The sequence below is a fragment of the Lemur catta genome, chromosome 7 (assembly GCF_020740605.2).
Source record: "Lemur catta isolate mLemCat1 chromosome 7, mLemCat1.pri, whole genome shotgun sequence".
NCBI classification, from domain to species: domain Eukaryota; kingdom Metazoa; phylum Chordata; class Mammalia; order Primates; family Lemuridae; genus Lemur; species Lemur catta.
Window position 1 is genome coordinate 85,612,154 of NC_059134.1, and position 288,358 is coordinate 85,900,511.

A 288,358-nucleotide genomic window follows, 5' to 3' on the forward strand; every position below is an offset into this window, starting at 1 on the left:
ACCACTGTTCTGATTCTGGTCCCCATAGTTTTGTTCCCTGCCCCTCTGTGTCTTATAAATGAAATCATACAGAATGCAAACTTTTAGAGTTGGATTCTTTCTCTTTAGCATGCTTTTTATTTATTTATTTATTTTTATATTTTTTATGGGTTGTCATAAGAGTTTATTTTTCTGAGTTAAAAAAAGATCCAAGATTTATATAATTTATTGGCTTTAAGGATAATAGACGTAATAAGAGCAAAGTTAAATGTTGAGCTGGTTTCATGTTTTGAAAATAAACTTAGATTCTGTGTTCATTTAAAGGAACCATGACCCAGGAGAATTGACAGGACTGGTGGGTAGGTGGGAGTTTCTAGGCAGGGGAGAGGAGCCAGGGGCTTGTCCTGGGGTGATGGGGAGGGGAGAGAGCAGGCAGATCTGGAGAGAGCCAATGATGGTTCAGCACCGACAGTCTTCATCTAGAGAGTGTAGCGTGCCGTTTTAGATTCATCCATGCTGTTGCATTTAATGATGAACTACAATACGTTTATCCATTCACCAGTTGATGGGCTCTTGAGCAGTTTTCAGTTTTTGGCAATTCTTTGCTTTAGTCTGTTGCTTTATTTGGGGTGGGGGCGGGAGAGTGTGGAGCACAAAAGTGTCATCCCATTTTTTTGACCATCTAAAGTTTTAAGGATTTTCATCAGTGCTCTCTGGAAGCCCCAACTGCATTGGTGCAGCTGTTCTTTCTGCCTTGATATTTACTTACCTTTTCTGAAACCTGGTCCAGGTGGACACGGTGCAGCCGAAACAACCCACGTGGCCAGCGCTGCGTGCGCGGAAGGCTTCAGCCTCTCCGCTCCACCTGTGGCTCCGGGATCGCCAGCCTTCCAATCGCCTGCGAGCTTGTTAGAAACGCAGACTCTCAGGCCCCCACCCCAGATCTACTGAATCGGGGTCAGCATCTTAACACGATCGCCAAGTGTGTCGGATGCATATTAAAGTTTGACAAGCGCTGGTCGTATTCTGCACTCGCTGCGAAAAGTAAACTACATATCTTTTTTCCATACGATTCGGCCCTGTATTCTAACTTTTTTCTTTCCTCCCTGGGTAAACTCATTTTGTAGTTGAGTAAAGAACTCCCGTTTGGGTCTGGGGAGGTGGCGAGCGCGCATCCTCGGAGGATGTAGGAGCAAGGGAGGAAGGGGGCGGAGAGCAGAGCGCGGGCAGTTGTGCGATCCTCGCAGCCGGACCGGGCAGGCGACCAGACGCCGAGAGGCCGGACGCTCCGCGCCCCCCTCGGCGGCCCCCCGGGGCCGGGACACGCGGGGCAGGACGCGGGCGGCGACGCGCAGCCGGGCCCCGGCGAAACTTCGCGCGGACGGGCCGGGCCGGCGGGGGGAGGGCCCGGCGGGGGGAGGGCCCGGCGGGAGGGCGGGGCGGCGCGGCGAGGGGCGGGGTCAGCGGCGAGGCCGCGGGGGCAGCGACGGCGCCTGGCAGCTGGAGCGGCGGCCGCGCCATGTGGCTGCTGGTGCCGCTGTGCCTGCTGCTGAGCGGCGCCGCGGGTGAGTCGGGGGCGCCCGGCGAACTTCCCGCGGGGCGCGGGCCGCGGGGCGCGGCGGCCGGGCTGCGATCGCGTCCCCTCCCGGCGCGCGGGCCGCGGCTGCGGGCGTGGGTGTGCACGGAGGGCGGACCCCGGCGCCGGGCGGGCCGGGACCCCGCCGAGGGGCCGCCGCGGGGTGCGCGCCGTCCTATTGTGTGGGCGTGCGCGCCCGGTGGTGCGGGGCTGTGTGCGCGGGCGGGGCCTCGTGTGCAGCCCGGCTCCGGGGAGCCCGGCAGCCGCCCCGATTGGGCGTAGCTCGAGTGTGTCTGTGTGCGTTGTGTGTGTTGGGGAACGGAGGAGGGAGGAGAGAACTCTTCCCCGATCTCTTCCAAGACGCCCTCGCTCTCGGTGCTGCGTTAGTCTTCCCAGGGCCTCTTGCCGAGTCTCTGGCGTGCACCCTCGTGCCTCAGTGTCCCCGCCTGAATCGCGGGACGAGTAGCATCGCCACTTCCTTCCATTCGTCTCTGGGACTGTGTTTGGTTTGGGCACAGTGAGACGAAGCAGGGCTGGACCTGGGGATTTTTCTTTTTTCCCACTGATCCTGGAAGCAGAAGCTTTATTTAAGTCGCCTGACCACCCCACGCGCCCGGCAGTGGGCACCTGACCGGCTAGGGGCTCTGGGAGAGGACCCGGGGCTTCGTCTGGAAGCCCTTTGACCCTGGCATCGCCACGGCGCGTGCATCCTGGGCCCGGACAGCCGCAAACCGCCTTCCGTCCCAGACAGCATGCCGTTCCCAGGAACTTTTCTGCTGATGTGGGCACGTTCCGAATTCCAGCCTGGGAGCCCTTCCCCTCTGCCCCTGCCCTCGGGCCACAGCTGTCGGCCGCCCCTGGCCACCCCTCCTCTGCTGGGCCCGCCCTTGGCCCCCTGATGTTTATTTCTGGGCCGCTGATGCCCAGAAAGTGGGTGACAGGGCCCAGTGAACTTTATTCAGCAGAATCTTCCCTGCCTGGCGTTTGTGCCATCCGCCTGTCTAATTTATGCCTGCGATCTTGCAAACAGCTTGCCGGTCGAGGTGTCTTTGGTCATGTGCGTGTTGGCTAAGTCGAGGCTCACTTTGTTCTGAGCTGTCCCTTGGAGATGTGAGTGCTTCAAGGGAAACTATCCCCGCTTCCTTGAAGTCCCCGGTCCTGGGCATCCTCAGAGCCCACTGGGTAGCCTTAACCGCCTCGCAGACCTATGACGTCATCCCACTCCTCTGAGACTCCATTTAGATGTCCATGGGTTTGCTTGGCTTCCAGTGGGGGGCTAGGCCTCCTGGTAGCTGCTGTGGGCTTTTTAGCCTGGTCTGGATGAGAGCGCCCTGTTTCTCCTGAACTCCTGGACCACCCCTGGGAGAGGGTTCAGACAGGGGATTGGGCAGCCGGGTGCAGGTGTGAATTATTTGGAGGCTGTTGGAGCAGGCCGTTTTCTAGGGTGTCTCAGACGCGAAGACCTGCCTGGATTCACACATTTAATTTGCGTAGCCAATGGTGCATCCCCTGATAACCGAGAAGGACAGGCTGGAAGCTGTGTGTGTGTCCTCAGAGAGCTGTTGTGGCCGACTGGACACTGTTATTTATTGCATCACCCAGTTGGTACTGGGTTGCTTCAGTTACGTCTCCATCTCTGTAAAAATAGTTGCAAAGTTAATTTTGTCCCTTTCTGGTCAGCACTGGTTATTTGTGTGCGTGTACATATAAAATAGGGCTAAAATAAATAAAATGTGTGTGTGTGTTGGGGGTGGGGGGCAAGGACAGCCCAGCTGTCCCTGGTGGTGGAGGTTTTCTGCTATCTGTGGGCTTTGCCTTAGAAACCTCTAGGCAGGTTTGGAGAGTGTGCATTTTTCATGTTACATTAAGCCTCGTCTTTTTAGCATAGATTCCACTTTGACCCCAGTGTTGCCAGAAACAGGGCTCGTCGTTTTTCCTAACGCTGACCGGGTGCCTCTGGGCTTCCAGCCTGTAGAGAAGCCTGCGTTGTTCAGTTTGGGGTTCACAGCCAGACCAGAGACCCCACCCTTCCTTCCCATGTCCTACACCTTTATCTTCTTTTGCAAAATTGATAAAACAAGAGAGATTATAAAAGCAGTACTCTGGATTTTGGCCTCCATCTGATAGTCTGTGAAAGAAACCTGGGTCAAAGATGAGGCCTTGTCTGAGTCCTGGGTCTCTGTAGGGCTGGGAGGCCACTGAGGTTCCAAGAGCAATTTGAAGGCCTTTGTTATTCAGGAAACTTCTTAGACACCTTCATATGTATTTTTTTTTCTTCCTGTGTTTTTATTGTTTGTGTTAGGGCAGTGAGGCGTTGATTCTGGCTGTTATTATTTTTAATGTATCCTGTGAAAAAGCCTCAGCCCATGTCACATCATCTGATGTCCAGTTTTCCTGCATTTGGGTGAACTTGGGTGGGTTTAAGTTCATGGGTCTTGAGACCTTTCTAATGGTGGCCTTGCTGGATGGGTGGTCAGTCTTCTCACCTCCTCCAGGGCTGTCCTGTGCTTCGACCCCCTGACATTCTCTTCCTATCAGTGAAAAGGCTTGATTTTCCCGTGTGTACTCCCAGGAGTTGACTATTAACCTTCTTTCCTGGAAAGATCTGTTTAATGGTGTGAGGGGTGGGTTTTATTTTTTTTAACTGGCTGAGTATCTGTGCATAGCCCAGCATGGCTCAACTGGGGAAGATGAGGCCACTGCCTACACCAAGTACAAATAAACATACCTTGTTGCTTTTCATCTTCAAAGAGATGCGACAAAGGCTCCCTACTGGGGTGTGAGGTGTTTTTTCCTGACAGCCCACTTAGGCCTGGAATAAGTGGGGAGGAACACAGATGTGAGTAGCAGAGGGTTGGGAGGGTGAATTCTGGGCCTTGTGGACTGATTTAGACACCTTTTGGCCAAAGTCCCCAGGGTAAGTTGGAAGTGGGCTTGTGCTGTGACCCTCTTAAAACAGTTTGGAGAATGTGGAGTTTAGAAATGCTTATAATCAAATAATCTTATATTAAAGACTTGGCCTTAACAACCTTGCCCGTTTGCATGAGCAGGGGAGGCAAAGGAATCCAATGTTTGTGGAGCATCTCCTGTGTGTGAGATGCTTTGCTCACCACTTTAAACACATGATCTCATGGAAATTTTCCAATAATATCATGTGGCAGGAAATTGTTTTATGGTTTAGGAGAGATCAATAATACCCCAGGTACCACAGCCACGCCCGAAGCTTAGATTCTAACTTAAGTTTCTCCTCCCCCCCAACCTGGGCTTTTCCGTCTGTTGCCAGGCTTCCTGGGAAGTAACTCCGTGCCTTTCCTCCAAAAGCTTTTGTGAATTAACGCAGTTGGTGAGATTGTTTACACGGAGGTGGGTCTGTTCACTGTGTCATCACTGCTTTGAATTTATTCAGCAGACATTCTCTGGAGGACACGATGGTGTTCATGGTAAATGTATAAAATAAATCTGAATCCTTAAGTAAAGATGGAACTTTTTCAAAATAACTGGTCTTTTTGCTGTGCGCACTGGTGAGTGGGAAGCCCAGCAGGTGGGAAGATGCTACCAGCCAAGGTTCCATTTCTTGACCTGAATTGTAGTTAACAGGGCCATTCGTTTTCATTCTTTGAGTTCTAAATTTATATTTTCCCCTTTTAAAAATGTTTATTGTGTTTTGTAATTAAAAAATAAAGGATACTATATACCGTGGATGCACCTTGGAGTGATGGAACTGTTTTTAGCTATGGGATTGCCCCAGGGACAGATCTATTTTTGGTTGCTGAGGTTTTTGTTTTTTTTTTTTTCTGTTTTCTTTCTTTCTTTCTCTCTCTATCTCTCTCTCTCTGGAATATTTCGGAAATGCTTGGGTCATTCTGACTATGCAGTTGGTTTTTTTTGCTAGTGCCTCTGCCTGACAATCAGGAAGATTTTTAAGACGCCCCTTCCTATGTGTGCTTGTGCGCATGTGTGCATAACTACCTTTTTTCTGTTGTAATTGTTGTAAAAGAATCTACTCACGTGGATGCTGAGGAGTATCCTTAAAAATGTTTGCTGGGAGAGCAGCCAGATACTTTGAAGATGCAACATTTGCTGGTCACGTTATTTGCTTGCTGTTAAATATTGCTTACCGTAATAAGTGGACTTTTGCAGCAGAGTCAGAAGGATAGCAAATGTTTATTTGAGGTAGGATTGTTAGGGCTTCTGGAAATGGTTGCAAGGATAGGGTTAGTCTAGCACAGGGTTTCTCAGCCTTGGTACTGTGGACATTTTTGACTGGATAGGTCTTCGTTGTGGGTGCTGTCCTGTGCCTTGTAGGATATTCAGCACCATGACTCGTTCTAGATGTCAGTACCAGCCTCCTCCCCACCCCCCAGCTGTGACAACCAGAAATGTCTCCAGCTATTGCCACAACACCCCTGACCGAGAACCCCTGGTCTAGTGTGAGCACGCATCCTTGCCATTCATCTTGAGCATCACCACTGCCCATCCTAAAAATGTCTTCCGGATGCAGGGAGTCGAGATGGCTTCCTACTCCCAAGGGGCCATTAGGCTCCTGCTTTATGTTTCCGTGGCCAAGAAAGTTCTATAAGAAAACACATTCTTACCGAGAAATGCCCTCAGCACTGACCCTTTCCCTTGTGCTTCCCCTTTGTGCCATAGTGAAAACTTCTGGCATTTTCGATTGTAGATTTGGTCCCCTTGGGAGAAACATCTGCTGAGAAAGCAGGTCACAGGCAGGTGGCAGCTGACTGCAGAAGCCACCTGGTTCCCTGAATGTTAAACTTGAGAGGTTCACCAGCCAGGAGGGCTAAAGGAGAACAAGTTGCCGGAAAGTTTGCCATGAACGTCTCGTGTTGAAATCCTAACCCTGGAAGTTCCCCTTTCTCCACTGTACAGAGTAGTTATTGTTCTTCGTGTCTCCTCTTTCCCTCCCTATAATTCCTTCTCCTTTGCCATCAAAAGGCTTTACAACTGGAGTTGGTTCTGCAGGTGTTCGGGAAGATCATCTCTGCTAGCGGCAAGCTGCTTTTTGTAAATTTTCATCTTATACTTTCTTCTCTGAAGTCTCTTTAAAGTTATGTTCTATGTCGCTTTATAACACTTCAGTTCCTTTAAGACGCTTTTCCTTCTAGCTGTCATTTTTCTTTGTTCCTTTCCTAGCCTTCGTTGAGATTTTTATTTATTCCTCTCTTCAGACTAGCCACGTAAGTTGTCTGCTTGATGTTTTCTTTTGGGCATGAATTTGCAGGAGGAAAGGTGGTACCCACAGGGAGAGGGTGGGCTTCCCGGGAAGAAGTACACATCGTCTCAGTTTAGGCACATTTGTCTCCAGTCATACCCTCTTAGAAACTCCTTCTCCAGTGAGGAGCTCTGGCTTCCCAAGCATGTGGATATCATTTTCCTTTTTGTCTTTGGGTAACTAGAAAGTTCTTAACGTTTTATTTGGGCCATTCATTAGCGTGGTATCAAGTCCACCACGCCCAGGCACCGTGTGTGCTGCAGGGGTGCAAAGCTGTGGAAAAATTGTTCTTTGCTGTTGACAAACCGAACGATCCACTGATGGAAATGAGATTGTTTACCTTCTTTAATTATCTGGGAAGGGTAGAGGCTCTTTCCCGCCAGTAGCATCTCAGGGGGGCATTTTCTAAATGTGAGCTGTACTGATGGATCTTGGACCTTGATGGGAACAGACCTGTGTAGATGTCACAATGCCCTGGCAAACGTGGGTATCCTGTCTTTGGTGATATTTAATCAATGTGTCATTCTTGAACATGTTTCAGATGTGGTGACACGTGTCCTAGCTTGCTTCTTTTGCTTTCCACATAAAATGTTGGCATATGTGTGTTGGCACTCTAAGACCTAGCTCTATGCTTCTGAGATTTGAGCAAGAAATTCCTTCCATGGCTTTTGGACAGTAGCTTTCTTTATATTATGGTTGTACACAGTGTGTGTATGTGTGTGTGTAATATATGTATATACTCACTAGTGATATATATATGCTGTATATAGAAAACCTCTCTTTAGCCCTTAATCCTACTAGATTGAAAACTCCTTGAGGGCTGGGATCATATGTTAAATGTATATGTCGTATTTTTTATTTCTTTTATGGTGTCTAGTAGAGTCATGGAAGGTTTACGCTATCTGGCAGGGTGTCGAGCACTGCACATGTGTTATTTTGTTGTAATCTTCTTGAATTAAAAACATTACAAACATAATACACCAAGTACATGCTCATGATACAAAATCCAAACAAAGTAGAAGTAATGGCCATAAAACATTAATATCTTCCTTCATCTTCCTTTTGCATTTCTCTCCCTTCTCCTAAGTAACCACTGACTATCTGGCATATATCAATTTAACCTTAACATGGATTTATATGTATATACACATACACACACACACACGTAATTTAATGAACTCATACTTGTCTCTGTAGTTTTCTGACTCGATTTTTTTACTTAACTACATTTCATCAGTTCTGCTTTGAGCCCCATGAATAGGTCACACTTGTCTCCTGTTGTTTAGGCATGTTGGTTATTCCAAAGCATTTGGCCATCTCTCTGACCCCCACTTGTGTTGCTCAGCTTGTGAACAGGCACTCCTTCTGCCTCTCTCTCAGAAGCCAGTGTGCAACTTCAGCTATTTGTGAGTACCTTCTTCTTTTACATCTCTTAAAGTTTTTGGCTCTTGCTTTGCAAGCAAATATGGAATTGTAGTCATTTCTTCCAGTGATAGATATGTGCTTCATTGTTATCAAGTTTATACTGTTTCCCTACCTTTTTTGTATACACACTAATTTTCCATTTCAGTGCCAAATTTTAACATCATCCTTTAAAAGACAGCTTAAATGGCAGGTCAATTCAACCTGTGCGGTACCAGCAATGCACAGAACCCAATGGAAGTGACGACACAGGAACAGCTGTGACTAGGTTTACCCAGGCGCTGCCAGTGACAAATAAATCACAGCTTCGGTCCGCCCTGTGCTGTCAGAAGATGTGGCTGGCCATCAGGCACATCCTGATGCTGGAGATGTTACAATGTCAAAGATACGTGTCTCCTTGGCCATCTTTCTTCCCGCTCTTACGTTAATATACCTGTCCATTCTTTTAAAAACAGCTTTCTGGTGTATGCATATACTGTAGTTTATTTAATACTTCCTCTGCCGCTGGATCTTACTTCATTTTCACAGCAGTTTATTCAGGGAGATAGTATGTTCTGCCATTTTATAAGATGAGGAAACTAACTGGTTAAGTCATTTTCCCAAGCCCTCATCCAGTAAGAGGTTGCACGTTGGTCTGGGCAGGTTAAACCTATGCTCTTAACCGCTGGCTCTACTGCTTTGGCATGGAGCAGACGTCCAAGTCCGTTTTGCTGGAAGAAGGAAGTGCACCGTCTCCTTGTGCTAGAGGGTTCTATCACTGACAGTGATGTCAGTATTGACTCCGTGCTACTGTGTTGGATGGTAAGATCTGTTAGAGAGCCACCGGAGTGGGTGGCATCTCAAGTTGATTTTATTCGAGTGGCCTATCTTTGGCAAATTGAAACTGATATTCTACCATTCCCCTGTGTGGAGAACTTGTCATCATAGGTGTTTCATTTGACCTTTGCAGAGGCTTGATTTATCAAAAGAAACAAAAACAACAATAAACAAATTATTTCAGCATCAGGAGATTTGTGTTTGAATATGTTAATAATGGAGAACATTCTTCCCACTTTGATGGGAACATTTTGTTGAGATACCAACTGAAAGCAATTTCTTTTCACTCAGTACTTTCCTCAAATAGTGCCGGGTGCCACATAGAAGGGCCCACTGTTTAAAAAGTCTGGAAATAGATATTCTAGACAAAAATATAGTGCTGATGATAATCCTTCATATAAAAAGAGGAATTCAAGTTTGTTTTTGTTTTTTTCTGACCCTGAGCTTACACTGGGATGGTTCATGTATGGGAGAACTAGTGATTGATGTTATTTATTGTGGAAGGTGAAATTTTAATGTGTTGCTCCAGAAAGAAGCTAGAAGTAATTGGCCCCATCTTGTTACCTCAAGCCCAGGAGCTCTTGTGGGCAGGGGTGGCTCGTGAGAAAGTCATGCTGTGGGTCTGTGAAGTGTTCATCACTCTAGGCAGACCAGGAAGAACCTCGGGATTTTAAACTCACTCCCAAGTTCTTTCCAGAGAATTGAGAGCCGGACTCTCCTTTTCATGAATCATTGTGATATCAAGAGACCGGTGATAAATTGGGTGAATTCACTGGTGCCCAAGTTCAACTGCGATTTTTGACAAATGGCGCAGTGTGCAGACGAGGCTGTCTCTGTCTTGGAGAGCGGCCACAGAGGGGGGGGGGCAGCCTTTTAGCTTACTCTGGGACAGGCCCTCGGCATCCGGGTGCTGGAGGGATGTGGAGTCTATGAATAGCTTGATTTAGAAGACTTGCAAACCCAAGGTGCCAGTGTTCCAGGTGGCAGCGGACACTTGTGTGTTTGTTGGCATAGAGAAATGAAAGCATAAAGGGTGTTTAATTTTATTACGTTAAAAATCCCTTCTCATTATTATAAGGCCTCGTGAGTTTAGCTTTGGGAATGTCAGGAGTGTGTTGTCTTTGATGGCATTACTGGAACATTTTCCTTCAGCTTTAGCCTTGAATCAGAGCAGTGTTCTCCAGGCGTCGTTAAACTAATTGGACATGGCTGAAAAATGAGCCCTAGTCACACTTGTAGTTCCACACTCAGCTGAAAAAAGCCTCTTCATTGATTTGGAAAGTTCTAAATTTAACTTGTTTTTTTATTATAAAAATAAAATGGGGGAGTTTTGGGAGGGGAAGAGTGATTAACAACATAGGGTATTTCATCAGAGCTAAAGCCGTAAAAAAGGGTGGATGCTAAGAGAAACAACGGAACTGAATAAGGTGTTTCAAAAACAGATTTATAAAAACGTTAGCATAAGTTTGATTAGAAAGGATGATACTAGCAAGTGAGCCCAGATGGCAGGGAGCGAGGGAAGCGGGACAGTAAAGAGTCGATGCTATAATAACTGCCATAAAAGAGATAAAGTTGGAAAGAATGACTTTTACATCAAGAGTATTTGGTATTAATGAAAGACGGAACTAATCTTGTAAGTGTTAGAGCAAAACTACTAACATTGGTGAAACCTATGAAGGGTAGTGGCGATATAGTAGGTTAAAGGTTTAGCATTCTCAAAGTTCATTTATGCTACCCAAGCAAATGATAATGACAATATAAGAAAAGCTAATGATGTTGAAAATATAATAAGGTTGTCCAGCTTTTGAGTAATCAACATAGCAGAACAATCAGAGATGACCAAAAATTGGAATATATAAAAAAATAAAAATTTGGAATATATAGTCAGAGAAAGAAACATTGTCCAGAATTGTGGGGGCAGTATGGCTTGAAAGTACCCATAAAGCGTGACTTGGCAACAATCCTGAGCAGAAAAAAGAACTCTTCACCTTTCTTGTGAGACAGGATGGATCTGTCGTGTTCTTTGGCGTCTACCTTATTTGCTGTTATACTCCAGCACCGGAATCAGTGCTTGGCCGATAGGGTTTCCTGTAAGTTACCTACAAGAAGAAATGGAGGGGTCATTAAAGATATGTGACTATGGCTTGGAGAAATCAAGGAATTGGGGGAGTCAGATGTGGCCATGGTGAATGAAATTTACCTGGCCATGCTAACTTTGCCCTTTGGTGAAGAATTGTTTTTCCCCCTCTAGATTTTGGGACAGTCTCATTGATCTTCAAAGACCTGCAAAGATTTTCTTTCCCAGAGACACCGTTGGTTTAAAAAGACAAAGAGAAAGGGGCCTTTGAGAGGGAAATGGATTAGAGCAATTTTAAATCAGGTGATTACATTAAGAGACTAGCATGTGGCATATATAATGGGTTCCTGACAGATTAGGGAAAACTGCTTTGTATCTTAATTCCATTTGAAGGGAATTTACATAGTTTACCTAACAAATGGAAGTTGCCAAGAGGAAAAATTGAAAACAGCTCTGTTTTATAAAATATCAGTGTTAAAAACATTAAATAGTAAGAAACTGATAGGATGGATATCTTCTGGTCTGGTTTGAAAGGAAGTAAACATTTGCTGGTAGAAACCACACAAATGATTCCAGGAAGGAAGTGCATCAGTAAATACAATCTTAGAGGTAAATGGAGGGTGATATAAATGCATCAGTTATAAGTCTAAGTGTAAAACAAAATGTTACTAATTCTGATTTTTTTTGAAAAATCACCCATCCGCTCATTATAGGAGACACAGTAAAAATCAAGCAATATAAATAGAATGAAAAAATAAAATAAAATCCATTTTGTAAGGGCTACTTTTATGGTATCAGATAAGTAATTTTGTAGTAGTGAGCATTAAAATAGATAAACAGGATTATTGCAAATGGCCAAAGGGTTCATTAAACAACAAATATCTGATCACCCCCCACAAAAAGACATGAAGAATGAGGAACATAATCAGAGGATATTGAAGCTTCTTCAAGTATAAAATTAGCTAGTTCTTGCCAAAGTTTGGAAGATTAAAATATTTAGAAATACATGGTTTTGATGTTTTAAATAAAAAGTCCATGAGAATAGGGAAATGCCTGGATCTAAGGGGTGCTGAGGACTGGGTGGTAGGTGTCTGCGGTTGAGGGTGGTGGGTGGAACTGACCGGTTCCTCCACACACCTGCTCCCTGGGTCTGCGGAAGCACTTACTCACAGAAGCTGTGGGGATAAAATCCTTCCTGCTAATGAGATGAGAAGGTTGATTAACTTCATTGGGCTTAGTGAGTCTGACACCAGCAGCTGCCCAAGGGGTGTCTGTTGGTGGGAATTCACAAGAGCAGCTTCGGGCCTGTCCTGTGGATAGGAGAGAAGGGCGTGAAGGCTACTGAGAAGGGAAGTGTATTTTTGCTATTACATACAATTAAGCATTCACATTATTTAAGTTATTAGAAAACATTTTCCTGGTTGAGTTTAGATAATATATTTTCTCTTTAAGATTATAGCACACGGATTATTGAGTAGAGCTTTGCCATTCTAAGTGTGGTCCGACAACATTAGCATCACCGGAATCAGAATCTGCATTCTAACAAGATTCCCAGGTGAGAAGTGTGCACATTAAAGTTTGAGAGGCACTAAGGTGGTGGCTAAGAATACAGGCTTTCGAGTGAGTCAGCCGGGTTCAGATTCCAGGTCCCTGCCTTGACCTGGGCTAAGTTTCTTAAACTTTTTCAATCTGCCTTCATCTGTAAATAGGGAGAGTAATGGTCCTGACCATGAGCAAATATTCTGAATGAGATAATGCATGTACAGCACTTAGCCTTTATGATTGCCCTTTAAGTGTTGTTTATTAGTAATAATCAGATTTACTGTAAAAATTTGGACCAAAGGTAGAAACACATAACTTAGAGTTTTATAACCTAAAGGTTTTTAACACATTGATTGATTTGTTTATTTTTGATTTTGCATAGTTTTAATCATACATGGAATGTGATTTCATGTCCTGCTTTTTTCACTTATGAGTGTTGCATAAGCATTTTTCCAAATTGAACCAATCTATGAGAACAAGTAGTCCAACATCACAGAACGGTTGGGTGTATTCTTTGATGTTGGCTATAAAAAATCTACCCACCTGAGCCAGTGATGGTCATGTCCTCGTCTGTATGTGGGAGTTGATATTACCTGGCCTGTCTCACTTTATCTCATTGTCATGAGGATTCGATGAGAATCCTGTAATATGTGAAACCAGCTAATAAAAAGTAAAATACTGTACACATCTATGTTATTGTAAGTGGGTATAGGAAGAGCCTAAAAACATAACTACCCATTGACTCCACAATTCCATGTCTAGGACTTTATCCTAGTTAAATAGTTTTCAATGCGTATTTCGATGCGTATAAAGGTTCAGCTGGGAGGACACCTGTATTGGTGGCAGTTTTGTTCATAGTAGTGAAATGCTGGAGGGTAACAAAATACTCAGCTAGTTGGGGTGAGTTATCATATCAGTATACTAAAATACTGTGCAGACAGTGAGAAGGATGCTATAGACCTGTGACCTCCAATAAACCAGCCACTAGCCACATGCGGCTACTTAGATTTAAATTAAGTAAGATTAAATAAAATAAAAAATTCACATTCGGCCTATTCCAAGTACCCAATAGCCTCGTGTGGCTAGTGGCTACTCTGCTGGATGACACAGGTAGAGAACATTTTCACCATTGTAGAAAGTTCTGGTGGACAGCAGCACTGCTCTAGAAGAATAATTCATACCTGGGAAGAGAATTCTTAGGAAACAGGATTCAAATCTGTACTGCATGTGTGTGTGTGGTGTAAATTGCCCCACGTTGCTAAGGACAGAGGCACAGCATATTCATTTCTTTATTTTTCTAAATTCAGTCTGATCTGCCCCTAGTTGACCCCACACCCCAAGAGCTAAAGATTCCGTGGAAGTCAGTCAGTTGTTCAGGGCCCTCCTCCTCCTGTGGGTTCTATCAGGACTTCCGGGTGCCTGGCCCGGTCATTGGTGTTACTAGTGCTTTTTGTTCCAAAGCCTGTGGCCCAGTGTTGGACATTCTTGTCTTCCAAACTCTTCAGTCGACTTCTTCCCATTAACTATTCCTCACCCCCACATTTGACAGCAGTGATTTCCAAGGACTGGGAGAGAGGAAGCCACTCTGCCCCCTCCCTCATTCAGACTGGTGGAAAAACGCAGAGAACCCACCTGAGTGAACAGTCACAACGACTCATCCTCCTCGATTCGTTTGCACACGTGTGTGCTGCTTTTGTCTAGTTTGCAAACCCTCATGGACGCTCCCTTGAGAGGGCTCTGCAGTCACTGGACCCTCCGTCCCTGCCCCTCCCAGCAACATCGGGCCCCTTTGCCAGTGGGGTGAGCTGACACAAATGAAGAGGGTGTGGGTGCCCTAGTGATGCCTTGTTTCTTGTTGGATTTTTAGCAAATGATTCTGGACAGCTTGACTGAGAAGGAACTCTGTCTCCCAGCTAGTTCACTTCCCCACAGCTAAATGTGGACTTAATGTAGTGTGTGCCCTTGTTTGCTGTCTGGTCTTACTATTAATTTAGTCTGTGACTGTGATTGTAGACAGTTTTGCAGAGAAAGCTTCCCATTCACCCCTCTGAAACCTGGCTGGTGAGTCTCCCTTTCTAGAAAATTGCCCTCTCATATTCAACTTTCAATCGCAGAATTAATCTCTGCCTTCTTAACGGCTGCCTCTACCTTGTATTTTGTTCTTGTTGAACTTAACACGCAGTTTGTTCCCTATACTTGAATGGTTATTAAACCTAGATGATTGTATAATAAGAGTAACCTGGGTGCTTTCAACTGTATACGTCTTAGTTGCTTAGTCTGGAATCTTTCCAAACGTTGTAAAAGAACTGAGAATAATATACCAACATGAGTGTACCTATCAAACAGACATATCAGATTTTAACACGTCATTTTAATTAAAGAAAAGACACATTTTACAAGAAAAATGTATAATATTACAGATACCATCAAAAGACTTTCCTTTATTTTATTATTTTCTTTCTTACCCCGGAGGTCACCACTATCCTCAAGTGGGCATATATCCTTTCTATCCATGTTTTTAATCTTTTACCACCAAAGTGCGCATCTGTACCCAATGCATAGGATTTTAAAGGATACATAGATGCTATCATATTGCCTTTACTTTTGCAAATGGGTTTTTAAATTTACTCTTATAATTTTGAGGTCCATCTATGGTGCCACATATAGATGTATTAATAATTTATTTTAACTGCTGTAGAGTATTTCATTGTATGAATATACTACAGTTGGCTCATTCATCTATTAAGAAGACATTAGGTTATTACTGTGACTACCAGTGAAAAATTTTGTGCCCAATAGCAAGACTTGCTCTGTAATGTTATTCTGGAAGTAGAATTGCTGATCAAAGGGTTTGCACATTTTCAGCTTCGCTATGAAATAGTCCTACTCATTTATGCCCTCATTAGTAGTTTATGAAAGGGTCTGTTTCCCTACCTTTCTTCCGACATTTGGAATTTAGAGTTTTAATTAGTTTCCCCAAGGTGCAAAGTGGAAACTTGCTGTGTTTCTTGGTTTTTTTTTGAGACCAGGGTCTTGCTCTGTTAGCTGGTCTAGAGTGCAGTGGCGTCATCATAGCTAACTGCAACCTCCAACTCCTGGCCTCAAGCAATCCTCCTGCTTCAGCCTCCAGAGGAGCTGGGACTATAGGTGCACTCCATCATGTATGGCTAATTTTGAAATTTTTTGTAGAGACGGTCTCACCATGTTGAGCTGGCGGTTGCTGCAGTTGTAATTTGCCTTCCCCTGATTACTAGTGAGGGGAGTGGTTGGCTGTGGCCAGGCCTGCCCAGAAGCAAAGATAGATGGAGGGACCCAGAGGCCACTTGGCACAGGCAGGTAAAAGGTGGCTGTTCGGTGTTGGCGTGGTAAGAATGTCCAGGTCAAACTCTGGACCTGAGGGCTGGGTGCTAAGGTCTCATTCTTCCAGACAGCAGAATGTTTGCCATTTGCATAGATTCTGGGTGCCCCCAGGGCTTGGAATATAGCAGGTGGTGAGCCACAGTTTTGTGCTTCTCCATCCCGGGTGAGTGTTTCACTCTGTGAGGCTGCAGCGGCCACTGAACCAAGGGTGCTCCACCGTGAGAAAATCAGCCAAACAATGGGAGCCACTTTCTAGGCTTCATTTCCTGTGAGACAGGAGGGAGTAGCAGTTCAGAGGGCCTCATGAACCAAATGCTCTGAGTTCAGAGCCTGGCTGTGTGACCTCGGGCCACTTACAGAGCCGCTCTGCCTCAGTGGGTGCGTTGCCTATAAAAGGGGTATAAGGTTGATACAAGCCTCTGAACATTCTTGGGGAGAGTAGACGAGATCGTGTGTGTGGGATGCTTAGCCCAGGGCTGGCACTGAACGAGAACTCGGCGTGTTTGCCGAATGAATGTATGAGTTGTGCTTCAGTTTACAGAGCAGCCTATGCTAAGGTTTTTGAATTTTATTCTAAGAGCAATGAGAATGTTTTAAAGCAGGGACTACTATGATTCCATTTGTGCTTTTAAAACAGAGATGGGCCAGGTGTGGTGGCTCACACCTGTAATCCTAGCGCCTTGGGATGCTGAAGTGGAGGGATTGCTTGAGGCCGGGAGTTCGAGCCCAGCTTGAGCAACATGGTGAGACCCTGTCTTTATAAAAAATAGAAAAATTACCCTGGTGTGGTAGGGCGAGGGAAGTCCCAGCTACTCAGGAGGCTGAGGAGGAGGATCGCTTGAGCTCACGAGTTTGAGGTTGCAGTGAGCTATGATGATGCCACTGTACTCCAGTCTGGGCAGCAAGGGAGACCCTGTCACAAAAAAAAAAAAAAAAAGAAAGAAAGGAAGGAAGGAAGGCAGGCAGGAAGGAAGGAAAGAAAGAAAGAGAGAGGATGAAATCCTGAATTTTCTGGTCACTAGTCATGAACTTGAAATCAGGTTTTTGTAACTCTTCATTTTCACATTGTCTTCTAAAAATTTATTCTTCCCATTTTTCCTCCTCCCTGAAAAGTTTTCCCCTCTGCCTTCTTGGTCTTTTTGAAATACATTCCAATAGCCCAATAGCTTTTTATCCCCATTTGGTGACTCTAAAATTCCCAAGTTTTGGGGGTTTGAACTTGAGCTTCTCTAGTTCTAGGAGGTATTCTCTTTCATGACCTAGGACATATTGCAGGGTCACTATTGAGTAAGATTCTGGAAGCAGAGTCTGGAGGATTCCAGATATATCTTAGTTTTGCTGCTAGTTCAAATGACTCATCTCCATCTCTTTTTGTCTCTGTAGAAAGTACCTTTTTCATCCTAAATTTTGGATTGAAGAGGTAAAACCCACCCCGTGGGTCCATCATCAGGACTAAGCCGCCGATGATAATTTTCCATACGTTGGTTCTGCACTGACTTCAAGGGGACGAACAGCTTGCTTCTGGGAGGCTCATTAAGTTTCCTGGGCTCCCCAGAGTACCTCCGTCTTAATTAGTGCCTACGTGGACTAAGAGAGCCTCAAAGATTTTGAAATAGAAATGTCCTTTCTCTAAGTGCATTTAGGGGAGGACACACTGCCTAGTCCCTTTCCTGTTTAAATAATTTTTATTTATTTGAGAGATGGAGGATGGAAGCAGAATGGAAAGAAATTAAAATCCCTATAGATTTTAGTTATTTACACACACAGGATACCATATAAAGGACATTTAGTGGATTAAGAGCCCGACATGGGTGGGTGTTTTCAACAGAGGGATAAAGGCTGGCTTTGTGAAGTAAATTGTGATGCCACTTGGAAACGGTGATCTGAGTGAAGATATGGAAATAATGTGGTGAAGACTAAACCAAAAGACGACATAATTAAAACAACGCAGAGATCAGCAGTACAGAGACGTGGATGTTAGTGGGAGAACAAAGCAGAGTCACATACTGACAGTCTGCAGCATGGGAGGACGAAGGGCAGGCCCAAAGGACCATGGTTTTAAGTCCCATTGGATTAAATTTTTCATCACTGTCCACTTGCATTGCCTGAGATTTGGGGATGAACGTGTTTGTGTGCTTGTGTGTGTGTGCACACATACACCCACTTATAAACGTTGCTAGCCTCGGTCGTCAGAAGAAATTCAGCATTGGACATAAGAGGTCTTTATTCTGTATCTGCTTACCATCTATTTTACAATGACCTATTTGGGATTATGTCACTGGCTTTTTAGAACAATTACTTATTGTTCACTTACTTGTAAAGCAAAGTAGTAGGTACGGTTGGAGTTCCAGAGTTTTCCCTTGACCTTAAGTAATTAAGAGTTTATGAAGAGAGGGAAAATGTGCCCATAGACCTCGGAGTATGTGTGTAGCGTTGTGCATGTGTAGTAACGTGGCGAGTGATGCAAGAGTGGCAAAGACCCTGTGCTGCCGGACTGCAGAGAAGGACATTTCTTCCCGCTGTGATGAGTAAGCAAGGATCATGAAGGTGGTCCCTGACATGATGGAATTCCAGGATGGCATGGGCCGAGTCCCAGAGATGGGAAAGTATGCAGTGTGTTTGGGGAGCCACAAATAGAGTTTTACCTGAGTCATAAAGAGCAGTGGGAGCTAAAGCCAGAAAGAGCGCATGCTCTACTACGAATACTCCTCCTACTGTGTCCCAGGCACTGGGCAAAGTGCTTTATACACTTGATTTTGTTGAATCTCCTCCAGACCCCTGTAGGGGGGAGACGATTGCGATCACGACTCAACCAAGTAGGAGGCCGAGGCTCAGAGAAACTGAGCAACTTGCTGGGACTTGGGCAAGAGCAAGACTGGGAGCCCTTAGCTTTTCCAGCTCCACAGCCTGTGCTTTGGTGGGTGGGGTGGTGACGAGGACCACAGAGGCCGGGCTTTGTGTCATGGACATTGCAACACCTTTGCCTTGATCAAAGCTCTATTTAGAAAGAGTGGGGGTGGCCTCCCCTTTGGGGGCTCTGGTCTGTCTGAGTGTAGCAAGGGCCTGGCTGTGGCTGTCACATGTGAGCCGCAGGGAGGAGAGCCTGGATTTGGAGACCATTGAGAGTACAGTGTCACTTGAATGGTGAGAGCAGAAGCTGAGTTTGTAAATTAGGGCTGAGAAGTTGAGCTGCAGTGGAAGTGGAGGCAGTAGAGGGAAATTGATTAGCGTAGTCCAGCAATTCCCAGACTTGGATATTATGGACCAGTAAAATAATGAAAAAAGAAAAAAAAAAAACCACACCAAACAAGTTGGGCTCCTGACATGGGGTCGCCTACTTTTATTTGATCAAATGAGAATAACAAACAAAAATCACCCTCTATTATATCATCACCATTTTGTGAAAGGAATCACATTTTAATACAAAAATGTAGCAGTGGTTCATCCTCAAAATAAAGCATGGTCCTTTAAGTGGGATAAGTAAAGTTTAGTTCTAAGAAGAGCTCGCTGCAGTTGCGCCTGCATTTTCTACTTTGTTGCTGGCCAGTGAACACGTTGTCATGGACCAGGGTGTTCTTGTAACATACACGTGGGAACTGCGGGTGGAGACTGTTCTGTCCGGAGGCTCTGGGGCTCTGGCTGGGGGCCGTGGGAGGATGTAGGTGATTGGTGTTCAGACATGTGGGTTTTTAGGATTTCAGGAAGCACTTTGTAGGGCAGAGAGCCCTCTCTCTGGGCAGAGGAATTGCAGAGGCCTTTGTGAAGATAGGAGTGGGTGAAAAATGCAGGAGAGAGGAAGGAGGGGACAGAAACAGGTGGCTCTAACATTTATTTAGCACCTGCCCAGCGTATGTTAGGAGAGAGATCTCATTTAATCCTCATATAGAATCTTTGGGGGCAGACACATTATTATTTCCATTTCACAGATGAGAGAACTGTAGCTCCAGATGTACCTAAGTCTCCTGACAACCAAGTCACAGAGTAGAGATTCCGGCAGAGTCCCAGGTCCTGAGGTCCTAACTCTAGGATGGCATTGGCAGGCTGTTTGGGAACCTTTTCAATTACTTATTTAATTTATTTAGGGTAACAGTGGTGACATGTGGAGACACTTTGCTTTTTCCTTTGGGACTTGTGTGGTTGGTTGTTTTGTGATCTCGTGACTGTTCAGTTGGTTATGTTCCTAACCTGTGGCCTCATCATTTGGTAACTAGCAGGTGGAACTCTATCGTATACTGATCTCTGCTTACAAACAGTCCTTTCTTAAGTGCATATGGTATGGGCACCAAGTCCCTGGCTCTGCTCCACGATTTTATACACGGGTCTCAGTCGTGGAATCTGTGTGCCTTACACGAGGGGTGGCACCTCTCCCCTAGGAAACCGAAGCTCAGACAGAGGGAAGGAGACCCCTAAGATTCCAGATGTGGCCAGGATTTGAAACCTGGCCTCTGCGTTCTCAGTCGAGGCCCTTCTTGCCTTATGGAGGCTTTCCCACTCACACTGGCGTGAACCCCAGGGGGCTTCCTGAAAACTCATAATGGAATCTTTGAACAGATGCCCAAGGACAGATTTCAGGTTTTCAGCCATTTTTCTCCTTTAATGGAGGCTCTGACTGGCTAGTTGGTTAATGGGTCCCAGGTTCTCCTAGGCCACTTAACTTCCTAATTTTCAAGCATTATCCATGGAGAAAATCCACTCTACAGAAGCTTATGACTTAATGAGCTCAGTCAAAGTCAATCTCAAGTTGTGGGCCGCGGCTTTGATCGTTGTGATGGGCGTTTTGGTTTCCACTGTGGGGGGAATGGGGAAAGGCTTTGCCCATGATTTATTAATCACTTCCCCTGGCCATGCTGTCGCCTGGCTCTCCTGGGAAGCCCAGTGCTCTTGCGGCTGCCCCAGATTCAGCCTCAGCTTGAGCTGTAGGTCTGGACATGGCCTGTGTGTGCCTGGTTTCTGGGAGGTTTTGCTCAGCTGGAAGGCAGCCAGGCGCTGGAACCAGAGGCGCACACCTTGGGTAAATCCCTATCAGCTTTCAGAGCAGCCGGTGTGGCTCGTTCTTGGCAGAACCAGCTCCTCCAGGGAGGAGGGATATGGGGCCCACGTGCATGCACGGTGTTTTTTTCGGAAAGACCCACGGATAAAATATTGACATCAGTGATTTGGTACCAAGTCCTGGTTTGTTTGTTTTAAAAGTCTTCACAACACATCATCAGCCATGAGGATGTTGGCCTGTTTGCTTTTGGTTTCTTCCTTGCAGTTTTTGTTTTTATGAGGAGCAAAGCAGCTAGGCCTGATCTTCCGGGGAAAGAAGCCTGCTGTGTAGGAGAAAACCGCTCCGCGGTGTGGCTAATAAATGGCTGACAATGAGGTGAGCTCCCGCTTGTGCAGCGCTTACTGTGTGCTCTGGGCACTGTCCTTTGTGCTTTGAGGTCATTATCTCTTGAATCCTCTCACAGGCAGCTGGGTAGGTTAAATTGTGTCCCCCTAAAAGATATATTCAAGCCCTAACCCCTGGTACCTGTGAATGCAGCTTTGTTTGGAAATGGGGGTCTTTGTTGATGTACTTAGTTAAGATGAAGTGCATTGGATTAGGGTGAGCCCTGATTCCGGTGGCTGGTGTCTTTATTATAAGAGGGGACACACAGACACTCGCAAAGGGAAGACGGCCATGTGAAGACAGAGGCAGAAATTAGGGGTGATGTAGGTACAAGCCAAGGGTTGCCAATAGCCACCAGAAGCCAGGCGAGGATGGATTCTGCCCTGGAGTTCTCGGAGGGAGTGCGGCCCTGCCAGCATCTTGACTTTGAACTTCTAGCCTCCAGAAATATGAGAGAATAGATTTCTGTTGTTTTAAGCCACCCAGTTTGTGGTGATTTGTTATAGCAGCTCTTGGAAATAATATAGCAGGAATTACCTAGAAGGATTTTAACTCCATTTTACAGATGAGCAAATCGAGGCTCAGAGAGGTGTTGAGCATCTTGCCCCAGGTCACTCAGCTTGTATATGGAGACAGACAGTTCAGGGATTGCACGATGGTGCTTGCTCTCGTGTCCATGCGTTCCTTTCCACTTCGGAGTGGGCAAGGCGGTAACTTTCTGATGCCGGTTATCTGGGACACCTTAATGAGCAGTTTAGTCTCAGAGGGAGGTCGTCTGTTGCAGTTTAGATCTGCCTCAGATCCTGCATATGGCCAGAAGTTTCCCTGAGTGACTCTGGGGGAGCGCTTGCCTCTGAAGGGAGGGAGGGATGGGGCCCTGGACGGTGGATGGAGGCTTCCTGGAAGCACAGACATAGACACAGTCAGGAAGGAGGATGTTGATATTTCCTCTCTGCACTCGTTTCCCTCTTTCCTGGACAAGTGCGTGAATTGGATTTCATTCATTATCAAACTATATCCCAGGGATTGTGTTAGGCACTTGGGGATACTCAGTTGAATGAACAGTCTCTTCTCTCTAGGAGCTCCGTGGTGGGGAAGGACACTTTGAAGTATCCAAGATGATACTGGGATAAATGAGACTGCCTTTTCCAAAAGAGTCTGTTTTAGTTGAATTGTGTTGTGTGGCAACGTGGAGGGTGACTTAGTGGGGTGTGTATGTGTGTGTGTTCATGCATGTGTACGCACTTGTGCATATGTACGTGTTTAGCTGTGTTGCTTTGTATCTTTCTTGGAGGCTTGGAAATGGGCATGCTTGGAACATATTTATAAATGTGAGTTTTTTTGGGGGTGTTATTGCTCTATTGAAACTCAAGCTCAAATTCAGTAACTTACTTTATTAACATGAAAACTGCATCACTCAGGCGTGCGTTATGTCTGTTGAGTGGCTTTCCAAGGCTGCTGGAGGTTAGTAATTGAGATCCACATGGTGGCTCCATGCCATCAGGGACCCAGGCTCCTTCTCTTACCTGTTCCTCTGCTAATTACCTCATGGCCCAAGATGACTGCTTGAGTTACCTGAATTCAGCTGGAGGAAGGCAGAGGGCACTAAGAACCATGAGCTCCCTCCTCTTAAGGATCCTCCCTGGAAGTCACACACTGAACTCGTGCTTCCATCCCATTGGCCAAACCTTAGTCACGTGGCCACATTCTGTGGCCAAGGTGACTAGGCAATGTGCTTAAATGAAATCAGGAGTCCTTAGTAATTAGAGAAGGAAAACATATAATGGGGTGTGTGTGTGTGTGTGTGTGTGTGTGTGTGTGTGTGTGTGTGTGTGTGTGTCTGCACGCAGGGGCCAATTATGAAGGGAAGAAGATCAAATTCCAGAATTTTACTTCTAGAAACTTGTTTTATGAAAACTTATTTAGAGGGTGCAGGGGTATGTTACAGAAAATATGTATCATTCTCTTGAGCAGCTTTAATAGAAGAATATGAGTTATGCTGGGAGAGCACAGGTAGGGAGAGACCGAATAAGCCTGTCTTAGTCTGTTCAGGCTGCTGTAACAAAATGCCCCAGACCAGGTGATTTAGAAGCAATATAAATTGATCACTCACAGTTCTGGAGGCTGGGAAGTCCAGGATCAAGGCACCAGCAGATTTGGTGTCTAGTGAGGGCTCCCTGCCTCTTAGATGGCATCTTCTTTGCCGTGTCCTCACATGGTGGGAGGGGACAAGGGCTCCTTCAAGCCTGTTTTGTAAGGCACTAATCCCATTAATGAGGGCTCCACCCTCATGACCTAACCAACTCCCCAAAGGCCCCACCTCTTAAACACAATCACATTGGGGCTTAGATTTCAACACGTGCGTTTTGGAGGGACACAAACACTCTGACCATAGCAGTGCCTTAAGGGGTGGGGTTAAGAAAAACAGAGGGCAGTTTCAAACCTGAGCCCCCACGTCCGTGGTCACCGTGGCAGACACTCTGGGGTGAGGGTGCGGATTTATAGGGCTGCGGCTTCTCATGTGGTGGCCCCATGGAACATGCTCCCGAGGGAGGCACAGTAGGGCTCTTTTTATTGATTTGGTGATGGCTTGTGATTCTCCAGAGCGATGCAGGGTAAGCGGCTAGTTTAAAATAACTAGGGGCTCTGGCTCACGTTTTTGGGAAGAAAGGAAATAGCACTGAAGCGTGTCTCCCATTGCATGAAAGGCAAAATCCAAGCTGTAGCCCTCTGTGAACTGAATTCCTGCAGGTTTCCATGCCGGCAGTACTTCCCTGCCCCATCCTGTGCAGGGTGGTCCAGGGTGGTCCGGGGCAGAGCAGCCTAATCCATTCCATTTGTGTGACAGGTACCCGGTGCTGCTGTGGTTAAATGTGTTCGTGCATGTGTCAGCTCCTGATGTACTAAGCTCCTTGGTTCAAGGTGGGGCTGTTTCTCACACATCTTTGGGTCCCCAGCTCTGCTCTGCTTGGTACCCGTGATTCTGACCCAGTTCCGCAGATGAGGGCCCCTCTATGTGAAAGCGTGTCCCTGTTTTCTTAGTCTCATGATCTCACCTAAGCAGGAGGCATCATTTTATCTAGAGCAAATTATTGAGCTGGAAAAGACTGTTAAAAGGTAAATTGATCACCAGCTGAGTCTAGGATCGTCAGCTCAATGAGACATTTAAATTTTAACACCCGAATTCAGAGTTGTTTTTCTGACAATCCACGTGCTTTTGGTTAGGGGAGGAAAAAGGAGTTCTTGTAGCTTAAATTATGCTTATCTGTGGAGGGGCACAGCTATTGGTGTGTTGCTTCCCTGAACTTGGGCTCATTTTGGATTTTGTTGAATGGTTTTACACATTTCTCCATTATTAGTGAATGCTAGAATCTCAAATTTGAAAAGGATTCTTTCACAAGGGCTGTCTGTTCTCAGCCATTTTCTTGCATTTTCTCTCGTATTCAAGTTGTTTTTCTTTCCACGCGTTGAAGAATGCTCCACTCCAGATCTGGGGTGTCTGCCTAAAGTGTTGGTCTCATAACCATGATGGAGAAAGACAAGAAGAAGCAGGCGCAGTCCGTAGAAACTGACCTGGTTGCTAATCTTGGTGTGGGCACCAGGAAGTGGTATGTGTGGTTTCTGCTTTCAGTGCCCTCCGGCTGACCTGGGCTCCCAGGTGGGACAGGGCTGTGTTAGAGTGCGGCCACAGGCTAGGACAGGCAAGGCAGAAGGGCTTTCCGAGAGGTGTTTGCAAGAAAACATCCACTGTACTTCCTTAATTTGCCGCTTGATTGTCTTGGCTAGCTTTGGACTCATCCAGCCTGTGACCTCTCTGACCTTGGGAACTGTAAGTGCTTTTTTTTTTTTTTTTTAGCCCCAAGATGCTGATGGTAGAAGGGCGCTGGGTTGCTGAGAAGGTGTTGGGGTATGATGGAGCTCCCTTCCCGAGGGCGGCCATGGGTGGGTCCCCCCATGCAGGGCGTTGCTAGAAGTGGACTTACTAGGTTAGCAGAGCTTTGGGTGTTAAAACCCTGAGTCTGAGAGCTTCTGGTCCATTTGTTTCAGGTGTTTGGACTTCCTTTGCTTCTTCTGAAGGCATTGGGGTAAACGTAAAGTTAAAATTGAGTCAACTTCGTTCCTAGGTACCGTGCTTGAAAGACAATTTATAAGATACACTGGACCTTGTTGTAGCCCTTGGCCAAGAAATGTGGTTGTTGTACCTGGGACAAGGTTGTTGAGCCAGTGGCATCTCTGGAGGACGCCTCTCCTGGTCTCTTGGTTTCAGCCTGGCTTGAAGCTGTTCTGCCAGATCTATCCTCTTCCCTTCTTATGGGCCAACTGTTCAGCAGTGCAGAGCCGCATCAGGACTGCTGGAGAAAGCCCTTTATGTCTTTTCTAGAAGCATCTAAGTGAGCTGTATGTGTTCTTGTCTTTAAAATAACAAAGTGATGGAAATTTTTAAAACATGGGGCCTCTTAATTGAGCCTTAATTTCCACTGGAGTATTTTTATAAGATTTATAACTGTGTTTAGTAGCTCTCTAATGATATTGTCAATTTGCATAATGCTGATGATCCAGGCAATTCAAAGTAATTTATAGCTGTATCTTCATTACCAAGTGGCAGATATTATCCCCATTTTATTGCTGGGGAAATTGAGGCTTCATATAGAGAAATCAATGATCCATAGAAAGTCAAACCACAGAAAGGCATCACTGCTGGGGCATTTCCTGCTTCCTTTATAACACTGGCTTTATTGGCTTCTATTAGGGAACTAATCCACTGGCCAATGACTTAGTTGGTTTGAGTTATTTCTTTCAAAAAATGGGATTTCTGATTCCTTTTATATATATAACATGGAAATTCTAGTTCATTTAGCTTCCCCACTGTGAGGGTTAATGATTGAACGTGAACTTTGTTAAACAGGTTGGGAGAATGACACTCTGAGAAATGTGATTTTATTAATGATAAACTTGGATTCTGCTAGGGGGTGTTTTTCAGTTTTCCAGCTGTGAATGACACAGGTGCTGGTGATGAACCCTTGTCTGCTCACTCCCTGTCTCCCCCAGCAAAGGGCCGCTTTTGTAACACTCCCTCCGTGAACCAGATGTTTTGAAATAGCTTGTTACCAAACCGCAATTATTACATAATAATTTATATCATTAAAACATTAATGAAAGGCATTTACAACTATGAGAGTTTCCGCTCAAAGGAAGTAGTTTTCGTTACCATACAAATATGTTTTGATTTTAGTCAAAGAACAAAGATACTTGATGTGTCAGTTGCCCAACATTTAGGCAAATGGGCAATTTTCTTTGCTTCTTTTTAATTAGTTTTGGGAATCTCTGGCACCCCCAGCGGCCTGGGGACCTCAGTGTGGAATGTATTTTCGGAGACCCTTGGGCCACTGCTGACCCCCAGGGGAGTCAAGGCATTATCCTGTGGATTTTTGTTTTCTGTTGGTTGGAGGAAATCTCATGTACATGAAAAGGAAAAAAAATGCAGGAACCTTTTTCTCTGGGACCATGGTCTACATAGAGCTGTGACTTGGAGCTTACAGTTTTCTTTTCTCCATGCTCAAGGTCATTCGGTCACATGTTGGGGAAATACAGAGGGCAATGGAGAGGCTCAGTCCAGGAGTCGGGGGGAGGGTTTTATGGTGAGAGCCAGGGCTCTGCAGGTAGAGCAACTTGGGACCAGAAGTTTGCTCTCTCTTTCTCAGCTGTGTGGCCTTAGCCATGTCACACAACCTCTCTGGTCTCAGTTTCTTTATTTGCAAAGTGGAGGCAGTAACTACCTCAGTGAGTAGTTGTGAGGATTAAATAAGGTAACGTTTGGGAAAAAAAAAAAGGGAGTGCCACACGCTCTTAATACTAAGAACTGAAAATAACTCATGGAGATCTCAGATCCTGATGGCAGGTGCACACCCTGATGAAAAGGTTCATTTTTAGATCTGCAGATTTTTTTTTAAAAGTATACTTCTCTCATGTTCATTGTGACGGTCCTAATGTTGTGACCTTCACCCCTCCCTTTGCAGAGGGAACTCAATTTCAGTGGGGCTCTCTCTTTGCCTGCAGTCTGCCCAAAGCCACTGTTGGCAGGATAAGCTTAGAAATCCAAGGGTACTTGGCATCTCCCACCAGGTTGGCGGTTCCCTGGCTTTAGCTGTCAGCAGGAGCAGCTGTAGGTCTGCTTAGCCCGGGCTGTGAACGCGGCGTGTGGGTGGGTGTTCGAGGCATAATTTTTGAAGCATGTCAGAAAAGCTGTGTTTTCCACTTTTGGTTCTGCCACTGAAAGCTGAAGGACATTTACTTGCTTGGCTGGGTGGCCTGGGAGCCAGAGCTCCTGGGACTCTGTGTCGGTGGCTTTGTTTCCTCAGCCGTTCTGGGTCACAGCCGTTAGTCCCACACTCAGGGCCGTTGTCCCTGCACTCAGGAGCAGCACTGGATTCTTTTCCTGGAGCTGCCATTACAAAGTCCCAGGACTGGGTGGCTTGAACATAGAAATTCATCCTCCCAGAGTTCTGGAGGCCAAAAGTCTGACATCAAGGTGTTGGCAGGGCTGGTTCCTTCCGTGGGTTAAGAGGGAGAAGCTGTTCCGTGCCTCTCCCTACCTTCTGGTGGCTTCCTGGTACTCCTTGGCACCCCTTGGGTTGTAGAAGCATCACCTTGGTTTGATCTCTGCCTTCATCTTCTCATGATGTTCTCCCTGTCTCTGCATCTTCGTCCCTCCGTACGACTCTGTCTCTGTGTCCAAATATCCCCCTTTTTATAGGAATGCAAGTCGTCTTGGATCAGGGCCCACCTTAGTGACCTCATTTTAGCTTTTGATCACCTTTGTAGAGACACTGTCTCCAAATATGGTCATCTTCTGAATTAAGACGTCAGCATGGTTTGGGGACACAGTTCAACCCATCACTAATAACCTGTTTGCTGATTTGCATAGGGTAACCTACTCATTAAGCTGTAGACTTGCTGTGTCTGCCCAGAAGGGGTGCCTTTTAAAAATTCACCTAAGGGCACGTCTGGGTAGCTGCCACCTGCCCCCACAGATCTGTCATCCTCCTTCCCTTCTTGCCACCCATGTCCTAACGCAGCCTGAAGACGGCTCGGCTTTCTCCACGGTGGTCTTGTCCTCTGAATTCACAGCACTCACGTCTGATCCACTCCTTTCCCAAGGCCGTTGCTCCAGTACAACTCTGCGACATTTCTTGTGTCCGTGTTGGGCCATGGTTGCTGCTTTTAAACTAGTCCCGGAAACCTGCTTGAACATAGAGTTGAGCCTTATTTCTTCACCTCTTTTATAAACGCTTTGAAGACAAGTACCATATCTTCTCTATATTGGGTACGTTGGGTTAAGTAAAATATATTATCAAAATTAATTTTACCTGTTCCTTTTTACTTTTTTGTAATGTGGCTGATTGCATAAGTGGCATGTGTTAAATTTCTGCTGGACATCGCTAGTTACTGCTCTCTCCCTCTGTCCGTATGACACGCTGCATGGATCTGGCTGGGCTGTGACTTGGATTCAGGGTTGAGGGCGGGGGATGGAGGTGGGCATGGGGTGCCCTGACTGGCTAGCTTACCTTCTGCATGGCAATGCTCAGACCCCTGTAGTGGGCAGTAGTGGTTGAATGGTGGCCCCCCCAAAAGATAGATCCACCCAGAACCTGTGAATATGACTTTATTTGCAAAGAGGGTAATTACGTTAAGGATCTTAACATGAGATCATTCTGGATTATGTGGGTGGGCCCTAAAGCCAATGACAAGTGTCTTTACAAGAAGAGGAACAGTTTACTAATTATGAGGGTTTTTTTCCTGCTTGATGAGACATCTGCCGTCTTCTTTGTGCTCATTAAGTACTTGTTGAAATGGATAGCTCCATTTTTGGGTAAACGCATGACATGCTGGTTTACCTAGAGGTTTTGGGCTCCCACCAAAAACTTTAGAAAAGGCCCTCACGCTACTATTAACAATCGCAAAATAAACATCTTCAGCCCCATGTGCAGCAGACTTATTTGGCCAGTGTTTATGTTTAGGGGGAAGAGAAGGAACATTTGTTGACCATCTACAGTGCATCAAGCACTTCGTGCACAATCACTTCAGTTAATCCTCACGCGAGGCCTGTGAAGTGGTTTACTGCCCTGGTTTATAGAGAAGGCATCTGTGTCTCTGAGAGGCCAACGGACTTGTCCAGGGGTGCGCAGGTCAGTGGGAGAGCTGAGTCCCACCATCCAAGCCGCTTTCAGTATGCAGAGACTTTTTCTCCAGGCAAATCTTTACATCAAAGCTAATGTGTAAAATAGGTAATCTGCGCTGCTTTGGTTAGGTGGGAGCGGGGTGGGGTGAGGGGTGGGTTGGGGGTAAGCTCTGTGCCCCTCCCCCATGCCCCCACCTCCAAGCAAGGGCAGAGGCATCCCTGCAGCGCGCGCGGTGCACATCATTGCTCTTTGGTGCCTCCCACATCCTCCCTCTCTCTGGTTCTGCAGATTCCTTGTTGCAATTGTTGCTTGAGTCAGTAACCGTCCGGCATTTGGAGGTTTTCCTGGTAGTTAGGAAACGGAGAGGGTATTTCTGCAGATCCTATAAGGTGGCTTTACTGAGGTGGGGGGACTTTCTGGAGATTGGGATGGTAGTGCTGGCACTCTGCCCTGGGACCTTTTAGTTCTTGGGCTCTAGGCTGTCTCTGGGTCCCTCGGGGAAGGCAAAGGTGGGAGATACTTTGGTGGAGTTTGATTTATGTCATGAGATGGAGCAGAACATAGGCAGGGGTGTGCCCAAGGAGAGAGGCAGGGGACAGTACCCTGATGCCAGTCTGGAACGATGGGTGTTTGACAGGAGGCTTATGTCAATGAGTTTGTGTAAGAATGTTGGCCTTTCTCATGCGAGATATCCATATACCAAACATTTGTTGGACTCAGGATTGAGGTCCATAAAGGGCTAGGGACCACACAGAGAAGGCAGAACCTCTGCTCCTTAAGGAGCCATTCTGGGTGCAGCTGGCCGGGGCCTAATTATCTCTAGGAAGAGGCCCAATTCTGAAAACACTCCCATGTGCAATGCCTTGGATAGGTGATAGGAGAGAGAATTTATTTCATTTTGTTTTTTGTATCCTTTTGGTATAGAAGGCAAGAAATCATTTGAACAGAACTCGTATAATATATTGTAAACTTCTGTCCACCAGAATATTCTTGATGTTCAGGTTCAAAGAATTATGTTGTTTTATCTTGGAATTTAACCTGTTATTTATGGTAATGTGCCATGTAAGGATGTGTGTTAGATAATGTATTTGTCAGGATAGGATAGGTCTTTGCTGGAGTAACAAATCTCCCCAAAAGTTTCACACATAGAAGCCTGTTTCTCACTGACACAAAGACCCCTGCAGATCGGATGACAGGAGTGGGGAGGGGTCTCTACTTCTCAGAGATTGAGGCTCCACCATCTGGAACATTGCCGCAGCAGAGGGAGAGATTGCAGGAGCTGTTGTTGCTGGTTCTTCTGTTCTGTACCCTGAACGTGATACATGTCACCTGTCCCCATGTTCCATTGGCCAAGACTAGTCACGTGGCTCTGCCTCACCTGGGAAGTGGGGGGCCTGTCAGATGAGTACTGCCACAGCTAACACAGAGCTCACCCTTGGTGATTAGTTCATTGACTCTGAGTGAAAGTCCTGGCATGAGTAGGTGATTGGGCCCATTTACTTGATAAGAAAATGAAGGCTTGAGCTCCTCAAAGTCAAGGGCTGCATAACTTCTCACACCAGCCTGTCTGCCTCACATTTTTCTCAGCACTCAGCAAATGCTGGTTGACTTTTTGGTCTGATTCACAGGGCTGCTCCTCTTCGAATAGTCTTGCTAATGGAGTTGTCTCCTTGAGAATGTTCGTGCCACCTGTGGTGGAGGTGGATCAAATACCAGCCAAGACACATTTCTGCATCTTATTAGCAAGAAACTACTGAAGTCTCTGCATTTTTTTTAGGGATCATCTCCTTAAAAGCTTCTCACAGGAAAACCACTCTGCAGACACAATGGAAAATTCTGTGCCTGTTAGCAAGTAGTTAGGGCTTGGGCTTTATTAGGAGTTAGATAGCCTAGGCCGGAATCCTGGATCCCACACTTGCTCTCTGTGTGATTTTGTACCAGTGACTTAGTTTTTCCAGCAAGGGGGTGAAAATGCCTAACTGGTACTAAGGATTTTATTCATAATTATATTGGTTCCCTAGGGCAGCTGTAACAAATTCCTACCAACTGGGTGTTTGAAAACAACGGAAAGTTTACTTGCTCATGGTTCTGGAGGACAGAAGTTGGAAATCGAGGTGTTGGCAGGGTCGATTCCTTCTGGAGGATCTGAGAAGCCTCTCTCCTGGCTTCTGGTGGTTGCCGGCAATCCTTGGCACTGCTTGGCTTACAGCTGTGTAATTCCGATTCCTGCCTCCCTCTGCCACATGGCGCTCTTGCCTGTGACTGTGTTCACATTTCCCTCTTCCTATAACCATACTAAATTATAACACTATAACAATACTGGATTAGGACCCACCCTGATCCAGTATGACCTCTTCTTACCTTAATTATATTTGCAAAGACCCTCTTTCCAATTGAGGTCACATTCACAGGTTTTGGAGGTCAGGCCTTGAACACATTTTTCTGGAGGACTCAATGCTAACCTCAGTAGCGTGGTCAAGTACTAACACAGGACCCACACGTAGTAGGCCTTCAGTAAATACTAGTTGCCATTACTTTTCTGTGTAGAGTGTTTGGGAATGCCAGCCTGAAACTTTCTAACTGAATTGTGCTGTCCTTTCAGACCACTGAGATTACGATATTGATGAAACCAGAACATTTTCTGTTGTTCTTTGGTAATGCACCACCTTTATTTGCACTACGATGCTCTTCGAGGGTGTGTGTAAGAGCCGCTGTTCATCTCAGTTACAGAATATTTGGCGTTTGGATTTTGAGTGACTTTAGCCCAGTGCTGTCATGGTTTCCTCCGGGCACTTTTGCTTAACAATGCAAAACAGAAACTGCACACAAATAGTTACCCAAAATGAGGCCTGTTGTTATTGCTTCTTTTACCTCCAGGGCCCCAAACTGCAGAAGCTTATTCACTGCAAGGCAATGAGGGCTCTAAATCTCTTGCCTCCATATATTACATCCCGTATTACACTTGAACATGGTGAAATTAATTGTGGCCGAGGCAGGGAAGACTGAAAAAAAACCTATAATGGTTTATCATATTTTGCAGGCTTTGTGAGGCCCATGAATTTAAGGCATGTAGTAACTGTATTTATTCCTTAGATTTCACAAATTTGTCAGGTTCCCTTTCTGTGATGGTGACAGGTGTTTCCAGACATCTGGGTCTCTGTTGTTTGAAGTAGAAATGAGAGCCATCGTGGGGATGGTCCCAGTGTCACAGACACTGCAGAGATGTCCCTTGCAAGCTTCTTTGGTTACACGGCTGTTAGTAGCTGAATTATTAATGCAGATTTGCTGGTGGAGGGAGCTGCTTTTGACCGTCGCCTCTCTTCTTATATCAGCTCTTTAATAGCTGCAATTGTAGGAGTCACATTCCATGTGAAGCAGTTCATAAATTGAATAGTTGTTTGTGTGTGTGTGTGTCAGGGGAGACTCAGAGTCCTGGCCCCTGACGACAGGGCTGTATGCTTGTGAGTGCCCTTTGTCTGAAACCTTGTGATGCAGGAATTTACATCTTGGGATGGGAGCTGGTAAACAAAGAGATTTACCCATTACGAATTCTCCTGAGAGTTCAGCAAGTCCTGTCAGCATGGAAGTGCCTCCGGTTTCAGTCTATCTGGGCAAGGAAGATGTATATTTCAACGGTTGAAATTCTCTGAAATGATCGGTTCTTCAAGATGACAGGGAAGCAGTTTTGGCGACAGAGATTCGTAGGTGGCTGCATGAACAGGAATGCAACCTTGATTTGATGGTTTTTGGTTCCTTTTCCAAAGCAAAAGTCCATGAATTGATTAAAGAAAAATCACAGAATGGTATAATTATCCCTCAGTAACCCTGCAGCCCAGGTTGAAGTGGCTTCAAACTTCGTTGATAATGACCCGTAGGAACACATTTGTATGTCCCCACAAATATTTGTACATGAATGGTTGACAATAGCCTTATTCATAATAGCCTGAAAGTGGAAACAGCCCGCATGTCCATCAGCAGGTGAATGGATTAAAAAAATGTGGTATAGCCATACAATGAAATATTATTCAGCCATTCGAAGGAGCAAAGTTCTGATACCTGCTATTAATACAATATGAAAGAACCTTTAAACATGACGCCAAGTGAAAGAGGCGGGTTACACGAGACCACATACTTTATGATTCCATTTATAGGCAATGTTCAAAATAGGCAAAGCCATGGAGACAGAAAGTAGATTGGTGGTTGCCTAGGGTGGGGAATGGGGGGAGGGTTTGGGAAGAAATGGGGAGCGCTAACGGGTATGGGATTTCCTTTTGGTGTGGCGAAGTGTTCTAAAATTGATTGTGGTGATGGTTGCACAACTCTGTGAATATACTAAAAGCCATCGACTTGTATACTTTAATGGGCGAATTGCATAGTATGTGACTTTTCTCTCAATAAAGCTGTTAAATATCACATTTACATTGCAAACCAGAACAATTAGATAAAGTTGAATCAAAACCTATTCTTTCCATGTCTGGTGCATTCTGATTTACTCTAATCTGTTCCATTCCATTTCTTTAAAGGTTGCTGGACCTGAGCCACAATATTGAATCCATAATCCACATTTTTATAGATTCCTTTGCATTGTACAAATGAAAAACTGACTCCTGAAGCTTAAGAAGTGAGTGCAGGGTTACCCAATTTATTAGTGACTGAGCTGAGACTTCATCCTGGGTCTTCTGACTCTCATTTCACTGTGCTTGCCAGGAGGCTAGGTGTTCCTTTTATTAATAAAAGATTGAGCAAAGGAGAGGGTTAAAAATAGCTACTGGCAATGAATAGCCTCCTTGTAAACACCTTCCGGTGGCACCTGGGGTGGTTAGGGAAGCTCAGGACAGAGAAGGGCTGGCTGCATGTTTTTGCATCGAGTGCAGTGTTCAGTGCATGACACCCCACGTCACCCCAGCTTACAGAGGAGGCCCTATTTGTTTATTTTTCAGGCAAAGGTGCTATTTTCTCAGCATTGCAGAGTAGAAAGATTAGAAATTCCTAGCTGCCTGCCACGTAGCCTGCTTGGCTTGTAACCCTTCCGATGAAAGTAAAATTTGAGGTAGGGGATGACAGAAAATTAGGAAAATACATACAGGAAATCAGGGAGAAGAGAAGAGCTGGTGTCCCCCTGCAGATCTTGAGCCAACCAGTTGGTATCAGGTAATTGTGCCCTGACTACGCAGCCCTGGCCAGAGATGCAAAGAAGAGAGAGTTTTTACTGGAGTAAACGATGGGCTACCTGAGGGGTCCTGGGTTGGTCCAGATGTGTTACGTATTCTCAGCAGGGAGAGGATTCACTCCGAGGAATCACGAGCTGATTCAGTCATGTGGTCCCTTCCCTTCCAGTGTCTGGGACAGGCCATTCCGTGGCCAGGGCTGTTTTTTTCACCAAGTTTTGCTCAACATTTGGAAAGAACACTCTACCTCCTTAGTTAATTATGTGCATAAATATTTGCTTCTGCCTAGCAAGACAGAGTTCTTGTGTTCAAAAAGGACTCACATAGATTTAAAGGTTTTCTTTTCTCCGTCCCTTAATGAATTCAGTGCTGGTAAAAGGTGCCCATCTCGGGAACAGAAAAGCCTCTATTTAGTTAGAGGTCCGAGAGCTGAGGGTCATCGGGGCAGAATTGGGAGGAGGAACAGCCTGTCCTTCCACGAGTCTGGACTTTGGCAGGGTTTCAGGGGCCCCCTTCATAGCCAGGAGGGAATCTGCCATTGGCTGGTTTTCATGACAGCCGTGAGCACAGGCACACCTTGTAGACATGCAGGTTCTGTTCCAGACCACCACAATGAAGCAAATATCGCAATAAAGCCAGCCGACACGAATTTTTTGGTTTCCCCCATGCATATAAAAGTTATGTTTGCTAAACTGTAATCTATTAAGTGTGCAATAGTATTATGTCTAAAAAGCAATGTACATACCTTAATTAAAAAAATACTTTATTGCTAAAAAGCGATAAAGATCATCTAGCCTTCTGTGAATTGGCATTTTTTTGTTGGTTGAGGGTCTTGCCTCGAGGTTCATGGCTGGTGACTGATCAGGGTGATGTTTGCTGAAGGTTGGGGCGGCTCTGGCAATTTCTTTAAATAAAACAACGGGAAAGTTTGCCACAGCAACTGACCCTTCCTTTCATGAAGGATTTCTCTGCAGCATGTGACGCTGTGTAATAGCATTTTACCCACAGTAGAACTTTGAAAACTGGAGTCAGTCTCCCTAAATCCTGCCGCTGCTTTATCAGCTAAGCTTACGGAATATTCTAAATGCTTTCTGGTCATTTCAGCAATGTTTGTGGCATTTTCACCAGGAGTACGTTCTATCTCAGGAAACCACTTTCTTTGCTTATCCATAAGGATAAACTCCATTCGGTTTTTATCATGAGACTGCAGCAATTCAGTCACATCTTCAGGCTCCACTTCTAATTCTAGTTGTCTCATTATTTCCTCCACATCCACAGTTACTTCCTCCGCTGAAGTCTTGAAGCCCTCAAAGTCATCCAGTGAGGGTTGGAATCAACTTCTTCCAAACTCCTGTTCGTGTGGATCTTTTGACCTCCTCCCATGAATCACGAATGTTCTTAATGACATCTAGAATGGTGGTGCTTTCTAGAAAGTTTCCAATTTGCTTGGCCCAGATTCATCAAAGGCACCACTATCTATGGCAACTACAGCCTTACAAAATGTATTTCTTAAATAATAAGACATGAAAGTAGAAATGACTCCTTGATCCATGGGCTGCAGAATGGATGTTGTGTTAGCAGACATGAAAACAACATTAATCTCCTTGTCCATCTCCGTCAGAGCTCTTAGGTGACCAGGTGCATTGTCCATGAGCAGTAATTTGAAAGGAATCATTTTCTGAGCAGTAGATCTTAACAGTGGCTTAAAATATCTAACAAACCATGCTGTAAATACACGTGCTGTCACCCAGGCTTTGCTGTTTGATTTGCAGAGCACAGGCAGAATAGAATCAGCGTAATTCTCTTAAAGGCCTAGGATTTTCAGAAAGGTAAATGAGCATTGATTTTAACTAAAGTCACCAGCTGCATTAGCCCCTAACAAGAGAGTCAGCCTGTCCGATGAAGCTTCGAAGCCAGGCATTGATTTCTCCTCTCTAGCTCTGAAAGTTCTAGATGGCATCTTCTTCCAATAGAAGGCTGTTTCATGTACACTGAGAATCTGTTGTTTAGCGCAGCAACCTTCATCAATGATCTTAGCTGGAGCTTCTGGATAACTTGCTGTAGCTTCTACATCAGCACTTGCTGCTTCACCTTGCACTTTTGTTATAGGGACAGGCTTCTTTTCTTAAACCTCATGAACCACATCTGCTATCTTCAAACTTTTTTTCTGCAGCTTCCTCACCTCTCTCAGCCTTCATAGAATTGATCTTCTATCCAAACCACTAAAACGTCTTCCATATCAGCATTAAAGCTGTTTTGCTTTCTTATCATTTGTGTGTTCATTGGAGTAACACTTTCCATTTCCTTCAAGAATGTTTCCTTTTCATTCACAACCTGGCTAACTGGTGCAAGAGGCTTCACTTTCCACATGCTTCCCTCACTAAGCTTGATCATTTCTAGCTTTTGATTTAAAGCGAGAGGCATGTGACCCTTGGACACTTAGAGGCCATTATAGGGTTATTAATTGGCCTAATTTCAATAATGTTGTGTCTTAGGGAATACAGGGGCCCAAAAAGAAGGAGAGAGACTGATCAGTGGGGTAGTTGGAGGTTGCACATTTATTAAATTTGTGGCACCCCAAAATAATTACAATAGTGACATCAAAGATCACTGACCACAGATCAGCATGATCTGATAATAATGAAAAATTTGACAGATTGTGAGGGTTACCTAAATGTGACACAGACACATGAAGTTGGCACATGCTGTTGGAAAAATGGTGCCGATACCCTTGCCTGATGCAGAGTTGCCACCAACCTTGAAGTTGTAAAAACGCAATACCTGTGAAGCACAATAAAGTGAAGTGCAATATTCTGATTCAAGCAGCAGAGACAGAATTAAAAAGAAAACAACAACAAAAAAAGTGAAGCACAATAAAATGAAGTCTGCCTGCACACTATTTCAGTGTCAGGTGGAGATCTGTTCCTTAGATCGAGAATTGATGTCTTTCCTTACCTGATTGAGAGGCCAGGGGCGAGGAGCATGCTGAAGGGGATCGAAGCGCAGCTATAAATGATAGTGAATAGAACAATAACGGTGAAGAGTTTTGGTGCAGTGTGCCAGCCCCTGTGCAAAGTGTGTATTGTCTCATTCAAACTCTCCCAACATCTCAGCACAGTAGCTGGGATACTGACAAGCTTTTGCAGACCTGGTTTGAGTCCTGGCTCCTCCCTGTGCTCACTGTGTACCTTTGGGAATGTCGTGTCTGCCTTCCGAAGCTTCGGTTTCTCACCTATTGAATGAAGACAGTAATGTCCTTGCCTCATGGGATGACGGACAACTGAAAACAAGGTAATGCCGGCACAACACTTGGCAAACAGAATGACCCACAGTATGTCCTCAAAAAATGATAGCTATTTTTATGATTAGGTATGATTATTCCCATTTTACAGACCAGGAAAGCGAGGCTTGAGCAGGCTGTATAACTTGCTCAAGGTTCATAGCCCTAAAGTGTGGGGAGCCAGGACTTGAATTCAGGTCTGTCTGACCCTGGACCTCCTGTTTTTACCCCGTCCTCTCCTCGCTGTCATCTGATGAGTGGCTGAAGGTGTCGGCTTTAGAGGGGAGCACAGACCCACTGGTGAGGGCTCTGGGTCTGTGCTGCCGTTTCAGCGTGAAGGTCTTCTCCAGGACGGAGTCGGCTCACCCAGGTGACCCCAAGGAGCAGGAGCAGGGTGTTCGCCGGAGGAGGACGGTCATGCAGCAGGTTAGCACGGACCTGCCCAGGCCATTGCCTCTCGCTTCGTCCTCCCTCTAGCCCCAGAATTACCAAGGCTGAGGAGGTGCTCTCCACCTCCTTTTTGAAGAACTCTGAGCCGACTTTTGGTTCTGCAGATGCTTTTGTCATCCATTTTCAGTATGTGTTTGCCTTTTGTTCCTGTTGTCTGTTGAAGGTTACAGTCTGTCATGGCAGATAAAGGCCCTTTTCCTCCGCTCTCTTCTCTGATGCTCGCAAACACGCCTAGTGGCTCAGAGGCATTGGGTGCACCGACCAGACAGAATCCACACATTTAACACTAGCCCGATTCTCCGAGGCCTCCCCCGCCAGCCTCCTCCAGCCATGGCATATCCACTCCTCACCGGGCTTGTGTGTCAACTGTGGGAAGTGACTCAGAGCCTGCCGGGCAAGCTGATTTCAAACAAACAAACAACGACAAAAGAGAAAACAGTCCTAGAATGAACCTCTGGAGAGGAGTATCTTGGATTCCCTTGGAAACTATCCTCTGTGGTTCCAGGGAGGTCAGAGATGCGAGTGTGGGGGTCTGTGGTTTGTAAAGGCTGCGCATCTCTAATTGGGGTCTTGGTCTGATGGCTCCAGGAATCCTTCAGATTTGCTGTAGTAATGGTAATAGCAATTTAAAGTAGGCTCATTACGAGAGCAGTTATTGCTTTTGTTCAGAATGGTCCATCTAAGTCAGCCCCTATTAAATAGAGCAATTTAACTGACACTTAACGTCTTTAGAGAGATAAATTATCCTTTGGCTTGGTCACCTCCACTCTGAAATTTGATCATTGGTACGAGCCCTGGGAGAGTAGTTCAGGCAGATGCATTTGTTCCTGTGAGCCTACATCTCAGTCATTCGTTCAGCACACACTTAATGAGGACCCACTCTATGCCTGACCCTGAGCAAAGACCCGGATATATGGTAAACATGGAGATGACATGGGCCCTGCTTTTGAGAAGCTCACAGCTTTTATTCAATTATGAAAAGTTGATCGCGCACCTACTGTGTGCAAAAAGCCCTGTGCTTGGTGTGGTGCAGGAGACAGGTTAGTGGCAGAATGCGTGTGGGCCTTTGTGATCTGTGTGGAGGACAGACTTGCAGTCAGTTACCAGGGTCCAGCCTAGAACTGAATGTATGTTCTAAGGGAGGTGCGGGAAATGCTGCAAGCCCGAGGGTGGAGAGATTGCTTCAGTTGGCTGGATTGGGGAATCTTCGTGGTGGCATTGCTGATCCTCGAAGGATATCCTCTCTGGTACGAGTCAGCCAGATTACCTGCAGGGAGAGGGTTTACAGCAGGGCTGCTCCGGGCCCTAGGTGCAGCCGGAAACCTCTCCAAAACACAGGCTGCCTCTCCCCATCTCTCTGGCCACCCGTGTGGTCATGCTCTTGGCGTTCTCTGCTGTGCAAAAGCACAGCAGCTGTGTTCTTATCCTACCCACCGCGTCCTCCAGGCTTGATGCCCATGGCCATTCCAGTCCTGAGCCTTCCTCATGCTCTTCCAGCTCAGCTCCCGTGGCTAACCGGCCAGCTGCACCCTAATCCTAAAGATCTGAAGGGAGGAACAGGTGTCACCTGCTCATCTTTTCTGGCCACTGTACACATGTCACTGGCCCCCTGCAGTCCCTTCTTTGACTGGAGGCCCTCCTCTGGTGCAGTCAGCAGTAGCCACAGTCTAACACAAGTGACGATGGTAACTTACTCATCAGGGGCCAGGCACAGCAATATCTAGGAAGGGTGAGCCCTGCAGCCTGTGGAACCAGCACTGTCCCGCAGAGGAGGTCTCCATATGTGCCTATGAAGACACGTGCAAGGATATTCACCGTTTGCAATAGTAAACATTGGAATGGCCGATTGCCCATCTCAGGGGCCTGAGAAGATAAATCATGGCACTACTATGAAGTGGAATGCTATCTAGCAGTGAAAATGAATAGTCTAGATATTCACACATTGACGTGGATAAACCTCTAAAGAAACTTAAAAGTGGGAAAAAGGAAGGATCGCTATGGTATAATGCCACTTGAGTTTATTTTAAAACCACACAAAACAGTTTGTTTATACACACATGCTACATTATGTATATATTTGTAGATATGTGTAATACATATACATTACATAGTGCAATATGTGTATATATAATATATACATACAACATATATAGTATTTTGTGTCTGTTCACACACACACACACACGCACACACACACACAATTAAGTTGTATGTGGTAACAGGAGAAAGGCCAGGTGTGGTGGCTCACACCTGTAATCCTAGCACTCTGAGAGGCCAAAGTGGGAGGATTGTTTGAGCTCAGGAGTTCAAGACCAGCCTGAGCAACAGTGATACCCCATCTCTACAAAAAATAGAAAAATTAGCCAGATGTGGTGGCAAGTGCCTGTCGTCCAGCTGCTCAGGAGGCTGAGGCAGGAGGATTGCTTGAGCCCAGGAGTTGGAGGTTGCAGTGAGCTATGATGATGTCACTGCACCTTAACTGGGGTGACAGAGCAAGACTGTCTCAAAACAAACAAAAAACAGTAAAAAACAAGTGGAAAAGAAGATACACACCAGGACTGTGGTTACCTCTGGAGAAGGAACAAAAGGAATGGGAAGATGGATGGGAGGGTGCTCTTAATATATAATGATTTCATTATATGAAATAATGATGGCAGAGTACTAATATCTATCAATTTCAGAGTCTGATTACATGAGCATTTATGATGTTAGCAATACTTCTTTATATGCCTGAAATACTTCCTGTTGTTAAAAAAGTATGTCTAGAGAATGGGAGGTTATCTGGGGTGTCTGGAACTTAGTTGATGGGGAGGAAATGTCCCGGATGATAAAAGTAGGAAGGTAGATGGGACCTTGGTCATGCAGGCTGTGAATCTGCTAGCTGGGGGGACACAACGTGGAGATAGTGACTTGACCTGCCCTCGCTGTGCAGAGAGACGGAGAGGGAAGGAGCTTGGGGGCCAGGAGGTCGGGAGGAGGCTGCTGTCGTGGTCCAGGAAGAGGTTGAGCCGGGAGGGGAGGGGATGCACCAGAGCCCCAGGGGAAGCTGAGGGACCTGGGAAGGATGGCCGTGAGCCAGCACATTCCACTGGGGGGGGGGGCTTAGCACTGTCCTTCACACTCAAGGGCGAGTTGGCTACGGAAGAGGTAGAACTGGTTTACCCATACCTTGAGGGCTGTGTGTTCTGGCTGTTCAGTGGTACCTTCTGCCTGGAAAAGCAGATTAGAGTCAGAAAGAGAGAGAGCTTGGAGGAAAAAGTGACTCTAAGGAGAAGATGGTTGTTTCCCAGAGTCTACCTGGTCAGGTACAAGTCTGTATTGTACATATGTAAAATATCTATTATATTTCCAAACCACAAATTAGGATGATACTTATTACAGATGAGTCCATGGGAGAATTCTTTAAATAATGAGCTCCATGTATGCACACATGGGTATTTTCGATATTACAAAAAAATCTTTTAATTTAAAAATTAGGGAGAAATGCTTTCTTTAGAGTCAAAGGTCAATCTTACTGTTGGGCAGTTTGGTTCTGTGATGGTCTTTGCCCCCATTAAAATTCTAAAAAATAACTTTTGTTGCTGTTCTTACTGTTATTCTTTGTAGAAAATACAGTTAATAAGAAAGAAGAAAATAAAAATCACCAGTAATCCCACCACTCAGAAAAATTGGGGCATATTATGCTTTCATTCATGTTATAGAAATGTGTGTGTATGTGATATCATTTTTAAACTTTCTTTTTTCATTTCATACATAGTGGACATTTTTCTATTCAAAAACATTTCTATTTTGGTTTTCCCTTAATCTTCTAATTCTTCTTCTTCTTTTTTTAGAAATGGGGTCTTGCTATATTGTCCAGGCTGGAGTGCAGTGGCTATTCACAGGCGTGACCATAGCACACTGTGGCTTCGAACTCCTGGCCTCAAGCAACCCTCCCAAGTAGCTGGGACTACAGGCCCTCACCACCATGTTCAGCTTAGCTTTATTTTCTGTATTGTGAAAACAAGAGGCTTTTATGTTGTCTGTCTCCCACCTTGGAGAGCTATTTTGATGCTAATTGACTTTTCCGGGTCACACAGTGCCCCTCTTGATGGGCTCCTCTTCTTCTAGGGGGGTTGCTTCCCCATTTCTTCTGAACCAGTGTTAATGGCTGTATTGAATTCTGTCCAGCAGATGTTCTGTAATTTATTTAACCACTCCCTCATTTGGGGCATTTGTATCGTTTCCAAGTTTTTGTTATTATAAGCATCACGGGAGGACATGTTGTAGCTATTGGGTGTACACTTACAGTCATTCCTGTAGATAAGAAAAATTCCCAGAAGTTCCACAGCCCTTGGTGCCCCCACAGTGGAATGGCTTGGGGCAGAGACAGCTGTCACCCCGGCTCCTCCCGGGCAGGAGCCTGGAGCGCAGGGCTTTGTGTGTATGTTGTCACTTCTTCCTGTGTCATCCTTATCATCCCTTCAGCAGCCAGAGCTAGAGCCAGTGCTGCATTATGCTGTTCCTGTGACCGCCCTGCCTGGCAGGAGCACGTGGGATGTCTCAAAGAGCCCCATTGATGCCCTCAGTTAGCATCATTTCCGGATGTGTTTCCTAGCTCTGGCTTGTCTTAGCCACCACCCAGCGTCACTCTGGGTCTTCCTCAGGCCCCTCCTAGACTGCGGAGGGTCCACTGGAATCTCACGTGGCTTACGGTGACATGAGTGTCACCTTAAAGACCAGGTCTTGGAAGGTCACAAATGTTGCTGCAGACGAACGTCTTGCAAACAAACGATTTTTATCTTGGCTTGATTCCGCAGGGAGGGACCTAACGGCGCACTTACTGCATTGCTTCCCACTTTCTAATAGAAGAGAATGAGAGAGGGAATGCCTAAATAATAAGGTGGTATTTATGCAACAGAAGCTCACAGGCATCCTACGGATTTTTTATCTAAGAACAGCCACTTCCTATACGACGGTGCCAAGTTTATTCATTAGCTTTCTGGTATAGAGTAACCTTGTGTTGTTAGGTTACCGTCACATTTTTGTTAGGTAAAACCATACACATTTCCAATTAAGACAAAGAATGTGCAATTTCCTGAAGTCAGGACTGAGGTCATAACTTTGAGTGCTTGAGAATTCCAAGTTTAATTAATCCACCCAGTGGTGATGGCTATGAGGAAATGCCCTGTCAATATCAGAGGTGATGAGAGGGTGATCTGGCTGTGACAGGTCACTCTTCTGATGGCCAAGCCCGATCTTACCCGGCCTGGCTGGTCCACGGAGTGTCTCCTGTCAGAGTGTGTCTCCTCTGGAAGCTGCTAGGTTCTCTCCTAAAATACCTTTTTGTGTTTCACTGTAGATGACACACAGATTTTGTCACTGTGAATGTGACATGTTGCTTTTCTTCCTGCATATGACCTGTGTCTTCTCAGCCTCGACTTTCTGCAGATGTTTAAGTCCCTTCAGTCAGGAGGCCTGTGAGTCTTCTGAGCTGAGTGGAGTCAGAGAGGAAGAAAGAGAACGTTGATGGGGTCTTACAGCAAAAAGAGTCCTGCGCCGTCCTGCTTCTTGGGAGGAATGGAATGCTTTCAGTGCCTTTGTCCCTCTTCTCAAGAGTCACACTCCAGGAAGGGAGCATCATATTAGTTCAGCTTAGATCACATGAACTGCCTTTGGCCAGAGAGGGTAGGACTCCTGACTATGGTCCTATTACATTACAGTCTTTGAGAGATGGGTAATTCCAATGAAGTAGGGGGGGAAATGGATGCTGAGTAACTTAAACAAAAACCTGCCACTGGAGCCCACTATAGATGTGACCTGAAAACTGCCCACTCACACCTCATCCCGGTGGAATTATGGGCCCAGGGACCTTGTGGCTGTCACCATTGGGTATTCCCCACTGATCTCAACAGTTTCATTCTATTTTTCCTCCCCAAATCATGGAGGCTCCATAGTTACCAGAGTTACAGTTAACTCACAGATTAGAGGAAAATGCTGTGAATTCAGGAGACATATGGATGGGTTAAAATTCTGGCTTTGCTACTTACTAGCTGGATGCTCCTGACTTCCCCCAGCTTTGGTTTCCTTAGGGGGCAGTCAAGGGGATGGGACACCTCTCAGAATGTTTCCGAGAATTAGATGGGACGGCCTCGGTGGAAGCACAGGGCTGTGTGCTGGGGCTGGAGGAGGTAGGAGATGCTGGAGGAATGTGTGGTGGTGTTTTCTCCCTTCCCAAAGCCCTGATGGGCACTCGGGCTGGCCGCCCTTCTGCAGATGCTGCAGCTTGTAGTGTTTAAGAGTGTGGGTTTTAGGGTCAGACCTGGGCTCCACGACTTTCTGATTTTGTGGCCTTGGGCAAGATATTTAACTTTCTGAGCCTTAGTTTCTCCTCTGTGTAAACCTGGGACTGGTTCCTTCCTCCTTCATACAGCGGAAGTGAGGAATCCCACGAAGATGTAGGTTGCAGGTACCTAGCTCATCAGTGCCATGCTCTGTTGTCACGACACAGGGTGAGATCTCCTTACGGGCTCAATCCCAGGGGTCCAGACGTTACTTCTGGCTGCATCTGCCCTGCCCTAAGGGCTAGCTACCTGCTCCCCTTCTTGCAGGGGAAGCAGCTCTTTTAGTGCAAGAGGGAGGAAGTCGCTGCTGTTGCTGCCACCCTGGTCCTGGTTTCCAGCCCTACTGGTCCCATAGTTTTGTCTCGATTTGGGTCATTCTGCCCTCGACCCCAATGCAGTGGGCCTCAGTGACTCTCCCAATCTGTGGGAAGAAAGTTACCAATTCTGATTCCAAGACCTTGGGAGAAAAGCCCACCTACCCCAGCAGGTGTTATTTATTGATGCTCTAATCTTCGTGGATTACTGTGAGTTGCTCGCACCTTTCCAGAAAGCCCCAAGTAAGTGGAAGTCATACATGCACCCGAAGTAATTAATGCGCTTTTTACTAGTGAGGGAACATGTAATTTGCAGGAATGTTTGTCAAGACCCACCCTGCTAAATTTACACCCTGTAATTTGCAACGTTTGCTGGCACTGAATTGGCAGATTGGTGAGTCTAGTTTACCTGCTTTGCAATTATATCTCCTGGCCGGTGTTGCAGGATTGAGTAACTGGGGAGACGGAGATCTCATCATTTAAGTAAGTTAGAACCGGCTCCTGGGACCCATCTGAGATCAACCTCTGGTAGAGGAGGCTGGTTAATCATGTTTCCCTTGTGCAAACCTGAGAGCATCTGATACAGAGGAGGAAGGGAAGAGGTGAAGACAGTCCCGAGACCTGGGGAGGCGTTTTGCAGCAGTCTCCCCTCAGACAGCCTTCTGGAAAAGGAAAACACAAACCTATTATAACAGAAATGGTTTTATGGTCTGTTTTATGAGCTGTATCAGCCCTAATAATTGGCTCTGGGGGAGACTCTTGTTAGTTTTGAAAACTGGAAGTCACTTTGCAGCCTCTGCAGACCCAGTGATTTTTGTAAAATCCTCGTAAATTTTCTTTTTTGGGAAACTGGCAGGATAATCCTATAGGCTGTGATACAGGCTTGTGGTTCAGGTGCTAGGACGAGTGTGTGAGATGTGAGATGGTCGGCTTTTCCCATGGCTGTGTTTTCATGGCAAGTTTAAAGAATCCAGTGGAAGATGAAATAAAGTTTAGGCAGTCCCAGCCCTGGTATAAATCCCAGACCCTCAATTTACTCCACTTGACTTTGGGTACACTGTTTAACCTCCCTGAGTGGCCTTCTCTCATTTGTGAAATGGAGCTAATGATTCCTTTGATTAAATCTGTTATAAATATTCGATGTTTTTAAAGGCATCTGGCACATGGAGAATCCCCAATCAATGGTAATTATCATCAACGCCTTTCATATGTGGGGCGGGCATATTATTTACCAGTTGTACAGAATGCTTGGTGACACTCGGCAGAATGGGTAAACAAATTGGGCAGAATCCTATATTCTTTCAAAAAGCCATTGAGGTGTGTCCCCGAGGCCTGACAACATGGATTATATACGGATCGTGCTGTTGATGGGAGTTGGTTGCAGCTCCATAAAAGCCTCAACCATCCCAAGTCCAGGAATTTACGGAAGAGCTGGCATTCCTCTTTGGTGTTGGCACCTCCTCAAGGCTTGGAAAATGTAAGGAAGTATTTAGAATCTCGGAAGAGAGATCTTTTGTCCCGGGAGTGTGCTGTGGTCAAGGAATATAGCTTTAAATGCTCCCCTTGCAAGGCTGGGTCTGTAGATACGCAGACAGTTCCCTGGGTATCCCAGTCCTGTGAGGTGAGAAAGAATGAATATTTTCTCTCCCTTTCTCCCTCCCTCTCTCTCTCTCTCTCTCTCTCTCTCTCTCTCTCTGTCTCTCTCTGTCTCTGTGTGTGTGTGTGTGTGTGTGTGTGTGTGTGTGTGTGTGTACGCGCGTGCCTGTGTCTATTCCTAGTAAATATTTATGGGCTGGCAGACTGCAACTGGGAAAGGCCTGTGTTTAACTGGCTAAATATTAATAAGCATATTCAAGAGAATTGAAGCCTTTGTGTTGTCTTTTTAAGAAATGAATCCGCTGTTATTCACTGTGTTTCTGCAGGAAACTATGCAATGTGAGGAAGAAGTACTGCCTTGTTTTCCTTGTAGGCCTTCCAGCTTGGACTTCAATTTCCACTGAGGCCTTATTTTTAAAAACATGTTTTTTATGGTAAAATTACAACTGTGGAGATTATAGCAGCCTCTTACGGTTATGAAAATAATATGTGTTGTGCTTTTATCCCTTTTAATTGACCATTCATTCTCTTACCTTCCCTTTTCTCTATATGGGGACAGTGCCAAATACCTCCCTCCTTTGTATTATTTTGTTTTTCGGCCTTCTCCAACACTCTGAGATCAAGGCCCAAGTACATACTTTTATCCTGGCTTCCTGGTATGCAGTGAAATGGATGTTATACTGTTCAAATGTCCATCCTTTCCCCAGCTCCCATCTGTGGCTACTTCTGCCTTTTTCCTCCTAGAACTTCCCTGAAGAGTTCATTTCCTTATTTTGGCAGTGCTTCCCTTGGCAAAAACTCCCTTTTCTGCTCAAAGATTGACCTTTTTGTTTCATTAAATCAAATGCTTCCAAACTACAGTTTAGATCTCCCTGATTTGGGAGCAGTCATCATAGACAAGGCTTTTGATAAATTCCCTTTGCAGGATTTGGTTGGCTGTCCTGCTCACCTGTATGAAAAAAAAAAAAAGCCAAAAAATAAAGTACAGAAGACAAGTCCTGTATTATATCTCACTTACATACCTGAAAAATTGGTTTCCATCAGTATAGAGATGAATTTTCCCCCAGTCAAAGGTTTATGCTGAAAGGTTGTAAAGTGGAATTGGGAAGATGAAATTAGACTCTTTAGGAAAGAATGAATCTCCCACTTCTGCTATAATCTCTTCTGTGCATCCTTGGGGTTTGGTGTTGCTGAAATGCAAATGCCATTCCTTCTGTTATTGATTTGCCTACAGAAAGTTGCTGAAATTTAATCCATGCAGAAAATGCTATGAGTCACTTCGTTTCCTGCAACAGCTTTTTTTATTAATATTTTGGAAAGGAGTACTTCAAAAAGGCAGGTCAAGAAAAACACAGTGTTCAAAAAAAGATTGTTTTATTTGTCTTATGAAGCATTTATTTTCCAGTAGCCTGGAACCAGTGTCAGGAATTTTCCAGCTTTGCATATATAGCCACTTACTACGATGTGATTCTACTCCTTGCTTTTTTCTCTCTTGTTGTCTTGAAGGTTTGAAGGAAGCTGGTCAGAAGTATTGAAAGAGTGCTCAGGCCTCCAAAAGTACTGTCAGCATAGGAGACTGAAGAATATAATCTATCTGTTGGCCCTTTGTATGTCTTCTTTGGAAAAATGTCTGTTCGGGTCCTTTGCTCATTTTTAAATCAGATTATTTGCTTTTTTGCTATTGACTTGTATGAGTTCCTCATATATTTTACATCTTAACCCATTGTCAGATATATGGTTTGCAATTTTTTTTTCCATTTCTTAGGTTGCGTTTTAATTTTGTTGACTGTTTCCTTTGCTATGCAGAAGCTTTTGAGTTTAATGTGATCCCACTTGTTTATTTTTGGTTTTGTTACCTCTACTTTTGGTGTCATATCCAAAAAAATCATTGCCAAGACCAATGTCAATTAGATTTTCTCCTATGTTTTCTCCTAAGATTTTTATGGTTTCAAGTCTTGCATTTAAGTCTTTAATCCATTTTGAGTTAATTTTTAGATATGGTGTAAGACAAGGGTCCAATCTCATTCTTTTACGTGTGGATATCCAGTTTTTTCAGCACCATTTGTTGAAGAGACTTTTCTTTCCCTGTTGTGTATTCTTGGGGCCCCTTTCAAAGATTAGTGACCATATATATGTAGGTTTATTTCTGGGCTTTCTATTCTATTCCATTGGTCTGTGTATCTTTTTATGCCAGTACCATACTGTTTTGATTACTATAGCTTTGTAATATAGCCAACAGGTCTATGAAAATGCACACAGTATTGCTAATTACTAGAGAAATGCAAATCAAAGCCACAGTGAGATATCACCTCACACCATTAGAATGGCTATTATCAAAAAGATAAGCAATAATAAGAATTGGCAAGGGTATAAAGAAAATGGAATCCTTGTATGCTGTTGGTAGGAAGGTGAATTTGTACAGCCATTAAAGAGGTTCCTTAAAAAACTAAAAATAGAATTACCGTATGATCCAGCAATCCTACTTCTGGGTATATATTCAAAAGAAATGAAAAATATAGTATCTCAAAGAGATATCTGCACCCCCGTGTTCATTGCAGTATTATTCACAATAGCCAAGATATGGAGATACGGAATCAACCTAAGTGTCCATCGAGAGATCAATGGATAAAGAAAATGATACACACACACACACACACACACTCACACTCACACTCATACACACACACACACAGTGGAATATTATTCAGCCATAAAAAAGAAAAAATCCTGCCATTTTGCAACAACATAGATGAACCCTGAGGACATTATGCTAAGTGAAATAAACCAGACACAGAGAAAAATACTGCACAATCTCACTTATATGTGGAATCTTAAAAAAAAAATCAAATTCATAGAGGCAGAGAGTGGAGCAATAGTTACCAGGGGCTGGGGATGGGGGAAATGGAGAGATGTTAGTCAAAGGGTACAAACTTTCAGTTATAAGATGAACAAGTTCTGGGGGTCTGGTGATGGATATGTTAATTTGATTGTGGTAATCGTTAGACAATGTGAATGTACTGTATCAAATCATCACATTGTACCCATTGAATATACACAATTTTTATTTGTCAAGTATTTTTAAAAAACTACACTGATTAAATGAAGAATATAATCTGCTTTCTTGTGTTTGCATCTGGATTATCTGAATGTCAAAATTTGAAGCCCAGGGTAGCTCCCTGTATGGCTTGCTACGTTTGGGGTTGCTGGCCCCTTGCTCCTGGTGCAGGCTGAAGAAATGCAAACAAAGTACAGCATTAGCTTGAGCAAAACATATAACTAGGACAGCAGATCTCCTGCCAAAAATACCATCTGCTGTTTTCCAAAGCCAAAGATTGATGACTTGAGTTGTCTCTGCCTTCAGCAAATAGTCAGAGAGACTAAATAGATTTATTTATTTTATGTTTGACCAGCCCTTCATAATATTTCTTGTTAGAAGAGGAATATACGTTGGAGTTAGTAAAGTGAAAGCCCAACTCTTTGATTCCCAAATAAAATTGCCTAAAAATTTCCAATAGCTTCCAAATTGGATTTTCTTACTATTTTCCTTTCTTGATCTCTTTCTATATAAGGCTGCCTGGTTAACCTACCTGAAGCATTACTCATCTTACGTCGCTCTTCTGCTCAAAACCCAATGTTGTTGGTTTCTCCTTGTGTATAAGGTCAAGTTCAAACTCCAGAGCATGGTTTTAAAGCTTTTCCCAGCCTTATAGCCCTTACTTCTCTTCATGCCCATTTGCTTTCATGCCTCCATTTAGCTCAAGGTTTCGTTTGGAATGGGGGTTTACATTTTTACCCAACCTTCAAAACCAGCCTGGTTGAAAATTATTCCAGGGGAAGCATTCCATGATGCTTCCCCGGGAATAAATTTCCCCCTCCGTAGTAATTCCCACACCCCCTTTCCCACTCCTTTCTGTGGCTTTTATGACTTCCAAGGTTTATGATTATAGCTTTGTATGTGCACACTCCTCTCTTCTGCTCAGCTGTAGGTTTTCAGGGTGCTCAAACTTGTATTCCCTGCAACCTTGAGTATACCAGGTGTTCAATAAGTTCTTTTTGAATGAATGAATGAATCAGTTCGTTGAATGAATGCTTCCTACAAAACAGAGCACGTCATAGGTGATGAATACATATTAAATATCAATATCTTCTTCCGTGGACCCCTTGCAGTGACAAAATGTCAGTGTTGCGGAGAGCACTGGCTCACGTTTTAGCAGGGAGAGCACAGTCCAGTTTCAGATTTGGAACTCCAACACGTCAGACATATAATTAAGTTGGGAATCTGTGTTATTGGAAGTTCTGCTGTCTCCATACAGGTTGAGCATCCTTAATCTGAAAATCTGGAATCGGAAATGCTCCAAAACCCGAAACTCTTGACTGCCAGTATGATTCTGAAAGGAAATGCTCACTGGAGTATTTCAGATTTCAGATTTTGAGATTTGTGTTACTCAACCGGTAAGTATAGTGCAAGCATTCCTAAACTCTAAAACATCCGAAATCCAACACACTTCTGGTCCCACGCATCCGATGATCCTCAGCCTGTAATACTCATATGGTGACTTTGAAAGTGGGAGAGAGAGCTGTCAACTGTTGTGGCTTCCATGTTCTTCATCACTGGATGATCCATTTTCACTGTTTTGGGGACATGGTGATGGTTAAGAGGGAAGAGTGCTTTGGGGAGTCAGATAGATTTTGGTTTGCATCCTCGTTCTCATGGACTGATTTGTCATGTTGAACCTCAGTTTATTCATCTGGAAAGTGGGCATGTGGCTGTTCAGGAGGGAGGCAGTGTGGATTACATGGCATACGCAAAGTACCAGTGCAGGCTCTCACACATAGTGGGCACTCCATAAATGTAAGCATCGCTTCTAAGGGACGTCACCAGCATCATTACCGTATGATGTCATAGTCTGGCTGCATAGCTGTGGTGTAAGAAGGCAGGTGGGGTCATAGTTGTTTTTAATTTGAAATGTTTAAAAATGCTTCTTTGCTGCTACTGTCCTTGAAAGTGTTTTCTTAGTATTGATTTTAATTAATCAATTTAGATTTCTTTCCTTCTAAAGTCACCAGAGGTTAGGAATTCTGAGTAATGTTAATATATCTCTACAGTATCTCTATGTTATCCTTGGGGGATACTATGCAAGACCCCCCAGTGGGTGCCTGAAACTTCAGGTAGTACTGAACCCGATTGCCGTCTTTGGGAACAAGTTTCTGTTCCCGCCTTTCATCCATAAATCTAATGCCTTTTCCATCTTAACTAAGCACACACTGTGGCTGTAACTTTGGCAGTTTGAGGTATGACAGCAAAACTAGCATGAATTTCCTTTTCCTACTTCACAGTTTCACAGGTAGTAGATTCATTCTCGCTGTAGATCTTAGCGAGCTCGGTGTGCAGTTTTTTTTCTTTCCTTATTAAATTGAGAACTTGTCCTTTTTCACTTAAAGGAGGCACACTTTATGGCTTCTTTTTGGCATATCTGAATTGCCAGTGTCACCACTCTTGTGCTTTGGAGCCATTATTAAGTAAAATAAGGGATACTTGAACATAAGCACCATGAGACTGAGACAGTTGATCTGAGAACTGAGAGGACGGCTAAGTGACTAAGGGGTGAGTAGCGTGGACAGCATGGATCCGCTGGACAAAGGGCTGATTCCCAGCCCGGGCAGGACAGAGCAGAACAGTGTGAGATTTCATCATGCTACTCAGAATGGAGTGCAATTTAAAACTTATGCATTGTTGGCTTCTGGAACTTTCCGTTTTATATTTTCAGACCAATTGACCGTGGATAACTGAAACTGTGGAAAGCAAAACTGAGAATAAGGAAAGAGTACTGTATTCTATGATGTGAACCTCTAGGAATTTTGAAACTGGAAAAGAACTGTATGGAAAAGGTGAAAAGAAAAAAAAAGCTGGTGCTTGGGGGCAGAGGATGGAAATTTATGCAATGTTTAAATTCTTATGCCTCCATTATAGTTCTAAAGTTACCTGTTAATTTTGCAACAGTAATACAAAAAATCCATTAGGTATAAATTGGCTTGCCTATGGATGATTCTATCTGGTATATTTAGAGATAGAAATGCTCTTCTTCATTTGTATGCACACCCTGAGAAATATTTTGTTTTCCAAATACTACTGAGCTTTCCTTGCTTACCACTTGTCCTTTTAACAGTCCTGAGGACAGTGCCCTTTTTATAGGGAGAGTTTGGTAAAAACACATTTCTCTGGAACTGTGTTCTTGTTAGCAGGGCCTCTCAGCCCCTGGCAGCTTGCTGACATGAAGGGACTAGAGGGACTGATGTCTGTTTCTTTGGATGGTGTTTTACAAAATCTATTCCCGTTTCTCCCCAGGAGTTTGTCCCCCCCAGGGTTGTATGCTAGAGTTTTTTCCTTCCCTCTGGGAGTTGAGGTGACCGACAGTGGTCATTGTCGTTACTGGTGCCTTGAAGAGTCTTTCTGCCTCCCATGGACCAGTTTTGCTACGACTCCCGTGGTTAGATGTCGTCTCCCACGACCAGGAAGGTGTTGGGGGAGAGCCCAGGCCTGGCGGGCTTTGCTGGTACATGCCTTTTTGTTTTCCTTAATGAAGATACGTCTTTAAAAAAAGTCTTCCGTTGGTTCTTTCCTTTTAAGCCTTTCCTGATGTGGCCTTTGGATCTGAACACATGCTGAACTGGGAGCCGGGCCTGCCGAGTGCGGGTGGAGGCGTTCCTTCCACACCCGCCACCTCCGCTTCTGGGAGCCTGAGCTTGGAGCAGACCTTTCCATGTTTACGCAAGCTTGGGGACTTTACTGGGGTGAGGGAGGTATCCGGAGATTGAGTTGCCCTGGGCGGAAGTTTGAACAGAAGCCGTTTGTTTTGTGAGAACACAAAAAGCTGACCTGAGAGGGAGAGGCAGACAGACAGGCGGACAGAGGGGTGCGTGACAGGCATGGTCCCGGGTGCGGAACATAAATGGATGGTGTTACCAGCCTGGCCCATAATGAAAATGCTGCAACATGTCATGGAACATGACGGTCTCCCATGCCAGAGGGGTGGAAGTGGCTGGCACGGTGCAAAATGTTTGAGTGGCGCCCACAGCGACGCCTGGAGTGCTCTTAAAGACGTCCCTTGGTTGGGTAACTGTCCTCACCTGCTCCCTCCTTTCCTGCCTGCAGTGGGAGGTGGTGAGATAAGATCAGCCGTCCTCTCCTGGAGCCTCCCCTCCCCTCCCTGAACATCTGGGCGGCAGTGGTGACCTGGCAGTGCCTTTTTAAAAGAGTTATGATGGCAAAGGAGAGACAGAAGGCCAGATTCAGACTTCTCCCTCAGCCTCAGGCAGAAATGAGCATTCAGTTGCCTTATCCGTGGGCTTATCGAATATTAATCATTCTGGATGGCTTTTCTCTGCGTATAGCTTGCTATAAGCATTAGATTTTTCTTTTTGCCAAAGACAAAAAATATTTTATTTAACAAAAGGGGTGGGGGACCTCCAAACCAACCAGTTGGAAAAGTTCAGCGAAGACCCCTCTCAGATAACCCCAGAAGACCGTGGGGAGTGTGCTCCATGGTAGCTGGAGATGGAATTGGCTTCTAGGAGGGGAGTCCCCACCCCCACTTCAGACTCATTTTCAACCAAAGATAGAGCAGCCGTGCAGACTTTTCCAAAGGCGTCCCAGAGCTGGGTTCTTCAGCAGGGCTGCTTCAGTCGTTGGGACCGCAGAGCTTGCGCCAGGCCTGACAAGTTTGCATGCTTGGGGTTTAGCAGGGTGTGGCTGGTGCCATTCTGGGCTTGGGAGAAAAGGAGTGGGGCTTTTTTGAGTATCCTGAGAAAATGACCAAATCAATTAAAAATAAGTCCTGGACATGCCATTCCCCCCTTCTCACACTGCCCATCCCCCCGACCGGTCGTCGCATTGTGAATTGTTGGACTTGGCGTGACTTGGCCCAGTACAGTTGCTGGTAGATCAGGCCGAAGAAGGAAGAAAAGAGAGTCAACCAGGAATGGACAGGGACGGTCCCAGCGCACTAGCTGCGCTGTCCAAAAACACGTTCTTTTATTTTTCATTTAAGTAAACTTTTTATAGAAATTGAACGCACATACTGAAAAGTGCACAGATATTAACTGGGGAGCTCTATGAATTTTCATGAAGTAAACACACCTGGGAACCAGGACTCAGATCAAGAAATAGAGCCCTGCCAACCCACCAGAGCCCCCGCCCGCCCTGCAATGCACTCACCCCCCACCCCCGTCCTGACTTCCAACATCACAGATTACCTTTTTTCTGTTTTTGAACTGACAAGTGTGTCTGGCTCCTTTTCCTCAACATTACAAAGATCTCATTTCTGCCCCCTTTTCCAGGCCGAGGGTTATAGGATGACCCTCGACCCACTTGGATTGTGTGGACAACCCCAAAACCTTGGTGACCCGACACCCCGCCAGCCTGGGGCCCTAGACTCCAGCCCTCTTGCTCTGTGTGCCCTTGAATGAGCTCCTCTGTCTTCCAGCGCAGCTGTGGCCGGATGCCACCTGGAAGACCCAGTGGCATGGAAACAGGAGTCCAGACAGAGCCGGCTGTAATTGCGGGCTCACAGGGAGGGCAAGGGAGACTTGGAGAGACCTGTTGCATTCCCCGCAGAGGATGAATTAGATTTATATCCCTTAATCAGAGTCAGAGCCCCCGGCAACAGGCTACCGAGGGCCGGGCCTCTCGTGGGGAGTGGGGCCGGCCAGGAGGGAGGGGACACGTGTGGCCACGGAAGGTGGCTCGCAAGTGCCCTTAGAGAATATGTTTGTGTCCTAAAGCAGAATAAAAGGAAATACAGCCCTTGGGTCATTTGCCATAATAACTCATTAAGAAGCAGCCATCCACAGTTTCTTCAGGTGACTCGCTTTTCAGTTTTTCTTTTTAGTTTGAGCCAACATTTGGGACTATTCATTTCATAACTATGTCAAATACTCTTATCCCAAACTTACTTCTCTCGAGTTTTAAAGAATGTTTCACCTTTTATTATATTTTATAATTTGGTGGATAGGATGACCTTTCCTTTGGTTTTTGTTTCTTAAGCTTAAAGGAGCTAATATCTGTGTGTGTGTGTGTGCGCGCGTGTATTTATGTGTGTGTGTGTGCGTGTATTTTTATAGTGAGCAGTGCTGTGCAACCTTTCCTTAAATCATCTTGGTTGCTCTTTTAAGCTCTCCAGGCATATTAACTGTGGTGACATTTTAAGCAATTGATTTTGAAGAAAAGATGCCAATAGAAAATAGACCCACATTTTGAAAGAACCTCTCAATTCCTTCTGCTCAGAGCGTGTGTTCTAAGACCTTGCAGATGTACGTGTAAATATATGTATCTCTCCAAATGTACATCGTGAGAGAGAAATAAACATGGGATTATGCTACACATACTGCTTTGCAACTTGCTCTTTCCCCCGTGACTGCATTGTGGCTCTTCCTCCATGTCGGTGCATTCTAGCTCCTGGGTTCTTTTTAAAGGCTGCCAGGAGCTCGCTCGAATATGCCGTACCATATTTACCCAGTCTCACTCTTGGTAGATATTTAAGTTCTTTTAAGTTTTGAACTTTTACAAATAATATTGTAAAGAAGAAAAAAAGCCTTCTACGTGTTTCTCTATGCATTTATATGTTCCTGAGGATAGATTCCTAGAAATGGAATCTAGAGGTTCAAAGGTGAGCTCATAATAAATTGTGCCGGGTGCTGCCGTGTGTTCCCAGAGAGGTTGTACCAATTTATACTCCCACCAATAGGGTGTGAGAGGGCCGGCTTCCTCACACCATGCCAACTCTCAAGAGTTTCCACCTTTTCAACTTTTGCCAATTGGATTGTTTTAAAAAATGGCATTTTCACTTGCATTTGTTTACTAGTGAGGTTGTGCATATTCTCAGTTGTATATTAGCCACTTTTATTTTTTTCATGCCATGCTTATTCATTTCCTTTATTTTTTTTCTCGTTTTATTTGTAATTTTCTTATTGGTTTTTAAGGTGTTCTAATTAGGGACACAGGATTGTTTTAAAAGATGCATTTAGGAAAAAAAAATCATCTTGATTGGCATTCCTGACTATAAGGCTGCATAAAAGATCAAGTAGTCCTTCTTTTTCGTGCTGGTTGAAGGCTTGGGTTTTCTGCTTTGTTTTATTTAATTAGGTGAAATTTTTCCTCCTGGCTGGAGAGTCCCGGCTGTCTGTAAATGCATTATCGTTTGTGCAGCACAGGGTGGATCATGATGTGAGGTGGAAAGTGAGCCGTGCCTGGCAGAGGCTGGAGCCTGTTGGAGCTGATTATTGTGGACATTCCATGAGGAGCTGGGTCCCTTGCCTCATGTCGCTTAAAAGCCGTGGTCTCTCATGTCGTTAGCATAAAGGCACATGATCGACAGAAGGAAGGACAGAGAGTCTCTCGAGCCGTGTTGGCAGTTCTGGTTCATTATGTTCATTCCGCTGGCATTTCCCACATCAGTCTTGCTCCCTAAACTCCCTTGGCAGGTTCACGTGCCAGTATTCTCTTCACATCCACAGCACGTGGAGGGTTGCCACCTTCCATGTTGGTAAACAACCTGGGCTGTTTGTTCACAGCACACCGGGGCTGCCAGGAACGGGGTAGCCGGGGATCTGGGTCCCACTGCTCCCATGGCCAGCCATGACAGACGCATGCCCTTGACCAAACTCCTTTGAGCCCCGTCGTTCCTGCCGGGCTACCCTTACCTCCTCCACTATCCAGTAGCAAAGCGCTTTGCTGCTTTGTCTGCAAGCCCCAAATGCCACTGTGTTGCAGCTGTCACTACTCCCTGGATACAGAAAGAAACAAATAAAGGCCAAGGGTAGGGTGCTGATGGTTTAGAAGTCAACCTCTCTGTGGATGGATCTGTGAAGACTTGACTGAGAGCCTGTCTCCAACCCAATGCAGAGTGGAAACAGAGTGCCGACTCTTGAGGGTGTGAGCAGCCACCAGATGCAGCTGAGTCTGCCTCTTCTTCGCCATAGCATGTGTCTGACCTTGATGTCTTCCGAGCTGGCTCTGTGAGAATGGGTAGTCACAGAATGCTGGATCTGTCTTATGGGCAGCTATCTCAGCTGACAGCGTGCATCATGTGTACCAAGTCCTGGTGCCCAGGAGTTCTAGAGGCAAACTCTTACCTGCCGAGGTTGCAGTCTAAAGTGTTGGACTACATTTGAATTGTTACTTTGAGCTGTGAAGAACTATTGGTTTACACTCAAGCTATTCCAGAGGCAAAGGTTGCTTCATAGAAAATCCCAGAGTCCATGGACTTCAATAATAATATGAATAAAAAATATTTTTGGTTCTTCCCTCCCCCTTCGTTAATAAGCAAGTTATTATCTGAGCAGGAAGAGACAGGTTTTATTCCATAAATCTTAAGCTGTGTACAAATGTGGACTGTCCACAGGATTGAGGAATAATCCTGACTTGTAGGAATACATAACCCACAAAATGTTTGGTGAATTGCTTATCCTAATATTATAGCACCAGGAAGCAACCATCCATATTTACCTCCTTCCCTCCATCCCTCCATTTCGACATACTGTCTCAGGCCCTGGGCTACATTATACATTAGGACACATTCCCTCCTCTGTTGTAAAAGTTGCTCATGGGTGGTGGGGGAGGACAGGCACACAAACAAATTCATGGAGCACTGTGGTCCGTGAAGAGATAGAAGTTTGCAGACGTGTGTTGGGAGGTGGGGGGGAATGTGAACTTTCTTGGGAGGGGTGGGAGGAAACCTGGGAGAGGTGGGCTGGTCAGGACACCCAGGGACTTCTGTGCTGACCTGAAGACCTCAGGCCTTCCCCTTCTTGGGGTGGGGATTTGAAACAGCATGTGACATGGTCAGATTTGCTCTACACCTGTGTGAAAGATGCCTTTTAATGGCCGAGACTGGAGCCAGGAAAGCCAGGAGGAAGCCATTAATGCCAAACAGGTGAGAGAGAAGGACTTGAACTAGGGCTGTGAGTGGCAGGGATGGGGCTTTTTAATTAAGCAGCTGTTGATTGTTGGGGTGGTGGTGAGGGAGAGGGATGATTGGTGGTTCTATCAGCTGAGATGCCGAGAGATGCAGAAGGAGCAGGTGTGGGAGAAAAACGCAAAGCTCTGTTATGGACATGCTGAGCTCGTGCTGGGGATGGACGCATCTTTGGCAGAAGGGATGGAAGGGTGGAGCGAGGGTGGAGGTGAGGGGGAGAGAGCTCAGCTGGAGGTGTTGATTGGAGAGTTATCATCATGAAGGTTGAACTTAAGAGCGGACAAGATGGCTTTTCCAGAGAAGAGGGATCTTGCTCAAGCAGTGAACTCTGACAGCTGAGAAAGGGTACGTAGAGGAAGAGGAACTTCCAAGGAGACTGAGCAGGAATGATCAGAGAGCCAGGTGTGTGGGGGAGGCAGGGGAGCAAGAGATTACGGTGCAAGGGCGGCCAAGGGAGTGGAGTCTCAGAAGGAGGGAATGATCCAGTCGGTCCAAAGCAGCAGAATGGGTGACTTTGTGAGGACAAATTCGGGACAGTGATGCAGGTAGGAGCCAGCTGGATATCAGGGAATTGAAGAGCTTGTGGGCTGCAGGACTTAAACCTGTTTAGAGGTTGATTGTGGTCTCAGTGTTCACCAAGCCTTTGACTTCTTGAGCGCCTCCGTATTGAGCTGCCCCTGTTAGCAGAGCAGTGGAGTAACCCCCAGAACCGGAGCTGCACAGTGGGGCACGTTATTCAATTTATTGAAACGTGGTTTCCTAATGAACCTTCTCCTTTTCCTGCCCTCAGCTCACCTGGCATTATTCTATTGTATTTAGTTCAGGGTGGATCTTTTTACAGTTCAGATCACCCTTTCTGTAATTATTAATTATGTAACTACGTCTTAATGGTATGTCTTATAAAATGACATGTTAGGTACCTTCATTACATCTAGTCTTTATGTAATAATCATTCTTTAATAGTGAATAATAACACCTTTAAGAAATGAGCCCTGGTTAATCTTATGGGCTGTCATAAAACTTATGAAAAGTCTGGAAGCTTCCACTGGATTTCAGTATTTTTTCTTTTTTCCTTAGGAGGTTTTCTGGTGCGGGGGATACACAGTGAGAGTTCTAACGCTTTCAGGTCTGTGACTATGTGGCTCCAATACCAAGCTGGACAGAACAGCCTTTTGATTACCCAGGGAGCTTATCAAGGTTGCGGTTGGTCGATCTCTTGTTTTATAGATGAGGAAACTGAGGCACAGAGGTGTTCAGTCATTCCCTGAGCTTGGAAGGAGTGGCATTAGAATGCAGAGTGCATGGGCTCCAGTGCTGATTCACATGAGAGGAGTTCTATAATCCCTCTTTAATTTTTAAACTCACTTTGTTTTCTGGATGGTCATAAGCTACCCTTTGCAATCTGAAAACCCCAAATGGGTTTGTCTGCAGTTTCAGCCTTTTGAAACAGATATACCAAATCTGATGAGTCTCTTGCAAAGGTAAATTGCTCATTCCGGAGGTCTGAAATCTGCGATCATTCACACATGCATACTAAAGTGGGGACTCCAGCAGTAAATACTGCTTAACTCTGGCACTTGCTAGATGTACAAACATCATTTCCTCAAGAAGTCAGCTAATTCCTCATGATGGAGGGCCTGTCGTCGCGCTCAGCGTGGAGGGAGGGTGCCTGCGTGAGCAGATTGTGGAAGCAGGGTGGACCGGTTTAATGGATTAAACTACTTAAGAAAATTTAAAAAGACGCACCGGCTAATACGCACATACCCGCCTTGCTTGGCGGTAACAGGCTGGCGTTTGTGATTTCCCTGGCGGAGTTCCTCTGCTAATCGGAAGTGATAAGCCAGACAATCGTTCATTTCCTGAGACATGATGGAAGATTGTGGATAATTGAAGTGAACCGGAGAGGCCCTTTAATCCATACGGAGCGGGAGGCAGGTCTGATTCCTGGCCCTTAGGAGATTATTTACTCCTGTTGCTGGGGAGTGTGGGACCAGCCATCTCCAGGCATGCAGGGGATGAGGTCAGAGTTCTAAAGGGCAGAGGCCAGAATTGGGTCTCATCCAGGGGCCAGAAACCTGGGTTCTTTGGCCAGCCTGGTCCTGGCTTTTAGTCTGTCTGCATTTAAACAGGAGGAGCTACCTTTAGTACCTGCCTTTCAGGGATGTTTTCAGTTATGTAGAAGAGGAGCTTTATGTAAATCCCAGGTGGTATTATTATTATTACCATTATTTTGAGACAGAATCTTGCTCTGTCCCCTGGCTGGAGTACAGTGGCGTCTTCACAGCTCACAGCAACCTCAAACTCCTGGGCTCAAGCGATCCTCTTGCCTCAGCCTCCCAAGTAGCTAGCACTGTAGGTGCGCACCATCCCACCCAGCTAATTTTTCTGTTTTTACTAGAGACAGGCTCTCACTGTTGCTCAGGCTGGTCTTGAACTCCTGAGCTCAAGCGATCCTCCTGCCTTGGCCTTCCAGAGTGCTAGGATTATAGGCATGAGCTATTGTGCCCGGCCCCAGGTATTATTATTATTATTTTTTTTTTTACATACTCAAACTTTTATTATATTCCATCCTTCAATGGTTTCGATGAGGCCTACCCACAGCAGGAAAGACAATCAGATTTACTCAATCCATAATGCAAATGTTAAACTCACCCAAAACATCCTCATAAACCCCCAGAAATAATGTTTATCCAAATATCTGGGCAACCTGTGGCCCAGTCAAATTGACACATAACACTAACCATGGCAATGGGGTTTAGGGTTCTTTTTCCTTTTTTTTTTTTTTTTGAGACAGAGTCTCACTCTGGCGCCCTGGGTAGAGTGCAGTGGCATCAGCCTAGCTCACAGCAACCTCAAACTCCTGGGCTGAAGTGATCCTCCTGCCTCAGCCTCCCGAGTAGCTGGGACTACAGGCACTTGCCACCATGCCCGGCTAATTTCTTCTATTTTTAGTAGAGATGGGGTCTCACTCTTGCTCAGGGTCTTGAACTCCTGAGCTCAAACGATCCTTCCACCTCAGCCTCCCAGAGTGCTAGGATCACAGGCATGAGCCACCGCACCCAGCCAGGGGTTCTTTCTCTAGATTTTTGTTTTTGTTGCATGGATTTTATCACTTTTTGGAAATTTATTGAACTAAATACTTGTGTTCTTTTTTTTTTGATTTCAGCATATTATAGGGGTACAAAACTTTAGGTTACGTATATTGCCCTTGCCCTCCTCCCCCCACAGTCAGAGCTTCAAGCGTGTCCATCCCCTAGATGGTGCTCATCACACTCTTTATGTATGTATACACCCATCCCCTCCCCCCCCCACATCTGCCTGACACCCGATTAATGTTATTCCTAAATGTGCGCAGGTATTATTTTTAAATGCTGAAGAATCTATCTAGGACAGGGAGATGGTGTGTGTTTGCCTGCTATGGTGACGGCCATGTGTCTGCAGAAACAAAGAGTGAGTGAGTTAAGACTTGAAAAGGAACTTGGACATCATCCATTACTGCCTTATTTTACACATGGGGAAACTGAGGTCCGGGGAGGTGAACCACTTCCCCAAAGCCCAATGGCGAGTCCCCTCTGCCTTTCTCCTTTGACCTGCCCTGTAACCATGTTGTTTGAAAGGGCTGGTTCGTGTTTGTAGTGTGGCTGCTCTTAAAGAGCCCTGGGAATGATTTAAGGAGGGCTAAGTATTTCTCAGGAGCGACTGAGCTGTGGCCACTGTGTGTTAGAAGACACACAGCCAGGGTCTGCATCGTGAGCTCCTTAACTAGGTCCTTAAAACCCCATGTTTGTCCCCATGGTCTGCTTTTCTAGACCTAAGTGACCAGCCAGTCAGCCCAAATTCTAGCAGGCTTCCTACCTGCCCAGGTTGCACCCTTTCTAGAGAGGCAGGGAGAGAAAAGGGACCCGGCCTTCCCCGAATACCACTGACAGTGCAGTGTCAGCTCTGTGACGCGGAGAGTCGGTAAGAATGTGTGGAGGGAGGGAAGGAGTAACAGATACCAGTATCATTTATTAAACCCCAAGTATGTGCCACCTACTCTATTATAAACGCTGTATCCTTCTATCTATGTTATGTACATATTATCCCTATATCCATATATAGTTTATGTCTATATCTGTATCATCCTTATATACCTCAGCGTCCCTGCTAGGGAGATGGGATTACCTCAGTTTTTCAAATGGAGAATTGAAGCTCAGAGAGGGCAGCTCACTTGCCTGAGGTCACACAGCTAGTTATGGTTATAAGAGAATTGGGCGTTTGAACCCAGGTCTGGCTGACTCCTGAGCCCACGGTCTTTTCAACAAGCTGCCTTCCCAGCAGAAGGGAGGGACAGGGCGCAGGGTTGGGCTTCACTGTCTGGTTTCCATGACCCCCAGCCCCCTCCCATACCCCTCTCCTGTGCCGGCCCCCTGGTTTTAGACTCTGCGCTGTGCGCCTGGCCCCTCCTTAGTGGCAAAAGCCAGAGGGTCCTACTTACCGAGTCACAGCCTTGGCTGCCCCCAGCTGAGCCTGGGAGGCCGACAGTGTGCACTATTCTGAGGACGGCGGCTTTGCTGTGGCTTTCCCCACCCCGACTTCTCAGAAAGTTAGGGTTTAAAAAATATCTGACCTACTGGCTAGGCCTTGCTATTTCTGTTTTTGGAATGTCATAGCTTAGCAAGTTGGGTGGGTAAATCTATCTTATGAGATATGTTAGATATGTTTATTTTTTCCTCCACAATCAGTTTCTGCCCTGCAACTGTTGCTGCCTTTCAGAAAATGAAGAGGGTTCATAATAGAACGACTCTCCGACAGGGATGTCCTTGCATTTGCTCTTTCTTTTTCAGTGTGAACACTTGCCGCCTTTTATCTCGCATTCTTCTGTCATTGATGGGGCTTTTGGAGTTAGAATATAGTGGTAAACAGCTCCCATATATCTTTCATGGGTTTTTCCTCAAATATTAGTGTCAATTTTTGTTCTTTATGGTACATTTTATTAATGAAGCATTTTATAAAGGGCAGAAAAAAGTTACCAAGAACAATAGAAAACAAGCCTGTGCACTTGTCTCCCAGCGCCCTTGAATTCTAATATTTTGCCATGCCTACTTGAGATTGTTTTAAAGACAGAAATCTTGACGCTTGTTATAGACCCTCTCTGATCCCATTTGCCAGAGGCAATCACTATCCTGAATTTGGTATTTATCTTTCCCGTATGATTTTTCTTCGTTCTTTTTTTACACCTGTACCATAGGATTTCCTGTATGTTTCAAAAATACTTTTACATCTGTATGTATCCATTAAAATAGTATGTGTTTGAGCTGGATGGAGGTGATATTCTGCACCTTGCTTTTTTCACTTAGAATTCAGTTTCGCAGACGTATCCACCCTAGGCCATGCGGTGGAAGCTCCGGGCCCTCTGCTATCGTGTGAGCGTATCCTGTTCCTCATCGCTCTCCTTTTGATGAGCACTGGGTTTGTCTTACCATTTTGCATTGCAGCAGTGTCTCCGTGAATGTTCTCTTGCTGTCGTGTCGTCCCGTGCGCCTGTGCAGGCTCGTCCCCTCCCACGTAGCAGGAGAGGGCTGGCCGGGTCGCAGCGTGCGAGCACGTTCAGCTTCTTCGGGAGTTACCAAATTGCTCTTCAGAGTCCCTCCACCATGTACAGTGTGTGACTTCCCGTTGCTCCCCTCTTTGCGCCACTTGAGATTGTCAGACTTCAAATTTTTGCAAGTCTGATGGTTGTGAAAGAGAGCGTCCTTGTGTCATTAATCATTCTTTGATTACAAGTGAGGTTGAGGATCTATTAAGTGGCGGTTTGAGTTTCCTCATCAGTGTAAGTACCTGTTCATGTGCTCTGTCCATTTTCCTATTGGGTCACTTATGTTTTATTATGGAGTTTTATCAGAAAATTCTAGATGTCGGTACTGTGTGGGTCGTATATGTGGCAGGCTTCTTCTGCCAGGGAGTGGCTTCTCTTCTAACTTTGTTTATAGTATCTATCGATGACCAGGAGTTTTACCTTTTAATGCAGTTGTATTTATTAATATCAGTCTTTTCCTTTATGGCCTGGGCTTTGAATCTTAGTTTTAGAATTTCTTATTCTGAGCTCATAAAGATATGCTTTTGAGCCTAAATGAAGATCATTTTGCTTTTCTGGCCGTATTCCTTTCCATCCTTGCCTTGCCTGGGGACATCTGCGGAGAACAGAGGACAGGCTTCAGAATGGTTCCCAGTGACCGTGGTAATTGTCGCAGTTGTCCCTGGGCACATGGGCTGGGCTGAACTTGAGGTTGGAGCGAGATCCTTCTCCTTGGCCCTGGGCTGTTTCTGAGAGATGCTGAAGTGCAGGCGTGACTGGCCCTCCCTTAGGCCTGGCTTATCGCATCCCTGATAAAACTGATGGTAAACTTGTCCCCTCTCCCCTCCTTCAGTTTGGTGGCACTGCCTGACTGACTTCCTGCTGCTGCCACTGCCTGAAGCCAAAAAGGCAGAAGGCATGTGGGGATGGCTCCTGCTCCACGTTCTTTCCCAGGTTTGGCTGCCACCTGGCCCTTGGCGATGACAGTGTTGTGAGTGAAAGCGACTGCTTGCACAAGTTCTTCCAGAAGCTCTCTGCGTCTGTGCCTTTCCTCCTAAGCGTTCAGAAGTGTTCTGCAGACCCAGTCTCATTTATCCGTTGCGTTTTGCATGACACAGTATCCATGGGTTCAAGTCAGGTGCAGACAAGTTCATAGAACTTAAAGGTGTCAGAACTGGAAAGGTCCTTAGGGGTCATCAAGTTTCGTCTCCCATTCATTCTGTCAGCCGTGTGCGGAGTGTCTGCCGGCTGCCTGGCACATGCCAGTTGCTTAGGATTCAGTGGCAACAGGGCAGCCGAGGTCCCTGCCTTCGTGGTGGGGGAGCAGCCAGTAAACAGCGGGACGCATTTCAGGGTGCGGCAGGTGTGACGGGACTGGGCACCTTTGTCATTTTCTTATTTTACATAGACTTGTCTTCTAGCACAGAGGCCAGTTAGCAAATGGGCCAAAGCCAGCCACTACCTGTTTGTAGACACTCCCCTGAGCTAAGAATGGTTTTTATGTGTTTAAATCTTTGGGGAAAAAAAAAAATCAGACATTTACAATGTATTTGGATGATAGGGAACACTAACTTTGAACCTCATTTAGGTGAAATGTTAATTACCCCCTCAAAAAGAATCCCATTCTTTTCATTAGTGACCCTGTATTTCTGAAAATTGTTCTCAGTGACTATGAAAATATTTTGAATTTCATCAATAAAATTTTGTGGAATATCGTTTTCTCTCCTCCTATATAGGTACTTGCATCATGTCCTTAATTTGGATTCTTGGCCCGCACAACCTGAAATATTTACTAACTGGCCACTGGCAAGTTAATTCTTCGGTCTCAGTTTCCTCATCTGCAAAATGGGCATGGTGCCTATTTCATAGGGTTATTGTAAGGAGTAGAAAAGCAATGATGTTTGACTCCTTCCATACGTTAAGTGTTGCAGTAGATGTTGGATATTCCCCAGTGAAAAGTCCATCATAATGGTTTTTTTGAGGGCTGTTGGAGGAAGCCTAAGGAGGGAAGCCACCAGACCGGGGCTGGGGCTCGGTGCTCACCTTGGGGGTCGGCGTCATGACGAATAACATCCTTGAGGGTGGCTGTCAGGGGCCCACACTGTGGACCCTGGTCCTTACAAGGCCCGCACCCCCAACGGCTCTGCAAACCTTACTACATTAGCGTGGCTTCCACATAATTGTCCTCATAAAATGCACTAATGTGTTTAATGAGGCTATAAGTACAGGACAAAAATAACTTATGAAACTATTTCCTGGTGAAAAACTGTCCTTTTCGTAGACTTCTTTGCTTTCTCTTTGCTTGCCTCATTAATACCAGGCATTCTTGGCTGACTCGTTTTTTAAGAAGGAAACAAAGCATGTGTCATTCTTTAACACATGTTGCTTCACCCTTTAAGGGAGAGATAAACCATAGAGCTATGTGAAGTGCGGACTGCTGGTGGACAGCTAGGCTCACTCTCCACCCAAGTGACTTGCTCAATTGCTCTATCCATAATTATACACCATCTTCCTTCAGGGTCATGGAAGTAGAAATATGAAATCTGTGAATTATAAGGGTTGGCAGTACTGGACTGAACCCAGGGATCATGATATACCTTCTTACCAATTTCCCTGGGCTATATCTTCCTTGCACGGATGGGTACATGGAGGCTGAAGCTATTGGCATAATCTCACCGTGCAAGGCAGGCTGAAGAGTCCGGACAGAGCTGGAGACCTGGCTGTGTTCAGGTGGTTAGAGCCAGAGACACATCCTCACCCCAGACTCAGACAGTCTTGCATGACTGCTCCTTTCTTGGTGACAGTCCCGCCCCCAGCCGGGCTCCAGCAGGAAGCAGTTTGTTGGATGAGAATCGAATGACTCTGGGAAGTGCACTGGACAGATGTCTCTGGTTCCACCCGACACTGATGCAGAGCAGTCTAGAGGCAAAGAGGCCTTCAGGGATTTTCTAGGAATGTTTACGAACAAATCACTGCAGAGCAGCTCACTTGCTGGTCTTATTTGTGCCCGTGCATGGAGCATATGTTTATGTTTGAAGACACTAGTCACAGGGAAAGCAGACGGTGGCTTTTAGTGGCCTCATAATACTATAGTTTCTTGGCACCAGGTAGTGGGAAGAGGTTGTTAATTCTCTGGGGAGGTTTTAGGCAAGATCTGTTTGAGATCTGCAAAACTAAATGCTAAGCTGTGTGTCTGTACATATGTGTGTGTATCCTGCTTTTGCTGTTCATTGAGCCTGTGGACTCGGATTGCCAGGAAGCAAAGAGTAAAAATAAAGGCCATTGGAGAGAAATGTGAAAGTGGGACATGTCATGGTTTGCAGATGTTGATTCTGTATTGCATCATGATGGGCAGTACCCCCCGGGAGGGAAGACCAGAGCAGGAGAGGAGAGAACTCTGAGGGCTCCAGCTGGTAGAACAGAATTCCCATTTCTCAGCTGGAAAAGTCAGCATCACTAAGTGCACGTTCTGGAATGATTTGGGTGGGATGCAGCAGCTGTCTGAGTTTTTGTAGTTGCCCGTTTTGGCCTCCTCATCAGGTATAAATTTGTGGGTGCCAGAAATTTTAGAAGAAGCTACTGTAGCAGGCTGTTTGCCTTTGTCCAATGGGGGAGGACTTGGATTTTTTTTTTTTTCATTCTTAGTGCAGATGGTGTAGTTATTTTAAGTAAGTGATGTGCTGCAGTGAAAATGGGCAACTCTTTTTCATTTTTCAGCTTAATGAAAAAAATAAAAGGGAGGAGGAGAAAGCCCAGCTAGCCAACTTCGTGCTAATGCTTCTCTTTTCTGGATTCTTAATGTGTCCCAAGACACTAAGATGGGATAAATATTTCAGCCACCAGAAAGTCCTGCTGTCGGCCTGAAAAGATTTCTAACCTCCGTTAAAGCAGACAGGGTAGTAATTTACTTGTACAAATCCAGACACCCCCATGTCCCTTATTTTAAGTATATATGTACAGATCCCACTCACATTCTAGGGGGATGAGACAAGGGGTAGATGGAACTTTCCAAGGAAGCGTACAAGGGATGGGAAATAAATTGGTAACTCAGCACATGGTTCTCTTCTTGGAGTGGTCACAAATGTTTAATGGAGACCTATGGAGTGCTGGTGCCCAGGGTCCAGAGTCGGACAGAACAGTGCCAATCTGCCTGCAGGGGCACTCGGTCTGGTAGAGAGAGCACAAATGCATCAGAAGGCACAAGCTAGGATAAAGGAAAACACAGGGCACTCTCAGAGTGACCGGCTTTAGATTGGATATCGATGAAGGGATCTCAGAGTGCTGTAAGCTGAGGTCTGAAGGGTGAATGAGGAGGTTAGCCAGGTGTACGAGTGTGCTCGGGCTGCCATAACACAGCACTGCAGAGTGGGTGGCTTAAACAACAGCAATCTGTTTTCTTGTGATGCTGGAGGCTAGAAATCTGAGATCAAGGTGTCAGCAGGGTTGGTTTCTTCTGAGGCCTCTCTCCTTGGCTTGTAGACGGAAGTCTTCTTCCTGTGTCTTCACATGATTTTCCATCTGTCTTAATCTCCTTTTCTTATAAGGACACTAGTCATATTGCATTAGGACCACCCTAATGCCCTCATTTTAACTTCATTATCTTTCAAAGACCCCCATCTCCAAATACAGCAGTCACATTTGAAGGTACTGGGGGTTAGGACTTATAAATTTTGGGGGAGAACCTAACTCAGCCCATAACACCAAATGAAAGGTAGGCAGAAAAATGTTTGGGGTCAGCTAACAGCATGTTTGGGGCTCTCATGGCAGGGAAGACAGTGGTATGTTCCAGGAGATGATTCGAAATGAGATCGTACATGTAGGCAGGGGCTGGATCATGCAGGGCTTTGTAAGCCATGGCGAGTTTCAGATTCATTCTAAGGACACAGAGAAGCCATCAGTTGCATTTTAAAATTACACACTGTGTGAAGAGATGGAACTAGAGGACAAGAGAAGTGGAAATCCGAAGGGTTTTTTTTTAAACCAGCATTTCTCAACCTGGGAACTACTGACATTTCAGGCTGGACAGTTCCCTGAGTAGGGGACTGTCCTGTGCATTGCAGGATACATGGCAATATTCCTGGCCTCTACCTGCTGGTTGTTAATAGCACCCTCCCTTCTCCCAAGTCATGACAACCAAAACGTCTCCAGACACTGCCATGTGTTCCCTGCGGTACAAAATTGTTCCCTGCTGAGAACCAATGGTTGAATGGGGACAAGAGATAATGGCAGCTTGGATTGGGTGGTACCAGTTTAGTGAGGCAAATTGGATGGTTTGAGGAAAGTTTTGAAGCCAGAATGAACAGGATTTACCCTGCCTTTGCTTTGATTTCTCCTCGTGCTTTTGAGTTTGATGATGTCACTTCCCTAAAGCACAAGGCAGCGTGCAGTGTGCCGCCTGCATGCGTAAGGGAGTTGCTCAGAGGGAGAAAAAGCATGTGCCTCTCTGTTATTATTCACCAGGGCCCAGAATCCTTGGTCCCGTCAGGAAAGCACTGTGAGCCCTGTGGCTGGCAAGACCACCGGTGTGTAACGGACATGGTATTTAGTCTCTGCATCCACCCATCCATTTGTCAAGTCCATGCGCCGCCAGCCGTATTGACTTTCAGAGCAAGCACTTTGGAATCTAATCTGGCCAATTTTCTGGCTCCGGAAATCTGTTTATCAGAACAAGATTTCACAGTTGCTGTGACTTTTCCAGGGGGCTTGCCTTCGAGGAGCTAGTCTACAAAAGCAAGTGTAAGTGATTTCCAAACAAAACAGAGTGACAGTTACATTCCAGAGCCCTGAAGACTTCGCTGCTTGCTGGGGAAGCCTGGAGCAGTTGTTACGAAACAGCTGGAATTGTGTGGGTTTTCTGGGTTGAGCATTTGCTGTCTGGCTGGGATCCAGCGCCTGGCTGTACTTCTGGGTTCCCCCTCAAACCCTCACCAGGGGATGGTGAATTGGTTTCATGTTCTTCTCGGGGCTGGGGGTGGTTTTCTGGAGCCCAGTCTTGAGAGGGACTCTGATATTGATTCTGGGCTCAGTGGAACGGAGTGCCGTGATTGATTAGTGATGGCTGACTTGGCAGTAGAATAGGAGGAATAGTAGCACAATACATTTTGCACTTCCTAACAATCAGAGCTGAATGATTTTTTTATTCCATACCCTTCCATGCCCTGGGCTGTGCCTTCCTGCGTGGAGTCTTTGTTAACACTGTTCTCTAGGCCGGAAGGGTCCTTACTCTTCATCTCTGTGTATCCATCAACATCCACTGTAAATGCCACCTCTTTCTTGGACTCTTTTTTGATTTCTTTGAATTTTGACTTTATCTTAAGAACACCAGGGAGCCATTCAATGGCCTTTTAAAGTAAGGAAATGTCACGATCGATTTGCTGTTGAGAAAGATCCTTCTGGACACATAGGGGAGAATGGATTAGAGAGGGCCAAGTTGGGAGGGTGTGCAGGGCAGCAGTCCCGGTAAGAGAGGGGGAGTAGTCACTGTCGAGGCACGGGGGACTTGGAGATTGGCCATCTCTAGGGGTTGGTGGAGAGAGGAGGGGACAAGGGAGATTTCCAGGGTTCGGATGTGGGTAGTTGGGCAGAGTGGAGCCCCTCACTGTAGCTTCTCTTCTAGAGTTCTCCAGGGAGCTGTGGAAGCTCGGTGTCAGCAGGGAGACATGCACGTGTGTTATTAATTCAGGACAGTGCGGTAGATGGTCCACAAGGGAGATTCTGTGGCACTAGGGCTGATGGGGTGCTTGCTTATGGCTGCGTCCATTCCCATGGGTTGTTGCCCACTTGTCCTAGTGGTACAGTATTTTTAGTATCACCCCAGTAATACCATCGCCAGACTGCAGAGTAAGTGCTCGTCTGTGCTGGGAGAAGCTAGGGAACACTTCAGAGGGAAAGCAGCAGAGAAGTTGTTTGCTGAAAGGTGTGTAGGGTTTTACTAGGAGACCCAGCAGGTCGAAGGGCATCCCAGGTGAAAAGAATAGTGCATATAAAGGATGGTGGCGTGGCAGAGGGTGTGATGCCAGGGGATCTAGAGATGCTTCTCTTTGGCAAAGCTTGTGAAAGAGGGTCATGGGCCCTTCTGTGCTCTTGTCACTCCCAGGCTGGTCTAGACACCATTGTTCTTGTCACATGGCTGGTGCCTTTCCAGCCTGGAGGAAGGAGCCTTAGCTTTTGCCTCTGTCTTCAGGATATAGCACAGGTGTCTGATCGTAAATGTCCAGTAAATGCTTATGGAATGACTCAGGAGGGAGCTCTGGAGCTAGGGTGTGCGGAGGGACTGGGCTTTTATTTTATTTTTTTCTCCTTTAAAGACTCTTTTACTTCCAGATGGTTCTTTATCTCCCAGCCTTTGATCACACTGGCTCAGACGAATGAGATCGATCAGATCCTAGCTCCCTTGAAAATCTGCCCCCAGGGTCCGTTGGTGGGTGGATGAATTCACCCCCCCCCCCCCCCAGCTCTGGCCGGCTCTGTTTGCTTCTGGCCTAAAGGTCGGGCGTTTGGGGCGGGGACCCTGACTCTTTATGACCACGTTCAGTGGAGTTGAATGTGAACCTTGGGGCTTGGTTCTCAACCTCCAGTAACCCTTGACAAGCAGTTCCGTGACCATGGGGCCCCCTTGGGGGTTAAAAGGCCTGAGTTCCAGTTTCAACTTGGCCTTTCCTACCCGTGAGACCTCAGGCAGGTCGGTTTTGTAGATCTGAGCTCCTGTTTCCTAGAGTGAAATGATCTCCCAGTAGTCCTGCCAACTGGGCCCCAATTCAAGGAGTCTGTGATTGTAGGGGCCCCAGAGTCCGAGCCTGGAAAGATCCTGCAGCTCCCACTGTTGCAGATATTGGGAGTCCAGAGCTCACTTCTATCTGGAACTTTAACTTTTTAACCACTGCTGGTGGCCAAATAGGAACATTTGGATTTTATAACCCGTCTTTTGGATGGAAAAAGAAAAAAAAAGTCAGCACCCTTTCTGTGTCCAACAGCTAAGTGCATTCTTTGTATTTCTCCATTTAGTCCTCTCAGACTCCCAAGGGCTGGGGTGGGGCCGATTATCAGCCCATTTCACAGATGAGGAGACTGAGGCCCAAGGAGGTCAGGTCACCTTCTGGAAGTCTCACATATGCTGAACAACAGTCCTGTCCATTGGTTGAGGGCTCAGGTCCTTGCTGCTGTTCCTGTGCTGTCTGACCTCTCTGTCCCCTCTCCGCAACAGAGAGCCAGCTGCTCCCTGGGAACAACTTCACCAACGAGTGCAACATCCCGGGCAACTTCATGTGCAGCAACGGGAGGTGCATCCCGGGTGCCTGGCAGTGTGATGGGCTGCCCGACTGCTTCGACAAGAGTGACGAGAAGGAGTGTCGTGAGTGTGGCCCGGCCCTTTGCTGGGGTAGGGGTGGGGGAAGCCCTGGGGCAGAGGGGAGGTGGTCCTGAGCTGGCCTGGACCCTGCACGCTCTGCTTGCTGCCTGCTGGTGGCTTTGGGCCTGTGGCCGACAGTCCTGCCTTCTCCCCTCCGTACTTTAGTCTCGGAGCAGTGTGGTCTGTACAGAAACTGGGGTATCGGTGGTGGTGGAGCCGCAGCTCTGGGAAAGCAGAGGGTTCTCCCATCAGGCTCTACTGAACTCTCCCCTGGGGGACACTTTACAGATGAGCCATCTGGGAGTCCCAGAGGTTATGTAGCTGCAGGATCTCACAGCCAGCACATGACAGATCTGGCACGGGAACCCAGGGCCGCCTGACCACAAGACCCGTGCTGGTCACCATCTTGCAGAACACCGTGGAGTTTTCTCGATGATTAAATGAGGTGTAGCATCCTGGCAAGGATCCAGAACAGAGTTGGTCCCGCGTAGATAGTAATTTGCTTTCCCTGTTCCCTTTTCTCTGCCGACAATATGGCCTGGGCCCTTGCTGGGGACATCACCTTCTAATGGGCACCGCCAGGATCTGCTGGGCTTTGTGATCCCCCCACCCCCCTCCTTATTCAGCTTTTCACCCGTTTCGAGCCCCTGAAACTCGCCTGAGATTTGGGTTAGTGATAATTTATAGAAAAGCAGCACCTGGGATGTGAGTTAGAGGGGCGTCCAGGGAGTCACATGATCCTGCTCCCTGCCCCTTAGGGGTGGAGTGACCTGGCCCTGGTACCCCATGTGGTCGTCCTCCTGGGCACCGTGTAGGAAGTGTGCCCGACAGTAGTGGGCACAGATTGTCTGATGAGTGACTTGCCTTGGGACCGCGTGACCGGACGATGGTTCTTGGCTCTTCCATGGGCTTCGGGCACCAGGCCACGTGGCCTCTCTGAGAGGGGAACTGTGTGTTCTGGCTCTGGGCCTCCTGTCTCTCTGGAAGCCAGCTGAGGAAATGGCTGAGGACAGGATAATCATCTGAACTTTTCACATATCTGTTACGGGGATTTGAGGCCGTTTATTGACGCACAGGAAGGAGCACTGGGTTTGGAGCCCACCCTCCGTCACAAGCTGCCAGCCCTGAGACTGGCTGTTCGCCTGCCAAAGGGGTCCAGTATCCCTGATGCCTGCTTCTGCTCTTTGGAGAAGTTCTGGGGATGGGAAAATTGGGGGTGTGTTTTTGGGGGGGGCAATATTTCATTTTGATTTTTCTGAATTGATCATTGATTATACATAATGCATTTTTATTTTTGCAGAATTTTTAAAAAATATTATGTCTACTTCAGCTTTTCCCTGTTTCTAGCATGGCTTCAAAATTGCTGGAAATGTGACATTTGTAATTTGAGTTTCAAATGAGATAGTATATGTGAGCGCTATCATCGGTCCAGTTTTGAAGATTATCAAACAGCACACAAGTGTTCAGAATTACCATTTTTGGGATATGGTGTGTATCTGAATTCCAGTAAATGCAGATTGTCATTAGCTGACCAGGGAATATTCGGCACTTGATCAGTTTATGAAAGAATGCGGGATTAGCAGTGGAGTCCTAAATGGTATTCCCAGCTTTGTCAGTAGCGGCTGTGTGACATTAGCATACCTGTGACATTCCATGTCTTCTGTCAGTCCAGTCCCCTGATTTTAGAATTCATGCTCAAACTGGAAGAAGTGGTGGAGAGAAATATTAAAAAGATGTTGCCAGCAGCTCCTTGGCGCTGCTTGGTTTGGTTTGGAACAGGCTTGTTCTTGTCGGTCCACCGTTATTTTTTCCTCCTCGTTTCCAACTCTACCCTAGTGTGGTAGAGACTCGACTGGCATTTATTTAGTCTTTTAATCAAAACATAATTAAAAAACCATACCCCAGACACAGGCATTAACCTCACCTCAGTGGCCTTTCTTTTTTTTTTTTTGTCTTTAAACTGTGAAAACAGAAGATTAGAAAGTTTTAGACACTAAAGAGAAGGAAAAAAAGTTCATTTCCTAAAACAAATTCTACTTTCATTTTAAATTTCTTATATACTCCCTTCCATCCTCAGAGTTGAGGGTGTGAGCCCTGGAGAAAGATTATTTATGTGCAAATCCAAGCCCTTCTCCCTGCTTAGGGGACTATGTGGTCTTGGGAAAGTTACCAGAATGTTCTAAACCTTAGCCATTGGGAGGATGAAAGAGAATTCTTTAACCTTCTGGTGCCCCAACTTCCTCCTCTCCAAAATAGGAGTAATAATGCTTCCGATACTTAGCGCTGGAACTTAGAGTTGAAGTTTTAACGTGTGGAAGGCATGCAGCAGTGCCTGCGTGAAGTTATGTAGCTTGTAAACATCAACTGTGATTGGTCAGTTGGCACGAACTATTTTATATGGTTGTCATCATGAGATCGGATGTATGATTGAATTATCTGCTTTTTTCTACTTACCATTAGAGGTTCTTGGCCATATCCTATATTTTCTAAAACAAATCTTAGGTAATTAGAGATTGTTATTAATGCATCATGAAAGGGCATAGAGAAATGCATATCCCCCTGATTATAATACCTGAATAGACTGCGGTTTATGGTGGTACTATTCATTCATTCCACCTTGTTTTGGGAGACTGGCTAATGTTCCATCAAGTAGATACACTGTAACTCAACCATTCCCCTGTTGTGTGGTGTTGAACTCTCTTGCTTTTTAACTTCTGCTGATCATAATTTTTAAGGTCAATATAGGAACTTACCCATACCAGGAGGACAGAAACACATGGTGGTTTCAGCCAGAGCCAGGGTGGGCAGGGCTGAGGGCTGCAGGGTGACCAGCTTGAGCCTTTTCACGGACACCCCGGGAGTGGTCCATGTAGAATTCCTGTCGCCTTCTACATGGGAAGGAGACCAGCTCGCGGGTCACAGAGCCCTTTCTCTGATTCTTTGGAACAACTGGGCACTTAAGGGGACAGGAGTGAAGGTGGCAATGTTCTCGCTTCAGAGAGGTGTTTGCCTCAAGTGCCCTGTGGAGCTTTGGCATTGAGAAGATAACACATTTAAAAAAGAGAGAATTCTCGCCCTTTTTAAAGGGCAAGGAAGGAAGAGCCTGGAGGGATGGGTCACGGTGGATATGTGGCCGTGAGCAGTGTTTCTGTAGCCGCAGCAGAGGAAAGATTTTCCTAAGACAGGAAGATATTTCTTTTACTATAAAGATGATAAAATCACATGTTGTAAAAATTGGGGCCAGGGGAGGAGAAAAACAAAGGACTGGCACCTGGAGTCCGTACTCAGACAGATGCACTGTTAGCATCTTGGAAGTTTTCATTTGGACTTTTTCCCAGTTGTAATTACCATGAGTACATAGTTTCATATTTTGATATTTTTCTTCATGTGACATTTTAACATGTTAACATTTTTCTGTGTTTTTTTTTTCATTTTTCTCTTTATCGTTTTTTTTAATGCTATTAACCTGTATAATACAATTGATTTACTCATTATTCGGCATTTTCCCTGTTTCCAGTTTTCCACTGTTGGAAAAGTATTTACTGTTGTGAATAGGAGGGTGGACATAACTTTCCCCTTGTTTTGATAAATTTTTTTTAGGCTAAATTCTCAGAAATAAAATGACTGGGTTGAAGGGCAGGCGCCTTTGCTGGCACTGGGCACAGACTGCCCACTTGTTTTGCTAAAGATTTGTGCCAGTTTGCTCTCTCACTGGCAGTGCGTGAAAACTGTGACTTTATTTTAGTTTTGGCAGCGTTGGGTAATATTAAATGCCTTCAAAAAATATTTTGTTTTTCTGGTTAATTTAATAGTTGAAAACAGTTATATATTTTAGCCTCTCATTTTAAAAATTATCTGGTGAGGTTGAATGTCTTCCCTTACCTCTACTTCCTAGTTGTATTTCCTTGTGAAATATCTATTGATGGACTAAAATTAATTTCTAACTCTTAAGACATTAAATTTTCTGCCTCTTGAATCTGGAGAAGAAGCTCATTTGGGGAGACTTTTGAGTATATTTCTGTTCTTGGTTAGTGGAATGCCCTCAATGATAGTTTTATCCAAATAACTTTTTTTGCCTGTAATCCTAGCACTTTGGGAGGCCAGGGTGGGAGGATCACTTGAGGTCAGGAGTTGGAGACTAGCCTGAACAACATAGCGAGACTCTATCTCTCTAAAATATAGAAAAATTAGCCAGGCGTGGTGGTACAATGCCTCCAGTCCCAGCTACTCGGGATGCTGAGGCAGGAGGATCACTTGAGCCCAGGAGTTTGAGGTTGCAGCGAGCTGTGAGGATGCCACTACACTCCAGCCTGGGTGACAGAGCGAGGCTCTGTTTTTTTTTTTTTTTTTTTTTTTTTTTAAACCCAAGTAACTTTTTTGGTAATAAAAGGAATACAGACGCGTTTTAGAAAAATGTGGAAGCCCCATTGAAAGCACTGATTATGATGAGAGCAATGGTGTGTACTTAGAGCTTCCTTCGGGCCACACTAGCCCAGGCACTTTATTTTATATTAACTCATTTCATCATCACAAAGGCCTTTTTAGGAAGGGACTGTTGTCATTTCCAGGTGAGGAAACCAAGCCACAGAGTGATTATGCGGAGCTTGCTGGTTGGCTCAGAAAACAAGTCACTATAACATTCCTTCATCAGAGACCCTAATGGGGTCTTTCGGTCTCTCTACAGGCATCTGTTACCCTGCTGAGTGCGATCATACTGTTATTATAATATATTATCTTGACTAACATGCGTTTTTAAAAATATTCTAAAACATCAATAATGTTTTCCTATGGAAATGATTTTTAAAACCTGTGAGTCTCTGAAACGTTTTCCTCCAGGAGAGTATTCTTTGATCGATGCCGCTCTCAGTAATAAAGTGGCGATCCAAATTTCCAGAACCCACGCGTGGCCTGGAGTCAGGAGCCTTACGCTCTCCTTCCGGTTTTGTGTCCGATTTCAGTTGCCATCTCTTTATGTCCCAAGCAAGTTGGGAAGAGATCTTGAATGTATGGGATCCTTGTCACAAGAAGTTTATTTTCTCATTTGGCAAATTATTAATATAGTGATTGATGTCACCTCATCTCTACAAAATATAAAAAATTAGCCAGGCGTGGTGGCACACGCCTGCAGTTCCAGCTACTCAGGAGGCTGAAGCGGGAGGATCACTTGAGCCCAGGAGTTCAAGGTTATAGTGAGTTATGGAGACAGAGCAAGACCCTGTCTATATTTAAAAAACAATAATAACTCTCTAAATCCTGAATCATGGAAAAAGTAGGTATAAAAATGGTATTTGAATTTTATTTGCTTTTGCTGTCCCCAATTATTTCTTGAGCATGCCTTCTAATTGCTCTGGTGTGATGGCATAAATCCACAGGATAGAGTTGAGGGGGCAAGTCTGGGATAATGATCACCAGGAAATATAAAAGGGTAAGAAAGCCAGGCTGAGATTGTCCAGGCTTCAGCTCTGCCTCTTTCTTTTTTAGCATCTTTTCCCACCTTCTGCCTCTAGGTGGCGCCTCATGTAACATTTTCTTTTAAACCTGGTGCTACAGGGCAAGCGGGGATGAATGAGGGAAGGGGCTGGATTCTGAGTTATTATCCTTCCAAGCTTTGCCAGAAATTCAGCTATTTCACCCAGGCACCTAATGCTTGGCTCCACACGCAGCACACATCTTGCTTCTTCCTCTCTCAGGCTGCTCTGTCTTTTCTCAGAGCAGGGAAGGCAGACTGTCTGAACTTTGTGGTGTGCGGCTACGGCAGCCTTGAGTCCTCACCTTCCCGGTATAAAAAGCAGAACTGGTCATTGTTTGGGGTTGAATTGTATTTCCTCCTCCTCCCACCAAATTAACCCCCAGGACTTCAGAATGTGACCTTATCTGGAGATGAGGATTTATAGAGGCAATAAGGAAAAATGAGGTCATTAGGTTTGGTTCCTAATCCAGTATGACTGGTGTCCTTATAAAATGGAGAAATTCGGCTGCAGAGATTTATACGGGGGAGGACACATACCAAGAAGACAGCCATCCCACAAGCCGAGGAGAGAGCACATCCTTCCCTCGCAGCCCTGAGAAGGAACCAGCCCTCCCAACACCTTGGTTTTGGACTTCTGGCCTTCAGAACTGCAAGACAATACATTTCTGTTGTTTAAGCTCAAGTTTTTGGAACTTCGTTACGGCAGCCCTAGCAAACTAATACAATCATCAACCCATCTCTCTTGTTTTTTAAAAATTATTACAGAGGGAGTGACAGCTGTCCCACAGCAGTGTAACAGGATGACATCCACAGGATCTTGCTTCCATCTTTTTCTTGAACAATTTGAAAGTAAGAACTTCACTGTTGTGGGTTGAATTGTGTCTCCCAAAAGGACATGTTGAAGTCCCAACCCTCAGTTTCTCAGAATGTGTCCTTATTTGGGAGTGGGGTCCTTGTGGATGTAATTAGTTAAGATGAGGTCATACTGGGGTAGGGTGGAGCCTTAATCCAGCAGGAATGGTGTCCTTACAAGAAGATGATATGAAGATATGAGGGAGGAACACCAGGTGACAACAGATGCAGAGATTGGAGTGATGTCACTGCAAGCCAAGGAAGGCCAAGGATTGACAGCCGCCACCAGAAGCTAGGTGGAGGCAGGGCAGGTTCTATCTGAGTCTCAGAGGGAGCCTAGCCCTGCTGACAGCTTGATTCTAGACTTCTGGCCTCCAAAAATGTGAGGGGATACATTTCTGTTGCTTTAAGCCACTCAGTTTATGGTGCTTTGTAATGGCAGCCCCAGGAAATGGATGCGCTTTCTTCCCGGGGGTGCTGGAGCCATTTGGGTGTCTGTGAGGCAGCCTTGCCCAGTCGGTGTGGCCCTTTCTTAACTGCCGTCCCCCGGCCTCTCAGGAAGAGCCAGCCCTCTGTTCCTGCTCGGGGCCCACTGCCTCGTCACGTGAGGGAGGTGTCCCTTGTTCTCCAGGTCTTGGCTCAGGCAAGCCACGGTTAAGTGCTGAATTCCAACGGCCCTCTGAAGGAGCTGAGCCTCCGGAAACAAGGCTCTCAGAAGCGTCTAGACACTATCATCGTGGTTTAATGCTCTGTCCATTAAACACTTCAGAATGAAAAGACAGACACTTTCACAGCACTTACGGTGTGCCCGAAATCCCAGACCTATGTGTATTAGCGTTTTCTAATGGAGTTATTTTGTTTGTTTGTGTATTTGCTTTTAAATGCCTCAGGTAATTCCAGACATGACCCTCACTTCACTTAATTTCTTTCATCTCAAATGCGAGACTGTAAATCCTATGGTTAAGAACAGGGGCTTTGGGGCCAGGCAGCTCCGGGCTCTCTCTCCAGCTCCCGTGTATAACTTGAAGGCCTTGGGCGCTATTTTTACCACCTTACTCTGCACCTATTTCCTCTTCTGTAAAATGCGGATAATAGCAGCACCTACTCCAAGGGTGATATTTAAAACATCTAATAAGCTCTGTGTCCAGGCCATAAGCCAGTTGGAAAGGAGTGGACCTTAAACAATAGGTATTGTTTCCTGGCACAGACAAGGTGAAGGTCAGCTCTGAGTCTTATGTGAGCTAATGGGTACGAGGTTTGCAGCTGACGCCTGTTTGAGTTAAGCATCCAGTGAGTGCTAACTGGTTCTATTACCTCCAGCCCAAGTGCACAGGTGACATTCATGGCCAGTGCAATGCTAGAAGTCACTGCTCCAGCCAGTGCCCTACCCTCCAGGACCCTACTTCCCCTCCCCCCCTCCCCCTTGCCTGGCTCACAGATTGAGAAGCTACACCATGGAAACGCCTTCATTCGCTGGGTCAATATCTTCTTTTCACTGGAGAGAGGCTTGAACACACAATCATGAGTTCTCACGAAATTTCCTTTAGCTTAGTGCTGCAGGGAGCCAGCCAGATGCCCAAGCTGGTACAAAAGGGAAAGAAACAAATATTTTAGGGCAGGAGGTGAGCCAGGGGCGGTTGAGGTCACAGGGAAGGAAGCTTGGAGGTCCCTGTGCTGCATTCAGATGGGAGCCTCTGCCTCCACGGGCACACATGCCACGGGCTTGCTCTCCGGCCGCTGGAGCCCGGTTAAACACACAGTGACGGGGCTTTGCTTCATTGCTTGAACATTCTTCTTTAGCCTCTATGGGTGTACGGTCCCCTCCACCTTCCTTGCCCTGGCCTGAAACCAGCGCTGCTCCCTGTGGCCGCCAAGAATTTAGGCCCAGAACTTGTAGAAGTAACTGTTTCCTGGATCCCCTCCTTCCGCTCCAGATGTGCTCTTCCTGCCTCGTGGCCTTGGTGCGGAAAGACTCTCAGTCCAGATGCTGGAATCACAGCATAAACTCCCAGGCGGCCACCTCCATACGGGCATTTCCAGGTTGTCAGGCTACACTTGGCTTCTCGGGAATTTGACCTTATGCAAACTTTTCTAAAAGGCCCCTGGTAGATTTGTGAAGATGCTGGTTATCCCACACCAGGTGGAGAAATACAAAGTGCTCTGAAACTCTCTGTGTATTTTAGTTTCCTGGGGCTGCTGTAAACAAAATACTACCAACTGGGCTGCTCGGAACAGCAGGAATTTGTTCTCTCACAGTGCTGGAGGCTGGGCGTCCAAAGTCAAGGTGTTGGCGGTGCTCTCCCTGCGTGTGGGTTTCTGTGTCTCTGCGCTTCTGTGTGCACATTTCCCGCCATTGGATTAGGGCCCACCCTAATCTAGTTTGACTTCGTCTTAACTTGATTATATCGGCAAAGACCCAGTTTCTCAATAAGATTGCATTCACAGGTCCCAGGGCACTAGTCAACGTGTCCACTGGTAGATTTTGAGGAGGTGAAGCTCCCAGCGACCAGCTCCCACAGGACGAGCCTTTGCAGACTCAGCTCCCTGGTGGTCCCCGTGCTGTGTGGCCTCTCGCTGCATCCACTTGGGGCACTTCAGTGTTACTTGTTTTACCCCTCCCCTTGTTGCATGGTGGTTATGGAACAGGACCAAATGTGTCAATAGAACCAGAGTGGTTTGAAAGCCTAAGAGGAGTGATTTAAATAAGAAAACAAGTACTAAAAAAAGTTAAGTCAGAGAGGCCGTACACAGTGGCTCATGCCTGTAATCCCAGCACTTTGGGAGACCGAGGCCGGTGGATTACTGGAGGCCAGGTGTTTGAGACCAGCATGAGTGATATAGCAAGACCCTGTCTCTACAAAAAATAAAAAAATTAGCTGGGTGTGGTGGTGCATGCCTGTAGTTTTAGCTACTTGGGAAGCTGAGGCATGAGGACTGCTTGAGCCCAGGAGTTCGAGGTTGCAGTGAGCTATGATCGCTCCACTGCAGTCCAGCCAGGGCAACAGAGCAAGACCCTGTCTCTCTCTCTCTCTCACACACACACACACACACACACACACACACACACACACACACACACAAAATAGTCAGGTGTATATACTCTTTCTTCTGTCACCTGGTGCCTTGATTTGGCTACTTTCGTGACAGAAAGGTACTCTGATGCTCGTTAGTATGTGTGGCCGCCTGCCGAAGTTCTGTGCCTTTAATAGCCATGGGTGTGGGGGAGGTGCTGTAGACTAAACACAATGTCACCAGCTCTCTGCCTTCCAGCCCTGCCTGGTCCTTGGGAGGGCTCCAGCTGGAGTTCTAGCCAGTTTGGGCTGCGGTCAGATTTTGTTTGTCCTGCACGAGGACACTGAAAACAATTAGTTGCTGATGTTTATAAATAGGGAGCTTGTGCATAAAAATTGGGATTATCGGGTTTTCCTAAAAATTAGATATTAGAATACTTTCTGCACTCACAGAGACTCTTGTCCACTCTGCATCTATCATGGGTTTCACCATCTTACTCCTCCTAAGACCTTCAGTATTTCTTTAATTCTGAACACATTTTTTTTCACATTTTCCAGTGGACTCAGGAAACACCGTGTCCTAGTTTAATCGGCGGAGTTGTTTCTCTCTTGGTTGTACATGAAATAGTGGCATGCTTTTGCACTCGATGGCCTCTTGGATTTAGTGAAGGACGATAATTTTCTCTGATGATTAGCATATGATGTTTCAGCCAAGGGTGCTGAACATTTCCAGACAGATAAACGTACCATGTATGTGTGTTTTCCTTACATGTACACTGTGCTGTGCTTGGAGGATAGAAGGCGGGGTGCAAAGTTGTGGGGGGGGACCTGGCCCTGGAGCCACACTGCCTGTGTGGAATCCTGGCTCCGTCATCACCTGGGAGTTGTGCATTCCTCTTAACGCCGTGGAAGTTTTGTGAGGATTAAATGAGCTAAAACCTTGAAAACCCCTCACACGGCAGCCGGCACAGAGTACGCACTCAATCCGTGTCAGTGGCACTCTTAATTGGCGGTGTGGAGTCAACATTTCTGGTTTAGATCCCAGCTCTGCCCCTAGCTAGTCACTTACCTTCCTGGAACCTCAGTTTCTTCATCTGCAAGGTGGTGGCAGGTGTGAAAGGGGCAGTGTGAGAATAGATAGGGAAGTGCTGGCGTCTGGCACATAGCAGGTGCTTAATAAAATACACTTTTCCATCTTCCCCCTTCCCCAGGGGCGCACTGGGCCCTGCTAGGGAGAGTCTCAGGGGTGCCAGAGAATTTTTGCTTCTTCAGGCAGCAAAGATGGGCTGGATTGTGCTCCTTAGATTTTACCTGACAGGTCGCCTAAGCTAAGGAGTGTGGACTGTTCAGTTTCAGAAATACCGTGGCTGTTCAGCTCAACAGTACATTGGTCAAAATTAGCATCTCCCCTTCCCTGAACCACTTTCAGGGGACGGAACCCAGAGACCCTGTGATGGTCTAGTTCTGAGGGCTGGGGTGAGGGACCCCCACTCCAATTACAGTGCTCTGGAGCTGCCACTGACACCCCACCCCCTGCCTGGAGATGAGAAGAATGAGACTGTCTACCCAGGGGTCTTGGTGCCCCTTCCCTGGGAGCCGGGACTGAAGATCCCAGACTGTCCGGTTGGAGAAGCTGAGTCAAGTCTGCTGAGGTTAGGCTCCCTGGAGCCTAGAGAAAAACTAGGAGGAACTATCCAGTTTAGTATCTTCCAGGAGAAGAGCGGCTCTTTTCATTTTTTGAAGTCACCAAATCTCCTAGTTCTCAGAAAGTTCTGTTTGATTATGTAGTTACAGCTGCCTGTGACGTATCCCTGCTGGTGGCATTCTAATCCTATTTTGCTGGTGACAGGGAGGCTCGGACAGCAGCTACCAAAATCCCACCAGGCCTCCTCCAGCTCCCTCAGTCCCTCCTAGGTGACAGCAGCTGCTGCTTGGGACCTGCCACTGCTTTCTTGGAAACTACCAATTTAAATGCCAATACTGTCACCAGCTGAGCAGTTACTGGCGTGGAGTCATCTTAAAGTCATCTTTTAAATCAACTGTTGTGCACAAATATCGGCTTCACTCCGTCTTGCCAGTTCTCCTCACCTCTTCTGGAGAACTTCATTATTCTCAGCGCTGTGTGCTGCCTTTTCCCTGCCTGCAGAAGGAGAATCTTAATGAAAAAGCTCTGAGCTGGGGAGGAGGTGGGGTCATGTTCCTGTGTTTTTGGAATGAGTGTGTCCAGGTCACCTGGGCCTGTGTCATTCTGGCATGCTCTTGTTGCTAGGACTTGGCTATAACCGTGAGATATAGTCAGTGGTAACAGGCTTGGTAATTGCTAATAAAATTTAAATGGCTGCAAAAACACAGAACATCAAAAAAAATTTTTTTTTTTTCTTGGCACATCCAGACAAATCTTGCTGATCCAAGTTAGGCTGTGACTGTGCAGTCGTTTTATTTTTATTTTTTTATGCAGGCTTGCACTTTCATCTGCGGCACAGCTAGTGTGCAATAGCCAAATGGCTTTTTAAAAAAAAATTTAGAGACAGATGAGGAAATAATAATTTAAAAAAGAGGATGTGGTGCATTTATATAATGCAGACATGTGACCACAGAGATTCTTTTGCTAGTAACACTCAAAGATTAGTTTTCTGATGGTTTGAGAGTGGGAAAGGATGGGGTTAGAGAGTCTTTGAGGACAAAAAGTAGCTGCATAGCCCCCTTTAGAAAACATTTCAGGAACGTTTGGCTTTTGACGTCGTTAATACCATGTCCATTGTTAAGATCCCTGCAAGAGGAATTTATAAAATGTAGGAAATGTTTTCAGGCTAAAAGGCTGCTGTGTGTTCTAGAATCAGTGGTGGAAGGAAAGGACTGCAATAGGTTACGTGGAGGTAGTCCATGTTCTGAAGCACTGTAGAGCTTCAGGTTAATTTCAAATTCACATACAGTCCCTGACTCTTGGAAAGCGGTCATCTGCAGGTGCCTGAGTTTTTTATTTCTATGATCCATGCCCTTCAGTGTAGGGGGAGGCAGAAAATCAGTGTCTCTTTCTCCATGGGATTTAAATAAATGTGCAGGGTCTGAAGACCCTCTTGGGTCCTGTTCTTTCTTGTCGGGTGGAAGGATTAGTTTCCTTCTCCTGTTTTTTTTGGATCTGGCAATACAGCCTGCGATGTTTACTGTGACCTTCCGAGAGGGAGGGGAGGAGAAAAGAGCCGAGCATTTTGTGTCTCTGGAGGAAGGAGGGAGAGAGGCCATCCTGTTGCCTTCTTGAACTGGAGAGAGCTTCACGGATGGCACTGCTGGAGGAGTGGGTGATTGTGGGGAGGTTTCCATGATCTGTTTTTCCTTTGGCCATTTTGAACATTTTGGTCGAAGGGAGGTAGCTCCGTAGCAGGATCCTGCCAGTAGCTGTGCGTTTGTCCCTGGGCCTGTGCAAGCCTGTCAGCGTCACTCCGCTCTGTGTCCTCAGACCTTGTCCTGTTGGGCCTCGGGTGCTGCCTGCTCTTTGATGCTCGAGCCACAATATTCACACGCTGTCAGTTGCCCGGGCAGCAGCCTGGGGGGCCACCGAGTGATGCTGCCGGATGACAGGGAGCAGATGGCCTTGATGTGGAGCATGGCAGGTTTCTGCCACTTGCTGCCTGACATTAAAATCCAAACCAGAGCTGCTCCTAGTTCCCTGGATTGGAGGCCACTGGCCAGGCTGATGCTGCGAAGGGGCGACTTGAGTGTGATTCCGTGGTGCAGCTGTGACAGTGCCGGTGCACCTGGCCACTGTGTCCACCCCCTTCCCTGTCCCCACTCAGCACCTGCTCTGAATGTCTCTTGAGGTGGATGTACAGGTGAAGTTCCTCCCCCCACCCCACTTATTGCTCCATTTAGTTTTCCACGAGTGGGAGGATCTCAGTCCATTCAGATACTATTAACTGAACAACAACACTAATTTCCCCCCGTTCTGGAGGCTGGGCAGTTGACGATTGAGGTGCTAGAAGATTCTGTGTCTGGGGAGGGCTCTCTTCCTGGTTCGCAGACAGGCATCCTCTTGCTGTGTCCTCACATGCTGAAAGCAGCCAATGAGCTGCCCAGGCCTGTTTGATAAGGGCGCTAATCTCATTCGTGAGGACTCCACCCTCATGACCTCATCACCTCCCAAAGGCACCACCTGCTCATACCCTCACACTGGTGACTCACTGGGCCTCAACGAAAGAATTTCTGGAGGACACAACATCCCAGTCCTTCCCTTCTTGGAAAGGGAAAAGCCTAAATACAGCCCTGAGGGTACTGAAGAAGGGGGTGCATATTCAGGCCTGCCTGTAGTAATTCCTTTCCGCTGGAGGGAAGAACAGGAGAGATTTTCAGGGTGTGCTTAGAGAAGGATCTGGCGGGTCAGTCACTCGAGTCTCAGAAGCCAAGGGAGGGAAGTAGCTGTGTGCTTTGTGGTCAAGAACGTGGGTGCCTGAGTCTGATGAAGGGGTCAAACCAGGCTCTACCACTTGCTAGCTGTGTAATCCTGGGCAAGTTACTTAACTTCTTTGTGCCTCAGTTGCCACATCTGTAAAACAGGATAGGAATAGTTCTATGTCAGGGTCTTTCAAAGATTAAATTGCTCTCTGTGAAGCTCTTAGAACACCCGCCAGGCAGTGAGCATTCGGTGAATGTTGGCTCAGTTCTTGTCATCACTCCATGCTTTAAATTCTTCTGAACAAAAGTCATGGTAAAAGAGTCCTAAATGCTTGCCTGCTGTCATCTCACCGTCACCTGACTCACCATAATGACATGACTAGTAAATTTTCTAAATGAATGAAGGAGTGTGGAGTGTTATCCTGATTGCTCAGCATGAAGCTGCCAAAAAAAAAAAAAAAGAAAGAAAAACAAAACAATTGAGTTTTCTCTTGAATAACAACAAAACGAAGGGCACCCGGCCAGTATTTTTTCAAGCGTATTTGGTGGGTCACCTGAGTCATCGGTTCACATGGATTTGGGGATGATTCAACACCTGTTGGAACAGAATCCCAGAAATAGATTAGAGCCCAGGAATCTGCTTCTGAACAAGCAGTCCCCGCGAGTCTGGTGCTTTTAATCACATATCTCCTGTGATTAGACTGCGTCTCAATGAGTGAGGAAGTTGCCTGGACACATCTTGCATTGCTAGCATCTCTGGATAGCTGGGCGGAGGGTGCCCGTCGGAGCATCCCGTCTGATAAGTCCAGGCAGACGCACTGCAGCTAGTAGGTTGGCCTCAAAAGCAAACTGTTCTGAGCAGTGAGTGCTAAGTGACGAGATGGCGACATGATAGGGCTTAGTGCCTTGTTTTGCTTTTGAGGTTCTTCCATGTCTGTTATCTCCTAAAGAAATCAAATGGATCGCAGGTGCTCTTATTGCTATGCCCATGAGAGAAAATGACTTTGTCTGTGCCAGAAATGAAATTCTCAGCAAGAGGTGCCTGGCCTTTGGAAATTTCAGCAAGTAATGCCAACGAGATTATATCCCTGTTAACAGTGGGTATCTCTGGGAGGTGGGATAATGATAATTGTGCTTTTCTAACACCTTATTATTTTTGCATGGGAGGCGGTGTATGGAGTGCTTGGAAGTACGCAAGCCTGGCATGGGCCAGCCTGGGTTAGTCCTGGTTCCTCTGCATACTGGGCACGTTATCTAATCTCTCTATACACCACTTTCCTCATCTGTGAAATAGAAAAACAATAAAATAGTATTTGCTGCCTAGAATTTAAATATATTTATACCTGTTAAGTATTTAGGACAATGCTTGATCCTAACTTAACTCTTGAGGAGAATTAGCCATTATTATTAGTAACAATATCATCTTTAAGTACTGTAGTCCCCAACCTCTGGACCACGGACCGGTACCCGGTCTGTGGCCTGCTAGGAACCGGGCCACACAGCAGGAAGTGAGCGAAGCTTCATCTGTATTTACAGTCACTCCCCATCGCTCACATCACCATCTGAGTTCTGCCTCCTGTCAGATCAGCAGGGAAATTATATTTTTAGGGAGTGCAGACCCTACTGTAAACTGTGCATGCCAGGGATCTAGGTTGTGGCTCCTTATGAGAATCCAATGCCTGATGATCTGAGGCAGAGCTGAGGCAGTGATGCTAGCGCTGGGGAGTGGCTACAAATACAGATTATCATTAGCAGGGAGGTTTGACTGCACAATAAATGTAATGCACTTGAATTATCCTGAATCCCTGCCCCCCACCTGGTCCATGGAAAAATTGTCTTCCATGAAACTGGCACCTGGTACCAAAAAGGTTGGGGACTGCTGTTTAAATACATGGAATTGGTAGTTCTTGAACTGAAAAAAAAAATAAAAACAAACAAACAAAAAAAACCACAGATAAAATTAAAGTGTAAAGAGCAAGTCTGCTCAGATCATAGAAGCTTAATGTGTGACGGGTCTAAAATATCTGTCGTAAGGACCAATAGTGAGTTAGTAGGATCCAGCTCTCTGGTTGGGGCCTGGGCTTTGATCCCTGCAGTGAGGGGTAGGACTCCTATCAGTGTTTTCAAGCAGTGCCTCTTGGATGTGCCAAGGGTTAGTGCCCCAGAGGGAGAAAGGGCACAAGAGTCTTGGGGGCTTTGAGCTTGGACCCTTCGACCCTTTTCCTTGCTGAAAGCAAAGGAGCTACAAGTCTCTTTAAAAAAAAAAAAAATCTGTTGGGCTTTGCATAAGATTTTATTTTCACAGAGGGTTCTGTGGTAAACAGACAAAAGGGTTTATTCCCACTGGACTCACTCCCTAAGCAGCCTTTTTTTCCCTTTGATCTCTTCTTGACATCTGTGATTCCAAAGACAGCACCATAATTGTCAGAGCTCACTTCCAACTATCATAGTTGGAGCACTCAGAAATTTATTTCCTATAATGAGCCCAAGTGTGCTTTCTGCACTCTTTAAAGGTAGCAGTGGGGGGCCTTAGGTGCTAATGAGTTCCCTGTTATTATAATAGAAATGCTCGGGCTTATGATGACTTCAAGTCTCAGCTTCATTCACGGCTGGGCAGGTCTGTTTGCCTGTCTGAGGAGGGGATGGGGACGTGGGCACAGTGCTCCGTGCAGGGCGTGGTGGGCGGCAGGCTGGCTGCCAGCAGCGGCAGCAACACCGCTATTGAAATAATCCCGGGTGACTGGCGCACGTCTGCTTGGCAGCCTCTTCCCGTGACCCCAGAAGAGAATCGTTCAGACAGACCCGTTCTTGGTTGCAGACGGCTTTCAGGTGATGCCAGTAAGATCTCTCTTCAGAGTCTTTGACCTGTTGATGGCCACGCACCAGTAGGGGGCAAGGCCTTTTACGGTTACTGTAGGGCTACCTGGAGTCGTGGTGTGTGGGTACCGCCAAGAAGGCGTGGGTCCCCCTTTATAAGGAGCCTTTCAGTGCTCTTGGTGAGCTACGCCCACTGTGGGGGTGAGGGGAAACTTGTCCTTTCCCCCGAAATTCGCTGAAAGAGCAACTCACAATGAAGGCAGATTAATAAGAGGAAGAGGTTTATTGACCATGCACACAGGGAGAGTCACAGAGTGATAACCCAGTATCCCAGTGGGATTCAGATATTTTTATACCCGCCCTTCAGAGGGGAGGGGAGAGGAGGAGTACAGGCAATTCTGTTTAGGGGCAATAAATGGCTGCTAGGGAGAGTGAATGGATACTTGGGAGAATGAATGGATGGGGGAAACAGACTGACTTGTAAATTAACCTGAGAGACAGGTATAGTGTTTAAAATGATTTAGGACAGGTCTGGTTGCATTCTTGATCTTTTTCCTGCAGTATATTGAGATAACAGCGAGGGGAAGGGAAGTCAGTTGTTCTTTTGATGGGTCTGTCTGGTTCTACAGATAGAGGGGAAGCCCTTCCAATGGCCTGTTGACCAGAGGGTCATATTTTGGGGTGAAATTTCCTGAACTCCTTCACCACAAACAAGGCAATGGATGGAGTTCCTGTAGAATCCATCACTTCCACACTCTTCCCTTTGTCCTGCAGTGCTGTATTTGAGAAGAAAACATAAACTGTGGGCTGTATAATCATGCTCTGATGCAAACCAAACTTTGGCAAGTGCGAACAGCTATGAAAACAATGCATACATGAAACACGCTTTCCCCAGGCTCTCGATTTAACGTTCCAGGTCTTGTGCCAGGTCCCCCCACCCCATTTTCTGCATTTCAGAAATATTTTATTTTTCATTCCAATCAGTGGGAGTACACAAAGCAAATTCGTGTTGTTACTTCATTTGTTGATCTGCCAGACTTTTTCTCCCGCCACCCAGCAGTCCTCGTACATTTAAGGCTGGTCTTGAGGAAAATTTCATAGGAGCAGCATCATGTTATATTGATCCTGTGTATGACTATGGAGGACATGAGTAAAATCAAAACAAAACAATGTAACAAACGAAACAGTGCCCCTGTGAGTGAATTCTAGGGTATGCGGCAGCTGAGCAAGGTAGGGGAGCAGGCTGTTTTCTGTTCTTGACCCGCCATGTAACTTACAGCATGGGATTTTGCTTTTCTGAGCTTTCTTTTCCTTCTTAGTAGATAGCTGCCCTGTGGCATCTTTCCAGAGATAATAGTTATTTACAGGATTGATAACACCCAGTTCTTTGATTTCTCTGCTGATGGAAGTACAGAACTATAAAATACCAACAGAAATTGCTACTCTAAAAGATGCAGATGAATGGCTGGATGGATGGATGGATACCTGGATGCATGGTGGATGGATGGGTAGGTGAGTTGATGGATGGATGGGTGCATGGGTGGACAGATGGATGGGTCGATAGATGGGTGGGTGAGTGAATGGATGCCTGGGTGGAGGGATGGATGGGTGAGTGGATCAATCGATAGAGCTATGGATTGATTGTATGGATTGAGGGATAAAGACAGGGACCTCTCATTCTACAACCACATCCCCTTCCAGAAGCCTTCCCTCCCTTCCTCCCAGACTAGGCACTTGCCTCTTGTCCCTGATCCCATAGCACTGCCCTTCTCTACCTTTGACTTGTAAACAAGCAGATACAGTAAAGGGCTATAAGTGCCATTTTCCAAGTGACAGAAGCTTCAGGACAACCAGGAAAGAGCTTGCATACAATTTGTTCACTGTCATCCCCATAGCAAATGATACCTCCGGGCACATGGGCAGTACTCAGTACACGTTTGTTGAATGAATCAATGAAACAACAGTGACTGTTTACAAGGACTAGTGGAAGCAAATCTTGCATTTTTGTATCTCTCTCACTACTGCTCTGTCAGAGCTGGAGCTGGTTTTCTCTTACCAGGGAGCCAGATGGGATTGCTGAGCAGAACTAGAATTCCTTCCACCTCAAACATACACACGCTCTCTCTCTTTCTCTCTCATAGCCGTGTGTACTCTCAGCACTTTTAAAGGGGTCACCCGATTGATTCGCTTTAATAGCCTGTCCTCGTATTCTCCTTTTCCACCTCCTGTGACCCCAATTCCTGCTGGTTATTTAATTTTTCTTCTGAAGGCAAATATTCTTCCAGGCTCTTTCCCTTTTCCTTTGGGTCCCAAGGGGTATGGACTGTGGGAGAGCCCTCCCCGCCCCCCACCCCGAGCCTTTGCATAGACACCTACTATCATCAGTTCCAGTCATTGTATCCAGATATTTTGCTTGGATTTAAAGACCAGAGGTGGGGTGAGCAAGGGGCTTTTGTGTTCAGGAACAGAGGGTACCTGGCAGCCTCGGGGGCTTCTCCATTTAATTCCAGGCTGGTAGGGGTACTCACAGTGCTTAGTACAGCCTGGGGTTTGTGCGGACAACGTCCAGAAGAGCCAGCCTTCCCCAGCTCAGCCATTGCCTGTGCTCACGTGCAGGGCAGAAACCAGAACAATCAAAGGCTTGCCTGTGGTCTTCCTAGTTAGTATACCTTGGTGCAGAGAACTAACTCTTGCTCTGGGTGGACACTCTGGTTTTTCTAGGCCTTAGTTTTCTCATCTGTAGAGTGGCTCCATCACTTCTGAGCAACTACAACTACTGACCTGTAATTTTAAATGGAATGGCCTCCTCCTTGTGAAATCACAGAATGGTTTTCTGACACATGGGCACGCACAAGTAGGAATGGGTGTAGGTGGGTTTAGGGTTATGCAAAATGGCGGAGACCCTCAGTGAGCGTGTTGTGTAGGGGTTCTGAGTCAGACTGCCTGGGTTTGAGCATCGGTTGCACCTTACGTACCAGGCACCAGGCCAGATGCACTGCATGGAAGATCTCATTCAGTCCTCATGCTGCCCCACAGAGTAAATCCTATTAGTATCCTGTTATACAGATGGAGAATTGAGGCTTAGAGAAATTAAGTAACAGATTGAGGCACTTGGGTGGCGGAGCCAGGTTTCAGAAGCAGACATTCTGGCTTGAGTTGAGCTGAGGAACCATTCTGTTGTGCTGCCCCCTGCAGGTAGGTGTATGCCATGACAGGTCTGTATGGAGGAGGTTTTCAGGGTTCACTCGGAGCTTGGCGAGTGTCTTGTGCAACACTTTCCCATCTCTGCAAAAAGACATTGCATTTTAAGTGTCTGAAGTCGTGCCTGACTTTGCTCCTCAGCCCTGGAGGGTGCAGAAGTGGCTTGAAGCATCAGAACCTTGGTGGCGGTTTCCTTCAGGCACTTTTGCCATCTGCTGTGAAAATGAGCAGCAGGCACTCTCAGAGCACCCTGCCCTAAATATGCCTGGCGGGAGGGTGCCAGGTACTTCTCCCCCACCCCCAAGATCCTCCTTCTGTGGCAGGCCAGAGCTTCTCAAACTTTGCATGCATTCAAAAGGCGTGGGGATTTTGGTAAAATGCAGATTCTGGCTCCGTTCACAGTGTAGGGTGAGGCTGATTGGCTGAATTTCTGCTGATGCTGCTGGTCAGAGGTCTGCACTTTGAGCCATGAGGGTCTGCAGTTTATGGTTTCCAGGGAACTAAGCTGGCTGTATCAGAATGATCTAGAGGCCTCAGTAAGCAGCTTCCCAGGACCTTTTTGGGAGATTCCCAATCAGCAGGTGCAGGATGGGACCCGGGAAGCCACAGGTGTTCCAGGGAGCACACTGGGAGAAACACTGCCTCACTCAGCGCTTCCTGTGCTCGTCAGAGTCCCTGGTGGGTTGAGGCCAACTTGGGAAAGGTCAGTTTTGGGGTCTGGGTGGAGCCAGGAGCCCACTTGTGTCCTGTGTCCCCAGGGGAGTCTGATCCACACTTAGGTTTGGGAATTCTTGCTGTAATTACTTCTTCACCTCATCAGCTTTAGCCTTTCCCCTGGCCCCAAACTCTCCCTCAAACCAGAGTCCTACTGGCTCTTTCTCCTGCTTTGTTGCAATCAGTGTGTGACTCCTCGCCCTCCGCACCTGGCTTTTGCATCCTCCACAGTGACGTATTTGCCCTGGGGAAGATCACCAGGAGCCTCCTAATTGCCAGATTGAGCAGGTGTTGCAATCCAATTGTACTTGACCTTTGAGCAGCACTGGACACTGTTGACTAAGCCCTCTAAGTTATACTTGCATCTCTGGTATTGGATACTGCTAACACTCATTGTGCACTGTTGGAATGAATGAAGGAATGAAAGAGTGGCACTGAAAATCAAAGCCAGTCAGTCCACTGGCATAGAGGGCAGGTCCTCTGAATGTTTGAGATGAACTTACCTCCTTACGGACAAAAGCTTAGGAGTCCTCCTTGACCCCTCTCTTTTACTAACTGCCCCCTCTCCCTGCTCTAGTCCGTCCACAAGCCCCGTCAACTCTACCTAAAGCAGTAGGTCTCACTCAGGGGTGATTCTAACCCCCAGGGTTATTTGGCAATATATGGAGACGTTTTTGGTAGCCGCAGCGGCAGTGCTGCTGGCGTATAGTGGACAGAGGCCAGGAGTGCTGTGGAGCATCTTACAGTGCACGGGACCGCACCCAACAGAGAATTGTCCAGCCCCAGCGTCAGTAGTGCTGAGGTTGAGGACCCTCGGTTTGGAGGATTGAGTCCATTCATAGCTTTCCATCTTCCCCATTTCCACACCAGTGCAGGGCACTGTTGTCACCCCCTGGCTTTCTGCTTCCCTTGCGTCCACACCCTCAGTTCAGTCTCCACTGGGCAGCGGAGTGGTCTTTTAAAAAAGATACATAATAAGATCACTCCCCTGTGATGACTTCCCATCACAGCTGGGATCTTGAACTCAAACTCTTAGCTGGGCTGAGGAAGCCCTACCTGACCTGGGTCCTGCTTACCTGTCATTGTACCCCCCTCACCAGCGGGGCACTTTGCTCCCGCCCTGCCCCGCTGCCCTTCTTTCTGTCCCTGCTTCCTTTCAGGCTTCGGGTGTGTTCTTAAGATCTTCTTCCCCGCTCTCACCCTTGCTTGGCCGGCTTTTTCTTGTCTTTTAGATCTCACTGTAACTGGTTCTGCCTCCGCTGTTTCTTTCCCCATCACGCAAATTAGCTGCATAGTCACTGACTGTCACATCTCTGTACGTCACCACATAGCACTTAGCACTGCCTGGTTTTTTTAATTGGTTTGTTTTTTCTTATTCGTCCCCCACTAGAGCTCCATGAGAGCAAATGTCCCCTGCCTTGCTCAGGGCTCTCTCCACCATGCTTAGACACATGTGCCATGCTGGCACATGGTGGGTTATCAGTAGACAGTGATGGGAGTAGGAGTGACAGTAATAGCTTACCCTTACATAGTGGTGTCTAAAAACTCTAAACGCTTTATATTTAGTCTCCACAATAGGTTTGTGAGATGGAAACCATGATCATCACCTTCATTTTACAGGGGAGGAAACTGAGGCACCAGATGTTTTAAAACTTGTCAAAGATCATGTAGCCAGAACATTGCAGAGCTGAGGTTTGAACTTCAGTGGTCTGACTCCAGAGTTGGTACCCTTAATCACTGCACTACACTGCTTGTTGAGGAAATGAATGTGAAATATAAATGATGATTTCATACTCATTCTTCCTGGGTGAACATACAGTAGGGCAGTGTTTGTAGGACTGGGATTTAGTCTGATCTGGTTCAGATTTTGTAACTGGCTCACATTTTGTGATTCACTTGCTTGTGTCATGGGATTATGGGGAAGGAGTACCAAAAATCTCTTATCTCATAAACAATTTGATTTTAATGTTCTGGATACTTCTTTCCATCCTCACTACTGATGTTTCCTTTATTGTTTTGGCCACTAGGAAACTCACTAAAACTTGAGCCTTGATGCTATTAGTAGTAATCTTATAATACTTTATGGAATGCATTTTGTTGATTACCTTTTTTTCTTTTGTTTTTCTAACATCCCATTTTCTTCATTTTTAATTGATTCTTTTCCTAAGCCAATTCAATTTATGAAAATAAATTATGAATGTATAACAAATAAGTATATATTATATGTAAAATGTGTCCCTGGGCAAGTTACTTAATCACTTTAATTCTCAGTGTCCTCTGTACAGTGTCAGAAATCATTCTTGCCTCACAGTTTTTTGGTGGAGTGTAATTGGGGTAAAGTTCATGAAAGCCCAGGGCAACATAATACTCATTTATTAAGAGTGTCTTTTTCCTCTTCCCTGATTTACAGTGAGGATGAGGGGATCTTGTACTGGTACCTGGCCCAGTGGAGGTGACTGGAAGGTGGTTTAATGTGTCTTATTGAATTGCTAACTGTCAGCTACAAGTCTTATTGAGCTGCTAATAGATACCACTAACTGGTGAGCTCCATTACAGAGACCCACAGCAAACAGGCTGTCATCTTGTCCTGTTTTTGGTGACTCTTTCCACTACAATAAATTGATTGGTAAGCAGCAGAAAGATATTAAGTCTAGTAAGTAGAAAAGACTCGACCCCTGTGCAAGGGGCTTATACATAAAGCCCAGCCTGGAAAATAGAAAGCATTTACTGGAAAGAAAATGAGTCAGACTCATAGAAACTTTTCATTACTATGGCAACTGGGTATTTGGCCAGTCCCTCTTTAGCTAGATTATAATACAGTATTGGGAGATTGAAAAAAAACAATAGTTATAGTCATAAAAGCTCTTAGCCCTTTCTGGTACAAGGCATCTTCTAATGTAATCCTCACAACCGCTTTGTAAGATCAGTTTCATGGAGGTCATTTTACAGATGAGGGAGTAAAGCCCAGGGCTGTTAAGTAACTTGTCCAAGGTCATGGTTCTGATAAGGGGTGTATCCAGGATTGGGATCAAGGTCTGTCTGATTCCTAACCTTTTATTCTTAACCACTAATATGGGTTATTTCTTTTATAAATCAGAAAAGGCAAAAAATTCAAGAGTATTGACCTTTCCGTAGTACAGGGTTCTTCAGTCTCACAACTATTGACATTTGAGGGCCAGATAAGTCTTTGTTGTGGGGGCTTTCCTAGGCATTGTAACATGTTTAACAGTCTCCCTGGTCTGCCCACTAGATGCCAGTAGGACATCCCCTGGCATACCCCTCCCCTCCCCCACCCTGCCCCAGGATTGCCAAATGTTGCCTGGGGAACAAACCAGAAGAACTGGGGAGGAATTTGGCCAATTTAGTACCTTCCTGGAAAAAGAGCCACTCTTTCATTTCTAATGTCACCAATCCTCTTAGATCTTGGGAGTTCTCAGAAGGTTTGGTTTCTTTATTTGGTTATATTCAGAGAGCCGGGCAGTTATCACCACTGTCTAATTTTAGAACATTTTCATCCACACCCCAAGAAAAAACCCTATACCCATTAGCAGTCACTCCCCATCACCCTCCCCCAGTCCCTGGGAACCACTACTCTACTTTTTGTCTCTGTGGATTTGCCTATTCTGGGCATTTCATGTGAATGGAATCATGTAACACATGGCCTTTTGTATCTGGCTTCTTTCACTTAGCATAATATTTTCAGGGTTTATCCATGCTGCATCATGTAACAGTACTTCATTTCTTTTTGTTACGAAATAATATTCTATTGTATAGAATGTAGGGGGTCCAACTTCATTCTTTTACATGTGAATTTCCAGTTGTTCTCACCATTTGTTGAAAAGACTACCCAGTGAATTTTCTTAGCACTCTTGTCAAAAATCAACTGACTATGAAAAGTGAAGGTTTATTTCTGGACTCTCAATTTTATTCTGTTCATCCATATGTATACCCTTATGCCAATACCACACTCTCTTGATTACTCTAGCTTTGTATAGTATATTTTGAAATCCAGAAATGTTAGTTCTCTAACTTTATTCTTTTTCAATATGTTTTTTTCTATTCTGAGTCCCTTGCATTTCCATATGAATTTAGGATCAGCTCATCAGTTTCTGTGAAGATACCAGCTGAGATTTTGATAGGGACTGCATAGAATCTATAGGTCAATTTGGGGAGTATTGTCATCTTAACCAGTTTTAAGTCTTCCAATTCATATACATGGAATGTCTTTCTGTTTATTTAAAGTCTTTCATTTCTTTCAGTGATGTTCTGTAGTCTTTAGTGTACAAGCCTTGCATTTCTTTTGTTACGTTTATTCCTAAATATTTTACTTTTGGATACTATTGTAAATAGAATTGTTTTCTTAATTTCATTTTTGGATCGCTCATAGCTAGTGTATAAAAATACAACTGATTTTGGAATATTCATCTTATATCCTGCAACTTTGCTGAACATGTTAGTTCTAATAGTTTTTTTTGTGGGTTTGAAATCGTTCTTTTTAAATATAAACATTTACAGCTATAAATTTCCCTCTCAGCCCTGCTTTAGCTGTATCCTATAAGTTTTGGTATATTGTGTTTTTGTTTTCATTCATCTCAAAGTATTTTCCAATTTTATTTGTGATTTCTTCTTTGACCCATTGATTAATTTAGGAGTGTGTTACTTAGTTTCCACATACTTATGAATTACATAAATTTCCTTCTGTTATTGATTTCTCCAACCACAATGGAGAACATATGTTATATGATTCCATTCCTTTTACATTTATTGAGGTTTGTTTCATGGCCTAACATTTGGTCTATGCTGGAAAATGTTCGTGTTTACTTGAGAAGAATAAGTGTTCTGTTGTTGCTGGATGGAGTGTTCTATAGACATCTGTTAGGTCTAGTTTGTTCATAGTGTTGTTCATGCCTTCTATTCCCTTACTGATCTTTAGCCTACTTATTTTATCCATTATTGAGGATAATGTACCTATTATTATTTAATTGTCTATTTCTCCCTTTAATTCTGTCAGTTTTTGCTTCATGTATTTTGAGACTCTGTTTTTAGGCACATATAATTATGTCTTCCTGGTGGATTGACCAGATATTTTATCATGAACGTTCTACTTTGTCTTTAAAGACTATTTTTGTCTTAAATTCCATTTTGTCTGGCATTAGTATAGGCAGTCCAGCTCTCTTGATTCCAAATAGCTTTTTTCTTTTCCCAAAGCCTCCCAGGCTGTTCCAGTATGCAGTCAAGATTGAGAGTCACTGCTCTTACAGGGTAAGTTAGAAGCTAAGGATCAGTATTTTGTCTTTAAAGTTAGCTGACAGCTACCAAGAGATGATAGCTGTGGGATTATCTGATTCCTGTAACTGGTACTGAAGGCATCATAGAAACTTCTGGATGCCTTGGTGAACCCTTTCCTGGAGCAAGATTGGTGATGGGTTCAAATACTGTTTTCCTGAAAGTGTTATTTTCAAGTTACATCATGACAGAGAACATTCTCTTGTGCAGCCTGTCTGAGCAGCCTGAAGGAGCCTCCCTCCCTCTCTGCGCTCTGTTGACATTTAGCTCCCGATGTCCCTGAATGGGAGTCCTGTGTTCCTGTGGATACTACAACAGTTTAATCCTCCCTTCGTAGGCTTTTCTCTGTGCTCTTTGCAGGTGTTGTAGTAACAATTACGGAGACAAAATCTGAGCTGCAGTGTTCCGCTGTGTACGCGGCTTGTGTGGAGAGGGCCAGGTAAACCATTCGGAGATGCGTGGAGAGAGCTCATCATAAATGAGCTTCCTCTTCACACGTCTGAAGGCAAAGAATATGCATAAAGTTTTTCAGGAGCGAGGACGATGGGAGAGGGTGGTGGCACTGAAAAGTCAAACCTTCTTCCTTTGGCAAAGATGACTGTCATTGCCCAGCAAGGTAGAAAATGATCTAGAATGGATTCTTCTTTATTCGAATTTTTTCAAACTTGAAAACTGTCTTTGAGTGCTGCACTCGTCCTCACCCCTTTCTTTATTTTTTTCTTTTCCCCTCACTTCTTAGGAGTCGTCCCTTGGATATCACTTTTCATGGAGTTGGATGATGCCTTTACTGAAATACTCTTTGTTAAGATAGACACTGGTCTGTTCTGCCCATGTCTCTGTTCCCACATCTGGTCTTAATCTCGGGGACTCAGATCCACTGTCAGGAAGTTTTTCCACCAAGTAGTGAAAAGGCTCCAGAGGCTGAGTTATCTGACCCACATTTATTTATCTTTTTAGATCTTTTTTTCCCCCCTCAAGGTTTGTCTATAGAAGCATCAGTTGGGAATGTCTTAGTTTCCTGCTTATAGATTCTCTGGAATTTTCATTCCAATGTATATGCACACAAACACACCCTCATCCACACATGAATGTGCATTACAAATAGCCAAAATAGATGACCTTAAAAAAAAAACCCTTCGCGTTATAAGAGAATTTCCTAACCCGAAACTTGCTCAGTTGTTTTGCCTTTTTTCCCTGTCGTGCTTAACGATAAAAGTATCTTAAAGGTCAACTGTAGCCACTTAGAATTCTCTTATAGTTTATAGTGCCTTTCTTCCTAAAAGCCTGAAGAATATTATAGACTCATCTCTCTTCAATTCCCTTGGGGCTTTTTCGGGGGTGAGGAGGATATTTCCTTGACTTATGTAGCCTCATAATATCTTTGTGAGTCCATAAAAAATCTTCTTCATAAAAAACAAATCTGACACATCACTTTTCTTTAGAAAGATGTCTGCTGGTTCCCAGGATAAGTCCAGACGCCTCTCCTGGCCCTGCCTCTCTCCCAGACTCGCCTCCTGCCGCACCGTCTGTGTCCCGGATGCCCCAACCTCTCCCAGATCCTATACAAACCATAACCTGTCTCAACTCTGAGCTTTAGTTGATGCTATTCCTCTTGCCTAGAGTTCCCTTCCTCCTCCTCCTCCTCCTCCCTCCCCCGCCTCCTCCTCCATCTTTCATACCCACGTGGAACAGCACTGCTTTGTGAAGCACCCCCTGGCTCCCCCAGGCTGCGTGAGCTCCTTTTGCACCCTGGCCATTCCCTGCATATTGACTGAGCATAACCTGCTGGGTAGAAACTGTCTGAAAATAATACTAATAAATGATGACAGTAATATTAATAATAGCTAATACTGTGTAATACTATATAATATGTATAACACTAAATACTACATAATGCTATATTTTATATCTTTTTTTTTTTTTGAAATAGAGTCTCACTCTGTTGCCTGGGTTAGAGTGAGTGCCGTGGTGTCAGCCTAGCTCACAGCAATCTCAAACTCCTGGGTTCAACTGATCCTACTGCCTCAGCCTCCTGGGTAGCTGGGACTACAGGCATGCGCCACCATGCCCGGCTAATTTTTTCTCTATATATTTTTAGTTGTCCAGATAATTTATTTCTATTTTTAGTAGAGACGGGGTCTCGCTCTTGCTCAGGCTGGTCTCGAACTCCTGACCTTGAGCAATCCACCTGCCTCGGCCTCCCAGAGTGCTAGGATTACAGGTGTGAGCCACTGTGCCCGGCCGCTATGTTTTATATCTTATACTAATATATTCTATAGTATAATATCAAATAATTTTAGCTAATATGTAATATATGTAGCAATAGCTAAGAGTGTATTAATTATCATTGCTAATACTGTGTTCCAGAGAAAGTGCTAAGCAATTATCATATTATCGTGTTTAATCCCCAAAGCAACCCAGCAAGGTAGGTAGTGTTAATATCTCCATTTCCTGATGAGGCTAAATAACTTACCATAGACCATATAGCCAATAAGTGGTATTGGCTAATAAGTGAGAGAGCCAGCATTTGAACCCAGGTGGGCTGACATCCAACCCTACATTCTTAACTGCTGTAATTAACTGTTGAAAGGCAAATGTTGATAGAGTTTACAGAGCACTCATCACATCTCATTGCAACCATCTGTATATTCCTTCTCTAGGGGCTTCTTGCTAGCAGAAATTGTTTTATTCTCTCTGCAGCCCCCACACTTGGTCCTGTGTGTGGCATAAAGAGAGTTCAAGAATGAATGTTAGTGGAGTGAGTAACCAAAGGAGCAAAGCCTTAGACTATATAAACATTACATTGGTTTCTACCTCATTTTTCTCAGGGTCAGCCGTCTATGTGAATAGCAATTTGTGAAACCATGAACCGTGTTAGGGAGAGAAGGGTATTATTGAATCCCTACTAGATAGCAAGCATTATGTTGTATTCTTTACATGCAAAATCTCATTTTATTATCACAACTGAGGCCTGCGCTATCTTTATCCCCCTTTTCCAGATAGGGACACTGAAGCTGAGGGAGGTTCTTGTCAAAGGTCTCAGCAATTATATGGTAGATGGAAAACTCAGATGCTCTGCCCCAAGCCCTGTGACCTCTTAACCCCAGGCTGTACTGCCCATTCTAGGCATAAAAGAAAAGATGTTTGGGAAGAATTTTCTATGACACAGTCTTCTGGCAAAGCTGTTTCAACTGAGTGCCTTCTTTCCATATTTGTATTCCAGTTAGCTTGTGGTCTGTCGCTCTTTCACTCCCCCGTGTGTCTGTCTGAAACAGGCAGTATGTTACTTTAGTGAGAAATCATATGTTGTGATAGCCGATCAATAAAACTTGGAGTCTACTCCAGTAGTCATGTGGAGTTGAACTGTTGCAGCAAGCAAAGGGCTTTTTGCTCAAGCAATAATTTTTGCAAAGGCTTCAATTCCAGCAGTGAGTTTGGCTTTCTGGGCTGTTTGTCATCTGCCTTGGGACCACAATAAAAGAGCTCCCCCTCAACCCCCAGATTTCTTAGAGAATCCAGGCAGATTACTTTTTAAAAGTCTTTTGTTTTTATAAGGCTTTCTGTTTTCTTGCTCCCAACCATGAAGTCATTTTAAAGGGAACCACAGTTTGACTTTTTACAAAATGAGCTGGGGGAATGAATTTAGTAGCAATGTCAGATCCATTGCTTTTTGCAAAAGTCTTTTAGCCACTGATGGCTGCATGTTGGTGTTCACTTTGAGGGGTGTACATGTTGATTCAAACTACGCGAACTTTATAATTAGATTTTTTCCTAGTTTTTAAGTTTTTTAATTAAAGAAAAGACATTGGGTACTTATACTGATAGGAGAAGTATGTTCATACTGACCCCGTCTCTGTTCCTCCATTACCACCTTGTTCTTGCCTCCAAGCCTTTGCACATGCTGTTCCCTCTTCTTGGAGCATCCTTTGTTTCACACTTCCACAAATACTAAAATTTCAAGCTATCTGCTATGTATCCTCATCCTTTTTTTTTTTTTGAGCTATGATGATGCCACTGCACTCTAGTGACATAGCTCACTGCAACCTCAAACTCCTGGGCTCCTCAGCCTCCAGAGGAGCTGGGACTACAGGTGCACACCACCACACCAGGCTAATTTTTGATAGAGATGGGATCTCGCTTTTGCTTAGGCTGGTCTCAAACTCCTCACCTCAAATGATCCTCCCACCTTGGCCTCCCGGAGTGCTAGGATTACAGGCATGAGCCACTGCACCTGGCTTGTATCCTCATTCTTTACGGGAGTGAAATGAACAGAGTTTGTGAATTAATGTTAATGGAATGAATAACAGAATGAGGAAGGCCTCCGACTATAGTTATTACACTGGTTTTGACCTGAGCTAAGTATAGGGTATCTCATCGAAAGCTGACCTTCCTTTGAGAAACTTTTTCTGACATCAGCCTCCACCCTAGCTTGAGATTAGGCATCCTATAGCTCCCCCATCAGGGCGCTCATTGCCTAGCATGCAGAGGCTCGTGTCTGTGTCTTCCACTGTCAGAGAACCTGTCATCTTTGCTTTTGAATTGCTACACAACTGACTTAGCACCTAACAGACAGTAGGATGTTTAGGAATATTTTGTTATGGCCAAGAAGGGGTGTATTTTTTTTTTGCCTCTTTAACCCTATTTTGTATTATGCACAGGTAAAGTGTAAATCCTTACAAAGTGGACAGAACTGATTAAAAGTTTTAAAGCTCTAACAGGGCCTTTTTGCTGGGACAACAGCCATTTATATATGAGTCTGCAGCTTTTTGTGTGTGAAGCAGAATCATTTTGTATCTTGCGTATGAACATGGAAGAAGAGAGAACTTGTTGAAATGGGGAAAAATCATAAAGAGGCCTGTAGTTTCCTTGTGAATATTCTTCTCTTGGTAACTATCTGGGATATAAGTGTTAGACTTGACTTGAGGGGGTGATGGTTAGAGTAGGTCCCACAATGGCCGTGTCACCATGATTCCTGGAGTGGCAGCAACATCAGGAAGAAAGGAATAATGAGGTCATTTGCTCTGGGGTGTAAGACAGGGGTAGAAGCAGTTCAAGCAGGATGTTCACATTTTAGTTTTCATTGGAATCCCTAGTGTGCTTAATAAAAATGCAGATTTCCTGGGGGAGAGGCTCAGGAATCTGCATTTTCGCAAGTATCCCTGGGGATTTTGCTGCAGGTCGATCACTAACTTGCTCTTTCCTAGAGGACGGGAAATTCTGGAAAACATACTGGCAAGTAGGACAGTCCTAGGAGCGAGAACCTACCCTTTGTCAGGCCCTTAGACAAAAGAGAAAGTGCATCCCAGGAAAGTCAACTCAAGGAGCATCTCCCAGAAGGAGGGACACTGCATTAGCCCCTGATTAGTGCAACCCAAGGAAACCAATCCCAGCAAAGATAGATGCCCTGCACCCGGTGCAAATTTAGAAAGATGAAAAGAAGAGTCATGGTTTCCTTGACTGGACAGGAATGTCCCCTACTCTGCAGAATAATGAAATACACAGATGTTAAAATGAAAAGAGACAGAGATAGATGGAGAATAGTAGAGCGCGGCAGCAGTTAAGGACGGACTTAACAAAAATGCAGAGGAACCATGGTGTGCTGTCGGCCTTTGCCCTTCTAGGAATATCATTGCCAGCAGGGGACAATCAGCCCATCTCGGACAATCCTGGGCTGGAGGCTTTTCTTGCAACCATCTGTGGCCAGAAGACGGTACCAGTTCCTCAGGGAGGAGGCTGTCAACAATCAAAAGGCTACCAAAATGTGAAATATGCACGTCCTTTGACCTAGCAGTTATACTTAAGGGGATACTGTGCAGTAGGAAAAATAATATATGTGTCTGGGTGTGCATTGTTTATCAAAAACACCCCAGATATCCATCAGTAAGAGGAATTACGGGCATATAGATGCAGTAAAATGACCCTTAGACATTAAAAATGATGATGTGTACCAGTAGTTATTGACATGAAAAGATGTCATAATACGTTAAGTGACAAAAGCAGACATCAGAATAGCATACATTTTATGGATACTTTTAAGTAAAACTGCATACTCAGATTTCTGCTTATTAATTCAGTCAGTATTATCGAGTAACCTGTGTGCTAGGCAGTTTTTGGGGCATTGGAGATATAACAACAATGAAGACAATGTCCTTTGCTACTGTGAGTGTACTGCTTGGAGCCAGCAGCACCTCCTGTGAGCTCGTTAAGAGTGCAGGACCCCAGGCCGCACCCCAGACTACCTGCATTTTATTAATAACAAGGTCCTCGGGCGATCCATTTGCACACCATAGTTCTAGGAGCATGTTTACCAAAGTGGCCATAGTGTATTACCCCAGGTGGTGGCAATTTGGGGTAATTTTTACATTCACTTTCACGCATATCTCTATGATTTAAATTTTTCACAGTGAGGTATGCCTTGTGTTTATAAAGGCAAGGATGGTAATTCTGCAAAACAGCTTAAGGCTCCTGCTCCTGGTTCTCGGGCTGTCTCAGCCACACGCTGGCAGGATCCTGGGGCAGGAGCGGGAAGTGAGCAGGGGGTGGAGGTGAGTGGCTGTTGCTCATTTGGCCAACCACAAAGGTCTGGAAGAGAGACCCCGGCTACCCGCAGGCCCAGCTGGAGCTGTTGTCATAGCCTGAGAGAGGCACCAGGTCTGATTAGCCAAGTTCATGGCTGTTCCAGCTGAACAGAGAGCCTCTGTCCAACTCTTTTGTGTGATGGCTACCTGGGGACAGTCCGGGGAGGCGGCTGTAGATAGCAGGCCCTCACCGCAGTATCCGTCATCCTCCGGGATCGTGGGCAGCCCCGAGCCCTTGCCGGGCAGATGGGGAGCCACAGACATGATGTCTGACAGGAGCCTTCTCTCCAAGGCCTGGAAGGTTCTGGCCATGTGGGAGAGGGGCTTTCAGTCTCATGACCACTTTTCTTGGGAGTGTCTCCTGCATCTGATCCCAGAGGAGGGGTTCACCCAGGCATGGCCCTGTAGCACCCTGCTCAAAGAATGGTACAGTTGAAACAAACTGGACTCAGGAGCAGGAGAACTGGACTCTAGGCCGGTCTGACCCTAATAGCTATGTGACTTCGGGCAAGGTCAGTTGCCTGTTTGGGCCTCGGTTGTCTCATCTGTGAAAGGTGAGAATTAGTTACTAAATGAACCTGTATGAACTACCTGTGTGCCCCCGTTGTTACTCATGTAAAGACGGAGTCTTTGTTCTAGGGGTGTCATATCCTGGCAACGCTGGGATGTCTCCTGGTCCCCTCTAGTTTTGACACAGTCCCCAAATACTGGCCCCGGGATTGCGTCTGATCTACAACCTGGTTGTTACTGGCCCCTGGTGAAATGAGAAAGACAACGACAACCTAGTGAACACGTTTTCACACCCTCCCTTTCAGGGTGAAGAGTTCTTTACCCCAACACTATGCCTTCTTGCATTTTGGGTGCTAAAGCAGCCTTTTATTTAGGGCAACAGTGAGTGGAGGTTATTGCAGATTTGTTCACGTCCTTGCTGGTAAACTAAAAAAAGTTGGCAACTGTGTTCTTCTTCCCTCCACTCCCAGCTAGTTTGTTATTTATTATTTTACTGGTCTGTGAAATCCAGAACTGTTACAAGCAGCCTCTGAGGAGGGGGAGGACTCAGGTCAGGAAATAAACCTACCCCACAGGAGAGCCCTGGTCCCGACCTTCTGCTAATGAAAGCTGCCACTCTGAAAAGTGTGTGGAGCAAATCCTTGAAAAGTGGCGAATTCAAGTATTCAACGGAATCGAGTCACCCTGTCCACCTTTAAAAACAGGCACGATCAGCCTGTCACCTTCTGCCAGGGGCTGCAGGGTTTCACGCTGGAGTCTCCCCTTCTTGGAAGTTGGGGGTGGGAGGGGGACAATCCAGACCTTGCCCAGGACTCCCCCCGAACCCCGAGTCAGTCGTGTGGGCAGGGAGCAGCTGACAGCTGTTGGCAGCTACCGGCTTCTCTCCGCCCCCGCCGGGTGCTCAGCTGGCAGCCTGTGATCCGCCGCGGGGGGCGCCTGCTAGGCGTGTGATGGTGCAAATGTAAATCCCAACAGGACCGGCTCCCTCTGACATCAGCAGCGGCTGAGCATCACTGACAAGGCCGGGAGTCTCATTAGGAAGACGGTGCCGGGGCAGGGCCAAAGAGCTGGTCAGTTGAGTGGTAGTTAATCCGTTTATAATTATTCATAGTCTCACTCTCTTTTCTCTTTGTTGCACAAAGCCTGGTCCTCTGGAGCTGGGCTGGGCCTTCGAGAAATCTAAGCAGGCAGTGGAGCAGATGGGTTAAGGGAAAGGTTTGAGCACTGACTTGTTTATTGGCAATGTCAAGTTATGCCACTTGCGGACCTCGGTTTTCTTACCCGTAAAGTGGGCTTTTGTGAGGACTAAATGAGATGGTATCTGTAAAACAGAGCACAATGCTTAGCCCATGCTGAGCCCTTGGTAAATGCTAGCTATTATTTTCCAATCCCACTCTTTCCTTTTATAGGTTCATTTGTATATTCAGCAAAAATTTATTAGGCACCTGTTGTAGGCACTGTATAGTGCAGCTCCTTTAAAAATGGTGACAGTATTCAAACAAGTATATGTTCTAGGGCGTGGGGAGGCAGGGACAGCACAAAGGCAGTGACATCAGGCAGTGATAGATCCTGTGATGGGAAGGGTTAGAGTGACTGAGGGTGGGAGTGGAGGTTGTACTGCAGGCCGTGCCTTGGTTAAAGAGACTAAATACAATGGAGCAGTGAGCCCGCTGAGCCCTGGGAGAACGGCATTCCAGGCAGAGGGAGCAGACAGTGCGAAGGCCCTGAGGTGGGGATGTGCCGGATGGGCTCGAGGGGTCCTGGGTGACAAGTGGGAAGGTAGGGATTCGGGGAGCCCCATAATGCCATCGTGGGGACTCTGGGCTTTACTCAAAGAGGATGAGAAGGCAGTGATGTTCTGAGTGGCAGAGTGATGAGGAAATGCTCTCAGCTTAGATGTCAGCGCCTGTAGGAATTCTTTCTTCTCCGATCCCACAAATGGTGACCAGAACGAGTCAGGCTGATCAGGGACTGTGGGTTAGAAGCTTGAATGTGGCTGGAAGGACACGATCGCCTGACTGCTGCCCTTTGGAAAGTCTGCTTACAAGGGTGGCCCTTGGCTGACATCTGGGGACTTGGATTTTAGGAAGGCACCACTACCCTAAGGGGTAAGAGCGGCTCACTGCACCTGAACTGGTTATGCAAACAGTGTGGTTTATGCTGCGTTTCCACTGGGAGTCTGGAGACTTGGGGCACCGACAATGCCTGCCTAACCAGCCCCTGATAAAACCCTGGGCACTGAGTCTCTAATGAGCTTCCCTGATAGATGACATTTCACACATATTGTCACAACTTGCTGCTGGAGGAATTAAGCCTGTCCTGTGTGACTCCACTGGAGTAGGACTCTTGGACGCTTATGCCTGGTGTCCTTCAGACTTCATCTCGGGTGCCTTGTCTCTGGGCCGATTTTGCTTTGTGTCCTTTTGCTGTAATGAATCGACTCTATGCTGAGTCCTGTGAATTCTCCTAGTGAATCACTGAACCCGGGGTGGCCTTGGGGACCCCTGACACAACACTGTATAATGGTTTATAATGATGAGTTTGTAATTCTTAAACAGTCTGGGAGCAGATTGCTTCTTTGTTTTAAACTCTGACACATGGTGAATATTTGACGAAACAACTCCCAAATACATAAGTATTTGGTGGAAAATATTCATACCCTTCCACTTAGTTACCCCCTTTCTAGGAATCTGGCCTAAGGATATTATTTGATATTCAGGCAGAGCTTTATGCACAAAGATGTTCTTAGCAGTATAATTTATAATGCTGAAAATTTGATTGTAACTAAGTATCCAAGGTGGAAGAAATGGTAAAATAACCTTCGTACACCAATATGATGAAATATTTTACAGCCAAACAACTTTGGAGAATAATTATATTGTAATGATAAGTGAAGCAATTAGTATATAAAAGTGTATGAATTCTCTCCAGAGATTTATGAAAACAAACCATCCCCAGAAGTTTACACACTGTATGATTCCATTTATGTAACATTGTTGAAATGACAAAATTATAGAAATGGAGGACAGTTGGTGGTGGCCAGGGGTTGAGAAGGGGGTGGGGTAGGAGGGAAGTGGGTGTGGCTATAAAGGTCAACCTGAGGGATCTTTGTGGTGATAGAATGTTCTGTATCCTGACTGTGTGGATATTAGTGTCCTGGTTGTGATATTGTCCTATGGTTTTATTAATACAAGATGTTACCATGGTCGGGGGGGGGGAAGGCAGGAAAAGAACACATGGGATCTCTCTGAATTATTTCTTACAACTGCATGTGACTCTACAATGAACTTAAATAAAAAAGTTAACCAAAAAATACCCCCAAAAATTATGTGTTCTGATATCACTTGTGTAGATAAATAAGATGCATAGAAGAACGTTAATTGTGGTTACTTTGGAGTGGAGACATTATAGGCAATTTTTTTTCTTCTCTGTACTTTATTTCTGTGTATTCCACAATGAGCATGTGTTTAGCTTTTTATTTTGAAGTAATTTTAGGACTACAGAAAAATTGCAGAAAGGGTACTGAGAGTTTCCATAGTCATCACCCATCTTCTCCTAATATTAACATCTTATATAGCTGAGCACAATTATCAAAACTAAGACACTAACGTTGGTACAACACTATTAACTATGCTACAGAACTGTATTGGAATTCAACCAGTTTTTCCACTGATCTCCATTTCCTGTCCTAGGATAGTGCATTGCAATTGGCCCTCTAATCCTTGCTAATTCCCCAGTCTGTCTTTGTCTTTCATGGTCTTGGAGATTATTGGTAGGTAACAGTGTAGGTCTGTCCATTTGGGTTTGCCTGGTGTTTTCTCATGATTACCCCGATATTATGCATTTTTGGCAAGAATAATACAAAAGTGATAACTGTATTGTGTCCTCCTCTGTTCCTCGTTTGAGGGGGACCATAATGTTGATATATCTTATTACTGATGATATTGACCATGGTCACTTGGTTGAGGTGATGTCTGCCAAGTTTCTCCACTGCCAAGTTACTGTTTTCCCTTTTGTGATTAATAAACATATTGGGGGAGATACTTTGAGACCATGCAAATATCCTGTTTCTCCTCAAGGTTTCGTTCTCTAATTCTAGCATCCATTGGCGGATCTTGCCTGCCTATAGGAGTTATGACCATGGTGTTTGCTCAATGGTGAATTTCTGTTTCCTGTGTCTCTCCTACGTTTATTAATGGGAATTATTTTGTAAGGAAGAACTTTCCCTTCTCTCCCATTTACTTATTTATTCAACACTTTCTGCTGTCACTATGGCCTTAGAGATACTTTTTTTATTCTCTGGGTTACAATCCAATACTACTGCTCAAATTGTTCTAGCTTTAGCCATTGGGAGCTCCTTCAGGTTAACTCCTTTTGGCATATCCCCATGATATTTTGAGCATTTTTTTTACTTTCTGGTAACACAAGATACTCCAGGTTCATCTTGTATGTTCCCCCTGGAATCAATCACTTCTTCAAGGAACCTGGTTCTCTTTGTTGGATATTGGTATTTAGAAACCAAGATCTGGGTGCTAGGTATGCTTATTGCTATTGGGGTGCACTGCTCTGGTCCCTTTCAGCAGACATAGCTAGGAAATATATATATGCACATTAACCTATGCATTCACACGAATCAGTAGTTATTTTTGTGTTTCTCTCAATCCTGTTTGTCTAATTTTTAAGAATCCTGAATTCATACTGATGCCCTCAATGCTGATCCAAAGCCTCAGGGTTCATTTTAGCCTTCCCACTTTACTTATTTGCATCTTCTTTTTCTGATAGTGAGAAACTTTGCTCTTATTATTTATAATATATTCACTTATTTGTTCAATCTTAGCACACATAAAAGATAGTTTCAGAATTGTAACTTATAGCCCCGTTAGAAATACATACAACTAGAGTACAGTATTTGTGCACAGTTCTTTTTTCTTTAGCCTTATGGAATCCAGTCAAAATGTTTTCCAGAGTTACTGAGGCTGGTTCTTTTCTTCCCCGTCCCCTTCAGTCTGGTGGTTTTATTCATCCATAATACAGTTTTGTTCATTTGTTACTGTTTATATTTCATTTTGAGTTTACTCCATATGTGATTGATTTTAATCATTTGTTTGGGGTGTATGTGAAATATTACCATGGTGCTAAGAGAGATATTTCTCTGACTATATTTATACAAGTATACACTGAGATAGATAGGTACACTGGGCATATCAGTAAAACAGATACACTCAGAGAAGTGTGCACCCTTCTCATCCTTGTTAATTTGTTTTGTTCTCAGTTCCTTATTTTTTCCTGTTTCACCAACCTATAGGTAACTAGTCTCTTTAGTTTCTGGTTTATCCTCCTGTATTTCTTGTGCACAGATAAGCCCATACACATATCTTTTCTTTACATGCTCTTCTTTTACTATACGGAGGGCAAAGTACTATAGATAGTTTTTGCATTTTGCTTTTTTCACATAGCAGTATATTCTGGAAATCACATCAGTTTATAGAGATCTTCTATAATGAACTTTTTAAATTTTACTTTGGTGATCAGAAAAAAATTTCTAACATCCCAAGGATCAGTTTTACAATTCTATAAACCTAGTGGTGGTGATGATGATGATGACGGTACATGACATAGGCATTGCCATCAATTGAGCAGCTGGTATAGACCATGCTGAGTGTTTTATATAGATTATCTCATTGAATCCTCACTAGAGTGCTACAAAGTAGATATTGCTTCCAGTTTTCTGATGAAGAAACTAAAGTTCAGTAATATTTTGAAACTTGCCCAAAGTCCTAAACAATAGGGCCAGAATATGAACCCAGGACTGTCCTGAGTTGTGCTTTGAGAAGAGCACATCAGCACCATGACAGATGTTGCAGGTTGAAACAAAGCCATGTGGGTTTTTAAAACCTGACACATCCCAGGCCTTAAAACCCTCAATTGTGAATTGGCTGCTGCCAAATTCAGCACATTCCAGATGGCAGGAACATGGAGGTGATTTACTGCCTATTTGTTCCAAAGAAATGGCCCTTCCTTCTTGGCCTCTAAGACAGGAGATGAGAGGATGCTAGGTAGGGCCTGCTACCTGGGATGTAGCAATAGATCCCACCTTGCACCTCCTAATCGCACGCCAGAGCGCTAGTGCCATTAACAGGAAAGTACATTACCCCACAGGGCTGTTTGGTTTAGCAGGACACTCAATCAAGCCCGAGTTACAGCAGTTTCTGCTAAAACTGTTTGTACAGCAGGAGTAGAAGAAGAATTTCTTGGGAGCAGGAGTCTGGCTTCTGTTGTGAATAGTGACAGCCTTTGGCAGAGAGGCAGTGCTGCTGAGTAGCTTGAAATCATGGCTTCGGGAGTCTGCATGTCCCAGGCCTCCACCCAGCTGCGTGACCTTGGGCAAGTCAGTTCACCTTTCAAAGCGCATCTATGAAGTGATGATAAAAACCACATTGTAGGCAGCCTCTGTCTAGCACATACTGAAATTCCAGACTCCTAGAAGGAAAGCAGGGGTTCAGCATAAACAACTTTGTTTGTATAAACAATTTAGGCACAGTGAGCCATTCTTATCAGTTAGAGTCATGATAACTCTCCCAAAATCCAAGTTCCCAGGCTCCAGCCAAGCAAGAGCCAACTCTGCAAGCAGGCCTTTGTAAAGAGAGCAGTTTCAGGTCCTTTATGTTAATTCGTTTCTGCACACCATCCCGTTAGGTGGTTGCTGGGTGGATTAAATGAGATAATCCACGCAAAGCACACGCCACATTACGTAGTGCAGTGAGCACTCACTAAATGTCGACTACAGTTACTTTGACATCCAGGGAATGAATTTTGATTGGTTCTTTTAAACCTTCATTGATCTGCTTATCATCCATCTACTCACCCATTCTCTGTTCATTCCTTTGTTCATGTTTGATTGGCACCTGCTGTAGTGCAGCAGCTGTGCTGGCTTCTTGGGGACTTTTGAAGCAGCAGGATTAGCCAATTCCTCCCCAGAGGATGGTGCATGTGGGTGTCCAATCCGGCTGCGTGTTTGAGGTGGGTGGTGGTGGTAAGAAATCTTCAGGGACTTCAAGGTACATCTAAAAGGACTCATTTTCACATTCAGAGCTAGTGGGATGAGTATGCAGTGATCTGAGAACTTAACCCCCTGATGTCTTGCTGTTTGTCTTTTCCTCCTGCAGCCAAAGCCAAATCGAAATGCGGCCCGACATTCTTCCCCTGCGCCAGCGGCATCCACTGCATCATCGGTCGCTTCCGATGCAATGGGTTTGAGGACTGTCCCGACGGCAGCGACGAAGAGAACTGCAGTAAGTGCCGACCACACAGATGCTGCTATCCCTGGTTCTCTCCAACCAGCCAGACTGGTCCATATTGGCCACTCTCATCTCTGTCCTTTCTGCACCCAGAGGCTCAGGCTTTCTCTGTCACCCAGATTCTGCTCTTTTCCCACGTCTTTCTTGAGAAAATCTGTCAATGCTCAGCTGCCATTTACTGGGGACTCTACTAAGTGCACTGGGCCTGAGGCAGACTATATCTTCAGTTCTGACAATGGCTCTGCAAATGCAGGTGGATTATCCCTTATCAATAGATGAGGAATTTCAAGTCAGAGAAGTAACTGAACTCATCCAGGGTCACAGAGCTCCTCAGCAGCAGAGCGTTTCTAGCTTCATTCATACTCTCTTCTGATCGACTCTGACTCAACACCACACGTCTAGGTGCTTGCTCACTTTCCTTCTTACTCTGAGCTCTTTTTTAAAAAAGTGTTTGTATTAATATATAATATATATTATATACATACTATAAGAATGTATTCTTAGAAAAAAGGTCCATGTGGTATAGGTAAAATCTTATTTGTGACTGCGTTGATTTGTTTTTCCTGCTGGGTACTATCCCATAGTATCAGTACACACACACACACACACACACACACACACACACGCACGCACGCACGCATGCACGCACACACTCTCATGTCCATCCTATCCCACCTGGCCTCTTAGCAGTCTTGCTGTTGAGCTTAACTACTCCTTGGCCTGGGGGCAGACTCTTTCTTTCCAGCATCCCAGTGTCCACAATGACTCCACATACAGCAGCCGCAGCGACCTTCAGGCGTCTCTTCCCTGCTTTAATACCATTCCAGCTCTCCCAGCAGGTTGCTTTGTAGCGGCCACTGATCACTCTGATCACTGTTTCTTCTTCATTCCTTTCCCCTCAGTGTTTAGACTACTTGAGCCTTTGTAACTATGGTCAGCTCTGATCAAACGTACACATTCATTTTTTGTGCTTATATATATATATATTTAAAGACTTTATTTTTAGAGCAGTTTTAGGTACAGAGCAACATTGAAAGGAAAGTACAGAGATTTCCCGTATCCCTCCACCCCACACAAGGACAGTCTCTTCCCCCATTATCAACATCCCCCACCGGAGGGGCACATTTCTTACAGTTGATGCACCTGTACTAACACAACATTATCTCTGAAGTCCATCGTTTACATTAAGGCTCACTCTTGGTGTTGAACATTCTGTGGGTTTGGACAAATGTGTAATGACATGTATCCAACCATCAGAGCATCATACAGATGGTTTCACTGCCCGAAACATTTTCTTGTTGTAAGGTTAGTAGAATGACTACGATGCACCTTAGCAGGGAGAAGCGTATCAGTAACAGGACAGGGGCCTGACTGAGAGGAATGACTGCAGCCGGAGAGTCTGGGCATAGATTTGTGTTCTGCCCTTATGAAGCAAGAGCTGGACGTGCTACATCCTCTCCTTACGTAGTGGTTCTCTTGTCTCTACATGGGGGTGCTGAGAGCCTGCTTCCCAGGGTTATTGTGAGAATTAGATGAAATAATATCTAAAAAGTCTTTAGTGTAGTGGCTGTCAGAGAGTAATTGATTTTAAAAACTAGTGGTTTAAAACAAAACTGTGAGTGATTAAAGAGAAAACCATATTTACTAGGATTTTTGCTTTTGGCTTTGGATCTGCAAGGACAACATACTTTGTTTATATTTTATTTAGTCCTTTAGTATGTGTGTATTAGCTTGATCTCAGCTTCCTACTGTACATGGGGATCTTACAATCTAAGAAAGAAGTTTTATTTACACACACACACACACATATACACACACACATGCATACGAGAGAATAATCCAATGATAATAAAAAGCAAGTGGAACACATTATAGTGTGTACATTCTAAATGTGCCATCCTACATTTCCCTGCTGTAAAGACCCTGTGTGATTTAAATGTTTGGATATTGGTCTTTAATTTTCTAAATGACTAAATTAAATCCGTTCCAAATTATGTCAATAGGGATTAAGCCAACATTTTCCTCTGGCATGTCTACCATTTAAAAATAGTGATTCTGAAGCCAAGCATTGGTGGTGTGTGCCATAGTCCCAGCTACTCAAGAGGCTGGATGGGAGGACCACTTAAGCCCAGAAGTTCAAGGCCAGCCTGGGCAACGTAGCGAGACCCTGTCTCTAAAACAATAAATAAATAAATGAAACTTAAATTTTTTTTTTAAATAGTGGTTCTATTTGAAAACTGGTAAATAAAATGAAGAATCAAACATTTATCCTCCCTTTCCTAAATGAATTGTACTTTAGTGTAATCAAATAGCTGAATTAGAAAAATTCTTTTTTTTTATTGAAGAATATCAGCTAATAGAAGAATGAGAGAATTAGAGTATCTTCGTTTTATAACCCCTAATGAAGAATAGGTCTAGGTAATGATCATCAATGGGTGCTAAAACCATTAGGTAAAAAATTGATGGGGATCTTTATGATGGATGGATCAGGCTGAAAACTCCTGAAACCACTAGTCAATCTTTTCACAGACAGCTTCAAATCAATATTGCATCACTTCAAGTGGAACTCGGAAACCTTGCCGCTCTACAGGTCTCTGTGGAATGGTTGTCTTATATAGTATACTACATCTACGCACATTAACAACCCCATCGATGCTTTAATTTTTGCTTTAAATATTCATATATATTTTAAAGGACCCCAGAGGAGAAAAATGTTCTATTTACTCAGATACTTACCATGTTGGTTGCTCTTTCTTCATTCCTGATGTTGCAAGTCTCCTCCTGTCATTTCCCTTCTGTCTGAAGAACTTCCTTTAGCAATTCTTTCAAGGCAGGTATGCTGGCAACAAATGATCTTAGCTTTCCTTCATCTGAGAATGTCTTTATTTCATCATCATTCTTGAAGGATATTTTTACTGTGTATAGAATTCTGGGTTGACAGTTCTTTCCTCTACGCACTTTAAATACGCTGTGCTGCTTCCTTCTGGCTTCTATGGTTTCTGAAGAGAAATTCGCAGTCATTCAAATTGTTTCCTCATAGATTATGCATCATGTTCCTTTAGTTGCTTTGAAGTGGTTTTTTTTTTTTTCCCCCTTTGGTTTTCAGCAGTTAGATTGTAGTGTGTCTGGGTGTGGATTTCTTTGAGTTTATCCTGTTTAGGATTCCCGGAGCTATTTGAATGTGTAGGTTTTTGTCTTTCGCCATACTTAGTACATTTCCAGCTATTGTGTCTTCAAATATTTTTGAAGTACTGTACTTTTTCTCCCTTCCTTATGGGATTCTAAAGACAACGTTAGAACTTTTTTTTTTTATTGTCCCACAGGTCCCTGAGGCTCTGTTCATTTTTAATCATGCCTCTTTTCTATTTATTGCTCAGATTGGACAGTTTATTAATTTATCAGCAAGTTCCCTTACTCTTTCGTCTGTCATTTCCAATCTGCTTTTAAGCCCTTCAATGTTTTGTTTTGTTTTATTTTAATTTCAGTTACTGTATCTTTTAGTTCTAAAATGTTCTTTTGGTTTTTCTTTATATCCTCTGTTTCTTTGCTGAGACTTTCTGTTTTTCCATTTGTTTCGAGCGTATTTATAATTGCTTGTTAGTGTATTTGTGTAATAGCTGTTTTAAAATCCTTGTCACATAATTCCACCATTTGTGTCATCTTGATGTTGGTATCTGTTGACTGTCTTAACCCATGCGAGTTGAGATTTTCATGGTTCTTCATTTGACAAGTAGTTTCGGATTACATTCTGGATATTTTGATTATTGTGGATGACACTCTGGGTCTTATTTAAATCCTGGAGAGAATTGCTTATATTTGCGTTTCAGGAGGCAAATGACCCAGTTGGGTTAGGCCACAGGCTTCTGCCAGCCCTCTGTGTGCTATGTTTACAGTCATTTTCAAACTGTTTTTGCAGTGCTGTTTGGATCTGTCTTACATGTGCATCTCCCAGTGGTGCATCTGTGAGTTCAGTTCACAACATCTTTGATGTGCTGATTAGGACCAGGTCCGTGCATGTGCAGCTGTGGATCACCCCAGGAGTTCATAAACAATTTTATGGGGTGGCTTTCTCAAGCTTCTCTCTCCTGTCAGTCTCTCTGGTTCTTTCTAGTTTCCCAGGGCTCCAAGAGGGGAAAAACTGGTAAACTCACCACCAATTTGGTGATAGTTCAAATTTTGGTCTTCTTCCCCATTCGACCTGCTCCAAATTACTTTTCACAATCTAAACATAGCTGTTACATGCATTCCATGCAGGTTTTTAAAGCTGCATTCCATGGGAAAGCCAGAGTGAGGTGTGACTACTGCATTTTGATCCAGAACAGGAATGTCCCATAAGCCAGTTTCAGCAGCACAAAGAGTGAGAGACAGTCTTCTGATATGATGCAGCAGAAGCACACATCACTGCTATGAGATAGGTCCACCCAAAACATCCCACCTGAATCTGATTGAGCCTCTAAATCTAACCATTAGTTTGCAGGAAATTCAGGGACAGAGGAACATGTTAATGACCCCACAAAGAGCCAGATCCAGACTGTGGGAAATTCTTCAGGACCCAGTTCCATCCGTAGATAAATTCCAAGAAAAAATAGAGGAAAAGGGAGCCTATAGATTGAAAGAGACTAAGAGACAAATTAACCAAATGTAATGTATGGACCTTGTTTGAATTCTGATTCAAACAAACTCATTGTTAAAAAAATTGAGATTATATAATCAGAGAAATTTGAATTATGGTTTGATACTTGATATTAAGGCATTGTTAATTTTTAATGTGTAAGAATAGTATTATGTTTATTTTTAAACATCCTTATCTTTTAGAAATACATACTGAAGTATAAAGATGAGATTATGTGAAATCTGGGGAGGGAAGTGGTGGATGAAACAGAATTGTCAGTGAGTTGAGAATTGCTAAAGCCAGGTGATCAGTACATGAGGTTCATTAAACTAGTCTCTATTTTTGTATATGTTTGAAATTTTCCATAATGAAATGGTAAAAAAAAAAAAAAGAAATTAATAAAAGTTAAAGAAGTTGTTCTGTTGGATGATATCTTGACTTTAACAAAAATAACTCAAGAGCCATATTTTTCAAGAACTTTGGTCTACAGACATGCGCTCTTCCAGTTTTGGCATTCATTTTGCACTGAGGAGTGAGGATAAACAAGAAACCAGTATTTTCTTTTGGAGCTTCACAGCGCTGAGATTTTGCCCTTTCACTTTTCTTCCCTTCTCCATTTTGCTGTTTGGCCTCCCCCTTCCCTTGCGCTCACACATTCTTGGCTGGAGGTGAAACCCCGAGTCCTCATTCAGTGAGGACGGGGACTGCAGCCAAGAATCGAGACGGCAGCGTGTCTGGGTGACCATGATAGCAAATTGATTCAAGCTGAGGATCTTCTGCTATAGCTTTTAGTGTAGTTGTGCCCAGAAAAACCACTGTGTCCTGGGCTGTGACTCTCCACTGATGACGGATTCGTGCCTGAATTCTAAGCACAGCTGAATTGTTTAGCTGTGGTTTTTTTCTCAGCAGAGCCCCACAGCGCTGGCATATTTCTATAGCTCTATTCACGTCAGTCCAGATGAGAGTCTACATTTCCTCCTTGCCCCACAGCTGATCCCTCAGTCGTAGCCACCAGGAGCTGGGCCTTTCATTGGATGGACTCGGTGAGCTTGGAGTTGCAACAGGAAAATTTTTCCTTCTGGTGTTCCAAAGCTACGTCACTTAGGTCTCCTTAAAGACTCCTGTGTGACTTGCTTGCTTTGGAAATGCTCCTGGTTTGCCAAGGCCTGGGCGGGGTCATCCTCCTGTGTGTTCCGGTACCTTCCCGAAACTTCCTCAAACCCATGACACCCAATCAGAGAGGCCTGCCCATGAAAAATAATTCCTCTCCTCCCCAGTCTTCCACTCTGTCTCCATCCCCCCCTTCATTCTTCTCCTCAACACTTACTGCCACTTTTTATTTCTGTCTTCCTTCCTACACTGTGACAGCCATGAGGTGGTATCATTGTGTGCTCACATTGGCCTTAGCATGCAACAAATACGCATTGAATAAATCATACTCGTCATGCTTTGTCTTAATGGCGTATTGACTTGCCTGTTTCCCCTACTAGGATGTAAATTCTTTAAGAACAGGGACTGGGTTTTATTTTATCCCCAACCTTAGTAGAGTGCTTTATTCAAAGGAAATAGTCAATAAATGTTTGTTGAATAAATGAATCAAGTAACTAATCAAAAGGTTCAATGAGGAAAACAGGCAGACCTGGGCACTCAGGATATATTCTTAATGTATGGATGTCTTGATCCTCTTCTGTGTTTTCAGATATATCCAGAGTGTCTATTTAGGCCTCACCTTGTGCATTAACCCTGGCTCCTATCTTCTTTCAGATTCTCATCCTCTTTCCACAGTCTCTACACCAGGCACCGCGCAAGATGCTGCAGGGGATACAGAGATGGGTCAGACGCAGACTCTGGCATCCTTGAGATTATACTCAAGCGAGGGAGACAAGAATACTCATACACAAATAATTATAATGTGGAGTTGACATTTGGGGGTGCCATGGGAGACCAGTGATGGGGAGACGATTCCCTCTGGGCCCATCAGTAGGGGCTGTTGGAGGAGATGGGCCTAGGAGGATGAGTACATTTAAAAATTGGCAATACAGTTGCATGGCGTATTTGAGGCTGTGAGCTATGCACACTGCCCAGGGCACACGAACCGCCTGGCAGACAATTACTGAGCACTTACTGTGTGTAGGGCACCTTGCTGTGTGCTTCATGTAGATGATCACATTATAGGTAGATGGCATTATTGCCTCCTTTTTGTAGATAAGGAAACATAGACATAGGTTAAATAACTTGCCCATAGTCACGTACTTAAAGTGGCAGAGTTGGAATATCAACCCAGGCAGTATAAATCCAGAATCTGAACTTTTAACCACTGTATTAATATGTATCCCCAATAATAATCATTATAAGCATTTATTGAGCTCCTACTATAGGCCACGTGCTATTTTCTGGGCTTTGCATGCCTTCTATTATCTAATTTTCACAAAATCTTATGACATAGGAACTATTTTTATCCCCACTTTACAGATAAGGATGAGAGAAGTTAAATAATTTTCCCAGTATCCTATAGCTAGTGAATGGTAGAGCTGAGATTTGAGCCCAGGTGGAATTTCACACCCTCACTCCTAACCACGACAGCAAAATGTGTGCTTAGAATTTTAGGCTGGGGCAGATCATGAAAAGTTAAGATCATAAAAGGTTGTATTTTATACTCAATGAAGAGCAGTTGATTTTGAGCTTTGCAGGTTGGAGAGAGAGAGATGATCACTCATGGCTGGAGCCTTGGGGGCTGGGACACAGTGGCACCTTCAGTAGAAGTGGGACCACAGGAGAAGGGCAAGGTTGGGAGCAGAGGGCAGGATATCAGTTTCAGATGTGCAGAGTTTGAGGTGAGGGAAATGTTCAGGCACAGGGACCCATAAGGCATCAGGAGAAAGACGTTTCTTGCTGAGGGGCAGGTTTGGGGAGCCATCCACAGAAAGGTGGCGGTTGAAGCAGTGATATTGGACTTTGTTCCCTGGAAACGGGAAGCTTGGGTGTTGGACAGGAGGTAGCCATGTCCAGGAAGCCTTTACAAAGGAGGAGGAAACAGACTGCCATTAACAATGAATCTTAGTTCTGCCAATGGCCCTGTGCAGACTCCAGTGGGGTTTTGAAAATTAAAATCCTCTGAGTCCTTAGAGGCTAGGGAAAAGGCAAGCAGGATTGAGGAAGCTTTGCCTCTTGCTTGCTTGCCCGGAGAGGCAGTCCTTTCCTCTACTGCAGCCACGGAAGAGGTTCGATCTTCAGAACGTGGCTGCGCGGGGGCCATGTTCTGTTTGGTGGCGGTGGAAGGAAGGGCTGCTGAGGCCGGGACCTGGTGAGTAGCCTTGGTGCTGGCGAGGCCCAGAGCCCCTACTGAGCGGACTATAGAAGGAATGTAAGAAATCACAGCTGGCCACAGACAAGCTAAGGCTGAGAACGAGCATTTTCCCAGCCACAAGGCGAGCAGGGCTTGTTGCTGGGATAGATTATTTGCAGGGAGAACGTGCTTAGTGTCCTCAGGTTTCTTGGGGTCAGGCTCCCCCCATCCTGGAGAAGAGGAAGTCTCGGTGCAGCTCCATCTCCCCCAGTTGCCTGGTGTCCAGGGACACTGGGGTGGGAAGACAAGACCCCCACAGAGGCATGAGGCGAGGCAGCGACCACCGCAGGATGGAGGAGCAGATGGGAATCGTGGGGGCTGGCGATGGGGGCTTTCTCATTTACATGTTTTGTCAAGACCCTTTGAGGTGGGAGAGGGGCCAACTCCACAGACTTTAAATGAATTAAAGAGGACATTTCCTAAGTCCTGCTGGAGACACATTGCTTCATTTCCTGTCTTGAAGCCCATCAGTTGCTTTTGGGTGACCACGGTGGTCCCCTGGTCCTCTCCTCCAGATGCAGTTGAAGCAAACGCCGCCAGTTGAATTGACCACTGAGCAGCGCCCTCAGCTCCCGCCACCCTCTCTGCGGCGGGAGAGGCAAGTTCTCCTCCCTGAGTACTGTGGGTTGGGACACGGGGCTTTAGAGCACTGTCTTTCTTGTGGTAGTAACAACCACGGCGCTTTGGAGCCCACAATTCAGTCTTTGAAGTTGACTCTGCAGACAATTTTCCCCACCCCTCGTGAAATAAATACTGTAAAATACAGTGTTCCTCTCCCTAGTGAGAAACATAATACATTTTTCAGTGACTGGTAAGCCTTAGCAAGGACAAATAAAACATAACCATTTGGAGCACATTAAATGTTGTTAAAAGACACCGAAACATAACATCCTGAAGTACAGAGTGTTTCCCGGTCAGTTTATGAGCTGTTCATGGCGCATTTACTGTTCGCAGGGTCCTGAGCCAGGCTCCGTGGGACCACGGAAACCCCTTAGCCCTGTCCACTGTAGTCCCACGGACAGTCACTCTGAAATGGCTGAGGCAAGTAAATAGCTGCAGAGGCCCTGGAAGAAATGCAGTGAAACCTGAGATGCCTGGGGTCTTTGGAGAGCTATGGCACTCTGGTTAAACGAGTCTGCTAATAACGGAGCAGTTTTGCCTTTGAACACCGCCATTGACGGAAATCCCTGAGATGTGCTGCATCTCGGCTTCGCCCGTGTTTATCTTTTTTGATGATAACACAGGGTCATTCTTAGGAACATTAATTTTTAGATTGGGCTATAACACAGGGTTGACTTTGGATCCTTTTTAAAACTTTCTGTTCTCTTTTTAAACTATCCTAGGCTGCTATGCTTCTGCAATTCTTGAGGTTGCTTTTAGAGCTTTTCTGTCCCCTTCTAGAGTTTCCAACTTTTATTTCTGGCTGCCAGTTTGCTGCAGGGTGGCAAGCAGCATCCCCTCTCCCTTCGAATTTGCTTTGTTTGTCCGGGGGAACTGGAATACAATGGAGAATTGATAGACCCTGAGGGAGGTGATGGCTTGGAGGCACCTTCCTTGGGGGAAGCTCCAGGCACTTTCAAGGCCTGAGCATTGCACTGCGTGTGTTGATGGTTAGGAGGCCTCTCTTCCTGGCTTGCTGCTGGGTTTGGGTGTGTTCCTTTGCAATCTCCTGCTTCTGTTTCTCTGCCCCACACAGGGTTGGGGAGGTGACACTGTTTTTGGAGGAGTCACTGATAAGGAGGGGTCTTCAATGAGGCTGTTTGCAAGTGTGCATCTGTGCCTTCTGAGCACCTAAGTGTGAAAGATACTACAGCAGGTGTTTGTGGACCAGGGAGAGTTTTGTGATGGGAGAGTAAAAAATGAGGAAAGTGAGTGCTCACTGAAACCTTTCTGCAACACTAGCTTCTAGAAAATGTTGTGGTGAAGTCTTTCAAACATACTGAAAAGTAAAAGTAAAATGAGTGAACGCCTGTATTCCCCAACACCCTGTTTCAAAAAACATATTACCATGTTGCCTTATTTGCTTCAGATTTTTAAAATCATAAAATGTCACCAAATATAGTTAGAAGTCTTGCATCTACCCCTCTTGGATCCTGCCCTTCTCTATACTCCAGAGGCAGCCACTAACCTGAAATTAGGGTTTGTTTATTCCCCTGCAAGTTTTTATTCTTTCAGTATATATTTTTGTAGCCCTCAGTGATAAGTAGCATTCTTTTGCATAAATAACTTCATGTAAATAGTACTTGCTTTTCTCACTCACTATTATATTTGTGAGATTTATTCATCTTGACACCAGTTCATTCATTTTTCACTGCTGAACAGCAGTGAGTGACACACGATGGCCCATGGGCCAAATTTGTCCTATCACCAGCTTTTGCACATAAAGTTTTATTGGAATACAGCATGCCCTGCATTTAAAATTGCCTATGACTGCTTTGAGCTACAGTGGCAGAGCTGAGTCTCTACAATAGAGACAAAGACCGAATGGCTGCCAAACCCTAAAATATTTATTGTCTGGCCCTTTACAGAAAAAGCTAGCCAATCCTGGCTGCAGAGTATTTTATTTTATAAACAGTGGCTTCAGTAATCGTTTTTTGTTTGTTCAAGAGTCTCTCTAGAGTATATAGCTGGATGTGAAATTACTGGGCTGTAAGCTGTGTGTACCCTAGACTCGACGGGATACTGCTAAATTCACCCCCACGGTGGATCTACCAATTTTCACTCCGACTTGTAGTTTATGATATTTTCTCTCCCTCCACATCCTTGCCAATAATCTGGTATTTTAAGACCTTAAGTTTGGCAAGTCTGATGCATGTAAAGTGGCACTTCATTTCCAGTGACAGGACTCATTTTTTCAAGTTTTTAACCATTTGCCATTCCTCTTACGTGAATTGCCTGATTACATCCTTTGTCCATTTTTGTACTGAGTTGTCTCTTTCTTTTTGATTTGTGAGAGTTCTTTACATATTCTGGCTACTAGTCCTTTTGATTAGATGCGTTAAAACCAGCATGTGACTTGGTTTTCAAACATACACGCACACACACACACGTATATACACATATATGACTTTTTTCCTAGCAAAAGTTTATGAGCTTGAAATGGTCCAAACTGAAGAAAAAGTAGGTAGAGGACAGCAAGGATGATTCAGTGCAGTTTTCCCCACCAGTACATTTATATAAGCTGGTGACTGCCCCATCTTGGAGCAATTAGAATGCCTTTCCGAGGCTGTCCATTGGAGTGAGCTGATTGTTACTGACACTTGGGCTGTGTAGACGTGACCAACAAAGTCCCAGGGAAGTTGAAGGCCACTGTGGTGGGGTGTGATGGGCACAAGGGTTTGGAAGGCTGCCTTGGACAAAAACCAAACGCGATTTGTGGTTTGGGGTTTCCCTGTTTTGGGTTTGGCTGAAGTCAGACCTCGGTTTCAGCTTGATCAAGTTGAGCCATTCTCTGGCCCACAGCGATTTCAGTAATTCAAACTTCCATTTTCAGGCCAGACTACTTTTGTTTGACTTCCCACTGGTCCATCATCCTCAAAACTGAGAATACTGGCTTCCCCCATCCTTCTACCTTCTCTGACTTTTCACATCAACCTTTCTGAGTGGAATAATTAAAAAAAAAAGTCTGCAGTCCCCATGGTTTCCGTAGCCCTGTGAAGTTTACCAAGTCCTTGCAGCCATGATCTCTGTGTATTAACAACAGCTCAGCGAAGCGTGCAGAGAAAATAGATTGCGACTGCCATCTCGCAGTTGAGGGCTGCAGAGAGACACTGGAGGTGGCGTGCCCCTGTTCCCACAGCAGCATAGCAATCTTCTGTGCGGGGCCTGGCGTCTGCCCTGGTGCTGTTCCCACCGTGTGCAGTACAGGTGCATGCTCGGGTCATTGCCTGAGAAGCAGAATGACTCCTCTTCATCCCCACCATCATTGCTCCTTGCAGGAGAGCCACAGTCTGCGGGACCAAGATACGCATAACTGGGGGAACAAGTGTAACATTCCCTGAGTCTATGCTGCATGCCAGACTTAGCACTGAATGTCTCACGTATCTCATTTGATGCTCCAATTAATGCTGTAAGTAGCAGGATCAGCTTCCTGGACCGGCAGCTGGTGCGGTCAGACAGGGCCAGTGTTTAGCTTAGGAGGGCGCCATGCTTGGTTTTATGCTCTGCTCTTCCCATCTTGAATTTTTAAATGGTTTTTTTAACAGTGGAGCCCACATTTTCAGTTTGCACTGGACCTCGCAAATTATATAGCTGGTCCTGTGCACAGATAAAGCAAGCAAGACTCAGAGAGGTGAACTAATTTGCCCAAGATTACTCAGTTAATAAGTAGCAGAGCTGGGATTGGCGTATTTTCTACTTGGCTGATTCATTTATTGAAAACAGAGCCCTGGAATGAGCCTTGTTTGAATTGTACTGCAAGGGAAATTGTACTGTAGAAATATGGATTTTCTGCGGAGTTTTGCTTGTGTGTTAAGTGGTTTTGGGTTGGCCTTGCTCTGGCCAGTTGCCACCCTTTTCCTCGGAGGGGAGAGCCCAGATCTGTCATCTCTTTTGAGGTCCCTAAAAGTGCCAAGAACAGGGAGCCTCCTAGAGGAGCTACCCAGGAAATGGTCGCTGACCAACTGGGTTAATGACCTTTTTGGTTGCAAAGAAGAAATCGAGACTTCTGAGTTCACCTTAGTGAGTCATACAGAATAAGTGAGGAATTAAAAGGCTGGTCTATAGTTAGGGAACCAGAAGTCTCCTTCATAGCTCTTGGATCAGATCATGTCATTACTTCCTTGGGGGCAGAGGGCCACAGGTCCCCAATTCAGCTACTCCTCTGGCTTTGCTTTTCTCTATGTGTCTCCTAGGCTACCAACCATTCGCTCTTGCCTCCTCTAGGAGACGTCCGTGAGATTCAGGTTTTGCCCCAGACCCATAAGAATCATGCTGGCCGGTCTAGGGGTTGACCGTTCAGGGGGAGGCATTGACATCTGGCCGTGTTGGTGTGCTTACAGGGCCCCAGCATGGTGACTTGGGAGAAGGAGCCTTTAGAATGAGGCAGAATGAGCCTCATCCTGTCCGGGTTTGGCTGGGCAGTCTCCCGGGATGGGCTTTGGGTCTGCCGTCCTAGAAGATGAGCTCCCTGCCTCCTGAACAGGACACTCCCTTGGCTAGAGGAGGTTCGAGGGGACCCGCTGGCCTCCATGGTGATCTGCTCTGTCTTCCCTTCACAGCAGCAAACCCTCTGCTTTGCTCCACCGCCCGCTACCACTGCAAGAATGGCCTCTGTATCGACAAGAGCTTCATCTGCGATGGGCAAAATAACTGTCAAGATAACAGTGACGAGGAAAGCTGTGAAAGTTCTCAAGGTAGGAGCTTCTCATGCTGTAAAAAGATAATTGCAACGCAACACCACAGTCACAGAAAACACTGAAAGGAAGAAAGCAATGCTCATACCCACCTCCAAACACAACAGCTACGTTAGTTTTTTGCACTTGGCCTTGCAGCCCTCGTATGGGTAGACACATGTGTTTACACGGTTTTAAGTATAACGCGCCTACCATTTTGGATTTTGTATTGTTCAAGTATTAAATATCTATACGTTTTCTCTTCAAAACTGTAATATGCCCCAGCTGCATTACATACTGTTTTGTTGCTCTACTGTGGTTTTCTAAGTCGTTGCATTGTTGGGACAACCCCCAGGAGGTTTCTTTCCATTGAATTACTTCTTTAGGATTCATTCCGCAGAGTGGGGCACCAGCACAGGCTACCCCTCGCCATGCAGCTGTTTGAATTTTTTTTTTTAGTTTACATTGCTTCTAGCATTATCTATGCCTGTCAGTTTTACTGTAATATCATAGACTTTACTGCTGTTCTATTTTTTCCATTTTTGCTAATTTAGTAGTCATAGAATGACAGCCTCCCAAAATGGTTTAATTTGCATTTCTCTGATTATGAACAGAGTTAACATTTTCCCCTTGTGTTTGTTTACTACTTTGTTTTCTCTTCTGTGAATTGCCTGCTTGTATCAGGGCTCTTGATTTCAGAGCTATTTAGTGGAAGCAGAGTGGAAAGATGAGCTTTGTTAGGGAACCCGGGAAGGACACAGTAGGGTAAGGTCTTGTCCTTGCCTGTTAAAGCTGAACAAAAAGCTGACATTTCTTTGCTTATTGACTCTTTCAGTAAGCATGCATTTCTTCAATGATTAGAAAGAAATATGAAGGTTTAAAAATGCGTGTCTATTTTAAGGCATCCTAAAAAGTATATGTTTCTAATGTTATAAATGGGTATCATCTGTATGTAATCTTTACTTTTTTCACTCAATAATTATATTGCTGTGACTCACCCATATTATTGTTTGTTGGTAGAATTCATTTGCTTTAACTGTTATTCAATATTCCACTGTATGGAATGTGTAGATGTATTCCACAGTTTATAGATTTAATAAAACTATAAAAAGAAAAGCAAGAGGATGATGGTTACCTAGTTAACTCATATGTTGGGAGGTAGGATAGTTGGAGAAGTCTTGTGTAGTTAGATATAGGTTATTTTCAAGGTCCTCGCTTTTACTTTGCTGGGTGTTTATGATGTTATTAAAAAGGAATGAATGAATAAATGTGTCATACGTACACCCCAGGTAAGAGTGGGCCACAAACCAGAGATTATGGTCAATCTAAATCTGTATGCCTGAGGTCTATAGAAAAGAAAAGATAAAATGTGTATCAGGATAGACTTTGCCAAGAGTTGGTACAGAGAACTCCCTCCTTTGTCTTGGATGGAATTAGCCTCTGCTTGTCTTTGCCTGGAAAATCCCCTTCTTGGGTCTTCTCTTCACTAGTGCTTCTCAGAGCATAATCCTCAGCATCACGTGGGAACTCTCTGGAAATGCAGATGCTCAGGCCCCACTCCAGACCCGCTGAATCAACCAGCGAGGGTGGGCCCAGCCATCTGTGTTCTATACACAAGCCCCCGGGTGATTCAAATGCACATTAAAGTCTGAGATCTATACTAACTGTTCTATACTAACATTGCAGAGTTTTTTAATCTTGCAATTTGCCTGGGAATTTCTGAACTTCTGACTGAAGGAAAGGTATTGCTAGCCTTTACACAAAGTCGAGTTTTTATAAACCAAACATGCCAGTGTAGAGCCAATGAAATATACCAAATGGGAGCAACAATCGCAGAGTCAATAAATGTTAGCATAGATAGGAGGCATGGAGGGAAATTTTCTCTAAATTGTTTCTTATATAGTTTCTTATGTGTTTATGAATCTAGACTCACTCATGGTACTCCGAGATGTTTAGCAAAAGGACTCCCAAGTCCAGGACTTGGAGGTTAGGGATGCTGATGGTTTGGGCCACACCCTTGCTCCGCCTTTCCTGAGCTTATCCCAGTATTTTGCTTAAGCAGATTTTCACTTGCCTTTAAGAAGAACAGCTGGCCCCTCTGTAGGCTGTTTGAAGTTAGTATTTGTAACTTCTGCTCCTTTCCTTCTCTCCATATTCCACTCTCATAAATATGAGGTTTATGGAAAAAGTCAGTGGTGGATGCATACGTAGGAAGCCCAACTCTTGACAGATACCTTCCTTAGTATCTCATTTTTGTGCCCTCAAGATAAGAAATAAGAAAATAAGCTATATGCGTGTGATCCCAGAAAACAAGTCCTGTCAGGCAGCTGGTAACACCTGTCAGTTGCTGTGGGTATAACAGCCACTGCACAAGGGCACCCATTGTCAAATGCATAGCTGTTAGCTACCTAGGAACAGGAAACCTACCCATTTTGGTTCTCAAATCCCACAGAACCTACCCAGTAGTACAGTATTCTACACATAGTGGGCTTGGTAAGTGCTGAAGGCTAGAACAGATTTCTTTGTAGGGTGTTATGTTATCATTATGCTATGTTTAATTTGCACCCTACATGGTATTGCACCATCTAGGTTTTTAAGTTATTTGAGTTCAAATATCCACAACCTATTAAAAAAAGAATAATAAGTATTATTGTTATTGTTTAGATAGCGGAGAAGGTTCTGTCATTCCCTCAGTGGGAGTCTGCCCTGCAGCGAGCGTGAGATGGGAGACAGAGGTGCCCTTGGCCAGTTTGCAGTTCTGCATCTCCACGAGGTGTGTGCACCTCCGTGCTCTGAGTGTGGTTCTGCTGTCTAAGGGTGTGCTTGTCTCGTGTTGTACGATATCTACATGCAGACTGACTACCTGCTAATTTTGGTGCTTGAACAAAGGTCGCCAGTGCACCAGTGCTGTGGGAAACTGACCTGCGCGGGGCTTTGGGGAGAGGAGATCCAGGCAGGTGTCTTCCTGAGGCATCTCAGAGGCATCTTGACTAGATAAAATGTTGCCTTATGCCACGTAGGGTTTGACCCACAGTCATCTTAATAGTTACAAATGTTTATCGGGCCTTATAATACACCAAGTACTCTGCTAAGCACTTCTGAACATGCGCTCATGTCGTCAAAATATGTCCTGTCGGCTTCTGCTGGGCTTCTAGCCCTTGAGAGTGCATCTTTGTTCTCAGTTGATGTAGGAAAAGAAAATTATATTTCATAGTATTTTTCTTGATGGAGTGGAGAAAACTGGCCCCAAGACTGGAAATATGGTGCTTTGAAATACCCCTCATTTGAATAGGGTGGTTCTTTAGAGGAACCGGCTTTGTATGAGCCTCGCCTCCCTTTCTCCCTTGTCCGGGATTTAGTTCCGCTCTTTATCCTTGGCCTTGACAACCAACAGCACACTCTGTAAGGAGTAGGAATCTCATCTTTGTGCCTTCCCTACCCAAATGACAGCCCCTTAAAGAATAAGCTGTATATGCACGTGATCCCAGAAAACAAGTCCCGTCAGGCAGCTGGTAACATCTGTCACAGCAAGAATGGGGCCGTGACAGTGCAGTCAATAAAGTCCCTTTGTATTCCATATGGAACGTATGAGAGGCTAAAGAATGCAATGGTAGCATCAAATTTTAATTGGGGCTTCATTGATTGGAAACGTAGCCTGTTTACAAGATAATTCCGAAAGTAATGGCTCCGGAGCAGCCTTTCCATGGCTTTTCTGTTGCTAAGGAACTCTCCCTGGGAAGGGCACATCTGAGAGTTAGCAGGTGTTGTCATGCACGTGTTGGGAGTGACCAGCACTCAGGTGGCCTTACAAATGTTGACTGGATGAGACAGCAGTGTCCAGTGATCCCTACCTGCTGGTATTCGTGCCCTGGTATTGTAACAGTGGGAATGGTCTGGAAAAAAAACGGCAAAAATATTTTCTGTCTCTAAAACATCCTCCCCTCCTTTCTGAGAACTAAAGTCTGCATCCCTGCCTCAGGCCAGTGGTTGGGAGGGGCAGGGTCAGTCTTTGGTTTATTTGTGCAACAGGACATGGCCCTGCCGGACCTGGTAGAAGGATGTCCTGGGCGAAGGTCACAAGATTGTCTTCAGCGGAGGTGGATGATCAGAATCATCAACTGCAGTTGAACAGGAATTGCCTGAAGCTGAGAACCCATCCTTTCAAAGCTCTGTGTTTCTGCAATGTTCAGGAAATTTGGATTTTGAGGCGAGAAGGTCTACTGTTTTTTCTCCTTTGCCAGCAAAGTAATAAAATGTCTCTTTCCTTCCTCCTCAAACCACTTGTCCTCATTCTTCTGATGTGGCCTCATGGACAAGTGCTGAGTTTTCGGTAACAGTATAAACCCATCCTTTGAATGTCATCTAGACCTTGTGACTTACTTTTTTTGTATGTAGCGAAATGCACATAACCTAAAATTTGTTACCTTAGCTGCTTTTAAGTGAACGGTTCAGTAGTGTTAAGTATGTTCACATTGTTATGCAACCCATCTCCAAACCCTTTTCATTTTGTAAGTCTGAAACTGTAATAACTCCCTGTTCTCCATCCCCCAATCCCTGGCAATCACCATTCTACTTCTGTCTCCAGTAAGTTGGTAACTCTGGGTACCTCTCATGAGTGGAGTCATACAATATCTTTCTGTGACTGGCTTATTTCACTTACTAGAGTAACGTCCTCAAGGTTCATCCATGTTGCGGCATGTGTCAGAATTTCCTATTTTTTAAGAGCTGAACAAGACTCCGTTGTATGGATAGACTACATTTTACTTATCCATTCATCTATCCATCAGTGGATGGATGTGTTATATCCACCTCTTGGCTATTGTGAATAATACTGCAGTGAACATAAGTGTACAAATGGTGACTCACTTTTAACAAAGAAAATACAGCAAAAGTAGTGGATGTCAGTTCCAAGGTTAGGTTAAAAAGGACTCTAGATCCGTTTTGCTTACGCTTTCTGGCTGGGTCTCCCAGACGGAAGCTGCTATGTTGCGAGCTATCCTGTGCAGAGGCCCGTGTGGCCAGGAATTGAAGTAGGCTCTGACCAAAATCCAGTGGGGACTGGAATGAGACTGGAAGTAGATCCTGCCTTGGTCACAATGTAAGATATCTGCAGCCCCAGCCAACAGCTCAACTGTAGCCTTGTAAGAGACCCTGAGCCAGAGCTAAGCCACTCCTAGATTCCTGATCCACAGATAAACTGTGAAACACTAAGAGATTGATATTTTAAGCCTCTAAGTTTGGGGTACTGTGTCCTGCAGCGTTAGATAACTAACAATACCGAGAGCTTAGGTAACTCAGGTCGTGGTGACTGGTGAAACCTTGGGAAGATCATGCAGGCGTTTGTAAGAATGGCAAACATTTGGCACACTAACTAGACGTCAGGCACCATTATAAGCATTCTTGCATTTTCCTATTCGGTTCTTTTTTTTCTCAAAGCTAGCCCCAGTTGGATTCCTATTTAGTTCTTACAAATTGCTTCTGAGAGTAGGTTTTTTTATCACCCCCATTTTCTAGATGAAGAAACTGAGGAACACAGAGGTTGCTCCTTGGCCAGGTCCACAGAGCGAGCAGGTGGTGGGTCCAGGATGGGAACTCAGGTTGTTGGACAGACGTACAGACTCAAATTCCTCACATCCCATGGCACTGCCCATCTGTAGCACTAAACTGGGTCCAGGAGTTCCAGGCGGTCAGTGCAACTCTTGGTCCTGCGAGCTCATGGGCAGGTTGAGTATAAAGACCAGCGTGTTTTCCCTCTCTTTGTACTCAGAGTTTTCCTTCCAGTGACAAAGAATAATGTGCCTGTCCACTTTCCCGCCCCGCGAGGAACGCTGGGAAGTTAAGCTCTTCTCAAGAAGCCACCGATGCCAGGAGAGTTAATTAAGTGTCTTGGCAATTGGGTTGCAGTTTCTTTATCTTGCTTGCTGTATCCCGGTGATAAGGCCCGAGGAGAATTTGAAAGCCTGGCTGTGAGGTTTGGCACCTCACTAGAAGCTAACAGTGACAGCTTTGTCCTGTTTCTTCTGCAGAATGTGTGTGTGTGCGTGAGAGAGAGAGAGAGAGAGAGAGAACGTACTCGTGAGAGCGTGTGCATTCCTCGAGTTGGGCATTTCTGTCCGTGGGTAGGTAATAGGTAGGGAACCGGGTGCCTGCCAGGCCCCGTGCTGTGTACAGGGCTACAGAAGTGGTCTTGGCCCCTTGTTGAATTTGAATAGTGTTCCTCCCCCACCAAAATGGATATGTTGACGTCCAAAACCCCAGTTCCTGAGAATGTAACCTCACTTGGAAATAGGGTCCTTGCAGGTGTAACTCGTTAAGCTGAAGCCGTACTAGAGTAGGGTGGGCCTCTAATCTAATAGGATTGGTGTCTTATAAAAAGGGAAATTTGGACGCAGACATACACAGAGGGAGAACACCAGGTGAACATGCAGGGCTGACGCATCTGCAAGGCGGGGATTGGCAAAGGTCGCCAGCAGAGCGGCAGGAGCCAGGAGAGAGGTGGGGAACAGATTCTCCCTCGCAGCCCTCAGAAGGAGCCAACCTGCCGTTCCTTTGGACTTCTGGCTTCCAGAACTGTGAAACATACATTTCTATGGCTTAAGCCACCCAGTGTGTGGTACCTTATTACAGTAGTCCCAGCACCAAGACAGTCCCCAAGAAGTCACACTCAAGCCAGGCACATGCATGTGCTAACTGCCAGAGCAGAAATGCACCCAAGAGGACATGAACTGGCCGGAGAGAGGTCGGAGTGCAAGAACAAAGTGTGGCGAGGGTCCAGGGGATTCATGGAAGGGCCGGATGCCTTGCGGGAACTGGAAAGGTTGAGAAAAAACCCTCTTGTGGGGAAAGCTCTGGGCCGGGCTGCTGTGTGGGACATCTCCCCGCCCGTATGTCAAGTTTGTGTCTGTACTTGGTGCATAGGACTCATCAGCTGTGTCTCCACAACAGCCCTGGGACTGGAGTCAGTAGAGTCAGAACCCTCCACGTTCCCCGAAAGCCATGGCCAAGTCCACCAGCACCTTGTACAGGTGCACTTTGCCCCCTCATCCTAATCCTGGAGTTAGCCAGCGGCCAACCCTGATTTCTTGCTGGAGCCTGGGCTTACGGTGAACAGATGTATAGCTATGGGAAGAAAGAATTAGGGACAGTCGTTGCTTCTTGCCCTACCTCCTCAATACGTACCTGATAGCTGGGGGACCCAATGGGGAGGGTCCTTATGGCTGCTGGGCAGGGGTTCACAGATTCAGGCCAACACTGCTAGCTCTGTGGCATCTGTACCCTTCACCCATTGTGACTAGGGACATACCGTATATGGTGCATTGATGGAACTGTCCTCCAGCTACTGCTGAAACTTAGAGTGTGGTGTCTTTTCACATGCCCACCCCGCTCCGCCACCACCGTATGGGGTCTGTTGTAGATTGGATCCTTATTCTCAGTTCTTCACTCCTCCCTCTGCCTGTGACCTGGCAGCATGGCCAGAGGAAGTGTCCCTGCCACATGGATGCTCGGCTTGCTTTGACCAGTGACATGTTGGCGGTCATGGCGAGGTCAGAGGCCTGGGCTCTTGGGTGTCAGTGGTCTGCCAGGAGGAAAACATCCCCTGGGACCTGCTGGTCCAAGGAGAATGTGGTGGCACATGGGAAAGACCTGGATCCACCCCACAGCGCAGAGTCAGTCCCAGCCGAGTTCACCAGAGCTGTAGCTAGCCTGCAGACCAAAGAGAAGACAGCAAACATTTACTGTTGTGAACCACTGAGATTTTAAGGTGTGTTTGTTACAGAGCAAAAACTGACTAATGTTGCATCCTCAGGAAGTGTCTGTGTGTATTTAACAGGTATAGTCATACACGACACAATGGAGTTTCAGTCGACCATAGACCACATATATGATGGTGGTGCCATAAGATTATAATCCCATATTTTTACTGTACCTTTTCTATGTTTAGATATGTTTAGCTACGCAGATACTTACCACTGCGTTGCGATTGCCTGGAGTATTCAGTACAGTAACATGCTGTACAGGTTTGCAGCCTAGGAGAATAGTCTATACCATGTAGCCTAGGTGTGTAGCAGGCTGTACCATCTAGGTTTGTGCAAGTGAACCCTGTGATGTTCACACGATGATGAAATCGCCTAACAATGCATTTCTTAGAATGTGTGTCCCTGTTGTTAAGCAACACGTGACTGTGTTTGTATTTATTAACTGCTGCCATGTGCTAGGCACTATGCTAGGAGACACAAGGGCATACGTAATTTTGTTAAATCTTAAGATTGCTATTCAGTGTAAGCATTATTAACATTATTAACATAACATTATTTTATGTTTCGCTGAGAAGGAAACACACTGACCATTAAGTTATGGCACAGTATTGATTTTAAGACACATCCCAATTTCAAAATGTTAAAATATGAAAAAATGTTCATCTTAGAATTGCAGAATGGTAATAGGGAGCAAGACCAGTGTGGTCTCTGTTCTGATGGAACTTATTATGTTCTCTAGGAAAAACAGGTGTTAGGTTGGCCACTCGTGTGCGGAATGTGTCGCAAAGGCAAATGCAGGATGCTCTGGAAGTGAGTGGTGGGGTAGTCTGCAGGGTGCTAGGGCTTTCTTGAGAAAGTGATGCTGAAGTTGAAACCGTAAGGATGGGGAGGAGTTAACTGGACAAGAAAGAGGAGGGTTGGGGTTCCAGATCCTTCCAGGTAGAGGGAGTAGCAGATAAGCAGATCCCAAGGTGAGAAACAGTGTGGTGCATTTGAGGAACTGAAAGATCCACGTAGCTGCCCTGTAGTGGATGTTATAGGAAAACCAGAGCTCTATGGTAAGGCACTAAAGACAGTTTTTGCCAGGCATGGTGGCTCAAGCCTATAATTCTAGCACTTTGGGAGGCTGAATTGGGAGGATCGCTTGATGTCAGGAGTTCGAGACCAGCCTGAGCAAGAGTAAGACCCCCGTCTCTACTAAAAGTAGAAAAATTAGCCAGGTGTAATGGTGCACACCTGTAGTCCCTGCTACTTGGGAGGTTGAGGCAGTAGGATCGCTTGAGCCCAGGAGTTTGAGGTTGCAGTGAGCTAGGCTGACGCCACTGCACTCCTGCCTGGGCAACATAGGAAGATTCTGTCTCAAAACAAACAAAAAAAACACACCAGATTTTATTCAGAAAAACTAATGCAGTAGGGAGAAAGAGACCTCAGTATAGAACTGGTCTAAATTTTGAATACAACAGGACAAGTGGGAATTTATAGCCAAGGAACAGGGTGGGCTCAGTGGATGGAAAATTGCTAAGAGGAAACATTGGGGGTGAGGGGAGAGTCTGGCCAAACTGACCTAATAGAATCTTGCTGAAAACTGGCCAGAGAGATCAGACATCACCCGGGGATGCTGGAGGATCAGGAACACAATCAGATATGGAGGAGTTTTGCTAGACTGACTCAGCAGGGTTCTTGCTAAAATGGGACAATGCAAAGAGGTACACAGAAGCCCAAACGCCAGGGCCTGGTTGAGAGGAGAGCTCAAAAGCGTCTGGGTCAAGGAGAGAATCTTTGTCATGGACAGAACAGCCTGGAAGGAACCTGGCGTGGTCTGCAGTGGCCTGTGGCATGGTGGCTGGGACACCACATTAAGGATGTTGAACCGTCTCCTTTGGGCCATGGGAAGTCATGGAGGAGACACCTGCAGGTGGTGACAGTGGGAATGTGGGGGCCACAGCTTCAGGAAATATTTGAGGCTGCAGTCGCTAAGATTTGATGACAAACTGAATGAGGGCAGCAAGGGGTAGAAATAGCCTGTGGCAAATCGCCTTGGGGACATTAACTTTGTGGAACTGGAGAATCTGCTGTATTATTTTCCCACGGTGTTTGCTTTCTGCTTTGCTAATCCAGGGCAGCCCCCCCCCCCCCCCCCGCTTGCCTGGGTAATTGAGAGTAAAAGAGCTTATGCTTTTGGAAGAGACCTTTGCTTTCTGTTGCCAAATAGAACCCAGTGACTAAGCAGCCAAAGATAATTTCTGGAGAAATCACAGAGGGCGTGTGATGGGAGATGTGCTCATTTTAGTTTAGTTTTTCAAGTATGGATGAAAAAAATCTTTAGATTTAAAAAAATATAGTAGTCTGGGTTTAGCGGATTCAACCTAAAAATGTCACAACCTAGAATCTGTAGGTTGGTCAATATTAATCCCTAAACTTGTGGCCACGAAGTGATACCAACAGCTTCGTTAGAGGCACCGTAGCAAAGAATCATCACCCTTAATCAGGAATTCGTGTAGCTGTCCTTGGACTGAAACTGCTGGAGGTCCATTTAACAGGAGGAACATGGAAGCCTTTTTTCTGCTTTTAATTGAAGGGTTTGAAAGCCCAGCTGGGCTGAGAAAGGCAAAAATGCTGACTCCGTTGGAAGAAACAGAAGGAAGCTGGGAGAGGCTGTTTGCTGCCTCTCTGGACAGGTGGGGTTTTCTTCTTAGTAATTGAGTGTTTGCATCACAAAAGCTTCCTCATCTTTAACCATCTTTAACCGCTGTGGCAGGGGTTTGAAGATTTCTGAAATGTCCCTCATTTAGAAGCAAGTCAGAATGATTCCACACTCATGACAGCAATTGCTTCCTGATCTCTTAGCTGCTGCGGTAATCTTCAGAGCTGTTTCTGTAGTTCCCCCCATTTCTGTCTTGGGCAGGTTTCCCCTTCTCTTCCCCCTCCCAGTCTCTCCCCTCTCCCTGGAGAATGGCAGAGTCTAGCCTGGGCGCCCGGCAGTGTGTGCCTCCTCCCAGGCGGATGGCCTAGGCTGCAGAGCAGGGGGGATTGGGTGTGGACAGGGCTTGCTGTCTCTCCACAAGTTTGCTCTGCAAGTTTTTGGAGCCATAGGACTTCTTTGTTGTGCTACTTGATCGTTAAGGGGACATTTCTCTGTCTGAGGACTGACTGCTTGTGGCCCTTAGCTCCCCGGCTCCCCACCCCTCAAACACCCTTTGTCTCTCTTGACGCTTCCTGGTATTCATTTGTGCTATGACACATGATTTGCTGAGGGCCTGCGGTTGCCCAGTCCCACCCAGGTACTGGAAGACAAACAAAGCTCGCTCAGATCAAAGTCGCTCACAGTCTTGCAAGGGAGAAACATAGTACCCTACAAACAATTACCCGAAAGGGTGACAAATGCTGTAATAGAGAAATGAGCAGCACGCGGTGGTAGCACAAGGCTGGCAAGGAGTGACGGTTTTTCCTAGGGCCATGTGGCAAGGCTTCAGACAGACGAAATCTCTGGCCAGTCTTCAAGGATAAATAAAAATGGACCCGGAAACGAGCACGAGCTGGGCATCTAGCCAGAGGGAATAGCATATCCAAAGGCAGAGATGCCGTATGGCTGCAGCAGTGTGTGTGTGGGGGTGGGGGGAGACGTGAATCTGTGGGGGTACATCGAGGCTGGCTCGTGAGGCCCCTCCCTGCGTGCTCCAGCGGAAGGAGGAGACAGGGGAGGAAGCCCAGGGGAAATGAGATGTTCAGCCCCGATTAGGGAACTCGTAGCGGCGACTGGTTATCACTGCGCACAGTGAGATTATCCGTGCGTCTTAGTGGGCTCTGCTGTCCCCCGGCAGGATGAGCCTGTGAATTCCTCTGGATGCCGGATGCATCCAGAATAGGAAGAGTTCGGGAGGCTAGATGAGCACCAAATGGATATCCTCCCTCCTTCCTCCAGCCAGTGGCTTGAAAAACTTTCTCGGGTTATGTGATCCAAGTCAGTTCTGTCTTTTTTCATCCCCAGTTTGACTACCTGCCAGTTTTATGGGCCGTGAGAAGTGGAATTGTGCTCTGTGTTGCAAATGGGACAGTTCTTGCCACACCCCCCTCGCCATGCTCCAGGCACCTCTTTCTTGTTCCCTCCTGGTTTCTCTTTGGAAACGCAGCAGGTTCTCAGTCGGTGGACCCTGAGGATTGATTAGCCACAGTCTACAGATTCTCTTGGACTGAACCAATAGGTCAAAGGTTAGTTTATGCCAGTAGCGTGGGCTGTAGGTTTTTGCACAGACCACCACCAGACCACAGAGTTTTAGAGGAATTGTCACTGCCCTGTCACACAGCGTGGGAGAGGACACTCAGTGCCTGCTTTGCTGCCTCGGGCTCTCCCGAGAGCGTGGGTGTGAGCTGGACCGCCCTGCAGGGCCAGCAGGGAGAGACCCGCTTGTCGGTGCTGAGAGGCATGTCCAGCAGTGGCCGCCCCTCTCCCTCGCCCCAGACGGCAGGTTGAAGGGGTACTTCACATATGTGTTTCTTCCTTTGTGGGCTCATTTATTGTCACCCTATTGTGACCTTTTTTTTTTTTTTTTTTTTTTTTTTTTTTTTGAGACAGAGTCTCACTTTGTTACCCGGGCTAGAGTGAGTGCCGTGGCATCAGCCTAGCTCACAGCAACCTCAAACTCCTGGGCTTAAGTGATCCTACTGCCTCAGCCTCCCGAGTAGCTGGGACTACAGGCATGAGCCACCATGCCCGGCTAATTTTTTTGTATATATATTTTTAGTTGGCCAGATAATTTCTTTCTATTTTTAGTAGAGACGGGGTCTCACTCTTGCTCAGGCTGGTCTCGAACTCCTGACCTCGAGCGATCCACCCGCCTCGGCCTCCCAGAGCTAGGATTACAGGCGTGAGCCACCGCGCCCGGCCTATTGTGACCTTTTAAGAACCAAGCTTTTATCTGGATTTTGGAGTGTGATCAAGGTTTTATAGTTATTCATCAGATGACAGGAATCTGACTGTGGTTTTGCTTTTTTCACAGAGGTCAGTTGATGTCAGATTTGGGCCAATTTGCATGTGAAAGAAATCTCCAAGGACACGTGCTTTGTTGTCATTAGCTTAGTCTGGCAGTCTTTCTGTGAGGCTCAGAACCTTTTATAGAATTCGCTCAAATTCATTTTGGTGGGCCGGTGCCCGCTTGCTTCCCTTCTGGAAATGTGCTGTGCGTCTGGGGGGAAGTGACTCCATGCTGTCCCCCTCTTCCCAATACATCCTTTCTCCCCTATCCACAGTCCTGTTAGTTCTGTCTTTCCCCCAGCCTCAGTGTGGCTGTTTTAAAGCACATCCACAAATTCTTTGACATTTCTGCCTTCGAGGGGTAAAGCCTATGTCCTCTCTCCTGGAAAATGGGCCAGCTGTTGTGACTATTTTGACCAGCAGAGTATGGCAGAAGTGGTGCTGTGTGACTTCTGCACCTATATAAAAGGGTACACCGCTTCTTCCTTGGTGTCCAGAATACCCTCTCTCGAAAGTTTCAGCCGCTGTGTAAACATGGTGTTCTGAGGCTGCCACATTGTGAGGAAGCCCAAGCTAGTCTACTCAGGGAGACCCTGGAGTGGAGAGGCCCATGAGGCGAGAGACATATGCCTGGGCTGCCCCCTGCTGCTTCAGCCTGCTTCCTTCCAGAGTTCCTAAAGCATAGAAACGTAAGAGAGGATAAAATGTCATTGTTTTATGCCATTAAATTTGAGGATGATCTGTCATGCAGTGTAGGAACAGATCCTACTGTTAATTGGAACACGAATGAATCAAAAGACATCTCCCTGCACCCTTTGTGTGCTCCCTTGGGTAGAGAAGCTTGTGGACACCCATTCCCAGAGTCTTTCTTCTCTCGGGGGCAGCTCAAACCCTACACTGGGCCCCTCATTTCCAAGAGAGCTTTCGTGTGGCCCTTGTGTTCCTGAGCTCTCCCAGAGATGACCAGTCCCGGTGTTGCACAGGTAGGCCAGAAAGGCTGCCGACCACCTCTGCTGTGTCATGTCTTGGTCACACAGAGCTACTCCTCGTCACTCCACAGTCACATCTCCAGAAGGGTGCTCCAGCTCCTCCTCCCCTCAAGTGTCATCCACCGAGGCTGCATAGGGCGCTGAGCCTGCATCCCTGACCTCCTGCTGCCTCGGCCTGAGGAGGGAAGACCTTTATTTTCTGTGTGCCAGCCCCATGCTAGGCATGGAGGATACAGAGGAGAGCATTAGTTGTGGGAAAGTTTAAAAAAGAAAATCCATCAGGCTTTGGATATAAATTTTCAGAGCAAGCTGGTTCTGCAAGGCCTCCCCCTCACCTTAGCATCTACATTAGCATATTCGTGATAAAACACATTAAGAGCCCAGACTTTGGATAGGGTCAGAGGGCAGCTCTTCCAGTTGGCAGCTCTGAGACTTTGGGCAAGTCACTTAACCACTCTAGGCCTCTTCCGCCCAAAGGTGACGGGCCGGCCTCCTGTGAGACAAGGCTGCCGGCTGCTTAGCAGGTGCTCCTACGTGTGGGGTCCATTCCCCGTGGGCCAGCAGTTCCCCTGTATAACCAACAACCGTCAGAGCTGTGAGCCTAAGCCTTTCCATCTTTGGAGACACCAAATGGAGAACCACGTGAGTTCTCCAGGGCACTGTGTCTCTGACAGCCGACAGGATTTACTTTTTCCTGACACCAGCAAGGAGCCAGGGTCTAGGCTTGGTTCCATCTGGCATCTTGCTTCCTGGCTTAACAAAAGTGGAAATACTGGTAGAACATTCTAGAATGTGAATGTTCAGATATAGGTGGGGGTAGAAAAGACCTTCGTCCAGGAAGGCAGGGATTGGAGATGTTCAGAATGGACTTCTGTTGTCTAAAGTGCCCTCTATAATAACCCCCCTGTTATATCCTCGGAGAAACTGTATTATTGATAAATGACAGAGGTGAATCCCATATTAGCCTTCAGTCATTCAGCAAATATGATTGAGTGTTAGGCCCTGGGGACGTCTCATCGAACAGGAGAGGCCCCTTATGTTATGTGGTTCTGTCCCTTTCTAAAGACTGGCACCAGTTTGAAAGCCACATGTAACTCCTGATTAGTTTGGAGGGAATTAACTGTACTTCGATTATTTATCAGGAAGAACAAAGACTTGCCTTCTGATTGCAAGAGTAATCTTTTAGAGCAAAAGTTGTGAGGTAGAATCTGGAAGGAAAGGGACAGAAATGTCTCTGGGAATCACTGATCCCTTCTAGACAATCAGCCTTTGAGACATTTGGAAAGGATGAGTCACCTTAGACTAATTTATGGCGTGCTTTCCATTAGAATTGCAAAATTCTTACACTCAGAGGGTGTTAAAATATGACTTCACGTCGTAGTTAATACATACTATATTTAAAACCGGGATATGAACTGCAACATGAAGTGAAAGCTAGAAGGAGCTGTACTCATTTGCCGACTTCTGAACCCATCTCAGTTCTGCCGTTGTCATTTTTTTTCTGCCATTGATTGTATTTCGTTAATGGATTTTGAATCTGAACCACACCATGAATTTCCAGGATTATTCAGCCAGGACAAACCCAAAGCATCAGGACACCCCTGAGCTGAGCTGAAGCTGACCAGGTCATTGTCTGAGTTCCCGGCTCCCGCCCACCTGACAGTGTGACGGGCAGCGTGGTGGCCACAGCTGCCGTGGTGGCCACGGGCTGGGCTTCCACGCTGGCTCTGCTCCAACCGGGGGCAGCGTGTCAGTGTTGGCGGAAGTGCTCAGACGGCGCATTCTCTGCTTTATCAACCCTTCAGCTCCTAATCTGGTAACAAAGTTCAGATGATTATGTGAGATATTTTTATCCTTGGTGGGAAGTAGCAATAAGTGTGACTGGGGTTCTGTGGAGGCAGAAGGTAGGTAGTAAAGGAGAAGGCAGCATGGCCAGCGTCAAGGAGTGTTTGGAGCTGGGAGAAACGCCCTGGAGAATGTCTAGTGACAGTGACACTTACCCAGTGGTGGTAGCAAAACACAGGGCAGAGAGAGGGGCATCTACAGATGTTGCAGGTGAGTTTCAGCATGTCAAGGCAGGCGATGGAGACATGCTTGGCTTTTAGTGGATGGGGTCAGGGAAATTTGATGTCCTTCATCGCAGGGTAGTCTTGCAAAGCAAAGATTTGTCCCACCCCAAATACCGATAGTGCTCTGGTTGAGAGGCATTACACCAACTCTTTCATTTCATGAGAGACAATGGAGCCCCAGAGAGGTGATGTGACTTGCCCTAGCTCACACAGCTAGGAAATGGCAAGCCTGGAACGGGAACCCAGTCCTTGAGACCCTAAAACTCAGGTCTCTTTCCATCATGCTCTTTTTGGAGGAAAAAATAATGTAAGGTGTAGTAATTAGAGGGAAAAGTCTGCGTGGCATTGTGTGTGGTATTGGTACATTACACACTGTGCAATTTCACACAAATCCAAACAACAGAAGTGAAAAAATAAGAGCGAGAGAGAGTGGGTGTGTGTGCGGGTGAGTGTGCGCACGCGAGCAAGTGTTTGGGGTCCTGAGCCACCACCGTAGAAGGTATCAGTAAGTACATTGCTTGGTTTTAGGTTTTCAAAACAGCTTTATTGAGATGTAATTCACATGCCATACAATTCACCCATTTAAAGTGCACAATTTAATGTTTTTTCATGTAGTCACACAGTTGGACAACCAGCACCACTATCTAGTTTTAGAACATTTTCATCACTCCGAAAAGAAACCCCATGCCCTCGAGCAGTCATTGCTCACGAACCCCTCACACCCCTCCCTCCGCTGTGGGCAGCCACCAGTCTGTTTTCTGTCTCTGTAGATTTGCCTGTTCTAGACATGTCATAGCAATAGAGTCCTAAACATGTGGTCTTTTGTGCCTGGCTTCTTCCACTTAGCATAATGTTATCAGTGTTCTCTAAGTTGTAATATGTATCAGTTCTGCATTTCTTTTTATACCTGAATAATTATTCCATTATACAGTTGTATCATATTTTATTTCTCTACATGTCAGTTGGACATTTGGATTGTTTCTACATTTTAGCTCTCATAAATAATGCTGCTATGAACATTTGTGTTCAAGCTTTTGTATGGAAGTATGTGTTCATTTGTCTTGAATATATATCTGGGAGTGGCATTGCTGGGTTATAGGGTAACTATGTTTTAACTCTTTGAGGACTGCTAGACTGTTTTCTAAAGTTGCTACATCATTTTTACATTCCTACATCAGTGCATGAAGGTTCTCATTTCTCTACATCTTTACCAATACTTATTATTGTCTGTTTTTTTAGTATAGCCATTTTGAATATAGTGGTGTGAAATAGTGTCTCATTGTGGTTTTGTGTTTTCCTAATGACTAATGATGTTAAAACATCACTTCAAATACTTATTGGCCACTGTATGTTTTCTTTTGAGAAATTTCTATTCAGGTCCTTTGCCCATTTTTAAATTGAGTTGTCTTTTTATTGTTGAGTTGTAGGATTTCTTTATATAGTCTTCAAACAAGTCCTTTATCAAATATATGATTTGCAAACATTTTGTCCCATTCTGTAAGTTGTCTTTTCACTTTCTTGACAGCATCACTTGCAGCACAAAAGCTTACTTTTGGTGAACTCCAGTTCATCTATTTTGTTGTTTCTTGTGCTTTTGATGTCATATCTAATAAACCATTGCCTAATCCCAGGTGCCAAAGATTTACTCCTATGTTTTCTTTTAAGAATTTTGTAGCTTTAGCTCTTACATTTGCGTCTATGATTCATTTTGAGTTCATTTTTATGTGCAACATGAGTTAGGAGTCCAATCTTTTGTATGTGAATGTCCAGTGTTCCCAGCACCTTTTGTGGAAAAGGCTATTCTTCCCTCACTGAATTGTCTTGGTGCCCTTGTCCGCTCTGTTTTTAATAAATACATACTACCTAGACTCCCTGGGCTATATTTCTAGTCTGAAGACAAACACACAACTAGTGTGTGACAGTCCCTCCCTTCTAGGGAATTATATTTAGTTGGGACAAGCCGAGAAACAGATATGAAGGAAGCCAAAGCTGCGTGATGATGTAACAAACGTGATTCAAAAGGAATCGGATCCCGTCTTCATCAGATGAGCTCCTAATACCACGGACCTCTCTTCAGAGATCCAATGCCAATCTCCCTCGCCAGAATAGTGCTGTTTACTCCATGGGTAGTGATAGCTGTAGCAATAGTTGTACTAACTGGAAGTTGTCATATGAGTGTTTTGTGTTTGCCGGGCACTTTTCTGAGCGCTTGGCATATATCATTCACTGAAACCTTGTGAGAACCACACGAGGCAGTAATGATTACCCACGTTTTACTGATGAAGGAAGTGAGGCCCAGAAACATTAGTTCATTTGCTCTGGGTCACGTCACTCAGCTAGTAGGTGAAGGGGCCAGATTTGAACCCACCAGCCCAGTCTACACGTCTAACAATGAGGTAAGCTGCCTGCAACGGGTCTGAATGTTTGTGCCTCCCCCAAACCCACATGTTGAAATTCTGACCTCCAATATCACTGCATTAGGAGGTGAGGCCTTTGGGAGGTGATGAGGTTGTGAGGGTGGAGCCCCCAGGAATGGAATTAGCGCCCTTAGAAAACAGGCACAAGGGAGCACATTTGCCCCTTCTGCCGTGTGAGGACACGGCAAGAAGGTGCCATCTAAGAACCAAGAAACAGCCCTCCCCAGACTCCAAGTCTGCCGGCACCTTGGCCTTGGACTTCCCAGCCTCCAGAACTGTGAGAAAGAAACGCTTGTTTATTGGAAATAAGCCGCCTAGTTTATGGTATTTTGTTATGGCAGCCTGAACTAAGACACTGCCTCCCTAGTTCAGTATTCTGTCCCAGCACCCAGCACGTAGTTGGCACTCGATAACCATTTGTTGAATACACAATTGGATAGAGTGAATAAACGACCAGAGGAACAATTCAGACGGAACAGCAGTGGCCAAGGGAAGGGAGGATTGATTTATGGGAGAAAATTAGAGAAATGAAATCCATAGATAGGGTTTGCCTAAGTGAGAGTGATGACCGAAGCCAGAAAGCGCCCGAGGAAGAGGAATTGTTTCACATGGTAGGAAAGGGGAGGAGGAGGAGGGCTGGGGTGGCGGAGTGCAGAGTCGAGGCTGGAATTTAAATGAAGACCCACAACGCTGACATTCCAGCCCGTGGAACGGTCTGTGTCAGGGCAGTATGGAAATGCCATCATGTAAGCACATACGCCCGGCACGTGCCGCCCCGTGCTAGGAGCCAGCCAGGGCTCACCTTGGAACCGCCGCGGCGTTGATGGCTCCGGGGAGATGGTGCAGTGTGCGTGTTAAAGTACTGGGGTTCTGGAAAAGAAGAGCTGGTCTTGGAATTCATGAGTGGTATCTCAGAAGAAAGGCGTTTGCAGAAGTGTGCAGGCGGGCAGAGCAGGTTTCGGTAAACACAGAGTGCCAGGTGGGCTCTCTCAGGTGACCTGTGCTGGGAAGTTTTAGCCTCTCACAGGATTGAAGCCCAAAAGGTCGCTTCCAGCTTGGAGGGGTGAGGCTGTGCCGGCGTGAGAGAGCAGGCACAGCCGGGAGGGCTTCTTCCTCACCAGCCCAGCGCCTGCCACCTACCAGCCGCTGCAGAGAGAGAGCAACAAGTGCTGATGTTACTGAGCACTCGCTGCGTGCCGGGCACTGCTCGGTAGCGCTTTACACACTCATCAGAATCCGTTGAGGAAGTTGCTCCTATTATTATCCCTATTTTACAGGGGAAGAAAATGACGCTTAGGGAGAGGATGGGACTTGTGTGAGGTCCTCCAGTAAATGGCAGAGCCAGGATGAAAACCCACTCTTAGACCTCAGAGCCCCGGCTCTGAACTCCTGCCTTCCAAGGACCTGATCCCTGTACCTTAGGAGTTTACAGTTTGGTTTGGGTGGCCCAGTGAACAGACAAAATGACAAGGAAGGGCTGTGCTGGGTGCCCAAGAGAGGCAGCGAGGGGAGTCGGGGGAACAATTTGTAGACACCATCCAGGGTGGAGCAGCAGTGGTCAAGGAAGTGGAGGCTCGGGGTGGGGCAGAAATGGAAAGGGCTCGCACTGTACATGTGAGGATTAAGAACTGAGGAAGTAACCTCCCCAAGCCTCAGTTTTCTCGTCTGAAAATGGGAACTAGACCCATCTCCTCAATTGTGACTATCAAATGAAACAATGTTGGTAAAGAGCTTAGCACAGGGCCTGGCACGTAGGAGGACTCCATAAATAGTAGCTGCAGTTATTCGTTGGTGTGCGGTTATTGCTATTATTTTTATTATTATTAAGCAGGCACTGTCTTAGGTGCTGGGAAACCAAAAAGAGTAAGACCCAGCCCTTGAGGTGCCTGTAGTCTAGGGAAGGAGATAAACATGTGAACAGATAAGTCCTGTCTAACTGCCTGCATCCCCAGCCCTGCTAGGGAGTGTGGTGCACAGCGAGTGCTGAGCAGATACTGTCGAATGAATAACCATCAGTACATATTTTTAGATATAATATATGTGCAACATGAGAGTTGAACCCAGTCTGTAGGTTGGCTGATCTGGGCCAGGCTTGGCTCCGTTCTGCTAGCCGGGTACAGGTTTGCCCTCCCCGTTTCTCTCTCTCCTGGGAGAAATGGGCTTCCCACAGCACGGTTTTCTCAGGGCAGCACTAGAAGTCCCAAAGCACAAGACCAGCTCCACAAGCATATTTTAAGCATCTGCTCATTTGTCTCGTTGACCAAAGCAAGTCACGTGGCCAAGCCCAAGCTCCATGGGGCAGGGAAATACACTCGTGGTCTAGTAAGAGAGACTGCAAGGTGGCACGGCCAAGGCATGGGAGTGGGAAGGGGTGAAGAACTGGGAACAATCATGCATAGCTCACAGCGAAGTTTGGAGGGAGAGTAGGCCTTAGCCACAAATGTCTGCCCCTTGGCCTGGCAAATGTCTTGTTCTCCAGGAGGCCAGCCAGGCTGTGGCACAGTGCCGGCCCCCCCGACTCCTGCCTGCGGGTCTGTGCCAACCACCCAGACTCTTAAGGGCCGGCTGCGGCTGTGGAGTGAACTCTGGCTCAAGCCAGCGCTGCCTTATTGAGTCTGCCCTGGACTCATTATTTACATAGACTGTAAAATAAAGCTTAACTCAGAATTACAGTAAGTCAGTGCATCCGAGTGAAGCCAGCAGCTGGACTTTCACCGTTGAAAGCAGACTAAATAAAACGGGGAAGGAGAAAAAAGAAGAGCTGCAAATAGAATGTCAGGGAATGCTTAATTATATAAAGGTTATGCGTCTGCCTGCATAATTGTCGAAAGCGGCTGATGGCAACAGCTGGCAAAGGAAGCTGGGCTTCAGCTCTATGTATGTGTTTATCTGGTGCCTGTCACCCTAATGGCTACAAGCAGTATTGATCACAAGTTAATTTTGCCTCATTCATTCTTCTTCTTGGCTCTACCCTTATCAGTCTCACCTCCCCCGCTAAAATAGGAAAGCTATTGAATACATGGCCAAAACTTGGAGTTTGGGGGGGCAGAGACCACCAAGTAATGTAGAAGCAAGCTCTTACAAGATGCCAGGCACTAGTCTAGGTGTTTTTACATTTACAACTGATTCTTCAACTACAACAACTCTATAAGGTCGTTATTATTTCTGTTTTACAGATGAGGATACTGAGGCCCAGAGAGGTTAAGTCACTTGACAAAGGTCACACAGCTTGAGATAGCCTGATGATTCTCTTAACCATGGCCCTCCTGATTGGGCTCTGCAAGGTGGTATTGTGGGATTTCTTTCACTGCACTTGGAGTGAAATTTGAACTCTTTACCACGGACTACATGCCCTGTGTGTTCCAGCTCCCAACTTGTCTTCATCCACATCTTCTAGCATTCCCCGCCTCGTCTACCACACTGCTCTCCTTTGCATTTCTTAGACATGCCAGGCTCTCTCCTGTCTAAGGCCTTTGCAGGTGCTGTCACCTCTGCCTGAAACTCTGCCCCTGCAAGCATCACAGCTACCCGAGTCATTCTCTCTTAAGTTGACTGTGTCCCTCCCTCACCCTTAATGTTCTTGATCACAGCACCCTGAGTGTTTCTTCCAGGGCAATTGTCATTATCAACGATGGTAGATTTGTTTATTGTTGTAGGTTTCCACTCTGGTCTCCACATTCCACGTGAGCAGAGATGATACTTGTTTTATTCACTGTCTGTGCCCAGACCTGGCACAGAGGCAGTGTGGCGCATCAGAGCAGGGGCTCTGAAAGCAATTGCCTAGGTTCAAATCCCAGCTCTGCCACTTTTTGTGGACTGTATTACCTTAGGCATATGAATGCTTTCTGTCCTCTGTTTCTCCACCTGTAAAAGAGGGATAATGCTAGGGTTCTGGGGTAGAATGAATTAACTAAGACGTAAAAATGCTTAGTATAGTGCCTGATATGCAGGAAGCCCTCAGAAAATATTAACTGCTATTAGTCGTCATTATTAAGATGATTATTACTAGCACATATTAGATAATCCATGCTTGTGGAGTGGAGGAATGAACTGCTAATTGTAGAAGGGGAAACAGAGGCCTCCGTGTTCTGTGGGAGGGTTCGTAAGCTCTGCTCCGCGACATCCAGCTCGGCGTGAGACTGCTCCGTCTGCAAGGACACTGCGATTGAAGGGCTGTTCTCGTGCCCTTGCTGGTCCCACTACTGGGCACCCAGCAGTCCAAACCCAGTGCTGCTCTGTAAGGTAAATGGGTTTGGAAGGCTGCCCTTTGTGAGTCTGTAAATCCTTTTGGTGGAGTTGGACAGTAATCCTGTCGGAGAATGGTGTTTTCTTGCTCCTGCGATGGACAAGATGCTTCCAAACCATACGGAAGGTGTGGCTGGTGGGCTCCAGGTCCTGTTCTCCGACACCCCCTGCCACCTGGTCTATCGTGAAAGGCCACTCCACTTGGAAGGCAGCTGATAGAGAAGCTGTAGGCTTGTGCTGGGACCCAGCCAGGGACAAACGAAGCCGATTTGGAGCTGCCGCGGAACCAAGTCATTCTGCACGTTGCGACCTACGCCTGCAATGCCCCTCCTCACCCTCATATTCTTTGCAGGGCTCAGTCCTGCTTTCCACTCTCCGTCCTGGACTCAACAGGCTCTGTGGGGAAGCGTTAGCTGCTGCCCCCTCTCCATTCCTTGCTCCTGCCTGCTGCTGGCTCGGCTGTCTGCCCTCCACTCACCTCTGCTGGCCTCTCGGGGGCACCACATCAGCCTTCAGCTCATGGGGGGGACCTGCTCGTTGGGCACCCTTTGCCTCCTCCAGCCTGTGCCCTATTCCGAGATCACTAAGAGCAGGGTTTCTTTTATCCTAATGCAGTCACCCCTAATAGAATCCAAGTGCTCAGATCTCTCATTGAAGAGAGTAAATGATCGCAAAGACCCCTGCCAGACTCATTTCTGCCAATCCCAGTGTGCAGGGAAGCGGTGGGGCATTGGCCCCTGGTCCCCAGAAGAAGCCAGGTGATGGCTGTGCCTTTGGGGCAGTGAAGTCTGGTGCCCAGGTCATCCACCAGGGCTGTCGGCCTCTTAGGGTTTTCAGCGGAAGCTCATTCACATATGCAATACTGGGACGCTGGGTGGTCTAAGTTGCCCTTTGATTTTTAGTCTCTGGGGACTCCAGTGTTCCTGGTGTTATTTGGCATGTCTGTGACTTTAATTTCCTTTTTAATTTCTGTTGTTGGGAAGAAAGAACTCTGCAGAGTTACAATTTGCAAAGGACCTGTGTTGTAAGACCAGTGGGTATCTTGAATGGCTAAGTAATTTGAACACGCATAATCATCCCCGGGTCAAACCCACTGCTGAGTGTGTCTAGTGAACTCAACTCCGTAAACAAAATTGTGCAGGATCAGCCCAGAGGAAAATTCAACAAAATGTGAGCAGTCATCATCCCTGACAGTGGATTGTTGGAGAATGTTATGTCTGATTTTACACATTTTCCAATTTTTTTCCACTGAGCACATTACTTTTATGTTTCGAAAGAAAGATACCCATTAAAAAATAAATAACATCTATACTCCTGAACACTCAAGTTTGTGATCTTAATATAGAAGACTAGAAGATGACTTAGAAACTAAATACGTAGGTTTTAAGGAATATATTTTATTCTTATTTATATTAATGAAGTATTAACATAATATAACTGCAGGTTTGCATATGGAATTGAGGTTCGCTGAACAGGGGTTTGAAAGACTATCAATTATGAGTAGTTCATTGTGAAAGTTAGAATCAGAAAATCAAACAGTACTAGAGAGGAAGCGGTTTTTATTTGAATTTATATAGTATATTCTATTTAACCCTGGTCTGGTTCCTTAACGACTCCACGCTTTAGTTTTTCCATCTGTAAAATGGAGATAAAATAGTACCTGCCCATGAGGTTATTTTTAGAATGAAATGATTCATATTTATGAAGTTCTTAGAACAGGGCTGGAACATAGCAATGACTCAATAAACGTTTGCTGCTGCTGGGTTAGTCTTATTGTTGTGATATTTAGGCTTTGACTATAGTTCGTGCTTCTACATCAGAATTAGCAGCACTTAAAGTTACAATGATATTAGTGAACCTGAGTAGAGTTCTTACCGTATCTGAGCCATCATGCTCAGTTCTTTGCTTAGCTTCTCTCGTTTGCTCCTCACATCCGCTTCATACCATTCACTGTTATTATCTTCATTTTACAGTTTAGGATGCAGGAGTTCAGAGAGGTTGAGTGACCTACCCAGGATCACACAGCTTATAAGAATTTGATCCTAATTCCAAACCTTAGGCTCTGAATCACTGCTCCATTACCTGGTGTTGTATTTTGTGTTCTTCTGCAGATATCCAAAATATACTCTTGCCTTTACTTTCCCTGGGTCAAACATCCACTAGTTGAAGTGTTTTAATGGCCTTCCAAAGGGATATGTCAGGAATTTCTCAACTGTTTCCCCAAAGCAGCTCCTCCTGGTGATATCCCATACTCACTGATCTGAGGCATGGGGTGGCGGGGCGAGAGATTCATAACTGTTGTATATCGATGGCAGAGATTTGTTTTTAGAAATGTAGAGCAATTATATGGCTTGCAATTAAACTCCAAATGGGAACTGAAAGGTGAAGAATTAGTTTCCTGTTTGTAGTACAGTGTCTAGGCAAACAATTAATCATCATCTCTATAAACTCCCACCCCACAGGATTCAGTCCCAGTGAGGGGGGCTCCTCTGCCTCCTGTTAGCTGGAGAATGTTGGTCCATCTCATGCACATAGAGCAAATTCCTGTGCTGGGTGCTTTGACAAGTAAGCTTCCTGGGCCACCATGCAGGATGCTCCCCTGGGGCCCGTGGGCAGAGGTGCCAGAGGCTGCCCTAATGAAGGACTGAGGGACCCCGTGGGCCAGAGGAATTGGACTTTGTCCCGAGAGCACGGGGGAGCCCAAAGAGCAAAATACGATCAGATTTGCCCTCAGGAAAACCAGTCTAGCTGCAGTGAAACAGTGATGGGCAGAGGCCAAGGTTAACCGCGGAGTCCAAATGAACAGTGGCGGGTGGGGGGCTCTTCTCTGAACAATGGAGGGAAGTGGACAGAGGTGGAAGAGGTGTCAGGGAGCAGATGTACAGGACTCAACACTGGATTTGATGTTTGGAGGGTGGAGAGGAGATGATGACGAGGGAGCCAGCCCCTGCCTGCAGCTTGAGAGATTTAATGGACCTTCCCAGGTATAAACGTCCTGGTCGTTGTGCGGGAAGGTTAATTTAGAAGAGTATATGGCATTAGTTCTCTGCCGTCTTCTGAGCAGAATGATATTAGCCCTTTTCTAAGACTCTTCTAAAACAAAAAAAACTAAAAACCAAAGGTTCTGGCTTGCAACGTCTGTGGCAGAGGCTGCTGCAAGCAGGAACTGGTGCTTTGTTGCTTCCAACACTGAGCAGAGCTGTGTGGTCTGGGATTTCCTGCCTTGCAGCCCTCATTTCCAACAGCCCATACCTACCTGAAAGGTGAACAAGGAGCCAAGAAAGGCTCTTTCCCAGTGTGTATGCGGAAGAGGTGAGCCAGCATCGCATCAGATCTTGCTGGGCATCTCACGGGATGTTGTAGGCTCAGATTTTGTAAATCCTTCTCTGCTCCGGCTCCCTTCCCTGGAGCCATGGGCATGAATCAGGTTGTAGTGAGGACTCTGTCTACGGGGACACGGAAAGGCCATGCAGGTTGGCCGTCATTGTGAGGCAGTCAGAGTGTGGGAGGAGGCATCTCAGCCGAAACTTCTGCCCCACGGCTCCTTGCCAGTCCTAAAACCTGCCCCCAGAATTCACCTACCTCCTCTGGGTCTTTGCTCAGTGAGATCCTTTCTGACCACTCTCCATCAAACTGCATCTTTCCCCTTCCCTGCTTTACTTTTCTCTGTAGTATTTATCGCCATTGGGTATACATTGTACTTAGATTCGTTCTTGTTTGTTATTCTCCCCCTGTAAGATACAGGCTCCAGCAGGGAGCTGCTGTGTTTTATTTGCTGTTCGTTGCTGTATCCTCAGCCCACAGAGCAATGCCTGGAACTCCGGAGGTGCTCTGTCAGTATGTGTTGAGTAGACAATAACAGTAGCGGCTGACTTTTATCTGCTGAGACCCCACGCTCATAGCTCAGTGCAGAGTGGGGAGACGGGCACTGAACAAGCTATTTCAAGGGTGCTGATTCGTGTAAGAAGAAGTGTAGGGCATGGTGTGACCAAGGTGGGCTTCCCTGAGGGAGGGGCATTCAGTTGCATCCTGAAGGGTGAGCAGGAGTCTGAGGGGAAGAGAGGAGTTTTTGGGGTGGTGGGAATTGCCCATGGCGGGGAATATGGTGAAGAGAGTGTGGCCCCTCACACAGAACCCACAAATGAAGAGGGCAAGTGTGGAGGGACTGGTCTGGAAGTGTCCACGGGGCCAGGCGGGGCTGGGTCTTAGAAACGTCATGAAGATCTGGGCCTTGATCCCCGGGCAGTAGGGGGACGTCAGAGAGTTAGAAGGGGAGTTTGGAAGGCGGAAGGCTGAGGAGAAGCTGCTTTGCCCAGATGAGAGAGTCGCAGGGCTGGGACAAGCTGGCGCCAGTTTTATCCACAGACCAGTGATCACTTCAGCCAAGACGGTTAAGGCTCCAAGGTTTCCCCCGAAGATCCCTCCCCCTCCTCTGTCGTCGTTCCCATGTCCTTCCTAACCCTAATCCAAGCTCCAGCTCCGTGCCAGGCCCTGTGCTAACGTCAGGGCCTTTGCACGGATCAGCCCGCATCGTCCTCACGGCAGCAGGTTCAGGAGCTGGTATTATCATCATCCCCGCTTGGCAGTGGTGGAAGCCGAGGCCCAGACACTTGCCCAGCTTCGCTCTTCTGGAAGGAGTCAGCTTTGGAAGCTGGAATCTAGCCACAGGCGTCTCCTGGTCCAAGTCCAGTGCACATGATCTTTCTCTTTCACGGACTGACTCTCATTCTCAGGACTCCGTGTCTTTATCCTGCCCTGGGGGGGGCCAGAAGCCTGCACTGGTGCCCCGCTCCGCCCTGGCCTCTTTCAGGATGTCCTCACCTGACTTCCTCCTGGAATCCAGGCTGAGCTGTGGAGAACCAGAGCAGGAGCTCTTCCCGTGTTAGCATGAAGGAACTGAGAACTTTCTGAATGTTTCCTGCCTTCTCCCCGCTCTCACCCACCACCAGTATGTGTTTGAGCGTGGCTCCCTTCCCTGCCCTGCCTTGCCCTTCCCACACAAGCGGATTGCAGAGAGCGAAACTTGGGATCAGAGAGCTAGTTTGGGGTGTGAGACCTTTCTCTCTCTGAGAATAACCTGCTTCAGAGCCTTGTCGAAGGTGGGGAGGTCAGTATTTATATGAGGTGAGGTTTTCAGAATGAACAGAGCTATGAAGTGCCTGGCAGTGTCCTGGAATTAGCCCATTTGTAAAATAACTTCTTTTATAGTTGCTTTGGGGCTGGGAGACATTGTACCAAAGTAAGAGATTAGGTAACTGACTACATTTTTGTGCTTTATTTTTTATGAATGAAAATACCATCCCTATTATTGGGGATGATTTACCTTTATTTAAAAAATTGTGATAAAATGTACATAACATAAAATCTACCGTCTTAGCCATTTTTAAATGCGTAGTTCAGTGGCATTAAATGTGTTCAGTTTGTTATGATTTGGTTTTTGAAATCCAGAAAAGAATACCTGGGTGTATTTTGTCCAGAAAGGTTAACAGCAAGCATGATATTACTTCCTTGGCTTCTCTTTATAGCTACTATGTTTGGATAGTTTATTCCAGTTTGCATAGTCTCTGTCACTCATCTTGCCTCATTGAACCCCTGGGGCCTGGGGTGAGATGGGTGAGGGACCAAAGGTGGCCGAGGTGTTGGGTGGTCTTCATTTCGAGCATGTTCTGGTGCCATCTAGTGTCTGTGAGGCCTCGTGCCGGCCGGGCTAAGGCTGCTGGATTTCCCCTGCTTTGGGTGGAGGCTCTATAAAACCCAAATGGCTTTAAAAGAGCACCAAGGAGATATTTGTCTTTTTAGATCAGCTGGTATTTTTTTCCAGCCCTGATCCCTTGGAAACTTGCAACTGAAATTTATTTCATTAGCAGTCAGAACAGTTAGTCCCTTTGAAGCTCAGACAGGGTGAGATTAATATGAACCCAATATTAAGCTATTAAGCATCAATTTGGCAAACCTATTTACAAAGGAGAGCCGAACACAGAAAATGAAAGTTGCGTTAAGAGGCTCCTTTCCCAAATTCACACTCCCTTGTTGGAAAATATGTCTCAGTAACCAGTGTTTTTGTGTTAGAGAAGAGGAAAAAGAAAAACGTGTGTGTGTATGTACGTGTATGTGTATATACATGAACACATGCTTTGATGATGTGTGGTAATTCCAATAGTAGTAATTAATAAGATTAATAATGCAATGCAGCTAAACTTGTACAATGCTGATTGTGTGGCCAACATTGTTCTAAGTGGTTTATATTTTAAATGTTTTTATCTGCACAACAACCCAAAAGGAATAGGTGTTATTATTTTCCCATTTCAGAGATGAGGAAACTGAGACACAGAATGGTTAAGTGCTTTGTTGAAGGTCACAAAGCCGCAGTAAGTATTTTGCGATAGAATAATTTCTAAGGACGTGGAAGCACATGGATTTTAGTTGGAGTTCCAGGTGATGGTGTGTTTTCTTTTGCTGCCCTTTGCTCCTCAGGCACCTTCCCAGGGCAGCTGTTGGCTCTGCACAGCCACATGTCGCTTCTCGTCCTGAGCACCTGACAGCCTCGTGCAGTCAGGGGCTCCCAGTTGCGCTTGCTGAACGAATGGAGCAGGTTAAGCTCGCTGGGGGGTTGGGGCTTGTTTTAAGTAGCACCTGACTACGAGGTTGTGAGAGGCTGTGTGTACCCAGGACAGAGCACCAGCTCAGAGCCAGCAGGTCTGTGTTCTGTCCCCAGCTCTGTTACCCACCGTGTGACCCTGGGCAAGGGATTTCCTCTCCCTTGTCTGTTTCTCCATTTTGGGGATAATAAAATGAGTTTTATTTGGTTTAGGTTTTTTTGAGAGGATAAATGAGGTAATGGTTATGATAGCACCTTGTCCAGTATTTGGCACATGGTGTGTGCTCGTTAAATTTTACCTTTGTGTATATTTTATCTGGAAATTGAAACTTATTTTAGCTCTCCTTCCACATTTTTCTGGCATGCCCTGCAGTGAAGATTCGTGTGCCCTTTCACCTGAGAGGGCTGGGTCCGTTTTCTACATTGCAGGATAGAATGGTCCAGCCCTGAGTCGACGTGGGTTCTTAGATGTCTGTTCTCATTGGAAGAACTGAAAGCTGAGAAAGTTCGGCTTTGTACCCTCTCTCTTCTTACAGATTTCCATATATATGTAAAATATGCGTGTATATACACATGCATGCATGGCAACCTGAATATTTTTTTTCCTTCATATTGTTTTTATTATAGCATGGTTGCTTAATTTACAGCAAGCAGAAAATAAGCTGGGTCTTGTTTGGATCCAAACATTGATGTTTTAAAGGTCATACACAATATTAACGAGAACATATAAAAATACCTTTTTAGAAGCTTCTATAAGAAAGAAAATACAACATTTAACCCTACAGCTTTCCTCTTCGCTAGAACTGCAAACTACTGCTAGAGTTTTAAATAGACTTTTTGTTGTTTAAGCTATACATCCAAGAAAACCTAAAAAAAATTGGAGGCATGCATATAAATGATTGCATAGCAGAACATGAACATGAATTGCACACAGTAAAGAAAGTTAGAAATATTATCAAATATACAAAGGTTCTAGAATCAATCCTTTAAACACATTCCACAAACAATATATAAAAACCATCTTTTTGTTCTTTACAGGCAAAGCCTAATTTACTAAAACCAAAATTTAAAAAAAGTAATCCTCTAAAAGGAACCATTTTCCCATGATATTTCTTGCTTATATCTGCAAGCCAGCAATCTGAGATTTTTAAAGATGCTGGCTTTTTATTCTGAAGTGAGATTTCACATGTCAAGTCACTTTTGCCCCCAAAACAATCTTTTCAGAGAAATACTAGAAATGATAAATGGTTAAGATATTACTTCTTCATTTTTAGTCAGATAGTTAATAATCAAAAACTCAAGAGTTGTGACTCTTGCTTATAACTCTCTAATCCTTTTTCCAAAATTATTTTAAATTTCATGGCACCACAGAATCACCTAGAATGACAGTGCCGTCTTTCAGCGTGCCACATATTAAATAAACTGAGGAGTAAAGAGCAAGCCTTTCTCCTAAAACAAATGTACAGGCCAAGTGCTGTGAGCATCACAATTCAGTCCTTTTGCACTTTGTGTGCACACACACAAAACCTGCTTTGAAACAATTTACTTGCTTCTAACAGCAGTAAGAAAATTAAGCAATACTGTGATCAACAGTGTTCATTAAATTTTAGAACAGCTACATAAGAACATTCTTTTCCCCTTTAAATTATTTCTGCCATCACTGACCTGCTCAAATTTTAAGGTGAGTTTTTCCGGTGTTTTCTATGTTCCAAATCATCATAGGAAAAAAAAAAAAAAAAGCAGTGAAGCCTCCATGCTTCAGTCAAAAACTCAAGCTCCCTGAAAATACTACGTAAGCCAGTTGGCATCGTCCCCCAAGACAGTGGGGTTAACAAAGGAACTATTCCACACCACTTCATAAATAAACTAAAATATTCTTAGGGGCCTAGACACCTTGACAAGACATAAAGGTCCACCCTGAACCCAAATATATATGTCTGAACAGTCAGTGCTGCACTGTGGCTACAACTTCAATTCTATGTCATTCTATCTGATTAATATTAGCAAGCTATCTTTCTAGGTTAATAGCTGTACCAAATAGGAATATGGAAGTTTATTTTTAATAAGACAATGTTGCAAATTATGGTCAACGAACATCTTTTCACCAAGCATAAAAAGTGAGAATCTTTACAAAAATATGCAGAGACACCACAAATTGGTAGCTGCCCATAACATTAAACAAACTGGACTCTTAAGAGTGGCTTTTCAGCAGCACAGCATTTTAATTATGACCATTGCCTGGTACCAGGAAAACTAGCATGTGTGTTTTAAGCATCATTGCAACATTATATTCCTGATAATTTAAGTAAACCAAACTGTGAGTAAATGAAGGACACATGCCTGAAAGTTACCCTGGTTTATACTGTCAGTGGCCACTGAACTTGGGACTAGTTCAAGACCTTTATCTAGATTTTGACCTCGACCTAAACTGTGTTCTTGACCACTATTTGGATCTAGGTGGTTCTTTTTTCTTTGATTCCTTTTCATATCTTGAGTCAGACTTGTAGTGTGTTTTGGAATCTGGTTTTGAGGTGCTGCTAGCTTTGGTTGAGATGCAGACCTAGATTTAGCTTTCGTTTCTTTTCTAGGGCTGGAACTTGGACTGTCGTCTTGAGTTGGTTTAGGTCTTGAAAAAGATCAGTTTTGGGGTTTGAATCTATCATTGTCAGAACAGCTTCTGCTAAGCTGTGGTCTTCCCATCGGTCTGCTATTTCTAGGACTATAAGATCTTCCGTAGTTTCAATCAGAAGAGCAACTTCTTGATCTTCTTTCCTAACTACAGCTTCTAGAACATCTGTATCTTACCATAACCATCACAGCATGAAGAACTGGACACATTCCTCCCTTGGCTTTCATCTGACTTGATGTCTTCCGATTCCCCTGGGCAAACTGTATTTCAATTTGATGTCCACAAATCCATTTTCTGTCCAAATTATATAAAGCACCATCAGCATCATGAACATCCTCAAGTTGAACATAAGCAAATCTTCTTGGATGGCAAGTGTAGAAATCGTGTGGAACAGACACATCAACTGTAGGACCATAACAACCAAATTCACACTGTAAATCTTCAGACCTGGTGTCATCAGCCGTGTTCCTGACGATCAGAGACTTGTGGGCGGGGTGGGGGGTTGCTTGGGCCCCTGGTAGGGGGACAGGACGACAACGTGAGTCTCAGCCGGGACCACTAATGGTCTTAGCAAACCGAACAGTCTGTGGTTCCTTAAACACACAGCCACAGGGCTCTGCCATGGCAACCACTAAGCTGGATAATTGTGGCTCAAGTATCACAGCAATGGAGATAAAACCAGAAGGACATGAGACATTGGGATGGACAGCCAGATGCTGGGGAAAATTTATGTTTGTCTGCATGTTGCCTCCTGTAAGGTAAAATTATAACGTCAGCATCTTATGGAAAGTATGAGGAAGGAGATCCTGAGACATTTTCAGCCAACGGGGGATCATAAATTGAAACGCATTATACAGTTCTTATTATTGCAATTCGAGACGTGCAAGGTGTCACTGGTAGTCTTCTTAATATGCAGTGTCTGTTGTCGTTAGGTGAACTCACGATATTAATAAGCACTTTTATCGGTTCCTGTAGAAATCGACTTCTCCTAATCCTGTTTTTCCCATCGTATCTTAGACTGCTCAATCCTAGATTCTCCCTCCATGGGGTCTGTAATATTTGCTTGTCTGCGGAAGTGATTTCTTAATCCAAAGGTATGAAACCCTGAGAGGGAATTTTATGTATTATCTTAACCGTGGTGTGGGAAATGAGATGTCTTTGTTCAGGGGGCTTTCGTGGGCCTCCTGCTCGCATCACAGAGGAGGCAGCGGTGTGGGTTTTGCAGGCCTGAGCCCAGCCGCTCAGCCGCAGGGTGGGGACTGTCGCCGCGGCAGCCACGCAGGGCGTCTGCTGCTGACCTCACTGAGAGACGGAATCAGCCATCTGCTCCCTCTTGGGCTCATTCGGTTCCGGTTATGCTTAACTTGCTCCTGGGAACCTCTCATCTTGCTGGACAATCTGTCATGTGATCTGGAGTAGGAAGAAGAGCTCGGAGTTGGCAAGTGGGTGGTGGGTGCGGTGGGCTCTCTGGGTACCCAGGAGGCATCATCTGCCTGGCGCCATGAGGGCATTAAATGGGGAGAAACACTACTCCCTCCAGTTTCCCTGCCTCTGCTTTCTCCTTGCCCGATCCCTCTCGTGTTCCCAGTCCTCCACTCTCACATCCTTCTCTCAATTTTCCCTCTCTCTCCCTCTTTCTCTTCCTCACTATTGTAGATGCAGGGAAACCAGAGCGATGTTTGGTGGATACTTGGGATACCCGAGGTTCCACCTTCTTTTGACTCAGCCTGGAGATGCAGCCTGTCTGCTTTTCTATCTAAATTATTTACACACAAGGTTTAATCAGCACAGAGTTTTGCTGTGGCTTGTCCCTGAAACCAGCTCTTTCCAGTCAAAGCCAGAAGTGCAGGGAAGTGTCTGGGGGAAGCTGTGCCTGTGCATTCCAGTTCTGCACCATCTGATTCCTGCAAGTTTTATCACTGGCTTTCTGCCCCTTCCCCATGGGTAGGATGTGGGAAGATTATGGAAAGGTTGCCATTTCTGACCCTTGAGCTTTGGGTGGGGGCAACAGTTCTGATCTTTTATTCCTACTTCCTATCTTCTGTTCCTATTCTGAGTCTTTTCATTACCTGAGTATTTAAAGTGTTAACTTTTCCATGCCATCTTCCACCCATCCCTCCAGAACAGTTCTGCAATTTAAGAAGTATGGAAAACACTGGGGAAAACAAAGTTAAACAAGTCTCTTTGCTTTGGGACTTCTATAAGCCACAGATGCACTTGGGTGCATTAGAAACCCCTGAGTGGGGACAATATTAATAGTGTCTGGTGTTTCCCAAAAGTACTCAGCCACAGAGTTATCTCTTTGAGTTATGTCTTAGGAATCGACCCTACCAGCAGTCTGGCTCCCAAGGACTTGCTACTACATTGTTTCAGGATAAGATACTCCTTTTCTATAACCCAGTTCATCCTCTGTGCACATGAATCTGTGCACTTGAGTCCTTCACTCTATGCTGATTTGCCTTCAAGAATGTGTTTTGCACTGAGCATGCCGACCCATCTCAGAAGGACCAAGGTGAGGCACAAAACCCTGAGTGCCCACTGTGTCCCAGGCATTTCATGTGTACTGTCTTTGGTATATTTCATTCCAACTCTGCAATCTTATTATCCTTCTTTCACAATTGAGACCAGCAATGTGCAGAGAAGTCTACCCAAAGCCCTACACTGGCAAATGACAGGACCAGAATTCAGCATAAATACTAAGAAGAGTCCATGGGACACAGCGCAGCCATGCTAAGCGTCAGTTGTCACTGGCCAGTGACCTGAACTGAGGCTGACCAGTAAACAGGAATTTGTGGTGGGACCATCCTCTCGCTGTTTGTGTGTGTGAATAAGGGACATCCCTCCTGCTGCTGCAACCAGAGCACTTACGTCCTTTGGCTACCTGAGCACCTTTTAAAATGCAGGGCTCAATTCAAATACCTACAAGTTCAGTTTTTAGCCACCCAACTTCTAATGACATAACCCCATGAGTTCATTTTACCCATGGCTTCTCTTGCCAAGATTAGCAGATCCTCTAGAATTTGAAGACTCTGGTCAAAATCCAGGAGAGAGATTCCGAATGTAAAGCATCCGAGTCCAGCAGCCCCAGTGGAAACCGGAGCAGTGGCAGCACACCCCTCATCTGCAGTCAGGCCAGATCGCTTAAATTGGTTTCCAGGAGGGTTTAAGGTTCATGAGAACAGTTCAGCAATGCTAAGCTGGTATTAATAAGCGCCTTGTGCCCGTGGACAGCATTATAGATCAATACAATATATGCTCCAAATTCAGATGATAAATGAGTACCATTATGACCTAATTAGCAAGCCTCATATTTTGAAGAGATAAATATAATTCCACCATATCCACTTCTTGAAAAATGCCGTTGCTGCTGCCTTTCCCTGCTGCAGAGATGAAGGCAGAGGGAACAGAGATAAAGGCAACCAGTTACATATTTATTTGCTTCCGTGGTGGGTAGCTGCTCTGTCTGTGTGCACACACTGCCCTAGCTCAGCTGTGCTCATTATTTTTTAAAGTTAGATGATAGGAAAGTGTTCATATACGTTTTAAAAAGTCAGACTACCTCTTGAGGGTAGAATTTACTGGGCCATACGTAACTCAGGGGGCTGCACCCTCACCCTTTAGTCTGTTGTGTTTGAGCAACATCAGCCTGAGTGCCTGACTGCAGATCGGGGCTTGTGTCCGAGGCTGGCAGTGACACCAGGTGACTGCCCACTGCAGGAGGACCATCCACTGCCTGGTGGGCAAGAATATGCACTCTGGATTCAGACAGACCTGGGTTCAAATCCTGGCTCTTACCTTCCTTAACTTTGTGACCTTGGCCTTTCTGAAAGACAGTTAAATGTGGGTGATAATAGTACCTACTTCCTCGGGTGGCTGGGAGGATTAAGTGAGATAGTGTGTTGAGTGCTTAGTACAGTGCCTGGCACATGATGCAGGCCTCGATCAACGCTAGTTTTTATCAGTAGTCTCTTTGGTCTTTTGTGCAGAGAAGTAGTTTGACCAAATCAGAGACAAACTGAGGACTTCAGATTCCTAGGGTTCCATAAACATATTGAGGGGGGTGCCCACACGCTGTTTTCAGTCTTAGTTGGAAATGGCTGACTTTGTCTTTAGCAGGACTCGTTCCAGCCTCACAGCCACGCCCATTCTCTCATGCTGATCGGAGGCTTGGCTTGGCAGTGGTATTTGCTTATGATTAATAAAAATGGGAATCAGATTAATTGGTACTTAATAATTGCATGTTGGTGATAGATGTTGCGCCCAGACTGCCCTTACACGTCTTCCTTGAAAAATGCCTCTGCTGTAGAAGATGGCAGTTGTCCGAATGTGTGATCCCTTTGGGGGTGGGGGGGGTGGGCAGTAAGGAGGGTTCGTGGTGGTGGAAGGTTTGGGACCTTTGATCTGGATGGTATTTTCCAGTTATCCTTCTCTGGTTCTGAGTCCAGCCTGTCTGGAGAGCACAACTTTGTGACCCGGCAGGGAGCGCAGGCAGCTGCCCTCTGACCTCAGGATGTTACATTTAATGGGGATTATGGCAATTTACCTATTCACACTCCTTGCCTGCTCCCTCTCCTCCCACCTATTATCCCCTAGCTTGTGGCCTTGGCTGAAGCCTGATAAATGTCCTTAAAATCTCAGGAAAATGCTGCACTCACTTCTGCTCCCTGCGGCCCCTGTGCTGCCAGCCTGCTCTCTCTGTGGCCTAACGCAGGGTTTCTCAACCTCAGTGCTAGCGACCTTTTGGACTGGCTGATTCTTTGTTGCATTGTAGGACGTTTAGCAGCATCTCTGACATCTACCTTTTAGATACCAGTGTCACCCCTGTCCCAAAGTTGTGACAACCAAAAATGTCTCTAAGACGTTGTCAGATGTCCTCTGGGGGCCAGACCCGGCTTAACACCACACCTTCTGCGTGAAGACTTCAGTTCCAGCCCACAGAATGCATCAGTTAATCGTAGAAGATCCTGACTGTGGTCTGTGTGTGTATCTTCATTTTATCTCCCCAGCCAGGCCTTGCTGTTAAAGAATCTGGACCACGTCTTAACTCCTCTGTGTCTCCACAGAGCAGATCCTTGTTTGCTGTGTTGACTTTTAACAAGGGCCTCTTGGCTTGCTGTCAGTTACCATGAATTGAGTGCCTGATATCTTCCAAGTCACTTCATGCATTTTTTTCTCTAATTTCTTACAACCACCCTCATCTTCACAGGGAAGATAGCTGAGGCTCGAGAGGGTAAGTAACTTACCCATAGTCACACAGCTGATGAGTACAAGCCTGTACCCTTTGCACTAAATCACCCAACCCCACCAGTTCCGGGAGGGCAGCGAGGAGACGGCTGGTATCTCTGCCTGGCTAGGGGTTAGGAGATCCTGTGCAGCCAGTGCTTAAATTGTCTCTAGGAGACGAGGGTGACGGGAGAGCTGGAGTGCGCTTTGAGAGGGGACGCTGGAAGAACGAGTGTGGAAAGAAGGAGTGACCACCTCTCTTCCCCCAGAAAGCCTGGGCAGCGAGAATGCAGCTGGAGTGACCGCTCTGTAGAGTTGGGCCCTGGTCGGTTGGTTGGTTCTTGTACTGTGGCCCTGAAGGCTGTGTCAAGAGCAGGTCAGTATACATCCTTGAGTATCCTCTGGAAAATGACATATCTCTCACTGGGCCAGGCGCCATGCCAGAGGAAAAGTAAACATTCCCTCTGGCAGCCGTGAAAAGACCAGTCAGTAGTGATGAGCAGGAGGAAAAGGGGGTGATTTGTTTTGTCTTGAAAAGCTGTATTTTTAACCCTGAACGTGGCTTGTTTGTTCCTAACAAATCCTGACCTGGGCAGTTCACAGAAGAGAAAATCCAGTGAACCATGGGCCTAGGAAGAGATGCTTGCTCACTGTCCCCAGTAAGACAGGGCAAACCCAATCGAAACCGCAAGTGCCCTGCCCACACTGGAGAGAACCTCACCCATGTGTAGAAGAGGATGTGATTTGGGATATTCATGTCCTCGTTGTTGGTAATGATGAAAAAATTCCAAACAATCTAAATGTTTATCTGCAGGGGATTAGACAAGTCATATGATGGAATAGCATGCAGTGCATGAATTTTAAAAAAGAGCAGGATGTTGATGGGTAGTATGGTAACAATACAATTTGTATGTACTTTAGCATCTTTTTTTAATGTTTTTATTTAAAAAAACAATTTTGTGTACTTTAAAAGCACATGCAAACCAATACTGTTAATTGATTATAGATATAATTGTGTCTATGAAAGTATTAAAAAACAGACTTTAAGGTTGCAAAACAAACTGGAGAAAATGATTACCTGGAGCCGGGGCTGGGGGGCATGTGGGGTGGGCAGGCATTGCAATTGATGTAGGAGTCCTTCACCTTTTCTGAAAGGTATTAGTGTGAAGAAAAATGAAGGGAAATGTGACAAAATCTAGCTAGTTTTAATTCTGGGTGCTATTTGAGATTCCCCCCACCCCTGCCCAGTGTTCTCCTGTGTTTTTTATGAAAAGCTCCACCCCACACGGGTATATGTAGGGTACTAGCTTTGCGTCTCATGCAGGCTGTCATGAGGATCCGGTGGCAGTAACAGATGTGAAGATGCTCTGTCAACTAGGACACCATGCAAAGGCAGGATAGTGTTTATTTAATAAGAATAATCACCTCTCGGGTTTTTCTTTGGTCCTTGGCTAAGTAGCTTTGTAGCATTTGGAGGCCTGGGAGAGTTTGCAGTGATTTACACTCTCCATACCTTGAAGTTCATGTTCGTTTGTTTTGTAAAAACTCCCCAGAGCAGCACATAGCAGAGATAAAAGTAAAGAGAAAGCGGGAATCAAATTTTTATGTGCGTCTCGGAAGGCTGAGGAGGATGTGGAGGATGTGGGAGCGGATGCATCCCTCCAGGAAAACGGAGACGGCTGCTTGAATGGAAACCCACAGTCCCATCCCTGTCCCGAGGCCCAGGGTTTGATCTTCCCGGCAGTCACATTCTTTGGAGCAGATCTGATGAACTAGTAAATGCTTGCTGGGTCATGGTGTACGCAGTGCCCAGAACAGGAGAGTTTGGTGCTGCAGTGGGGGCAGGGAGTCATCGGTCAATAAAGGGAGACGGGGAGGGTGGAGGAAGAGATGTCAGCTAACCCGTAGATGAAGGGCATGTTCAAATAGTGGTTTCTATGGCAACGCGTGGACTGCGCCGGGTGCCCCCAGCCCAAGCAGATGGCACGCTCTGCACAGAGCACACTCGCATTACCTGGAGAGGTAGCCAGGGTCAGGAAGTCAGCCGAACAGTCGGGTAGAAGGCCGGCTACACACCGCGTAGCCTCATCTGCATTTCCGAAGGCAGTAAATTCTCATTTAAGCTGCAGTGTTGATCTGCTCTGTGAAATCTCAGTATCAGAGATTTTTTTCCCTAGCCATGCAGTCGGGACCTTTCCCTGACTCTCAGGCAGGATGCGCAGGGGCTAATTTGTTCCATTTGCTGAGAAAAATAAAACTCTATTGCTTGATCCCTGCCCCCACCCTCTTCTTCACTTTTGAGGGGAAGCCATCCAGGCAGGGGCTGGGGTTTCCGGGTAGACGGTGCCCGTGCCTAGCAGTCCCTGCGGACACCCATCAGGGACCTCCCAAGGCAGTAACAGGCTGGGGACTGGTGGTTTTACTCTGATGAAAGGATGGGCTGCAGTCTAGACCTCGTTCAGACATCCCCACTGGGTTTGTTAAGTGAGCTACAGAAGAGGTAGACACAAGAAAATCCGTCTCTCTCTGCCTGCTCTGTAATTCCGCTGTCTGTCTGTGATTTGTACTCATGTTGTGTTGCATAGCTGCGGGTGGAATCCTGAAGTGGAATTCTTATTGGTACAACCTGTCCACCTGCCCACCTTAAACCTGGCTCATCATTAACTCTGAATGTTGGTTATCAACTGTCAGAATGTCTTAGCCCTTTAGTCCAAGCTGATGAGGATTTGGTTACTCGATCCATGATGCATGCCGAACCCATGGTCTGGTTCCCACCCCTTCCTTCCTGCACTTTGAGTCTTAAGTACAAGTGTCTAAAAGAAGCCAGGCGGGAGGGTAGTGGTGTCGCCGGCCACATGAAACCCATGCACTTTGGAGGGCACGTGCTCCACAAAGGGGAGGCCCCCAGCTCAGCCCCAGGCAGGCATTGCCGTGGAGGAGGGCACTTTCTCCACTGCTGCATCTTCCAGTTTATCAAAAGGAGTCAGAGGTTGGCATTTCTGTGTGAAAGCTCTTGATTTTTAAATGTTGGGGGACAAATTCAAAATCTGAAAAAACACTGTGCAGTCATAGAAAACCCAGCTCCCAGACTCATGTAACCCAGGAGAAAAGAAGCCAAACTACCCCAGTGGGATTTAGGTACAGCTGAAAAGGGAGCCAAATTGGTGCAACCTTTTTGTTAACACACCTAAGAAACATTTATTAGGCACCTGCTGTGTGGTGGGCACTGTGGTAATTGCTGGACATTGCTGATGCATGTCCACTGGTGAATGGGTCCAGATGAAGAAACAGTCTCAGCTTGGGAAACCAGTTTGCTTGGGTCACCTAGGAGTAACTGGAACCAGCTTCTGAACCCAATTCCCTCTGGAAGCCTGTGCCCTAGGCACCACACGTGGCCTCCTGTAGCCTTCCTTCTCCTGTCTAAAAGGCACAGAGAACTCCTTGGCCAGAGAGGAAACCCAAGCCTGGTGTCTCTCCCTGTCCTTCTACAGTGGTGGCTCTGAATGACAAACCAGAAGAGGCTGGCACGTCGGGTGGATGTGGCTTTGACCACTGTGCCTACCCACAGGGCAGGTGGACCTTCTCCAGAAGACGAAGTTGCCAAAAGTCTTGTTAGCCCAGAAATAACTTCACTGGGCAGGAGAAACCTACAACTGGGAATTACATATTTTCCTGCTTCCCATTTGAGTCCAGGGAGAATTCCACAGAATAAAGAGAAACAGGCACGAAGACTCCATATTCCAGCCTTCCCAAGCGTATTAGTCACCTCTGGCTACTATAATAAAATACCACAGACTGGGTGGCTTAAACAACAAAAATTTATTTGCTCACAGTTTTGGAGGCTAGACGTCCAAGATCAAGGTGTCAGTAGGTCTGGTTTCTCCTGAGGCCTCTCTCCTTGGCTTGCAGATGGCCGCCTTCTCCCCAAGACCTCATGGGGTCTTTTCTCTTCTTACAAGGGTACCAATCAGACTAGATTAGGACCCACTTTTTAAAAAAATAATCTCATTTTAACTTAAATCACTTCTTTAAAGACCTTGCTTCCAAATACAGTTACATTCTGAAGCATTGGAGGTTGGGGACTTCAATATAGGAATTTAGTGGGGACGCAATTCAGCCCATAACACAAAGCAAATAGCCAAGTGAAAGGGTTCTGGGGAGAAGCCCCAAGAGACTCAAATTCTAATTCACTCAGCCTCCTGGTCACACCCCTGCTCAAGTTGCTCATCTGTAAAATCGGAATACTGTCCCCCGTGCTCGTGGCTCCTCAGATTATTTCAAAGATCAAATGTCTGGCAAAAATAAAAATGACTACATCACAGCAAGGTTTTGCTCCTACCTGATCCATCAACAGTACGATGGCAAATTGACTGTGTGTGTCTAATAACCTTTTCTCTCTTTGTAGAAGTGATACACCCCCATTGTCCATCTTCATACTGTACAATTGAAACCATCCTGTAGACACTCATGTAAGCTGCTTCCGCGTGTCGCGGTGTGTTGGTTTCCTCTGGCTGCCATAAATCACTACCAACTTAGAGGCTTAAAACAGCAATCTGTTCTCCCACAGTGTGGAACAGAAGTGCCAAACCAGGATGTCGGCGGGGTTGGTTCCTTCTCCAGGATCCGCGGGAAAATTCATGGTGTACCTCTCTCCTGCCTTCTGGTGGCTTCCAGCAAGCCTCAGCACTTTTTGGCTTGTAGATGCATAACTCCCATCTCTGCTTTTGTCCTCATCTGGCCTTCTCCCTGTGTGTCTCTGTGTCCCAAATCTCCCTCTTAAAAGGACACTCGTCATTGAATTTAGGGCACAACCTAAATCAGAGATGATCTCATCTGAAGATCATTAAATCAATTCCATTTGGAAAGACCTTATTTCCAAAGAAGGTCATAGTCACAGGCACCAGGAGTTAGAACTTGAACATAACTTTTGGGGGGACACAATTTGGACCCACTACACATAGTACTCTGTGCGTATTCTCAAGCCATTAAAAATTCCTAGAACAATAAATGTTTCAAAATGTCCCATCATATGGCTTTAGTGTAATTTATTTAACATGGCAGTTCACTTTATGCCAGTCTCCTTGATCTGACCTCTCTCGTCACTGCGAGCAGTGTCTGACTTTCTGCACGCCTTGTGGAACGGCAAGGGTGAGCCACCAGCTTGAGTCTATAGTATCTGGTATTTTATTTCTTTTTTTTTTTTTAGTTAAATTTTTTTTATTGCTTCTTTTTTCTTCTTTTACAAATGGTACATATCTAGTATAGAGATTTTAGAAAATACAGAAAAACAAAAAGAAAACTAAAGTTGTTTTTTTTGGGAGCAAAGAACTGGGGTCTGCAGGGAACAGGACTCCTAAAAGGCAAATATGTCTGGAAGGCTGTGGTCGAAGGCCATTTTTGCTGGCTATAAGCGGGGTCTCCGGAACCAAAGAGAGCACACAGCTCTTCTTAAAATTGAAGGTGTTTATGCCCGAGACGAAACTGAATTCTATTTGGGCAAGAGATGTGCTTATGTATACAAAGCAAAGAACAACACAGTGACTCCTGGTGGCAAACCAAACAAAACCAGAGTAATCTGGGGAAAGGTAACTCGGGCCCACGGAAACAGTGGCATGGTTCGTGCCAAATTCCGAAGCAACCTTCCTGCTAAGGCCATTGGACACAGAATCCGTGTGATGCTGTACCCCTCAAGGATTTAAACTAATGAAAAGTAAATAAATAAAAGTGGAAAAAAAAAAAAAAAAAAAAAGAAAACTAAAGTTGGTGTCCAGTGATGATACCTTCCTTCTCTCTCACTCGTGCGTTATTTGTGTTTTAATATCTCCCCGGTCATTCTGGGGCTTTGGAAGCAGGAAGGAGGTACCTGTGAATGCTCATGGTGATGCACTCGGCTATATTTTCTGTGGTGACTCTGGGGGCATCGCGGTTCATTTAGTGGCAGATCCAGCTTTTCTGTTCCCTAACTGGGACTTTGCTGCCTTTATTATTTTTCTCTTGCTGCCTGCTTGTGGAACATTCTTCTGGCAGTTCCATTTACCAGTGAGACCAGAGGGCAAAGCTTCAGTCTGAGAGCAGTTCTGATGAGCAGCGTGTAGAGTCACAGGGTCGGAGGAAGTTTACGTGGGAATCTGAGTGGTGACCGAGAAGAGGAAGGAGATGGGGCCTGTGTAGTCCATTTTGCATGGCTGTAAAGGAATACCTGAGGCTGGGAAATTTGTAAAGAAAAGAGGTGTATTTGGCTCACGGTTCTGCAGACTGTACAAGAAGCATGGCGTCAACATCTGCTCCTGGTGAGGGCTTCAGGGAGCTTCTAATCAAGGCAGCAGACTAAGAGGGAACAGGCGTGTCACATGGTGAGAAGAGGAGCAGGAGAGGGAGGAGGAGGTGCCAGGCTCCCTTAAACAACCAGCTCTCACATGAACCAGTAATGACTTAGCAGAAGGAGAGCTCACTCATTACCACGGGGAGGGCACTAAGCCATTCATGAGAGATCTGCCCCCATGACCCAAATGCCTCCCACCGGGCCCCACATCCCACACTGGGGATCGAGTTTCAGCGTGAGATCTGGAGGGCGAAACATCCAAACCATATCAGGACTGTCTTGGGGTTTTCTGCTCTCCTGGACTCTGAGTCACTGCGCGATGCTTGGACACGTGAAGCACCCCAGGGAACTGAGCCAGAACCGTCCCGTCCCAGCAAGACTCCCAAACTGTATCTTCAGAGTTCTCTTCTGCTACCCACGGATATCCAGTTCTGCGAAGAAGGTGCCCCCAGATTGGGAGGCAGAAACTGTTAGTAAAGAATTGAAGTAACATCTCAACTTGAAGCTTTTGTGACAGATGGCTGTGGTAGCTGCTCTAGGAGAAGCAATTACAGTTAGTGAAACCCTCAGCCAATCCACCTTGTCCATCCGTGCATTTAGCCAGCCTTGCTGGTACCTGCGGTGAACCAGGCCCTGTGTGGCCCACTGGGATTGTAAAGACACCCTGGGAAAACTCGGAGTCTAAGAAGAACAGACACGTGGCTCACTGATGAGTTCTGTTGAGTACCAAGGTGGCAGGAAAGGGGAGCGTGTAACTCCACTTTGGGGGTGGGCAGGGAAGCCGCCTTTCTACAAGATTCTTGGGGGTGAGCAGGCGCTTGGGACCAAGTGGGGAGAAGACCTACGAGTCAGGAGGCTCTGTGCAGAAGGAAAGGAGATGAAATCTGTCTAATTTGAAAAGAACGAGGGTGAGGGGGCTTGCACAGGGGGGTGCAACAGATGCAAAGAGGAAATTTTATCCTGGATAAAATTAAGTTGGCAAAAAGCAAGAGGAAAAAAGTAAAGAAAGTATCAGCATGCAGTCACTAGAAAGGATAGGACAAAATAACCCAATTTGGAAGGCCCCGGAAAGACAGATGATTCAAGAGGCACCATTTGTGGCTGAGACTCTGACCTTGCATAGCAATGTCCTTCGGCTGGTGAGAGACGAGGACAAGAGGCAGCTTGGATCTGCCCCCTGCTCCTGTTTACTCCTTGTTAAAAATGTTGGAGCTGCGTGTGTGCTTCTGTGCTGGTGGCCAGGGGTCCTTGGCTCGCAGCGCCGTGCTGTCCTGCCTCGTTCGTCTCAGACAGTAATTGGGAAGAAGACCACAGCCTGGGGCTCGCTGGCGGGGTTGGGGTGAAGGCTCTGAGCACAGCGCTGGAGCTTCTGCAAGTGCCGGGGCAGGTGCAGCCCTTGCTGAGCGCTGAGGCCCCCACCCAGGCCCTGCACCTGCTTCCATGACCCCTGCATTGCTGAGCGAGGGACAACGCCCGCTTCTCTCTCACAGCCTGGCTTTTCTGTCCGCAAGGCCAGGCAGGGGCGGGCGGTGCAGTAGCGGAGTATGATAGGATGCGGCGGACAGTAGGGGGTCCTTTTTCATTCCCAGAAATAGCTTTTTTGAAAATCCACCGGGCTGCAGGTGGGTGTTGTTTACCTGGGACTGTGTGGTGTCCCGTCTCCAGGGAAGAACTGTGTTGCCTCCTATTGGCTGTGTCTGCCTTGGACACATGTCCCAGGGCTGAGAACACTGTTGTTGGCTCCTTTTAAAGGTCCCCTGTTGGAGCTGAGTGCCTGTACCCTGATTCTTGTCTCTTTTACCTCCAGCCTTGGCAGTAGCTTCTTAGTGAGTCCCTCTGTCCCTTGTCCTCCCTGCCTCCAGCCCAGGGTAATTGTCTTGCTCTCTGTGCTCAAAAACAGAATGGGTCCTCATTGCCAACAGCATACAGCCGAGCTCCTTACCGACACTGAAGGTTCTCTGAGACCTGACCTGTCCCCCACTGCCTGCACCCGCTCCTTGGTTTCTTACCTTCCTGTCACACTTTTCTCCCTGGCTGGAATGCCCTCCCCCCCATGCACACATTCCCCTTTCCTCTCGCTGAAGAATCCGTGGATGTGTCGGCCTGCATGATACACGTGCTCCTGCAGGCTGTGTGGAACTTGTCGTATTCCAAATTCACCAGGGAATCTTCCTGTTTAAAGCAAGTCTCTCATCAGTTATAAAACCAGACACCACCAGAGACAGAAAGAACCTGAGAGGTTATCTAGTTCAGCCTCCTCGACTCATTTTACACATGAGAAAACCAGAGGGGTTAAGTAACTTGGCCAGGGTCACACAGCTCATTAGAGGTAAGAATTGTCCTTAAAGAGAAACTTAGGTCCTCTGATGCTGGTACCAATGCTTTTTTCTCTCCAAACCTCCTTTATAATAAAATCATCCTGCCCCTGCCTATGTCCCTACCCAGTCCCACCCCACCACTCCCCCCAAAATCCTCAACAGAGTCTGTTTTATAAATTTGCCTATTCTTATATAAGGGACGGTGTCGCCTAGACTTCTGGCTTTTTCTGCTTCCTCCTTCCTTTGGCCATTTGTGCTGACCGGCTTTTCTAACAGAAGACGAGTGTGCAGGAAAAAAGTTAAGATAGCGGTCGCCTAGTTGGGACTGTTTATCCTTAGAAATCTCTAGCAAAGGGTTGGCTCTTTGCTGTCATCGGGAACTTGGATTTGGGGAGAGCCCCCACTGCCCTAACTGATAAGATGCCTAATCGGCACAGACAGTGCGATTTACGCCAAACACCTGCTTTCCTTCTGAGAGTCTGCGGTGTGGCGTGTATATTGCAGAGGCTGCCAAGTGACCAGCCCCTGATAAAACCTTGGACACCAGGGCTCTGATGAGCTTCCCTGATAAACAACATTTCACAGGTGTCGTCATCACCCCTTGGGAGGGGAATTAAGTGCATCCTATGTGACCCTGCTGGGAGAGGACTCCTGACAGCTCACACCTGGTTTCCTCAGACTTCACCCCATGCACCTTTTCCGTTGCTAGTTTTGCCTTGTGTCCTTTCGCCCTAATAAATTGTACCCGTGAGTGCAACTGTATGCTGAGTCCTGTGAGTCCTCATGGCAAATCATCGCATCTGGGGGTGGGCTTGAGGACCCCAACAAAGAGGGAGAGGGATCTTTTAAAGTTAAGGGCACAGTCAGTCAGGCAGTTGTCCTTGTCAAGTGAGGTGGGGATGGTTGGGACTTACCAATGAAGGCTTTAGGGTCCTGCTCCCCTGGGTTCCAGTCCTGACTCTGCCATTTGCCGTGTGTTTGGGGCAAGTTATTTCCTTGCACTGAGCCTCCAGATCCCCCAAAAAGGGATAGTAATTCTTATGGCTTAGGGTTCTTGGCGGCTTCAGGGAGATGCCTGGTATGGCGGAAGTGCTTGGCCATTGTGTGCTCGGTGAGTGTGGGAGTGCTGCATTGCTACTGCTGTGTCCCCACTTCAGAGAGCAGGGCCTCCTGGCATGCATTCGGCCCACAGTTAATATCTGTTGAACAAATGCCACCTAACGTTGCTGTAGAAAGCAGTGGGAAAGCACATGGGTCCAGGAGGGACCAGAGGTTACTGTCAAGCAAGGCGAGTAAATCCTGTGTAAGTTTCCGTCTGAGCACCCCGTGGTTGCTGTGGGAGAGAACTTTTAATTGAATGCTGTGGGGGTATCTGGGCTTCACCCCGACCTCTGGCTGGGTCTGCTGACGCATCTGTTGAGATGTAAGAGCCCTCCCCCACCTGTCCCCCAGGACACCCAGTGTGGCTTCACTCCGGATTACCTTGATGTATCTATTTCTGGATCAGTCTGTAAAGGTGTTATAAACGGTGTTACCCAGTACACGATCTAATTAGCAAGACACATTCTGAATGGCTAATTAGAACATCCCCCTTCACAATCCTAGTGACCCATTTCCCAAATGCTCCCTCTTGGCCATTTTTTTTCTCTGCTTCTTGAACAAAGGAGAGGGGAGGAAGACAGCCAGGTGCATATTTATTTGCTCTAGTGGCGGGCAACCATTTACCTTCTGCCTTAGGGGCTTTCTCCAGCTTGCTTTGCTTGTTAATGTTTCTTTTACAGGATAAATAATGTGCAAGTGTCATCCTAGACCAACAAGAGGCGGGCCAGCCTGGGAAGGTGGAAATCACTGCCTCTCCCTCAGTCCAAGGACGCTGTTCCTCCTAGATTTGTGAATGTTGGCTGGAGGGGCACCTTCAGCAGGAGATGGGTCAGAGGCCTTGGGTTCTCGTTGTGTCTGAACCTGAGGTGTCCCTGACACTTTGGCTTAAGCTACTTAACTTTCTCAGCCTCTGTTCTTCTCCTGTAAAGCAAGGAGTTGATCTAGAATGTTCCCTCACATCTCTCACATTCTTAAAGAGTCTCAATATTGATCTCCGAGAACGTGACACCCATGAAAGTCAGTGACACCTTTAAACACCTGGTGGACATAAATTTGAAAATGTGCCCATGATACCACAATCACTGGTGTCCCTGAGCTGAGGGTGAGGCAGGACAGGTAAGTGGTGACCCACCTTTAGTGTCCAAAGATGACTAGACCCCCATGTGGCACAGCCAAGGGGGTTTTAGACACCGTCGATTCCTTTGGCACCCAAGTAGTTTTCCTAAAGCATGTTCCTTGAAACCCTTAATCTACAAGCAGTTCCACCTGTCGTCACCTGAATTTGGGAGCCTTTGTCCCACTCTTAGAAGTTACAAAAGAGGTTTGGAGAAGTCCTACTGAAAAGAAGCCTGTTTCTCATTTTCTAACCAGTGTTTCCCAAACTTGCTTGACCAAAGAACCCATTATTGCTCCCCTTTCCACATTACTTTTCTCTCCTGTGCAAACCTATTTCACAAGCTGATCTGTAGTCGAATAACTAAATTGGGAATCTGCTCCATGGCTTACCATTCAATTCCTATTGGTTAATTTTCTTGGCACTTACGTCAGAGGGACAACCATGTGCATCCTAATGGTGACATCACTGGAGACAAAATTTTCCATCATGGACAAACTGATCACCAAGTGACCCCAAGCAGCCACCTCCTGGCCTCCACCACAAGTCCCTCTGCCAGGGGCACATCCTGTCTTCAGGCTCAGTCCGTCTGTCTGTTTGCCTCTTTCTCTCCCTTCTTTTTCTCCATCCTTGGACAGCTCTTCTTCTCCCCGGTTTTCCTGTTCTTCATCCTCTCCCCTTTTCCCTTGGTTTGAATTCTGCTGGGAAGGGGGTTACCTTTGACCTCAGACCTCAGACCCACAGTCCTTCCAGGTTCAGACTGGTTCATTTGCTGTCATTTGGTTTCTCATTGATCGGGAATTAATCGATGGCTGACAGCCTCCCCAGAGTGGATGGCAGCTGTCTAGGAAATCTGCTGATCTGGAAAGATTTTCGGACGTGGTTAACAACCCAGAGAGCATGCTGTCAAGTATTTTCTTTTTTCAGTCTGCTCTTGGCACTGCGAGCATGTGATTCAGCCACTCGGCCGTGTGTCCTTTCAGTGACATTCGTTATTTACTTGGGGCCTTTGAAGCTATGCCCCAAAATGTCATCAAGAATTCTACATTATTTGATTTTCTTCTTCCTTTGTTTAAAGAATTGTCATTAAAAACTTTGTTTTGAGACGTCCTGGTTAAGTAGTAGTAATGTTGACTTATGGCTCTTCTCCCCAGTTCATTTTTGCTCCGTTTTCTGCCCAGTGTGGCTCCAGTTTCTGGAATAAGTCAGACTTGTGTCACTTCCTAGCTGTGTGACCTTGAGCAAATTGCTTAATGTGTCTGAGCCTCAGTTTCTTCCTCTGTAAAATGGGCATAATATTAGCTACCTCACAGATTAGTGGTAAAGATTAAATGAGAGAATGCAACATATTATACTTAGCACAGTCCAGGAGTATAATTATCTGTAACTTTAGGAGACAGCAGGGACTTCTTGTTCACTCCTGTATTCCCAGGTGTACCCGGCTCATAGTAGGTGCTCAGAAGGATTTTTTGCAATGGAAAATAGAGCAATGGGGTGTGCCTGTCTAGAAAATCATCTATCACAGTCTGGTCTAAGGCCTCAAAATCCTGGGCCTGCCTTCCTCCTGGCTTCAAGGAACCGAGCCTTCTGTAGTAGCCAAGTGGCCTCCTGCAGGGTTCTACAGAGGAAAGGGCTTTGAGCTGGGAGAATGTGTTCCCAGATAAGTCATTTTCTGCCTCTCCATTTCTTCAGCAGTTCTCAATCCTAGTTGCACATTAGAATCACCCAGGGAGCAGTTTTTGTAGAACTGCTGCCAGGGCCATCTCCAGAGACTCCGACTCTGCTAGTGTGGGGTGAGCCCTCATGACCCTCTTGTGTAGCCAAGGTCAGAAATCCTTTGCTTTCATCGAGAGGAACGTACTGAGTGGAGATTGTGTAACCTCACTGACGGCTGAGCACTGGCAGGGATAAAAAAGAATGCCAGTAGTTGGCAGTCTTGGTTGGGGCTTCAGGATTGAATCAGAAGCAGTTAGTTTTCCCCATGGAGTGAAACCGTCTTCAGCTTAAGAGTGGTTTGCACATACACAGGGCCACTGCCAACTCAGAGCCCGGGTTTGCGGGGATAGCCGGCTCTGCCCGGCAGGACTCTGGGTAGGGCCAGGTGCCTCGGCAGAACATGGATCCGGCAGTTGGGGCCACTTGGAACAACACCACTGTTTGTCATCTTTAGCACGGGCTGAGAGAAGTTTGTTCTACCAAGGCAGTTCTGCCTCACTGCAGTAAACAGCAGTTTTCGGAAGACCTACTTTCTTTAAATGGACACACGTTGGGTTTTGTTTGTGTGCCCACACAAATCCTTCTCTTAGGGGCAGGTAAGGTGAGGAAGACATTCTCAACGCTCGCACCCTGATGTGGCATTATTTGGCAGCAATGACACATTTATCAGCCACTCCCCTCCTCATGGCACCCACCCAACTGGTGGAAAATGACAAAGGAGGAAGATCTGCACCCATCATTTTCAGCACAATAAGGTTTCAGAGATTCTTAGCATTTGATTTGTAACATTTCACAAGGCAACATAAATCATATTGGTAATTTTTTTATCGCATTTAAGAAAAAAAAAGGAAAATCCGCATTCATTTGGGAGAATGTGTGTGTCAGTCACAGCCCCTTTGGATCTTGTTGAAAAGCTGCAAATATTTTTCCCCACACAGAGTACATTCAGGTTTTGTTGATGATGTTGTTGTTAGCACAGATCTCCTTGGGGGCTCTGAATAACTCTGGGGTGGGGGGAGGATGGGAAACCCAGCAAGGGCTGTAATTTGCAGCCCGGAATAGAAGCAGCAATTTTAGGCAATTTAAAAAATTCTATTAAGGGCAATCTGTTGGTCTCCCGCTATAAAGAGCGGGCCCCTTGCAGAATGCTGTCGGTAATGCTGTAAGAGGCTGATGGGGTCTCCAGATTTTACACAGTCTTCTACACCCCCATCATATAGGACCCCCACCCCTGACTCTGCTCCCCCCATGCCTTAAATGGGAACATTAATAATTTCCTGCTTCGTGCAGGATGGATTACAAAATACTCAAAATGAGTTGTCCAGATAAAGGGAGACCTCCGGGGGCCACCAGACAAACTTGGTCTTGTCGAGAAAGAAAAAACTGGGGCGGGGGCGGGGGGGAGTTAATGGAAGAGTTTCCCACATTGCAGCTTGTGAGCAGTTCTGTTGTGCTTTTGTTGATTTTCAAAATTTTGTTTTTGTTTCCTTGTCAGTTTTTAAAGTCCCAGACGAGCCACGGGTTCTTGGCCAAGTGAACAGATGAGCAGTGGTGAGGCCAGGGAGTTATTTTTCAGCAAACTGCCCATGAGTTAAACTCCCCTCGGCAGAGCGGGAAGGGAGCCCCTGCGCATTGTGCGTGTCTCTGTCCGGAGGGTCTCCGAGTTCTAACGGAGTGGGACCCCCCGGGACCGTCGCATGAGCGTGCACCCATGGGCAGGCAGCAGTGTCTGTCTTCCGGAGAGAGTGAGGGTCTCTGTTTCAGTCGTCCCTGAGACAGGCAACATCTGGTGGTTGAAGAAACGTCTTTTTCTCTCCAAGCTTCACTTTTTGAGCCTGGGTTATAAGGAATCTAGATTTCAAAAGAGCAGATACTCCCGGGGACTAGGGGCAGAAGGCACCGCCACATGTAGGCAGGTTGGGGGTGGGGGGGGTCTCAGGAGAAAGTGACCTGTGGGTCAGCAGTTTTCAATCTATTTTGGTTCCCAACCTACCATAAGAAATACTTTTTACATCACAATCAAATGTACCGATAGGAACGCATTCTACATGCCACACACTGATACAGCTATGTTTAATATATTCTATTTCCTTCTTATAGTTCTATGCTGGCCCTGACCCGCTATGTTAGTTTCTCTGCTTACTATGTAGTTGAGACCTGGTGTTTAAAAAACATCGCAGTGGGGTACTCTATGAGGAGGACTTCGCACATGAGTGTTGAGAGCTGCCTCAGGTAAAAAAAGTTCTAGAATAATTAGCACGTCCATCACCTTATATAGTTATCATTTCTTTGTGCTGAGAACATTCAGAAAGCTCTAGCTATTTTGAAATATACAATACAGTATTGTTAACTGTAGTCACCCTACTGTGCAGTAGGGCACCAGAACTTATTTTTCCTATCTTGTTGTAATTGTTTGCTCATTGGCCGCTTTCTTGAATTGAGAACATTAAAGGAAGGGCTGAGCCCCCACGTGCATTAGAATAGAAATGAGGAAGATGAGGAAGAACAGTGGGATAAGGAGATGGTGACGGTGGTACGTGGTGATAATTCCAGGCAAAAAGGAAAACTCAGGGGCCCAGAATCAAGGTAACAAAGTCCAGTGACCTCTGCCCACAAGTAGAGCCCAGCCCTGGGGGCCGGGGCGCGATTCCCTCCTCCCCTTCCATCCCAAGCCAAGTCTTCTGCTCAGAGGTGAATCCTCCAGTATCTCATCAGCAACACGGAGCTGCAGGGCTTTTGTTGGGACCCCCTTGAAAACATTCATTCCCATGTGGCTTGCCCGTTGCTCACGGTTGATAAGACCATTGCAGGAGAATTTATAAATCCACCACCTTCCTGGCTTGTGAGTGAGGCAGATAAGCAGTGGTCTGACAAAAATAAAAGCATCTTTCCTCCCTCCCCTTTTCTCGCCTGAGACACAAAGAGTAAACCTGAATCTGTGTGGTGCATGAACATTCTGGTAAAGCGAAAATGATAAAATGCCAGCTTGCTGCTTTGTGGGAAATATTGCAGTCGCCCCACCTTTGTTCTCAGACCCCTCTGTTCTGGATGCAGGCCGGCCTCGAGGACCTGTGCCCGCAAAAACCCGGAGGAAAATTGTCACAGAAGGGCAGCGTGATTTCCCAGCCAGCGGAGATAAGGTCCGTGGGGAGCGCAGTGCCATTTAGTGGTGCCAGTTGAGCCAAATCCTCCTTGAAATATTTAATTATAAGATACATGAATGCATATCCCAGCAGTTCTTTTTTTCTTCTTAACCCATATTTAGCCTTGCAGCAAAAAAATAAAACAAAATACTGTTCCTGGGAGTTTATTTTTCTTGTAATTAGGTTCTCAGAGGTCAGTTTTTTCCCTTAAAATATTTTTAGCCCATTCTTCAAGCCAGGAACTCTGCCTGTCAAAGGAGAGGATCTTTGAATAAAATAATGCTGTCTGATCCCCTTTATAGTCCTAGTTTACCCTTTTATATTGGTTTTCAGTTTTGAAAAGTGTTTTCACATAGAAGAAATCGGGACAGAAAATGCACTAGTGACTTGCCCAAAGTCACACAGTGACTTAGTCAGAACCCAAGATGGAAGCTGGATCTTTAAGGTCCCAGGATGCCCGTTTTTCCATCTCCACACAGCGAGGACTTTCCGTCTCTCTGATTTCTCTTTCTGATGGGAAAGCAGCTCTTTGTCAAGAGCTCTTTTGGGTGCCAGGCACTGTGTGTAAAGTGCCTCTCTCCCGTTACCCCATTGATTCCTCCCAGGAATCCTATGAAGCAGATAATATTATCCCCATGTGCTGATTGAGGAAATGGAACTTCGGATGGGTTCCCCTGCAAGTAGAAATCAGACTTTGGAAACTGAGCCCTTGCAAGCTCTGCACAAACATTTACAAATAGCAGAGAGGTCACCAATGTGTAAATGTATTTATAAATGGGGAGGGGGGAGTGGGCAGACAAAAATCCCCACCCTTGTGGAGTCTACATTCTGTTGATTCATTTCGGGATGGATGGATGGAGTCTACCCATCCTTAGAGGCCAACTCCATTTTCATTCCAACAAACCTCTCTTGTTCAAAGGCTACAACAGATACATTGGTAGACACATACGACCTAGGCTTCAGACCTGGCAAGTTTTATTTTGCCAATAAATTTAATTACTGTGGCCACACAGTTCCTGGCTTATAAGATGACTGAGAACAAGTGTAAATTCTTTAAGGACAAAAGCCTCTGCCTGAGCTTTGTATGTCCCATTATACTTAATGCTTCATGGGTGTCCATGAAGTGTTTAAATGAATGAAATGCATAAGGCAGTTACCACGAGGCTCTCTGAGAATGAATTAACATCTATTGAGAGTTGTGCCATCCGCAGACTTAGAAATATCCAAAAATAATCACCCCTAGAGAGATCTCTGTAAATCAGCAATGAAAGAACTGAAGTAAAACTATAAATCATTCCATTACAGTTTCATACATTTACAAGTAAGTGGCTTGGAAGCAAGATTGGTATATAAGCTGTATTTAGCCTTGGTGTGCTAAGCAAATTTGAACCAAATATAAATTCCTGGTGTGGTATTTTTAAGCTGCAGTAGGGGGAGGGGTGCTTGGGAAGAAGGAGAGTTGGAGGAACATCAAAGCTATTTTTGCAAGTTTCATCTACATTTTTAGAAAGATGCATTCTTGAAGAATTGGAATATCAATCACTTCCCACTGGCAAGATTCCTTATCAAGGGAGAAATGACAGCATGCCCCATCTTCCTTGAGACTCTTCAGATGGCATTATTAAAATGTCTTTTGTCACTGTGCACCATATGTGAGAAGAAACCCTTCCTTGGCACACCTCCCTGTCCTTCGCCTCCTTATTTACAGCTTGCAATAGACTTGTTGAGTGTGAAGCCAGAACCCAGACAGAATGTTAATGCAGAGAAATGACATGCGAGATGCGAGTCGGTGACGCCCTGGGATTTGCGTGCACATGACCGAGGGGAGGCCCAGTCAGCTGTGGCTCTGCTCCTCGCATTAGCTTTGATTTGCTAGACATTGCATGAAGAATGAAGTGGAGCCTCAGCCGTGAGCCCCTCAGACAGGAGCCAAGCGATGGTCCTTAAGACTATAGCTTCTCACGTGAGACTGACTTCATCAGCCAGGGTCCTGAGCTTGGCTAATGGTGGGCCCAGTGAATGCTTGATCTGCAATGTAAATGCACAATTTGGTATGGAGTCTCCATTTTTAAAATGCATTAGCTAACTTTGCAGCCTCCCCCATCCCCTTCTCATGACAGTCTTCCTTCCTGGAATATCTCAAATGCAAGGGATGAAACAGGGTTGTCATTCTAGCTGGATCCTATCCAATGGGGCTCAGCAGTTGTGATGGTCAGCAGGACAAATACGGACCCAAGAGTCCAAACAGCTTCTTCCTCCCCAGGTAGTTAAAACAAAGATCTGCTCACTGCCTTGCCTGCGTGTGTCTGCATGGGTGTCTGATATCAGGGGCTAAAACCGGGGGCAGAAGCAGCAATGCACGCGGATTAGGCCAGAAGCCAGAGCTGATCAGGAAAAGGTCTGGAATCATGGAAGGCTGACGATAAGCAGTTTGGGTTGATTTCCAACACAGGCAGTTGCCTGCTTTAATGTCTGGATAAGAACTTGCTGGTAATTGGTAGATATATTGCTTGGATGTAAATGGAGCCTGAAAAGAATCTATTCCCTTCCAGCAATGAAGCATCCCCTGCTGCTTTCTCCACTCCGGTTATCCTGCAGACTCTTTCTCCTTAGTACACAGCACAGAGGTGTTTCCTAGCCCAGCCTGGTTTGAATTAGCTTATGGGGTCCACGTTATCGAAGTTTAGCCTCACTTCCCCACATACGATGTGTGACTAGGTACAATATGGTGCCCAGTGAGGATAAATGGATTTTGGAGAATGCTGATGTAAGATACCTACCAGCCGGATGTGGGGGTCCATTTCAGGATGGCTTCCTGCAACAAGACTGTAAAGGCAGGAAATGTACTTCCTCTCCCACCTGTTCACTGCTGCACCCGTTTGATAGCCCCCTCAAATATCTAGAACAGTTTTCCAAAGAGGGATATGTGCAAGGAGATTCTTTAGGGTTCGGATAGATATTTTTTTAACCTTGAAAAAGAAAGAAAAGCTTTATATTTGACATATGGATTCACAGGGGATCATGTATCTAATATAAATCAATATACAAATATTGGGGGATGTTGCCAAAAAAAAAAAATGTTGATAAAAATGATGGGCGTTCACTGGTTGAGAGCACTGAATGAGGCACCTAGGTTTTGCTCCTGTTTTTGCATTGTCATTAGTGCTGAGTGGCTTCACTTTCCACTGCTCTGATTCATTTCCTGGCTGACCGGGCTACAGAAATAGAGACCTAGAGCTTCCTGGGAGAAGAGAGGAAGTCAGTGACAGGACTGAATTGAGACATCTCTCTGGAAGGGACCACTGCCCTTGGTGATCCCCTGGGTCACACAGGAGCTGGCATCGTGACTGAGTCCTGCGGGTCTCAGCCACACTCTGTCCCTGTGCTTCTCCTACAAGCTTCCAAGGTGATTAAAACAATAGAGATGACGTATGTGAAGCACGTGGGCAGCGAGCTTACCCATTACAAGCAGCCTGCAGCTGTTTCACCTGTTTAGATCACCCAAGAGTTGCTTTATTTAAAATTGAACAGAATCAGCCACTTAGAACATACATCAATAAACTCATCACTCAAATGGGATTGTGCCCCTGCTCCCGCAGCTCGCATATGACCTTAGATCACTCCTCATTTCCAGAAACAGATGGCTGGCTTCAAAAATTTTTGGTTGAACATGGTCAAAAAGCTGGAGATGATAGCTTTCAAGTGTGCAGACTTGCCAAGAAAGGAAAATGCTGTGACTGGGAATGAGAGCTGGCAAGGAGCAGTGTCCAATCCAATCCACGTTTGTCCATCCATGTGTCTGTCACGCAGCCCTGCGCAGTGGGTCCCCTTCTAGTGAATGAGCTTCAGCAAATAGAGTATCTATGACAACTATTTCACTCATCCTAGAGTCTAGTGGTTTAAAGCTGACAGCTCTGACTCCTCCTTTAACTTCTTAAGTGCAGTATTTTAGACAGATACAGATGCTTTGCAGGCAGGCAGCCTGCCAGAATCTTCTGTGCCCCAGATCTGGATGCTAGATTAGAAAATTTGATATTTACAAACATGCTTCACCTTGAATTAGTCATGATTCAATTGCTATTGTTCGTTGAAGGGGGCATCCTTTAAAATCTTATGCAACTGATTTCCTTTTCAAAAGCAAAATAAAATCTTATGTTTCCATTACAAAAGCGCACACACTCATTACAGGATATTTGGAAAATATAGAAGAAGGAAAAATTCACCTGTATTTCCTGCTTCCATAAATAATCATTAGCAATTAGCGTATTGTCTTACATATCCTTTTTTGTGCATAGGTAATGGAGGCTTTTTGTTCTTACAACCATGATATTATTTTTTCAACCTACTTTCTTCCCATTGTATTAATAAGTATTTTTCCATGTTGTTATAAACTCTTAGTTAACATTCTTAATGGTTGCATGATGTTCTATTAAATGGATACAAGTTATTTCACTTAGCCACATACCTGTTGGTGAACATTTAGGTTTTGCCAATGAATTACTATAGACAAACCTGTAATGGTTGTTAAAGCTTTTTTTCTTCCATATTTTAGATTACCTCCTTAGGATAGATTTCCAGAAGAATTTATACCAGGTATGAACACTTTTAGGGCTCATTGCACTTAAATTACTAAATTGTTTTACAAATGGATTATATCTCTTTAAATCCCCACTTGCAATTGCATAGAACCTTTTTTTCATCACATCCTTGCCAACATAGGGTATTATCATTTTTTAAAATTATTCCTGCATTCCTAAACAAGAAATGGCATCTAATTGCAGCTCCCTTTTAAGTGTTGATTGAGCCTTTGTTTAGGAAGACTCTGCTGTGTTTTGCATAGTTCATTGGAAATTCTAGGAGCGTGCTCTTGAAAAAGGAAATAATTTATTTTCATTTTACTTTTTTAAAGCTCTCACCTTTTTTTTTTTTTGCCAGTTTTAAGTCATCTTACATGAAGAAATATATGACCAAATGACAGAAGCAGGGAATTAAATGCTCCAAAGATTCCGGTCACCTATGGCCTATGGGGGTGACCTACGGGGGTCACTATGGCCACTCAGTTTTCAGGCAATAAACAATTTTACCTATATATTAATTTTTATGACTTCAGCCGTTGAGTACCTACTGTTTACAGTCCTCTTGGGTTCTTCCCTCCCTCCCTTCCTTTTTTTCCTCCTTTCACTCCTTCCTTCCTTCCTTCCTTCCTTCCTTCCTTCCTTCCTTCCTTCCTTCCTTCCTTCCTTCCTTCCTTCCTTCCTTCCTTCCTTCCTTCCTTCCTTCCTTCCTTCCTTCCTTCCTTCCTTCCTTCCTTCCTTCCTTCCTTCCTTCCTTCCTTCCTTCCTTCCTTCCTTCCTTCCTTCCTTCCTTCCTTCCTTCCTTCCTTCCTTCCTTCCTTCCTCTTCTCTCCATCGTGTGACAGCTTAGGTGAAGGTCGGACAGAGGGAAATTAACTGGCTAATCCATGTGCAGCAGCTCCTGGTTGCTGCTCCTGTGCCTGCTGAACATGATTTATAGCTGTTTGGCAGAAGGTCAAAATCTGATTCCGCAGAGTGGGGGTGGAGGGGGAAATATTTGATTTCTTTGACACAGTTCATTAAAAATTCATACATATGGATCTGAAAATGAAACATTTCTCCATGTCAACATGAGTTACAGCAGGAGCCTGGAGCAAGACCTGAGTATTCAAGTGCGACACTGTCACAGAGTCATCAGATGGGCATAGCGGTGCCTCTCAATGAGGTGAGAAGGGGGAGAGGTGATCTGGACTCCGGAGGGTGGAAATGAAATTTTTCTCTCTTTTACCTAAGGGCTTTCCTTGTAGTATAAAAAGAGGCCAGTTTGTTAGAAAACATCTCTGTCTTAAAGAGCCCATTTTATTCATTTATTCTTTGGTCCATTTGTTTGATAGTTGGTCCCAACTATTGGTAAGGTACACATTAATTACTAAGAGAGAAGGCCAATTTCAACGCTCTTTGCTATTTCTTTTTTTTTTTTCCAAAGTCACAAAAATGGTATTATTGAGTACGTATTTTTTCCCACTTTTTTTGTGTGGAAAAAAAAAAAAACTCAGCAATCAATGCTGGAGAAAATATTTCCTCTTTGCTCTTTCTACTTTCTTAGTTCCTGTTCCTTAACATTTTACTTTAGAGTCATCTGACTTTTACAGTGTCTTTTGTTATAAATACCATAAATGGTTGGAAACATGATCTCCTAGCCCAGTACTTCTCAAACGGTAACACACACATGGGTCCTGTGGGGATCTGTTAAAATGAAGATTCTGATTCAGTAGGTCCAAGATGGGGCCAGCGAGGCTACATTCCTGCCAAACTCCCAAGACAGGATGCTGCTGCCACTGATCCAAGCACCACGCTTTGAACAGCGAGGCTATTCACCAGCTCTGTACTGGGTTGATTGGTGTCCTCCAAAAATTCATGTCCGCCCGGGACCCATGAATTTGACCTTATTTGGAAATAGAGTCTGTGCAGATATAATCAAGTTAAGATGAGTGTATAGTCAGGGTTCTCCAGGAAAACAGAACCGATAGGATAGGATATAGATAGAGAGATGGGAGATGTTGATTTGTTTTAAGGAATTGGCTGATGCAGTTGTGGGAGCTTGCCAGGCAAAATCTGCAGGGCAGGCCAGCGGACTGGAGACCCAGGGAAGAGGTGATGTTGCAGTCCTGAGTCAGAATTTCTCCTTCCTCCCGGGGCCTCAGCCTTTTCTCTTAGGGCCTTCAACTGATTGGATGAGGCCCACCCATATTATCTACTTTACTCAAAGTCTACTGATTTGAGTGTTAATCACATCTAAAGAAATACCTTCACAGCAACGTCCAGATTGGTGATTGACTAAAAGCTGGATACCATAGCTTAGCCGAGTTGACACACAAAATCACCCATTGCAATGAGGTAACACTGGATTAGGATGGGCCCTAAATCCTATATGACTGATGTCTCTATCAGAAGAAGGAAATTTGGACACAGAGGCACAGAAACAGGGCCACGTGAAGACAGAAACAGAGATTAGAGCGATGCATCTACAAGCCAAGGAACACCAAGGTTTGCCAGGCACCATCAGGAGCTAGGGAGAGGCAAGGAAGGATTCTTTCATAGGCCTTCGGAGGGAGCCTGGCTGGCCCTGCTAACAGCTTGATTTCAGACTTCTGGCTTCCAGAGCTGTGAAAGGCTACGTTTCTGTTGTTTTAAGCCTCCCAGTTTGTGGTGCTTTGTTACAGCAGCCCTAGAAAACTAATACAGTATCCTAAGAAATGGGCCAATGACAAGCCTAATAATATCATCCTGAAGGCGCAGTGTCTTGACTTTACTGGTAATTTGCTAGCTTAAAAGATGGACCCCATGTCTGGAAAGTGCACCAACTAGAGTGTTTCACCCTAATAGAGAAGTTCAGAGCCACAGTGGCCAGGAATGAAGTGGTCGGGGATCCCGTCTCCTTCCCAGGCTCAGAGTTGGCCTGAAAGTGCGCGTCCATCTCCTCCCCTACCTTCTGTGCCCACCCTGCCTTCAGTTTGCAGGGCAGCTGGGGGGGCAGATGAGGAGGAGCTGAATTTGCTTTTCTTCAACAAACTGTACTAATTAAAATGGACCCCACTGGGATTGCCGTTTGCCATAGCAATGCATATTTCATTAACATTTGCTTTAAAAACCAACAAGATCATAAACTTAAGATTGCTTTAGCCTAAATGCTGTCCAGATTTAATATGCATGATATTACCTCCTGGCACAGCAATAAGCTTGAGCAGGCAATTTTTGGTGCCTCCCTGATGCTTGTTTTTAACAGGAGGAGAATCGATACTGGGTGAGGGTTAGACTAACATAGTGAGCTGTCAAGAACCCAAGAAATAATTAAAGTTATAATATTAACAAAGCAACATGTTTATGGGGGAATGGATAGATGATTTTATTCTGTTCCCCCACTATGACTTTTTTTTTTATTTTTTTAACTGCCTCGGGCACATTTGTTGGCATTTTTAGAAGGAGATAGAATCAGGAGGTATTTTTCTGCTAGGGAATGTTTAAGTAAATGTCAGTTGTGATCAATAGGGTAGCTTCCACAAGGCAAGCAAAGCTGTAAATGTCACTCCACTTTTCAGCAACAGTTGTGTGTGTGTGTGTGTGTGTGTGTGTGTGTGTGTTAGAGCTGAAGTCTGAAACCAGTGACTTCAACTTTAGCCAGGAAGTGTCAACCCAGAATCGGTGGCAAGGACATAAAATTACCATGGAAAAGTTGAGTTCCTCTAAACAGTGGTGTGGAGAAATCAAACTTTGAGATGTTGTGAGCTCCCAACTGTCTAATTCATCAACTTGAGATGACTCTCTGGGCTGCGTGGAGTGGACTTCAGACAGAACACAGCCTGCATCGTGCTTGGAGCTTAAAAATGACACTTTCAAAAGAGTTAGATGTTGAGGTTGAAGTGTGGCTGTACAGGATGACATATGATGAGTGACTTTGTGTTCCTGTCGTAGGACTCACCTTGCTTTTTGACTCCCCCAAAAGAGTCTTCTCATTAATGATTTGGGTCATTGTGCAGCATTAGCTAGAGCCCTGCTACTCCTGGGGCAAAACAAATCCTTCTTAATGATCTCCTTGAGTTGGTGTCACATCTATTACTCCAGGGGTTTTTATATTTATATAAATTATATATATAAATTTATATATAATTGTGCATATTTATGAGGTCCATGTGATATTTGGATATATGCATACAAGGTATAATAATTAAATCAGAGCAATTGGAATATCCACCGTCTCAAAGATTTATCATTTCTTTCCACCAGGAACATTCCAAATCTTCTCTTCTAGGTATTTTGAAATATGCAATACATTATTGTTAACTATAGTCACCCTACTGTGCTATCAAACACTAGAACTTATTCCTTCTATAGCTATATTTTTGTACCCATTAACCAACTTCTCTTTATTTCCCACCTTCCTCCTTCCTTCCCAACCTTTGGTGACCACCATTCTATTGTCCACCTTCACGAGATTGACTTTTTTAGCTCCCACATAAGATTGAGAACATGCAATATTTGTCTTTCTGTGCCTGGCTTATTTCACTTAATGTCCTCCAATTCCATCCATGTTGCTGCAAATGACAGAATTTCCTTCTTTTTTGTGGATGAATACTATTCCATTGTGTATATATGCCACATTTTCTTTATCTTTCCATCCATTGATGGACACTTAGGTTGATTCCCTATCTTGGCTATTGTGAATAGTGCTGCAGTGAACATGGGGATGCAGGTATCTCTTCAACATACTGATGTCCTTGCTTTTGGATGTACACCCATCAGTGCGCTTGCTGGATCATACGGTACATCTGTTTTTAGTTTTTTGATACTACCATAGTTTTAAACCATCTTTGTTCTCAATGCCCCAACCCCATCTTGCAGAAGCCTGTGCATTTCACTCTGTGGGGAAGAATTAAGGCCTCCTAGTGAGAGTTTCTTTATCTCCCTCTCCCTCAGCATTCCGCTTTCACACTGACCCTCCATTGTCGCGGGTGCTCTCCTATTCGGCCTCAGGCCAGTCTGTCCCACACTTAGTGTCAGGTTTATGTTTCCCCGTCTTAACTCCCATGTCACCTCCCCTCCCCAAACCCCTTCCAAAAGCCCCTTTTACCTTTTGGATTAAGAGTAAGCTCCTCCCACTGGCATCCAGAGCTGTGTACTGGTCTCCAGTGGACTTCACACCCCACCCCTGTGCCAACTCAAAACTGGATTGTTCGTCATTCCCCAAACAGATCTTGTGATTTCCCACCTTCCACCGGCCAGTGCAATTTCCCCTCCTGTGGAATATTCTGTCTCCATCTCCACTTGCTAAAAATGTTTCCGTCCTTCCAGACTCATCTCACATCCACCTACCTGATGAGTCATGTGCCGATTCTCACTTCTACGACAGAGGCCATCTTTCTCTCCCACCTTTGAACATCCTTTATCTGTCCACTTATTTGCTTGTAAATTTCTTGAAGTCAAGAGAAGTGAGGGAGTGCCATGTCCCCCAGAGTACAGGCTGGCTGCCTTCGCTATCGTAAGTCCTCCCTAAATTGTGAACTGGATTGAACTGCAACAGGGCAGGGCCTGTCTCTGTTTGTAGTTTAGTTTTTTTCTCTGACTTGAGCAATGTCGAGACCGGGAGGCAGAGATGGGATATGGGAATCTCAGAGTGTCCACTAAGCACAGATTCTTGGGCTGCATCCCTGGAGATTCTGAATCAAAGAGTAGGGCCCAGAAACCTGTATTTTTAACAGGCGTCTCAGAAGTTCATTGCTGCTAAACCGTCTCATGGGAGCCACCAGTGCAGTAAAGTTTATGGATCCGAGTTTGAATCCAATTCTAGTTTCCTCTCATGCAAACCCGAGCAGCCCAGTCATCTGTAAAATGGGATAATACTTGCCATTTTAGGCTACTGATGGGGAATAAATGACACAACATTTGTGAAATGGCCAGCCCTCAAAGCTTAGATCAGAGTAGATGCTGTGTCACTGTCCTTCCCAAAGTGCCACATCCAGTGCTGCGTCCTGTCCCGGGGAGGCCTTTCCTGCCTCGGTACATACTGTTCTGCTCACCCTCGGCGTCATTTGAAGGTCTCTTCCATCGTAAGTCAGCAACTCTTCTCCAGCTGGGATTTGTCTACCTCCTCTGCTGCACGTGGCCCAGAGGACGTAAGTCATAGAGGATACAACTGCAAAGCTGGTTTTCTTAGAAGCCCTTTCTGTTGGTGCTGTTTACTCGGCTATACTCGTTGAGCACCTGCCCTGTGGCAGTCACTGTTCTAGACACTGGACAAACAGCAGTGAACAAAATGAACAGAAATCCCTGTCTTCAAGGGGCTTGTGTTCTAGACGGACTATATACATAGAAATAAGTAGGGGGCCGCACAGGGAACCCTGCGAGGCGAGCAGCGGGAGCTGGAGGGTGAAGCCTTAGGAGGCAGAGAAGGGACTTGGGCTTCTACTCTGGGTGAGACAGAGCCAGTAGAGTCACATGATCTGACTCCTGTGACTTCACCGGCTGCCGGGGCTGCTGTGTTGAGGATAGACTCAGGGGCAGTGCTGGAAGCGAGGGAGGAGTGGGAAGCTCTTGCAGTAGCCCAGGCCCAGGGCGTGCCAGGGGAGCTGGTGGGAAGCGGTGGATACAGGCTGTGTTTGGAAAGTAGGGTCGACTGGAATTGCTCGTGAATTTGATGCAGGGTGTGAGAGAAGAACCAAGGGTGGTGCCAGGGTTTGGGGCCTGAAGAAATGGAAGGGTGGAGCCACCAGTAACAGAGATCTGGGGGCAGCAGGGCACACTGCAGAAAGAACACATCAGGAGCTCAGCTGGGGACCTGCCATCTCTTGAAATTCAGTGTGGCCCTGGGCAGCTGGTCTCTGGGACAGACTGGACACTCTCATCCCTGTATGTGGCTCCACATTAACTTTCAGCATCCTCAGGACCCGAACCCTCCCAGTGAAATGTATTAACTGCAGGCACCTCTTAAAAGCTCTGTTTAGTCTTTAAAATAACTATTAATAGTTTGCTTTAATTATAAAAGTAACACATACTCATGATAAAAAAAATCTAAGAATTACAGGACTAAGGTGAAAAAATGTCTTTCTCACTGCCTGCTTGCCTGGGGTAATTACTGTTAAAAATTTTTTGTCTTTTTGCAGCTATTTTTCCACATGTTACTGTGAACTGAGCCCTGAGCTTAATAAGTGCCGGATAAGCATCACCTCCCAGTAATCCTCTTATCAGCCTTTGAAATGTAGGCAGCTTGATGATCCACTTTTATAGATGAGGAAACAGAATCAGGTGCAGCGTCTTTTCCAAGGCCACGGGCTTGTGGGGCAGGGGTCAAGTGTGGGTCTTCAGACTCCAAAGCCCCAGCTCTGGACAACTTTTCGGGGAGCAAGCATGCTAGGCTTTCATGAGGGAGCCTGAAACTCCTCATCTCCTGCTCTGGGGTTGGGTATGAGCTATTTTATATAGATCCTACCTAAATTAAATTAAAATTGACTAATTAAATGTGGCCTCTTTGAATAGACTGCCATATTTCTAATTACAGCTTTCCGTCTCTCCTGAGAAGGCAGCCCAACATTGTTTTTGAAAAGGTGCTCAATTATTAATGGTTGGATAACATTTTGAAAATGTAAAGTGTCATTAAATTGTTAATAAGAAGGCCCTGCAGGGGGATGGGAGGATGGGAGTCAGTTGTCAGCTCTCCTCCCTCTCTTTCTGTCTCCTACACACATACACATCCTTAGCTCACAGGCATCAGGAATAAAGGTCAGACTGACTGATCTTAGCTGCTAGGAAACATCTTATCATCTCTTCCCTCCCTCCCTGACTTTGGCCTTGACACTTTGATCTCAGCCTGCAGATAACAGGAAGGAGGAGCTTATTTAGACAGGAGCAGTGGAAATTGGTGGTAACAAATCACTGAAGTAAGGAGAACTAAGAAAGAGAAATTGATCAGCTTTAAACCAGCGATAGCTCCACGTTCCTCTTGCCTGAAAATGATTCCTGGGATGGAATCGTGTCTGCAGCCTGAGGCTGTTGCTTGTGATCCAGTCCTTCGCAGATAGTATCCATGAGGCTTGAAACTGTATAATGCTGATCAACAAGGGGTGCACAGGTTTGTAGGTTTCAGAGCTAGAAGACACACACACAAAGGTAACGTAGAGACTTAGGAAATAGAGAAATGTAGGTAGCAGTACAATAGCTTTAAGTGACCCTCAGAATTTGATCCTCTAGGCTCAAAATTTTGGCATCATCTCAACATGATTTTTTTTTTTTTTTTACTTCCCCTATTCACTTTCCCTTTCAAGAAGACAGGAGGTGGGTTTCAATCTTGGCAATAACAGCTGCTTAGTAGTGCATTTGCAGTACGGAGAGACTTGCTTCTCTTGGCTTCAGAAGGTCCACAAGCCCCTCATTCACTCCCCATGAAGTGGAGACTGTGAACGTTACCAGTCGCCTTCAGTTCCCTGTTGAAGCTCTTGCAGACCCCTGACAGTACATGATGCCATTCTGCAGGGAAGGTCCTGAGGACAAGCCACAGAGGCTTTCACCTTCCTCTGTCATCTTCTGCATCTTCCAGAGGACATTTCTGGAATGACCAGGGGCCACGTGTCTCAGTGTAATAATGCAAGATTTTTTAGTTTTTGTTAGACATAGGCAGAGCCTGATAGTAAGCATTAAGCAAGGGGGCCAGGGTAAGACAGTTGTGTCAAGAAGCTGCTGTCTTTGACAAAGCATGAGGAATTTGGAGCGATGAGAAAACAAGAAGAGGGTCTATAAGGTTGGGGCCACAGTTCAAGCAATGATTCATCATTTATTAATGATGGCTTCTAGTTTTTGAGTATTTGCTGTGTAGCAGGTGCTGTGCTGAGCTATTTGGTGCATGTCACCAAGGATGGAGATGGTGGGATGCCCAGGTTATAGGTGGGGAAGGTGAGAGCTAGACAGGTTAATTGATCCAGCCATAAACACACAGTGGTAATTAACTAACTCTTGAGAGACACTTTCCACAGACTGGCATGAATGAAAGACAAGCAACATGTACTTGTACCAAACCCCAATTTAAGCAAAGGTAATAAATTTACACCCATTCACAGCAAAAATAGGGAGTGATTCCTTGTTTCGCAAAGATTATTTGCTTTAGAAATAACATGTAAATGCTGGGTTTCTAAACATGTTTTGATTTTCTTGTCTAAACCTCTATGGGATTAAAGCAAAACATGTTGACCATGACACATGGAGGAATATTGTACATCGTACCTGGGTATTCTGGGTGAAAATGATGCAGTTAGTAAGAGTTGAAAAAATTAATCTAGTCTGGACAAGAGGAAAAAATTACCTTCTGAAGTTTGCCACCCAGATGTCACTATTCCAATACTTCATAAAGTGTGGGTGGCCTCCACAATTGTTAACATTGCATATTTCTGGAACCCAACCTAGTCTGAAGAATCAAAATAGGTGGGATTAGGACTTCAGAATCCATGTTTTAACAAGCTTCAAAGGTGATTCTGTTGTGTACCATAATTTGAAGTTCCTTTAGACCATCTCATTCCATGTATGTTAGCCTTTTCTCCATATTTTTCATCCTTTTGTGTCTCTCTCTGTTGCATTCTGAATAATTCCTCTTGAGTTGTCTTTCAGTTCATTGATTCTCTCTTCATCTGTGTCTAATCTACTTTTAAACTGGTCCACTGAGTTTTTAATTTTAGTTATAGTATTTTTCACTTCTGGATGTTTTATTTGGTTCTTTTTTTACATATATTTCATCATTTTTAATAGTTTACTACTCCCTACAGATGGATGTATTCAAGCTTTTCTTTTATTTCTTAATAACTTAATAACATGTTCACAATTTGTTCTGATAATGTTACTATTTGAAGTCTTTATGTGTCTGTTTCTGATCTCTACTGTTTTTACTCGTCTGCTCATGGTGCCTTAGATTCCTCAGATGCTTACTATTTTGGACTGTATACTGCTCATTGTCTTTGAAAAAATTATTTGAGGGGATTCACTGAGGACTATGATAAAGATGCCGTGCTCCAGAAAATTTAGGTTGGCTTCTACTAGATGCCTAGCAGTACTACCAGTTCAGTACCATTTCAAACCAAGTTTATGAGGTTCCCTGGACCATCTAAGTAATGCAAACCCAAGGTACACAATCCATGAGAAGGCCACCTATGGTGACAAATGCCTCCACATCTCCCTTGTTGAATCTGTCACAAAGACAACCTTCCCTGCAGTCCCCTGGGCTGGAGGAGGTTTACTTTGGGTTCATCCTCACCCTAAATGTTAGGGCTTCAGAGTCCTAGCATAATGGAGGGTCTCCTTTACTTTCCCCACTTTGGGCTGGCCCTGGATCTTGACTTCTGTTCCTCTCAGTCTTTGCCAAAACCAAAACTGAAGTTGGTCCAGCTCACCAATGCCTTGGGAGAAAAGTTGCCTCGATTTTCCAGGTGCTTACATTTTTCCTTTTGTCACTTCTTCAGTGATGTTAAGATTTTTAAAAAAGTTTTACTACAGAATTATGTTATGTTATTTTCCAGTAGGATAGTTGGTTTGCATATATAGCTCTCACCATATTGCTAGAACTGGAAGTCTGTACACTAGAGTTTGAGAACCATCCCTCTGTCCACTCCAGCCCACAGTATTAGAGAAATAGAACAAACGCTCTACTCTGGCCTTTGATGGGAAGAACATTTTACTGACCTTTGCCCAAATCTTTCACCTTTGTTCTCCCTAGTGTGTCTCCAGGTGTCTCTCATGAGATGGCCCAAGTCTCAAAGCGATAGCAAGTATAGTGCAATAAGAAGATCAAACAGTACTTTTAGCCGGAGACAAAGGGAATGCCAAGAGGGTGAGAAGCACTAGATGCTGAGACTTCGGGGAGTAGGAACCACAGACAAACTTGGGCTAATCTTCCCTCTCACAGTCCCCATTGCCTCTAGACAATAAATGCCATTTGATTAATGCAGCGGCACAGGATGTCTTGTGTTCACCGCAGAGACTGATGAATGTGAGTTGGAAAGCGTGCTCCAGTTTCCATCATTGAAAAGTGGGTAGACAGCCCGTACTCAGGCTCAGTTGCTCTCATTTTCATTATTCTCTCAAATGGATTAATCGGCCTCTTGAGGTGAGATTGCCACCAGTTCTGAAGGATGCCTCTCGTTGCCACATTACTGCTCGCCCTTCAGTCTGCGTCTGAAAGTCACTCTTGAAAACACACAGTCCTCTCCACCTGTGAAGCCTGATTTATCAGCCAACTCCTCAGAGAAGAAACAAGATAAAAACCTCTGGCTATAAAACACCGTTATGCATTATGCTCTGTTGGCTTTGTGTCTAGACAGAGCTAAGAGACCCCTTTGTGACCTAGCAATACCTAGAGATGACTATATATTTACCTGTTTTTAGGAGAAAGATGGACTTGACATTTTTATGTATTAGAGGCCACAGACTCTGCAAAGAAAGCTCTAGCCAGGAAGTCAAGAGGCGACACTTTAAAACCCTGTTCTGCCTGTCCTCTCAATGAGAGAAAGTATAGCCTTGCAGATGAGAACACACCTTGCAGTCACCAACTGCCTTGGTTCCAGTGCTCACACTATCACTTACTAATTCTGTGACCTAGAGCAAGTTACTTGCATCTCTGTGCCTGAGTTCCCCATCTGTGAAGTGGAAATAATGGTAGTACCTTTCTCATGGTGATGTTGTAAAAATAAATCATGTAAAGTGCTTAGAATCTAATGCTTGGCATGTAGTAAGCATTCAATAAATGTGAGCTATCATGATTATTATGCCAGCACAGAGAAACTACAGTACGTGCAGGTACTGGCAGTGCCTATAGAATAGTCCCCTCTCATCCAATGAGTCACAGGAGCTGACAGCTGCCACTTTCAAAGGGGAAATTGATAGTGGTAGCCGGCTTATTGGAGAGAGTTGGTCCACCTCCAAGGATCTTTTCAGCCCACTACATTCTTCCCAGACTGATTGCATGTATGGTGTAGAGTTACCATGTTCATTGCCAAGAGACATGTGAGTTCCTGACACAGGAGACACTCAAATTAGGAGTATAGAGAATCAGGAGGTCTCTGGGAAATGCAGGGAGAAGACTAAATAGCACTCCCAGGCAGGTCCTCGTTCAGAATTAGTGACATGGATGGAGTATGAATCCCATACTGATCACCCACCCCTGCATTTGATCATGGCTGAGTGAGCTCATCTCCTGCAGTTCCATGCATCTGCATACAGCTGGGAGGTTTTGCTAAAAATGAATCCCCCTGTGGGTTACCCATGCATGTACGCTTTTAAGAAGCCATTGAACTGTACACTCAAGATGTGTGCGTTTTGCTATATGGAAATTACAGTTTTTAAAAAATGTGTTCTCTTCCCCCTTGCATTGGTAGTGGAGCTTAGGTAGATGTGCAGGTGGCTGTCATGGCCCAGAGAGGATCCATTTGTGGTTACACCTGCTCACATGGCTCTAGCAGAGGTGTGTGACCTGCCGGTACCTCCTGCCAATCCTGGCCCCTTTCTTAGCCTCTTCTCACCATCCACCTCCCCCCAGTTCCTTACTATCTTTACTTCTCTTCCCAGATCCAATTTTTGTTTTTACTCTTTTCTTTTTTAATGATTAGAGAAATAACACATACACGTTACGAGAAAGGTCAAACTGCTCAGAATGGTATAAAGTAAAAAGCAAAGGTCCTAAAGGGCCTTTTCCACCCCCAGCGCCATTCCTCGGAAGGACCACCCTGGTTCGGTGAGCTGCAACCAGACTTTTTCTATGTCTGTCTGTCTATGTATCTGTGTACCTACATAATCCAAATACAGAGATATGGAGATCAACCTATACCTATATAGGGTTTTGCTGTTTTATTATGGGAATGGAATCATACTCATGGTTCTGCTTCTGGGTTTCATCAGTTAAGATTACAATAGGCATCTTTTCATGGCACTGTGTCTAGTGCTGCTGCCCCTTTCTTTTACAAACTCTATAATATATCCATTGTTTGCATATATTTAACCACTCTTTTTCCTATATTTCTATGGATGTATAGCTCAGCTGCGAAACAGACCCATTGTGGAATGGACTTCCATAAAAGATTTTCATCTCCCTCATTTCTTCTCAGTAACAACTCTCTTGGATTCTGGGTGTACTCGTTTTAGATGATGTGGAACCCGGCTGGCTTTGGCAACTAATCGGACAGTGTTGATGGGGTGAGAAACACTATCCTATGTCACGTGTCTGTGTGACAAAGGACAGTTCTTGTGAATGCCACAAGGGTGATTTATATAATTACTGGAGACAAGCCTCTTTCTCCTGAAGACGGGCCAACATAACATTAGATTGAATTTCAGGAGATGAAAGTGAGGTTTTTAAGTAATAGCAAAGCCTTGTATTTCTGTTGTACTTTATACTTTTTGAAGTGCTTTCACAGTTATTATCCTGTTTGATCCTACTAAGAACCCTGAAAGTACATAGGGTTAGTGGTTATTATCCTGAGACTACAAACGAGACCACCGATAACGATGAGTAGGAATCAGAGCTAGAGTTAACCTCTCATTTCTTACCATAGCCCCAGCTTGCTTTCCACACTGACAAGTGTGCCATGCCAAGAAGAGATTTGGTCACCACAGCACAGGGCACACAGAATTCCATTAGTGTCACTTACCTAAAACTCCAGGTGCCCCAGATAGTTGGGGAAATAAATGATATGACCACCTACCTTCAAGACTGGTAGTTTTAAGTGGCAGCTTGAACACACACATTTAGCTCTATTTCCTCCTTAAAAATCCACTACAATGGTTTCTTAAAGGGTAAATCCATAGGGGCAAAGAAAAGGAGAAGAAAACCCCAGCAATAAAAATGTGGAAGCTGGAGAACAAATGAATGAGCAGTAACTGGGTTAGTGGACTCAGAAAATGGAATTCTAAGCTGGCTCTCAGGAGAACCAGAAGCAACCGAATGTACTTCCAGAAGACCTGGAAATTGGCAGCATGAGATAGCTCTGGAAACAGAGGTGATGGTGGGGCTAAAAACAGGAAGATTGGTTGAAATTTCATTAGGAAGCTAACACACTTCCAGATCCCTTTCTGACCCTACACAGCCAGGCACCTGCCCCTCTCACACCCACGCAGAAGACTAGAGTTTATTCTCAAGCACAGCTGAGAATGGGTGTTCCTTTCTGAAAACAGGGATTTAGTGCTAGTTGACATAGAGAGTATTGAAACTACTGGCCTTTTTCCTCAAGTCGGTTCCCAGGATCCAGTCAGCCAGGCTCAGGTACCTTCTAAGCAGGAGTTTAGAAGAGTCTTCCATGGGGAAACTCACCAGTTTAAGAGAGGAGATGTCCCCAGTGAAATGTCCCAACTGAATCATCTTATGGTGAAGCCCACAGTTAACGAGCCCACAGCTGGGGGCTGGTTAGTGCCCCACACTTAAACATGAGTGGTCAACTAAGGATCACCAGACTGGAGGGAATCCTTAACTGTGAAAGACAGAGCATGCACACACATACACAGAGAGAGAGAGAGAGAGAGAAGGGGGGGAGGAGGAGGAGGAGGAGGAGGAGGAGAAGAGAGAGGGGGAGGAAGGGCAGAGGAGGAGAAAAGCACTTTGGAGGGAAATAGGCTATATATAAAGTGAAGGAAACTTAAAAAAAAAAAAACCTAAAAGATAACTGCAGATATTGCATTCTTAAAATAAAAACAGGATCCACCCCCCTTGCCTTTAAAGAAGTAAACAAGAAAGAACTCATAGATGTTTAACATATGGGACATAAATTTGAGGCTATATCCCTGAAAGTAGAAGAACACCAAGATAGAAAATAAGAAAAACCGAGGACCTGATTAGGAGATTTACATCGAAATAATAGGAATTCTAAAGAGAAAATGGAGAAATTGAGGAAAATGTCCCCTGAACCAAAGAATAGTGTTTTTTAGATAGAAAAGGGTCTGCCTAATTAATGCCCAGATCAGTGAATGACATTAAACCACACAAACATTAGGCAAAAAGAAGACGCTACACATTTCTAGAGAGGGCATTACAAAAATAAACGCATAAATAAAAACAGGTTATATACAAAGATTCAAAAATCAAAATGGTGTCAGGCTTCTTAGCCACATTGGATATGAGAAGACAGTCTTGAAACAAATATTTCAGCTCAAATTCTGTACCATAAAGACATTTCTGGGAATGATTTAAAAGTTACTTTCATGTAGCCCTTTCAGGGTGTTACTAATAAATATGCTCTACTCAAATCAAGGGGTAAACCAAGAAAAAGAAAGACACAGGGTATGGGAAACTGGGGGTCCGACCTGAGTGAGAGTTAAAGGGAACCTCTGGGAAGATGTTGAGGGGCCCTCATGGGGTGGCGCTGTGCGGCAGGCCTGGGAGCCCCCTGTCCAGAGTGGAGTGGATCAGAAGGGCTGGGGAGATATTTCTCTAAAAAGAAATTGATGGAATTCTTAGTGGACTTGAATGCATTGAGAGGAGATAAAGCTGGGGAAGACCTACCTTGTGTTTGGATTAGTGAGAAATATATGGAACACTAAGCCAATGGGGGAAATAACAGCTGTATTAACTCCAGGGGAAACAAAAAGTTTTCCCAGGAAGAAAAGTGTTTAAACCTTAGTATAATTATGTGGCCCATCTGTAACATTTTCTTGATCAAGATAACAAAAACACCGATTATCTATAATTACTATCTAACTAGGGGCCTTGAAATGTGCGTGTGCATGGTGGTGCCAGAGATGGTGATAAACTAGAGCTAAATCCTCACCTTTCGGAGAGTGGGAAGACAAGAGATAATTCTTAAAACTGAAAAATCATGAAGCAGTACTCTACGCATGTTATTTAGCGATGCGGAGGTAAACTGTCAAAGGACCTAACCAAAATAGTAGAAAATGATTGCTTCTGGGAGATGAGGGTCAGAGAATGCTATTTGTTTTATCAAGCCTCATCCAACTATTTGACTCTTTAAATTGTGTGCACATGTTACTTTGATAGAAATAAAAATGGAATTTCAAGAATGCGCCGTGGAGGAACAATTGGGCTGTGACAGCTCTTGCACTTTAGAAGTGAGCTGTCAGAGAAAGGCCTTTTTCAAGTGTCCCTGGCCCTGCGACCCCTGGCCTGGGCGTGCCGAGCACCTCTGTGCCCCGACTTGTCTCCCAAGCTCGGCTTCATCTCAATGACGGAAGCACAGATACAGCGGGAACGTTTCAGAAGCCCGTGACCTGACTTTTTTTCTCTGCAGGCTAACTGCAGGATGAGTGGTTTATTGAAAAATCCAATTTTGAGCATTTCGGTCTACCACAAACCAGAGGGGGTGGCAGAGGTGCCATCTAAGTGGGTTTGGGTCACACACAAAGTATCACAAGGCTCCTTTGTGAGGTAAGTTCTGAGGCTGCTCTGGTCTTCAAAGCAAAGCCACATGGCACGTATCTGGGGTATGTGCAAGAAAAGAATTTATTCTCTTTTCTGCCACAGTCCCAGACGGCCTGGATTAGCACAGGGCATGGACTGCGCCACCTTCCTTTACAAGCTCCAGATGCAGAATGTGTCGCCCAAGTCAGCTCCCTGGCGCCCCTTTGGGTGAAAGGCAGAGGCTCCTTTTCTGAGATGAGATCCTGCCACGTGCTCCCAGGTCAAACCATCCAGGTCCTCGGAGGCCAAACTCACGTTCTCATTAGTGTAGCGGTTCAGAGTGTGGGCTTAGAAACCAAACCAAACTGGGTTCAAATCTTGACCTTGCTACTTACCAGCTGAGTGTAACTTAGGGGAAGTTACTTCACTTCCCTGAGCCTTCATTTTCTCTTCTGTACAATGGGATGATAGTGATACCTACGTTGTAGGATTAAACCGTACCTAAGATGTGCTCTTAGAACAGCGCCTATCACATAGTGTTATTAACAAACTCAATATTGTATTATCTGTGTCTTACTGGGAAAGTCACTGAATCTCTCTAAGCCTCAGTTTCCTCATTTGTGGAATGGGTATAATACCACATCCCCTGAAATTGTTGTGAACATTCTGTGAGCTGATGTAGTCTAATATATAGTAACTAGTGAGAGCTCAGCTCATGAAGATAATTATTATGTTCTTGCCTTTGCATTTCCACAGCCTCTGCCTTATTCAGGCCCCCTTTCCTTTTGCCTGGCCACCAAAATAGCTTGTCTGGCCACCCTGAGTCTCTCTACCTCTTTCTGCCGTAGCCCATTCTCCGTACAGTTGCTAGAACAATATTTCATAAACTTGGCTGTTATCACTTCCTGCCCCTGCCGAGGAGCTCACTGTGGTTATGAGATCACACACTGTTGCCTCCTGCTTTGCCTAAACCTCTTTGTGCCTCAGTCTTACCATCTGCAAAGTGGGAGTGATAACCCTATCTCTGTTATAGGGCTGTTATACAGAGGAAATGAGATACATAATCCATATACAAATTTCATAAAGATGTTGGCTTATCAAAAGCCTTTGGTAAATGTTAGCTAGGCTGCTATCATCATCATCATCATCGTCACCGTTAGTAGTAACAGTAGGAGTATTTAGGATGAATGGTGGTAGGAATGACAAGATGTTGAGCCAACAGGGAAGGTTTTAAATTTTCCTGTAAGTATCATACTAAAAATAGTAGCTTGTGTGTTGCACGTCAGTCCGTGAAAGCCTGTGTCTTGTGGCACAATGTGAATGCTACCATTACAGTCACATCTCATTGTCCATTACACCGTGCAGGGTCCAACTCATTCCCGGTTGTTGGCCATTTATGTTGTTCCAACCGATCTTCTGTTGTTGGCCCCTGAAGTCCCCCTGTCTAATCCTTTTTGAACATTCAAGTAGCTTTTATTAAGGCTCGGAGTATGGAAAGAACAACTAAATAGGAATTGAACGTTTTAAAACAAGGAAAAAATGACTACTGATTCTGAAAAGCAGACCGAAGGGCTGCAAAACGGCTCCTCGCTCCAGCAGACCCTGGGTGTATTTGTTTATGGCCAGATCTTTGGGTCACTGTTCTTAAGGAAAAATGTACTCTAAGTCCCTCTGTGCCTCCCCTCCTCAGTCACCCAGAACATTTGACCTGGCAGTGACATAGCGGGTTTGGCATCAAGACAGGAAGGACAGGACAGCCAGAGACACACCTCTGTTAATTTCCCATAGGTGCATACAGTTCAGACACTTCTGGTCTGTATCTACTCGTGTTTAGCATCGGCAAGTAAAGAAAGGGACGTTACCCCTGCTACCTCCCATTACTGGGCATAGTTAGCCCAGCCCACCTTTTTGCGACAGTGTCCACCCCAAAAGAAAAAAAAAGTATGCCCCCTCCAAAAAGCTGGTCTAATTAAATCCTGACAGATTGCTGCTCTGTTTCACAGCTGCCTGGTAGCTGGGTCTGTTTCTAAGTTCTGGCAAGAATAGGATACATCTGGCTTCACTGAGTTATTTAATATCTTTGGCATGGGCCAGAAAATGGTAGAAATGGTAGAAAATGTGTTCTTTTCTTATTCTAAGACACAAGGGAGTTGGAAAAAGTATACTTTTTTTTCCTCCTGATTTTAAAATGACAAGAAAGAGAGGGTGAGTTCATTTACAGCCAGTGAAGTAATACTTTTGCATTCCATGTGTAGGACAAGTTGTCAGTGTGTGGTGATTTCAGTAGGCTTTGAAACGGGGGTAGCAGTTTAACCGTATCAAATGCTTAATGAAGTGAGGCCCCATCTCATTGGTATTCAGTGCGGCACTGACATTACACATGCTAATCCCGAAACAATCAGCTGTAAGGAGAGCCTTGCTTTCTGGGTTTGAAATGAATGGAGCAGCCTGAGTTCTTCCAGTTGTATCTCTGCTTTAACCTGGAATGATGCCAGCGTGCTGGGTTTTACCCTGGGGAATTCGTATCATGTGAAAAACTTAAATCAGGTCTGTCTGCCAGTACACACGGTCCTAATCCGTTAAATATTTCTAGCTAACAATGCACACGGGGCCCTTCAGCTCCATAGACAGTCTTGTTCTGCTAAGACCATGCAAATATAACCGCTTCTGCCTGTTTTTTTTTTTTTTTTTTTTTTTTTTAGGGAGGAATCAATAATCCCTCGTGCCTGCCTGGTTTTACCCAAATCCCTCATGCAACACACAAGACACTTGGCATGTGTTAACCTTAGCGGTGGACCTCCAGGCTTTCTCCAGGGCCCGGCTCTCTTACCGTGAGCTTGGGAAGGTTTCAAGTGAAGGATTGTCTTTCTCTTTCATTCACCACGTAAGAGGAACCAGAACCCTTGACTTTAGCAAGTTATAGGAACTTAAGTCCAGGGTCCCAGCTATAGAATGTCTAAAGACAATGGCATTGAACCCCATCAGGCCCTATGTGTTTGGGAAATTTAAATTTAATTAATTCAAATGAAAGAAAATTAACATCAGGACTTGAGTGAACTTTGTATGGGACATTTTGCTTCAGAGTCAAGCACTGCTGTCTGAAAAAGAAAATGTCTTTCCAGAAAAGTCTGGTTTTTCAGAACTACCTCTTTCATTCCTCTGCTTCCTTCCCACGGGAGTGATTTTTTTTTTTTTTATTTCCCTTCATCGAAATACAGAGATGACTTTTTCAGGATTATAAAAAGGAATATGTGATCAGTCTTTTACTTGACAAGCATTTATCAGGCTGCTTCTGTGAGCTCAGTTAAGTGCTGGATGAAAGGGCAGCGTGGTGACTGTGGTCGTGAGCGTGGATTCGGGAGCCCCGGGGCCTGGGCACAGATTCTGGCTCCCACCCGTAGTGGCTGTGTGAGGTTGTGCTGGGCACACAGCCTCTCTGTGTCACGGCTTCTCCTTCGGTAAAATGGGGACATCTGGAGTCCTTAGTTTCAGGTGGAAGCGTTTGCTGCAGCTACCACCATCTCTGCCGCTGCCGCTGCTGTTGATGTCATGATTATTATCATCGTCATCACTAGTGTTACTAGGTGCGGGGAGTAAAGGTGTCCACAAAAACAAAGCAAAACTAAACCCATCATGGTTCCTGTTCTTACAGAGCACAGAGTTTTTTGAGGGAGGGGCACACACTGAATAAGAGATCCTAGTAAACTGTCGCATGTGCTGTGATGAGGGAGTTAACTAGCTCCCGGTGAACACAAACAAGGGGAACTGTCCCCGTCAGGAAGGTCATCAAAGAGCAGGTGAGTGACCTGAGTCTGGAGAAAGGGGTGGCATTAATTCATTATGAAATAATGAATTCAGAAAAGACAGAAAAATATCCCCCAATATCACCCGTAATGTAGCCATCCACTGATAACCACCATTAACATTTTCCTATATCACCTTCCACATCTTTTTAATGAATGAATAAAAATAGACACGTTTTCTCATCAAGAGAAATGGCATCCTGCTCTCATGAAATTGTTCACTGACGCGCAGTCTTTCCCCAAGCAGCACCCTGTGGACACCTTTCTGTGTCAGCAGTCAGGACCACCCCTCTGAGAGCCACGAGCCATCCTGGGCCTTTCAGCTCAGTGACATGCCTGGCCCGCCCCATCCCTCGCCTGCCTCCCCATCCCTCCCCTGCATCCCCATCCGGGGATATTCCTCCCCTCCCTCCCCATCCCGGGTCTCCCCTGCCTCCCCACTGAGCTGGATGGTTCTGCTCCTAGAGCCTGCCCTGCATTCCTCCCACCCGGCAGCTCCTGGCACACGCCCAGCCCTGGGCCTCCGTCTGTCTGCAAGGCTGCGTTCCAGCACCCGCGTAGACCTTCCAGGCTCCCTATTGCATGTTCTCCTGACGTGCAAATCTGATCCGAAAGCTTCATGGCTGTGACCAACATTTATGGGCTTATCTGGAATGGGAGCCTCTGTTTACACATTTGAAAGAAAAATTTATACACAGGCACATCAGTTTATTTCTTAAAATACCTCTCGTATTTCTGGAGTCTTAACTCTAAAGGATCCCTGTTAAGGAATCTGCTCCCAGGGTCATAAGAGACCCCCAAATCTTATGAGCCTCTTGGAGGATGGATTGTTTCTCCTGAAATTGCTGAAGTCTCAGGTCACTAAAGTCACCATCAAAGGAGATACTTTTATGGACTGAAAAAAAAAAAATCAATGGCTTCGTGCTCTGTGAATTTGCTTTCCACCTCTTTCTCCTCCCCATCCACTCGATAACAGGTTGATTCATTCTTATCCTCTGCGGGAGCATTGAGGATGTGCCTGCTTTCTCAGGGAGGGCCCCTGTTAGCATGTTAGGAGTAGCAGGAAGCTTTGATTCCCATGAGATATGTATATATGCATTCTGGCTCGTTCCAGGTGGGTTGACTGCTTAGTATGTGCTAAGCCTTGGACTTTTAACAGGAGCCTTTCCGGCTTCCTTTGTGTCATAAAGACTCGTCTTCTCCCTCTTGAGTTGGTTTTCACTTATCTTTTCCATTACGCTCTCACAGCTCAACCCTGAATCAATCCGAAACATAAGTAAAGTAGCCAAGGTCATTGAATAAAACCGTGGAATAATGTTATACTCTGCTCGGGCTGCCATAACAAGATACCATAGACCAGGTGGCTTCAACAAGAGAAATTTATTTCTCACCGTTCTGGAGGCTGGAAGTCCAAGATCAAGGTGCCAGCCAGTTCAGTTTCTGGCGAAGCCCTTCCTGTCTTGCAGACGGCCACCTTCTGGCTGTGTCCTCACTTCAGCAAGCTCTCTGGTGCTCTTATCAGGGCACTAATCTCATCATAGGAGCCCCCCCGCCTCGTGTCCTCATCTAACTGTAATCACCTCCCAAAGGCTCCATCTCAAATACCATCACATTGGGGTTAGGGTTTCAACATGTGAATTTGTGGGGGATACAAACATTCAGTTCATAACAAGCAAGTTTCAGGACTCGGGGCCAAGAAAGACATGTTGCAAAGAGACCACAGCTGGCAGAAGCTAAAATCTGAACTGTTCAAGAGGCCAGGAAGATGAAGGGACAACATGGGGTGGTGGCAAGAGAATGTTGGACACCAGATGCCAGCTCTGCCACTTACTGGCTGTGTGAACTTGAGGGACCTACTTAACCTCTCCGAACGTGGCTTTCCTTCTCCATAAAAGTGGGGCTAGTGATGTTCTCCGTAGACTTGCAGTGAATATTCTTTATTCAATCAGTCACTCAAGAAATAACGATGGATTGATTGATTGCTATGTCAGGCACTGTGTTAGGTGCTGAAATTAAATGAAACTCATGCCTGCGCTTAAAGCCGAGTGCAGGACAGGGTAGGCACTTGATAAATGTTTCCTCCTGGTCCCACGCAGAAGGGATCCCAGAAACAGGAGTAGTGGGAGTAACTCCAAGGAGCTGGTGGGAACAGAGTGCATGGACAGAAGGGGGGAAAGGATTGTTTTCTGTTGGTTTGATAAACGTGAAAGAGAAGTTTCTGGCATGCCAGATTGCAGTTGGGTCTTGAAAATGGGTACCAGTAGAGATATTTGAGGGGGGAAGTGCTAGGGGGTGAGGCTGGAGATGCAGTTATTGAAGATAAAATGATAAGCCTGCAACCAGAAGACAGCCAGACCACTGGCAGGCCTCCCTGCCCATCGAAGTCTTTGTTGCTATATGGTAGAAAAAATAGAGATGTGACTTCTGGGACATTTTCGGGACTGGCCTTTTATTATAGCTTGACATGTACAACCCTGCACTCCGTCAGGTTAGAAGTAATCACATCACATTTTTAATGCACATTGTAAATCTGGGAAACCAGATTTGTCATAATGGTTGATGGTGGGGTTTTTGTTGTGGGTTTTGTGGGGGGGTTTTTTTTGTATATTTTAAATTAATTTTCAATTAAGTCTTGAAAGGACGAAGTATAAAATTAACTAACTTGCAATTAATTTCAACAGTAATTATGCAAAAATCCTAGGCATGTGAAAGATGGGGCGCACGGAATAATTAGTCCTGGATTTTTTCACTACCATAATTACAGTGATGAATATGCATGAGGCCGTTTGGGAAGGGAACGCACAGCAAGCGATTGTATTTAATTAAACTTGTAGCTGGCTTAGCTCGACAAGCCTGCCTTGTGTTGTAGTCTCCTCAAACTATTAGCAGAGTCTCCCCAAACAAATAGCACCCCAAAATATAAAAGAGGCAGTCACGAGTGTCATTTTTCTTTCTTCTTTATAACTTTTCAGATTTCTAGATTCCTTAGACTTTGGCATGGCGTACATCATTGTCCAGGGTGTGACTCAAACAACAATACCTTGGAATGGATTTTTATGGCAAATAAGCACTGCTCATCTGCACTTGAGTGCAAGTGCCAGTTTGCTTCAGTTCAGCCTTGTGGCAAAGGCCCCTGGTTAGGTGCTTCTTGGCATCCTTATGTGCAGCGCAGGATACAGGAATTGGGGTATAGCAGGGATATACAGGAGTAATAACAGCACCTCCATGGCTGCACTGTCGCTGCAGGCCAATCTCCTGACCACTTGGTGTGCATTATTCTCCTTCATCCTCCTCGCCACCAACGTCTGACACTTAAGGCACTGCCTCAGAGTCACTCGCCTAGCAAGTGGCAGAGGCAGATCTGAACCCAGGTCTTTTTGATCCTAAAGTCTGTGCTGTTTGCCACTTGTTCACTATCATGTTTCCCCAAGTTGGGAAAAAGAAGGAAATCATTTTAGTCCCCACTTTAGGCTGCAGGTAGAATTTATTCAACTTCCTTGTTTTTCTGAGATCACCTTCCTACTACAGATAGACAATCCAGAGGTCCCTAAGTCAGTAAAGCAAGACTCTGACAGGGAGCTGGGAACAAAGTACAGCAAAGGTGGAGGTGCTGATGGCACTGACAGTAGCAGCTGCAAATATTTACTGAACCCTCAGACTCTTTGCCAGCCACTGTGCTACAGGCTTTCTAACAACTATGTCTGATCTTCAAATACCCCATGAGATGGATGCTGTTATCTCCCATTTTATGGATGAGGAAAACTGAGGCTTAGGGGTTTGAGTAACTTGCCAGGGTTGCAGAGCTAATAAATGGTAGGGCCAGGATTCAGACTTGGGTCTGTCAGCCTCCAGGGCCTGGGGTCCGTGATGGACATTGGTGCTTCATCCCCCCAACCCCTTTTTAATGTCCCCGGGTAGCCATCCACCAGGTGGGAAAACCGCCCGACAAAGGCAGTCTTCAGTCTTGTCCCCTGGCTTGTTCCTTGAAATCTTGGAAAATTTTCCCTGGCTGCAAATGAGGTGATAGTTGGATGCTTGCAAAGAATGTTCTAGAATCTCCATAGCAAACAATTAGAGAAGCATAGATTGTGTCTCACTGTAATTGTTACCGGGTCTTGTTTTTATTTAACACATAGCACTTTGCCAGAGGTTCCCATTTCCGAATGGATAACCCCAAGAAGGCTTCTCAACCTTTGCCGCTCTCAGTTAGGTCCTGACCTCTCGGCCAGTGACTTCTTTTGGTTTGTCAAATGCTGCCTTTGAGAGCAGCAGTTACTTCGAGGGCAGAATAGTGTGTGATTTCTGAAGGCATTTGCAGGCCCCAGAGGGGCCGGGATGGGCCCCAGTGAATGCTGTTTCCACGGCACTTTTCCAATTCTCATTAAGCTCGATGGCTTTCAGTAAAAAAAAAAAAGAAAATCCCATCACAGACGTGCATACCAGACTGCCATTAGCAGAACCGAGAAGAACCTTTCACCGAGCAAAGCAATTTCCTCCTTCTGTAATTAAAGCAATTTGGGAGACTGAATGTATTTACGGGCAAACTTGCTGAAGTGACACAGAAGCGTTTTACAACGTGCGCGTCAGAGGAAAATCAGCGGCTCTGGGCAGAAACCCTGGGCATCGCTCCACCCTCATAAACACGGTGTTGCAAGTGAGTCACGTCCGAGCCACCTCTTTATGCTGTATTGGGGCGGTGTAGAGAGATGAGGAAACTGAGGCACAGAAAGTAGCAGTTTGCCCAGAGAGCGAGCCAGCCAGTGGCCAAGTGGGGCCAGGCCCCGTCGGTCCTCCTTCCTCTGCTCCCATCTCCCTCCTGAACTCATCGACTCGTGCTCTTCTCCGTCATGTTGGGGTTTCCTTGTTGTTGTTGTTGTTGTTGTTGTTGTTGTTGTTGGAGCTTCCTTTTGAAGTTTCAGTTGTCTTTTGGGTCTCACATTTACAGAAGTTTCCCAAGCTATTATGTCAGTATGTGGACATTCCTGTCTCCTGCTAGACAGCCACTTAGGTCGTCATGTCAGCACTTGCTCGGCGAAGTCCCTTGAGAGCCAAGGGCGACAGGCTGGAGCTGCCCATCCTTGGGCACCCCTGGCCCGGATGCACGGCCCCACCTTCCCTCCAGGCTCCCAGGTTCTTCCTCCTCTTCATTCATAAGTGACCTGAATTCTCTGGAACTAAGATTTGTATTTTTGCAAGCTCAGCTGGGACTCCAGATCAATGTTCTGTTCATTTTGGATTCGCTTTATTCTTAATGGCAACAGAAACGTGTGAACTTAGGATAAATTAAGGCAACAAAGCCTCTCCGTGGTCTCCAGGGCATGCAGACTCGACTGTCATCAGCATGAGTGCCCAAGGCAGCTCATCTCTTCTTAGAGTGAAAGCCCAGTGCTGTGGCTCCTCTCTGCTCCTTGAAACGTGACTTTTGAGGAGTGGGACAGTCAAAGGCTTCACAGAACCAGCCCTGGAATTGTCTTGGCCTCCAATGGTGTCTCCATCGAAGGGCTATTTACACAGCAGCTTTTATCCTCAGAGATGGTGGAAATGACTGTATCGTTAGCTAAAGACGGGGAGTTAAAGAATCTTCTAAACCATAGGAAGCAGGAAGGTTTACAGCATCTCCTCTTATTCCCCCAAGGTCTTTATAGATCAAAAAAGGGTTAAGAGCTTGTTTTATCTTCCATCAGACAAGACGCCTCCGAAGAGCTCCAGTTAAGGCCTGGGCTGCTGAGACCACAAGGGAAGTTTGTAATTATGACTGATTATGGGTTTTTCTTCTCGGAAGCCGATGAAAAAATACAATTAGCTGAGTCTCCCTTTATCTCTCTCTCTCATTTGTGTGTTCAATTAGTGCAATTGGACATAGATACTGTTGGAAGAGGAGCTTCGCCTAGAATGACAGGGTGGCCAACAAACTCTGAGAAGCGATGAGTGGAATATTAATTGACAGGAATCTTGTTTGTGCTCCTGCCTGGAAGTTCCTGCTCCCTGGGTCTTCAGTAAAGATTTGGGGTTGGCATGAACAGCAGTGTGTCTTTGTTCCTCTGGGTGGAAGTTTCACCTGAAGGTGCGCTTGATGTGTAAAAACAACAGAATTAAACTAGAGGCCCTCAGCTTTTGGTCAGGAGTTATTTCTCATTGGCTCTAAACTGGGAAATTCTAAAATTGGAATGGAAGATCCTGGGGAGTCCATAAAATTAAATCCTTATTAGAGAAGGGAACATGCATTCATGAAATATTCAGTGGTGATAATAATGCTTATAATAGCTGATACTGCATGTGGTAGGTTCTGGGGCTGCCGGTGGATTCTAAACCCATAATTTAAGGCTTATTATTACATACTGGCTTTACAGTTCCAATAGAGTGCCTCATATATATGTGTAAGGCTGCGCTCAGCGTTTGAAGTGAGAGGGGTGGGTTACAATGTTGACGGAGATGAGAATCCAGCCTTGAGAAGTTTAGAGTTTTCTTTATGGGAAACCAGCTGTGTCAGTAACTCTACAGCAAGGGAGAGAGCAAGGCATGCCATGACAGGAGTTGGGTAGAACAGAGTGGGAAGCCGAAGTGGAGAATGGTTATTTCTGCTTACAGAGCTCACAGGAGAAGTGGCTCTGGCCAGGTGAGCCTTGTAGGCTGGCCAGGATGTGGGCAGGAGGTCCTGTTGGGAAAAGTGTACCAGGCCAAGACAGTGTCAATCCTAGGAAGGAAGGGCTTCTAGAATGATTTACCTGAATAGCTCTATAATTAGTAAGACCCCCTTCTCCTCCCAGCTTTTCTAAAATGTGATTTGACTTCACTCTTTATACTCAAATGCCTCTGGCTCGAGGTCTTTCATGTGGTTGCAGTTCCGTATTGGCCAGGGCTGTGGTCTCACCAGAAGGCTTGCCTTGGGGGGAACTACTGCCAAGCTGGCTCCCCGAGCTCTTGGTGGCATTCAGTTTCTGGTGGGTTGCAGGAGTGAGGGCCTCAGCCCCTCGCCAGCTGCCTGCCAGCTGTAGGCTCCCTCAGTTCCGTGGCACAGGGACTTCTCCATGGGGCATCTCGCATCACGGCTCTCAGAGCAGGTGAGCAAGAGGGTGAGCTCCTAAAATGGAACAGAAGCCACAGCCCTTTTGTAACCTGGTGTTGGCAGTGGTATCTCATTATTTCCACCATATTCTGTTCATTAGAAGGGAGAGAATAAGTCCAACCCCCACTCACAGGAAGGGGATCACACAGCCCATGGATCCCAGGAGGTGAGAGCTGGAGGAGCCACCTTAGAGGTGGCCCGCCACACTGGGGGAAAAAGGGACAGACCTCAGGAACTAGGTCAGGGAGATAACATGGGGGTTACTCAGAGAGGACCTGTAAGGTCTTTGTAAAGACTTGCCCTTTTACTTTAACAATTGCTTAAGAGTCAAAGGACTCACCTACAGGGATTTTTATCCTAAGAGATTATAATAGGAGAAGATTAGAAACAGATCCTAAGCGCCCATCAAATGGGTTCTGGTTAAATAAATGATGACACATGTCTGCACATGACACACTCACTATGCAGCTGTTAAAAAAGAAAGAGAGTTGATTCCAGGCCTGGGTTGGGACATACAAGATGGCCCTGAAGCATCTTCTGCCAGGAAGTAAACAAGTAGCCCCCAAAACAAATAAAAAACCACAGATAAGTGTTGTAAGTCTATAGGAGCCAACCCAAAGGGAGCTCCCTATGGCCAAAGTTGGAACAACTTGAGCAACAAAATGAATAATGTCGTTGTTTTGGGCTTCTGTAACGAAATACCTGAGACTGAGTAATTTATAAAGAACAGAAATGTATTTCTCCTGGTTGCGAAGGCTGAGAAGCCCAAGATCGAGGTGCCAGCAGGTTCAGTCGTCAGGTGAGGGCTGCTGTCTGCTTCCAAGATGGTGCCTTATTGCTGCGTCCTCTGGAGGGATGAACACTGTGTCCTCAGGTGGCAGAAGGGCAGGCTAGCTGAACACTGCATGATCCTCATAATGTTACAAGGGCCTTAATCTCATTCACGAGGGAGGAGCTCTCACGGCCTAATCACTTCTTAAAGGCCCCGCCCATATTACTGTCACACTGGTAACAACTGAATTTTGGAGGGGACATATTCAAACCACCGCAAATAGTATTGGGTTATGTAGCTCAGAGAATCGAATAAATATTCATGAGTCCATCTGATGTAAATAAATAATAAATACATGAGACAAAGGGGCCGATTTTCCTTCAGGAAAATTCTAATTATTGAAATTCAGAAGGAATGAAGGAAATAGAAAAAAGCCACCATGAGAACACCACGGTAATAATTGCTGCAGGCGCCATCCACGATGAATGCTGAAATGTGGGTGAACGTTTAAGCAGAAACAGGATATTTGCATAGTTTCAAAGGATCTCCCCCAAGATGTTTATTGACTACAAAGGCAAAAATAGTAACTTTGCAGAGAAGACTCCTGGCAGATGCCCCCTTAACCAAGTGATCAAAGTTAACGTCACCAGTGAATGCATGTCAGGTACCCTCTGATAGGATACCCTGAAAATACTCTGTGATATTCTTTTCAATAATATATATCCTCTAAATTGTGAGACTACATCAGAAAGACCCAAATTGAAGGACAGTCTACAAAATAACCTCTCAATCCTCTTCCAAAGTGTTGTGGTCATGAAAAACAAGGAAAGACTGAGAAAGTGTTACCAATTAGAGGAGATACATGCAATGTGGGATCCTGGCGAAATCTGCATAAATTCTGTAACTTAGTATAATTGCTCCAAGGTTAATTCTTAGTTTTGGCAATTATTCTGTAGTGAGGCAAGGGGTTAATACTAGGGGAAAACAGATGAAGGGTTATAGGAACCCTCTGTACTATGTTTGCAACTCTCCTATAAATCTAAATTTATCTCCAAATAAAAAATTAAATTCTAAAAAAAGGAGAACCTGGCATATAGTAAGTGCTATATAGTTATTTATTAAATAGACAAAATTATTTCCACCATATTCTGTTCATTGGTACTTGTTTTTAAAAAAATTATGTATTGATATGCTTCATTAAGTGAAAAAAGGCATTACCATCAGTTTTAAAAACTATAGATATTTGGCTGGGCACGGTAGCTCACACCTATAATCCTAGCACTTTGGGAGGCAGGAGGATTGCTTGAGGCCAGGAGTTCGAGACCAGCCTGAGCAACATATGGAGATCCCATCTCTACAAAAATTTTTTTTTAAATGGTCAGGTTTGGTGGCGTGTCCCTGTAGGCCCGGCTACTGAGGAGGCTGAGACAGGAGGATCATTGAGCCCATGAGTTTATGTTGCAGTGAGCTAGGCTGACTTCACTGCACTCTAGCCTGGACAACAGAGCAAGGCTCTGTCTCAAAAAAAAAATATGTATATATATATAGATATTTGCTAATATATGCCTGGACTATTTCTGGAAGCCTACACAAAAAAGAAACTGAACAAAAGAAATGGGTACCAGTGGTTGCCTCTGGGGAGGGAAACCAGTAGCTAAGAGAGAGATGGGAAGCAGACTTACTTTTCTCTGCAAATCCTCTCTTATCTTTTGAGATGTTGAAACACGCATATGTTGCCTATTCAAAAAATAAATTTTAAATAATCCTAGCAGCCATGGTTCCCAGAGTTCCCCATCCATTTTCCAATAAGTCCTACCCCCTAACAGTGACTCTGAATCTTCTGGCACCCTGGCTGGCCCTTAGTAGGTGCTCAGGAAATGTTTAATGATGAGTGAGTGCGCTCCTCTCTTGGCCCTCCATGGGATTCGTCTCTCTTTGTATCACATCAGTCTGTGTGGGTCCTTTCATTCCTCTTCCTAAGGAGGCCGGCTTCGGCCCTCTGTTGGTGACAGAAGGCTTTGATTTCTCCATTTGCTTGTTTGAACACAGCTCCATTAATGTTTAAAATGCTTCCCTGAGCTCTCCGGCCTATCGTAGGTGGCTGGATGCTTTCAACAGGGATATGCATGGATTCTAAGGCAGCCCTGGGGGTGCTTGGTTTTTATTTCCTCTCTAAAGAATCGAGCAGGTGACTTTGAATTCTCCACAGCCCAAGACCCTGTAGTCATTCATCTATTATGGAACAGCTGGGTTCACTGACCTGCTGCCGAGGAGGCCAACTGCTGTTGGAATGGAGCCCCCAGCACCTTGTCTTGGAGAACATTAAAATGCTCCACCAAACTTTCATTTCAAGAAGCATAAATATGAGACATCTGTGCACCTCTCAGAAGATAGTACTGCACAGGCAGGCAACATTGCCAGACGCTCAGGGAGGTGGCAGGAGCAGAGAGATTTTTAACCACTGAGGTATTTCATAGCCAAGTTTGGGACCAAGTTGGCCATTCCCTATAGGAACGGTTCTGTATCTCGCTTCTGCAGACCACAAAAAACACGAGCCAATGGAGGAGGGGCAGGAGAGGGGTATGTTTAATTTCTTCCTTGATTTCTTGATTTCTCCATTTACTTTCTATAGCAGTTATAGTGGCCTCATCATGACTGCCACATTCTGTGTATTTAAGTAACTTCCTGAAGAGGCTGTAAGCTGGATAAAAGCAGCTAGCACACCTCTTATCTCGTTGCACATTACAAGGTTGGTCTGCTCAGGGAACTAAAATTAGAGCTGTGTGGGCCAGTCAGTATCTTAGGATTGAATGGGCCCTAGAGTTGCTGTCTCAACTCTGCAGCTCCGCCGTTGTAGCTGGAAAGCAGCCTTAGACAATACATAAGTGAATGGGCGTGGCTGTGTACCAATAAAACTTTATAAAAACATGCAGTGGGCCAGACTTTACCAAGCCCTGGACTAAAGCATGGGGAGCTAGAAGGCAAATGGCTCTCGATCAGATTGTGGAAGAGTCAAAGGCCTCTCACAGAGGTCATAGATGCCTCTAGGCTGCTATTTGGAGTTTGGATTTTGAGTACAATGAGCAGCTACCAAAGGGTACAAAGCAGGACATATGCCAGGGTCCTGTTTGCTTCCTAAAACCAACTCTGTAGATTATGTGTGGAAAATGGATCAGGGAGGGGCAAGATCAGAAATTCAGGGACCACCTAAGAGACTCTGATGGTAATCCACACTACAGATGATGGTCACTTGCCCCACATTTTGGAAGCAGAATCCGCAGGACCTGCCCCTGAGTTGGACATGAATAGAAAGGAAAGGAAGGAACCAGGGCTGACAATGAGGCTGCCAGCTCCAGTGACTGCAGCTGGGGGTGCTGTCATTTGATGATGCTATTTGATGATGATTGCAATACTATTTGATGATGATATTTGTTTTCTCAGCTCCCACAAATGAGATTGTATTTGCCGTGACAATGGCATGCCCGAGGTAGATTTTTCTCTCCCTGGTTTTTAGGGTTAGCTTTTCCCTGCAAGGCTATTTGTGTGTAACTACACCGCACTCACAACCTGATCGCACCGTCGCCTCCCGCTGCATCCCGCTTGAGTTAGCAGGATTTGCTGTGGTCGCTGACGTGGCGGGCTCAATAAACCATCGTATTGGAACTCTCCAAGCTTTATTACTGGACCAGAAACCCACTGACCATTGAGTTCAAAGAATGCCTGCTAAGCATTTAATTTTGCAGCTTCCACCAAACACTCCAGGTAAATAGACACAGTAAGCAATAGAAATAGTAATTTCCTACAGCCCTCCTTATTCAGCAGATTTCAGGAGGCACCTATCTTCATTTCAGGCACATCGCATGAGGAACAGCCCAGGATGTCACATGCAGGAGCCTGGGTCTGTGGAAGCCAATCTGTGCACAGGAGAGAGATGCCCCCCAGGGCTCCCCTTTGATGGCAGAGTGATTAGAATGTGATCCCCACTCCGTGGCCTGCAGTAGGAGAGGCAGCAAGGAGCTCCTGCTCCTCATTTTCACTGAATTCTTGTGTTGACTTTTTAAAAGCAATTACACAATTGAACAGAATTCTAAAGAGGCCACCTGGGCTCTCACTCTCAATTACCCTCATCAGTGAGTCTTGGTAGCAATCTGAATTCCTATTTAAAAAAATACCCTTTTCTACCTCAAATAGCCAATTAAGTGCCTTGCCCTCCAGCCAGTTCTGTAGCTGCCCTGGGCCTGTGTCTCAGCAAAGAGGCGTTAACCACCTAACTCCCTGCTTTTCCCTGGGCCCTTCCCCATCAGGTGCAGAGATGAAGCTTCCCAGGTGTGACTTCAAAGAGCTCTGGGATCGCTGGGGGTTTCCCTTCATGCCAAGAGGCTCTCCTCGGGGTGAACAGCTTAGAAATGAGGGGCCACTGGTCCCAGTTGGCTGCTCCATAGCACTTGTTGAAAGGATGGAGTGCACGGTTTTCAGGGAGACTTTCTGCCTCAATTTCCCCAAGGGCAGGCACACGTGGGTGAGGTACAGGCAAGGACAGGAAGCCCTTTAATTTCTTGGAATAAGAACTGAAGATTCCCAGAGAGATGCCTGCCTCATTCTGTCTTCAGTCTTAGAACCTTCTCCCCCCGCCCCCTTGATTTCCCTCGCTTTCATTTTGAATTTAATCTTAGGGCACTTGTCTCCCAGCTCTCCGTGGTCCTAATTCCAACTTGGCAGCTGGGTCTTCTCTCTCATTTCCCTCTGGTCGGGCGTCAGGACGGCTCCTGCCGTGGGCTGTCTGAGGCTGAGCCACTCAGGTTTTCCCATCACCCTCCTTTCGGTTAATTTTAGCAACTTGAGTTGCCATGGTAATGGTTCAGTGGGGTTTTTGTGGCTTTCTTTTGATTCAGTCATTTGCTGGTCTGCCCTTTAAATTAAACTTTTTCAATCTGCATCTAAATTGGAACAGGAGATGTGCTTGGAATAGGGGTCCACGAAAGTGCTCCAGCCCTATGGGATTTTTTTTTTTTAAACGAGAAAGTCAGGGTGGATGTGGGGATGTCCTTGGTTAACAGTGGCCACAAAAGTCCTCCAAGCTGCCAGCGTGGTGCAGCCACAGTAGGAGGCATGCGGGAGTACAGTGGACCCCGCAGGGCCAGCCCAGGATCTGGTCCCTCGGTGGATGCATGAATGTGGCCCCAGCCAGGCATCCTTCCTCCATCTCGTCACAACCCTTGGATGCTCTGTGTTCCTAAGAATCCCAGCTGTTCCCCGTCTCCCTCTCCACGGCATTTCCTCTTCTGCCATTCAGCACTCAGGAGGCCCTTCTTAATCTAGTGTGAAGGCATCGGAGTCTTTGCACAGATGAAAGGAAGTCGCAGAGCACGCTCACGGTCAGTTCAAGGGCTCCGATTCGAAACAATAGTCTTTAGTGTTCATATCAACTGCATGGTGGCTACAGGTTTTTAATCCTGACGTTACAGTCCTCATTTTAATCCTGCTGTCCCATCATTAAACTCCTTCAGTCGCCTCCTTCAGACCAGGAGGCTGTGGGGCCCAGCGCTCGCAGGCACTGGGCGCGAGGCAGGCAAGATGTTCCAGCCTGTGCGGCCAGCTCTTGGGGGAGCAGCTGGAGGAGGAGGAAGGGCCCCAGTGGTGAAGAGCTCTGAGCTTCATCCTGAGGAGTTGGGACCGGCCCCTTGGCAAGTGGAAACTTCTGGAAGGGCTGTGAGCAGGAGGCAGAGCCAGGTTCAGTCTGCAGGTCAAGTCAAGGCACCATGTCGGCCACTTTGGGAGAGGAGCCTGCATGCACTGGCTCCACACCCCCAGCCCTGGGGTGGCGGATCTCTAGGTGATTCTGGGAGAGGGTTACATTGCTCCCACTTAATTTGTGAGAAGGAAGATTCTAGAAGGATTTGGGACTGTGTTTTTGTACAGCGAACATGTGTCTTCTCTATAATGCTGAGCTCAGCCAGTGCCCATCAATAATAGTATGACTATTTCAGCCCCGGGGGCGGTTTTACTATGCATTCCCCAAAACAGATTGCCACGACATACTTGTTGAGTGGGACCTGTCCTTATACCGTGTGTCACCTCACAGACCTGGGCCCAAGTCCCAGCTCTGTCACTTCCTGGCTATGTGACCTGGGGCAAGTGACCTCACTTCTGTGGGTTTTAGCTTTCTCACCTGTGAGGCTAAATGAAATAATGGCCAAGAGGCGCTGGGCGCCCAAGGCACTTGGTCTTATGAAAGATGCACTTGCCAAGACTTCACAGGGCCGCAGGGTCAGAGACCCGCTGCCCACTTCCCCCAGCAAATTTTTACTGTTTGGAGCTTTGGGGACATAGTGGATGAGCAAGTAGAATTCTGCTCTGCCCTCAGGGAGTTCCCTTCTGGGAGGAAAGAGAGAGAATTAAATACGAATACAATGTACAATGACAGGCGGTGACGGGTGCTGTGAAGGCAGATAAGGTATAGGGTGGAGAGTGGTGGGGGAGGCCCAGGAAGGAGCAGAGCCTTGACTGGAATGAGGTGTGAGAGACGCAGGTGCTGGGAGGCCGTGCTGAGCACAGAGCACAGCAGAGGCAAAGCCCTGTAGCAGGCAGGTGCTTGGCATGTTCCAGAGCCACACCGAGGAGGCCAGCGGCTCTGCAGCAGAGCCAGGGTGTGCGGGAGCAGAGGTCAGAGCAGTAACAGGGATAAGATATTTAGGGCCTGGAGGCCACGGTAAGGACTGTGGACTTTATACTGAGTGGTGGGAAGCCGCAGGAGGGCTCTGAGCTGGAGGGCTTTCATGAACAGAGGAATTTATGTTTTAGAAGGAGCACCGTGCAGATCTGTGGAAAAGAAGCTGGAGAGAGCCAGAGTGGGGCAGGGCAGAGGGGACAGTGGCTGGGACCAGGGAGGATATGAGGCCTGGGCACTAGGACTGGGGATCAAGCTGGGCCTGCTGTGCAGATCCCCGATGGCATCGGGCATCTCTTGTGCTCCCCTTGTAGGCGTCCTTGTCCTGCCCGCACTGGAACTGGAGCACAAGAACCCAGTGTCTGGAAAATAAGAACCCAGTGTGTGCAAAATGAACAGCCCTGCCCTCGGGGCGCTGGAGCCCAGGGTCATCGTATCCAGATCTAAAATCTCAAGCTGTGAATTTGTTCATGGTCAATAAAGCTCCCCCTTGGGAGCCCCACTCATAAAGCTTCTGTTATCAGCCCATTCCCTTAAATTATTCAGAAAGTTTTCTGCACTCGGAAGCTCCAAGTGTGCGCACTCAGCATTTCCCCAGGTAATAAGGTTTCACAGGCAGAAGGAGCACCGATGAACTGACTATGCAGGGGCCGTGACGAACTCGCGGATCCGAGAGCAGAACCAGGGCAGCCTTTAGGCTCCTCGTGAATTTCAACAGCATCAGCTCCTGCCTGCTCGGTTTTTGACAAATGTCCGAGACGGCAAGGTGTCGTATGGCCCTTGTGCATGGCATCTCTCATTTCACACTCAGGAGCTGCTCCGGTGCTTGGCTGTCTTCTGTCAATGATGGTGACACGGAACCATAACTGGCGTGGCCCAGAGGGTGGGCCCTGCTTTAGCACGGGGGTGGGGGCAGAGGATGGGGCTGAGACAGTTTCTTCTCAGCCTCAGCCTCTTCTGCTGGCAGCTGCAACCACAGAGCTTCCTCCAACACTGTGCCCAAGGGCCAGGGATGCCCCTCTCTGTTTTATGAAAAGACAGCTTCTAGAATGTGGGAAATGTGCTCGTTGGGAATATGATGTGTGTTCTGTCCATTTCAGCATAGCACTGAGGTTGTTGAAATAACCACATCCTCCAGTGATGTGTCACAATGGGCATTTGCCTAGTAAAGGCTCTGAAAAGTCCTGAAATAATAGCTGTTAATAACAACTAAGTGAGTACTACTTACTCTGTGCAGATACCACATTAAACATTTTTATATGTATTTTCTCTTTTTATCCACAAAACAACCCTGTAAAGTGAGTTCTCTTATCCTATTTTATAGATGAGGGTTTTGAAGCATAGAGAAGCAAAGGAACTTGTCCTAGTTCACACAGCTATAAGTGACACAGCTAAGGTTTGAATCTAGACAGTTTGGCTCCTGAACCTGCGCTCTAAACAGCTCCAGAGAAAGTGGTTTAATTTTTCCAATCTAGCTGTTCTCATACCTATTTGACCAAAGTACCGTTTGTCACGAAATACCTCTTGCCATCCACAGAAAACACTTGCAATGTATTGATCTGGGTCTAGGGTTGAGTCTCCACTGAAGTTATTGGAGAGAACCCCTTGCAAGAGCAGTGTGGTGAGATGACAGACGGACAGCAGAAATGAAAGCAGGAGAGGGAGAAGTACTTGGGACAGAGTGATGCTTCTGACATCAGACTCCTGCACCCAAAGACTAGTTGAATGTTTGCTCTGTGACCTTGAGTAAGTTACTTAACCTCTCTGAGCTTTAGTTTCTTTATCTGTAACATTGAGACAACAAAATGGCACACTTTGCGGGATTGTTGCAAGGATGAAATGAAATTGTGCCTATCAAAGAATGATTAGAAACAGGAGGTCTGGGATTCACTGCCCAGCTTCAGGGTTTTCCTCATTTTCTTCTTCACTGTCTTCCTGTAGGTTTGAAGAGACTGTGAATTGTGTTACCATATTTCAAAGTTACTATACATATATCAAAAAATACTCATGGAGTACCTGTTGTATTTGCAAGATTGCAGTTGGTTCTGAAGGGGGCCTTTGCCCTGCAAGAACTTCTCTTAATGGTGAGATGGCCACGTCTGAAAAGTGCAGTGAAGTCGTGAGTTAACAGCACAGATTCTGGAACCAGACTGCATGGGTTCCTCTACCACTAGCTCTAATAATAGCTACTAATAACTTCTAAGGTGTAGGGAGTACTCCAGCAAGCTTCTCAACCTCCTCATGTTCCCATTTCCTCATCTGTAAAACAGTCTGTTTCACAGGATGGTGTATTAGTTTACTAGGGCATTTGCCAAAACAAATGACCCCAAACTTGGTGGTTTTAAAACAACAGAAATTTATTCTCTCACAGTTCTGGAGGCCGGAAGTCCAAAATCAGGGTGTACTGCCAGGGCTTGCTCTTTCTGGAGGCTCTGAGAGAGCATCTATTCCATGCCTTTCCCGTAACTTCCGGGGCTACCTGGAATTCTTGGTGTTCCTTGGCTGGGAGCTGCGTAATTCCAGTCTCTGCCTTCAACTTCACGTGGCCTTCTCCCTCGTCTGCTTCTGTGTCTTTTCCTTTTCTGTCTCTTATAAAGACACTCACCATTGGATCTAAACCCCACTCTAATTCAGAAGGTGGCCTTCCAAATAAGGTCACATTCTGAGGTTCTGGGTGGACATACCTTTTGAAGGGATGCCATTCAACTGACTGCAGATGGTGTAAAGAGTTAAAATGTATAAAACACGTAAGATATTGGCAAGAATAGAGTAAGAGCTGCTGGTGTAATTATGATGATGATATTATTATTACTTTTGTTTTCAAGTTCAAAGCTAATATGGTAGTGGTGGTTGTTAGTACTATTGTTTTTATTATTTCGTTCAAATCAGGAATGGGGACATGTCACAAGGCAAAGAGTGTCCCTCATTCCAACTCTGGACTTCTCCCTCTACCTTCTGGGGGTTGGTGCTGGGAAGCTAAGCACAGGGAAGCCTGCAGTCTGTGAACATCTGGCCAAGGTAGGGGGACGTGAGCCATTGAGGGTCCTTGATCTGAAAATTGGAATTCAAAGAGGCCAAAGATGGTGCTACTCGCAAGGAGGTTTCTCTTCCTGGCCTGGGCCTGGGTGTGGCCGTGAGCATGGACATGAGCTGCAGAGGCTAGAGAAACACTGCACAGCAGAAATGGACTATGCTTAGTTGTTTGGTGTGGACAGAGAAAAGGAGAGAGTTCAAGACAACCCTGAGTGTTCAAACCCAGGAGACCAGATGGCCAGGGAAGCATCCAGCCTCCTGGAATCTGTCCTAAGAAATCATTGCATCAGTGACCGAGAGGGCTACCCTTCGTGGCCCTGACAGGTCTGGTTGTCTGCCCGATTATTGTCATAGCATTGTTTGTAATAAAGAAGGAAACAAACTAAATATACATCAGTGGAGAGCTGCTTAAGTACATTGTGATGTATCTGTGTAGTGGGACGACACACAGTACTTTCTAACAAAGGTGCGGGCAATGAGAGGTAACAAGGAGAGATATCCATGTACCAAAACATCTGTATAGCATGAAGAAAAGTGTGTGTGTGTGTGTGTGTGTGTGTGCACAGAGAATAGTTGTCACAGATCTACACCCCGCATCAGCAAACTGTGGCCAGTGGGCCAAATGTGACCCTACTGCCTGTTTTTAAAAATAAAGTTTTGGCTGGGCGAGGTGGCTCACACCTGTAATCCTAGCACTCTGGGAGGCCGAGGCGGGTGGATCATTTGAGCTCAGGAGTTCAAGACCAGCCTGAGCAAGAGCGAGACCTCATCTCTACTAAAAATAGAAAGAAATTAAATGGACAACTAAAAATATATACAGAAAAAAATTAGCCGGGCATAAGGGCACATCCCTGTAGTCCCCGGTACTCGGGAGGCTGAGGCAGGAAGATTGCTTGAGCCCAGGAGTTTGAGGTTGCTGTGAACTAGGCTGATGCCACAGCACTCTAGCCCGGGCAACACAGTGAGACTCTGTCTCAAAAAATAAATAAATAAATAATAAAATTAAATAAAAATTTTAAAAAAGTCCTATTGGGATACAACCACACTTGTTCCTGAACATACTGTCTGTTATCATTTTTATGCTACTGTATAGCTCACAGAGCACAAAATATTTACTCTCTGGCCCTTGAGAGGAAAAGTTTGCCAACTCCCAGTCTCCACCAAACTGTGAACTGTGTTTTTATCTAGTGGAATTCTAGTAGGTTTGGGAAGGGGGCGGCATTTTGTCTGCCTGGAATATTTCTATATTGCTTTATTTTTAATAATTAGCATGGAATTTTATAATCAAAAATAAAGTTCAATTTGGGAAAATTGGGGGGAAAAGGCATGCAGAACTCACAGTGCCTACTTTTGAGACTTAACTATAAAGCTATAGTTACCAACACACTTATATAGGTATATGGTCCAATCAGACAGAATAGAGAGTCTAGAAATAGACACAGACTTGGATGGTCAACTACTTTTCAACAAAGCTGCCAAGGTAATTCAACAGGAAAGGATAGGCTTTTCAACAAATGGTGCTGGAAAAATTAGATATCTAAATGAAGAGATTAAAAAAAAACCTTGACTTTTACCTTGTACCATAAACAAAAATTAACTTGCAGTGGATCACAGATGTAAATGTAGGAGCTAAAGCTATAAAACTTCTTCTAAGCAAAGATTTAGGGAGGATTCTTTAAATAGAATATAAAAAAAAAACCACAAACTATTAAGAAAGAATTGATGCAAAGGACTTCATAAAAAAATTTTTTTAAACTTCTCGTTGAAAAGACATGGTCAAGAAAATGAAAAGATAGACCACAGACTGGGAGAAAATATTTGCAAAAAAAAACTTGTGATGAAGGACTTGTGTCCCAGAACATATGAAGTAGTCATACTGGTCAAACAATCCAGTTTTTTAAAATGGGCAAAAGATTTGAATAAGCCCTCATCAAAGAAGATATACAGTAGCAAATCAGCACGTGAACATATGCTCAACATTGTCAGTCATTAGGAATTGCTAATTAAAACCTCAATGACATACCTCTACCTATTAGAATGGCTAAAATTAAAAAGACAGCTATTACTAAGTGCTCACAAGGATGCAGGACAACTGAGACTCTCATATGTTGCTGCCGGTGGGGATGCAAAATGCTATAGTGACTTTGAAGAACAGTGGGTCAGTTTCTTCTGAATTTAAAATGCACTTCCCATGTGACCCAGAAATCTCAATGCTAGATATGACCAAAAAATATGAAAATACATGTCAGCACAAAGATCTGCATTCCTGAAACTGGAAACAGCCCAATACCTTCCTCCCTCAGCTTGTGAATTGATGAACATATTGTGATACATCCAAGTAACTGAATACAAATCAGGGATAAAAAGGAACAAAATATTAACACTCGAAGAAACACAGAGGAATCTCAGAGGCAGTGTGCTAAGCGAAAGAAGCCAGACACAATAGGCTGCATACTGTGTGTTTCCACTTATATGACTTTCTGGAAAAAGTGAAGCCATTTGGACAGAAAACAGACCAGTGGTTTCCAGTGACTGGTAGTGAGCACAAAAGAACCTTTGTGGAGGATGGAGAGGTTCTACATCTTAATCATGGAGGTGGCCATGCAACTGTTTCATTTTGTCAAAATTCATCTAATGGTACATTTTTAAAGGGCAGATTTTACTGTGTGTAAGTTATACCCCAATAAACCTGACTTTTAAAATATTTAATCTGGAGAAAAATAAACTTTTTTTTAAAAAAGGCATGTAGGATTTTTTTCCAAAGGGTGAGGAGGAGTCAGTTTGAGGGGCAGTGAATATTCCAGAACAGGAATTCTAGACTCACGAGGTCAGGCTGGAGGCTTTAAGAGCCGTCCTCAGGGAATCACCAGTCAGTAAGGGGTCTCCTAGTGAGTATGGGACAGTGAGGCCTGAACCCCAAGGAGCCCCACATCTACAGAGAGAGAAGGAAAGGAAACAACTAAGCAACTTAGCTGGGCACGGAATCTTCCAGAAATATTGCATATGTTCTCAAATAAACTAACTTGGCTTTTTTTTCCTCTTATCAATGTATCTTTCAGATTGTTCCAAATCACTATATGCAGAGCTGCCTTAATTTTTTAAGTAGGTGTGGTATTGTATGGATACACCATAATTTATTTAGCCAGGCTGCAATTGATAGGCATTTGGATTGTTTCTGATACATTTTGCTGTTCCAAACAATAGTTCCATGAATGCTCATATTAAAAACTCCTTTCTCATTGGTGTGAGCATATCCATTACTCTTAAGAGAGGTGTCGCTGTGTCAAAGAATGTGTACGTTTTTTATTTTAATATATATTGTTAACACCCCCCACCACCACCACCCTGGGTTTGTTACCAGTTTCCCTCCCACTAGCCATGCCTGAATATCTATATACCATGCGCGTGTTTGCCCAAGATGTGGTCAGCAAAATACAAGATCAAACTTTGCCGTTGCCAATCGGATAGGCAAAAAATGGTATCTGGTAGGAAATTTAATTTGCATCTGGAGGGGAAGATTTTTTTTTGGAAGCAGAAAAAAAAAAAAACACCAAGTTACAAGTGTCAGCTGCTTTAGCGCTTCTGCCGGTCCAGACAGCACCTCTGGGTGAATTAATAAAGGCTCTCCTCCTCAAGACACTTGGCTGCCATCTGCTAGACAACTGTCATGGTAACTGAACAAATGCGAGATGACTTTGAGGTGAAGGACACCCCTGGAGTGGAGCGGAACACAGCCTGCTCCACCACAGGCGGCCACGGAGCCACCAGCAGATTTGTCAGTATAGTGGTCTCTGAGTAGTAACCAGATTGCCTGAAATTAATGCAGGAGAAGTGGCAAACACAGGACAGGCATTCAAGACGCTTGACAGGGGCGCAGGAGGGCATCAGCTTGAGGGACGGCCAGAATAAATGGAAACTTCATTATCCATGGATTATGCACTTGGAACGTAGGTCCCAGGCAACTGTGATATTAGTCATTTGGCCAGCGGGCTCATTAAGCTCTTAAGAAAAGTGGGCCTAGTTAATGAATTAATACAAGATGACATTTTACACACAGAGCAAAAACGAGACCAGGCACCACTGAGTTATGCAACATCATAATTTCTCAAGCAACTGTGATCGCTGCGTCTCGCCTGCCAAAGGGAGGCTGCTTTCTGAGACATCAGTGAGACCGTGGAGTCCCACACATTTTATGTTCTGTGCATTTTAAAGGGCTCCCACCCATATTCTTAAAACCTCAAGTGTTTACACAGAAGTCAGCGTTTTAACATCCCTGGACCATTTGTTTTCTCTGTGAAAATCTACCCACTCTCCTTGTTTAAGAAACACGTCTCAGTGGAACAAACTCAGGCAATCCTTATCTTCTCGCCCATTCTCCAAAAGGTGGCTCCCCCAGCTTCGACCACTGGTCCAGAAAAGTTGGTAAGGACAATGGCAAGAGTGTGAACTCTGAGAACTAGCGTTAACTGGTGAGGGACGGTGACAAATCCTGGAGATGGATAGTGGTGATGGTTGCACAACAATGTACATGCACCTACTGCCACTGAACTGTATTTTAAAATGGTTAAAATGGTAAATTTTATGTTATGCGCATTTTATCTTCATAATTTTTTTTAAAAAAACAACTGGCATTACCGAGCGCAAACCCTTGCCAGGCACTGTGCTTGGCATTTGTGTGTATATTGAGCCCTACCCTCCCGGTAATCCGGGAGATTCGGGCTGCTATTTACCCAGCACCACCGCCATTTCACAGATGAGGAAACTGAGGCTCATATGAGTCACATAACTCGCTTGAGCTCAAACGGGCTAGAAGTGATGGCTTCAGGATTTGACCCCAAGGCTCCGTGACTCTGCAGCTGTGTGCGAGATAACACAGTGAAGGTATTTTAGTTGAAGCCTGAATTCTGAAACATACACACACAAGCCCCCACGCAGCTTTTACTTATTTAAGCTGAGAGCAGACAGCACTCCAGCAGAGTCCCTGAGTGGCACCTTATTGTCCTCAGAAAAAATCCAAAACCACCTCCCTCCCTTAACCGTTCTGCAGCACGATTCTGCCTTTCGGCTGGATTCGTGTTTGTCTCTTTCTGTACAGATGAATCACTGAAACAAAGACCACCAAGGATTTGGAGCAGCTTCCATAGCTTTTAGTCCATGTTTGGGTGTGGCTAGAAAGAAAATTTAACACATTGAGCCAGGAGCTTGAGGGGGAAGGTCTTCGCTTGTCTCAGATTGGGATCATTTGGGGAATCAGGAAAGAAGTTAGTGTGTTTCGCAGCTTGTGGGTTTTTTTGAAGGAGAGATTTCCTGGCTCCTCTGCTTACTTCATATGTAGCTTTAGACAAGTTATTAATAATTCATTCACCTCTCTGAGTCAGTTTGCTTATCTGAACACTAGGAATAACAATAGTGCCTACTTTACCGGGGCAAATAAACATTTTTTTTTTTCATGGAGTTGTGGGCATTTATTGAGTGCCTACTATGTACCAGGCTCATCCTACACTCTGGGGATGAAGGAAACAGCTGCACCGCTACTGATGAGGGATGAAGTAAAGCACTTACCCTGTGCCAGGGCGGAGGACACCAGCCACCAGTGGTCGCTGCTGCTGCCACTTCACATGTGTGTTTGGTCCCTGGGGACCCACTGAAACCTCCTCACTGCCTCACGGGTGGAACAAACACAGGGTTGTGGGCACCAGATTTGCTCACGTGGTTGCATTTAGATTATTCTTCCAGCTAAGGCCACACAGTGGATAGTCGTATTTCTTCCACAAAGATGAGGGGCCACTGCAGTTTCCTGTGCCCACCTGGACCTTACCGTGGTTGCCAGGTGTGTCTTACTCCCCGGAAAGCTCCTTACCTGAGTACTTGAAGTGTGGCCCATTAGCACTTGGGGGGAGGATGATATTAGCAACCTGCAGGGGTGGCAAGTGACTCAGATTTTCACCCTAGGACCTCTGAGGAAATGTCTGCAGGTTGCCTAACAGGTCTAGTGGGGGTGCTATAGAGCAGAGTGTTGGGGCAAAGCTCTGAAGTCAGACCCCCCGGTTCAAATCACACACAGCTCCAAACTGTGTGGCTTCCGTCAGGGGATCCGACGTCTCTGAGCTTCATTTTCCGCATGTTAAAAAGGGGGGATTACAATGCCTACTTCATGGAGTTGTTATGGAGCAAGGAGATGCAACAATACAGCACCTATTTGCATGTGTTGAACACACACTTATGTAGCACAGTGTATCAGCCGTTGTTCTGAGTGCTTGACGATTATTGACGCGTTCATATCCGCAGATGCCCGGAGTGCTGGGGACTGTCACTATTCCATTTTGAAAGAGGATGGCACTTTCCAAAGGGCACACAGCCCGTAAATTGAGGGGCTGGGATTTGAATCTGGGGTGGCTGCGGGGTCCATGCTGTTGCCTGTGCTGTGCTGAGCTCTCAAAAGCTCCACGTGGGGCCTGGCGTAACATAGATGCTCTGCACACGAGGAGCCCCAAAGGCACCCACCTGTCTTCCTCAGGTGTGTTGTAGTATAAACACCACAGGAACTCTCACTCCTATTCCTGGGGAGTGACATTTCCTGGGGCTGACTTTTTGAAACAACTTTATTGAGGTATCATTTGCATTCCATAAAATTTGCCCATTTAAAATGTGCAATTCAATGATTTTTCATAAATTTACCAGTTCGTACAACCGTCATCGTAATCCAGTTTTAGAACATTCCCGTCACCCCAGCGAGATCACTCATACCCATTCACAGTTAATCCCGTTCTCTCTCTAGCCCCGGGCAGCCACTTCTGCCTCTATAAATTTGCCTTTCTCAGACATTTCATATAAATGGCATCATACAATATGTGATCTTTTGTGTCTGGATTATTTCACTGCCTAATGTTTTTGATGTTTATCCATGTTGTCGCCTGTATCAGTATTTGTTACTTTTTGTGGCCGAATAATACTCCATTGTATGGATGTACCTCATTTTGTTTATCCATTCACCAGCCGGTGGACATTTGGGTGGTTTCCACTTTTTGACTATCGTGAATAGTGTCACTATGAATGTTTGCATGCAAGTCCTGGGGCTGACTGGAAGACACGAAGGGAGCCAGACTGCTAACCCTTTCTCTTGTCCTCTCTTCTGTCCGGGTTTCTCAGAACCAGGCAGCGGACAGGTGTTTGTGACTTCGGAGAACCAGCTCGTGTACTACCCCAGCATCACTTACGCCATCATCGGCAGCTCCGTCATCTTCGTGCTGGTGGTGGCCCTGCTGGCGCTGGTCCTGCACCACCAGCGAAAGCGGAACAACCTCATGACACTGCCCGTGCACCGGCTCCAGCACCCTGTGCTGCTCTCCCGCCTGGTGGTCCTAGACCATCCCCACCACTGCAACGTCACCTACAACGTCAACAACGGCATCCAATACGTGGCCAGCCAGGCCGAGCAGAATGCGTCAGAAGTGGGCTCCCCGCCCTCCTACTCTGAGGCCCTGCTGGACCAAAGGTGGGTGATGGGTGGAAGAGATTGAGGGGGAGGGAGGTCGTGTAATGCGGGGAGAATACTTCCGCATGCCTGGGGTCCTAGGTGTTGCTAAGAGCCTGGTTCAGCTGCTGTGGGCAGTAGCAGCGTCTGACATTTACGGAATCCTTGCAAAATGCTCCCCTTGTATCATCTCATTTAATCCTCTCAGTCACCCATTGAGGGAGGTTCTATATTTGCCTCCATTTTACAGATGAGGAAACTGAGCCTCTGGGGTGTTAAGTTACTTGTCTGACGACAGACAGGATCCTGGCCGACTCGGAGGCCTGCTCCTCCTGGAAATGCCACACTGGCATATGTTCAGGCCACTGACTAGCTCTGGGCTCCACCTGCCACCACAGAACAGTTCTCAGTGTAGGTGAGAGGTTTGGTTAATATCTGTTGAATGAATAAACGAATGAGTGAATGAATGAGAGAATAAATAAGTTCCTTAATATTGCTTGGCTTCAACTATAAAATAAAGAATGTGGAATACAGCACTCTCAGGCTTTTTTTAAGCAGTAGAGTCCTCATTACAGATGGAATTATATGAAAAACCCCAAAATATAAAGCCAAAAAGCAGAGTTCTGTAGCCAAAGCTGTTAGTAGACTTAAATCCTGCCCAGTGTCCCTCTTTCCCTGAGCCCGGGACGCAAACTGTGCATGGCAATAGGCATTTTGCAGGCCGTGTTCCCAGGGTGACTGGGCTCTCGCTTGGACCCTCTCCAGTGGCAGCTCTTGTATTATTTAATCTTCATTTTTCCTCCTCATTGAAGATAAACAAAGCTTCGGGGGTCAGGGAGGGGATGGCACTTAAGGATCTCTCTGCAAATAAGTGAAAGGATGCAGGACCTTCGTCACCTGATAGAGTCCCCACTCCTAACCTCTCCCTGTGCACCATCCAGTGCAGGGTAAGGCTACAAGTGCCGAATCTGGAGACAGAATGCCTGGGTTCAAATCCCAGCATTGCTGCTTACTAGTTATTTCTCATCCTGGGCAAGACATTTAATGTCCCGGTGCCTCAGTTTCCTCACCAGTACAACAGGCATAAAAATAAAGCCCACCTCGTAGCATACTTGTGAGCATTAAATAAAGTAAGAAATGGAAGGTACATGGCAAAGTTCCCAGCTCACAGTAGGCCTTCAGTAGATAAAAGCTAAAAAATAGAATGTCTTTTCTGTTAAATATGTTCATTTCAAGCCCGTTCTACAGATAGAGACTGAGGTGTTGAGAGGGCGTCCTCTCACGTACCCCAGTTTGCAGCCAGGAAGAGCTGGCTTTCAGTGAGAACCTCAAATTCTGTGTACCCATCAGAGGCCCAGTCGAGCCCCCAGCATGGCTGGGACTTCTGGCTGGTGGGGCAGAGGGACTTGCGTGGCAACCTCGTTCTGGGTCCACCCAGAGGATGTGGTTCTGGCCCTGCCCAGTTGTCATGGGCCAGCCAGAGCCCACTGACCTCTTTGGTTCCCTTTGTCTTGTTTCAAACCGCTGGTTTTCCTGGTCCTTGAATTACCTTTGTACTTGGAGGGAAAAAATCTCATTTCTCCACTGGAAGCATCACCTCAGAGATGGGCTGAAGTTGGCTGGTCTTGGCTCTAATGTGCTCTTTTCTCCCTCCTCTCCCCGCTGCCCCTGCCACCCCAACCTGCTGTCCCCATCGCAGGCCCGCGTGGTACGACCTCCCTCCGCCACCCTACTCTTCCGACACGGAGTCTCTGAACCAAGCGGACCTGCCCCCTTACCGCTCCCGGTCGGGGAGTGCGGACAGTGCCAGCTCCCAGGCAGCCAGCAGCCTCCTGAGCGTGGAGGACACGGGCCACAGCCCGGGGCAGCCCGGCCCGCAGGAGGACACTGCCGAGCCCAGGGACTCTGCGCCCAGCCGGGGCACTGAAGAAGTATGAATTCCAGTTATTCCAAAGTCCATATGGGTTAATCTGCTCTGACTTGTTACCATTCTAACAACCTGTGTGCGTGGGAAGCTCTTTTAGCACCTGCAAGTGTGTCTCAAGTTGCAGTTCGGAGTGTCAGCTCTCTCTCCAGTCCCCTCGTCCCCGAGATTTCAGGGGTGTGTTTTAGAGGGCGACTTGGCATTTCTCTGGCCCTTCTGTTGACATGATCTGTTGTGCATCTTTTCTGGGAGGTCACTCTTCCTTCGAGACCCAGGATCACAGCCTCACGTTTCACATCATTCTTCCGTTTCTGTTGGGCAGGCGGCAGGACAGAACGGGATTTAAGTAGATTTGCAGAAAGCGGTGTTTCTGTGCCGTGTTGGATGCTCAGAAGGGCAGAAGACACCGGACCAGACTTTCTCTGCTGGGCTGCTGCCTTACCACGTTTTGGGATTTAGGTTGGATGACTACCAGGAGGCCATCACCGCCTTACGCGATCCTGTATGCTGCCCTGGCTTCAGGGGAGGCAGTTGACAAAGAAAACTTTTGACATGAGAAACACCCTTCAGCAATCAGCAGTGTCATTTGGTTTTGTGGAGGACTCTGAAACTGTCTACCCCAGATAGATTCTGACTTTAGAATTTTGCCCGAGAGTCTTCATTTTGAGAGCTTTCTCCAGCAGTGTATCTCATCAGCCTCATCCCAGATCAGGCAGGGAGGCCCTGCCATGGGTTTATGCAAGTTCTCAGCTCCTGAAATGCAGGCTGCCGAGAGCTTTGGCTTCATAGTCGCTACCCTGGTTTCTGGACTGTCACCCTCCCAGCCGACCTACCTGTAGCCAAGGAATAAGGACCTGACTTGTGTTGACCAAAAATCGGATCTGGCCCTTTGTGCCTGTAAACCACACCCAGCCCATCTTGCTCGTTCATGCAGCTTTGACACTAGCCTCCGAAGTTCCCTTAACACTTACAAGTTTTTTTTACCTGTGCATTTGGACTTGAGGACGCCGGTTTCTAACATACGTGAGAGCCATGTTCAATACCTCCTGTGAGAGCCCCTGGCTCCCTGCACTGCGCAAGCTCCTCTTCCCAGGGTCCCAGGACCAGCACCCCTCATTACGATTAGACTTAGGGTCAGGGTTAGAGTTAGGGTCAAGGTCAGGGTCAGACCCATCCTAACATCCCAGTAGTTTCTCCTCTGAGACACATGGGTAGTAGGCAATTTGGAGTCAAGATTTTCCATTTGGATTTTTAAAAAAATCTTTTAGAAATGCATTTGAAACAGTGTGTTTGTTTTTTCCCTTCTAGTTAAGGGACTATTTATATGTGTATAGCAAAGCTGTCTCTTTTTTTGTTGTTCCTTTAGCAAGGTCCAAAGAAAGATGCAAAAGGAGATGACGCCTTTGTCCCGCCGAGCCCCATGATAACAAGTCACTCCAGACTAACCTGTGTGCCAGACATCTGTGCGTTGTTGCACTTGAGGTTATTATTTATCGAGTTCTTGAAGGATGCAGAAAGAGGGACTCATCTCTCCCTCAGTCCGTAGTTTCTATGTCTGTGCCTCTTTCTCTGTGCCCAGCCAGCCACAGGGCCCACCTCCCTGAGGGAAGAATGGGTAAAAACTTAGGCATTATTTGGCAAAAAACCACCCTGACAGATGAGAGCTAAAACTGGAACCAGGTGGAGCCACTCCGGGCAGCTGTCACCCATTCAAGGTTTCTTTCCACAGCCGCAGAAATGTTCAGTAACCTGTTTGATGCTAATTAAAACAGCCTGCAGGAAGGGGGATGAAGTGGCATTCAATGATCCTGTTCTGTAGACTTTTCTTTTTTTAACCAAATCCAAAGTTTGTTACAGGAAAGTTAGCCACTTGGTCTTTTGTTGTGTGTGGTTTTTTTTTTTTTTTTTTTCCAAGTAAAGGAAAAGAACCTAGTTGCTTGTATCTTTCATTTTTAAAATAGCACTTGAGTTATTTTCTGAGTAATCCAATAAAGAAAGAACTTTGATGGCAGCCAGAATGTGCTGAGAACTCTGGCTGAACATTTCATCTCCTGTGAGTCAGAAGGGCTTTATTTCTCCCTTTGATGGGCCCTTGCTTCTTTCTGGTGCTCTGGAAGTTGTTTAGAGGAAAAGATTCTAATTTTAATTAATTGTGCAGTGAGTTAATCTCACGTGCTTTTCTGCGTCCAGGCATCTTAGGAAAAACAAATGGTTTTAGTAGATAAGGGAAACCTATTAATGTTGTTTTTTAAAACAAACACAGGGACATTTTTATTATAGATTTGATTTTTTTAATGAATGTTTTGAAAAATATATAAATAGGACACCAAAGCTGCAGGGTTTGGCGTGTTTTTTTTTCCCTACTCAAGATGGCAAGTAGGTGGCCAGCAATATTTTTTAACTCATTTTAACCAGGATTGTTTTATACGTTGCTTCAATCTGCGCCAACCAGAAAATGATTTCTGCTCTCTTTTCTCAAATGAGATCAGCAGTTTATTTTAGCATTAAAACAGTTTCACTGTGATCGCTAGCTTGTCAACCCCTTCTTCTCAACCCTCTCTACCTTGAAACTGACATTTTTTAAAAATGCAACTAAGTGGTTAATAAATAATGTGTGATGTTTGAAGTTAATGTAAACTGGAAAGGTCGTGTGTGGTTGCTTTTTGTTTTTCAGTTAGGCTTGGTTTCATTTGTTTTTTTAATTTTTATACTTTCAAATAAACTTGCAGTTTCATTCTTTCTATTTGTGTAAATGGTTCTTGACCCACTTATCTGACCTATAGCAGCATAAAGAGTGGACAGGCACTTCTGCCCTAACTTCTGCAATGAGTTTATGCCATAATAAAATGAGAAGAAGGAAGAATATATGGATGGGACCTCAAAATGTGATGGACACGTAAGGATTCTGCAGCCAGTGTGATTGGAATACAGGGGTAGTTAGTATCACAGGCCCTGGGAAGTCGTATCAGAAACTGGCTGTTTCTACCTTAGCTACAGCATTGTTCAAGGGAAAAGGACAAGTGGCTGTGATAACTACAGATTCTGACCACGTATTCAGGGGTGCACCACAGCTCCTGCACAGATGTGCTGGTAATTAGTTTCAAACCACAAAGGGCTCAGATTGGCCCCACCAATGATAGGACCATCTTTACACTTTAATAAGTCTAGTTTCGGAGCCATGTGTTGACTAATGCAGCAGGGACAGTCACATGTGAAGTCAGGATGTCCCACGGGTCACTACCACTACCGCCACCACCACCCATGAACAGGGGCAATAACTCCAGCCTTGGCCAAGATTGAAATCCACATGGAAATCCAGGCGCAGGACCCACAGAACCGAGATTTAGATCATGTATTGGTCCCCAGTTCTCTCAAAAAGGAGACTGGGCTATCAGGCAGGGGTGTCCCAAGTATACGCTTTGTCATGTCCTGCCCCAGGTGGTATAGAATAGACCTCCCCAGACAACATACCCCAAAGGTTTGTCAAGATAGATACTCGTCCCTCAGAGTACCTTATAAATACCATTTTTTATGGATGCTAGGGTGAAGAAACAATTGTAAAACACTAATCTAGAGCAGGGGTTGGCATACTTTCTATAAAGGGCTAGGTAGTAAATATATTTGGCTTTGTGGCCATATGGTCTCTGTAGCAACTACAAAAGCAGCCATAGACAATACATAAATGAATGGGTGTGGCTGTGTTCCAATAGAACTATTTATAAAAACAGGCAGCTGGCTAGATTTGGCCTGTGGGCTGTGGTTTGCCAATGATCTAAAGAATCGTTTCCACATTGGGTCATGGATCTAAAGCTAAGAGTGTTGTAGAGAAGAAACAGTTGTACTATGGCTTGGGGGTATTAGAAGCTTAAAATGACACCAAACACCCCGCCGCTAAAATTTAAGGCCCCTTTTAGCTCTTTTCGAATGAATATGAAAATACAGGATTAAGATTAATAGAGCATGTCCTGATGAGATCCTAAACAGTAGGGTTGAATGTAGCAATCCTAGTCAAAAAACTACTCTCACTGGGAGTTCTTCAAGGTCATAAGCTCAGACAGCAGTCAGTCTTTTAGAGAAAGTCCATGGGAGTGAGTGACCTGGGAGGGGTTGTCCATATTCTGCATTTAGTTTGCAACTCACAAGCAAGGCAGTAGATTCAATGAGTAAACTGAATGAGAAAGAGACACAGATGGCCGAGGTGGAGCTGTAATGAGTGTACATAAGGAAAGGATATGCACCGAACAAGACCCTCAGAGAAACAGTGAGAAAATATACTGACTCCCTTGACATCCTATAGTTAAACAAGTTCATGGCACATTAATTAGAATTCCCAGTTATAAGTAAGAGAGATCCAATTCATATAAGATTAATTGTATTAAGTTTTAGAAGGTATATTGTCTAATGCAACCAAGTCTGAGGGTATGGAACTATCGTTTTCAAGCAGGGCTGGATCCATTTGCTCCACAGCTGTCACTAGGAATCTGTTTTTCCCTTGAGAATTTCTCAGCCCTGCTTTGCTCAGTGTTGGCTTCATGGAAAAGAAAGTCCAAGAAGATCCAGGTTCACGATCTCAGAAAAGACACTCTCTCCTAGCATCTGTAGAAATTCCTTTAAATGGATTCAATTGGTCAACTTTGGTCATGTGGCCATTACCGTGGGTGGGACTCATCCCTTGATTGACAGCTCCACCTGAGTTAAGTGGAGTGGGAAAGGGGAAGTCCCAGTTCCTCTGCCCATGTGGAAGAGTCTGGTAGTAAACAAAATACCAATAATATATCTACCATAACCCTTCTCCAACGAATGGGACCCACACTGGCGGGCACAGTTTTTAACACACATAAGAAAATTGCATACAACTACAAGCTTCAGGCAACATAGTCGTGAAATGGACTGAAAGAAGCAGAGGCCATGTTGCAGTGAAAATTTCAGCTGAGAGACTCAACAGCATTTCCTAGGAGGCAAGGTCGGTTTCAAGTTGGGCTTGAGTCCTATGTGCTTTTATGAGGTGGTCATGGGTAAAGACACAGAGGAGGAATTCTGCCCTAAAGATGCCTGAAGTGCCTCTTGGGCTCCAGAACTGTCCCTAAAGCCTCTGAAAGTGCTGAAATGGGGCACTTATCCCACCAAGAGTTTCCCCAACCTGCACAGTATTTTTAAGCTGATGCATCAGAGATATATTCCCATTCATCATCCTTGTAAAGCTGCCTCATGACCTAGACTCAAGTATGCATGTTGTGAACTGGGCTTTCCATAGTTAACCTTTTCACCCACACCTAACAGAATGTATCAATATCTAGAGAACCACCTACTGGAAATTTTGGAACAGCTGGTATCACAGGAGCTAAGGGGCTGAATGCCCATCAGATTTGGAGCGTGAAGGCATCACCATGAGGGACTGTGATGCAGTATTGGGGAAAGCATGCTTATTTAAATAGGGGATGCCTCAGTGGTCTGAGCAAGGATAATTCACTGCCAAGTTCCCATACAAGGCTGTACCTGACTTTACATGCCTTTCACATTCACCCTGGGGAGTCATCCCAGTGAGCCAGCAGAGGAGAAGGGCATTGAAGGAGCACACGTGGACAGTGTTTGCGGGCCAGACCCAGGAGCAGCACACACATCCACTCACCTTTCATTGCCCAGAGCCTGGTCAGCCCCGTAGTCACACCTAACCTGCTAGAGAGGCTCAGAAGGTAGATTAGCTGTCTGTCCAGGAAGAACCAAAAGTGGATGTTGGTGCTGGTCAGTAGGTATGTGTTTGCACTCGGCACACATAGAAGAGCGGAACTCAGCAGCTCCTGGAAGGACACCCAACCATCCCAGCTAATCAGATTCAAAGTCTAGGATCTGGTGAAAATTTCTATATCAGATCCAAATGTGGTGCCTCTGGAAAGACAATTTCCCAATCCTACACAGCTCTCCTCATCACTCTTCTAGATTGCTTCCCTTCAGCCTGTTCTCAGATCTGTGAAAAACTTTCAGCTCACTCAGGATAAAAGTCAAAGTGCTGGTCTACAGGGCCTTACCCCCGCCTGGCTCCTCTGTGACCTCCCTAGTCTCATTTTTGCCTACCCCCCCTTCTCCCTTACTCTGCTCCAGGGTACTACTCTGGTCACCTCCTGGCTCTAGAACCCACCAGGCACAGTCTCAGCTCAAGACCTCTGTTCTTGCCCTTCCCTCTGTCCGAACAGCCTTCTCCAGATACCCAGAATACTCCTGAGCTCAGAGAACCACCAGGAGCCACTCAGAATCTTAATGTTGATGTCTTTAGGACCTCAGCAATGGCCACCTTGACTCCTGGAAAACAGAAGTACCAGATACTCTTGACCAAGATACTGTTACCATCCAAATGATTTTGAGTGATTCCTCGACCAAATCAGTACATGGGAACCTGGGAAGATGCATCAGGGAGCATATTACAAAATGTGATGGGATCTTATTTGGACCAAAGCTAATGTGATCCGTGGGTCAGGAGGTAAGTTAACTTAAGATATACCTTGAAATTAGAAATAATACACTGGTATGCACAGAACAAGAGCTAGGGACTGAGGTGGTACCTGAACACATGCTCACCAGGGGGCCTGCTCTTTTGGTGGCCTTGCATGAAGTGTGACTCTTTTGCAAGGGAACTGAAGCCAGACCTTCATCTTGGAAGTGTGTTCCTGGTGTACCAGTCTGTCAATCCACGAAGGGCACACGGACATGCCCGGCAACTTCCTAGTTTTAGGACCACAGATTCTGTTTGGAGATGGTGGCATCCCCAGTTTGGAGATGAGGAGCTGACACCTTGCTCAAACAGGGAAAAGAGAGAAATTATATACTACAAAGAGAAGACAGGGTTGGCCTCCTTGTTAAGTGGAAAATAGACTTCTTAAATAACTCAGCCCTCAGTTGCCAGCAAGTGACTGAATGCGAATGTCTTGACCCCACTTGCTGGCTTGGCTTGATCTAATAAGTGGCTCTTTCATGAACATGCTGTTTGTGCTTGCCTGGTGCGTCAGCTGGGATCGGTCAGAGCCACTACAAGTGTTACAGGAATAAGGGATTTGATATGGAAATTAGGGCTTACCCTAAGGCGGAAGGAGCCGGTGGATCTTAGAATGCCACAGCTGGAGGATCCGAGGCACGGTCTCCAAGGACACTAGCCTGGAGCCTGGACGGGGGAGAAACCGGAGCTGGCAAGGAAGGCCAAGAAGCCGCCACGATAAGTCTCCAAAATGGTACTAACAACAGGTGAGCTCATGAGGGGACTGTGAGGCCCCGTGTCTGGTCACCCCATTACCTTGAGAATAAGGATTTCTACCTTTCAAACCTCATGTGGGCTCCCTTCATGTCACACCTACCCCTGGACCCATAGGAAGAAGGGGGTTGCAGGAAGTGTGGGCCAAGAGTGGAGACAACAGTCACCACAGCCCACCTGGGGGACGTGATCCTGGGCCATGCAGTGGTTGCCAGAACAGACACTCTGCCCTCCAGCTGGAAGGATTAATATTATGTAGCAGGTTGGAATCAGGGAGCGTTGGACTTCAATTTCTTTGTATTTAATGAGAAAAGGGAACTTCATTTTTGACCTTTAATTTTTCTAGGCATACCCAATCATCGGAGCTCATAGTTTTCAAAACTCAGAAGGTGCCATTATGTTATTTGGTGTACTCTCTGGTAAGTTATTTGGACAATTTGTGAGGGCCTCATTTGTGCTGGGAAATAGAAAAGCGTGACTTTGCAGAAACTTTTTTTATTAACAATCGGTTTTGACTGTGAATGGAACCTTCTACTGCCCACGATGAGTCCCAGGGAGACCATAAAGGGGCAGTTGTGGGTGTGGAGTGAGCACGTCGTGAGGACAGGAGTCAGCGGCTGCCTCCTCCCCTCGGAAAAATGGCCCGTAGGTTGGCCGTGGGTCTGGGTGTCATGTCAGATGAGGTGGAAGAGAAAACATGTTGGACAGTGTAAGGCTGCTGGCCCATCCCTGGTGTCTCTCTCCTGCTTACTGACACCTCATGGGAGTGAGTTTACGACGTAGGAGTTGATAATCAAGGAGAAACATCCACCGGGCCATGTTAGCTGGAGAACAGATTGCTCAGTTTCCAGGAAGAGGAGAATTAATCGACCTTGAGAAGGCCTCTCTCCTCTCTCCCCCTCCCTCCCTCTCTTCCTCTCCTGTCGTCCCTCTCCCTCTCTCTCTTGTCCTCTCTCCCACTCTCTGTGCCTTGGTTAATGAGTTTTTAAGACAGGACTGTTAGTGCTCCTCAGAGCAAGCAGGCTGGCTAAATGTCCTCTGAGTTTAATCTGCAGTCCTGATTGTCCCCACTGGAAAATCTGAAGGTTTAGATTTGAGAAGCAGAACGTAACAGGAGACCTTCATTTTGGTTTTAGTTAATAGCCATGTTTTTCTGATCAGCCTTTACTGGGGAGATATTTGAAAGTGACTGGACACTTCACATTTATTAAAATCGGTATCTTGGTTTTATCTTTGGCCCTTGCCTCCGCACTCACACACAATTTGCAGACCAGCCGCCCAAAGGAGGTATTCGACCCACAGATTAGTATTTTTATCGACTATTCTTTTTTCTTTTTAATCTGTTTCCAACAGTTAAAGTTCACGAGAGTTCATATAAATATCTGGACTTCTGGCTTCTTTTAAAGAACTAGAAGATCTAGCAATCCTGGGCCCCCTTCCCACGTGTCAAATGTACCCTGACCGAGCAACAGCTGCCTTGCTTGGACAGAACCGTGTTTTCGTGCACAGCTCAGCTGTGCAAGCACATTCACATGGCCGTGCAACGGTCACCACCATCTCCAGAATTTTCCCATCTTCCTAAACTGAAACTCTGTCCCCATGAAACACTAACTTCTCATTACCTCCTCCGCCCAGCCCCGGGCAACCACGATTCTACTGTGTCTATGAATTTGATTACTCTCTGGCTTCCTCCCATAAGTGGAATAGCACAATATTTGTCCTTTTGTGTCGGGCTTATTTCACTTAGTATGTTTTCAAGACTCACCCATGTTGTAACATGCCTCAGAATTTCATTTAAGGCTGACTTATATTCCATTGTATAGATATACCACATAGTGTCTGTCTATTCGTCTGTCAATGGGCATTTGGGTTGTTCCCACTGGTTAGCCAGTGTGAATAATGCTGCCATAAACACGGGTGTACAGATATCTGCTCAAGTCCCTCCTTTTATTTCTTTTGAGTCTATGCCCAGAAGTGGAACTGGCCCAGCTCCTTTTGAACATCCTTCCTAGATTTGTTTTTATGAGTCTTGCCTCCCCAGGGAAGAAGTCAGTAACTCTTTCCCAGGCTCTTTAAGAACTAGGGCTCAGATACATGACCTGGGCTCAGCTAATGGGAGCTACACATGAAGACTTGTACTTGAAAGAGGGTAACATGAAGGAGGAGAAAATATCCAAAACTGGTCCTGAGGGTGTCGGAGAAATGTCAGGTTTCAGGCCAGAGCTGGGGCAGGCATCTTAAAGGTGCCCAGCACTGGTGGTGCCAGCAGCAGGTGCCCGTGTCAGAGGTGGGGGTGAGGGGCAGCATCTGCAGCAGACGGAGCTCCCGGCATTATCACCGGGGTACCAAGTCTCCTACTCAGCCTCCAGCCTGGCTCGCTGGTCCTCCCAGAAATTCTCCAAGCTATTTACTTAATGAATTCCTTTTCTGTCTAAACCAGCAAAATGTGTTTTATTATTTGCAGCAAAGATCCTGATTGGTCTGATCTTCGGCATGGGTGGGATGCAAAAGAATGAGCACTGGATTTAGAGTCCAAAGATCATGAGATCAGGTCTCGGCTCTGCTCGTGTGTTACCAAAGCTCAGTGTCTTGTCTATAGAATGGCTGTAATAGTCTTTACTTCGTGCAGCAGTGAGAGATCCACACAATATTTCAAAGGAAAGTCCCTTGTAAAGGGCAATAGAAATTTTTAATGGGAGGTCATGTCATTGTTCCTTCACTAGAGCTCCAAGCTGCCCTTGCTTTTAAATGCTGAGTAATTTGGGAATTTGCATTAAGCAGATCACTTCAGGGCAAAATCTTAAATGTGCGTGCACCCAGGTATTGAGTGGGTTCATTCCTGTGCCATTTCTGGACATTGACTAACAAGTAGGAGAAGGCAGGGAGGAGGGTAGAAGAGTTGTTCATTGGGCAGCCACATGATGATCCAAGTGGCCAAAGGCGGAGCAGCAATGCTAGTAGTAGTAGTTGTTGTTTTTGTAGCATTCTTAGTCAGTTATTTGTGCTAAGCACTTTGCTAACATATAATCCTCTGAATCAGGGGTTAGCAAACTGTGACCCCCCAGGCTAAATCTGGCCCACCACCTGTTTTTTTAAATAAAGATTTATTGAGACATAGCCACACCTATTCATTTACTATTTGCCTGGCTGCTTTCATGCAGAGTTGTAGCACAAAACAGAGACCATATGGCCCCCAAAGCCTAAAATATTTGCTATCTGGCCCTTTATAGAAAAAGTTGCCTGCCTTTGCTTTGAATCAACCCTTGGAGATGGCTACTATTACTCTACCCCCTTTCCAGATTGGAAAACTGAGGCCCAGGGATGTACGGAGTTTATTCTAAGACCCAAAGCTAGTAAATCCTCAGTCTCAGATTTGGACTCAAAGGCCAGGCTCCAACCACTAATCCCTCCACTGGAGGGAGCCCTGGGCCCAAGAGGGCGTTTTGGCATTTGCTCCACTTCTCATCTGAGCCCAAAAAAAGCTTACTTGAGATGGATTCATCTCAGACAGCAAACAACCACAGACTGCTGATGGTGCCGCGGCTCACGCTCCTCTGGACAGGGGCTCTTGGGGCCGGGCACCCACTCACTGCCTGTCAGGGCCAAACTCACGAAGTGGGGAGCCAGAGGGCCAGTTTGCACCCTGTGGCCTTCCCAGTTCCATCACTTCTCCACATCTGTGGTTTTCGGTTGACTTTGCCATCGTAGTACTGGTGGCATGAAACATTTCAGGGCTGGGGGAAACAGGTGGCAGGAAGCAGTCAGAAAGCCCCTGGCAGATGGGTCGTGCATGAGAAGGTTGGCCCATGGGTGTGCAGCCCGAGAGAGCGGGTTGGTGCCTGGGCCCTGCTCAGAAGCCTCTGCCAAGCAAATGAATGCTGATAAAATGATTCCGTTTCAAAATGAGATTCCCACGGCCCTGACTACCACTCAGAATTGGCCCATTTGTCATCGCAGGATGTGCCAGAGAGATCCTCTATTATGCATGATTCGTGATAAGCCCAGGCCAGTCCTGGTCACCATGTGCCTCAGGACTTTTTCATGTCTGAGCCCCTTCTCTGTGCCTCAGCAAGCCCATCTATAAAATGGGAGAGTAGCTGGCCGGCAGCCCAGGGGAGCACCCCATGCCAGGCAGTCTGGGTCCCACGAGACCCGCATGCAGCATGGCTGCACCGGCAGCAGGAAAACGCTACCTCCAAAAGGCAGGGCAGGGAGTTCTGCAGATAGTCTCTCGATAGGCCTTATATCTTGAACAAATTGCATGTTGGAATTTAATTTGGAATCCCTGCTGTTTCCTTGATGAACACAAACCGCACTGCAATTACAGTGATGAAACGGGCTGCTGCCGCTCCTGACAAGGGTGATCTATCTGAGCAGGGAGGGAGGGGACAGGCAGTTGGCAGGTGGCTGGTCGACCCCCTGCTGGGCACATTCTCAGTGTCTCTCCCTGATGGAGAAGGGCCCTCAGGGGAGAGAAAGGGGACAAAGATTGTATACTGTAACAGCTCTCGGGGCAGGGTGGCAGGGAGAGAAGCGTTTCAGGGGACTTTCTTGGATTGCACCCCGTGGATTATTGCCCATTGCAATTTCCTGAGCCCAGCCAACACCGAATACAGCTGATTTAGCTCATGACTCAGGTCTCGGAATCTCACCTCCTCCACTGTTCCACTATGGGAGGAAATAAACATTTATTGAGCACTTACTATGTGCCAGGCACTGGGCACTGCTGTCTCCTCAGCCTTCTCTTGAGATCTTCCCTGCAGGAGGATCACCTCATCCACTGGATGCATTTAGGAGAGTTGGCCATTCATAGTGTGAAGCAAGTGCAGGGAGCCTGCCTGCCCTCCCCCCGCCCCCCTGCCCATCTCCTGGTGGAGAGCAGACTGTGCAGAGCCCACTGCCGGGAACTGGAGCCTGGGGGTTGCTCTCCAGCTCCTCCTCCTGGGATGAGATGGAATGGTCACTGTGGCCATTTTTGCAGAGGGATAGCCCATAGAGGTAGAAAACAGCCTCAGTTTGGCCTCAGTCTGGGCTGCATACTCTCAAAGCTGATTTTGAGCCCCATTTTGTTCAGTTCTTTGTATTGCTACATTATAGGCCAGAATTCAGGAAAGGAAGGAAGGGGCTGTTGCTTCCAACCTAACCCCCAACTTACAGGCACTGGAGCCAGATATTCTACAGCAGGCTGGGGGTGCTGCAGCAGAAGAGGCTATTCCAGAAACTATCCGATGCCACCTAAACGAAGGACATTTCCTGCTGAGCCCCCAATACATCTGCTCCCCGATACTCCTAATCAAGCCATCAGAGGGGAGGTGCACACAGACCCAGGGAGCTCCCCAAACCAGAAGCTGGGAAGGACAGAGGCAATTCCACTGGAAAGTTCACACACAGGCAGTGCGCCCCAGAGCAGCAGAATGAACATTGATCTCATAGTCTCAGGCTCTACACCTAGCTTGCTCTGTGGTCTTTCCAGGGTTAAGCTTCCACGTGGGTAAAGTAAGAATGTTAAATAAGTAACCATTAAAGCATTAGAATTTTGTTATTCTAATGTGATTAATGGACATAGGAAAGCCCAAAGCAACAGGTCACAAGATCCTGAGTACTCATAGTGACGCCCCGCTGGAGACAAATGGCGTCTACATCTTGGGTCTCAGATTTAGTCATTCATTCCACAAACACTTAGAGGCCTGCAATGTGCTGACTGTGCCAGGAGGTGTGAACTCATCATGAAACCAGGAAGTTCCTGCTCTCACGGGATCACCAGCAAAGGGACAGGAGGCTGGGTCATAAGCACAGATGGCTGACTGCAGGCAATCTCAGCATCTCTTGATGTCACTGTGGTGATTGGGACACAGGTTTAACTGCTTGACGGGCAGTTCAAACATAAGGCATCCAGGGATGCTCTGATGGCTCCAGGATATCAGGGGCTGGATTCTGTCCCCCCTGTGTCTCTGCCACCCTTGTGTGCTGCCCTCGTCCACTTGGCCAAAGATGGTCCACCACCGCATCCACTTTCCAGCCAGCAGGAAAGAGGAAGAGGAGAAAAGGATGGCACGATCCAGAAGTTGCACATTTCACCTCTGCTCACATTCTATCAGCCAGAGCTTCATCAGACGGCCGTACCTAGCTGGTAAGCAGGCTGGGAAGGGTGGAGATTTTGCGGAGGTAGCCGTGTGCAGTGCCCAGCTAAAGATCAGGGATTTTATTCCCATGTAGGGGAGAGGGGAGATGGGGAACAGGCCATTGCTGCCATACTTACTTTCCCTCTCTTTTAAACCATGACTAGAAACAAATACAGCAGACTTAGCCCAGTACAGGGCAGGAAGGCAGAGTTCACGCCCTCAGAGCATGCAGACTGGTTGGAAACAGAGAATGCAGGGCTGCAGAACTGTCTGCAGTGCCTTTGTAGCGAGGGGCCAGTCAGGAAAGCAGCCACTCTAGGTATTGCAAACAGAGGGCAATTAGTACAGGGAATTGGTTCTACAGGTAATAGAACTGAGAAGCCAGACAACCCAGGCACCAGCAGCTGCACGAAGTCATTCCACTCCCAGGCTGGAGGGAACAAGGGAAGAGTCACAACCATGGTGGCAGATGCCCACTGGGAGCTGGGACTGCAGAAGGAAGAGCTGTCCAGCAACAGCTGGAGCCAAAGAGGAGATACAGCCACAGCTGGAGTTGCCACTCAAGGCAGAGTAAAAGATGAAGGAATATTCTGGCTTCTCCCTTCCCTCCACCTGTCAGTGCTACACATTGGCCAAAACTAGCCAGAAGCCAGCTGAAGAGAGTCCTTTTTTTTTTTTTTTTTTTTTTTGAGACGGGGTCTCACTCTGTTGCCCAGTGCAATGGCATCATCCTAGCTCATTGTAACCTCAAACTCCTGGGTTCAAGTGATCTTTCTGTCTCAGCCTCCCAAGAAGCTGGGACTACAGGCAAGTGCCACCATATACCCAGCTGATTTTTCTATTTTTTGTAGCGATGAGGCCTCACGATGTTGCTCAGGCTGGTCTTGAACTCCTGGCCTCAAGCAATCCTCATGCCTCAGCCTCTCAAAGTGCTAGGATTACAGGCAGGAGCCACCGTGCCCAGCTTGGAAAGAGATTCTGGAATGCATAGTTCCCTACAGTGCGGAGCAGAGCGGGAAAGGACGGCAGATGGATTTGAGCACAGACGGGCTAGCACAGACCCGTACAGAGCCAGAAGCACCCAAGGGACAGGCCTTAGTGTGCATTATTGGAAAATTGTATTTTCTCCGGGCTACAACTAATTAATACGACCAGAGTGGGCTTTGATTTTTATAATAAGATAGAAGATGGATCCCTGATTTCGGAAAAGGATAAAGCACATTAGAAAATAGAAGTTTCCTATTATTGTTGTAACAAATTACCATCAATGCAGTGGCTTAAAACAACACAAACTTATTATCTTACAGCTCGAGAGGTCAGAAGTACAAAATGAGTCTTACTGGGGTAAAATCAAGGTTGTTGGCAAAACTGCGTTACTTCTCGAGGCTCCAGAGGAGGGAACACATTCCTTCCCTTTTGCACCTCCTACAGGTTGCCACATGCCTTGTCTGCTGTCTGCATCACTCCAACCTCTGCCTCTGTCACTTTTTTTGAGACAGGGTCTCCCTCTGTTGCCCAGACTAGAATGCAGTGGCATCATCCTAGCTCATTGCAACCTCAAACCCCTGGGCTCAACTGATCCTCATGTCTCAGCCTCCCAAGCAGACCATGCCTTACTTATTTTTGTATTTTTTGTAGAGACAGGGTCTTGCTATGTTGCTCAGGCTGGTCTTGAGCTCTTGGCCTCAAGCAATCCTCCTGCCTCGGCCTCACAAAGTACTGGGATTGTAGGCGTGAGCCACTGTACCCAGCCTGGTCACTGCCCCTTCTCCCACTCTCCTACCTCCTTCTTATAAGGACACTTGTGATTACGTTGGTTTCACCCAGATAACCCAGGATCATCTCTCCATCTCATGGTCCTTAACTGCAAAATCCCATTTACCGTGTAAGGTAACATATTACCTTAGGATGGGGATTAGGCTGCAGACATCTTTGGGGAGGCCATTACTCTGCCTACTGTACCCCTCATTTCATTTTCCTCCTCTATCTGAATCCAGGCTCCCAAAGATTACAGCATGCAAAGGTTACCATAGCCAAACTTCCTCAGCCTTGGTAGGTCTCCCGTAGGTCCCCAGTGGACCATGGTCACCCTCTGAAGACTAACACACCATGTGTCTTTGGAGGATGCAGAGAGAGACTTCATTCAGTACTGGCTTCATTCCTGGGTAGGGTGGCATCGGATCAGTTAAAAATACTTTTGGCTGTAAGCCATTGAAAATCTGACTTAAATAAGGTTTGTTTGTTGTTGTTGTTTTGTTTTCTTTAGCAGCAAAACTCGGTAAGTGGCTGCTGGCCTTGGTTCAGTGGGTCAGAGATGTTAGGGCTGGCGTCTCTGTGAGTCTCTTGATGGTTCCCTAATGTTTTTGCCCCACAATCACTAGATGTCTGCCCCAGCCCTGGGTGTAATGTCCAAAGTCAAGGCACAGAAGGTGGAAGAGATGGCAACAATGATTCTGTCTCTGTTATCTGGAAAGCAAGTTTGTCCAGAACCCCCAGCAGACTTCCACTTACATTTCATTGGCCTGAACAGACACGTCACCACCCTAGCAGCAAGGGAGGCTAGAAAAGCAAGTATTCGGCATTCCCAGCCTTTATAGTGAAGTTGGGTGACGGAGAAGGAGGTTAGGTATTGAATCAGTCAAACAAAAGAATGTATCACCACTTCCTTTCTTGAATTCTCTCAGCTCCTCTCATTGAATGTGTAGATGAAATATAGTTGGTTTGGGGATGATAATTCATAGCAGCAGCTTTTATCTCACCTCTCCTCTTCTAACTCTCATGGCAAAGTCAGCTCTTGGGAAAAGCCCATGACCTCTCTGTCCATCCTTGTTGAAACCAGGGGCCTGGCAGGCTAGTGCACTGCGGACTCACAGCACGGGTGATAATGAGTGCTAGTGGCGGTGATGGTGATACGAATAATCACATGAAATGAGTTCTGTTGTTATTTTCATTTTACAGAGGGGGAGACTGAGGCTTGGAAAAATGTAATGACCTTTCTCAAAGTGACACCACTACCCATAGCCTGAGTTGTTAGTCACCATGCTGTATACCATCTCCTGGAATTCACTTTCCAGGAAGAGAAGACCAAAAGGCAGAAAGTCTCTATTACGACAAAAGCCAGGGGAGGAATTTTACAAGATTAATGATCTAAGTGATGTCACCAGTGTCCAAATTTGTTGCACGTACAGCATCAATAGAGTTGGAATGTGTTCTAGGGAGGCAGCGGACACGCCACACACTTAGCCTTGTCCCACAGTTCATTAATCACCCTCAATGCAAAAGCATTTATCATGATTAGATCCAGCCCAGCCCTTGTGGTAAGAGATTTTTTTTTTTAAATAATGCAAATAGAAAACCACATCTTCCCTGTGGTTTTTACAGCCCCAGGTGTGGAGGTCAAGCTCATTCATTCATTTTACAGACATTTATTGAGCACCTACTTTGTGCTAGGCATGGTTCTAGATGCTGGAAATACAGCAGGGATCAAATACATAAAAATCCCTCCCCCCATGAAGGATGTATGTCTCAGTCGTCCAGGGGAAAGAAAGGCAATAAATGCAATAAATAGGTAAAATAGAAAGATTGTTATATGGCATTCCCACACTCCTAGGAAAGGATTGTTCTATAGTCACGATAAGTTTCCAGCAGAACTGGTTTTCAACCTCTCTAATCCATCAATGACAGTTCTATAATCTTCGTATCAAATAAACCAAAAGCTAGTTTTAAACTTGGACAAGTTGATGAGTGATAACGCGTTTCATGAACAAATCTCCAAAAGCCAGCCAGTCAATGACAGCCTCACGGTGTGCAAGTCAACCAATCCCTGGTGGACTCACTTCTGTGAACATATTGCTAAGGCTGACATCAACTCACTCCCGTCTCTAAAAGCAGCACAACCTGAAACACTCTTCCCGACAGTTCTATAAAAGACTAGCAGTTTGCTTTACTCAGAGAAATGTGCCCCACCAGCGTGGCTTTTCCTTACTTAAGTAAACTCAAGAAAGATACTCAGATTTTGAATGGTGGTCTCCTTCTTTGATAAATCTGGAGGTCCCAATGAGATCGTTTTGAAGACCCTCCATTGGCAGCATTCCATGGGACCCTTGACCTACAGACACTCTCCCCAAGTCCTTCGGCGCCCAAATCCTACTTAGCCTGTGGATTTCTCTGACGTGTTTTATTACAATGTTTTTGCTGAATTTATTTTGTTACCCTAGGATTCATAACCAAATAGCTCTTTGTACAAAGAAACTAGACCTCAGTCTTTTTATATAATTAGGGAACTTCTTTTTGGAAGTGTATCATTTGGTGAATATTTTTGCCATTAACCTGCTTATTCTTTTCCTGCTCGCTTTTCTTTTCTTTTTAATAAATTCACCCTGACTGATTGCTTTTGTTTTTGTTTGACTATTTTTACAAAGTCTCATCTTTTGCATTTTTCTTTTGACCTGGACTTCTGTGTGTATGTTAAGTGTGTAGGAGAGTGCTCCATAGAGAGTTGGAGGCATAGATTCCAGTCCAATTCCAGCCAGCCCTGAGGACTGCAAGTTGGAGGTCAAGAGACCAGCAACCAATTTATGCAAAAGTGATGGATCAAATTTTGCTCTGTGCTGGGCACGGTGGTTCATGCCTGTAATCCCAGTGACTTGGAAGGCTGAGGTAGGAGGATCACTTGAGGCCAGGAGTTTGAGGCCAGCATGGGCAACATAGCAAGACCCCATCTCTAAAAAGATGGAAAAAAAATTAGATGGACATGGTGCCACATGCTACTCAGGAGGCTGAGGCAGGAAAATCACTTGAGCCCAGGAATTCAAGGCTGCAGTGAGCTATGATTGTGCCACTGCACTCCAGCCTGGGTGATAAAGCAAGACAGTGCCTCCAAAAAGGAAAAAAAAAATGTTTGCTCTGGGTCCCCTTTGAAACTTTATGAGGACACTCCCTGTCTTATCAATTTGTAAAAGAAGGTCACTTTGTACAGTCTATACCAAGGTTAACAATTGCTGGGTCATTGATCATGTGGCCCCTTTCTATACCCTCTGCTTGGTTGGCTGAAACACCCCACCTACATAAGCACACCCACTCTTGACCAACTGTAGTGGTCTCTTTGTCCTAGGATTGGCTGTATCAAAGTTCCAACTTCTTCCTCACAGAACTTCTCCTTTTTATATGAATTTGCATTTCACTTGGGAAGTGGCAAAACAAAATTTACTTGGTATACTTGTTTTACTTGGTATACTAGTTTGCTAGGGCTGCCATGCCAAAGTTTCACAGGCCAGGTGGGTTCAACAACAGCAATTTATTTTCTCCCAATTCTGGAGGCTAGAAGTGAGATCAAGGTGTTGGCAGGTTTGATTTCTCCCTGTATCTTCACATGGCCTTCTTTTTGTGTCTGTCTATATCCTAATTTCTTTTTCTCATAAAGATGAAATAGGGAATTGGCAGGCCCTGCTCAATAAGACCTGAACCAAGGCCTTTGATAAAACAGGAGATGGTGGAGAATCCAGCCAAAACCAGCTAGAACCAAGATGGTGACAAAAAAAGACCTCAGGTTACCCTCACTGCTCATTATACCCTTGTATAATGTATTAGCATACTAAGAGAAACTCCCACCAGTAACAGGACAGTTTACAAATGCCATGGCAACTCTCAGAAGTTATCCCATATGGTTTAGAAAGGGGAGAGGCCCTCAGTGCTGGAAACTCCCCACCCCTTTCCCAGAAATCTTATGAATAGTCCTCCCTCTGCTTAACATAAAATGAAACAGAGGTACAAAATAAGACCTCACCAAGGGCTACTCTCTGGTGCTCTGAGAGAGCCACTGCTCTGCCTGTGGAGCAGGCTTCCTTCTGTTTCTTTGTTACTTCTGTACACTTGCTTTTGCTTTCCTCTGTCAGCTCGCTCTGAAATTCTTTCCTGCATGAAGCCAAGAAATCACTTGGCCATCAGCCGGACCATAGTTTTGGGGTCCCCTTTCCTGTATCCAGGACATCAGTCATATTCAAGTAGGGCTCACCCTAATTACCTCATTTTAACTTAATTGCCTCTATAAGACCCTGTCTCCAATAACAGCCACATTCTGAGGTACTGTGTGAATTCAGACTTCAACACAGGAATTTTTAGGGGACACAATTCCGCTCATAGCACTTGGAACAACTGATCAATTTGGGGAAATTTTGACATGTCAAAGTTAAGAAATTAGTACATTTAACAATAGCTGTAGAGAATTATGAGGAAAATATATTGAAAATTCAATAATCAGCTTCTTTGCTAAGGGCTCAAAACAAAACACTGACTATGAGACAACCTGTCTTAAGGACTGTATTTCACTCCTGCTCCACCTTTCAGAATTCTGTCCTCTGTGCTCTGCTCTCTTTCCTTGTCATCACCACCACTCTGTCCCTCTATTCCTTCTGCTCTTTCTCCTGGCCTCCTCAGCAAGTGTATCTCAGGAAAAGAATAATCACATTGCAGAACAGCTCCTGAAAACTCCTGGACCAGAAGGCATTATCTATAGAAGTTGGATTTTAATCATGGTCTAGAGCTAAATTGAGAGATATAATTAAAGTATTTTTGTAAACCTCAGGAAGGAAGATGGAAACTTGCTGTAGGGTTCAGGATTTTTGTTACACTGATTGTCCTGGCCTATCAGATTAATAGCAACTAGCTCACTGGGTTGTTAGTCCCCCTGGTGAGGGACGATGTTAAAAAGTGGCAGTGTAGGAGAGATAAGGAGAGAAACTAAATAACCCAGCTACACCACAATTTTTTAAATGGCTCTGAAAGGACAAGAAAAATAGGAAAGTTATTAAAATAATTTTAGAAGGCTTTTCCTTAAAGGCAGTGGCATGCTAGTAAATATTTAACTACCAGCTCTCTGGAAAGTGATGGAGTAGGGGAAAGCTGTGCAGTGTCGTGTTTGATTTCTATGGTGTCAATGCTCCCACCTCGGCCAATGTCAAGCTAACAACAAGATATGGTGGAACGACGCATTGGGTAAAGAAGTCTCAAGAGCCAGCGCAAGCCAATTCTATCACTACTGCTCCAGGAGAGCTTGGACAAAGAGTTACAAAGAAAATAAGGATGAATCAACAGGGACTCCAGGAACCTTTCAAACTGTATTCTGGAGTGGACCCAGAGCCAAAGTCATGGGAGACTCATCCTTTCTCTTTTTTAATGTCTTCTAACTTGCAATAGAGGGATAGGGGAAAAAAACAAGTTTAAATGAAAGGGTACCAATTTAGAAAATTTCCAACATATACCCTTATAGAAACCAATAAGCTAGAAATGGAAATAAACATCTGGGTTTCTGAGTTAAACAACTGGTCCAGGGACCAAAAGCTGCTCTGGTTGCTCAGAATCCAGCGCCTGTTAAGAGGATCACCTGCAGATGTTGCAGGCAGAAGGACCATTGGAAGAACTAACGTGTCAGAGCTGTGTGGCAACTGAAGAACAATTATCCAAAACCCATCCAGTGATGCCTCATAGAGAGACATTCGCACCCAACAATTCCTACTGTCCCTCCTCTAAACTCCATGTGTGGTAGACATCTGCTGTTTTAGCTGCCCGGGGATCCCTACCTCTGCAGGCAGCACCCACTTTCCATGTGGTTTAAGTGAAGCCGACCCCAGCTCTCTCACCCTCCTCTAGCCTAGCAGGTGACTCAGAGGTGGTCGGTCAGGAACTCTAGCCTCTTTGTTCAGTGATGGGCAAGTGACTTGCCCTGCGGGATTGTCAGGAAAGATGGTATCTGTTCAGTGGAGTTGCTAAGCTAGTGAGGAGGTGTCCTTACCTATTTACACCTGGGCTTGCCACTGGGGTGGCTCAGCCATGTTTTGCCTCTGCTTCCATTCCTCGTGCATTATGACCACCCTTCTCCTCTTCTCACTCCCTCATAGCTGCTGCTTTCTCATGGCTCCAATGGCCTTCCCAGTTCATGGCCTTCCTGGTTCTTGCCCACTGCCTTTGCTCTGTGCATCTCTCCACTCCTGCCTATCCCACCTGTGAAGACAGGGACCGTGCCTGTTGTGTGTACTGTTGTATATCCAGTGCCTGGAATGCTTTGGAATAAGTTGAATGATCTTTGTCTTTCTCTGTGTTCTCCATTCAAACTTGCCATGACATGGGACCTGATGGGGTGGAGCCCCCACCAGGTCTGCCTTTGGTCAGGCATCCCTCTCTGGTCCAATCCATATGACCGGTGTCATTATGGCCACCATGTATAAGGAACTCCCTGCAGGTAGTTGAGGGCTTCCAGAAAGATGAAAGTATAGCTTGTTGGCACAGACAGTTCAGCCCAAACAAGCTATGGGAAGCAGATTCTGACACGGCCCCCCAGTGACCCCTGCCTACTGGTATTCCCACCCTTGTGTGATCCCTTCCCTGTGGGTGTGGGCTAGACCTGGTGACCTGCTTCTAACCACTAGAATGTGGTCAAAGGTATGGGACATCACTTCCACGATTAGGTTGGAAAAGACATGACTTCTGTCTTGCTGGTATTCTTTCTCTTGTTCTTCTCATACATTTGCAGTGCTGGAGAGGGTCATCTGGCAAGGAGCTGCAGGTGACCTCTAGCCAACGGCTGGAAACTGAAACCTGCCAATGGTTGTGTGAGCTTGGAAGTGAGCTCTTCGCCGAGACCACAGCCTCAGCCAACACTTTGATTTCAGCCTTGGGGGAACCCTGAGACAGAGGACCTAGCTGAGCTGTGCCTGAGTTCCCGATTTACACTATGAGATAATAAATATTGTTGTTTTAAGCCACTGAGTTTGGGGATAATTTGTTATGCAGCAATAAATAACTACATACATAAGCCAAATGATACCTCATCCCAGTATCATTTCTACCGCTATTTCTTAAAGTGCTGCTCTCTTAAACTTTCCTCGAAGTCCTCCTGGGCTGGGCATCTGGGGTGACCGAGCCAGCTCTTCCTTAGAACTCTGTTGTGTTTCAAGGGCCAGAGGCAGTGGGAGGCCTGAATGTTCGGAGAAGACCTCCCACTTGGGTCTGGATCCAAGGAGGGGACTGCAGCTCACCAAATCACTGGCCTTTAGTTCCCTGCAGCACCAGTGCTGGGAGCTGAGGCTTCCTGGCCCCAGGAGTGGGTGACCAACCCCTCTGAAAGGTGGCCTGAGGCCAGAAGATGCCAATAGCAGTGAAAGGACGGCTTGTGTTGGGACTAAAGTCTCCTTCTTCACTCCTGGAGAATGGGTTATATTTTGTCCTGAGTTGGACCCCACCTTCTGCTCTGAGTCTCTGAAGCAAAGCTGAGCTGCCTGTGGATTAGAACCCATTGGCTGCCCTTCGTGTTGTGTCCCCGGGCTCCTAACTTGGCTTCAGTGGGCCCTGTCCAGAGATCCCCTGAGTCATGACTCCAGAGCCAAGACACAGAACCACCCGGCAGGGAAGAATTCCCCTTCCTCCCCAGCCCAGCTGTCTCCTTGGGAACATCAAACACCTCCCTTTGGGTGGGAAGGAAAACAAAGCCTTCCCACCCTCAGGGTGCCTCCGCCATTTCCATCCAACAGATCTTGTGGCTCCTCAGAGAGTCACTGGGAAACCAGAGACAAAAGAGACAAAGAGCCTGAGGTCCCCATCCTCTGCGGGTTGGGGGGCGGTAGGTGATAGGGTGGGGGGGGCTGCCCCAGCACTTCCAGCCCCAGCCCCGAGAGGGCAGGGCAGCTGCCTCTCCCAGGGCCTTTCTGGTGCGAAGCCCCTTCCTTCTCTTCCCCTCTGTGCTGCAGGCCAAGGAGTTGTCTGCGCGAGCAGAGCCAACGTGCCCTTGTGGGTCTGCAGAATCCACCGTAGTGTCACCCTCATGTGGTGTCGGAAAGCCCCAGGGGGGGTTCCAGGCGTCTCCGCAGGGCAGCTGCAAGAGCCCAGCAGTCCAGCGCGGAGCGCAGGCCTCCTCTGGGGCTTTGCCCCTGAGTGACTCTGGGGAAAGGCGCTGGGGGCAGCTTCGTGTGCTGGAAAGAACAGAGGTGCTGGGGCCAGACGAGGCTAGGACGGAATCCAGCCCAAACTCCCTGCAGTAGGACCATGGATAATTTACCTACCACCCCTGCCCCCTCAAGCCTCAGTCTTCCCATCTGTAAATGTGCAGTAATGTATTCCTACTGCATCCCCACCTGCCTTGCAGCACTGAACAGGGCTGGGACCTGAGTGAGGTCAGGGAGACACTTGCCTTGGCCACGAAATTTAAGGGGTGCCAGAAGGCTCAGGAAACAGCATTAATAATATTTTAATGCAATATTTTTAAAAATTAATGCCCAAACCCTCCATGATCAACAAAATAAGACAATTCTACTCAAAGGCAGGATCTGCTCAATACTTATTGTAAACATTAGCAGCTTTTGTGAGATGTTTCCCAGGAGGCTGGGAAGGTAAGTCATAGCTGCAAAAAAAGCCACAACCGGCCAGCTCAGGCCCAGGTTCAAGTGCACCACACCGGTTTGCACTGTGTAGTGCAGCGGTTAGTGGTATAGGCATGCACGCAGAGTCCACCAGACTCCAGTCTGAATCCTATCTTCACTGCTTACCAGCTCCGTGACCTTGGGTAAGTTATTTCGCCACTCTAAGCTTTAGTTTCCTTATGTGTAAATTAGGGATAATAATAACACTACCTCCACCAAAGGGTTGTTGCAATGCAGGACGCCTGACCCATAGTAAGTGCTCAGTCACAGTGGCTGTCATTACGGTACCATTTAATAAACACCAGAATCAACATGAAAATTTCCCTTGGCTAAGCAGAGGATAAGACAGGCTGGCGCTCTGTGGCTGTCTACGCGCTGCCTTTGTGAGCTCTCCCGATAAGCTGCATCTGCCCGGCTTTCTTGTTAATCAAATACACAGCTGGCCTGGGAGCTGCTTGCCTGGAGCTGCCTTTGCTGCTGTGTCTGCTGCCATCTGGATATCAGGGAGCGCAGGGAAGGCCCTGGCTGGGGGCAGGAACAGCTGGGGCGGAGGGCCAGGAGCGTCCCTGGCTGCAGTCTGTGTTTGCATGCTCGTTTGACATGCATGGCTTTTGGCAAGGAACAAAATAGCATCGCTGGGGTCCAGCCCAGTCCCTATCTGCCTTCCTCCTTGGCATGCAGGGAACATGGGGCTTTGGCTCGGTTTTGACTAGTGATGTGTTCTGACCGCTGAGTTGTTTAGTGTGAGGAGAGCTAGAGGAGACAGTGACCCCAACAGGACAATGGAGGACACTTTCCAGAGCATTTTGGGTAGGCTTTTTCCTTCTGATGCTTCTGGTATCAGATGCAAGAAGAAGGGCTTTGACCCAGAGTTATGAGTAGGCGACAGTGTTAATGTGCTTGTTTAAGAAGCTACAGGCCTACGCTGGGTGCCAGGAGGACTAACTGGTGGGATGGAGAGGCAGCACCGTAGCAGAGTGCAAGGTTCTCACATTTTAACCTGCATCAGAATCACTGGAGGGCTCATTAGAAAACAGTTTTGATTCAGTAGGTTGGGGGTGGGATCCAAGAACCTGCATTTCTAACAAGATCCCAGGTGCTGCTGCTGGTGGTCTGAGTATCATCGACATTAGTCAATAAGTCAGCCTGCCTGGGTTTGAGTTGAGAACAATCAACTACTCACTGGCTGTGGGACCTTCTGCAACTTAATCTCTCTGTGAATCTGTTTCCTCATGTGTAAAATGGAGATGATAATAATAATACCTACCTCATGGGTTTCATGTGAGAGCTGAACGAGTTATGCATATAAAGCACTCAGAGCAGTGCTTGGCATGTAGGAAGCACTTAATATGCATTAACTATTATGATCTGTAATGTTTTTTGTTTTTGAGACAGACTCTTGCTGTGTCTCCCTGGCTAGAGTGCAGTGGCATCATCACAGCTCACTGTAACTTCAAACTCCTGGGCTAAAGCAATCCTCCTGCCTCAGCTTCCCAAGTAGCTCCACCTGCAGGTGTGTGCCAAGACACCTGGCTAATTTCTTTCTATTTTTTTAGTAGAGACGGGGTCTCACTCTTGCTCAGGCTGGTCTCAAACACCCAAGCTCAAGTGATCCTCCCGCCTCAGCCTCCCAGGGAGTTAGGATTACAGGCATGAGCCACCGTGCCTGGGCTATGATTTGTAATATTTAAACATTTACAATGAGAATTATTACATGTGTGCTTTTATAAATAAACAAGAAAAAGGTGAGTAGGAGAAGATCCCTATGGATCCATGCATATACAAAATATTTGCAAATAATTTCAAGGAGCTCACAGGCCTCCTACAAGCTCATCCTTCTTAATACTTCTGGTTTAGTAGATCATAATAACTATCATTTTTGAGACTCCTCTCTGTTGCATGAAGTGTGGCAGGTAATTCATATTCTAAATTATTTCATCTAGTCCCCACAATAACCGTCTAAGGCAGTTACCATCATTCCTATTTTATAGACAAAATAACCGAGGCTCAGAAACTCGCCGAGTAAGGATTTGCACCCAAATTTGTCAGACCTATGTCACACATCCACTATTCAAGTCCTTAGAACTATTACATCACCAATTTGTCTGGAAGAACATATTTAGCAATGACCAAGTGATCAGCCCCATAGGGGAAAAGTTAAAGGTTGTTCTTGACCACAAAGAGCTTATATCTAACTGAGAAACCAAGAGGAACATATAAACATGCAAAATAATGTATCCTTACCAGCAAATGATGGATGTGGCAGAGCATTGATGTGCTTCACCAGATATTCATTCACTCCCCACACTTCCCAGCTTCCCTTGCAGTTATATTAGGGTCTTGTGACTGGGTTCTGGCCAATGAATGTGGGTGGGCATGATGTAAACTACTTCCAGGCTTGACCCTTACAGACATTCACGTGATCACTCGTTTCTTTCCCTTGCCCAGCTGCAGTGACTTAGGAAACCACGTGTTCCAGATGGCTCAGCTCTAGATGGAGGAGGACCGCATACCTGGCATCAGGCTGGGACAGGAGGGAGAATCGAGCCTCTGTGGGTTAAGCCACTGAGATTTCCGGTCACTGAAGCATAATCTAACCTACCCTGACGAGCCAAATGGGATCACCATAGCTGTATACTGAGTTCTAAGAAGATCATTGAATCCTGAAATATTTAGGTGTTGAATCAGCTGCAGATCCCGTTCTAGACAATGTGAGTCAAAATATTTAGAGAAGGGTGTCTTTATTTTTAATAAGGTGATGCTGAGCGGAGCCTGGCACTGTGGTCTGCTAAGTCTTCCAGAAAACCTCCCGCAAGAGAGTCACCGAGGCATGACCATGGAGAGGGCGGGCTCTGGGGTGGGACTTCCTGGGCTGGAATCCTACCTCCACCTCCTTCCACTTTTGTGACTTTGGGTAATTTAAGGATCTACTTAGTGGAGTGGTTGTGATGATTAAATGAGTTCATGTATTAGTTATCTGTTGCTACATAACAAATCATCCCAAAACTTAGTGACATAAAACAACCACCACCATTCCATATCTCTCATAGCTTCTACGGGTCAGGAATTCAGGGGTGTTCCTTTGGGCAGTTCTGGCCCCTCATCAGGGTCTCTGATGAGGGTGCTGTCAGGTGTTGGCTGGGGCTGCATCATCTGAAGGCTCCAGTGGGACTGGAGCATCCACTTCCAGGTCGTGTCACTCATGTGGCTGTTGGCCAGAGGCCTCTGTTCCCGTCCACGCAGGCCTCAGCTCAGGCCGCATGGTGGCTAGCTTCCCTCAGAGCGAGCGATCCAGGAGAGCAAGGAGGAAGCTGCGACACATTTGCAGGTCACTGCCACCGTATGAGGCCACAGCCACACAGCTCAGCCTGACTCAGTGTGGGAGGGGCTGAGACAAGGGTAAGAACACCAGGAGGTGAGGACCCTCACGCCTGTGAGGCTGGACAGCATCAGCACCTCAGGTGGTGTCCGAAATGCTTCAAACCATGGCTGACACGTGATTCAAACTCAATACACATTAGCTGTTTTCGTTACTAATAGAACGATCAGTCGGCACTAACTCAAAACTCCAACTCCCCCACCATTTTAACCTTCTTCACTCTTCCCTCGACAACCCTCCTGAGTGGAATCCAGCCGCATAAGCATCTGCGTGCCTGCTGTGCCAAGCTGTGTGCTGGGCACCTGGCCCCCAGAAGGCAGGGGTCCCTCCTGGCACCTCTGTGTCTTGGGGACAGAAGAGCTCTAATAGAGACACACAGAGATGCTAATGAGTTCTCACATGGGGGTGTCACATTTAACAGGGCTTGTTCACCTCGATTATCTTGCTTGAGAGACATGTGCTGGACGGTTAAGAGCACAAACTCTGGAATGAGATTACCTGGGAGCAAATTCCAGTTCTCCTCCTTGCTAGCTGTGTGACCTCGGGCAGGTTACTTAACTTCCCTGGCCCCAGTTTTCTTACATGTTAAGAGTGGGGGCCAGGCACGGTGGCTCACGCCTGTAATCCTAGCACTCTGGGAGGCCGAGGCGAGAAGATTGCTAGAGGTCAGGAGTTCGAGACCAGCCTGAGCAAAAGCGAGACCCAGGTCTCTACTAAAAATAGAAAGAAATGATCTGGACAGCTAAAATTATATATAGAAAAAAAATTAGCCGGACATGGTGGTGCATGCCTGTAGTCCCAGCTACTTGGGTGGCTGAGGCAGGAGGATTGCTTGAGCCCAGGAGTTTGAGGTTGCTGTGAGCTTGATGCTACGGCACTCTAGCCTGGGCAACAGAGTGAGACTCTGTCTCAAAAAAAATAATAAATAAATAAATAAAAATTAAGAAAAGTAAAAAAAAAAAAAAAAAGAGTGGGAATAAGAGTTCTCATTTCACAGGGCTGTCATGTGAATGAAATAGCCTATGCATTTAAAAGCCTCAGGACATTGTCTAGTAAATGCTCAAAAATATTAGCTGTTATTTTTCTTTCTTAAATCACCTTGGGGTGGTGAGGATGGAGATCAAGGAAGAGACAAGGAAATAAAGAGACGCGTGACCAGCTCAGACCCCACCTATGATGCCTGAATAATCCCAAGGCAAAGCTGGTGTTCAAACATAGCTTTCTGGGACTTTCCGGCAGACTCCCTGGTTCTGTTGAGAGCTGTGGTCACACAGAGACAGCTGGACCCAGAGTGTGTCCATGATGCTGTGAACCCCCGAGCCACTGTTGGGGGCCCTCAGAGCCACCTGGCACGCTTCTTTGCCAACTTCTGTGACAAGCACCTCTGGGAGCTGTGTCCCCGCTCCCGGCATGTTCTTTGTCTTTCTCTCCCTTTCCCAGTTCCCTGCGTGCGTGTCAGATAAGCTCAGGGGTTCCTGAGCAATTGTGTCTTCCTTTGATGGGTGAGCGGGGTGGGAGGAGGGGCTGGGCCCAGGGGTCCCCCTGTGGAGGGAGGAGGCAGCTGGAGGGAGGCCGGGCAGCAGGCAGGTGGGCAAAATCAAAGGGCTCCGCATCAAAGCTGGAGGGTTCTCCGTCCTCTGAGATTGCATCTGCGCTCTAATTTGGGAATCTTAGTTAAGTTTCTTAAACCACGAGCCAGGGCCTGCTGGGACCTCCTGCCTAACAAAGGTGTTTGTTGAAAAGATTCAGGACGTGACAAAGACTCAGCTCCCGTGGAGCTCTGCAGACAAGGGGATTCAAGTTCTAGGAGGTGGGAACCCCACAGTGAAAATGACAAGGGAGGCTCGCCGTCTCCTGGAGCTTGCCTTTCGGTGGGAGGAGACAGACAATGCCAAGCAAGATCATTTCCGAAAGCTGCCTCGTTAGGGGAAGAGACTGTGCTACTTTGGACCGGGTGGTGGAGGAAGCCACCTGAGAAGGTCACGCTGGGGCTGAACAGCATGTGGATCTGGGGGAAGAGTAGGGAGACGAAAGAGCTGGTGCCAAAGGCCTGGTGCAGATGAATTTAACACGGTCGAGGAATAGCAAGGAGGTCAGCGCACCTGGGGAAGGTGCCAGAAGGAGAGGGCCCCAGCCAAGTGGGAGATGGGGCCTCGGGGGCCGGGACAAGGAGTACAGGTGTTACGGTGAGCCCTGTGGCAGGTTTCAAGTATAGGGACGATGACCTCTGATAGGTTTAAAGTGACCACTCAGCTATCGGGTACAGAATGGGTTTCAGGGGGCACAGAGGTGAGGAAGCCCCTTAGGAACCCATTAGGAACATTAGGAACCCAGGTGAGGGTGCTGTTACCTGAACTAGTAGATGGTAGAGCTGAAGGGAGTGGATGAGTGAAAGCTAAATTGTGAATACAGAGAAGAGAACCCATCTTTACGACCCCCGAGTGGCCCTAGCTTGGTGATGCCACAGGGTCAGGCTCTGAAGAAAGGAGGTGGATCACAGCTGGGCCTGCACTGTCCAGAAAAAAGGGTTTGGGAAGAGTCCCCGTTACAGCCCCATTTCCAGCACCAGCTGATCTCTTTTGTCCTAGGATTCGGCGGATGGGGGGAGGAGGCCATTTACCCTGAGCCTGGGCAGCTGATGGCTGGCTTTTTCTCTGGATGAGCACTGCCTCTATAGTGAGAAGCTTCAGGAGGTTTGGGAAAGGGAAGTGCATTGGACGAGGCCAGGACGTGTGTGTCACAGGGCTCAGAGTTCCATGTTGGGGTGCCCAGCCCTGGGGAGGGCTATCCCGCTCCTGGTCTGCCGGAGCCCGGAGCCTTCACCTGCAGCACAGTCCACAGCAGAAAGGTACAGGTGAAACCTGAAGGAAGGACAGGTCATCCGGGGACACCTCCTCTCCACTCTCCACTAACTGGCCAGGCTTCCGGCAGCCCCCCATCCTGCAGGCAGCAGCCGCTGGACTGGAGACCCATGTGCTGGCGCAGAGAGGAGGCGGGAGGAGGAGAAGGGGCTCCAGGACCCATGCAGACCACCCAAGGCTTGGTTCTCCCTGGGGCAACCTCCCAGACATAAGTCCATTCACTCCTTCGCTTACCTGCTCATTCAACAGGATTTGAGACGCCAGCGATCCAGCCAAGGGGCAAAGTGAGGGCAGAAGCAGGGCAGGAAGAAAAGAAGAGAAGGGAGAGGAGGAGAGGAAGAAGGGGGTGCAGGAAAAGGGCACAGCCCTCGTGTTCATGAACCTTACAGTCTAGCAGACAGCAGACAAGAACAGGAATCACAGAATCACAGGCCCATGGGATGCAGGCGCCAGCCAGGCTGGATTATTGTCAATTCCTGAAACAGGCTGTGAGCCCTTCTCTCTCTCCTATGCGCCTGTGCGCGTGCCGTCCCCTCTGCCTGGCCATCTCCTGCCCCGTGTGCTTGCCTTGGCTAACTACTACTCCGGCTTCCAGGCTCAGCCCAATTTCATGCCCCCAGCACAGCCTTTCCTGGGGCCCCCACATGCTCTGAGTCCATGGACCTCCCCGTTGCTGCCCCGGGCCAGAAGGGGTCCTGACTGCCTTTCCGCAGAGAAAAAAGGAAACTCCGATCTCCCCATAACCCTCTGGCTTCCTAGTTTTCTCTCCAGTCTCTGGGGGGCCAGTTACAACCAGGCCTTTATAACCAACAGACCTCAGCAGGGGAGAGAGGGGGGTCCTCCTGTGCCTCTCTGGGCTCTTGTGGGACCAGCAGGGCAGATCCAGCCCCTTTTGTCATCAGGAGGCACGAGCTATAAACATGATTCCCCAACTTGGCTGTATATCCAAACATCTTGGAGGAATTCCTAAAAATACAAGTGCCTGGGACCCTAACTCCAAGAGACTGCCTCAGTAGGTTGTCGGTAAGATCTGGGCGTATAAATATTTTTGGAACATTCTCCAGCTTCATGTACAAAATCATCTATTGCAGCATCATCTGTTAATAGCAACAAGGTTGATAACAACCTAACTGTTCATCCGTAGGAAACTGGCTGAGCAAATCAGTCTGTCCAGACAATGGCATTCTGTGTGCCCTAGAAAGGAATGAGGAAGCTCCTGAGTACTGACAGAAAGAGACCTTCAGGATAAATTACTGGGTGGAAAAAAGCAATGTGTAGAGAGTTTACTATCTTTTCATTAAACTTTAATCAGACTTTTTCTGTAAAGGGTCAGATTGTAAATATTTTAGGCTTTGTAAGCCACGTACAACCTCAGCGCAGGGGCTGATGTGGACTGTAACAGAGTGAGCCTGTAATGGGGGAGTCACAGAAAACCGGGGCTGGGTGGGAGTCCCCAGTAGCCACTGGAGGAGAAAGTCCCCTGTGTTGGGACCCTCGGAGGGAGGCTCTGAAGAACCCATAGAAGCACCTCGAGTTGAAGCACCTGCCCTGCCAGCACCAGGGACTCCCGAGCTCTGCCTGTCCATTCCCAGGCACCCAAGACAGAGAGAGCTTTGCCCCTGTCCTAGTTTCTCCTTTGGCCTCTTGGTTCAGAGCTTAATCCTCGTTATGGTTTCAAAAAAAAATAACAAAAAACTCAGCCATCACGGAATGGAAGCACTGCTGGGGACCATAAAGATCATTTGTCCAGTGTCCCTTTTTCTCATGCCCAGGCCAGTGCTCTTGTCTGCACCATGGCACCCGATCTGGTCAGAGCCCCTCCATCTGGATTGATCCCCCATTTACCCAAGGAGGAAGTGAGCTCAGGTACATTGTGAAGCAGCTCTCATGGAGCCCTGTGATGTCTGGGCTGTATACTGACGACAGTGGGGAACCACTGACAGACAAAAGCAGGGCAGTGACACAGTGGATCTTCCATTCATTAATCACATTCACTTAACAAATATTACTGAGCATATACTCTGTGCCAGGAGTGGGCTGGGCCCTGGGGATAGAGTGTTGGAGAAAACAGACAAGCTTCTAGTCCTCACAGAACATTCTCCTGTGAGGAGACAGACAATGAACACGTTAAATAAATTAAAATGCACACAGATTCATTGAATGAGTAAGACTTTCTATGCGGGGGGGGAGAAATAAACAGGATGCTGTGCTTGAGGATAAAACGAAGAATCCTCTTGAGAGAGAGTGGCTTCAGAAAGTTTCTATAAGGAAGTTGTCTTCTAGATGGGTCCTAAAAGATGAGAAGGAGCCAGTCTTTTTAAAAGCAGGAGAAAGAATGTTTGGAGTGGGGGGCTGGGCAGTGAGTGCAAAGGCCCTGTGGCAGGAGAGACTTTGGAGCGCCATTGGAACTGAGGAGAGGTTGTGTGAGTGATGTGACCAGGAACGTGACGTGATGTCAGGAGGCAGAGGCTGGCAGAGGTTGTCATGCTTAGAGACTACCATAGATGAGAAATGATGGTGTCATGGGCCAAGTTGGTGCAGAGGTGAAGAGAAATGGACCAATGTGAATATATTTCAGAGGCAGAACCAGCAAACTTGCTAATGGATTAAATGGGCTGGGGGTGGGGCGGCATCAGGCAGAGGGGGAGGCAGTGACGTCTCCCACGTGTCTGATTGGAGCTGTTACTTACTGAGATAGAAGCCTGGGAAGGTGCGACCAAGTTTGGAGGGTAAAACAAGATCCAATTTACTTTCCGGAAAGCATCAAGAAGGCTGGATTAGGGGAGGACAAGCCCAGGGCAGGGAGCCCTTTAGAGGCTGACCTGGTATTCCAGGTGAGAGATTCCGGTGAGGATGACCCAGGGCAGTGACAGTGGGGATGAGGGGAAAACCCATGTCCCTGCTAAGCAAGCAAAGAGAGGAGCTCTCCGCTGCTCCAAATGCTGTGAATTTCCATCTGCGAGATGGCTGAGCAGGCCAATCAGAGGCAGGAATTCTTTTTGGATAACGTTGAAATGAAACCAACATATGGAGGGGAGTGGAGGCGAGCGATGTGGAAAATGGGGTCACAAGAGAGACCGGGCAGCAGCTGCAGCAATGCGGCGTCTTCCGCAGCCGGCTGTGTGACATGGGAGCGGGAGCTCTGCATGCACCATCTGTGCCAGGGAGAAAGCCATCCTGGAAAACAGATGGCCGTGCCCACGCTCCCTGGCTAACCGAGGCATTCCCCGGGGCTCGGAAGCCAGGGTGACCTCCCTGGGAGGGTGAGGACGGGGCATCCAGAGAGGCTGCAGGCACAGCAGGCTCTGGGCTGTCTGTCTTGATGCCACCATTACCGAAACCCCTCGAGCTGGGTCCTGAGCTGAAAGCAGCTCCCTTCTCCTTGGCCTCCCTGTCTCCTGGCAGTGCCCCTCCCTGCCTCCGAGGTTAGCAAGGAGCAGCGGCTGGTGGACACGGGCAGTGGCCACTCAGCCCTGGGCCCTGCCAGGTCAGTCATCCTTCACTCATTTATTCATTCTTGCCTGCATGCACTCAACAAATCCCCACTGAGCCTCTCCGACCACAGGCACTGTCCCAGGTGCTGGGGACAAATGATGAGCAAGTCCCAGACCCTGATCCTGAGAAAAGGCAGATGGAGAACTGGACAATGCTGGCTACCAAGCCCTCTCCTCCTCCTTTTCCTCGCTGTGTCCCCACTTCTGTTCCTGGTGCCCAAAGCTGTGCAGAATCAACATCCAGGACCTCCTCCCTCCAGCCCCTGGACCTCATGCTTTGATTCTGATTTAAGTTCATTTCTTTAATTTTGTGCCATGAGACTAGAATGTAGGCAGAAATCAGGTTGTAAAGGACATTAGAGAACACTTTTCTGAGTTTGGCCTTTATTCTCAGGACAATGAGAAGCCATCTGAGTATTTTAGGCAAGGGAATGGCATCCGATTTCCACCTGGGAGACACCTGCAGAAACTCGGAGGAAGGAGGGGAGGCAGAGGATGCCGTTGGGATGACCCGGATGGAGATGACAAGGGCTCCTCACCACCCACTCCAGACCCCCTCCCACCAGCCTGCGCTAGAGAGAACTGAGGAGTCCTCTCCCCTGTGCGAGTGCTGCCCCAGCGCAGCCATCTGTGTGCAGATTTGAAGTTTAACCAACAGCACTGATGGGGCACTTTCCATTTCTCAGACACCTTCATGTATAATTAATCCCCTCTGAGCTGCGTTGTCAGGAAAAATGAAACTTGATCTCTTTTAAAGATGATGAAACTGAAACTTAGCTCCAAGCAGAACTCAGTTTCAATCCTGTCTCTACCACCTGTCCAGGTGCAGAAAGTTACTCTGTTGGCTGAGTCCTGGACCCGTGTGGAAGAGTCCTATCTAACGGGCCCCAGTGGTGGCATTTCTGGCATCCAGCAGCCCATGGCAGAAACAATGGGGAGACAGTGGCCTGGGGAGCCCTGTGGAATGGGCTCCGTTGGGGGGCCGTCCTGCCAGCCCCATCTCCCTCCTGCTCTGGGCGTGTTGTCCTGGCCTGAGGGCGGTGTTCTGCAGGTGAAGGGGCCTGGGCCTGGGGGCTGCTTTTGCAGGAGGCCTCTCCCCTTGCTGGGTTCTAGGAGAGGCCTGCCCAGTACCCACCTTCCCCACGCTTTCCTGGTCTTTGTTTCTGAAACAGGGCAGGGTGGGAGGATAAGGAGAACAACTGCGCCATCTGCTGGGCATATTGGGCAAGTTCCAGCTGCACCCAGATGAGGCGTGGATTTTGTGCATAAGAACCTTGGGTAACCAAACAGGGTATGACCCCTTGACAAGTGACCTCTTTTATAGAAATAACTCTGGGTACACACCCCCCAGTTCAGCTGGTATCAGGAAACTCTCAGTACCAACAGGGGCTGCCAATTACCTGTGTGCTCAGGTGCTGGGGATGTGGTGGTGAACAGTGTGGGGGAAGGCAAATACACAAACCACTAAAACACAGTGTGCCAAGAGGAATGATGGAGAAAATACAGGCAGAGCAGACAGGCCAGTGAGATTGACTTCCTCGGCCCCTGTGAGGTGCTGCTCCTGAACCCAGAAGCATGAATAGGAGTTAAGCCAGGGTTAAGGCATTCCAGAGAGAGAGCACCGCATGGGCACAGGCCTGGCAGTCTGTGCTGCCATCTCTGCCCAGGCCCAGGGCTGGCACCTCTTCTCTGCCCCCCTGCAGCAGTTGGAGAGAACTCAGCCCCTTGGAAGTGCCGGTCCCTGAACTCTGCAGTGGCAGGAACTCAGTGTCCACGTGTGCCCCCCTTTACCACCCTGGCAGCCGCTCCCTCTGCCCTCACTCAGGAATCCCCCCCTTCCTCTTCCTACCCAAGTGAAAGAGCATGGCCGGGAGACTGTGCTATGAACAAGCCTCACATGCCCATGGACTTGAAATTATTAATAATCAAGACCAGGAAGTGTGCTGGCAAAATTGAGAATGGCGACGTCAACTAGTCGGTGAACTAGGGCCCGGCCGAGGTCGATTCAGGAAGAGCAGTGCAAGTGAACGTTAATTCTCTCGGTCTGCCATTCTAATCTGTGCGATCTAATGCAACCATGGTTTGCTAATGCAGGTCAAATCCTGTGTGAGTTTGTGTAAGAAGTGGAACACAAATGGACATTTTGGGGACAGCCTCCTGTGCACCAGGCACTGCAGTGGCTACTATGGAGACCAAGTAAATGAGACATGGTCTCCACCCTCAGGAAGCACCCGCACCACCAGCCCCCCTCCCCGCCACGGCGCACTGCCTTTCTGCTTCCCCCCTTCCCCCGTGAAAACTGCTCCCAGGAAATCAACTGGTAAATTAAGCTAGCCGAGGTGTAGTCAGCTGAGTAGGTGTTTGTGACAGTGCCTGTCAATTGTCTCTCACTATCTGTTCTCTCTCTTTATTTCAGTAATGAACCCCCCACTCGCTCACCCTCCCTCCCTCCCCATCCCAAAGTGTTAGACACACGATTGCCCAGCCAGAGACTGTTTCCCAACCTACCTTGCAGCTAACTACAGGTCACGTGAGCGTGGGATATGAGTAGAAATAAGGTGGCAACTTCTGGGGCACACCCTCCTCTTCCTCTTCCCCTTTTCCCTGGGCTGGGATACAGACTTCGAGTGCTGCAATGAGCAGGCTCTGCTCACAGCAACAGGGCAACACCTGGTGGTTGGTGAAGCAACAAGATGGAAGGAACCTGAGTCTACGGACCATCTCCTGGAGCAGAACAATGCTACCCCTCGAACCCTCTACCAGCTCACACCTTTACATAGAAACTTCTAAATTCTTAAATCCGTGGAAGCTGAGTTTTTGTTAAAGCAGCCAGGTCGATATCCTAACTAATACAATGGCTCTCACTCCCTGAAATTTAATAAGGAAAATACTATGAGTAGGACTTTTATTAGAGTTTCTGAAATCTTAACTGGAGGCCATCCCCTGAGCTGGGGATCCAGCATGTTTATAAGAAAGACCCCCATGCCCTCTGATATCCCAAAGTGCCTCAATTCATTTACCATTCAGTTTGTTGGGACAGGATTGTATTGTGTGATGTGTGTCTTAGGCCACATGGCTAGTTCCATTCTTCAGCCACGGGGTCTGTGCAGTTTACTGTAAAGCCGAGGTACGTTACCTGAGTAGTTATCTTACCTCTTCTTGCAGATGAGATGTACAAGCCCATCAGAGCGTTTCTCTAGAGCCCAGGACTAATAGCAACCCAGTCTTTCAGACTTACCTTTGAGAGCTCTTGACATTTCCTCAAATAAAGAATGGTTCTCTCTCCTTGGAGATTAGGGTCTTTTGGCATCAACCAGGGAATACTATTAGGAAATCTTTTTCTCTTTCTTAAAGTAGTTTTAAAAAGGACTATTAAACCACAGAACTGTGAAAGAAGGAAGTTGTACAAAAGTCAACATAATGCAGGTAAGAGAATGTTCAGGACCTGTCAGTATTTGGAAGTCAGTGGTTAAAGGTTTAAAATAATTCTTGTAAATGTTCAACCACTGGAAAACTTTCAAAATGCCAGTTGCTAATGGTTTCTAGAGTAACATAGAAAAGCAAACAATATTTTTTTTTTAAAAAAAACCTCTCATTCTGATAACATCTCAGCTTACTGAATAAAATGACGGAGAGCCTCTCCCACCACGCTGGACTCACTTCCTGGAAACGTGTAAATACCGACCACAGGGCTTGAGTAGTGGCTGCGGGACATGGCGCCCACCGTGTGCGCTTAGAGAATGGGCTTGTGTGGGAAAGGCCCACACGCCTGGCCCTCACGCCAATTTGTCTTTGGACTTGAAAATCACCAGAAAAGGGAGACAAAGGAGGATGAACATGATCCAGATGGAAGTGGCGAGGCAGGCCTGATGAGGGAGAGAGCTGAAAGTTGCTAAATTAAGGGAAAATTGAGGCTACCTGTGAAGAATCATGAGTTTTCTTTTCCTCAGACTGGAGCAGGAATGGAGAAACCACTGGCCTTTGAGTCGGAAGACCCAGATTCTAGTTCCAACTCAGCCCCAGACCTCTCTGAGCTGACTTTTCCTCAGTGAAATGCACAAATACTCCTGAATGGATGCTCCAGTAACCTCAGGGGATTGAGAGGAGAGGCTGCGTGGTATTTGGAGAAATGTTTCAAATGCTCTCCCGTGCACACTGGCGATGCGGCCCATCATGAGAAAAGGTGCGGAGGTCGGGTGTGTATTATTATTCATGATCCTTTTGTTTGTAAGCACAAACCAGCTTCAGCAAAAGAGGAATCTTTTGGTTCAAATGACGGGGGTACCGTGTTCATCAGAGCTAATCACAGATATCCCATTTCTCTTCCTTCCTGGCATGTTGTAGGATTGAACTTCTCTGCCCTCTTTATGGTTAGGTGTGACCATGTGATTTGCCTGTCACTTCTGGGCAGAAGCTTTAAGATCATGGGTGCAATTGGCCATTGTCCCTCACCCTGCCTTGGTGATTATGGAGGCGTGTGTTGAGATAAATGTTTCTATCATCCTGGGCCCCTTAGTGACGATGGTGAGCAGAGATCCCGCCCTCTGCCTCCAACCTTCATCAGATTGGCAAAGAAACCTTTGTTGTGTTAAAAGCCATTGCAACCTTGAGATTGTTACTGCAGTATAATCTTGCATTAACTATATATTCTTATTTTATTTTTGATACTGTAGCACTTGGGGCTTTGACCCTGGTGAGGCTGCCCCTCCCAGGGCTGGCTAATTTCTAGAGAGAGCGAATGATTCTCCTGGAGCATGCCTTTGATGTACAGCAATCCAGAGCCCACACCCCCAACCATCTTTTTTTAATCAAGCTGTCACACACCGAGCCAATATTCCCCCCTACCCTAATCACACTAGGGCCAGATACCAGGCAAATAGGGACCACCCCTATAGCCCAGAAATCCACCAGAGTTATTCAAACTATCCAATGCTAAATGTACTCAGCAAACCTACGCTACCTCAACCATTCCTTCCTGAGAAGACCCCATGAAAGGCTCAGGGCCGCTCCCTCCCCACCCCCTGATGTTAATAATGCTGAGCCTTCCCCACGTGGCCTTGTGTGGCAGGTGTCCTGTTTCTAGGGCTCTGTGGGCACAAACTTCTTCCTTCATGATAATCATTTCCATGTCTGTGTCTTACCATTCCTGGTTAAAACAAATCCCAGGTACACATTTTTAGAACACTTGGCACAGTGAGCAGAGTGGTTCAATGCCAGGTTGGATGGTGTGCCCTTAGACTGCTCTTGACTTACTACCTGGATCCACAGACAGCAGCCACTGCTTGGAAGGGCCCGTCTGGCTGTGGAGTGCATGCTGTTGATGGCTACTGCATCATGTTGTTTTTTCTTAGGTGTTGCTATAAATTCCCAACTTAAAATTATGAAGCTCAAAAAAAGCTGAGTAGTCCCTGAGCTGCCTTGTAGGCTAGAGTGTCAAGTGCCTGGGACTGAGTGCCCAGGGGCACTCAATGTATTTCTCCACATTGGTGGAACACCCAGGATCCCAGATAAAGCACCTGGGGTTATACAGATAATTGGCTACATCTGTTTCTCAAAAAGGTTCCTTTGAAGGGGTCAAGGAGTGACTATGCTTCTAGTGCCAAGGGACAAGTCTGATCCCGATTGGGCAGCACTGACAACAATGGGGCCATGTGAGCCATTTAGATGAAAGTGCCTAGTGTCTGGGAGGTTATGTGCTCTCAGGGACACTCCATAAACCACTTTTCCTTTTCTCTCTGAGCTTTGCTGAGTCAAATTTCAGCCTGTTCCTCAGAGTAGTGAGAGGCCGCTTGCCTGAACGCTTGTGCGCTTATGCACGGAGGGCCATTCCTGGGGTTAGTGTGAAGGTCTCCTCAGGGGATCGTGGCACCCTGCAAATGCTGTGTTCAGGTTGCAAACGTCTTTGCTGTTGTCTGCTTGCTGCTGATGCTATTTGTTCCCCAACCCAGTGGAATAGAAGAGGTCCCCTCCCTGGAAACTAGTGAATCAATGTTTAATGAAAAAGGGGAAGGAAAGGCTAGGCATAGTGGCTCACACCTGTAATGCCAGTACCTTGGGAAGCCATGGTGGGAGGATTGCTGGAGGCCAGAAGTTCAAGACCAGACTGGGCAACATAGCGAGACCCCCATTTCTACAAAAAAAAAATTAGTCAGGTGTGGTGGTGTGCTCCTGTGTAGTCCCAGCTACTCGGGAAGATGAGGCAGGAGGATTGTTTGAGCCCAGGAGTTCAAGGCTGCAGTGAGCTATGATCACGCCACCACACTCCAGCCTGGGTAACAGAGCCAGATCTTGTCTCTAAAAAAAAAAAAAATGGGAGGAAGGGGGAGAAAAAGGAGTATGTGGTTCCAGCTCCCCTAAGGGCCCTGCACACCATACCTCCTGTTTTCAGGGCTCTGTAAGTATAAACTTCTTCATGACAATCATTTCCGTGTCTGTGTGTCTTACCACTCCAGATTAAAACAAATCCTGGGTCCACTTTAACACGAGCCTGGTCCCTCCTGATGGGTACACTAGGAGGAGGAGCGGGATTGGCAACCTCTGGGGTCTGGATGGGCTTCTCCTGAGTGGCAGGAAGATGGACCCTAGCATCACTGGCCTCACAGTGAAGGGCCCAGAGGGAGGGGACAGTCTTCTCCTTCTGCTGATTCCAACAGAGAAAGCCCTTGAGAAAAACGCAAATTGGCCCAACTGAAGTCACGTACATTCATGAGGCAATCTCTGTGGCACGTGCATATTGATCAGGACTGAGCCAGATGCTCACCCTTGCAGCTGGATGGGTGGAATGTGTTGGGCAGCCAGCATGGGCCCCGAAGAAATTGACCACTGTCCTTTTGTGGATGAAGCTTGGACATCCAAACCTTGCCATACCCTAAGGAAGGTACGGCTGCTTCATTACACAAAGTATTACAGGGAAACCAAACAAGCATTAAATGAAAGAACTTCCTTTGAGATCAATAGGTAGAAGCCAGGAGGTCCTTCTGAGATAGAGTCAGGCCAATCAGAAATATGGTATCTACAAACAATCCATTGTCACTAACAGTGGAAAACGAACCCCTAAAACAAACGCGTGAGGTGAAGGGTAGCAACCATTTGACTTTTCCAGTTGCTTATCAAATGCCCTCTATGTCATGCACCCAGATGGCTCCATTCAGATAGATCTGGCTAAAGGAATGTTCAGCTGCCCAGACCCCTATCCTGGGCTCCTGGCTCCAAGTTAGTTCCTTATGGATGTCCCTGGGAGGCTGAGAGAATAGGGACTTGAGACCCGTCTGCAGGTCATAGGGAGTGGAAGGAAAACAGAGGGATAAATTAATGACCAGGATGAACCCAACCTGGGGGTAAGTCTAGAGGTTCTCAACCTGGAAGTGCTGGGTTGGTTTCTGGGGTCCGTGACCTCTTCTCATTGCAGGCAAACGATTGAATGTTCATTTCCTACAGAAAGGATCCACAGCTTTCATCAGATTCTCAATGGATGTGGCCCCCAAAGGGTTGAGATCCACCATTTTAAAGGAAGGCAGCTCGGCTCCCAGGAAATAGCAGACAAAGAAGAGCTTGGAATATTTCCCTTGACTTTCCTAGTATTTCACTGGGTGGGCTCAGGTGAGATTTCTCATCTCTACTTGTTTCAACGTTTTCCAAATGGAGTCAGCCACAGAACTCCATGTTCCTTGCAGAGTCCTGTGTCATACAGAGAAAGCTAGAAAAATCTGGGCCCAAGTCCTAATGAGGCAATTTACCAGCAGGTGACTAAACCTTGATGAGCTGGTTTCCCTGTTGAAAAAGGGAGGATAACAACATTCATTCTCACACCAACCCTGTTATGAAACAACGAATGCACCAAGCTTTCTACTCTCACTCCCAATACTAATCAAAGCTAACATTACTGAGCCTTTCCTATTAGTCATAAGAGTGCTAAGTGCTTTTAGGTGTATTACTTCATTTAATCTTCACAAAAGTCCTATGAAGTAGGTACTATTACCATACCCACTTAATCTTTTTTTGTTTAAAGGAAGAAGTAGGGCCGGGCGCAGTGGCTCATGCCTGTAATCCTAGCACTCTGGGAGGCCGAGGCGGGAGGATCACTCAAGGTCAGGAGTTTGAGACCAGCCTGAGCAAGAGCGAGACCCCGTCTCTACTAAAAATAGAAAGAAATGATCTGGACAGCTAAAAATATATACAGAAAAAAAATTAGCTGGGCATGGTGGCGCATGCCTGTAGTCCCAGCTACTCAGGAGGCTGAGGCAGGAGGATGGCTTGAGCCCAGGAGTTTGAGGTTGCTGTGAGCTAGGCTGACGCCACGGCACTCACTCTAGCCCAGGCAACAGAGTGAGACTCTGTCTCAAAAAAAAAAAAAAAAAAAAAAGGAGGGAGTAGGTGGGAATTGAGCCTTAGAGGTTAAGCTCCTTAGCCCTGAGAAGAGCTGGCTTCTGACCCTGGCTGCCTGACTCCCGAGTGCTTATTCTTAACCTGAGGTTCTACCTCCTCCATCTACCCCAAACACACCACCAGAGAATCTGCTAAAACAAGCGCTCAGAGAGCAGGCTGCAAGCTGCTGCCACAGGGATGATCTGGATAATGAAGGGGGAAAAGCATCCACACAAGGAGTCCCTGTGATGCATGGGGCCGGTGACAGACATGATATCACTTGTGAAACTCTAAGGAGTGCTTCATCGTAGCTCCGGTAACAAGCACATACTGTCAGCCTTGCTTCCTTTTGTTCTACATGACAGGTACAAACCAGGAAGGTGGTGAGGTTCAGATGCCTAATTTCATGGGTCCAGGGCATAGGTGGGAATGAGGAAGTTGGGATCTTTAAGAACTAGACACAGCACTGGCCAAAGAAAACAACTGGGGAGAAGGATGGGAGTTACTAAGAATCACGACCTGAATCATGAAAAATGTTTAGAACTGTTGTTTATTTCCAATGATTCCCACTTCTTCACTCCAGAGTGGCTGCATTATATCAAGGAAGGGGACCCTGACTTCACGACGAAGGGAACTGCCACCCATTTCAGACTTCCCACGCCAAAGAGGTGGTCCAGCAAGGCCAAGGGAGCTCAGGGAATGAATGCTCTGGACAGGCTGTGCTTCAGTAGCCCCGCTTGGTGGGGTTTGCCTGGCTTCTGTAACAGAGCAGTAGGAACTGCTGGCATCACACGCCTGATTCCCTCCATGTGTTCCGGGCTGGAAATGAACTAATCAGAGCTAAGATTGGAAATAAACTTATTAGATGAGCTCCACAATTTGGGCCTAAATTGCCCAAACACTGATGCAGACGCAGCTGACGAAGCAAATGTTCCCGCATACTGCCACGGCGGTAATTAAGCTGTACACAGGAGCCTTTCAAAGACGGGGGCTTCTGCTCACCAGCTTCAGAAAGAGAAAACAGATAAGCAAGGAGAACAGCAAGGGGCCTGGCTGCTCCCTCCAATCCAACTGTGCCTTCTGGAAGGCAGTAAGCCCCTCCGTCCCCACCATCCTGCCTGCTGTCAGCTGCAGCGCAGCCTGCGTGTTGGGAGGTGTCTCGCTGCTCACGAGCCGCTGGGGCACGGCAGTGGGTGCCGGCAGCTGATCGGATCATTTACTGGCCACGGCGGAGAGCTGGTCTCGGATGCGGCCCAGCCCATCTAACATAGTGTCCAGCGTTTCTTTGCTCAGCTCCATGGTGACAGCTGAGATGGAGGGTTTGTCTCCGCACAGACTGGGATCTTCCTGGATCTGTAAAGAGAACATGGCCTGGAAAGTCAAAGCTGCCTCTCTTCTGTCTCCCTGTACGTGGGCTGTGAGCCCCATCTCAGCTCTGCTGAACCTCTGCAGCGAGGCTCTTTGCTGAGAGCTACAGAGTACCAACCCCTGAGTCATTTAGCAACGGGGGAGAGTGAAGGAGATGCCTCAGAGGGCTGGGTCAGTTTCTATTTGCAATGAGTACCCTGGGTGGGCATCAGAGAAGGCCAGGCCAAGGCTCATCCACCTCTCTGACACCCTGTCAGCATTCAAGTGAGAAAGCATTACATGTGTTTACATCGCTACTTTAAGAACTGGGTTCCGCTGAGTAGGGTCACTCACGACTGTAATCCCAGCACTTTGGGAAACCAAGGTGGGAGGATTGCTTGAGGCCAGGAGTTCAAGACCAGCCTGGGCAAAGTGAGGCCCCCTTTCTACAAAAAAAAAAAAAAAAAAGCCAGGCATGGTGGCACACATCTGTAGTCCCAGCTACTTGGGAGGCTGAGGCAGGGGGATCACTTGAGCCCAGGAGTTCACAGTTACAGTGATCTATGATCAGGCCATTGCACTCCAACCTGGGTGACAGAGCAAGACCCTGTGTCTTTCAAAAAAAGGAAAAAAAAAAGAGAAGTGGGCTCTACTGGGTACATAAGACACTCCATTGGGATGCAGAAAAAAAACATTACAACTTCTAGTTTATTTATTTGTATCTTTAAAAAAATTAAAAAGTTAAGCTTTATTAATATTTAAAATATTTAGTTGCTAGAAGCACCCTAACTTCTTCATTTCCTTATAGGTGTTGAATTTTTTGGTGTCCAGGTAAGTAGATATAGCATTACATTACCTAGTTTACCTGAACAAATCCTACAAAATGGATATGTGGCTTAAAAAAACTCTTGAAAAGGAACACCAATGAGGCCAGGGAGCACGAGCAAGAAAATGAGGACCTGACACTTCAACTGCTAACTGAAGCTGTTGATCGGCCACATCAAATAGTGACACAGTGACAGCCTAATCACATTGGACAAGAAGTTGGTTAAAGTGTACTAAAATTATCAAGCAGGTTATTTGAAATCTGAACATACCTCTCTATTGTTAAAGATAAACTTCTAAGAGTACATGGTAACTTTTAGGTATCAGCAATTTTAAAAATATTATGTTTTGCATTTGTCTTATTTTAAAATTTCTACTTTTAGTGTATGTTTTATTATGTCCACAATATGTTAATACACCTACACTTTGTAAATAAACACATGCATGTAGGGGATGCTAATATTTATTTATTTATTTTTAATTATTATGGGTACATAACGGTTGTATACCTTTATAGGGTACATGTGATATTTTGATACAGGCATACAATGTGAATTAATCAAATCAAGGTAATTGGGGTATCCATCACCTCAGGCATTTAGCATTTCTTTGTTAGGAACATTCCAATTTTACTCTTCCAGTTATTGTAAAGTATGCACTAACTTACTGTTGATGACAGTCACTTTGTTGTGCTATCAAATATTGTTCCCTCTAACTATATTTTTGCATCCATTAACAGTCCCCACTTTATTCCACCCCTCTGATAATTTTATTCTTTATTGGATTAGAGGTCCCCAAACCTTGGGGACTGGTATATTAGATGCCCTCTGGGACCATGTCATGGCTACACCCTCTTTCTTTCTACTCAGCATGGCAGTGGACATACCTTCATCTGGAGCAGGCAGGTGGGGACGGCCATGCGGCTGATGCTGTCTGAGGAGGTTTTGATATCCACTCTCCAGTCCAGGTCAACCAGGCGTGGCAGAGAGACTGTGGAGGGGACAGCCCAGCTCAGAGCTTATGTCACCCTCGGCTACCAAGCCTTTGCCCTATGACAGGCAGCAATGAGGGCTGTACACGTATAATACATTTGATCTAGAGAGACAGATGGGGCCCGAGATCCACAGCAAGTCGTGGGCCTTACTCATTGCTCTGTGCCACCTGCACTTAGCACTGATCCCCTATGGCAGCACCTCCAGGCTCCTGCCTGAACACCCAGCCCTCCAGATGTCAGGACAGAATGACGAGTGACACAAAGCAGAGAAGTAGTCATGGCCTAAGGCTTAGGAAACATGTAGCTTTAACAATAGTGGTAAGAGTGCTTGTTTCAGAGATAAACAGACTGGCTTGAATACAGGTTCTACGACTTGCCTAACCTCTGAGCCTCTCTTTGCTCGTCTGGAAAATGGGGATACTCCGGCCTAGCTCACAGGGATATTGGGAGGACGAAATGAGCTAACACAGACAAATTGCTCCAGCACCGTGACTGGCTCAGCGTAAGTACAATGACCCTTTATTAAACACTTTTATTCAGTCTTTCAAACTGATTTCAATTACTGTTATTTTTTTCCCCAATTGAAATATAATTATTTTAAGTACTTTACTTTCTGCTTTGGATATTTCTGTATTTTTTTTTAACAACATGCCTATATAATTATGTTTATAATAAAAAAAAAAAGTAAAGAGTGGAATTAAAAAGAAACAATGCAACAGACAGAGTTGGGGTTGGGACTGGATTCACTGTGGTTTTTGCCAAAATCTCTGGTCACCTGGCAGACTTAGAGCTGGGGCTGGGGGCGGGGGTAGGGAGGGAGGCGGGTAGGGAGGGAGGAGCAAATTTCTTGGTACTCACTCTGATTTGCTTGCGCTTCAGCTCTCCAAGCAGATCTGTTTAAGAGGGAAAGATGAGGAAAAAATAATGGAAAAAGGATGAGATTGAGTCCTCTGATAATGAGAGAGGCATCTGGACCCAGGTCCTTCCTCTGATCTTCATACCTGTAATCACTTCCTACCTGGAAAGGACTGAAGAAAACTTCCCTCCAAGAAGCAATCTTTTGTTTATTTGTTTTACAAAGCTCAGTGATGTTAGGCCGTAAGTGTTGTTAGTTTTCACAGTTTAGGACAAAAAAGAAGAAAAGGCTTAATGTGTTGTAATCTCATTGTGCTACTGTTCTCAAGAACAAAACAGAGAACAGGTCTGCTCGTCCTCTTTGCTGAGTACCTACTACACAAAGTACTGCATTTTCTGCAAAAACACATCCAAATAGACCTATCTAATGCTACAGCAAATGGAATAAAATTTGGTCATGGATGAGAAAGTTCTTAATAAACAATGAAACCCTTGGTAAATAAGCATTACCAGTTATTGCTATCAGAGAGGTCTGTTAATCCTTCTGCTAACCAACAATATAATTCTGCGAATATTAGTAAATTCTGCTTAAATTATATGTGTTTAAAAGAATCTGCCCAGCCAAGAAAATATACAGATAATTCACAAAAGAAATAAAAATGACCAATAAATGTATGAAAAATAAATTCAACATCACTAATGTCAAAGATATGTAAATTGAATTGAGGTACCATTTGCCATTAGTGGAAGCTGGGAAAAAATTTAAGAAATCTCCTCATATGGGGAGGGGGCACACTTGTGTCCTACTGGTAGAAAAATAGGTGGCGCAATCTTTCTGATGGCCAACTTGATAACATAAGGCCAAAGGCTTCCATATGTCCATCACCTTTACCTAGTAAGGAAATAATTAAGCATATGACCAGCATTTCCATTATAAATTGTTCACTGAAATAAAAAACTTCCAATAACCTAATGCCCAAGGCTAGGAATTTTAAAATTACACTACACATAATTTCTTCATATAATAGAATACATTTAACCATCACAATGACATTGAAGGTAAATATTGACCTGAGCTGTCATTATTGTTAATATTGTTAACTGAAAATGAGCAAGTTATGAAATGGCAGGATCCCATTTTGTTAAAAAACAGAAACAAAACATCAACATCTATCTATATGTATAAAGAGAAAAAAACTAACAAGTCCTAAAAGGCTTTCCATTAAGGAATTAATATTGCTAACCTCTGGGTGATAGAGGTCTTTGTGCTTATCCGTGTTTTCTAATTTTTCAACAATGAACATATTACTTCTAGAATAGGAATTAAAATAATGAAAAATATAAAAGTTAGAAGGAACTCTCAAAAAAGAGCACTTACATGTGTTCTAGGATGATTTTTGTCAGCAGGTTTTTGAGGTTTTGGTGGAAGTTTTCTGGAAAGAGAGCCAGAACCCCCTCGGGGGAGGACAGGTCACGGAATGCCACCAGCCTAGTGAGGCGGTGCAGAGCCTGGAGCAGCTGCAAGATAGAGAGACCACCCTGTAGCTGCAGGAGAAGCAGAGGGAGGGGGCACGAGACAGGAGCCAGGGGGAGGGCTCTACACCCCCCTACCCCAACTGCTGCACACTGCCATAGTCATCCCACCGAGTCACCTGAGTCCAGAGGCCTCTGTGGCAGATGCTGATGCGCCACCTGCCCCGGCCTGCCTGAGAGTTCACCTGTGGCTTTAGAAGACAGGTGCAGCTGCCTGACCTAGAAAGCTGTCAGCATGCCAGAACTCTCTACTGGTGGGCAAAGCGTTAATATGTTCCTTTTTCTTCTGCATGAGAATCTGACCTTCAGTTAACTTTCTAGAGCAGTTTCCCTGGTAACCTGAGAGCAGCAGAAAGTCAGCTGTGTTACTAGGCAACACTGCATTGGTCCGAAGCCTCCGGACTGAGAGGACTGCATAAACACCCGGGGGCCTGTAGCTTCGGGCTGCCCTGAATGTGGCTGCAGGCTCCTTGCGAGAACCTAAAGCTGTGCTTACTGAACTGTGACAAGAGATATTGGCTCCTGTGGAGTGTGGGCTTTGAATCCAGGGTGGTAGGAGTCTCACGTCCTTGCCCCTAAGCTGTCATCTGAGAGGGCAAAGAGAACAAACAGCTTCTGACCGCTGCGTGGACTCTCCTGCGGAAGAGGAGTGTCTGACCCTGCCCGCTAAAATGCTGTCTTCCCATCCTACGTCCTTCTAAGTGAATCTGTAGCTTAGAAGTACTGCTTATGGTAGTCTTGTAAATAGAATAATACTTAGCCGAACCTCAGAAAGCTCTCTGGAGCTAACTGTTTCTCTCCTTTAGGGCTTTCTCTGATACCACTGGAGGTTGCTTGACTGCAGAGACACAATCAATAGGTGAGGGGAAGTTAACCCTCCATCAATGAGGGGTGGGTGTTAGTGGACAAATGCCCCAGCCTCCCTGCCCTCCAGGGGTTCTGACACGTGTTCTATTTCGTTTCTTACAGGATCCCAGGATTGAGACCCAGTTTTCCATAGCAGCAACTGCTCACTAACACACTCTTTTATCACCTTGCCTCACTCCCTGCTTGACTGTCCTCACTCCCTCCTTTGTGCTTTCTAGAATCACCTCCCAAATAACCACCCAAGTCCTTGTCTCAAGGTCTACTTTTGGGGGAAGCCAAAGTCAGTCTATAATTCACTTGCATAATCTTGCTTCTGTCTTTTACTCTTCTACCACTGATTTCAATAAACAAAGCTCCAGATTAAAAAAAATAATAATAACATAGGCCCATTTGGAGGAAGAAACTCGTGTTTTAGAAACATATTTGCCTTGGAAAGATAAGGCTGTCATTGCAACGGAACTTAATATGGGTCACCTTATTCTTCCTCTTGGCCACCTGCTGAGATCAGGTGAGCTAAGAAGGGGACTTTCTGTGGGGCAGAGGGATGTGAGGGAGTGAGGGAGCCTGATGCAGCCCAGCAGTACATACTCCCTTCCTAATCTTACTCAGGTCTCCAAGCTTCTGCCCAGAGATCCCTGAAAAGTCTACCCCACACTGTCCAGCCAACAATTTATCAGCATTGGTGCATTATAGGTTGGAAAAGAAAACCACAAAAAGGTTGGCTTTTGTCCACACTGTCTGAGTAATTAAGTCCAAGAAGAAAATGGTCAGGAGCTCTGATCCTGGTACAGTTCTCCCACCCTTGTCTTTCTATCAAAGGAAGGGTAGTACAAAGATAATGGCTTTTAGGTTCACTAACATTAAAACAATCATTCTCAGTTTGTTATTACGTCAACAAATGTTTCAGAGGGAAATTTTCCTTGGACTTGGCAATGACTGAGAAGTCAAGAAAGACTACTTACTTGCTCTGCCTCCTCCTGGGTCACGGACAAGCTGGAACACGTAATATCCAAGAGTTTTTTTGAGGCAAGGGCTGAACTGGAAAAGCTCTCTTGACACAGCTGTCTGACAACATCTTTCGAAGAGGCCTGTGAATTAATTCACAGATGGGAAAAAAACTCACTCAGACTCTGAAAATACATGTTTCTGGATAATATTGTCTTAGTCATTGTGTGATACCTTTAAGACTTAAGATATAAAGGCATATAAAACATTTCCATTTCTGGGAAGATTGAATAGATGTACTTTTCTCTATTCTTTCTACTAAGTATAATTAAAAATCCTGGACACTATATAGAAAACAAACATAAGTCGACTCTGGAAGGGGGAGAGAAGAAGGCAGATCTGCTAGGGACCTTGTAATCCAAGGAATGACATGATAGTGAGTTCCCTGGGCTTTCCTTTTGGCCTCTTTTTTTTTTTTTAAGACTGAGTCTTGCTTTGTTGCTTGGGCTAGAGTGCCACGGCATCAACCTAGCTCACAGGAACTTTGAACTCCTGGGCTCAAGTGATCCTCCTGTCTCAGCCTCCCAAGTAGTTGGGACTACAGGCATGTGCCACCATGCCTGGCTAATTCTTTTCTATTTTTAGTTGCCGATTTTTTTTTCTATTTTTAGTAGAGACAGGGTCTCACTCTTGCTCAGGCTGGTCTCAAACTCCTGAGCTCAAGTAGTCCTTCCGCCTCAGCCTCCCAGAGTGCTAGGATTATAGGCATGAACCATGGCACCCAGCCCTTTTTGCCTCTTATATCCCAGACTTTGAGCTGAATGAGAGGGCAAGCTGGAAATGACAATGGATGCAGAAAATAAAATCCCCAACAAATCCCTGCTCTCTCCAGCCAAAGGACCAAGAAAGGAACAGCCTAGCAAGAGAGAAGACTTTTGGACAATAACTGCTCTACTCCAGCCAAATATCACAGAAAGAACTGTCACCCCATGTTCACCTATGTCAACAAAGGCTGAGTGGGAAGCCTAGACTTGAGTGAGAAGCCTTATGAGGCTACAATGAGGTACCCCAACACCCTGACTAGGATGGTATCAGAAAAGGCCAAGTAGGGTGCCTTATCCCCACCAGGTAACAAGCCCCACTGTCCTGTGGTACTAGCAGAGACCACAACAGAAACCAAGTGGGGAACCTGGACTTTTACCTCCAACTGGTAGGAATGAAATGGTACCCCTTGCCCTGCCTAAACAGTGTCAGAGAATGCCAGATAAAGCATAAGATTTAAATCAGATGCAGTCTCAGAATATAAAATGAAAATATCTAGGTTTCAACAGAAAATTATTCATGGAAACAAGAACTACAAAGATCTCAAACTGAATGAAAAAAGATAATCAATAGATGTCAACACCAATATGACAGATGACAAAGAATTTAAAGCAGCCATGATAAAAATGTTTCAACGAGTAATTAAGAACATGCTTGAAACAAATTTAAAAAATTGAAAGTCTCAGCCAAGAAATAGATCATACAAAGAAGAAGAAAATGAAAACTTTAGATCTGAAAAACACAACAACCAAAATAAAAAGCTCAGTAGACGGGCTCAGCACCAAAATGGAAAGGGTAGAGGGAAGAATCAGTGAACTGGGAGACAGGTCAGTAGAAATTACCCATTTGAATAACAGAGAGAAAATAATGAATAGAGCCTCAGAGACATATGGGATGATAACAAAAGATCTAACATTCATATCATTGGAGTCCTAGAAGGAGATGATAAAAGAGGTCAAGACTGAAAAAGTATTCAAAGGAATAACAGCTGACTACTTTCCAAATTTACTTAGAGACATAATCCTATACATTGAGAAACTGAATGAACCCTAAACAAGATAAATCCAAAGAAATCATACCAAGACATATAATTAAACTTCTGAAAATGAAAGACAAAGAAAAAAAAGCTTGTGAGCAAAGAGAGAGAAATGATACCTTATAAGAAAAAAAAAACAATCAGAATGACAGCAGGTTTCAAACCACAGCAAGAAAGAAATGGCACAATATTTTTCAGGTGCTAAAAGAAAAAAACTGTCAATCTGGAATCCCACACCCAGCAATAGTATCCTTCGGGAATGAAGAGGAAATCAAGACATTTTCAGATGAAGGAAAACTTAGAAAATCTGTCACAAGATCTATACTAAAAGAATAGTTAAAGCAACTTCTCTAAATAGAAAAAACAATAAAAGAAGGAACTTTGGAACATCAGAGTATTAGCCAGGTTCTCCAGAGAGAGAGAACCAACAGTTATATATGAGAGGAGATTTATTAGGGGGAATAAGCTCACATGATCACAGAGGCAAAGTCCCCTGATAGGCCATCTGAAAGCTGGAGGACCAGAGAAGCTGGTAGCATGGCTCAGTTCAAATCTGGAAGCCTTAGAATCAGGGAAGCTAACAGTGCAGCCCCCAGTCTAAGGCCAAAAGCCTGACAGTCCCCAAGAGGCCACTGGTGCAAGTCCCATAGTCCGGAAGCCCAAGAACCAGGAGTCTGATGTCCAAGGCCAGGAGAAAAGATGTCCTGCACCAGAAGGGAGAAATAGAGCAGAGAAAGGAGAATCCCCTTTCTTTTACCTGTTTGTCCTAGCCCAGCCCCCAGCTGATTGAATGGTGCCCACCTACATTGAGGGAAGGCCTTCCTATCTCACTCCACTAAGTCACATGTCAGTTTCTTCTGGAAACACTCTTATAGACACACCCAGAAACAACACTTCACCAGCCATCTAGGTATCCCGCAATCCAGTCAAGTTGACACCCAAAATTAACAGTTACAATCAGGAAGAAAGAACAGGGCAAGCAAAAATATGGATAAATACAATAGGCTTTCTTTTCTTGAGTTTTCTAAATTATGTTTGAAGGTTGAAGCAAGAAATTTAACAATGTCCATTAAAAATTTTTAACACTAGTGTGGCTGTAAACATACATAGAGGAAATATTTAATACAATTATATTATAAATGAAGAAAGGTAAAGGGATATAAAGGGAGGTAAAGCTTCTATACTTCACCCTAACTGGTAAAATTATGGCACAATAGACTGTGATAAGTTATGTACATATAAAGTAATACAATTAGAGGAACCACTAAAAAGGCTACAAAAAGAAATGCATATCAAAACAAATAGAATTCTAAAAAATGTTCAAATTACCCATGGGAAGGTAGGAAAAAGTAAAAAGAAACAAAAACCAAGGACAGAAAACAAAACAAAAAGGTAGACTGAAAGCCTTTACATAGGAATAATTACATTAAATGTAAATGGTCTAAATATATCAATTAAAAGACAAGAATTGGCAGAGTGGATTAAAAATCTGACTTAAATACTATCGATAAGAAACTTCCTTCAAATATAAGATATAAGACCAGCCTGAGCAATACAGTGAGACCCTGCCTCTACAAAAAATAAAAAAACAATCAGTCAGGTGTGGTGGTGTGCACCTGTAGTTCCCAGCTACTCAGGAGGCTGAGGCAGAAGGATCACTTGAGCCCAGGAGATTAAGGCTGCAGTGAGCTATGATCATGCCACTGCACTCCAGCCTGGACAACAAAGTGAGACCCTGTCTCTAAGCAAATAATAATAAAAAATTAAAAAACAAAAACAAACAAATAAATAAGGAGTGTGGAGATGCATGCCTGTAGTCCCAGCTACTTGAGAGGCTGAGGCAGGAGGATTGCTTGAGCCCAACTTGGGCAACATAGCAAGACCCCCTCTCTAAACAAGAAAAAAAATTTTAAATAAACAAACAAGTAAAATAAAACACAGACTACTACATAGACTGATGATGTCGTGCCATGAATTGGCTAAGTGTAATTAAGTCAACGCTCTTCAACTGGTGTTTACAAAAGGAAAAAAAAAGGGGAGGAAGAAAGAAAAAGTTCCTCATGGATCTTACATTCTTATGAAAAATAAGGACAACAGGCAAATAGACGCATGTCAGCTAGTGACAAGTTCTACGAAGGAAAATAAAACTACTGCTTCTTCTATAGCGGAAATCAGAAGTTAACTAATTCCAACCCATCATTTTATTTGAACTTTACAAAGCCCTGTGAAGTATGGCCCTTTCAATCTCATTCTGACCCTTCCACAAGCTAAAGCGAGTCCGGAAAACCCGGGCCTCGGGGGAACACAGAACGCACACCTCAGGGGGCTGGGCAGACTCTGTGGGAGAGAATTTCTCAACTACGGAGCGCATAGGGGCTGCAGGATGAAATAGGGAACTGGTAAGGCGGATTCAGCAATTACCACTCAAAGCACCAATCCCGAAAACCAGCCCTAGAGTCTAATCTGGGGAGTATTTGTGTAGCGCCTTCATGTCCATTATTTCATTTTTTTTCTTTCACCTTCCTGCTGGGCGGTGTTGATTTTGTTTCTGCCTTTAAAAAGCTCAGAAAGGTGCAACGATTTGTTCAGGGTTTACAGAAAACTAGTGGCTCCAAATCAGTGTAAATTTATTCCCAATTCCTGCTGCGTCCACAGTCTCGGAGACAGAGTCGCCTCACGCCGTTCCCACCCCTCCAGTTTACCTTCAGCAGACTCTGGAGCGCTACAAAGTGCTCCGCCGTCACGGCAGCCATCTTTCCGAATCACGTGACCGCAGCTACCGGGAAAGCGCGGTCACGTGGCCTGGTCGCCACCGCGGGGCATGCCGGGGGCTGTAGTCCCTCAAGGTGGAGGAGGCCTTTAGGGCTGTGGAGTTGAAGGCGAGGGAGGGAGGAAGAAGGGCGCGGCGGCGGGATGGCTAAACCCGGGGAAGCTAGGACTGAGGGCCTGGGAGGACGCGGGCGGAGACTGGCTTTCAGGGGGAGGAAACTGGCTTGACTTGTCTACTTAACAGGTCAGGGAAACTCTGGTTTTCCTTTACCCCATGTGAGTGGGCTGGCTGATTTGGGGAATGCACCTACCGTGCTTGGAATTACAATGAAGTTGTGCATACTGGAATTCTTAGAATTTACACACACGCACATCCTATCTTGAAGAATACAATAGTTTCCTTTCTGTCTATGGAGTAGGTAGGAGGTGGTATTATTAGCCTTACCCAGATTGGGAAATGGAATCATTTAGGGTTTTTAATCAACTTTCCTGTAGGCCTAGGGGAGTTCTGGTATGAAGAACCAGTAAGAAAGTGTTGGGGAGAGGAGCTAGGAAGGGGATCGAATGAAAGCTATTACCCAGCTAGGTTCTTCCTACACCCATGACAGGTGAAATGTGGGAGGTGGTTGATGGAAATGATTTAATTCATTTATTCAACAAGGTAATTACAATGAATGTAACATGTGGGTTTGAAAGGGCAATACTGGACTTTGATTTGCCCAGTTCTCAGAGGTTCTACCTCAAGATAGACTGAAATTGTAAAGTCCTATAGTTTAGTCTCTAAGGAACCATTTGCTCCCCTGCTATTCACCTGCCACAGCGTCTGGCATTTCTGTCCTCCACCCAATTGAGTATTTAGTTGGCTCTTTGCTGTCCACCCCACCCTCCCCCACTTCCTCAGCAAATTCTGGCTTAAAAAATGGGTTCTGACAAATTCAAGCTTAAGAAAGAATGTCTAATTGTGAAATTCCAGAAATTGATAAGCTGCTAAGGACATTTGCTCCTCTGCCTCTTACTCCTCCCCCTCCTCCTTTCCCCACATTTTATGTGGGGATGTTGTCAAGGCCCAGGGAAACAAAATTCAGGTTGTCTAAGGATGAACCCATATCTGGACTAGAAGATTTTAGAACCATATTGTCACAGAGTCTTAATTCCAGCTCTCTTTCTGGCCGCTCCCTCTTTTCCAAGAACCCACATAGCCTGATTCTTGTTTTCTGGCATAACTTACTGTAAGCTCTGGGTTTAATTCCTGCCTGTATCCATAGGGCTGGGCCCAATGCCTTGGGTGAATTGAATGTTTGTTAAATAAACAACCAGCCCCCAAAAGTGACTAGACTAAGATTAATTTCTGTGACTTTTCTGAGGGGATATTGCCTTGTTATTTGCAGGACTGTGGCTTCTTGTCTTACTTTAGAAAGACGGGGAGTGTGGTCACCAGCCTCCAAGATGGCTCTCAGTGATCCCTGCCTTCTGGTATTCACACCCTAGTGTATACCCTTCCCACTTTGTGCCAGATTGGTCTGTGTAATCAATAGCAGATGGCAGAAGTGGTGGTATATGTCTTCTGAGACTAGGTTATAAAAGACTGTACAAAAAAAAAAAAAAGACTGAAATATCTGTCTCCTGTCTTGGATGCTTTCTTGTTTGCCTTCTCTCTTTCACTTGAATCTCTTGCTCTGGGGAAAGCAAGCCGCGATGTTGTGTGCAGTCCTATGGAGAAGCCCATGTGGCAAAGAACTGAAGCCTCCAGTGAACGACCTTATTAATGAGCTTAGAGGCAGATTCTCTAGACCTGGTAGAGCCTTAAGATGGCAGTAGCCTTGGCCAACAGCCAACAGCTTGGCTGCAGCATCATGAGAGATTCTGAGCCATAATCACCCAGCTAAGCCACTCCTGGGCTTCTGGCCTTCAAACACTGTGTAAGATTATAAATGTTTATTGTTTTAAGCTAGTAAATTTGGGATAACTTGTTATGCAGCAATAGTAACTAATGCATGGAGGCAATAGCATAGCGGCTTTAGAATTCAACCTAAGTTGGACTCTAGTTCTACACATTATTTAACCTTGTACAAATTCTTGAACTTCTCTCTGAGCCTCAGTTACCATATCCATAAAATGCTGTTGATCACACCTACTTCAGAGAGCAGAGCTGAGTGACAGGTGCTGCCCCAGTAGGAGGACACCCAGCTCCCCTTGCCCTCAAGGGCAGATGTGATATGAGGGGACCCCCAGGGCTTCAGTCTACACCCCTGCACCATGTCATTCCATTTTGGGAGGGCTGCCCAGATTGTCAGTGGCAGCTTGCATGTAAATGTTTGTCTATGGTCTGGAGAGCTTCCAGCGATTCCTAAACCATGAACATTTTCATGGGAAGGAAAACAGAACAGAATGTCAGAGTTCATTTCCATGATTTGGTCCCTCTGCCTGGTTTTTGTTAGGCCTAATCTGATTTCTTTCCAATTCTGAGAATAAGAATCAGTGCTTACTTTCATTTAATTAGTAAACTTGCTATGTGCTAGGCTCTGTTCTCAGCCTCTTACACTTTTGATTTATTTGCTTCCAATTACTATCCTATGATATATAGGGTATATATACACAAACACACACACATATATATATATGTATATAAGCACAAACAGTGTACTATTATTTTCCCATTTTACATATGGAGAAACTGAGACACAGAGAGGTTAGGTAACTTGCCCAAGAACGCACAGCTAAGTAGTGGCAGAGCCCAGATTCAAACTTGGACAATCTGGCTCCATAGTCTGTGCTGTTAACCATCAAGCTGTACATACCTCCTTGTTGTATCATAGCTGAAAACTCATGTTTCTTCTGTTTAGATATCTGACAGCCCTCCTCAGGGGTCAAGAACAAGCTAAGGATGTTCCCGGATAATCAACCAAGTGGTAGTGAAAGGTAATATGAATGGGGGGGGTACTTTGGTCTTTGGAAGAAGACCCAGTTTCAGTTCCTGGCTCTCGTGTGCTGCTGGCAACTTACTTCACGGCTCAGAACCTCAGTTTCATCATCTGTAAAATGGGAACAATAATAAAAATACTTTTTGACCATTAGGGGGAGCTAAAGGATGACTTATACAGTATGCAAATCTGTTTATCCATTCATCAGTTGATAGACATTTGGTTTGTTTCCAACTTTTGGCTATTATGAATAATGCTATTATGAATAGTCATACACAAAGGTTTTGTGTGGACATTAAATTTTGAGGAACTAACAGACCATTTCCAAAGTGACTGCACCATTTTATAATACATTCCCCACCAGCAATGTATGAAGGTTCCAATTTTTCCTCATCCTCACCAATGCTTGTTATTATCTGTCTTTTTGATTATGGCCATCCTAGAGGGTGTGAAGTTATATCTCATGAGCAGTTTTGTTTTGAAGTTGCATTTGCATAGCAAGCACATTTTGTCATTTAGGCTGTTTATGTTCATTTGATGTAACTTATGGAGGTTAAGGGAGCTTAAACAAACCCCTATTCTCCTCTTTGGTCCCAGCACTAAGTCCTGACTACCTTCTTTATCAGAGGAATGCCTGCAGGAGGGGGTTTAGGCCAAGCGGCCTGTGGTCCTTTAGGGAAAGCCCTCATCACCCCCTCCCCTTTTCCCTGATTTCCCTTTTCCTCGCCCCTGTCTCATGGACTCAGATGAGGGTGGGCTGCAGGAGGAAGGGGCTGCTCAATCTTTTTGACTTACTGTCCCTGCTCTAGGTCAAAGAGCCACTTTGAAGTGGCCTGATCAGCTTAGTCCATATGGGCTGCTGTAACAAAATGACATAAACTAGGCAGCTTATTAACAACAGAAATTTATTACTACCAGTTCTGGAGGCTGGGACGTCCAAGATCAAGTCACTGGCAGATTCGATGTCTGGTGAGGGCCATTTCCTGGTTCATAGACGGCACCTTTTCACTGTGCCCTCACCTGGCAGAAGTGAGTGAGGGAACTCTCTGGGACCTCTTTCATAAGGGCACTAATCCCATTTAGGAGGGCTCCACCCTCATAACCTAATCACTGCCCAAAGGTCCCACCTCCCAATACCATCACCTGAGGGCTGAGAAATTTCAGCATATGAATTTGTGGGGGGCACACACACTCACCTCATAGCACCAGGAGACTGCAGGTAAGTTGGAGGACAAAAGCCTAGACTGTCAACAGGGATGCACTGGTTGGAACTGCTATCTGTGTCCAGATCAGGCATCATAAGCTGTGTGGCTTGGGGCTTACTCTGCACTAACAATGCTGTGTTTGGTCCACAGTGTTT

At 45.8% G+C, this 288,358-nt stretch overlaps 3 protein-coding genes across 4 annotated transcripts; 2 read left to right on the top strand and 1 right to left on the bottom strand.

The window, feature by feature from the left end:
• Window positions 1-1,453: 1,453 nt before the first annotated feature.
• On the top strand, window positions 1,454-232,954 carry LDLRAD3 (low density lipoprotein receptor class A domain containing 3). 2 transcript variants are annotated; one of them, XM_045557816.1, is made up of 6 exons: window positions 1,454-1,544; window positions 72,420-72,566; window positions 112,558-112,683; window positions 125,867-126,001; window positions 227,967-228,312; window positions 229,991-232,954. In XM_045557816.1, the coding sequence occupies exons 1-6, from the start codon at window positions 1,499-1,501 to the stop codon at window positions 230,226-230,228; spliced, it is 1,038 nt and encodes a 345-aa protein (XP_045413772.1). In that variant the 5' UTR covers window positions 1,454-1,498; the 3' UTR covers window positions 230,229-232,954. The 2 variants fall into 2 exon arrangements, with proteins under 2 accessions (XP_045413772.1, XP_045413773.1); XM_045557817.1 differs by lacking the exon at window positions 1,454-1,544 and adding an exon at window positions 46,505-46,568.
• LOC123642598 (60S ribosomal protein L35a) lies at window positions 168,193-168,603 on the top strand. The gene has a single exon (XM_045557818.1). The coding sequence runs from the start codon at window positions 168,246-168,248 to the stop codon at window positions 168,576-168,578; it is 333 nt and encodes a 110-aa protein (XP_045413774.1). The 5' UTR covers window positions 168,193-168,245; the 3' UTR covers window positions 168,579-168,603.
• Window positions 232,955-272,615: 39,661 nt separating the features above from the next.
• On the bottom strand, window positions 272,616-284,253 carry COMMD9 (COMM domain containing 9). Its single transcript, XM_045557819.1, has 6 exons — window positions 284,011-284,253; window positions 279,468-279,593; window positions 277,484-277,623; window positions 276,109-276,143; window positions 275,143-275,246; window positions 272,616-273,437 (listed from the first exon to the last, which is right to left on the bottom strand). The coding sequence occupies exons 1-6, from the start codon at window positions 284,059-284,061 to the stop codon at window positions 273,297-273,299; spliced, it is 597 nt and encodes a 198-aa protein (XP_045413775.1). The 5' UTR covers window positions 284,062-284,253; the 3' UTR covers window positions 272,616-273,296.
• Window positions 284,254-288,358: the final 4,105 nt, after the last annotated feature.

Bases quoted from the DNA above. Each gene is read 5' to 3' on its own strand.
- LDLRAD3 (XM_045557816.1), top strand. From the start codon at position 1,499: ATGTGGCTGCTGGTGCCGCTGTGCCTGCTGCTGAGCGGCGCCGCGG. The intron at 72,567-112,557 runs GTGAGTGTGGCC...TTCCTCCTGCAG, and splicing joins GAGTGACGAGAAGGAGTGTC to CCAAAGCCAAATCGAAATGC. The intron at 112,684-125,866 runs GTAAGTGCCGAC...TTCCCTTCACAG, and splicing joins CAGCGACGAAGAGAACTGCA to CAGCAAACCCTCTGCTTTGC.
- LOC123642598 (XM_045557818.1), top strand. From the start codon at position 168,246: ATGTCTGGAAGGCTGTGGTCGAAGGCCATTTTTGCTGGCTATAAGCGG.
- COMMD9 (XM_045557819.1), bottom strand. From the start codon at position 284,061: ATGGCTGCCGTGACGGCGGAGCACTTTGTAGCGCTCCAGAGTCTGCTG. The intron at 279,594-284,010 runs GTAAACTGGAGG...ATTAATTCACAG, and splicing joins CGCTCCAGAGTCTGCTGAAG to GCCTCTTCGAAAGATGTTGT. The intron at 277,624-279,467 runs GTAAGTAGTCTT...TCTATCTTGCAG, and splicing joins CCCAGGAGGAGGCAGAGCAA to CTGCTCCAGGCTCTGCACCG.